This window comes from Podarcis melisellensis (genome assembly GCF_964234715.1).
Source record: "Podarcis melisellensis genome assembly, chromosome: 10".
In the NCBI taxonomy this organism is placed as follows: Eukaryota; Metazoa; Chordata; class Lepidosauria; order Squamata; family Lacertidae; genus Podarcis; species Podarcis melisellensis.
The window spans coordinates 47,584,267-47,859,407 of NC_138542.1; the positions used below are offsets into that span (position 1 = coordinate 47,584,267).

A 275,141-nucleotide genomic window follows, 5' to 3' on the forward strand; every position below is an offset into this window, starting at 1 on the left:
AGCCAAAGGAAATATTAGAAATGTTCTTTTCCCTGTGGGCAGCTGTGGCAAAGGCAACAACAACAAAATACCCTTGTGGTGCTTTTTTGCTCCTCTTCCAATGAAACTATCAGCAGCTCAGGAACATGGCTGCCCTTTGCTCGCTAATATTGATTCTCCTCAAAAATGTATTGTATTACTAGCTAGAGGCCTGTGGGAGAGGGGAGCAGGTTGCATTTGCAGGAAGGGGGGGAAAAGGCATCCACCGTTTCCCTTTTCACTCCAGTGGTCCAGCTCCTTTTTCTCCACTGCGACCCCGTCTTCTAGTGACAGCCCAATATATTTTGTTGTCTGAAGCGAGGGACAAAATGGCTTCCCCTTCCTCTTCCACATACAGAAGCCAGCTAAACTGGCAGGTTACTTGGATGCTGGCAACAGGACTGTGCCCTCCTCTCACTACACCTGCAAGCAGGCTATATCACAGGCTATAAGAGATCTTCTTCAGTACATCTCTGTCACTTCCTGCCACATCTGCTGCCTGAAGTGACTGCCTTACTTTGCCAGTGCAGGGACAGGGATCCTGGGGGCCTCCAGATGTTGTTGGACTACAACTCCTATCATCCCTGACCATTGGTCATGCTTGCTGGGACCGATGGGAGTTGGAGTCCAACACCACATTGACTATCTCATGCCTAGGGCAAGCAGTGTCGGAAAACCTGAAGTACATGGGAGATGGTGCTGGGTGATAACAAGAAGTATTGCAGAGGCCCAAGAGGAGCCTTCCCCACTGTGGCTGGGAATGATGGGAGTTGTAGTCAAAAACTGTTGCCTGGGACTATACCCATTACACTGCATTGCTTCTCAGAGTAGGATTGTCAACACTGCTGCAGCTGCCAAGACTAGGCAAAGAGTGTGCAGTGGGAACTAGGAGATTAGTTAAAGACCATAAACAGAGAACGGATGATGGTATTGGTTCCATAAGAAGCATTGGTGTCCACTGCAAGACAATACAAACATAATTACAGGATGCGAAACCCAATTATGAAGCTCCCAGAAGCTGCAGCAAACAGGAACAAAACAGCCCTGAAGTTACAAAAAAGCAAACAGCTACAGAACAGGGTCAACAAAAGTTCAAACGAACAGTGAACAAACAGGTACCCGATAGAGAATGGCATCCCTACTTGACAGGCTGCAGTTGACTCCCACCTGTAATTACAGTGGTACCTTGGTTTATGAACTTAATCTGTTCCGGAAGTCTGTTCTTAAACCAAAGCATTCTTAAACCAAGGCATGCTTTCCCATAGCAGCGGGGGACTCAATTTACAAATGGAACACACTCAAGAGGAAGTGAAACATGTTCTGCTTCCAAGGCAAAGTTCACAAACCAAAACACCTACTTCCGGGTTTGCAGAATTCTTAATCCAAGTTGTTCATAAACTAAACTGTTCTTAAACCAAGGCACCACTGTAGTGATATTCTAAAAACGCCCATAGTCTTCCCCACTTTGGTGAGATACATTGTATTTATGTTTAAATTATAGTATTTATTTATAAATTGGCATCTGTATTTATTAATTAGCACGTGAAAACCAGAGTACTTTTTTACATTTCTTCTTTTTTTTGGCAGTGCATAAGTGTGGACACCTTAACTTAGTTGGGAGTAAGTCTCATTAAGTGCACTTCTGAGTAGATATGTATAGGATTGCACTCTAAAAAATATATGGTAATTATAGTGAAAGCACCAAGATTCTTCAATTGTAATGCAAACTTCAGACCATGGCTCTTCAGCTCAGATGCTACTGCTCCTGTCATCAGTTGCGTAACCAACTTATTAGTGGCTTTTGTGAAAGTGCAAAAAAAAATTGAGGCTGCAGGGGACCCCTTCAGAACATTAAATCCAGGCCACCTCCTTGCTACCAGTCTGCTCTGTGACTGAAAGGATGGTGCTCAGCAGTCAAGAGCTGACTATGGGAGACAATGATGTAGGCTGCAATCCTATAATCATTTACGTGGGAGCAAGTCCCATTGAACCCAATGGATCTAGACACATATAGAATTGCACTGTTGGAATAACAACAACAATGGGTTTTATATGTGGCCCATCTGACTGGGTTCCCCGGGCACTCTGGACAACTTCCAACAAATTAAAACAACAAACACAGTAACACATCAAGCTTTAGAAACTTCCCAACACCTTCAGATGTCTTCTAAAAGTCAGATATTTGTTAATTTCCTTAACATCTGATGGGAAGGCGTTCCACAGGGCGGGAGCCACTGCCAAGAAAGCCCTCTGCCTGGTTCCCTGCAACCTCACTTCTCGCAGTGAGGGAACTGCCAAAAGGCCATTAGAGCTGGACCTTGGTGTCCGGGCTAAACGATGGGGGTGGAGATGCTCCTTCAGGTATACAGGAAGCTTCAGGAAGCTTGATAAAAGTCCTTCTGTCCTTCCTTCCTTTCTCAAGAGCTGCAGCCACAAGCCTCCATGCTGGCAGCATGTATGTGTGAATAGAGCCATCAACAGCGACTGGGTTAGCATCCTGTTGTAAAGGTATTGTGACATCCCTCCCTCAATATCTTTTCCCTCTTTAAAGCAGCAAGGGCCTGGAGTACACTCTCTTTCAGACTCCCGTACGGAATATCATTTTCTTCTCTTTCTAATTACAGTCACTGCTTCTGCTCTCTATTGCATTAGCTGGAATTATAGATTCTAGCCTGCGGGATCAATGAATTATTCACATGTTTCCCTCCCCCCGTCATTTGGTTCCCCATGCTTCTGTTTGCTTACTCCTTGTCTTTGGCATTATTCATATCAAGGCTGGCAGTACAATGTGTGTGATCCCAAATCCCAGTCCTAGTCCTTGGGTAGGATTTAAAGAAAGCCTATAATATCCACACACACCCCAGGGATTCTGATGTCAGCTTTGTTCTACTCTCTGATACCTAGTTAATTAGCTGACTGGTGTGTCATCTTTACATAAAACCCAGAACACTGCGTGAACTTTTGCAGTTCTGCAGCTACTGAATTCTTCACAGTCATTTTCTTTGGTTCTCAAAAAATGTACAATTTTATTTTAACCAGTGAGGTAGCTGGTAAAAAAGTCCAGGGGCTCAACACTGCGGAGTCCATAGCTATACCCCCAAGGTGTGTCCAAAAATGTCGGCAGTTCTGTTGATACATTATTTATACTAATACCCCCCCCCCAAAAAAACCCCTCCAGTAGTACATAGCATATTACCCATTTTATTAGGATCAGCTGACAGTTACAGAATTATGAGCTGGCAAATGGTGATTTGTAGGGATGGGCAAACATGTCAATTTTTGTTACTCTCAGTTTCTCATTTTTCCAATTCAATTTTACCTAGAACCATATACCATATTTTTTGCTCTATAGGGCGCACTGGACCATAGGGCGCAGCTAGTTTTTTTGGGGAGAAATAAAGAAAAAAAATATTTATCCCCCCAGCCCCAAAGAGCAAAGAAGCCAAGACAGCCAGTGGGATCCATCCCGCTGGCTGTCTTGGCTTCCTCTTTAGCCACGCACAACCTCTCCAGCCGGGAGAGGCTGCGCGTGGCTTTGGCAGAAGCCAAGACAGCGAGCGGAATGGATCCCGCTCACTGTCTTGGTTACTTTTTAGCCACGGGGCTGGGGCGGGGGAAGTCCAACTTCCCCCGACCCCAGCCCCGAGAACGGGCTCAGGGCTTGTGGATATCTGCCCAAAGCCCGGGGTGCGCTGTGCAGCGCTCCCTGAGCTTTGGGATGCAGGGAACTCCTGTCGGGCTCCCAGGGCTTGCGGATAGCTTCCTGAAGCCTGGAGAGCGAAAGGGGTCGGTGCACACCGACCCCTCTCACTCTCCAGGCTTCAGCGAAAGCCTGCATTCGCTCCATAGGACGCACACACATTTCTCCTTCATTTTTGGAGGGGAAAAAGTGTGTCCTATAGAGCGAAAAATACGGTAGTTGTAGAGTTGAAAGGGAGCCTAGGGATCATGTGATCCAACCCCCTGCAATGCAGGAATATCAGCTGAAGCATCCATGACAGGTGGCCATCCAAAATGGGTTGGGTTTTGTTTTTGTTTTTTGGTGCGCCACTTATCTCCTTAGGGAGGAAAAGCACGATAGAAAATTGTAAATTGCAAAAAGTAATAAATGAAAAAGTGCTCGTGTGCATATCTTTGACCATCCTGGCAATAGCCATGAGTCATGGATAATACCTGTAATAAGATACTTTCTGCTTCTTCTCTTGCAATCTGAAAATGCTTCACCATGGTGACAACTAGCTACTTTGCAGTTCTGAGACATGTTCCTCTCCAAAGAATTCCATTTGGAGAATGTAAGCAACATTCAGCAACTGCTTTGATTAGGCAAGATCATTAGGAATTGATGATACAAAAGGGCATCTCTTTAGACTGGCAGCCGGATAGATTTAAATTGGTCCGTTTTCCAGTTTTCGCCTTAGTTCTATCCAGATGCTAACCCATGCTGATTATTATTTTTATATAGAAAGAAAAACTGCATACATTGAAATGAACTGACATTTGCACATGAACAGGAGCCAGGATTTTTGTTTTGAGTTCTCTAGCTGGGAGGCTGCATATCATCACTGAAGACTTCACAGAGCAGGAAGGAACACATCTTTCTATGGTGGAACCATCACCTGCAAAATCACGTTTCGATCTAAGACCAAAACACTGTGCATGATAACTTAGGAGGACACCCTATGGAACTCAGTGGGGCTTATTTCCAAGTAAACATACAATGTACAGGGCTGTGTGAATCATATTGGCCACAGGATGTTGAAAAAACTGGCTGCAATTCAGAGGAAGACTAGAGGAAATTATTTATTATGGGAGAAGATGAAAGTCTTTTGCACATAGGTCTGATTGTCAGAAGAGAAGACTGTACAATAAGTATTCAGAAGCCAAACCCAAACCATCAAAGCACCTGAATGGTCAAAATAAACATAAATTCATAATTATGTATTTGGAGTAACACCCTTATGCCCAAAGGAGCTGTATACTGACAGAGGAAAATTGGGGATGAGTAAGGAAGATTTATAATTCATAATTTTGAATTATGGTGTTGGAGGAGACTCTTGAGAATCTCATGGACTGCAAGAAGATCAAACCTCTCCATTCTTAAGGAAATCAGCCCTGAGTGCTCATTGGAAGGACAGATCCTGAAGCTGAGGCTCCTATACTTTGGCCACCTCATGAGAAGAGAAGACTCCCTGGAAAAGACCCTGATGTTGGGTAAGATGGAAGGCACAAGGAGAAGGGGACGACAGAGGACGAGATGGTTGGACAGTGTTCTCGAAGCTACAAACATGAGTCTGACCAAACTGCGGGAGGCAGTGGAAGACAGGAGTGCCTGGCATGCTCTGGTCCATGGGGTGACGAAGAGTTGGACACGACTAAACAACTAAGCAACAACAAGGAAGAGCAGGGGGGAAATACATACAATAGGGTGGCACTGTATCTTGTTTTGCAGAGTACAGACCTCTGTTTGAACAGCTGTACAATTTGAAGATAAAGAGCACCAAGAAGCCTTGGAAATGCTTATCAGCAGTCAGAGCCTAGACAACAGACAGAGGTAAATCCATCACCTGGTCACAGCCCACTACAGTGACAGCCATCCGGAATGAGAGGCAGACGCAGGCAGGACAGGAGGAGGGCTAGGAGAGAGAGGTGCAGCAGGCTGCTGAAGAATCCAGGGAGTCTCTTCCCTTTTGCTGTAACCAGTTCCCTTCTCCCCCGGTCTACCAGAATCCAAAGGGGTTCAAAGAGGGCAGAGCAACAAGATACAAGGCAGCAGAGCTTTGGGTTGCTTGGGAAGGAACTGAGGTGGAATCTACACACATAAAAAGAAACACTGTGAAAATGCTTTTTTTTAAAAAAAAATTTTTTTTGAAAAATACATTGAATTTTGCATAGCTCACTGTCGCCATCTAGTGCCACATTTGTATATCGCAATTTAAAACGTTTTATTTGCAGGTGTATAGCTGAGTCCCAGGAGAGGAGCCTTAGAGACCAGTGGGAAGGTGGGGACCTTCAGTCTTCACAACTGTCTCATGGGGGCCAAGGCCTATTGGGAAGAGTTGCTGTTCTTACTAGGCCTATGCTGTTTTGGTTTCTTTGAATAAAGTGTTAACTTCACTGACACTGGTGGTTTTATTGCTACTCCTACTCCTGACAGTAATTATTTCTAAATATGCACATATGCAATTGTGGTATATGCAGATAGGAACATAAAAATGTTATGCAAATCTGAGTCCTTTTGTTCTTTTTAAAATCATGCTTTCCTCTTCTTTACTTCTGTTTCAAAATCTAAATCTATATCTTAGCATATACAAATTTTAGGCAAATTTGTGTCCTTTTATGATGATTAATTTGTTATTTTTGGTGATGTATAGATGGCCACCCTAATATAAAATGATATGCTACATTTTTCTTTAGCATGCTTGTCTACAAAATGGTGTTTGAACAACTGCACAGAGCCTGTTACCTTCATATGGCTATGCACATACTGTTCTCTGAATGACGAGAGGTCTTGGGGATCTGATCCAGTGTCTATCTTGGTTTTGGTTTCCCTGGAATTAAGGTCGCTGCAGTGAAAACCAATACCATTTCTTAAGATGTAATGTTTGTTTACACAGACATATAGGCTTAGTGTGAGGTGGAAGGCTCTATCCAAGAGGTCTTGCTCCTAATCATTTGGGGGGAGGGGGGGAGGGGGGGGAGGAACCCAAGCCATAGCTTTGGTTTATCACGGAGAACAAGCTAAGCCTCTGTGTCACTTTCACTTCCAGTTACAATACTGAATCCCAGACGGCAGGCTGGCTTGCCCACCTCCCACTCCACATAGGCAGAGGATAGAACAGGGGTCGGCGAAGTTTTTGTGGCTTGGGCCGGTTCACGGTCCCGCAGACGCCGCGGTGGGCCAGAGTGTGTGCATGCATGCGCAAATGCTGTTTCTGGTGCTCCTTTTGGCGCAGAGGAGGCGTGCACAGCTTCCCATTGGCTGCAGGAGCTTCTTGCAGCCAATGGGAAGCCAGCCAGCATCGTGGAAGGCGGTCCCCACTCTGCTCCATGCCGGTTTAGCACGGCGCACAGGAGGCGACTGAGCGGGTGTTGGGACTCCCCAATCAGGCGGTGGGGGTCCATGGGCCAGTTAAATGACCCCCATGGGCCTTAGGTTGCCGACCCCTGGGATAGAAGCATGAGTTATCCCTGACCTTGAACCCATCTGCACTGTATATTTAAAGCACTATGATACCACTTTAAACACTCATGGCTTCCGCCAAAGAATTATGGGGGCTGTTCTTTGTTAAGGGTGCTGGGAGCTGTTAGGGAACCCCTATTCCCCTATAGGGGTCCCTGAGGGGGTTTATCAATCAATTGCTCTTTACAAGGAATTCTGGGAATTGTAGTCTCCTAACAGCTCCCACAATTTTTGGGGGGGAAGCCACGAGTGTTTAAATTGGTATCATAGTGCTTTCAAAGTATAGTGTGAATGAGGGTCATAGAGGAAGCTCCTCAGTATGTCTAACTGACTTATTTGGTTTCCCTGCTCCTGAACACCTCCCACCAAACTCCTGTTCACAAAGTTGTCACCTGCACATTGGTGTTTATTTGCGCATTTGCAACGGCTGTCTTAAATGTGCACACCTGGCTCAAATACAAAGCAAAAGAGGCTTAACTTTTCTAGGCAGAGTGATGCTGGTTTGAGGGGTTTGTGTGCATCAAACAGCCGTATTTGTCAAGAAACTACAGGGGCAGATGCAGCTTGTCAACTTGGGAAGGTAGCCCATTTAGGAGAAGGAAAACTTTAATCCTAAACCTCCATGCTTTGCAGGGTATCTTTGGGAGAAGAAAAGGCTAAGGGAGCAAACACTACACAAATCCAAAGTGGGGTCCCTAAGATGGTTGGATGGCGTATTGCACACCTCCTTCCAGCAACTCCTACAAGCCAAGCTGGTGCCAAATGTATTGCTCTGCTTTCCTTTGGACCACAGCAGTGAGGCCGAGGGGGGAGCAGTTCTTGTCATCTGGGCAAGCCAGGACCTCCATATACACCGTCCGGGTTTGTGCCCCAGGGAGGTCACTTCAGTGCTACTAATGCAGCAGTTTGACTTCACCTGTGGAGGTGCACTCCATTGTCTCTGAAGACAGATGTCAACAACAACAGGAAGAATAGGTTTGACATAGATTGTGGCTAACACCATGTGAATGCAACTCCAAAAACTAGCACTGAGAACACACCGGGATGCGGAGTAAGCAATTTTGTGTGCACAGGAACAGGCTGGGGACATTAAAATGTAGGCAGAGGACAGATGATTGCTGTCAGAGCTGCCCGAGGTCCCAGCTCACAAAGGACCAACGCCAGTGCGTTACTATTTACAAAAGTCTTTATTGAAGTTCAGTTTTGATTTCACAGCCGCGGCGCGCAGCTCTACGTCTCAAACTCTAGACCGCTGAAGCTCCGTCTGAATCTCCTCCCCCCAGACACCAGTTTAAGACTCTAGCCTTGCTCCACCTCTTCCTTTGCTCTCTTCTCCTCTGGGCCCGCCTGTCCGCTGGGGTCTCGCCTCTTCTAGACTCTTCTGACGCTGAGGAGTCCCCTGAGTCTTCCCCCTCTCTCCGGCGGGCTTTAGGACCTGGTTCCCAATCCGGGTTTCCTGCTGTGCCGCGCGCCTGTACATTTGAACTTGGTGCGCGCGCCCAGCCGGCCACCTTCCTCCTGACCGTAACACTGCTCCTGTCACTGCTTCCCCCTTCGGGGAGGCTAGCTGAACCTGACTTCCCCTCCGTTCCCTCACTCTGCGATGGAGGCATGGCCAGCCCTGACTCATCTCCTCTCCCTGCTGGAGGAGAAGCTGGCCCTGATACATGTGACTATTCCCTCTCACTACGCTCTGGCGGATGAGCTCTTCCTGATCTCCCGCTGCTGCTTTGGGAGTCCCCGCTGGCCCCTTGTTCCTGGTGTGTGTCCCCTGGGACCCCCCCTGCCCTGGCCATCGGCGCCCCCCTCTGGGAATCTTCTGATTCGCTGGAGAGACTCATGGAATCTCTCAGGCCACTTTCATACTCCCCTACGCTGCCCTCAGATTCTTCCCCTTCGCTCTCCATTTCCTCTCTCCCCTGTGCCTCTGCTTCTGAGTTCCTGACAATTGCGTTTTCAGCAAACTGAAGGCGATTTGGAAAAGGGATTACTTTTCACCCTACTTTTGCCACAGCAGATTTGGAAAGCTTTTGCGTTGTTTCCAAAACCCGGACAACCTATTTGAACTTCGTCAGCAGTGGGACAAAAGAACTAGATGTGTGCAACTTCAGGAACCAAAGTCTCAAGCAACTTTCAGCTGTCATAAAAATCTTGCCTGCCTCTTTCTAGCCTGTGAGCCAAGCGTTCAACGCGGCCTTCAGAACGAATCTGAGCGGGGAGATGGCTGGCGGAAAGGTCAGCCTCATGAGTGATTAGACCTTTTCCGTCTGTAGCTTCTGTTTCCATCAACCAGCAGAGAGTTGGAATGGCAACAACAAAATGTAAGAAAAGCAGGAAGGTTTCCATATCCCCCTTTCCCCTCAAGCTTCACAGTTATTCTGTTGAGCCATAGCTCCCGGGGTGAAATTGGAATAATAAGCTATTTATATGAGCTGCCAGCTTTCTTTCTGGTTAGGGCTTAGTAGGAACAGGATTGAAAATGAGGCCCTCCAGTACAAAGCACAAAATGGAAGAAGCAAAGGATTAACCTCCAAATGCACCATGATCATGCTGCAGTTTTCAGAGAGAAGACAGAGGAGGCAGGAACTGAATTACAATGCGTAGCATTTGCACATATGAAAAGCCTTAGAATAATAGTATCAGAGCTGGAAGGGACCCCAAGGGTCATCTAGTCCAACCCTCTGCAATGCAGGAATCTCAACAAAAAGCATCCATAAGAGATGGTGATCGAACCTTTGCATGAAAGCCTCCAAGGAAGGGAGAGTCCACCACCTCCCAAGGGAGTCTCTTCCACTGTCAGACAGCTCTTACAATCAGAAAGTTCTTCCCGATGTCAGAATCTCCTTTCTTGTAACTTGAAGCCATTGGCTTGTGTCTTACCCTCTTGAGCAGGAGAAAACAAGCTTCCTCCATCTTCCATGCCCTTAAGATATTTTTGAAGATGGTTATTATATCTCTTGGAACGCGGGTGGCGCTGTGGGTTAAACCACAGAGCCTAGGACTTGCCGATCAGAAGTTGGCGGTTCGAATCCTCGCGACGGGGTGAGCTCCCATTGCTCGGTCCCTGCTCCTGCCAAGCTGGCAGTCCAAAAGCATGTCAAGTGCAAGTAGATAAATAGGTACCACTCCAGTGGGAAGGTAAACGGCGTTTCCGTGTGCTGCTCTGGTTTGCCAGAAGCGGCTTAGTCATGCTGGCCACATGACCCGGAAGCTGTACGCCGGCTCCCTCGGCCAGTAAAGCGAGATGAGCGCTGCAACCCCAGAATCATCTGCGACTGGACCTAATGGTCAAGGGTCCCTTTACCTTTACCTTTATTATATCTCTCTGTCTCCTCTTTTCCAGGCTAAACATACCCAGCTCCTTCAACTGTTCCTCATAAGGCTTGGTTTCCAGACCCTTGATTATCTTGGTTGCCCTCCTCTGCACACATTCCAGCTTGTCAACATCCTTCTTAAATCGTGGCGCCCAGAACTGGACACAGCATTCCAGATTTGGTCTGACCAAGGCAGAGCAGAGTGGTACTGTTACTTTCCTTGATCTGGATTCTGGACACTATACTTCTGCTGATGCAGCATAGAATAGCATTAGCTTTTTTTTTTTGGTGCTGCTGCATCACACTGTTGCCTCATGACAAGCGTACGGTCCACTAAGACCCCTAGATCCTTTCTACAGGTACTGCTAGTGAGCCAGGTGTCCCCCATCTTATATTTGTGCATCTGGTTCTTTTTGCCTAAGTGCACAACCTTACATTTGTCCCTACTGAAATTAATTTTGTTAGCTTGGGCCCAGTTCTCCAGTCTGTTGATGTCACTTTGAATTCTGATACTGTTTTCTGCAGCATGAACTACCCCTCCTAGTTTGGTGTCATCTGCAAATTTGTTGAGCATCCCCTCAATTCCTTCATCCAAGTCAATTATAAAGACATTGAACAACAGGCCCAGGACAGAACCCTGCGGCACCCCACTTATCTCTTTTTTCCGGGATGACAAGGAACCATGACAAGTGAGTACTCTTTGGGTTCGGTAAGTCAACCAGCTACAAATCCACCTAACAGTTACCTCGTTCAACCCACATTTTACCAGCTTCCTCACAAGAATGCCATGGGAGACTTTGTCAAAAGTCAAGATACGCTATGACCACAGCTTTCCCCTGATCTACCAATCTTGTTCTAACCATGTCTACTTGGAAGGCAGTTGCATTGATCTGAACCCAAAGCGTGATTCTAAACATGCTTACCTAAATGCATACTCCTGAATCTGATAAAAGACTCTACTCCCAAGCAAACATGCTCAGCATGGTACATGCACACATACAGCAGCAAGAGTGGGGAAGACACACTTTCCTTTCCTATTCCCCTGAAATTTCTCCTTGCCCCCCCCCTCAAATGTTCAAGCTCTGAGCCTGAATCCTTCAGCACCTCTGGGTCCCTCCTGACTGGTGTCTTTCTCGCAGGCTGCAATGTATCACTGGTGAGATAATAGTACATTAGTGGTGGGTTTATACTGGACCATCCATCCATCATTCTGCTTTCATAGTTCTTTGGTGATGCTTTCCCCATGTTATTGCATTCTTGTGAACCTGACATTCTTACACTACAGTGCTGCAAAAGCAGGACACACAAACCCAGAACGTTTGCAGTATGAAAAGTTACAGGATTTCAGCAGGAAACGATGGGACACAAATCATTTGGAAATGAAGCAGTGTGCCCGCCTCAAAACTTTTGCAAGCGTAAACAGTTGGACAGTGGGATCACGTATAACCACCTTGATTCTGTCATGAGCACAAATAATCACAAATGCACAAGAAAAATGGCCCATAGTAGGCATATTCCTGTAAGGGACTGGGGGATGCACGCAATGACATTTTTTTGTGGGTCTGTATTCTGGCTTTCAGCAGGAGCAAGATTTGTGCTATCAGCCATCCCCTGTGTCACTCTGAAAGCCAACTTCCTCACTTCTCAGAACAGAAGAAGAAGAAGAAGAGTTTGGATTTGATATCCCGCCTTTCACTCCCCTTCAGGAGTCTCAAAGCGGCTAACAATCTCCTTTCCCTTCCTCCCCCACAACAAACACTCTGTGAGGTGAGTGGGGCTGAGAGACTTCAGAGAAGTGTGACTGGCCCAAGGTCACCCAGCATGTGGAGGAGCGGAGACACGAACCCGGTTCCCCAGATTACGAGTCTACTGCTCTTAACCACTACACCACACTGGCTCAGCACAAACTTGGTGTTGCAGAGAGTCTTTAAAAATATAAAATAAAAGCACTGAACAAATTTTTGGTTCAATAGACATGTGATCTCTTGTGGGGAGGGGAGAAAACAAAGCAGACATGTCTGAAGACAGAAGTGGTGGGGCAAAGAGAAAACAGCAATCCACAGGATGTACATGTATCAGTGCAGGAAGGGGCTGATCAAATAAACAAAAACCTCAACAACCTCTTCTCTTTCCAGGTATTTTTGCTTTTATTATCATTATTTATTGAATTTATCAGTCACTTTCCACAGAACATCTCAAAAGCAACTTACAAAAATAGCAGCACACGGTACAAAAATGTTTAAAACCAGTTATAATACTCGTAGCAACATCAAAAAGTGTTGATGTTCCTCAACAACAACAACCACCCCAAAATAACAAATCCCGCCCCCACTCCATGCTCCCCACCAAAGAATTAACTAGCTAAACTACCATCAACTGCTGCAGAAATTAATACTGCCCAGGAGAAGAAAGACAGTTTAATCTGGCAATGAAAATACATTGGTGTTGATGCCAGGCAAGCCACTCTGGGGAAAGAACCTCACAGATGTGGGAGCCAGTACTGAGAAGACCTGTTCTTACCTCTTTCTGGACAAGACAGAATAAGGCCTCTGATGATGACCTCAGGCTCCAGTCAGGCTCGTATGGGAAGAGGGGTCTTGTAGAAAATGGGATCCCAATCTGTATAAGGCTTTACAAGTCAGAATCAGCACTTTGAATTGAACCAAGAAACACATTGGTATCCTCTGTAATCAAGCCAGAATTGGTGTTACATGTTCAAAGCACCTGGTCTCCACCAATAAACTGGCTGCTGAATTTTGCCCCAGCTGCAGTTTCCCCAAACCATTGTCAAAGGCAGCTCCACATACAATGCATTGCAGCAATCCAGCCATATGTCATAGCTGGGCTGACAGGTAGAGCTGAAAGAAGGCATTCTATGCCATTTGCATCTCCGGTCACAGCAACGGAACAAGGAGTATCCCCAATCTGTGCATCTGATTATACAGTGGGGAGATCCAGTTGCACATCACCTACCTGGACCAAGGAACCACCTAGTAGCAGTATCTCTGACTTAGCTGGATTGAGTTACAGGTAGGTAGCCATGTTGGTCTGCCATAGTCGGGGGGAAAATATCCTTCCAGCAAAGTGGGTGTCACTGTTTTGCGGCGGTTCCTCTCCTGTTTGGGTGGTCCACTCCAAAAAGTGCACACAAAGGCTCATACCAATAACATAACTTAGTTGGTCTCTAAGGTGCTACTGGAAGGGGGAGGGAATTATTTTGTTTTAGCTAGATTGAGTTTCAGTTGTTTTTCCTCATCCAATTGTTTACTGCAGTCAGGCACTGATTCAGTAAATCCATGGAGGGATATGATGAATCCCTGTGAAACCCCACAATAAAGGCTCCACAGGACTGAACAATAATTCTAAGCATCCCTTTTTGAAGTGGACCTCCCAAACAGGAGAGGAACCACCACAAAACAGTGACACCCACTTTCCATTCTGACAGAAGGTCCAGAAGGATACCATGCTCAATGGTATCAAAAGCAAACCAGAGTTCAAAGGGAAGAACAGCATCACCCTTCTCCTATCTCTCTCCTGATAAAGGGTAATCATACAGAGTACCCAATGTTGTTTCAGTGCCTGAAACCTGACTGAATTGGATCCAGAAAAGCAGTCTCATCCAAGCATGCCTGGATCTGGTCAGCAACTACCCGCTGAAGAACTTTGCCGAGAAAGAGGTTGTTTGCCACCAGTTTGTAGTTATTCAGCTAGATCTTCCAGATCTAGGGATGGCTTTTTCATGTTTTACCGCCATCGCCATTAGCTAGTCTGGGACCACCCACTCTTGTCAAGAGACATTAATAAATTCTCTGACCCAGCTGACCATCCCTTCACTGCTGGGTACATCTCTATGCACCCCTTATTTCTACAACCATTTGGTGGCTTCATTAATAGTTTCTGTAGCCATTACCCAAGGACAGGGTGTAAATGGAACCATTAAAATGCAGTCTCAGCTGGGAAACGTTGACATTCTCATTGAGAAATTCTGGGTAGTTTGTGTGTTTTGAGAAAAGCTATCTAAAGCCAACCCATTCCACATCTGATGCTGATGGGGGTAGGACTATGATGCTAAGAGGCACTGCCCTCCATTTAAATAATCTGCCATGGATAATTAGTAGGTTACAGTCCCTCGTGTGTTGTCACAGCCAGTTGATTGTTGTCAGTTGCCCCAGAACCTTCTTCATTCATTAGCTCTCTCTGATCTGAGATGGCCGTGTCTTCTAACTGATGAGTCCATGCCTCAGGCACCCCACCTTCAGTTTCTTTCAGCAACAGGCCCTGGTAGCATCGGATATTTTCCTCATGGAGTTGGGTTACCTCTGTGTTCCCTCCACAGAAGCCTGCCGTATGGTTGGCTAAACCATTGTTGACATTGGCTACGTGGACCTTGTTGCCTGCTCGCCTCTTCTTGTTCTTGTCCTGGATGAGGAGGCAGGTGAAGACCTGCTTGAATCTCTTGCGGAAGTGCTTGGAGATGAGAGCGTAGACAATTGGGTTGAGGCAAGAATTGGCGTAGGACAGGCAATGGGAAGCCAAGCGGCAGGCGTAGGTGGCCCGGTTAAAGGGGAAATAGCCAAACCAGAAGCACAAGATCACTAGGTGGTGGGGTAGCCAGCACAGGCAGAAGAGGACGGCCACTGCTATGATCATCTTGGTGACCCTGCGCTTGGCTTTACGGGACTCCGAGATCCTCTCAATGGGATCTACAGCGGTCCACAAGAACTTAATGGTCCTAGCGTAAGCCAGGCTGACAACAAAGACTGGGAGGACGTAGCCAAATACGAAGGTGAGGATGTCCAAGATCTTGCGGCGCTGGTCCTCCCAAATAGGGACACAGATGGGCACCTCCTGGTAGTGGACTATTTGGTAGTAGCTGAGATACGGTCCTGCAAAAAGCAGTGACAGTGTCCAGATCATTACAATGGCAAGAGCTGCATTGCGAGAGGTCCGGAGATCCCGGGATTTCAGGGGGTAACGGATAGCCAGATACCTGGAAGCAGAGTGGGTGTGGGGTAAAGGGGTTAGTTTCTTGAACACAATAAATTTTGAGAAGCCCAAAAAACATCACCTTCCCTTTCCTATGGTTGCTTCAGTGCCTGACCTCCTTATTCTCATTTCCACATATTATCTTGGGTCACAGCCATACCATATGTTGAAAAAGCACATGACTTCCCCCAAAGAATCCTGGGAAGTGTTGTTTATTGAGTGTGTTGGGAATGGTAGCTCTGTGAGGGGGTAAACTACGGTTCCCATGATTCTTTGAGGGAGGCTATGTGCTTTAAATGCCTGGTGAGGGTGTGACCTTGGTGACAAGCCAACAGAGTTATTTTCTAGGGTCTTCCCAAAACTCCTTAAGCTTAAACTGCCAACGAAAACTCCAAATTGGGGCCCACAACAACTTATGCAGATCTAGGAAGAGCTTCCATAATTCACAAAGCTTTTCATATGTGTACAATGTGTTTCCTTCCTACTTCAATGTCTTTCCTTCCTCCTTCAATACAGAAAACTGAGTGCAGAAACACATATGCCTGAGGAATGCCAAGAATCCAAGTGAACTGGGAGATTGCATGTTCAGGCACAAATTTATTAAGGTGCCCCCTATGCAGAAACAGCAAGAGGTGCTAAGTGGGATTAGGTTGTTAAGGACAAAGGAATGGAGAAAACTTGAGAAAGGGTATTGAGAAAATGTATGTGGAGCAGGTTTGGAAGGATCTTTCATTTTTCTGGTATCAAATTCAGCTCTCCACAGTTTGCAGCAATTTAAGATTCATTCATTTATTTTAAATCATCATGGAAATTCATCAGCATTTTAGTGAAAATTTCTCCTGCTATAAATATTTTTCCATGCAATCTTTTCTTATAACCAATCTTCCCTAATACAATGCTATTTTTGGTGATGTGTGCATTTTAATACACACTTTACTTTAGTATATGCATCTTTGTACGCTGGAAAACTGACTGCAAAATTCAGAAAAGCGTGACTTTGGAAACAGAGCTGTGTTTCTGTTCCCAAGCGCAAATTTGGTAGGTTCACCTTTAAGTGCAAAGTGGAGCAAATTTCTCTCCTATCCCTGAAAGGTATTCAAAGGAGCAAGGTCCTTTGTCCTCTACTCCTTCCTATGGAAGAAGTAGGATCCTTCCATTGATAAAGCAATATATTGGTTTGGAGGACAGAGAGGGAGACATGCCAGAGAGGAGGAGTGCTTGTATTTACCTGTCCACAGAGACAGCTGCCAGGGTGAAACTGCTGGCATACATGGTGAGGTAGATGAGAAAGTGCACTGCCTTGCAGGCAAAGGCACCAAAGAGCCACCCATCCAGCGTGTAGATGGTGGCCTGGAAGGGGACACAGAAGACAATGAAGCACAGGTCCGCCACCGCCAGGTTAAGGATGAACAGGTTGGTGGTGTTGTATTTCACCTGTCCATTGCGCAGCAGCACAGCCAGCACCAAGCCGTTCCCTACTGTGCCCACGAAGAAGATGAGGGAGAAGACCACCGGCACAATAATGCCTGCAGTTCGTGCTTCTACGCTGTCTGAAGATGTGTTCCAGCTGTCTGGCATCTCCCCATCTGAGAGAAAGGGGCCTGGAGAAATAGGAAAAGATGAAATGAACAGAGGTAAAAGTAGGAAATCATGGGACAAGCCCTGCCTCATATCCCTGCAGTAGTTTCCTGTCCGCTCCCAGATACTGCACACGCTTCTTGTCCCTTCAAAGCTCTCCAGGGCCTTGTCTTCCATTGTCTCTTGTATCCCAATTTATCCCTGCTCAGGATATTCACTCCTCCAGCTCTACCTTCTTCACCAGCACATGCACACAGCAAACATACACATAATTCCAATTTTTCTCTCGTGTGCATGCGCGCACACAGAAACACGCACTCATAAAGACACCATCATACCATCATAAAATTGTACCACACACACAAGATTGCTTTCAGTCTCATTTTATTAATAAGTGGGGAAATAATCCAGATTTATCAATAAGTGAAAAAAGAGTAGCCAACCAAGAGGTTGATGTTGTTTCATATATCATCTGGACCTGTTGATTGCCCATTCAGGAATACCAGGAGGCAGATATAGCTGCAAGTTATAGGAACCATTTTATAGGAACCTTTTGACGATGGTTAAAGACGGCTTTAAAATGGTTCTCCCAAACCCTGGCAGGTACATGGCAAATAGACCACTCACATTAAGGACTAAAATTCCCGAACCTAATTGCCCAAAGTTTTCAGAATTTCAAGAATGGGAGGCCATTATCAGTTGATGCCATTAACTTGATACAGCCTGAACTGTGAGAATTATAAGGGTCTTGTACTTTTTTTGCGGATCATAATAAGAGGTATCAAAAGACTTTTGTCATTCATATGATAATTTATATATCGGGTATGCGATTTACTCCTAAGAATCTCTTTATCAACCAAATCTTGTACAAATAGCCATTTTGGAAAGCATGCACTGGATTGTCAATCTGAGCATATTTTAGACACAATGGATTCAAGCCTTAATGTACCGTGCTCAAGTGAAGAGTCTACTATTATTCTGCCTAAGCACTTCTGTATCGTGTCTTGAGAACTGAATCCATATGCCAGCCACAGCTCCAATAAGCAGGAAAGATTATATTAGATCATGATGCATTAAACACAACCAATGTCCCCTCACACACCAATGCAACTCCAGTGAGGGTAAGATACTAGAGTTAGTTCCCAGTTCCTTACTTGCCCGTTAGTCTGGATTGGTCAAATTCTGTGCATTTGAAATTGCATTAAATGGAATGTTCAGGAATGGGTTATGGCTGGCAACTTGCACTTATCAGACTCTGTTGGGTACCAGCATGAAACAAGTTAATTTAACAGTGACATCAGGATCTGTAAAGCTCCTCTGTGATGTAAATGGCTCAGATTACATTGGCATGAGACTGGATTAACTCTAGGTCACTCTGGGTGTCTGGGTTCAAGACCCCTTTCTCCTACAGCAGGCACAAGCCTTAACCCTGACCGCCAATCCATCGTGGAGAAAGCCTCTGCCAAGCACTACTTGACCCTCTTTAGTTCATTACATCCCCAAAGCTCTTAAGCCTCTTGTTTTGGTGAATTAAAATGCCCACCTTTGTTTGACAGGACTCAGCTGCTGCAACCAGCCTGGAAAAAGGTAGAAGGAGGGAACAGAACATTTAAAGAGAATGGTGGTGAAAAGGGAGGGCAGGCCTGGATTGTGTTTTGAAGTTGTTGATTAATCATAGACTGGCGTTGAAGTGTCTCTTTTAACGTTGTATTTCCTCCCTCGGCACTTTGAACAATGGCATGTTGAAAAGATGCAACTTTCCCCACCTGCAGACTCTATCTGCATCCAGGAAATCTGAACCTGCTGAATTCCTGCAGAGTAACCTGTGCTTCCAGGAATGGGATTGGTGGGCGGGGGTCATGGCAGCCGGAGTGCTCCGTGCACCTAGTGACTTTGCCTGCCCTCACATTCCACGGGGAAGCGAGTGCCAGACTGCCAGGCAAACTGCGATGAGAGCCTGGTTCCTCTTTCAACCAAAGAAATTCCCCCATCATTATCTGATTATCTTGGTCTGTCTCGCTCCTGCAGTGTTGGGAGACTCCATTCCTGGCGCACTGGAAACAGGAAGCCTCCTGTAGATACCATCTTATCAGGAGAACTATCCCACACAAAGTAGGAATTGGGACTTTAGCATGGTAGCACCTACCCTTTGGAATTCCTTCCTTTTGAATATGTTAAGTAGAATTGTTTAATTGTACATTGAAATGGAAAATGACTCTGAATATGTATTGCTAAAGGGAACATTGGGGAAATTCCATTGAAGAGCTTTCTGAGCAATACGTTGATCATTAACTTAGGATGTATCTCTGCTGCTCTCTCATGTGGTGTTTAACTGTAGATCACATGGAAGGTTTATTCAGTTACAAATCACCATTTTGAGGGAATCTGTGTTCTCAAGCCACTGAAGACAAAGGTGTTCTAATGTCTCCCCTGGAAAGAAAACAGCCTCCAGGCTAATAGATGTGGGAGACAGAGAGCTCTGTGTGTCAGCTGTGATTATAAATAGTATTTCAGATTTGTAAGAAGCTGAAACTGTGCTGGGACAAACATATGATTTTATGTAACTATTCGGATGTATCATTATTTGTTTTTGTGACTGTTTGAACAAAGTTCTGTTAATAAAGCTTTAAAACCATATTTTGGGTATGGACAATTTTTATTCCTAGAGTTTTGATTCATCCTGTTGCTTCAAGCTGCATAATACTAATATTTGCAATAGAATACTAGATTGGCACCATTTCTGTTGTCTTTTTGATGCCTATAGACCTTCCCTTTTCAGCAAGCTTTTTAAGTTGAAATCTTTCCCAGTCTGCCTCTGTATTGGAATTGTTTTAAAGATATTTTTACTCTTCCCCCAACCTATTGTTTGCTGTCCTGGGCAGGATATAAAATTAATAAATAATAAACAAAACAAAACAAAAAACAAAAAGTCATAATCTCCAATCTTAGCACCATTAGGCTGTGGTAGTAAATCATTTACTCTAGACTAGTTTTGGGACTAAAGGTGCACCCCGTGCCAGCAGGGGCTGATAGGAATTCTAATCTAGACCAAAACACCTGGAAGGAACAAGTTTGGCAAAAGCTGCAGTATGATCTGATGCACATAACTGCCTTGCCTGTAGCAGCTGCTTTTATATTGCTTTTCCCTGCTCATGTTGAATGAATGGTTTTATCTGCTGCAAGCAGAAGCGAATTTTTTTTAATGCTACCAATCAACCCACATGTAAGTGGCTTATGGTGGCGTGCAATATTCCAGGTGCTGCTTGTGACAAAATGAGTCCAACCACCCCATTTGTTGCGAATGTGGGATTGCACACAAATGGGTGCCCTGTCCCTAGCTGGGTTGAGTATGGCAGCTTTCTTCAACACAACACACACAGCTTGGAGATGTGAAGTTTGATCCATCCGAGCAGCCAATAAAATCGCATATGGTTTAGTAGTGGATTCAGAATTTGCAATGTTAAGATGCCATTATCAGAATTTGGGAGAGGGTGGGAATCACTCAGAGCTGGGGTTGGGTGGAACTCACATGGTTTTATAACATGCTGAAGATTAACATTGAACATGGCTTTTAATTTCTACTGTAGCGTTTGTGTCATGCATCAGCTACACTCACAATTAAAATATAAAACATTAGCAACCTCTACAAAACTGAGAGTGGGTAAGGGGAAAGGACAGGTCATTGCTACAGAAGGAAGAATGCTGTTTTGTTTCAGCTGTGATTTGCCTCTTTAGCCTTTAAGCCTTTCCGCATGTATACCAGAAAGATTGCTGTGTGAGCAAGGTTTGTGCCTTCGCCCCTCCTTCCCAGAATTCTCTTGAGCCCCCCACCCCCGCTTGCTTCCAGACTGCACTCGTTCTCTCCACAAGATCATTCTTTAAAGAAAGAATAGTCATTTCCTTATTGCAAAGGGTTGCGTACATAATAACCCTTGTAAGCCAAGTATCACAATGAAGAAACTCTATATTTATAAATCATATGGCAGAGCTTATAAGATAGAAGCTACAATATAGCTACAGAACACCCAACATTCAAATACATCGTTAAAGTAAAGCCATAACATATCCACAGCTGTTCATCGCTTGCCCAAAGAGAAGATGCTCAGACTGTTCACCTGTCCCATTGTGGAAGGTGTCATTTCCACCCCGCCTCCCGTTCCAGCCCATCTGCCTCACACTGAACAGAACTGTCTCTGAGCTGGAATAAAGACGCAGCCCTTTCCGATCTCTTACTTCCCTGCCTCTGAAGAATAGAAGAGAGTGAAGCAGCATCTGCTGAAATTCTCCCTTCGGTACAGCAATTAAAAGCAGGCAGGAGCCTTGCCTACTGAATTTTGCCACTCTAGGAGGAACTCCACACACACACACACACACCCTCCTGAAAAACTCCCTTTGAGCCACATTGGGGGGAGACAGGGAACCCTCCCCTTGTTTCGATACCATTTCTATTTTTTGTTTTACTTCTCAAAAGCTGTGTACTCACTTGTTAGGAAAGAGGCGAGATCCTCCTGGCCTCCTTCGAGTCTTCACTATCCGGCACCGATGCTTGGGCAACACGAAGAAGCCCTTGCCCTGCTTCTGCCCAGTGCCAAGGGAAAAGAAACTGCCCGGAGGGGACTCTGCAAGTTAAGGTGCTCAGTAGGTCTTCCCTGTGCCTCTTCCTCTTAGCTACTTCTCAGTGCATCCACCTTGCTGCATCTGCTTCCTTCTTTCTCTCTCTCTCCTCCCTGATGTCTCTCTCTAGATCTCTGCTCCCCCTCTCCTGCTCTTGCTGTGCCAAGCCCATTGATCCTTTTTTTCTTTCCTTGAGGTTTGGTTGGGTGTTAACCCTCCTATGGCCAGATCTCCAGTACTATCTAGCTGCCTATCAGTCCACCTACTTACCTTCCTAATTGAAATGTCTATCTGCTTATCTACCTACCTAATATATTTTATCTTCCTAGCTATCTATCTATCTGATCTCTCTGCTAGCCTCCTTTCCTGACACAGCTGGTTCTATTCTTCAGGGATCCAGGGGCATGAAGATGCGAATATATATCCATATATCACGGGTTGCCCTCCACACCCTCTCTACGAGCGCTGCATATTTTACCGCCGGCTTTTAAGTGGCAAGATCACTTTTGCAGCTACAGCCAAAGAACGTATTTACAAAACCATCTTGATAGCCAATGGGGAAAGAGCATATTCTGCCCCCTCCGTCTCTCCCAAGCTGTACAAAAAATGCAGGCATGCCAAGGATCAGGCTGCTAGCAGGCACTGGGGACATCTAAGTTTCTGAGTACTTCTTGGGGTGTGCTATGCTTCTGCACGTGGCATTGAAAGCCACCAGCTCACCTTGGACTTAGCATTACCGCACAAAGGCTTTCCCAGAGCTTTTCTCACAGCCTACATGAGCCTGACCGTTGTTTTTTCGTTTCTGCCAGGCTCACTGGATCCAGGTGCTGATGGAAGTCATAATCTAAAACATCTGGAAGGCACTAGCTTGGCAAAGGCTGGCATAAATCCTGCAGGGCCCGTTACCGGATTCTGAAATGTGTAGTCTGGAACATCTGGAGGGCACCAGCTTGGCAAAGGCCGACTTCCACAACGGTAGAGCAAACATTTTGTATGCAAAAGGTCCCAGATTAAACTCCTGGCACTTTCGTTTAAAAAAAGGAATGGGTAGTAGATCCCATTCTACACATCAAGGAGAAGAGAGCAGTGTATTTACTACCCAGTGAAACAGATCACATTTTCCCAAGGACACCCCACTCCCACCCAAAAAAACGCATTTTGAATGCTGGGGAAATGTGACATGTAATAGCTTGAGGAAAGATGCCCAGATCCCTCCTTGTAATTAAGTGATTTATGCACTTATACCATAGCAAAAGCTGATTGGCGTGAGTCAGCCAACGATCAATACTATGAAGTCCCATTCACTGCAAGATGGGGATGTTAAGCACATTCTTAATGCTTCCATGGAAATGTATGGTGAAAAGTAGGCATGGCAACCCTGTGTCCAGAAGGGTCTTGTCTCTCTCATATTGTGAGCTCTCTTTGTTTGTGTGCTGCACATATATACACATGTACATTTGAAGGCTGACTGGAGAGAAACATATTCCTCCGAGTGCAAAAGGCTTTCCTCACCATTGCTATTAACAAGAGACACTGCTAACTTCCAGCCATCTGGGACTAGGCGGCGTACAGCTTCGAACTAGGCCTCATCAGTTACGGCGCTCCGCTTTCCACAGCTTGAACCCATCAATATTCCCACTTTAAATCTAAGGCGCTGAAACGAAAAGTAGGCCAATAAAAATTATGCTGCAAGTCTGCAGCAGGGTTTTTAAACACAGTTCTCCGTGTTGCACTGCAATGTACTCGTGCTCAAAGATGTGCCGCGCGGCTCAGCGACTTGCAAAAGTTGCTCATGGCAGCAGGTAGCAGATGGGGACATATTTCTCTACGTTTTATTTCACAGAATCTCTATACCACTTAATTGTAAACTAAACCTCTAAGCAGTTTACAAGAATGCTAAAAAAATACATTCAAACTGTCCATAAAAGTCAAAAAACAAGTTTAAGAATCAAAACATAAATAAAATCAACAGATTTAAAGTCTACACAATAAGCTTAAAATTTCAGATTAAAGTACTTGCATGTCTGGGTAAGCTTGCTTAATTTTTATTTTTTTATTTTTTAGTAGATGCTGAAAATAATACTGTTTGGTGAAGGCACCCGCCTGGTGTCAATAGGCAGGGAGTTCCGTAGTGTAGGAGCTGTCACACTAAAAGATTGATTTGTTAACAAGTGCAGAATGAATGGAGCTTGTGAAAGTAGCAGACTCATTAACAAGGAAAAAACAAGTGAAGTAACAGCTATGCCCATACCCCTGCCCCCTAACTTCTCCCAAACACACCCTTAGCAAAGCTTCACATACAAGCCTCACTCTCAGACCTTCCAATTATCCGCAAAGATAACACTGCTAATCTCTTGCCAACCAGCAAGCATCTGGTCTACAAAAACAGAGCAGCATTAAGCAATATAGTGTCATACAAATAGCAACATATCAACTCTCTATTGGGGGGACACACCACTAAAACAAATTGTCCCCGAAGAAGGATCAGCGGCAGTTTTTCCCTTATCACTGTAAAGTTAAGGATATAAAAACCCTACCATACTGCATCAAAATGGTATCGGATATCCATTGACTGCTGTCATGAACTGGCAGGACACTGGGGAGGAGGAAGAAGATCCCAGCAAGGACTGGGACCCACTGGGGCAAGCAGGGGAAAGAAGTACAGTGGTACCTTGGGTTACAGATGCTTCAGGTTACAGATGTTTCAAGTTACAGACTCCGTTAACTCGGAAGTAGTACCTCGGGTTAAGAACTTTACCTCAGGATGAGAACAGAAATCGTGTGGCGGCAGTGGGAGGCCCCATTAGCTAAAGTGGTACCTCAGGTTAAGAACAGTTTCAGGTTAAAAACGGACCTCTGGAACAAATTAGGTTCTTAACCCGAGGTACCCTGTACTCACAGGGTGGCAGAGCATAGTGAGGAGATGGGGGTCAGGGCACAGGAACCAGAGCAGCAGGACCCATCACCCGAGTTAGAGAGGCCCCTCTTTTCATGAACATGGTGGGCTCTGAGGTGTAGGGAGCAGCAGGCTGGGCACTGCAGGAGGCTGAGGCAGGTAAGGGCCCACAGCCCAGCTCCCTAGCTGGCCAGGTGGGTCTTGCTAGCTCTGGGAAGAGGTGTGTGATTCCTTAGCTGAAGGAGGCTTGGAGCAGGTCTCATCAAGCCCAGATGCTGCAATCAGCAGGCAAAGCACAAAATGGAAGCAGAGCTGAGGGGCTGTGTCTGCTCCACTGTCCATGTTGGTGGACCTTGACTTGGATGCCTCTGGAACTCTATGGGACTGTGCTTCTGGTTTGAGTCTGGACTGTATCCTGACTGCTGGACTTTAGACTTGGCTACTTGGATTGACCCTGGAATGTGTTTCCTGACCTTTGGACTTTGGGTATGGCATACTGACTTGTTGCCAGGTAGGCCAGGGGTTCAGGACAACAGCAGGTATGGGGAACCCATGGCCCCCCAAGGGATGCTAGGAATTTCCGATGGAAAAGGAAGTGGAAATTGCCACACTTTGCATGTTCATCTGTGGTCAGCAGCAGAAATCAGTCAAGCAAATATGATCAATATTCACATTGTTCTAGGTTTTTTTTAATCTGCAGAAAGTAATTGCTTTTTGGTTGAAATGTGGGTTAGCTGCATAACATAAAGGCAGAGAACAAGGCAAATGTAGTACAGTGGTACCTCTGGATGCAAATGGGATCTGTTCCGGAGCCCTGTTTGCATCCTGAAGTGAACATAACCCACGTCCGCGCATGCGCAGGTTGTGATTCACAAGTGTGTGACATCATTTTGAGCATCTGCGCATGCGTGAGCAGCGAAACCCAGAAGTAACATGCTCCATTAATTCCAGGTCGCCAGAGAACGCAACTCGAAAAGGTTTAACCTGAAGCAACTTCAACCCGAGGTATGACTGTATTTGGAGGAAACCGAACTGCAGCAGAATGGAAATAGAGCTGGTTGTAACGAGGACAGGTCAGAACAGAACCCACTGCCTTCTTACACTCCAAGCCCTCCAGATGTTGCTGTGCTCACTTCCATCAGTCCCTGCACCCTGAACCAGCATGCCCAATGGTCATCGACATTTAGAGCAACATCTAGAGAGCCACAGATTCCGTATGCCCACTTTACTATCAGCCTTTACCAGCACATATTCTCCGATATCTTAATGTCAATATTTTCCCAACTTTTAACTGGAGAGAATCTAGACGATCCAATGTGCAATATTTCTGTGGGCTTAAAAGAAATGGGATAGGTGAATCCCATTACATATTGTGAAACCCTCTTAGCTCAACAAAGCAGGTAGTCAGTTAGACATGGGGTGGCAATGCAGAGAAACAAATGTAGCAATGAAGCTAAGCATTATTTAGTTCTAGAGTAGGAAACCTGTGGCCCTCCAGATGTCATTAGACCCAGCCAACATTGCCAATGGTCAGGGATGATGTGAGTTGTGTAGCCCAAACATATTCGGAGAGCCATGGCTTCCCAATGCTTGATTTACTTAATATGTTTTATTACTACAATATTTGTTTTTCCATTTCACCTTGTGCTGCAGGTAGCTTATCTGCTGGTGTGACCCAGCCATGTAGCCAGCTGACTTACAGAAGCATCGTGTGAATAGGTCTAAGGGTATGACTGTGTAAGATATTTTTTTACAAGGATGATTTGCTGTGGAGGTTTCTTGGACCACTGGGGGAATTAGACATTCTCATGGCTGGGCTAAAGGACTCGTTACATGCGCTTCCAGTGAGGTGGCAGCCTCTAAGGCTCAAACCCAGATAAGGAGGGAAGACATTGGCAGAAAGAAATGTTCCAGGCCAACGCAACAGACATCCTTGGATTTTGTTGTTGAGTTCATATTCTGGATCGTTTATGATAGGCTGCTTAGAAATGATGCATGACAGCTGTGTAAACACAGTTGCTAATCCCTAAGGACATGTTTCTGTCTGATCATTTCTGGTGCTGGTGATTTTTAAGGGCAATGGGACACATGGAAGGAGCTTTTTCAATTGAGATTCTCAAAGTGAACCAAACCTGCTGTGAGACAGGATCCATAAGGCATCACCCACTCCATGGCTGAGCGCAGACTGTCCCACATACTTTATCCCTGACCAAGGTACCTCCTGTTGCTCTAACCCAGCCTTCTTCATGCTGTGGCCCCACCAGATGTTGTTGTATTCCAGCTCCCACCAGCCCCAGCCAGCATGACCAACAGACAGTGATGAGAGTTGGAGTCCGTCAACATCTGGAAGGCAGCAGTTTGAGGAAGGATGTTCTAGCACAAGATGCTGATGTTTCTGTTATGTGTGAGCTACAGTACAGATATCTATTTTAGTTGCACACCGAGTTACTGACTGATGAAGCCGAAAGGGGGGGGGGAGTGCTCACAAGCTCTAAGTGCTTTGTTGCCTTGGAAACAGGAGCATCTAGAGGTATTTGGCCTTGTCAGTGTGCACTGCAAGTGAAGGATTTCTCTCTATTTTTTACTGCCCAATGTGCTTTTCTGATTAGGAGACATCAATACATTTTGGATGAAAGTAGGAATGTTTTTCCCCTCATCATGCTGGAAACTGGACAGATTATACATTGCCAGGCAATACCAGTAGAGGCTTATAGAAGGTCTTATAAATGTTCGTGTGCTTCTGTTGACTTCCTCTATTGCTTTTTCACAAAGTGCTCTGTTGAGATGATACAGGAGCAGGGCCATCCCTGTCTTGAGGCAAATTGAGGCAACTACCTCAGGCAGCAAATGGTGAAGGGCAGGGAATGGAAGAAGCTGCATGTGTCATGTGGTCTGACTTGTCCTACCTAAGCAAGCCTGCTGCCCTCAGAGTGCAGTATGCTCCCATTGCCAGTGTCAAAATAAGATCCAGCTGCTGTCAATCTGATCAGCTTTTCTACATGAAAAGCGAAAAGTGTCCTTAGGTGGCAAAATGTATTTGGTTGGCCCTGCACAAGAGGTTTAAATGGAATCCAGCTTTCCTAAGTGGGCTGGAGAAGTGCAATTTATTATGCTTGGGAGCTGGGATGGTGGAGAATGTTTACTGGAAACTTATTTTAGTTGAAAATTCAGAGATGCAGAAGGCTCTTCTCAGTTCTAAGCTTCAACCAAGGGCATTACTAGCTACTTAAGACTCCAGACTAGGGATGTAAGAAGACCTTGCTTTCCATTCCATTCCATTCTGTATTTGTCACACGCAGCTCTATTCCCATTGTGCTGTATTTTATCTTCTGCCAAAAAGTAGTGATGTATGGAAGTGAGAGCTGGACCATAAAGAAGGCTGATCGGCGAAGAATTGATGCTTTTGAATTATGGTGCTGAAGGAGACTCTTGAGAGTCCCATGGACTGCAAGATCAAACCTATCCATTCTTAAGGAAATCAGCCGAGTGCTCATTGGAAGGACAGATCCTGAAGCTGAGGCTCCTATACTTTGGCCACCTCTTGAGAAGAGAAGACTCCCTGGAAAAGACCCTGATGTTGGGAAAGATTGAGGGCACAAGGAGAAGGGGACAACAGAGGACGAGGTGGCTGGACAGTGTTCTCGAAGCTACCAACATGAGTTTGACCAAGCTGCAGGAGGCAGTGGAAGACAGGAGTGCCTGGTGTGCTCTGGTCCATGGGGTCACGAAGAATCGGACACGACTAAACAACTAAACAACAACAATCTGCTATGGTAAAATTACGGTAAAGGTAAAGGTACCCCTGCCCGTACGGGCCAGTCTTGACAGACTCTAGGGTTGTGCGCTCATCTCACTCTATAGGCCGGGAGCCAGCGCTGTCCGCAGACACTTCCGGGTCACGTGACAAGCTGCATCTGGCGAGCCAGTGCAGCACACGGAACGCTGTTTACCTTCCCACTGGTAAGCGGTCCCTATTTATCTACTTGCACCCAGGGGTGCTTTCGAACGGCTAGGTTGGCAGGTGCTGGGACTGAACGACGGGAGCGCACCCCGCCGCGGGGATTCGAACCGCCGACCATGCGATCGGCAAGTCCTAGGCGCTGAGGTTTTACCCACAGCGCCACCTGTGTCCCTAAAAAATTACGGTAGGTAACATATATTTTATGTAATTAGTTATGTAAGTTATATTTTCATTATTATTAAAAGTTGGGGAGGTCAGTTTGAATGATATCCTTGGATCCCTTCCAGGCCTGTGATCCTATATCCAGTAAGAGTTGGAATCTAGTTGAAGCAGCTGTGGAACCTGCCAAACAGGTTCCTTTGATAAGGTAATGGTTTTATCTGGCCACTGAAGTGCCCTTATTAGCATCTCAAAGAATGAACTAGATCACAACAGCTAAGTCATAGAATCATAGAATTGTAGGGTTAGAAGTAGTCCAACCCTCTGCAGTGGAAGGCAAGGCAAATGATATGATTGTGCTATCGCAGCCACCCTGGCTTTTAGGCAGAACAACAATGGCCAGAGCTGTGATGTATGTGAGCTGGAAGCTGGAAGTGGGAAACAGAGACATGTGCTGCTCTGGTTTGGACGACCCCTAAACAATGCCCCTGGCTTCAACCCCACTGTTAAACAATTTTTTTTGCAGTTAGGGAAGTGAGAGAATTGCACTGTGTGATGAACAAATCATTGACTACATAAGCAAGCCAGGATGGCTGCAGGATGAATGCTCACTGCCACATAATCTCCCCACAAGCAAATCAGAACAAATGCTCCAGAAGAACTGGACATAATCTAACCTCCATGTAAGCTTTGTGCAGGCAAACCAGGATGAACTCTTAATAAGATGCTATGTTTGAGATTTTAAACAAAGGTTGGATGGCCATCCATCAGGGATTCTTTAGCTGTGATTCCTGCATTCCAACTCTCCAATTCTATGATCTGGAGAAGGCCTAAGGTAGACAATAGATTAACATAGAAAAGCATGGGGCTCAGATAGACACTCATTCTAGTTATTCATTATTGGCCTCTGCTCATGGTAAAAAAATATTTTAAAAGCCCACTTCTTGGTTTCTTTTCATCTTTATAATTGAATGTGTCTGGGAGCAACAGTGCAATCTGATATCAAAGTCTGTAGCAGGGAGAAAGGGAAGCTAGGAGGTTCTTAGCCCAAAGGATCTGCTGATTTAAAAGGGGGGTGGGTTGAGAGACGCATCCCGCATACTTTGTTTGCTGCAGCTGAGAGGCACACAAGTCTTGAAGGCTCTGCGGCAGGCATGGGTGTCAAAGCTTGGTTCGTCTGTCTCCTGGAGCCCTGGTGCGAGAGAACTGGAGCAATTTCCTCCTCTCAAGAAAGAGACTTTCCCCTTGCAGAGGCTCCCCTGCTTCCCGATAGGATCAGTGAGCAGCACAACCCCGACGTCCATTTCATCTGGAGCGAACTGGGTGCTCAGGCAAGGCCCTACAGCCTCTCCCTCTCCCTGGATGACTGCAACTGCTATTTGCCCAAGCCCAAGCTCCTGCGTGCCACACGGCTGATGAAACTGCTGGGCTCTTCCTACAACCCCTTCTGGATGTCTCTCAAGGACCCCCGAGGTCTCAACACAAGCCTAAAAGAAGTGGGCGCCCTCAGCCAGGACTTGGGTGAGCGTACAGCACGCTTTAGGAAGAAGCTTCTGCAGCAGGCAAAGGGTTTAGATCTTTCCAAGCTGCTGCCTGTTGAGGGCGGGATCTCCCTCGGCCCGAACAAAACCCTCCTCCACCGCTTCCATCAATGGCTTGTGGATAATGCTACCTGCCATCTGACTTCTTCCTGGGTGGACATGGGACCCATCTTCTTGCCATGCTGGTACACCATACGGACTGCAACCAGACTCACGTTGGGTGTTCTTGGCCTCCAGGCATGACTTGCCAGCCTGCCCAAGTCACCCAGATCAAACTCCTAGCGTGGCACTGCTGGGCAAGGAAAGACCACGTGCTGAGACCAGGGAAGTCCTCACAGCAATGCGCTTGGAGGCAAGTCCCTTACCCTGTGGTGGCTACATGCAAGTGTTCCTGCTGATGACAAGGCAATGTGGGTTTCACATTGCCAGCTACGGATTTCTCAAGGAGTTTGCTGCCGTTTGCTGATGAGTTGAAATCTGCAGAGCTGGTGGTCACCCATAGTCTCAATGGGTCTCTGAACCAGAGGGTAACGGTGGCAAGAGACGCCAGAAAGCAGTGAAGATATTAAATACTGCGTCTCAGCGAGATGTTTACAGCAAGCAAAGAAAACTAGACTTTGGGGTATTGCTGCCGTCTTTCAGGAAAGGAAGTCAAGGCAGTGATATCTCGTGGGAAGCAGAGACGGCCAACATCTTTTGTGGACTGACAGGCGTAATGACAAACTGACGGCAGAAACGGAAAGCATTTCACCATTGACGTCCTGGGAGGCAATGTGCTTTGGAAAGTCAAGGAACTGTGTTCATCATCACTGTTGGTGAAACCTGATTTTTTGTGTGTGGAGAAATAAATGGTTTTAATAAGTGTTTGGGATACTTAGCCTCATTTAATTTTTATCTGGGGCCAGAGCAATTGCTATGTTGTTGGGTGTATAGGACTGCAGTTTTGCTTGAACATAATTTAGTAAGGTGGGTTTTCTACACCTCCTGTTTTCCATAAGACTTATGCTAGTGAATTGTGCCCCATGATAATCTAGTTGGATAGCTATAAAGATGGGAAAATATTGGTTTTGTTGACTTTGACCTAGGTCTTTGATTCTGAAGGGCTGCTGTGCAGTTTACTTTTCTCTCCATTAGTTTTTAATATGCATTTGTGGCAGGCCTGGGGAACCTGTGGCTTTCCAGATGTTGTTGAACGCCAAGTCCCATCATCCATTACCATTAGCCGTGCTCGTTGGGGCTGACTGGGAGGTCAACAACATCTGGAGGACTTCCTCATCCTTGATTTAAGAAAGTGGATGGAAGATGGCTGCATTTGTGAGTTAAATCGAGATAGGGTGTGGGTCTTGCAACACTCATTTTGCAACCTCCAAAGAAGCCCATTAGACTCTGAGATACACACCTGGCAACTTCAAAGTGACAAAAACGCCCAATTTCTATTCCCTTTGCACCTCTTGCCTTAGACTTATTTATTAAATTTGTATCCCACCTTTCTTCAATAGAACCCCAGGCAGTCCTCACCCAGGTACTGATCAGACCTAGAACGTTTTAGCAAGTGCAAGGCTTCTGCTGCATTTTGTACCTTCATCCCATAACTTCTCTTAAAGATGTGTGCAGGGAAATATTGTAAAAGACAACTCAAGCTGCTTAGTAATAAAATGTGACCTTCCCAAAACAGAATACCGGTACTTCCTGTACTTCAGTATTTGAGTATATCCACACTACAGGCTTGAATTTGTTCAACAGTTTCTTTTTTCCTGGGACTCCCAGGATTCATAATTTTCCCAGGGACCCCTAGGAACAATAGCCTTCCGAGGGAGCCCTAGGAACTGATGTTTGGTGAAGGGAGGATGCTAAGAAACCTCTAAGGTCTTAGAATCCAAACCAAACTGAAATTCTTAGTCATCGCTTCCAGCAGACAACCCTGTGGGTCTTGATTTAGGTGTGATGTATGGGATCAGAGCGCTAGTCCTGGGTTCAACTTCTGCCTACTATTGATAGCAAGTCTGAAAGTAGGTCAGGTCCTGATTTGCACAACTATTGTTTACCTTGTCTGGTTCAGGCAGCCTTTTTAATTAAAAGTGCCCCAGGATTTTGTAAAACAATGAGCACCAATTTCTAACTGGAGGCATGCTAGAGGAGAGTAGGTATGTTGGAAATATAAACAGGACAGCGATGCTTTTAAAGTATTGCTACCTTGAACTCCTTTGTCCTCGCAATTTCAAGGCTGCAATTTGTTTCCATGTTACAAGAGGAGAAATTGCAGCTGAGAGCAACTCTATTGATGGCTCATAATCTCTAAGACAGGAATCATCAGCGACAGGAATGAGACAGGAATTTAGTAATTAAGGAAATCGCAGCCCTGGGATGCACTGATGGATCTGAAAGTGACTGAACCAGAGTAGCAGAAAAGCTGTGGCTGGAGCAACAAAAGGTGTGTGTGTGTTGCTTTTGGCAGTGCATTGTGATGGATGGCAAGACAGCCACTGCATATGAATGTTGCAGATTACATTAAAGGGAAGGGCTGTGGTTCAGTGCTAGAGAACATACCGTATTTTTCGCTCTATAACACGCACCCGACCATAACACGCACGTAGGTTTTAGAGGAGGAAAATCCGTAGGCATGCCACCCGTAGGCATTTCCTCCATAACACGCACAGACATTTCCCCTTACTTTCGAGGAGGAAAAAAGTGAGTGTTATGGTGCAAAAAATACGGTACTTTGAACCTGGGCCTCTTTGCATGCAATCTCTACCACCATCAGGTAAGGATGGGAAAGAGCCACTATTTGTTACTATAGAGAGTTGGTGCATCTAGTTCTGTATTATCTGACTTGGTAATCTAGAAGCTATCTTCCTTTGTCCCAGTGTTGTTCAGCTGCAGACCGGCAGCCTGCCGTACATCATGGATGCCGACAAATCAGAAACTAGCCATGACCTTTTTATAAACATGAACATTTTGATCGAAACCAATTGCATTATTCATCTTTCCCCTCTGCCAAATCTTTTGATACTGCAGCCCTTTTTATTTCCCAGCATGCCTCTTGCTGCAGGCCAGTGCAGCACTTGGCTGCCAAAAAGTAAGGTGGTGGGAGCAGAGAAAAGGTGGAGAGAGATAAAATATTTGGAAGCAGAAAGTGGGGAAGTGCCATCTATCCTTTTGGAAACCAACGAAATCATTGGAAGCTGAGCAACCTTTATTTGAGTGATTTAACCAACGCAAAAAACAACAGTCGTTGAATTTCTTGAAGGGCAAACCTGATTGTTGAGTACGGCATTAACGATATGGTTTGTTTTCAGTAAGGAAATGGAAGGGAACAGCAGCAGTGGGGTTTGCTAGAAGTACCAAGACACTGTTTGCCAGGGCAAATTAGATTTTCCCCGAAGTAGCATTTCTGAAACAGGTTCCCCTTGTAAAAAAAATACTTTACCTTTTGTGCACATACCCAATTTTGCACCCAGGGCTAGCCCAAGACTTTTTGCTGCTTGAGGCAAAAGATAAGCTGATATTTCACTTGCTTCCCATTCCCTTTACAAGCACGGAGCAGGCAAGCCGTTGAATTTCACTTCAACACTATAAACAGGGCAGTCCTCCACTCCAATGATCCTGAGAGCAGCAGCTATCTCACAGCAAGCTGCACGGCACACATAGGTCAGCATCTTTCCTGTTTGAAGTATGAGTATGCAGAGATCCACAAATGCTGTAATAAGTACGTGCACAGCCTGCTCTTGTGTATGAGTATCTCTGGACTGGGAAATTAATCCAGCAATCGAAATACAAGGGGGGCTGGAAGAGAAAGAAAAAGCAGCCTTGTATTCCTCTCCCAAAGTTTGTTTATAGTGTAGAATCACAAAACCAGATTGCTGATGGAGGTTTGTTTTTGGTTTTTTTGTTTAGCATTCTGTAGTGCATCATGATGAACACATCAAAATGATGGTGTTTTTACGATGCATTATCATTGACCTCTTGAGACAGTTCTTCCCTTATGCAAGAGCAACTCATTTGGGATTGTTACAAAGATGCCCTCTAGTGAGCAGGCTGAAGCAGCTGTTTAAATAAAGATGGCATCTTTTGCAAGTCCATCAATGCACGGCAGGAGATAGAAGAGACTCATTGCTAACTCCCCATCTTTTTAATAATACTAAATTTATTATTTTTATTTTTATTATTACTAATACCCCACCCATCTGGCTGAGTTTCCCCAGCCACTCTGGACGGCTCCCAATTGAGTATAAAAACAATGCAGTATTAAATATTAAAAACTTCCCTGAACAGAGCTGCCTTCAGATGTCTTTTAAAGATAAGCAGCTATCTTATTTCCTTGACATCTGATGGGAGGGTGTTCCACAGGGCAGGTGCCACTACCGAGAAGGCCCTCTGTCTGGTTCCCTGTAACCTCACTTCTCACAATGAGGGAACTGCCAGAAGGCCCTCGGCGCTAGATCTGTGTCCAGGCTGAACAATGGGGGTAGAGGCACTCCTTCAGGTATACTGGGCCAAGGCTGTTTAGGGCTTTAAAAGTCAGCACCAACACTTTGAATTGTACTTGGAAATGTACTGGGAGCCAATGCAGATCTCTCAGGACAAGCGTTACCATGGTCTTGGCAGGCGTCCCCAGTGACCATTCTGCCGCATTCTGGATTAATTGCAGTTTCTGGGTCACGTTCAAAGGTAGCCCCACATAGAGTGCATTGCAGTAGTCCAAGCAGGAAATAACTAGAGCATGCACCATAAGTCTGTTGGCAGATAGGGTCTCAGCCTGCGTACCAGATGGAGCTGGTAAACAGCTGCCCTGGACACAGAATTAACCTGCGCCTCCATGGACAGCTGTGAGTCCAAAATGACTCCCAGGCTGTGCACCTGGTCCTTCAGGGGCACAGTTACCCCATGCAGGACCAGGGAGTCCCCAACACCTGCCTGCCACCCGTCCCCCCAAAACAGTACTTTTGTCTTGTCAGGATTCAACCTCAATCTGTTAGCCGCCATCCATACTCCATTTATATCTCAACAATCCTGAAAGGTACGTTATGCTGAGAAAGTGACTGGCCCATGGTCAGCATCTATACACACCCAAAAGTGTGTATAGATTAGATATGAACTGCATTGGTAGCAATCACACACATGCCTAACTGTCCAGCCACACAGTGCTTAATTCTGTTCCCCCAGTGTTTCCCTGTTCTATTTTACATTGTGTGAAAGCTCAGATAGAATGCAAACATCAACCTCACTTTAAGGCATTCACAACGGCATTCCTAGCCCCTGGAAATCTTGCTGAGCTGTGTTCTGACTTCTGAGACTGTGCCAAGTATTCCTTTCACTTGCCCAAGGCTATCCTTGAAGCCCTAGGGCTAAAATCCATGCTTTAAAGAACTTAAAAGAAGCAGAAGAAATCCTCAGTTTCGGCAACCAGTATCAAACGCCAGGCTTGTGTAGCTCAGCCACAAGATCCTACGATATTGGAGAATAAACCATGTCATCTAGGGCAATCGGTCAGGTACTAGGCGCAGCAAAGAAAAAGAAGAGGGCACTAGGACAGGGGAGGAGGTGGTAGCTGGGCCCACATATAATGCAGTCCAATGGAATGTTTAATCAGGAGTGAGTCCCACTATGTTCAGTTGCTCTAGATCCTGGAGGTGAGCCTACTGGGTAGTACGACAAACTGTTCTCTCCAGAGAAAGGAGGCACAAAATCAGCTACAGGGCCTAGTTAAGGGCATAAGAAAAGCCTGGCTACATCAGACCAAAGGCCCTTCTAGTGAGCCAGTGTGGTGTAGTGGTTAAGAGTGGTAGACTCGTAATCTGGTGAACCTCTTTCGCTTCCCCGCTCCTCCACAAGCAGCTGCTGGGTGACCTTGGGCTAGTCACACTTCTCTAAAGTCTCTCAACCTCACTAACCTCTCAGAGTGTTTATTGTGGGGGAGGAAGGGAAAGGAGAATGTTAGCCGCTTTGAGACTCCTTTGGGTAGTGATAAAGCGGGATATCAAATCCAAACTCTTCCTCTAGTCTAGCATCCTGGGTCCCACAGCAGACAACCAGATGCCCATGAGAAGCAGGACCTGAAAACAGCACTCTCCCCAGTTACGTTCTCCTGCAACTGGTATTCAGAGCCATACTGCCTCTTATGGCTTTAGCTCTCAATAGCTACTAGCCTCCACAGTTGGAAGGGCTGAACAGCAGCTGCTGGAAACCACGAGAGGGGGATGCTCTTCTGCTCAGGTCCTGCCTGAGGGTTTCTCACAAGCATCTGGCTGCCCACAATGAGAAGAGGATGCTGGACTAGATGGGCCACTGGCCTGATCCTGCAGTCTCTTCTTAAATTCTTATTCTGGAGGGAGTATATACCCATCATAACTAATAGATGTGAATAAGTTTCTCCTCCGTGAATTTGTACAATCGCCTTTTAAAGCTACCCAAGTAGGCTGCCTTTCGACACTACGGAAATTGGTCCAAAGCCAACCCTTTTCATTGTATTATCCATTCCTGCCTTTAGCATCAGTTCAGGGCAGGGGGGAGGGCAATATCAGCCGCTCAAGATATATACAACGGCAAATATGCATCATTGATGCACAAGATCAAAGTACCAGCACTGTCTCTCCATGAGCAAATTTATTTCAGCAGATGCGTTCTACCAACAAAAAACTTCCTTCAGACTAGGGTCAGGTATCACCTTTATTACTCTCCTCCAGGCACATTGCGGTCCTCCTTAAGCAGAGGTAGAATGCACAGGTTCTAGAGTCTGGCAACACAGCACCAAAAGTGATGTGAGCAACGCCTCTTTTCAAAGCCACTACCACCTCTCTGAAAAGCAGCACGGTCCACTTGCAGGTTTCAGGTTTCGAAAGGCATCCTACAGCTCACAATCTTCAGCCATTCAAGGCAAGGCTCCATGCTTACGGCCAACTTCCACAAAGGCCTCCACACACCGATCAATATCCTCGTCACTGTGAACAGCCGAGATCTGCACCCGGATGCGAGCTTTTCCCTTGGGCACCACGGGGTAGCTGAATCCAATGACGTAGATGCCTTACAGGTGAGAAAGAGAGGGAGGGAGAGAGAGAGAGAGAGATGAGTGTAGCAGAGGCAGCAGATCAACTGCATAAGCAAGACCTTGTTTTGTTTCTTTAATAAATGAGTAAAATAAATAATAAACAAAGATTCATAAATAAAACTCTTTCACAAGGCAGCACACAAAAATGCATAAACAAATATATCACAAGAATACAAGATTACACAATTTAAGAAAACAATGCATTAAAATATCAGCATCCATCCCTGTAACTCATATGGGGGCATGCCACGTTTGACTAACTTCCACAATTTCATGAGCTTCGCTGCCAGGCTGACCTAGAGAATCTACAACATTTGATGCGGATTGTTAAGCATCACTCGGGATAAAACCCAGCACTGTTTGTATCAATGGATTGGTTAAATTCCATCTCCACTGTGCACATATTTCTGTACAACAGCACATGCAAGCTTCTTTTTTTTAAAATATTTATTAAAATTTTTGAATTAACAACATAACAAACAAACAAACAAACAAGGTTGTAACATAACATAACATAACATATTTTCTTATCTTCTTGGGACCTCCTCACGTCTCCCTCCCCTACCTTCCACTTTAAAAAATTACTCCAACAAATTATCTCCTTACTTCCATCCTTACTGACTAGTTTTCAATGTTATATCTCAAATTTTAAAAACCTTAGTTATACTCCATAACAAATTAAATTAAGCCAAATAGTTATCTTACATTTTAACTTATCTCCTTACTTCACTTCATCTATTTTAATGGTGCCAAATTGTTTATAATCAAGCATCCTGCTTAACATTCATACAGCTTACAATATTTTTGCAAATAAATCTTAAATTTTTTCCAATCCTCTTCTACCGTCTCCTCTCCCAGGTCTCGGATTCTGCCGGTCATCTCAGCTAGTTGCATATAGTCCATCAGTTGCATCTGCCATTCTTCCAGTGTGGGTAAATCTTGAGTTTTCCAATGCTTCGCGAGAAGTATCCTTGCTGCTGTTGTTGCGTACATGAAAAATGTTCGGTCTTTCTTTACCACCCCTTGGCCGACAATACCCAAAAGGAAGGCCTCTGGTTTCTTAGAGAAGGTATACTTGAATACCTTTTTCAGTTCATTATATATCATTTCCCAGAAAGCCTTCACCTTAGGGCAGGTCCACCAGAGGTGAAAGAATGTTCCTTCACTTTCTTTACTTTTCCAGCACTTATTATCAGACAGGTGGTATATTTTTACAAGTTTGACTGGGGTCATATACCATCTATATATCATTTTCATTACATTTTCTTTCAAAGCATTACATGCAGTAAAATTCAACCCAGTAGTCCACAACCTTTCCCAGTCCTCAAACATGATATTGTGCCCAATGTCCTGTGCCCACCTTATCATAGCCGACTTTACCGTTTCATCTTGTGTGTTCCATTTTAACAGCAAGTTGTACATTCTTGAAAGTACCTTAGTCTTAGCACATGCAAGCTTCTTGCCAGGCAACTTGCAGGAAGCAGGTGACGGATCCCCACTCCCTGAATCTCTTATTTATATTTTTAGTGTTTTGCTGAGAATAGCAAAGCTCCACATGCTCAGAAACTGCATCAGGGTCCCCAACCCCATTAATAATAATAATAATAATAATAATAATAATAATAATAATAATAATAGATGTTTTACTGTGTTGGACGCACCCAGAGTCAGAGAAAATAAAGATATCCACATGGTGGCAGAGGGAAAGTTAAGAAGTAAGAGGACTTTGTTTGGCTGCCTTCACTACCCTTTCACACTGCAGACTATCACCCAAGCTGTCATACAACCCAAGAGGACCAAAAAGGCAGCTGGCAAGGTGGGAATGCTATACTGCTCTGAACTAGCCAACCGCTTCTTGGGTTGCAGACTGTTGTTTAGTACTGCCCAAGATTTCTTCCAGTGTGGCAGATCACGCACCTCTTGAATGAGGTTGTACAGCAAAGTATTGTCTTAGGGCCAGCTCTGGATTGCGACGAGGAGTGTGTGTTTACCAGTGTCAAACTTCCAGGATGGTTTTCTGGAGACAATGCCGCCCTCTACAGAGCTGCCAGGGAAATTCCTGTTGGAAGATGCAGGAGTGGCTCTGTGACAGGTCAGATGGACTTGTGCTGCTGTTAAGGTGGGATTGAAACCAAAGCAGAAAGGCAGCTCTGGAAGGACTGAGCAAATCTGGGCTGAAGAGGGGGAAAGTAGCACTGAATCAAGGAGCAGGAATCTGCAGGAGTGGAGAGCACTGGTTGGTCACTGTGAGAACAGGATGCCAGCAGGCTGTTCCTATCCATAATGTTTTTGGATGTGTAGCAAACATCAATTAAGGAACTTAAGTGAGAGAAAAACAGAAATGCCTCTTAAGACTGGCCAACTGGAGTTTTTTAAAAAAATTGCAATTACTTGTATTAAAAAGGATAGTATTTTTATATGCTTATTTTCAGAAGGCAGATTAAACTTTTTTAAACAGATTTGATTCAATGTTGCAGCTTTATGCTGTCCCTGATGCCCCTCTTCTACTTAACAGCTGCACATCAAGCAAAAAGTTCGACAAATGATTTGCCGATCATCACAGCTTCCGCCCAGGGTGGAGGCACAAGTGTGTGTGCTGAATTTCTGCCTGTTCTGGAGTAGCGCCTCAGAACAGGAAGAAAGAGGGAAACTGAGCAAGAAGCAACAGGGGTTGGCAGCATGAGGTCTAGTCTCTACATGTGGCCCATTCTCAGTCTCTGAAATGAAAGTAGCAGGAGCAGCAACACGTAATGGCAGGCAGATTATGGTTCATAACCACTGGTATAGGGGATCGGGGATAATGCCACTATCAAATCATTAAGAGAAATGCAGGAACACTTAAGAGTCAAGACAGGGAGGAGAAAAACAAAGGAGGTTTAAATAAGATTCCCATGCTGTGTCTATGGTAAAGCAACTGGTACACAGCATGGAGGTTAGGGATCTGAAGACAGAATTGCCATGTCTCAACCAATACTTTGGCCACCTCATGAGAAGAGAAGACTCCCTGGAAAAGGCCCTGATGTTGGGAAAGATGGAAGGCACAAGGAGAAGGGGACGACAGAGGGCGAGATGGTTGGACAGTGTTCTCGAAGCTACCAACATGAGATTGACCAAACTGCGGGAGGCAGTGGAAGACAGGAGTGCCTTTGCGTGTTCTGGTCCATGGGGTCACAAAGAGTCAGACACGACTAAACGACTAAACAACAACAACCAGGAATAGGGTCTATATTATTAAATACCTATTTTACAAGAAGTGCTGAGAACACTAGTTAGTATAGCATAATGCACAATATAAAGCAAAACAAAAAACAGCCCAGCCAATTTTATTAGCTCAGAAATGCAAAACACAATTCATGCTTGATATATAAAGATGCACTTGATGTCTTAAAGCAAGAATTAACTCATCAGCTTTTCCTCCTTCTCCTCAGAGGCTGCCTGGGAGTTCCCCTTACCTGCTTCCCTGAGTTACCTGCTTGGCTTCACATGAAATGGGGTTACAAGGAGAGCCACACCGATTGTGACAGCTTCCAAAGCAAAGAAGAGTCTCTAGGTTTTTCCTCTCAACTCAAAAGTTCTTAAAACCATCCTAGGGCTTTTCAGGCAGTAACACCCGAAGATATCATAAGTTACGCGAAGCTCCCCTGTCCCACATTGGTTACCTCTCTTCAGCATGTCATCAGCCATCAACGACGCCAGCCGGGCATCGCCCAGCATCACAGGGCAAATAGGGTGGTCATTCCCTGAAATGGTGAATCCAGCTGCCGCCATCTTGCTTCGGAAACTGCAAGGAAGAGGAACGCCTTCAGCGTGGGACCTGCTTTGCCTGTCCCCTCTACGGAGCACTCCCTCCCTCTCCCATTTACGTCTGCGGAAGGGACTGTGTACTATTTGACTTCCATTCTGACACAGAAACTGTTCTGACAGCAGAAAACATCACACCCTCTAATAAAGCAATGGTGTGTGGTGTGGCGACAGCTATAAGTCGAAATGTGACCGGTGACAAACGAAAGGGAGACGACAGTAATTTGGAGGAACCAAAAGATGTACAAATAGTACTTTCGGGGGGAACAGGACTAGCTGAGCAAACTCCCCCCAAAACAGCCCAATGAGGGTTCAGCATGTTCAGTGGCCAAAGACGGTGGAAAACCAGGAAGGAAAATGGAGTGGGTTGTAAACCATCTTGAGGACAATTTGAACAAAAGGTGGGGTATAAATGCTCTGGATAAATGACAGGCTCCCTTACCGTGTGGTCTTCGCAGCCATGGACTGTGCAATGGCATTGCTCTCCATGAGGAGATCCAGAGCCTTGGAGGCACAGCCCACCACGGCAGGAGGCAAACTATTGGAAAAGAGGTAAGGGCGCGAACGTTGGCGCAGAAGGTCAATGAGCGCTTTGGGGCCGGTTGTGTAGCCACCTGCAAAGAGAAGAAAGACAAAATTAGTTCAAGGCCCCAATGGGCCACCATAGATGACATAGATGAATGTGCTCTTCACGGGGGGCGGAGGGAGACGCTCATTTGTTGTGCTCATCTGCTCTACTCAGTGGAGGTGTGGGAAACCCTTGACCCTCCAGATGTTGGTGGACTACAACTTCCATCATCGCTGCAGCGGCCATGCTTGCTGGGGGTGATGGGAGCTGTCATTCAGCAATAGGTCCTCGCACCAGCTCTAGAGCAATCCCTTCTAGATTGTAAAATGGATTTTTGTCAATGGCAGATGCTCAGAGCTGAACCACTCTTCCTTTAAGGCAGGGGCAGGGAGAGGGACAAAAGTGGGCAGAGCCAAGGATGCACTTTTACCTTTACACAGCAGGCTGCATTGCAATCACACACACACACACACATACACACACACACACACCTCTCTTCTCCATCCAAGCAAGTGAAATACATTATCACAGTTCAAGGATGCATTCCAGCCAGGCAAAAGCATTTGAGCACAGAGCAGAGACAGTAAGAGCTGTGGTCTATGGAGAAGGGGGTTGGCCAGACGAGGGGCATTGCCTCTGAAGAGTTCCAGGGGCCAGGCAGAGAAGCCTGGAGGGCCACATTCTGCCCCAATGCCTGAGATTCCCAATCTGCGCATTAAGGTATCAGGTGCTGCCAAAGTCAAGGCAGAATTGGGGGCTGGGGACTTTGCTGCTCTCCAATTTTTACTCGAAATGGCTTCCTCCAACTCAGTGGTTTCTCTTGACTCTATTCCCTTTCCCTGCCCCCATATTCAAGGATATTCCTTGTGTCTAACCCCTCTAGCTTTGGCCCAAAGATGACATAACCAACCTGCCTCTCAAATCGTCTCTGTGAAAGAGAGGTGAGAGGAAGAATAACAAACAGGGGGAGCTCTGGGAAATGGATGGTGGTGAAGAAGAAGATGTCAGCTGTTCTGAGTTTAGAAAGACAAGCAGGGCAGAAGTTATTAATACAAAAAATAAATAAATGTATTTTTCTCCCCTACACTTCTAATTAGGGTACTGCTAGTTAGCAACTGCACCTGCTGCTCCCCCAAGCGCCTTCCCAAGTGTGGAGTTGATTATAGTGACTTGGTCCATCACTCCCAAGAGTTCGTCAGTGCCCCTGCAAGGAGAAAATAACTGTTATTAGCTTAGGCTTCAGAACTCTCCCATTCGTCTGTTCCAGAGCTGGAGAAGCTTTCTCCTCCAGGTGCTGCTAGACTACAACTCCCATCATCCCCAGCAACTGGAAATGTGCATGGTCTGGGAAACAGCTATGAATATAAATGTAGGCCAGTCACCAACTCTCAGCCTAACCTACCTAAATAGTAAGGCAGGTTGGTGAGACAGTGCCCCATTCCCTCTAATGGAACAGACTCCACAGCTGGTTTGTTTCCCTTCTAAGAAGCCCGAACTGCTAGCCAGGATTGAACCATGGTTTGTTGTTTGCTTACAGACTGTGGTTCGTTACAGAACAACAAACCACGATCTCCTTCCTGATTGTTTGCCCTCTTTCCATTAATATTATTTATCAAATTTATATAAAGCCCTTACACCCCAAGATTACAAGGAGGTCCACAACATAGGCCAGTTAATGGGGGCTCCATAAAAGCCATAAAAAGTACAGTGTGGTTTATTAAGCTTCCTATTTTACCACTATGAGCTAACTTAGCCAGGGCATAAAAGATATCACTCTTCTTCAACCATCCCATTGGTCTTTTCATGATGACCGAACTGCTGTTCTCGCCCCAGAGTCTGCTTTATATTCTGCTATTTTAAGTCATTATTATCATTGTCACTATCATCTTATAATGCAACGCTGGGTTTTATATAGTGTGTTTGATACTGTATTTTCATTTGTGTGCCACTTTGGGGGCTATAAAGCAGCACAAAATTAATCCTGGCTAATTATTCTCAGGGCTGCTACCCCTGCTCACTTCGTTTGCCAACCTCCCTCCCCACTCCCTATGCTTGACCAACCCCCCCCCCTTTACACTTGGCCAATCTTGCCAAACCCACCCTTACAGGTCACTCAAACCCCAGCACAGGTAAGCTGCAGAGCAAGAGGCAGGACAGGCTGGGGCAACTCTCCAGCAACCACCTGGCTCTGTGATCATTTCCCTCCTCCTCGGTCTCTGACCCTGCTGAGGCCAAAACAGCAGCATCAGTATGCTGTCCTGGTGTTCCTCTGTGGTTTGCCATGTCCACCTGCTCGTTCACCTGCCTGCCTGGGCTGCCCACATGCTATTCGCTGCCTTGCTGCAGCTCACATGGCTGCAGCAAATTGCACCTTGACAGCATCCTTACAATTTTATTATATAGTTAGAAATCACTGGCGATAATTTTTCTTTGCTAAAAACGACAGCAGCAAAGAATGCGACAAAAGAGAATAATTTGATATATTTTTTACCGTCCGTTGGGCCCAAGAAATCCAGTGGCGTGACATTCATCAACAAAAACAATGGCTTTGTATTTCTGAGACAGCCTACAGATTTCCTGCAAGGGAGCAATGTCACCATCCATGGAGAAAGCACCATCCGTAGCCACCATCCTCAAACGGTATTTCTGCGTAGGAGAGCAAGCAGGGATGTGGTCAGTGGAGACCAAGTAAGCATGAACCTGAGAAAAATTGCTTGTGGGGAGGTGGACACTTGGAAAAGCAGCAATCTGACTTTGCTTTGGATCCACAGCACCAACTTACTTGGGCATCCTGCAACTTGGCTTCCAGGTCCTGCATGTCCATGTGCTTGTAGCGATATTTGTTGGCTTTACACAGCCGGATCCCATCAATGATAGAGGCATGATTCAGTTCATCTGAAAGTATTGCATCTTCAGGGGTCAGTAGAGCCTGTAGGTACCAGAAGGCAGAGAGAATAGTTACAGCAAGCACCTGCTTACTATACATCACTTGACAACTGATGTTTCATACTTCCCTAAAATAATAGGCTACTCCACAGACTATTAAAAAATGCCCACAAGAGTCCTGTGGCATTTTTCTTTCCCAATACAAGGGATATCTAACTTTAGCCAGTGTTGTATAATGGTTAGACCTGCGAGACCAGGGTTTGAATTCCCACTCATGCATGAAGCTCACTGGGTGATCTTGGGCCAGTCACCATCTCTTAGCCTAACCTACCTCACAGGGTTGTTGTGGGGATGAAATGGGGAGGACAAGAACCATGTACACTACCTTGAGCCCCTTCAAAGAAAAAGGTGGTATATAAACTAATAAATAAAATAACTATGTTGTGATGCTTGTGTTATCCATTATGGCCATTGTGAATGGTCTGTGTGATTTTTGGATACATAGAAGTTTAACACAGGGGTTGCTAACCTGTGGCCCAGATGTTACTCCACCCAGTGTGGCTAATGGTCAGGGATATTGGGATCTGTAGCCCAGTAACATCTGAAGAGCCATAACTTCCCCAAGTCTACTTTAACAAAATTGTCAAGAACTATGTATATTTTCTGCGTTCTTTCCTTTTGTCCTCACTGTCACACATACACCTCCCAGTATGTGGCTTTGCATGTCTACCAACTGAAGATAACCATGCATATTATGAAGTAAACTTTGGTCCACAAAAACTTAAGCTATAATAAAGTTGCTTAGTTTCTAAGTGCCATGAGATTCTTAGTTCCCTGTTGGTGCAACATATTAACATGGGTACCCCTCCGGAAATCTGTCACAAAGAGAGTTGCTTTGGGATTTTGATGCTTTCCACTGACCACCCCCCAAACACCAACACCCAACTTCCTACACACAAATTGCTATGAACCTCAAAGATCCCAGCATTGGCATCAAAGCAGCTGGCGTAGAGAATGGTGTCTTCTCTCTGATGGAAACGGGCAATCTTCTCCTCCAGATCCTTGTGTATATTCTAATGAGAAAGCACAAAAGGTTCCAATGGTTATCCTGTTAAGTTGCTTTGATATATTTTCTTTTTCTCATAAAGCAACTAACAAATTTAATACATTATATATTATTGTCTAATGATGTATGGAAGTGAGAGCTGCACCATAAAGAAGGCTGATTGCCGAAGAATTGATGCTTTTGAATTATGGTGCTGGAGGAGACTCTTGAGAGTCCCATGGACTGCAAGAAGATCAAACCTATCCATTCTTAAGGAAATCAGCCCTGAGTGCTCACTGGAAGGACAGATCGTGAAGCTGAGGCTCCAATACTTTGGCCACCTCATGAGAAGAGAAGACTCCCTGGAAAAGACCCTGATGTTGGGAAAGACTGAGGGCACAAGGAGAAGGGGACGGCAGAGGACGAGGTGGCTGGACAGTGTTCTCGAAGCTACCAGCATGAGTTTGACTAAACTGCGGGAGGCAGTGGAAGACAGAAGTGCCTGGCATGCTCTGGTCCATAGGTTCACAAAGAGTCGGACATGACTAAACGACTAAACAACAAAATATTATTGTCATCATTAATGTTATAGTCAGACGTTCTAGATCACTTATTTATAAACACCAAAAGTTAAATTGGGATCCTTTTTTGTTCTAGGGTTCTAGCCCTGCTAAGATTTGTACAGAGGTACCTTGGTTGTTGAACAGCTTGGCTCCTGAACAAATCGGCTCCCGAACACCACAAACCTGGAAGTGTGTGTTCAGGTTTGCAAATGTTTTTTGGAAGCCGAATGTCCAATGTGGCTTCCGATTGAGTGTAGGAAGCTCCCAGTGGCGTAGCGTGGGTTGTCAGCACCCGGGGCAAGGCAAGTAATTTGCACCCCCTAACCCGTGGATTTGCACCCCCTAACCCGTGGATTTGCGCCCCCTAACCCATGGATCTACACCCCCTAACCCTAACCCCCAGATGTTGCGCCAGGTGCGGCCGGCCCCCCCTGCACCCCCCACGCTACGCCACTGGAAGCTCCTGCAGCCAATTGGAAGCCGCGCCTTGGTTTTTGAATGGTTCTGGGAGTCGAATGGACTCCTGGAATGGATTAAGTTCGACAACCAAGGTACCACTGTACTCCAGTCCTACTTAGCCTGTCTGCTTGCCCCCAGGGCCCAGCACTGAAACATCTACATGACCATAGCTTTTTTTCTGTAGGATCTACCTGGACTGAAACAGGCGTATGGGAAAGGCTATTACTTCCCACATCCAAAACAGGCCCAGCTTTCTTGCCAGAAACATCTTGATGACTGTGGAAATACCACCTAAGGAGAGTCGTGCTGGATCAGGCCAAAAGCACATTTATTCCAGCATCCTGTTCTCACATTGGTCAAACAGATGCCTATGGGGAGACAGCAAGAAGGACCTGAACGCAACAGCACTCGGGTTAAGAATTTTGCTTCAGGATGAGAATAGAAATCGCGCAGCGGCAACAGCAGGAGGCCCCATTAGCTAAAGTGGTGCTTCAGGTTAAGAACAGTTTCAGGTTAAGAACAGGCCTCCAGAATGAATTAAGTACCTAACCAGAGGTACCACTCTACCGATAAGTTTGGCAGCTCTGTGTGTGTGGTGGTGGATAAGCCTGTACAGTGATCCTTCCCATTATTATTTTTTCTGGGGTGGGGGTGATGGAAGGTGTATGTGTCCGCACTCAATTCAAAGGCTAATTCCTATGTATGATGACAGGTTCTTCATCAATGAAGGTGCACTGAAGCCTTAGAAAGATGTCTTTTGTTGTAGAGGGCCACTTCTGAGACGCATGAGAAAATTCCCCCGAGAGGAGCTGCATCATCATTCTATCGGGATAGTTTTAGGTGGGGCTGTGTAGCTGCCTAGGGGCAGAGATTGTTAACTTGCGCATAAAGCGCCATCGTGGGAATCTTTTTCCTTAAAGTGATGTTTCTAGCCTGTACATGTTGAGTGTGTGTTGGTAACATCTGATAATATCAAATAGTCAACTATGGGGTGGAGACAGGGTGCCCTGTGTGGTTTCTTCTTACTGCTTCTTCCCACAACCATAAGAAGTGTAAAATTATGCATAGCATGCAAATACATGTAAGTATGCTTATTCTGTATCATTACTGCTACACACTTTCACCGTTTTCCTCATGCAGAACTTTGAATTTCCTTCTCCCCGCCCCACAAAAATGCAAAGTCCTTGGATTACAGCTGCTTGCGAATTAATAAAAAAGCAACAATGCAGCCAGAGCTTTTCCTTAATTGCTAGAACAATAGCAGTTTTAATCAAGAAGCTTGCCCTCAAAGCAATTACTTGAAGCAGGCCAGTGGCATTTTCAGACGCTTGCACTGCAAACATGGTTAGGTCTTTGCAACACTCCTGCTCATCCCTACTTGTGTTCCACAGATGAAGCGGACGGAACTGAGGCCAGCTCCATACTTCTCCAGGGCATCCAGTCCAGAACGGATCACCTTGGGATGGCTGGACAATCCTAGGTAATTGTTGGCACAAAAATTCAGGATATCTGCAACAACGAGAAGAAGATTGAAACAAACGAGCGATGCGCACACACTCCTACCTTATTCATCTTCTTAAGTAGCTGCATATTTCTTACTTTGATTCTAGGAACATAGGAAGCCGCCTTGGACCAAGTCAGGCTATTTAGCTCTCTACTGTCTTCAGTGATGCTCTTTAGGATCTCCAGCAGGTGTTTTCTCTACCACCCACTATCTGATCCCTTTAACCAGAGATGGTGGGGGCTGAAACTGAAGCCTTCTACATGCAAACCACGAGTTCCCCCATCAAGCCGGCCTCCCCCCCCCCACCTGGCGATACCCAGATATTTTGCACTGCAACTCCCACCATCTCTCACCATTCACTATTCCTTCTTGGGCAGATGGGAGTTGCAGTCCAAAATATACAAGGCACCTGGCTGGAGAAGACTGCACCCAGTTATAGTCTCTTCCCTATAGTTGGAGCTAGAGGTCAGGTGGTGTTCATAGCATAATGCTTCTGTAGAGGGAAATGAGAAAAGAAGTCACTGCTGTTGCAATACTCATATGCCATGTCCACCCTACCTTACCCAGCTTAAGGGAATTTGGGGTGGGGAGGGCTGGCTGGCTGGCTAGGGAGAAAGGTTTTATTACAAATCATGCAGCAAATTTTATTAAACAAAACAATCAATTTACTGGTAGCCTTGGACATGTTCGTAAAACAGAGGATATTAAATGCCTACTTTGTGACAAAGCACTATGCACAGGAATTTAAAGTTAAAATCCCAAATCAAACTTTCTAGCCCATTTTTGATGGTGAGAATTTGCGCTTATGTAATGCATTGTATTTTTAGCCACTTGAAAGGTACAGAATACTTGAAAGAACTGGCTGCTTGAAATCTTTGGAGGAGGAGAATTTGATTCATGAGAAATTACAGTTCAAAGCAGAGCTCCACAAAGTTCCCCCCATCCCAGTTTGTGTGTGCAGCAGCTACATAGTTCAAGCACAGGTCAAGTATCTGTGGCCTCCAGATGTTGTTGGTCAGTCATCAGCTCCAGCCACCATGACTAATCTTCCTTATTAAGGGTGGTGCAAACTGTGTCAAACCACATTGGGAGGGCCACAGCTTCCTCATCCCTGATGAATTAAATGGATAGGATACAGCTTTTTCTCAAAAATGACAGCTCAACTCAAAAGACATTAGGCAATAAGTCGAAATTCCGGAGTTTACACAAAAAGATCTGGCAAAAAGCAGAACTAAAACGCACACACACTCTCTCTCCATTTGTTTAACAACGCTACTTGGAACCAGGTCAACTAATCAAGCCTCCATGAGCTAAAGAGCTAAAACAAACACACCAAGAATACTGAGCACAGGATCAGAACTATGGAAACAGTCCAGTTGAGGAATGTTCCATCAAACATATGCTAAGTTTCTACTGGCTATATCAATTACAACAATATATATTTTCACAATTGTGGCTCATTTTGTAAGAATAAACAATACTTAGTAATCTATATAATAGGCTATTACAAACATGATTAGTTTTCATATCAAGTCAGTTTTAAGGAAATCACTTTATGTTTGGAGGAAAAAAACACTTCAGTTCAGTGTTATTAGTCTAGCCGTGGCTGAAGTTAGAGAATGGTAACTCGTATTGATGGAAGGGAGGGCTTTTACAGTGCCCGAAGAGTGTGAAAACATGGATTGGGGCACAGGAAGATGGTAGTTGTAGGGGATGAGTGTATTGTTTAAAAGGTTGGATCCAGCTGATCCATCAGTTTCACAAGGCAGATGAATAGCAAAACAGAAACAAGCTTAATCCACAGCATTCAGGCCCTGTGTCAGTTTTTTCTTCCTCCTTTTTGTTTGTGAGCAGGCTATTAGCCAACACCTGTTTGCAAATATACTTTTCGTTCTGCATAGCTCAGTGGAACTGCAGCACTCACTAGATAACTTACATTGCTGAGGGTAATAGGAGCCACAATGCTTTCTCCTTATAGCCAGCACCTAAGTTCAACAAGTTTAACAGGCCAAGGAATCCTGATAGAAGGGTGAAGAAAGGCAGCCATGTTCTCTTGGGAGCTGTCAAAAGAAATCCTATTTGTCTAAGGCAAAAACCTTCCTCCGTAACCAGGCCTTTAACTATCTGTGGCCTTTTAGAAGTGAGCGCAATGTTTTAAACCCTTTCCTCTTGATTTTAATGTATCTGTGTAGGCAGTGCTTTTTTTCTGGGGGGACGCATACCACTAAACATTTTGCGAATCTAAGTTTGGCCTCGTTGAGGGGCAGTATTTCAATATGAGTAGGAAAATGAGAGTACCCTTAAACATTTTTTTTAGGAAAAAAAGCACTGTATGTAGGATTTATTGTCTGTCTGTCTTGGTTGTTAAGTCGCTTTAGGTTGCCCTGGGCAAGATAGAGTGACTGGCAAAATTCAATTAATTAATTTAATATCATAATAAGTCAACTCCAGCCGAAGCTCTCTTTCTCCTATCCAAGTCCCCGCCCTACCTCCGCGGCTGCCTTCCACCTGGATGCGCGGTCCCTGCCTCGAGGTGATCACCCTCTCGTCCTTCCAGGTGCCCGCGCCGCGGATGCCCTCGAGCTCCCCCTCCAGCACCTGCTGCAGCTGCGCCAGGGCAGACTGGGCCCGGGAGGGGCTGCCCAGGCCCGGAGAAAGCGGGGTCCTCAAGAGGCGCCTGCACCACCACATCGCCGAGCTCCGCGTGCAAAGCGAAAGAGAGGAGGAAGAAGAAGAAGAGGCGAGAGGCAGGTCGCTGGAGGCGTCGGCCGAGCCAGCCAATCAGGCCTCGGCGGAAGCACGACCAATGGGCGGCGGAGCTCATTTAAAGGGGCAGAGAAGAAGACGCGGGCTGTGGGAAGAGGTGCCAATTGCAGGATGCTCTCAGCTTCGTGGATATGACTTTCACTGCTTTTTTTGGTAAGTTTCCATGATTTTTAACGCAAGGTTCCAGTGCACGATATGGAGCGGGACCTTACGGTGGTGTATTCGGGCTAACCCTTTTCTCCAGCCGTATTTATCAGCCTCACACCCTGCTTCAATTTATACTTGGGGGAGGATTGTCATTCGCTTCCATGGGACATTTTCCCCCGAATGCGAACCGCAGGCATGGATCCGGGTCGGGACCGTTTTGTGTGCAGACGACAAACGCTTATTACCGCCTCCCACGCTCTTCTTTTATTTTTTAAAGCCGGATCTAAAATTTTAAAATAAATTAATAGTTGTTCGGTCTTAAGTTCCACACCAGCGGCAAAGCAGGTGCTTTGGAAGGAAAAAGGTTCCAGGTTCACTCCGTTCTCTCGTATGAAGCCCAGGAGAGCCGCTGCTGCCGGTCAGTGTCCGCAGTACTGAGCTTAGATGGGCCGCTGAACTGGCCTGACTTGGAATAAGGCAGCTTCCTACGTCCCGGTCAGCAGGACCTGCGGCAGAAAAGGTGCTGCGCCGATGCCTACAAGCGGCCTAGGGCTGGATGAGGAACAACAAGAGCGTGGCTAAGATTGGAGGTTTCGATGGAAGAGGTTTCATGGAGCTCAGAAGGCTGCTTACAATGCTGGCCAGGTGTGGCAAGATCCTCCTTTCGGTAGGGAGATATCTGTCTGATTTCTGAATGGCTTGGCTAGGAAACACCGGGAAGGTACTAAAAGGGGCATATGTCTTTCTGACCCCCTGCCACCTGCATCCTAGCTAAGGATGATGTGCTTTAGGTCTGTGAAGAGGAAAATAAGCCAGAGAGGGAGAGATCTGAGGCTCTGTTCTGGGGCAGTAGGCTTTAGCTAATCATAATAATAATAATTAATAATAAATTTATTACTTATACCCCACCCATCTGGCTGGGCTTCCCCAGCCACTCTGGGCGGCTTCCAACAAAATATTAAAATACCGTAATACAATAGCTGTTTGTTGGAATGTTTAAGCTGTTCCTCCACCTATTATCAACCTATATATTTGTATATAATATGTACACTTTTAGGTCAGAGTGCATTTGATTTCTACTGTGCCCATTCATTATGAATTAATTTTATTGAAACAATGCACTTCTAAAAGGGGAATTTCCTCCCATGGAAAGAGAGTTTACTGGAAGTAGGGTTGCACTGCTGGCCCCACCTTCAGATATCCACAGTTAGGCTAGACTGTGTGCATATGGAAAGGTTCACATTCCGGTTCAGTGACAAAAATTTGCTTGGAAATATTGGTCACCATTATCTCTCAGCCTAACCTACCGCAAGTGGTTGAGAAGGTGAAATGGGAAGGAAGAAACCCTGAGCTTGGAGGGTTGGATAGAAATAAATGAGAACTACAGTATAAGGAGGACAGGGAGGTGTGATTGACAAGTTTGACACTTTCAGATGTGGGCTCCATAGAAATTGAAGTGCCTAGTTCAGCACATAAAATAATAGGTGTGTGTGTGCATGCACCACTCACACATGCATTAGTGCTTAAGAAAATGCAGAACATAAGCATATAAGAAGAGCTCTGCAGGATCAGACCAAATGCCCATTTATTTCAGCATCCTGTCCGTAGAGAGGGAAACTTGATACCCAAAAGGTGCTCCCAAGCAGGACCTGAGTGCAAGAGCACTCTCTCCACTTGTGATTCCTTGCAATTGGCAGGCAGAGTCATACTGCCTTTGACAGTAGAGGGAGAACATAGCCAACATGGGTAGTACCCACTGATAGCCTTATCCTCCATGAATGTCTAATCTTCTTTTAAAGACATCCAAGTTGGTGGTCATCACATCATCTTGTGGGAGCTTTTTCCATAGTTTGACTATGTTCCTTTCCTCTTTCTGTTTTGTCCTGAATCTTTCAGCATTCAGCTTTAGTGGATGGACAGGTCCCTGCCAAAAGGAGCTTACATTTTTTAAAAATCTATACAGAGGAGGCACTTGGGTCAGTAAGGGACAAAAAGCAGTCTTTTGAAGTGTGCAGGAAAGCTGTGGATGGTGGTCAATGTGGAGGAGGAGGGCTGGAGAAGTGAAGACCACAGGGCAGGGATTTATTGGAACTTAAAAGCAGAGAGAGAAGCAAGGAGGACATAGATGGCTTTGACGATAAGGACAAGGAACTTGTGTTGGATGCAGGAACAGACAGAAAGCCAGTGCAGGAATTTAATAAAGTGTGTCACATGATCAGAACAATGTGAGAGGTGAATGTTGTTGGTGACAGAGTACTGAATAATTGATATGATTGGCATCAGTGGCAGGGCAATGAAAATTATCCCTAATTTTATAAAATTTGTATGTCTGGGAGAAATTTATGGAGTCAACAGACTTGAAGCTTAGCCTGGGATCTTCAGACCTTCTTCCCATCTTTAAAATTTGATAATGAATGAACTAGCTGTTTGTTCTCCCACCTTTCACAGAAGCATTGGCAGAGAGATGTTTTCCCCTCCTCTGTAGTTACACAACCTCACATTTGCTTGCCTCTTTCCTTCTTCATTATTTTAAAAGTGCTCAGAGAGTCTGAGTCCTTGTCTGCTACTATTCCCAGATGATTATGGCATCACACCTAAGTGGATGTTGTTTGTATAAATGTGTGCAATGTGCTGGCAAAGTATTGCAGTGGTTTAATTTGCAATGCAATCTTAACCACATCTGCTTAGAAGTAAGTCCTATTGGATTTAATGGGGTTCAGTCCCAAGTGAGTAGGGTTATGACTGCAGCCTAAATCCAATTTATCCCCATTCATTAAATAATAATAATAATCGGAGTTCCTTATAAACCTTTGCTACTTTAAATATACTGCTTATAGGTTTTAATTGTTTTAATTCTGTTTTAAGTGTGCATCTGTAACTCAACCTAGGAGCTTGCATGAAGGCAAAAAACATTTTAATAGTAACACCACCAACCACTGTCACTCTGGATTTTGCTCACAAAATTATGTTACTAGACAATGAAATAATGGATTAATAACTCATTATAAAAGGTAGCAGCACAAACTGATGCCAATCCAATCTCTATATATTTAGAGTAAGTAGTGGCCTCTACTAGTTAAGCCATAGATTTGTGTTGAAAATGCAAGCATTGGAAATCTCAAAAATCTCAAACTGAATTAGGATTTGGGCAGAGAGCTGGGGGAGAGGCAACAGAATTATTCATCAGAGATACATATACTGAATTTTCTTTTTGGATCATCTGTTTTCCACAGCTACCAGCTGTGCTTTAGAACAAAGCTTTCTTTTATTTTCCACACTGGCTTGCCCTGAGCTTTACCCACTACCCAACCCAACCTGTGCTACAAGCTGTCTATCTACTCAGCCAGAATCTGCTCGGACTTTGTTTATGGCTAGGGCAGCCAGAGACAGACACTTGCTACAGGAGAGACAGCTGCTGCCTGTAGTTTCTTCCTTGTCATAGAGTAGGGTTTCTCATGCCTTTTCCAGGCACAGGCTGGGCACCCAACTTTCGAAACTCAACTTATAAAGTGACACCAAGAACGTTATCGGAATAGAGCCCCAAATTGAAACTATCTTTTGTGTTCTGTCCGCAGGCTTGCATTCTGCTTGGCGACACTGGGACCTTCAACATGGCAGTATAGTGTGGACTCAGAGCTGTTCATGCATGCAAATTTTGTTCAGTGTCTACAAGTCAGCCTCATCAAAACAGCGCCCCATAAACCAACTCCCAATTCAATACAGATTTCTCATTCCCCTGGTTGTTTTCACTTATCAAATTTTCTGGAGAAAACGTGGAATGAACAGAAAACAGCATAGGGTGTCATTTTGATGAGGGTGATGTCATGCGAGTGTTGCACAAAACTTGCACCATGAGCAACACCCATTGGCCCTGATGTTGCACGCAACAGTGCACTACAAAGACTAGCAAAATGCAGTTAACAAGCGCACTGGCCCGAGGCAGTGGTTTTACATGGACATACCTGATCTGCATCACAAGCAGGTGAGGAAATGTGAATTGCCGCTATGTAGCATGGTGCGAGATTGTGGTGGATGGACTGTACAATATGCAGACACACATCAGTATCCAACATATTCCACAGGGTGGGTTCTGCATGTGACCCCACACTGGAAACCACATGAAGCTCCCAACCCTGGATGTAGGGAATCAGTGTGGAGAACTCTGCATGTTGAAGGTCTCAAGGTTTAGTTCTCAGCCTCTCCAACTAGGGATGGGAAAAGACCCCTTTATGAAAACTTGACAAGTCTGTATTGGTCAGGGTAGACAATACTAAGGCTATGTACACTAGTTTACTGAGCATCCAGTGTGCTCCCATCACTGATTGGAGAAATGGTGTACGCACAGCATTAACCACAATCCACATGTAACCTGTAATTTGTTAAAATCAAGTACCTTTTGATGCCTTTCCCCACAAACCAGATTCAATCTCAGTTGAATTAACAGTTTAAGCCAGTAATGTGTACACAGCCAAAGTTAAATGGACCAAAATTCTGAATTTGGATAGGACCTAGTTTTACATGGGGGAAGTCATAATATAGTGTTCAGCAGAGAAGTCCCTTTCCCACCTGAAATTTCCATCTATAAGCATGCCACACATATTTCATTGATTTTAATTTCATAGAACTTCATGGGCATTTCAGGGGATCCGATGCATTCATTCTGTGAATCTGTTTCTTGCATTCCATGTATGCTGTCCTTTATTCTTACTCGAAACAGTAATTGTAGACCAGCACGGGCCTTAGGGCATCCCTCTGTGTTACTATACAACAGAAAAGTAACTGCTCCCCTCCCCCACAATTATCTTCAGTGAAGTGGGCAAGTATAAGAACAACATGTAGTGGCAAACCAGTGTTTGGATGGGAAGTGTGTTTGCCATGTGGACTTTAGAATGAAGCACTGTTTTAAACACATAATGGACACACTTCAAGGAGCAAGTTGGGTAGGGAGGGGAGAGAAATTCAATTCCTTTAACATTAAATGTGTAATCTACTGAACCGACACTTTACAAAATGATACAAGAACTGAAATACAGCCAACCTTAAAAATTCATACTTATCTGAATTTTGTAATGTAGTTCCCCAAGCAAAACTTTTTGCAAAAATGCATATATTAGGGGAAAGTGTGGATAAAAATTAACGTATCCATGGAAGTAACATACAAAATTGCATATGACCAATTCATTGCAAAAAAAGTAAGTGTACATTGGTTAAAGCTGCATACAAAAATGTGATTAGGAGAAATTAAAAATGCTGGTGGCTTTTCATGAGGTTTTTTTTTTTAAACCGAACTGCTTCAGAAATGTGGAGAATTTAAGATTGGAAAAATGAAAAAGTGGGAGAACTTAAATTGACAGTTGGGTTTTCATGCACGTGTCTATTGTGCTCACAAATGCATTTACATTCCATAGCCCTTAATCACTGCATTTGCTGAAACATGCTTGCCAAATATTGTGGATCAGTTTGCATAGGACTAAGGAACCTACTTGCAAATTGGTTGTCCTTTTCCCTGTGAAGCACACAACTATTTCTTAACTGCCTTTTTTCCATTGTAAAGTGAGATCATGCCTTGCTAGGCTGCCATCTAGTGGCTAATTATGTGGAGATTTTCATGGTGAAACTTTCCATTCATCCAGATTCTTCACAATAGCCCAAGAAAGTGTTCCCATAGTTTAGACACCAACAGAAGTTTGTTTCCTTCCATTGCACTTTCACCGATGCAGAAATGTCTCCACCCCCTTCCCTTCAAACTGTACAGAATCAACCGCACACGGTCCCATTTTGAGAATGTACAGCTGAGCCTGAATTTTCAATGTTTAAAGTTGTTTTATATAGCTGTATTGCAAAAGACAGTACACTGTGGGAAACCTAAGCCATTATGCTGTTTACATTTTATTTTTAACTCTAAAATTACAAAGACAGCTAAATCCTTCTTGCACAAAATTACACATACAAAATAAAATGGACAATCAGCTATCAGTCCTATGAGAATCTTCCGTTGTTTAAACAAGCATATCTTTTAAAAATAAAAATGGGAGTACTGAAAATTATCTTTTCCATTCCCCCTCCTCATGGGAAAACCCCCAATCCCAAACCTAAGCAATGGTAACACAGTTTTATAGTTACCTCAATAACAAGTCTGCCCCCTCTACATTCATTCTTCCCTCCCCCATTCAAGATCCACAATTGAAAAAATAAAGATTGCTGGAGGTGTAGGATGCACTGCAGACACAAGACTTCAAACACAAAAAGCTGTGGATAGGCACTGAAGGGTTGGGAAGAATGGAGCTTCTGTTAACACCTTCTCCTGGAAGTTGGCAGGGACCAAGACGGTGGTCAGACTTGTTTGGAAAGAGACAGGAAATTAAATTTTCACTGTATCCCCACTTTGTTGTGGTCAAACTATCATGATTTTAAATAGAGGATCTCCCCCCCGCCGCATGATTCATTTTAATTCCTTGTCTCAAACTCTACCACCCACTCCAGACAACAGCACAGTCCTCCCCTTGAAAGAGCAGTGAAAAGCTTATCTCAGTCCATCCAGTCCTTGCCAGGGCTAGAAAGACATCATCCTACATGTATGCAGTTACATTAGAATCTTATCCACCATGAAATTTTGAAGTTCTGTAAAAAATGAAGTTACCCTATTCCATCTTAGGTGGCTTCCACTATTAGTTACATTTCTTAATCCCACCATTTCAGGGCCTTGGCTAAGAAAGTCATCCAATGAAAGTCCCTTTCTTAATTCAAATATTTCTAAAAATCATCTCCAAGCAATAGGAACACTAAAATATTCCCTTATCTGACCTGGTCTTCCCTCATGCTCAAAACACAAACAAGTATTGCATACCTTTAAGAGGGAGGGCAAGAAAGATGAACACAGAAATCTATTTTAAAAATTCTAATTGGGGGGAAAAATTCAAACCCAAAAAAAGGGGGGACTTTCATATTGATGAGTGTCATTTAAAAAAGCTATCGATTGAAAGCATTATAGGCAGAATAGTTCAGTCTTTTATAAAGCTGCAATAGAAAGGAGTAGAGAACAAAGAAAGGATCTATTTACAGAGTAGAGGTCAAGAAGAAAGTCCAAGAAAGAAGGTCCCAAGCTTGCACTTCACTTTTTCTTGGCCGACTTCTTTGCGCTGGACTTTGCTTTGGGTTTCGACGCTTTTGCCTTTTTAGGCTTTGACGCCTTCACTGGCTTAGCCTTGACAGTCTTTGGCTTCTTGGCTTTCTTTGGAGCAGGCGCTGGCTTCTTTTTGGCTTTTTTGGGTGCAGGTTTGGGCTTCTTGGCTGGCGACTTGGCAGCAGCCTTCTTGGGCTTGGCTGCTTTCTTGGGTGTTGCGGCCTTCTTGACTTCCTTCTTGGCCTTCTTCACGGGCGCTTTCTTGGGCTCATCCCCCTTGGCCAGGCGGAAGGACCCCGAGGCGCCAACGCCTTTTGTCTGCTTGAGAACACCTGTCGTCACCAACCTCTTGATGGACAACTTGATCTGGGAGTCGGCGTTCTCCCCCACTTTGTAGTGGCTCTTGATGTATTTCTGGATGGACTGGCGCGAGGAGCCAGCTCGGCTCTTTTCGGCTTGGATGGCGGCCACTATCATATCCGAGTACTTGGGGTGGTCCGTCGACTTCTTGGCTGCCTTGGCCCGCTTGGGCTTGGCAGCAGGTGCCGTGGACGAGTTCTCGGTCATCCTTGCTTTGGAAGTTCCCCTTCAGAAAAACTGGCTCTTCGCCTCTGCCACGGGTGGCTCCTGAACAGCACGTGGGACTCCTCCCTTGTTGATAAGGGGAGCAACACTTTTCACCCCCCTCAAAGAGTCTCCTCGTGGCTTAAAACAACACCACGCGCGAGTGTGGCTGTCGCCCCCCTTCAGGCTCCTGCTGGCGGGGTGTGGTCTGGGCAGACGTCCCGGCGAATGCCCCCCACGGAAACTTAAGGAGCTCCCGGCTCAGGCCTCTGCTGTGCACCTGACCAGCTTCTTCCGCGGGCAAGCGGCCACGGTCAGCCCTCGCTGGCGTAGCTCTGTCCAGCGGCCCGGGCCCTGCTCGCCCCCCTCTTTCCCCGCTTCTCTCTCCGGGGCGCCACTGGACACCTCCTTCCTCCGCCGCCGCTGCTGCCTGTGCCTCCCGCTCTGCGTCTGGCTCTCTAGGCAGCAGCCGGCGCATCCGGGTATTTAGCGCTCAGGCGCGGACCGCGGTGAGGACAGGGCTGCTGGCTGCCTGTTCAGGCCCCGAATGGCGCCGCGCCGCTGACATCTGTGTTTCTTCCGCCGCCTAAAGCGGCTTTTTCCCGCGTCCCCCGGCGCCTCCTGGGCCCCGCACCGCGGCCGCCGGCTGCTTCGGTCCTTCAGCTCTTGGGCCCCGCCACCGGCTCGCTCTCCCGCCGTCCCGCGCCTCCTCAGGGCGCCCCAAACGGCGCTGGGTGCGAGTGGGGCGCGGCGACATTTCCCCTTTGCGCCCCCATAGCCGAGCAGCCGAGGGGAGCCCCGGCAGGGGGAAAGGCGAGGACCAAGGGGCACCCCTGGCCCACCGGGGGACCCCCGTCCCGGCCCTCTGAGCGCCCCGAGAGCCGCGCAGGGGCCCCGGGAGCAGACCCCAACTAACACAGAGAGCCCCGAGCCAGGCGAGGCTCAGCTCAGACCTGGCCGGGGAGGGGGGAGGAGTGACTCCCCCAAGGGTGGGGGGTCTTTAGGGGGACCCTTGCCCCCCATCCCGTGGACCCCCTCCTCCAGACGCCCCCTCCCCGAAGCCCTAGCGCTGCAAAAACTTTCCTTTTTGTCGGATGGGAAGTTTGCAGCCATCCCCTCCCCCAAGGAGCACCTGGCAGCCCCCTGCTTGGACTTGGGGGTCTGTGGCCAGGGTGGGGGGCACAGGCCTGCCTTGCTTGAGCTAAGGGGTAGAAAGGGACAGAGGGGGAGTTTGCCTGGCTAACTCTTGTTCCCCCCAAAAGTATTTCACTGGCCGCAGTGGTTTTCTAAATAATAACAAGTATGCCTATATAGGAAAGGATTGGGGAGGGGGGACGCGAAGCCCCCATATCTTAGTCAACCTAGGGTCGGCGCCTTTTCAGAAACTCCCCCCTATTCCTGCACTACACCTGCCCCCCCGCCCCCGGATCACTTTGAACCCCCACAAAAATGTTATCGAGATTTACATAGGCTGTTTTGTTCCTCCTTGGATTTTCAAGGTGGAGTCGATCCTATTACTTAAAAATACTTTCTCGACAAAAGTTATCGGGGAGGGGGGAAAGGTAGGTGACGAACTGGGGTGCAGGGCAGTTTCTTTAAATGTGTTAACCCTAATTTCCCAGTCCTGTGGGAGTGCTTAACTGTTGTTAGGAGATTAAATGTACGTGCCATCGCCATCTTGCTGGAAGAACTGAGGTTGTTTTTTCCCCATCTCCCCTCTTCAGATTTTTTTCTTCCTTAATAAAGATATTAATTAAAAGCGCTGTGGATGCAAAATTGAAGATGCGGAGCTGCAATCTGACGGCTTGTGGTATTGAGTAACTCCGGGGTGGGAAAGTAAAAAGCACCTCTAGAATACTTTTTAAGAATTATAAAAACAACCTGGGATCCTAGCAACACGGAGAGCACACTAGCAACAAATATATGTATATGTAATCGGGCACTTTGGTACCTCTGTCTCCACCTCCCCCCATCCTCATAGGATCCCCCCCAACCCCATCGCAGCTCAATGTAAGGCTTTTAAATGTGCGCTTTGCCTTTAGCTTTATTTAAAAATGATCATGGGGATTGCAGTTCTATGGCTGTGGCAGGCGAATAAACGTCAATGTCTTTGAAATGCTCGTATCTTTTCTAGTGTTTTTATCTAGTAGAGTTCTTCCTCCAAAAGCAATCGGGCTGATGTTTGTCTACTTGGAATAAGTGCAAACACTAATTTAAATATTTTAAAAGGAGTCTCGTGTCCGGATATGATTCTGCTCAGTGAGGGAGAGCTACAGACTTGCGTGGTAGTGTTAACCCACCACTAAACACGGGGTAAGTTGTTTAGGGAGTTCCAAAGTGAAATGATAGCAGGGGACGGTCGGGGAGACCCGTCCGCACACACCTAGCCCCTTTCCATTGTTTGGATTCCCGGTCTGGATAAGGGTGTGGGGCTTTTTTGCCAAGATACAGAGTTCCGGGATCGTCTTCCTTCAAGTAGCCTCCACCCTTTACCACTATCCTGATGAGTGCATGTATATAAACTGTATATATAAGTTTTTGCATCTAAGTTAAGAGAGTTAACTTAACACTTGGGTGCGGGGATGGAGCGGCGGGTAGATAACGTGTTGTTTTGAAACTCGTTTTTTAAGGTGTCTTTCCTCTTAACTTGACGTATCAGAAACGTTGTTAACAGGGGAGAGGATTGCATTTGTGTAAATTCTGAATGCCCCGCTAACCAGTATCTTTTTTGGGGGGGGGGCGTGGATTTTTCTGTAGGAACAGAAAGTTATCGATGCAGCAGGTAGAGTAAAAAGGCAAAACTGCAATGGGTGTTTTTCTAAAAAGGCAAAGATGAAGTGTTTTTAGTGAAATAATGACAACGACAAAAGGTGACATCGCGCTTTTTAAAAAAATTGTGGGCTGAGAAAATTGTTCTCATGAAAGTGGCTTTATGAGGGCTGGGCGAGTGTTTAGTGAAGAGTTGAGAATGATCCTGAAAAAGGACCATGGAGGAAGCAGTCCCGTGCACAATAGCCCATTGACAGCCCTCTGTTGACAGTAGTCATAGCTGCTTTGAAGAGCCTCTCATCAGTCAGCTGATTAATTCTTAAAGAGGGTACAGCCGAGGCGAAAGCTCGCTCTCTCGCGTCGCTCCGGGCCACCGTAGGATGACCGAGCCGTGGCTTGTGGGAAATGTAGTCGGCACGCTGCTGGGTGCCCTCTGATGGGCAGCAGCAGATGTAGAGCTCTCAAAAACGCGACGGGATAGGATTGCCGTAAGCAGCCGCTGGCTGGCCAGTGCACGGCGCCTGTCGAGAACTCGCCTCCTTGCACTTTGCAAGGATTGCCCCTTCTTGCTCTCCACATTACGCGCACGCACAATATAACAATTTTTTTTTTTGCAGATTTCGTTATCCTCAACCTTAAGAAAGATCTCGTTGCCTTTGTTGTAACCGCTGATCGAAGCCACTACAGTGGTTTTCTTTTTGATTTCTCGCGGTAGGTATTTTACTTCCCTTTTTGTGGTTTGCCACAGAACTAGTGGCTTCCTCTCGTATCTCCACCGATGCACCAGACGTTTTTTGGAGCGCACCTCGGTGACAGAAATAAGATCAGAAACGGCTTTTTAATGGGCTGCTGTTGTAGTACATGCGTTTTGCCGAGTAAAAAGGCTGTTGAGCTCAGTTTCTTACTTTCGAGTAGGCATGTCTAGACGGCACTGACAGCCATTTTGAAGAGCAAATTTGCATTCTTAAAAAGAAACTTCGATTGAAAAGGGAATTTTAAGCAGTAATTGTGGCAATTACTAATAGTGGTTCATATTTAAGATAATTCTGTTTTAAAACTCAGGATTTTAATGCCTAGCACCATCACAAATCTTATTACTAAGGCAAGAGGTGGAGATAAGCATTGGTGTAAATGACTTATTTTAAAAACAAATGCAGAGCACTAGCTATCTGCCACACTAGACAAGAATGGCATTTCCTTTGAGAGTTACCTCATTACCAGGTACTGAAGATACCCATCCCCAGTTTTGTCTACCTTTATTTCACCCCCTGCAGATGCTCCACCTGTCAATCATCTGACTTGTGACTGGCAGGTAGATGGCCCCATTCACCTGTCAATGATGGCAAGTGGGAAATGATGACCAAGCAGGATTGAACCCTGCCACCCATCAGCTGTGTACAGTGAGGGGTTCAATCCCGCATTCTGCAATTATCTACTCTGTTAATGTCACCAGCCCATTGGGGTGATTGACAGGTGAGCATGGTTTCAGAAAAACTGATGTGGGCCAGACTGCAACCTCTGACAGGCCAGAGGTCTCCCACCCCCTCCTTCAGGACTTTTGTCACAATGCAACGAAGGCCATGGGTGAGGCATGAGGTTACCATATTATTGAAGCTAAGATGATCTGGGTAAATTCTGAAGTACTGGTGCTCTTTGTGACCACTCTCATAGCCATGCTACTTCCAAGGATTAACTCTGGGCCAATGGATGCATTATACTTTAATGCATGCCAGCTTTTTCTCACTGTGCTCAACATCCAGATTGAGGAATTTTTGTGAACTCAGAACCACATTTACGTCACCTTGGGTTCCACAGTGGAAGAAAACCAGGCAACTAATTAAGAAATAAAATTAAATGAACACCATAAGGACTGCTGTGGTCCTTTCTGGGTCTATGATGATAGCCTTGGGTGGGAGAAATCTCAAGACTGGTGGCTTGTGAGGTTTATAAATGCATAGATGGATCTGCAAGAACTATTGTTTCTTGCTTTACTATATATACAAGCAAGCTACAGATAAGTGCCAATTATGACAATACCAGAGCAGTAGACATCGCTCTTCTGCGAATGCACAAGTTGACTATTTACCAGGGCTTAAGTTACTGTAAAGAATGCATGTTAACTTCTTTTGCCCACACCAAAAAGCAACACCATCTTTGGTATTTGAGGATTTTTATTAAGTTAGTTTATAATTGTGCAGAAAGAAAGAAAATTCAGCCACCTTCATCATTTGGCTCTGGCGACATTAGCAGTGACATCCCTCCCCACAGGAACACACAGGTGGAAGACTAGCTTCTGGAATGTGGCCGGTGCTGACTTTGCAGTAGGATGCATAGACGTTTCATCGGCATAAGGGGGGGGAACAACTGCCTTTGCTTTTAGTACATGAAAAACAAACGGCTGGTCCCAAACAAAAAACAAACCAATCCATATTATCGGAACAAAACCAGTTTCATCTGAAGAACATCCTCCTCCTCCTACTGGCACAGTGCATCTCAAAACATGAATCACTGTGGATCAACGCTGTCCGCCCAAGGAGACTTGCCATAAACTTGGAACATGTGTAAATTGTGTCTCTTTGCTTGGAAGAAAGAGGTCATGTGTGGTTTCAGATATATTCAAGGACCTGGAACAAGGATTCTGGTATGACTAAAAGAAGGCTGGGGAGAATCTCTGGCTCACTTCTCTTGTCAACTGCTGGTTAAAAACGTAATACAGGATTTTAAAATATAACACCCCACCCCCATATAAAATATATTTTCATGTATAAAATCCCAAAGAAGGTGCAAGTAGTAGGATCCAGCCCCAAACACGCCGAGTTATGTAGGTGCACGTGATGGATAGTCTGATGGAGGCTTGGTCCATTTCCTGGAGAGGGATGCTGGTTGCTAGGATACAGCTTTGTCCTCCAAAGCAAGGTACACAAAGCTGACTAACCTATGGAGCAAACAGACAAAGTTAGGGAAACTAACTTACACCTGAAACATACCAAAATGTGCAAGGCTTAGGAGATGGCAGTCATCAGGTTTAACAGTTCTTGTTTATAAACTTGTTTTAGACCCAGAACCATTTTAAGGAAGCACAGGATATTTACCGTATTGACCTGAATACAAGACACACCCGCAAAAGCTTTAAAATTCAAGACTTATTTGCAGGTGCGGCCCACCTGGCTCTATCCCCAATGAATAGGGGGTGGTGGCTGGCGCTCACTTCTGAGTGCACTGCACGCCTTTGTCCCCCACGACCCTCGTGGGCAGTTGTTTTAGCAGCGATACCGTAAGGTCATGAATATAAGCTGCACTTTAACTTTTCACAATCAGAATTTAGGTGGAAAGTGTGGCTTATATTCAGGCCAATATGGTAGATCCTGTAGAGCACAGATAGCACTGTGGAATACAGCTCCCATCACCCATGCATGTTGGCTGGGGCTGATAGCAGTTGGAGTCCAAAGGAAAACTAGAGAGGGGAAAACATTGTGCTTCTCTTGCTGCCAAGAACAAAGGAAGTGTTCACATCTTAATGTTGGTATTTTTGGATACCTGGGTCACCAGAAGAATTCTGCAGGCCAATTCTGAGCTTATGCAGGGAGGGCAGCCTGCTGCTCTAGGCCTAGCTTCAAAAATACAGTGAAAGTTGGCAATTCAGACCTGTGGCAAGTGCAATTTGTCCCTTCCCCTGGAGCCTGTTGGGCAACATGGAAAAGGGGGAGAGAAAAAAAAAGGAATGGCCCCATCCATTTTGGGGTATGAACTACCCTACTCACCTCTAGCATGTGTGCTGCCACATGCTACACCTACACCCACACGAGAATGAAGGCAAGAAAATAGCACCCTCCTAGAACACTCTTCTTGAAGGAATAGCTTCACATTGTTTCATGTTAAGACTAGTTTTGATCATTGGCAAGCAGAAGGCAGAGACGCCATGTCCAATATAAGTGCCATCCCCCGGGCTGGAAGCAAAGGTGGCCTTTCAAATCCCGTCCCTGCTTTTGCACCCTTGCTCATTCATAGCTCCACCCGACGTTCTCTTGTCAGGCCTGATAGCTGATCTCGTTTACTTGCCGATACTGTTGTGCAGCATCTCCTTCTCTTGCAGGGCTGCCATGGCCAGGCGCAGATGCTCCTTCAGCTGCTCAATCTCTCGCTCTGACCGTTGTTTGATGTGGTTCAGCTCCATGTAGACATCCTGGTATTTCCCCGAGGCAAACCTCTTATCCTGTAGGGCAAAGGAATCCACACACTGATAATTGGTATCCAACCCAGAGTGAGACTCGGTTCAAATCCTATTCTCCAGGATCTCCTGCAGTCTACACACCAGGGATGTGGAACCAAATGTTGTTCAGACTCCAGCCCCCAGCTAGCAAGGCTAACCAACAGGGATGATGGGAGATGGAGTTCAACAACATCTGTCTGTGCTGTCCTCTCCAACAGTCTCATTAGCTGATAAACAGAAGTAGAAGATTTGGAACAGGGGCAGGGGACCTCAGACCTGAGGACCAAATGTGGCCCTCAGTACTTTCCCCAGGAAACACCTTCCACTCAAGCGCTCTTGGCCCAGCTCTGCATTCAGATGCTTTTGGCCTGGCTGGAACGTGTCCTTGAAATGTGATAATGCTTTTTGCTTGCCAGGATGTAAGCGTGTGTTTCTCCCTGTATAAACCTCTGACATATACATGGCAGGAACACAGCCTTCTGTTCAAAGTTGAGAATCTCCTCCATTGCTCAACCTACTTTTTGCCTCTGGCCCTGCCTACCATCTTGTTAGCCACTGTGAGAAGATGGGCCATTGTCTGGTTCAGCAGGGATATTCTTCTGAAGATCTGCCGTTTCCCCAAAGTCTATGCCTTCAGTTTCCTCTGGCCCTCGATGGTCCAGAAAGGATGGAAGCAAGGAAATGAGTGCAAGGGAGACCTAACTTAAGAAGCTGCCTTAAGAGCCAGACCATCTAGCTTAGTACTGTCTGTACTGAGTGGTAGTGGATCTCCAAGATTTCAGATGGAACTCTTCCAGCCCTACCTGGAGATGCCAAGAATTGAACCTGGAACTTTCTGCATGAAAGCAGATGCTCTACAGAGCAGATTGATGTTGCAGGTGGGAATCGCACAGTGACATCAGCATCAGGGTACCAAACGGCACCACACAGAAGTCAGCATACAGAATACAACTAACTCTGTCCCTGCCTGCAGGACTTGAGCAAAGGAGGGGCTCTGCCTTTTCCCTGCTGACGAGCGAACCTGACTTGCTCCCAGGAATCTACCTTTTGCATCATTTGGAGCTCGTCCCTAAGACACCGGATTTCTTGCTTCAGGTACAGAAGTTCGTTCTCCTTCACTCGTAGCAGCACCTGCAGAGAAGCGCAGAAGGGGAGAGGTAAGGAAATGGGCTGAAAACTTGCCGAGGGCGCAGGTAAAATAGGTTCCCTAACCCACTTGGGAGAATAAGCAACAATAGCTAGGTTGCTCAAGTATCCCATATAGCATATTTGCAAAATGGCTTCTGGTACGATGCAGAAGATCAGAACACACACACATTTTCATGAATGGGCCAAGTAGTCGTCTAAGAGTGCAACTACACTCAGCAAGTCATCCATCTTGAGCAACAACAATTGGGCCTCATCACAAGCTTCTTCAAATAACTACTTCACAGCCTATGGCAGCTTTTGGGGAGGGAAATCGGTTGCCCCATGTCAAAGTCTAGCTATGTTAGCCCTTAGAAAGACAAGTTATGTGCCTCTGCTTCCAATGTTCTGACCAGCATGGGTCATAGCCTTTGGCACACTACTAGCACACCACTGCAAAACAGTGTTCACTGTGACACACCAATAGCCAATCCAAACTGAACTCAGTGCAAGGTTGTCAGAGACGCCTATTGGCTGTTACACGGTGGGGGTTAAGCAGCTGCAAGCTGATAACTGGCAGCCATCTTCCCTCATGGCTGCCAGAAGTTCAACGGGTTGTGTGAAGAGGCCTTGAGTTTTATAGTTTCCTCCAGATTTAACCACCTGCTTGGGATTTCTGTTTGCTAAACAAATAATCATTTCTAGATTCAAACTGAAGGTAAAAATCGAATTAAAGCTGAGTTTCTATTTTGATTAGTCAGACTTATGGCTTGCTCTTCCTTTGGAGAAGTTCATTGTGTTTTACACATGGTTCCTAGGCATTGACTATGACATTTCACGTTAAGTTTCTTACTCTAAATTTCTAAGTGTCTTGATTGTATAGATATTCCTATTGCAAACTGTTTTGATTTTTTTAATGATATAGTGGTATATAAATGTTTTTATAAATAAAACATGTAACTCTTTGCTATTTCATCATGGCGTTGTTTGAGTATGAAAAGCTTCACTGTCTTTACAGTGCTCACAACCGCCATCTTTTTACGGACTGGGCTGCCCTAAGATTACTCAGGAAGCCCAAAGCCAAGGGTCGCTCACACAAAGTCAGACAACATCCACTATTCTCCATATCAAAATCACTCTCCTTAGTTGCTGTACTCAGTGTTTTATCTGCTGTACAACCATTCCAAAGACAGTTCTCACAGGCAACTGCACAAACGTTTCCCCTTCCCAGGCTTTGATATCTACTCCTTTCCAAACTGATTACTCTTCTCCTGACACTTCACAAGCAGCAAGCTCTCAAATATAAGCAGCATTTCATATTTCATATCTGAGACACTTGGCGCACAATGGGCATTGAACCAGGTTATAAAAAGAAACAATAGTCCTTACCTCCAGCTCACAAGAGTTCCTCTCGTTGTTGTGTGAAGCACCATCACGTGAGCCTTGGGCTGCGATGAATGCTCGTAGTTGCCCAATTTCCTCCGATAGGCGCCTCTGTAACTCCTGGGGACAAGGAGCGGAAGAGTCAGGCTTCGTTTATCTGCTGCCCTTAAAGGAACAGGCAGACACTTGGCATCTTACAAAGCCTGTCTTTCCAGGGATTCTTCATGGAAATGGCCAAGTCCTAGATGCCTCCAGCTTTAAGATATGCCCCCTGCGCAAGAATCCTATGAGTTGGCCATCATCATCATAGTTGTTGCCAACATCAGTTAGTAGCATGAACCACCACCAGCAGCTCAATAGGAATTTTAGGTAAGAGCTAGGAGCTTTGGGGTTGTCTTTTGAAAGTCTTTGTGCATCTTAAACATTAACAAATATCGCAATGGTCCTCCTCTCCCCCACACAAAGGCCCCCTCCTGCTTTCATACGCTACCCAGTCACCGCTGTAAGCCTGACTATTGTGGTTACCAATTCGTTTCTGGTCTCCACCCAAAGTGCTGGTTTTGACCTACAAAGCCTTAGGACCCTCAAACCTCAAGGACTGCCCCTCCCCACATGAATGAGCCCAGATCCTGTGGGTCTTCATCGGAGGCCCTTTTCCATGTCTCATCTAAGGGAAGGGCAGAGAGTGGCCACAAAAAATGTGCCTTTTCAGTGGTCTTCCCACCAATTTTTGTGGAACACTTCCCAGGGAAACTTGCCTAGTACTATCATTGTCAGTTTTTAGGTGCCAGACTAAGGGGTTGGTTAGTTAGTAATTTTTGTATTGTGAAATTTTTAACGTTTGATATTTTGCTGGAAGCGAAATAAAATCATCATCATCATCATCATCATCATCAACCCAGGCCTTTGGGAATGAAGTTAGCTACTACTGCAGCACTCATCTTTTTGTGTGGTGACAGTGTGTTGCTGGATGCCCATTTTAGAATTTTTTTCTTTTGGCTTTTAATTAATTGATTTTATCTGTTTATATTTTATATTGTGCAGTTGCTTTGATACCCTTTCATATAAAGCAATTAATAAATGCAAGTAATGAAAATACAGTAATGAAATTAATGAAAATCATCATCATCATTATTATCATTTATTATTTATACCCTGCTCATCTGGCTGGGTTTCCCCAACCACTCTGGGCAGCTTCCAACAAAATATTAAAACTACAATAAAACACCAGACATTAATAAAATTCCCTAAACAGGGCTGCCTTCAGATGTCTTCTAAAAGTCAGAAAGTTGCTTATTGCCTTGACATCTGATGGGAGGGCAGGCGGGCGCCACTACCGAGAAGGCCCTCTGCCTGGTTCCCTGTAACTTCGCTTCTCGCAGTTAAATAATAAATAATGATGAAGATGAAGAAGATACTCTCCTCCACACCAACTTTCTTCTTCCCAATTCCCTTGGATCAGGTGTGGGAAACCTTCGGCCTTTCCAATGTTGCTGAGCAATAATTCGATCATCCCCAGCAACTGCTAGATCTGATGGAAGTTGTAGTTCAGCAACATCTGGCGGGCCAAATGTCCCCCACTCCTGTCTACGCAGAAAGCCACTCACCTGGTTTTGCCGCAGCAACTCCTTTCCCTCCTGTTGGCAGTGCTGCAGCATAAGCTCCTGCTCTTCTGCCTTCTGCACAAGGCCCCCAATCTCCAGGCACTTCTGGGAATACTGCTCTGAAAGCACCTGCAGCTCCCTCTTCAGGGACTCGACGTCAGACCTGCAGTAGAGGTAAAAAAAAAATGCTGTTGCCAAGAGCTGTCACCCCATCCCAGGGCTCTTCCACAAACACAGCCGACCTCCCCGTCTCTGATGGCCTCTTCTGCCATCACTGGTATCCCAGTGTTCCCCTTGTGGGCTGCACAAGCTGCCCCTTGACCAGAGAACAAAGGTGCTAGATGACAGGTGGGATTGGTCACGACTCTGCACAAATGACCATTGATTACAAGATCATTGTAATCCAGTGAAAACTGATAGCATCTATTATACAACAGCATTTTGGCTTAAGATAGCTGCATGCTCAGAAACACTCAAAGCTGGACAGAGACAGTACTCAGGGCAGTTTCCTAACCTAATCTGATTTCCAGTGTATCTTGGGATAAGAGAGAAGGGCTCTTCTCGACTTCCCCGAATCACTTTTTGCTTGGTGTGGATGTGGTAGTTAAAAGAAAAGACACCGACAAACAGTTTTAGGTGGGAGTTTTCTATCCCAAGCCAAATTCTAATGTGCCTCAAGGTGGGAAAATGTCCCAAAATAAAACCATTTGTGGTGTGTCAGATGAAGGGTTCTAATCTGTTTTTCCTGGATTGCTTTTTCTTGGAAAAATCTCATGGGACTTTAAAAAACAACCCAGCACATTCATATTAGCTGGGGCAAAAAAGCACCCCAATAGTAAACATCAAAAGCCTTCATTATTGTTTTCTTCTCTAGATGTTTTTCATTTACATAACCCAAAATGCTAAATTGTTAAGGGTCTGAAACTTCAGAAGAAGAAGAAGAGAAGAGTTTGGATTTGATATCCCGCTTTATCACTACCCGAAGGAGTCTCAAAGCGGCTAACATTCTCCTTTCCCTTCCTCCCCCACAACAAACACTCTGTGAGGTGAGTGGGGCTGAGAGACTTCAGAGAAGTGTGACTGGCCCAAGGTCACCCAGCAGCTGCATGTGGAGGAACGGAGACTCGAACCCGGTTCCCCAGATTACGAGACTACCGGTTCCCCAGATTACGAGACTACCACTACACCACACTGGCTCTCAGTGTGTCAGGACAGTGTTTACTACCATGGAGGTAACAATTATTGCTGGAGACTTATTTCTATGTAAATTCTGCAATGTAAAGTGACCCCAGGCTGGATTCTACCCACATTTATGCAGAAGATCTGCATGTTGGACAAAAGATCCCGGCATTGGACTAGATCAGTGTTTCCCAACCTTTAGTCTCCACCTGTTTAGGGACTACAATTCCCATCATCCCTGACCACTGGATCTTGCTAGTTAGGGATGATGGGAGTTGTAGTCCAAAAACAGCTGGAGGCCAAAGGTTGGGAAACACTGGACTAGATGACCCTCCCTTTCAAGTCTACAATTCTATGATTAGTTATCAGGATCCCACAATCCACCCCCATCCCTCCTTTTCATCAGACCCTACGATGTTGCAAGCTGCACTTGGGAACAGACAACCCTACCCTCCTCTCTAAACTCAGGGACACTATTCCAAGTTCAGAATGGAGGCCGAAGAGCCGCTGCAGTTACTTACTGATGCTGCCGCCGGAGTGTATCGGTGTCTAAACCACCTTTCTGGAAGCTGCGGGTCCTGCCCAGTTCTTTATTCAGCTCTTCCCTGTGTGCCTTTTTCAGTGCTTCAATTGCTAGAGGGAAAGGAAATTTGAAAAATGGGCAAAAGAATCAGAAGCCAGGGAAGACACGTGAGAGGTGCTGAAGTAGAAACTGCAATGCATTTTAACGCTTCCTAGCTAAATGGGAGAAGCCAAGCCTTCTGGGGGAAGGGACAGAGCTCAGTGGGGACACAGCACAAGCGTTAAATTCAATCTCTGCCATCTCGCCAGTTTAAACAACAGCAGCAACCAAGAAGGCACCACACAACAAGGAAGATCCTTTGTGCAAGAACCTAGAGAGATTCTGCCAGTCAAAGTAGACAACGGTGGGTTAGATAGACCAATGGTCTGTCTCAGTAGAAGTAAGCCTCATATGTACACAAAACACCCATTATTCTATTCCATTCATCAGAGAAGATATCTATACAATATGCATAAACACACATACACATATGTATACAGACAGTCATGGCATGTCCTGATGATATCAACTTATGCCCCACTTTTCTAAGGAGCTTGAAAAGATGGCAAAGACAGCCTGCATTCTACCCTCAAGATCATGGTTGAGGGTGGTTGGCTGGCCCAAAGTCATCCATTCATATCCAAGCATGGATTTAGAGCTGAATTTCCCCAATGCTAGGGCCCGTCTGCACTACACATTTAAAGCAATGTCATGCCACTTGGAACAGTCATGGTTTCTCCCAAAGAATCCTGGGAGCTGTAGTCTGTTAAAGCTGCCAGGAATTGTTAGGAGACCAAAGGGACTGCTCTAATGACCATATCTTAGCTAGGCAAAGGGGCACACCCAGCAACCCATCAAGCAAGTATACAAGAACACACAGTAGCTCCTACCTGCCGCTGTAGCAGCTGCCTCCTCAGACAGAAGCCGCTCCTTCTCTTGCCGCAACCGCTCCATCTCCTGCTGGTGATGCCGCTGCAGTTCCGTCATAACCTGTTGGTGGGAAGTCTCCATCTCTGCTAAACTGCGCTCACATGCCTCCTGCCAGGGAGATCGGAAGTTGGGGGTGGCGGGGGTGAGAGGAGAGGAGAGAAGAGAATGAAATGCTGCAGGCAGCCTGACTGCGAAGCTTAAGTGGTGGGAAATCTAGGGTGAACGAAGGCAAACCAAGCCATGGACCCCGATTCAAGAGACATTTCAGGTGCTTAAAAGACAGCTGGCTCAGTGGCCATGTATACCCAACTTTTTCCTTTAAGTAGCAGCAGCAGCTGTAGTGATCATGATGCCATCCTACAGCTCTCCCCAGTGTTCAGGGATGGGGAACTTGCAGCCCTGCAGATGATGTCGGGCTCCCAAGTCCCTTCAGCCCAAGCCATCATGGCCAAGGATCATGGATGATGGGAGTTGTAGTTCAGTGGCAACTGGAGGGCAGTAAGGTTCTCCACTCCGGCCAGAGCTAGTTGCATGTATTGAACACAAGCACACACACACGGTGAAATGGAAATATTCAGAAATGCCTTTCCCTCTCATGGTTATATCTTGGGTTGCCACATGGGGGCATACGAAGAGCAAATGAACGCAAAAGAATGGTAGAGATCCTCCACCACAGACACTCTACACTAGATGGAGTTGTAGTACCGTTCATTTATAAAAACCACATCGCAAATGGAAAGAAACGTATTAAAAACACAAAAGCAGGGCAAAACTGAGCCTTTATAACCGTGTTTTTCAACCACTGTTCCGCAGCACACTAGTGTGCCGCGAGATGTTGCCTGGTGTGCCGTGGGAAAAATTGAAAAATTCGAAAGATTTAAAAATAAAGTATTTTATAATTTTTCATATTTCTGTTCACTTAATATTTCATAATAAAGTAATTATAAAATACTTTGTGTTTATTTGATTCCTATTCAAGAGAATTACTTTATATATAGTCAATATAGGCACAGAGTTAAATTTTTTAACATTTTCTAATGGTGGTGTGCCTCGTGATTTTTTTTTCATGAAACAAGTGTGCCTTTGCCTAAAAAAGGTTGAAAAACACTGCTTTATAAGGCTTACAGTTCATTACATGAAGACTGCAAACCAGTTCTCAATATTTCTTCCCACGGCTTTTTGTACCATCAATTTAAAAAATATAGTGTGCAAATATACGTAATTTACACTTTTGTTTCTAGAGTTTGATGTGCACGACACAGAACACAGCAGATGGCAGCAATCATATGGCAACTCGTTTCAGGGGCCAAGAGTGCAATAAATACTTGCAGTGATTGCTAAACTTGCCGCTCTTTCCTCCAGACCTATGCTTTGCTTATTTTTGGTGCATAAATAGACCAAGAAAGGTGACGCATAAGGACAGGCCAGGATCATGCTCTCTTCTGATTTTCCCTAAAGCTGACTGCCCTGGCCATGCATTAGGCAGGGAGGTCTTTGTATACAATAGTTATAAATAATTAGCATTGATTACAGATGGGTCTGATCGTGGTTGCTATGGCAGCAATAAGCTATATTAAGTGCAAGCAAATGAGGTTGACTCCGCACCCCCCCCCCCCAGTCCTTGCTTCCCTGCCCTTATGGCATGAGCTTGGTGGGGAGGAGAGAAAATGAAAAGCTGGCAGATTCAGATCACCACACTAGGCTATGTTGTTACCTGAGAGATGTAGCCTCGGGGTGCGTGCCCATCTCGGTGAGATTTTGCTTCACTGTGGGCACGCAAGGACTCTAGCTGTGACCTCAGAACCTGGACCTGTGTAGGAAAAAAATGAGGTCTAACCATAAGGATTTCTTCAAATCAACATGCTGTACTAACCTCTGTCTGCCCTTATCCAGCCCCCACCTGCCTGCCATCTTGCCAGTTTAAGGGGTGGGCACTGTCTGGCAGCTTTTCCCTCCTCCTAAGTCTCCATGGTGGCCCTTGCAGGACCTAGCAGGGAGGAGGAGGCAGAATAAAGCTGGAATCAGTGGGTTCTGCCTGTCGTGGGCTTTGGCTCCCCCTACTGCCTGTCTCCCTGCCTGCCACCCTACCAGTCTCAAGGGGCACCAGTCACCACTGCTCTTTGCAACAAGGCAATATACACTCAGAACAGAGAGAGGCCGAGGCACCCAGAGCAGGGTTAGAAATGAGCCAAGCACTTTTAGCGACTGGCGAGGGTCCAATTGCAACGGTGTGGAGATCTCTGGATGCTGGGTTGGCAACTGACACCTGGCTGGCCTCTCCAGCTTTCCTAAGCAGGCAAACAGAAGAGCTAATTTATCGCATTTAAATCCCACCTTTTTCTCCAAGTTATACATGGTTCACCCTGTTTCTCAGTTAATCCCTACAACAGGCATGTCCAAAGTCCATTTTGGGGACCTAATCCAGCCCACCGGTCGGTTTAATCCGGCCCCTGGGGCAGCTTATTTCCTGAGGTAAAATCCTTAAAAAAGCTCAACAACTTCAATCCTAAAAAAAGCTCAAAAACTTTGGTCGGCCCTCACACATGTTCACTTCATCAAATCTGGCCCTCTTTGGAAAAAAATTGGACACCCCTGTTAAGAGGCTGTGAGTTGCCCAAGGTCACCTAGTGAGCATCATAACGGAGTGGGGATTTGAACCCTGATCTCCCAGGTCTTAGTCTTGACACTCTTAAACACTACACCACCCTGGCTTCCTAAAGTACTTCTGCTATGGAGCAGCTATATCAATTAAGTAGGAAAATAAACATGGAGAAAAGCCACATGTCATTTAGAGAAGGATCTGAAGCTTGAATTTGTTTTATTCTGGATTGTTTCCTTTGATGTTTTAATGTGTTGTAAACCGCTTTGAGATTCCCCGCCCTTTAAAATATAAAGCAATATAGAAATGAAATTAATAATAGCGGCAGTAATTTTAAAAAATCTCATTTTACGAGATCACTTGTAATGTAACAAACACTATGGATAATATGGATAGATACAAAATATAGATTATGAAATAATATGCAGTTGAAAATGTTGACAATAGGACCCATGGAGGGGATGGGGGGGGAAGTCTCGAGATTCAGAGAAATCTCTCTATACGGATATGTATTTTGTATTGCTATAAATTTATATTTGTAAAATCAAATAAAAGTGATTAAAATAAATAAATAAAATCTCATTGCAAAAAAAGGCGCCTAGGCATACCAAGGTTTAAGGTGCCATTGGGTGATTAGTTTACATACCTGAATTTCTAACACTGACACAAAATATGAAACAAGCTTGCGAAAAAAAAGGAAGCAGCACTCTCTTCCTGAAAATGATTAAGGCCACGCCATGACTAACCGTACCTCTTTCTCCAGCGCCTCATTTGCACCCTCGTGGGCTCCTTTGCCCTGGTTTAGCAGTGCCATCAGGGGCACCCGCTTGGATTCCTTCAGGGGCAAGCGCTCCAGCTCCTGCCATTTCTTTTCTATCTCTTCACTCAGCCGAGTCCTCTGGGCTTCGGAGAGGGGCCCCCCCGGAGCCTCGTGGCCTCCTGCTTTAGGGCAGACGTCCCCTGCCAGGCCATCTGTCTGCAGGACCCCAGTGGCCGGAGACTCAAACCACTTCCGCCTTTCCTCGGAGCGCAGAGCCAGGTCCCTCTCCAGCTCCTCGCGCTTGGCCACGCTCTCTGTGGCTCTCGCGCTCCCTCTTGTCCATTGCGGAGATCCATGGCCCGCGGGCCCCTGCTGCAAGGGCGACAGCTCCACGTAGTCAAAAGCGTGGCGCGGCCCATCTGCTCTCCTGCTGCTGCCGCTCCTGGTTACCGGCTCAGATCCTGTGCTTGGCCGCTGCTCCTCTGTCCTGATGGAGCTCTTGGGGGATCCATAGCTGCGGAAGGAATTCTCCTTATTGCTGTCAGATAGCCTAGGATCAGGAGGAGAGGTGGGAATGGCGCAGGCAAGCATTGCAAAAGCGGGCCATACAAAATTCTCCCCAATCCCGTTATGCGGTCATGCCCAGACCAGGTAACAGCCCAAGTGCAGTCAGCCCTGTTACGTCACGCGGCGACACAAAAGGAAAATTTTTGTGTGGCTGCAGCATCAGGCCAAAGACCCATCAAGCCCAGCATCCTGCCTAGGCCTGGGAAATGTATTGATATACAGTGGTACCTCTGGTTGCGAACAGGATCCGTTCCGGAGGCCCGCTTGCAACCTGAACAGAACGCAACCTGCGACTGCACAGGTCACGATTTGTCGCTTCTGCGCATGCACGTGACGTCATTTTGCACGTCTGTGCATGCGTAGAAGCCCGGAAGTAACCCGTTCAGTTACTTCTGGGTTGCCATGGGACACTCAACCTGAAGAAAACATAACATGAGGTGTGACTGTATCGCCCAGGACAGGTATGAGGGGCAGACCATGACAGAGGCTTCACCTGGCAGTATATTGGAAGCTTTTCTAACTTGTTCCTCCCTTGGCTACTTTAAACTGCTCTGTGGAAGCACGGACAGCTACGCGTTTCTCAGCAGAGCAATTGAAAGAAGCCTCTGGCTTGTGTGAGCCAGAGAGGGGAGGGTGAGAGCAATTTAATGCTCAGCTGGGGGGTCGGGAGCCTTTGTACCCCCCAGCTGAGCAGCACAAGTTCCCTCCATGCCAAGTTCTGGGGATGGAGGTAATCCCTCTGCCCCCAGCGCCGGTGATAAGTTGCATCGTCCCCGGCCCCACGAGGCGCTGAAGTGAAACTGCCTTAGCTCCCTCGGACAGCAGCAGCAGCAGCGACCTGCCGCCTCGAGGACGGGGGTCAATGCAGCTTGTTGTGTCAATATCGCAATGTATCGCCAGATCGCGATGTTTGGTGGGTGATAACATCGTGATGTTGAAAACCCGGCATCACCCATCCCTAATCCTGTTCTTACAGAGGCCCGCCAGATTGCACCGGCTTGGCATGTAGGAAGTCCCAGGTTCAAGCTCCTGAATCTCCAATTAGGACTGCGAAAGACCCCTGCCTGATCCCCTGGCGAGCGACTGATGGTTACTGTAGACAACACTGAGCAAGATCAGTGGGCTGGCTCATAGCTGCTGGGAGAGCTCAGCTGGTAGAGCATGCGACTCTTAATCTCGGAGTTCTGGGTTCGAGCCCCACATTGGGCAAAAGATTCCTGCATTGCAGGGTGTTGGGCTAGATGCCAGCTGTTATAGCTTGGTCCCTTTCAATTCTACAATTTTATGATTCTAGGTGAGCAAAGTCACATCAGATGAGTGTTGTTTTTTTGGCTGCCAGGGTCTTGCAGAGCACTTTGTAATGCATGCTGCTGCTTTGGTCATCGGCAGACAACAAGCTGATGGGTGGTACCTGGAAATCCCCTTTTCAGGAGAGCCAGGTTTTTTACCCACCTCACCCGATGCCATGTCTGACCTCTGGTATAGGGCAGGTGGGTCTCCCATGGCTCCAATGGCCAGCAAGGCCAAATGGGGAGCTCTGGCCAACAGGCTGGAGACTCCCTAATCTCAAGCTAGATAGATGCAGCTTCCTAACTCTGTAAAAACTCTCTGCCAGACTCTTTAGCATCACAGTTCTACCATGTTTGTTCTGAACGTGGCCTCCAGAACTCCCCACCCAAAGGATGTGAGTATTAACCTACCATCAGAACTACCGAGAAAGAACTTGTGCATGTTTCCTTCCTTGTTTGGCTAAGAGGTCATTACTGCCCACCTGCCCCTAAGCAGTGGCTAATGATTTGCTGCAGCAAGCAACTGTCTATTACAGGAGTAATATCAGATAGCTTATCTGTGACATAGGATAACACACTGAGCAACTGCAATGGCCAAAGGAACAATACTAGATTTACTGAAACAAGTGTTCTTGGCTTGTTCTCATGTATTTTTGGAGAGAGAGAAAAATGGAGAGCATTTGTTTCTTGCCTAATGCCAAGCCAGTGCTCCCGGTGTGGCAGGAGGAGGCGAGGACCCATTTGAGCACCAACCCCCTCAATCATCCCCAGTAAGCCACAGTTTGTTTAACTTTGGCTTACTGTTTCATACAAATCAGACCAATTAATAAATCAGGAAAACGGATCAAAACCGCTGTGCTGTTAGAGACAAGGGGGGAAATATCTGAAGGTGCCTACTTTGTGACATCCGGCACACTGGCAGGGCGTATACTTTTCCTCAGAGCTTCTATCCAGTTCCGCCGGATTCCCGATGTCATTGCAGACAACGTAAAGACACCATCTTTAGTCTGAAAGGGAAAAACCGGACACAGACGTGTACTCTCCTTCAAATACAGCAAAGAGATCTGAAGATGCAATGCAAGGCTTCATTGCCACTGAACCCTTCAAGCATATCTGGCAAACATATCTATTTCCACAGAGCCTAAAAATGTGAGGCTTGGCTAAACAGGACCTCATATATGCTCATCCCAATAGCAACCGCCAAGCCCCCCTGAGCTCCCTGCCCCCACCACATTATTATTATTATTTTCAATTGAGTTGTTTTGGATTTAGGAGGGTTGCCTAATTTTTTGGCCTGGTGCCATTGGTGATTCATGCATTTCGCCTGTTTGGAGGCCCTGAGCACGACCAGTTTTTCTTCCGTGAAATGGGTATTTAATGGTACCCACAATTGTTTTCTTATATTTCCAAAACCTAAATAGGAGAGCCTTTTGAATTAAGTGAGACTTGAGTCCAAGACTCTTTGGTCCAAACCATACTCTATTTACTGGGTCTCACTTTCTACGTGTAAATTACAGGCAAGTTTTGCAGACACTTAATAAGACGATGGCCCCTTACTCCGCTCCCCCTTCTCCTTTCTGGCTGCAGATGCTCCTGTTCCATGGGATTGAATCCATCCATGAGAAAAGAGAGCTCACTGAAGCTGGCAGCAGACAGCCCTCTCCAAGCATCCCCAGGGGCACTTGCCACCTGGAGGTGTGTCCATGGGCTGTGGTACCTCTTCCTTACCTTGAGGAACAACGTTATCAATCAAGAATTGGGCCCCTTGCCACTCAACCACCCAACATATGTGCCCTGGTGTTAGAATGAAGAACCTGTACACTATATAATCAAGGACTGAAGTGAACTGCAGGCAGAAATATCTACCCCACCTCCGTACTTCAAACAACATGGTTATTGCAGCAGTATCTAATAATCTAAAATACGCATAGGCCAGATGGCCTTTTTGCTCCATCCAGACTCTACGGGTCCTAAGCACTCACGTGTATCTGGAAGCCATAGTTCCGCTGCACTGCATATTCTGTCACGTCGGTGCAAGAGCGAAGGTCAATCTCTCCATCCAGTTCATCGGCCTGAAATGACCACCAGATCATCAGCTTAAACAAGAAACCTCACTTAACAGCATCACCACCACCAACAACAAAAAGCATGCATGTACATGTACACACACACACACACTGCACTTGTCTATCACATCCTATCTGCTTTCCTCCAATATTTTTCCCCATACCCCACAGACCTGACATTATTAAAATTCTAGTTTACTAATCCTCCTCAATCAATTGAAAATAGGATACAGGAATCTCATAGTTTCCACTCTGCCCTTACAAGCTCCTGTCCCATGAACACTTTTGCTTGTGTGTTCCCCCCCCCCCCAAATAATAATGTCCAACAAGCAGAAACTGTAACAAAGTGTTGCAGTGTGATGTGTTCAGGATTCCAGCCATACCCACTCCCACCCCTCCAGTTTTCTATTTTTAGACCAATAGTCAGCATTGGGGTGAGTACTGAGCATGCTCAGTCCTCCTTGAGCTGGTTTGGGTTCCACCCCCTCAAAGATTCTTGCGCTTTTGCAAAACTGATTTTCCCCAAGCCTGCCAATGCCTCCCCTGCGTACATCTGCACCATACATTTAAAGTAGAACCACCTCACTTTAAACAGCCATGTCTTCCTGCAAACTATCCTGGGAACTGAAGATAGTTAAGGGTGCTGAGAATTGTTAGGAGACCCCATTTCCCCCTTAGAGGACTACAATTCTCCAAGTTCCCAAGGAAGGGGGATTCATCATTAAACCACTCTATTAATATCAAGCAACACCTTCACTGTACTCTTTCTGGCTGTGGCAAAAAAACATTTTTGTTTAAGAAAACCAATCCAGACAATGTAAAATATGTGCATGTGTTTCAATCAGGTTTTTAGCTGATTGGTGATTCTGATTACGTTTTGAATGTTTTAAATCCCTCCTTTTAACAGTTTCTTACTTGTAGTTTTATAAACTGCTTGGAGGTTTTATTACAATAAAGTGGAATCTAAATCTTGTGAAACAAATTTAGGGCATCCTCCCATCAGAAGTCAAGGACATAAACAACTACAGTTGTACCTCTGAAGTCGAACGGAATCCCTTCTGGAAGTCTATTCGACTTTCAAAACATTCAGAAACCAAGGTGCGGCTTCCGATTGGCTGCAGGAAGCTCCTGCAGCCAATCAGAAGCCGCGTTGGACGTTCGGGTTCCAAAGAATGTTCGCAAACCGCAACTCTTACTTCCAGGTTTGGGGCGTTCGGGAGCCAAAACGTTTGACTCGCAAGGCTTTTGGGATCTAAGGTACGACTGTACCTGACTTTTAGAAGACACCTGGAGGCAGCCCTGTTTAGGGAGGTTTTTAAGGATTGATGTTTTTAGATATGTTGTAAGCTGCCCAGAGTGGCTGGGGAAACCCAGCCAGATGGGTGGGGTATAAATAATAATAATACTTTTTATTATTTTATTATTATTATTACAAACACATGGTGCAGCCAGGACCTGTGCCTGTGTGGTGCTGTGTGGGCTACACAATGAACGGCACTCACAACCTGAAAATTGGAAACAAGAGGTAATAATGGCATGCTGTGCTTTTAACAAAGAACACCCGTAAATTTCTCTCCATCGCTGTGCAAGCTCCCCCCATGCAGGAGAGGTCATGCAGGCCAGGAAGCTTTTCTTACCTCCTCAGCATTGGAGTCCCTGTAATACCTCAGGCTCGAGTCTGTCAACACAAACCAATGCTTCGTCCACTGCAGACAGAACCATTAAAAAGGGAAGGAAAAGGGGGAGGGCAAGACAAGAGGGGAGAGCTAAATTAAAACGTCGACGGAAGTGCACAGCGTTCATTGACCTTTCAAAATTGCACTCAATAAAAAAGGAGGAGGTGCCAAACTCAACTCTGACCTCAGGAGACACCTCCCTCCCAGCGTTTATTCAATGTGATGTAGGGCAGAGATTGACAGGAAACGCGCAACAGGGGTTGTGGAATACACAAAGCATGCTAGGTAAAAGTAGCAGTAAGAATGCCTGGTCTTGGGATTCCCAGGTTCTCAGCTGTGCATCCATTTCATTCCAAAAAGGAATTTCTGTAAGGTTGCTCCAGAGAGGTTCATTTTCTGTAAATTTGTTGGCTTGTTTTTAAAATCCAGAGAGATTTTCACGCACCAGGCACAAGAAAAGCTTCCGAAAAACAGCACGTTCAACCATGAAGGGAAGTCAAAAGCAGCAGTCATCCCTGCTGCTTGTTGGGGAGGAGGGAGAAGAGGAATACACTTGTTTCTTTGGACCTACCTCTCCTGGCTCCTCCAATATGGACATCCATCCCTTCTTGAAATTGAGAAGATCCGGCTGGAAAGAGGGAAGGGAAAACACACAGAGACATTTATGAAACGGCATGAGATTGAAGTCAAACGTAGATGTCTACAAGAAATCTGTATGTCTGAGATCCAATGATACCTGAAGAAAATAATGGAGACTTTCTTTTTATTCTAGCAAGCGTTATCACTGAATTCTGATTTTATAGTCTGTATATGATGAAAATAATGGGCTGAGTTTCTGTATACCATATATACACAATTGTAATTAAGATGGATTAAATGGTCTAAATAAATATCTGGGAAACTGGAGCGTAGAAAGATGACACTTGTGGCAATTAGAAGAATCAAGTTCTACGCTTACTTGTAACGAGCAGAGGAGGTGTCTGGCTAGTCTCTGGTTGTGCAAAAATGGAAATGATACATTTCCCCAACCTGCTGCCCTGCAGAAGGTTTGGAGAATTCCCTGGTCCCTGACTATTGAGCATGCTGGCTGGGGCTGATGCGAGGCCAAAACATCTGCAGATCAAGGAAGGCAGGACCAGACAGACCCTTAAGCTGATTCAGAAAGTTGTTTTTTTAAAAAAAATAAAAATAAAAAAGAGAGGCACCCCAGACTTTTTACTACCCCCCTGGTTAAAGTACTCCATGAGGGAAAATTCTAGCTAGATCTAGTTAGTCCAGTCCCAATAACTATTACAGTTCAGCACTCCAGGGATTTCTGTTCTTTGGAGAGGAGCAATTATCCCCAGCAAACATGGTGCAATGGTTAGAGTGTCAGACAAGGACCTGGGAGATCAGGGTTCAAGTCTCTACTCAGCCATGAAGCTCACTGGGTGACCTTGGGCCAGTCACTGTTTCGCAGCCTAACCTACCTAACAGGGATGTTGTGAAAACCATATATGCCAACTTAAAGCTCACTGGAGGAAAAGTGGGATATAAATGCAATAATAAATAATAGCACAATCTTAAGCTTACCATTAATTGATGCTACTGTGAGCTTTTTGTGTGTGTGAAGCATTTTTATTTTAACCACACTGTATTTTCCTGAAGCCAAAACATAGTATATATTTATCTGGTTCTTTGGTTTTTGTTTAAAAAACCCACAATGCTGAGTGTATACACACATACATAAACAGTGAATTAGCCTCCTGATTCAATCAGATAGCACACAGCATCTAACAATTTCTTTTGTAAGCAGCACACCAGGAACAGAGAAACAGGAGACACCAGATTTAAATTACGTATTCATTAGGGGTGCTGCTAAATTATTTCAGTTCAGATTTTGAGTAACACTTACAGCATCACTGTAGTACCGAATCATAGAATCTTAGAGTTCTGCAAGTAGTTCTGGCCCTCCCCCAATGTTTTCCTCACCCATAATGAATAGTGTGTCAAGTTGAGAGACACGATTTGAAGAAATGGACAGACCACTTCCTATCATTAGCTTTCCTTCAGAAATTGCATCTTTTCATTATTAACTAGAATCATTACCATGAAGTAGAAAGACTGGGTTCTGTTTTGTTTGTGAAAATGAAAAAGGAATCCAAAGCGTATTTTCATCAGCTTTCGTTTGAACAAGCAAACAAGCATTCGTTTTGTCATGTCCACACAAGAGAGGAATAAACATACAATATATTAAAATTACTTGCCCAAGGCTATGGAACAAGTCAGATCTGAGATTAAAAGCACTTTTCTTGAAGCGCAAGGGAGGTTTCTCCGATGAGCAACCTGCCCCCCCACTTTCCACCATTGCCCCATCTGCTGGCAAAGGCCTTGTGCACAGTCAACAGAAACAGGGTGGATGCCATGTGAAATCAAAGCCAAAATGCCACACACTCACTCACTCTCACCAAACGGCTGCTACAGCCGAACCAGTTTTGCCTCCCAGTTCAGAACAGCTGACATAGAGCAACATTCATCCCTCTTGCTTCACAAAATCAAACATGGGCATAGCCCCCACCCACACAGCACACACACAATAAAAATCCGGAGAAAACAATTAAATATTTGGACGCACCGGCTTACTATAAATATCAAGGGGGAACGGAGGGACAAATAAAGGTATCAAAAGCAGCAGGCTAGATACACCCCCATTCACAAGCAAAATGTACCCCCACTACACACAAACACCTTCCTATCTTGCCTCTCCTCCGATCCTCTCGGATTTTGGTTCTTTTCAGAACCATTTCAACTCTGCCTGCCTTGCAGAAGTTTCATTTACACTGCTTCCCCACTCTGCCCACATAGCTCCTCACAGCTCCATTCCTAGTGAGGCAGGGAAGATCTGCTTTTCCTCAAAACCCGAGCTTTTCAAATTGGGTGTGCCTCAGGCCCAGTCTGAACACAAGCCAGTAGGTGGAAGTATATCTGGATTCTATAATCCTGAGACTTCAAGATGGGTTTCCATGCCATAGCGAGACCAGACGGCTGCCTCTCTCCACCCCTGAAATGGGAAAAGCAGAAGGGGACGTATCCATACCAGAGAGTCCTCTGCATCAAGATGGCCATTCACAGGAAAGCTGTCCAGCCACCGTGCCACATCCTGCCACATCCTCTACACCTGGGAAGAAGGTAAGAGTGGGAAGCAGCTCCTTCCAGGTGGGTGCTCAGAGTTCCCTGTAGTTTTCCTAAGAAAGCATCCGCAAGGATGGCCAGGTGATTTTGCAAACCCAGCTCAGCGAAACTTTCCCTGCTTTCATCTCCCAAGGCTGAGTTCTTGGGTTACACCCAAGGTTATGGCAGGCAGGCTCAAAGCACAGAGGAGTCCCGGCCCGCCCCAAACGGTACAACCGGATTGGACACGGGGCAGGGCCACCTGTTGCTACAACTGCCATTCCCAGCCTATCGCTGCCCAGGCTGGGCTGGGGTGTCGGATTGCAGGGACTGGATGTCAACAGGAAGGAGGGGAAAGAAAAGCCACATGGAAACCAGAGCCAGGTGACCCAGGCTCCTTCACTCTGCACCTCCAGGATTGCTAAACACCCCAGGGAGGAGGCAGGGGACGCAAAGTCAACAAATGGGACTGTGCGGTCCTCACGTCCTCGCTGCTTCATGCTCAAACCACCCTTTCTCTGCCAAGGTACAGTTGCACCTCTGCCCATCCGTACAGAAGGATTTAAAACTCTCAAACCCAGAAGAACGTTTAACTTTTAAAAGGGATCGGACGTTGTTTGTTCCACTTTATTGTTTTGCAACTTGTTAAGTTGCCACGGAATGATCCCTACCTTTTAGAAGTCAGGATTTATTATTATTAACATTTTAATGTCATTCTGTTATTGTTACGTTATCCTGTGTCCTCTTTTTTTTTCTTCCCTCCCCCAATTCCTATTTACTTTACTGTAAAAATGTATAATAAAATTTAAAATTTTTAAATAATAAAAGAGTTGTTATTATTTAACAACAACAACAACAGTAAGAACAATGCACCCACGATGACGACAAAAAGTGGAGCATACACCAAATTTGGCAGATCCTTCCTCCTGGAGCAAGTGTAGAAGCAACACTTGCATTCAATAGTGACATTTTTAATTTTGTCTTGGATGCATACAGTAGTTCTTGTTCAGGTATGCAGCCAGTCTCCAAGAGAGATCTCGTTGCATTGTCTTTTGCCCATTTCCAGGCACCCCTTTAAGGCCACATTCAAACCATACATTTAAAGCACTATGATACCACTTTAAACAGTTGTGGCTTCCTCCAAATACTTCTGGGGACTGTAGTTAAGGGTGCTGAGAGTTGTTAGAAGACCCTTATTTCACTCACAGAGCTACAAATTCCCAGAGTGGTGTAAATCAATCCCTCTTCATAGGGAACTCTGGGAATTGTAGCTTTGGGAGGGGAATAGGGTTCTCCTAACAACTCTCAAGAGGTGGTTGGAGGATGGATGGTGGCTAACAGATTGAGGTTGAATCCTGACAAGACAGGAGGCGGGCAGGTGTGGAGGATTCCCTGGTCCTGAATGGGATAACTGTGCCCCTGAAGGACCAGGTACACAGCCTGGGAGTCATTTTGGACTCACAGCTGTCCATGGAGGCACAGGTCAAATCTGTGTCCAGGGCAGCTGTGTACCAGCTCCATCTGGTACGTAGGCTGAGACCCTATCTGCTTGTGGACTGCCTCGCCAGAGTGGTACATGCTCTGGTTATCTCCTGCTTGGACTACTGCAATGCACTCTACGTGGGGCTACCTTTGAAGGTGACTCAGAAACTACAACTAATCCAGAATGCGGCAGCTAGACTGGTGACTGGGAGTGGCCGCCAAGACCATATAACACCGGTCCTGAAAGACCTACATTGGCTCCCAGCATGTTTCCGAGCACAATTCAAAGTGTTGGTGCTGAACTTTAAACGGCCTCGATCCAGTATATCTGAAGGAGCGTCTCCACCCCCATCGTTCTACCTGGACACTGAGGTCCAGCATCGAGGGCCTTCTGGCAGTTCCCTCACTGCGAGAAGCCAAGTTACAGGGAACCAGGCAGAGGGCCTTCCCAGTAGTGGCGCCCTCCCTGTGGAACGCCCTCCCACCAGATGTCAAAGAGAACAACAACTACCAGACTTTTAGAAGACATCTGAAGGCAGTCCTGTTTAGGGAAGCTTTTAATGTTTGATGTATTACAGTATTTTAATATTTTTGGGGAAGCCGCCCCATGGGCAGGATATAAATAATAAATTATATTATTATTATTATTATTATCATCATCATCATCATCATCATCATCTCAGCACCCTTAATATACAGTTCCCAAAAATATTCAGGGGAAGCAACAACTGTTTAAAACGGGATCATAGTGCTTTAAATGTATCGCATGAATATGGCCTCTAGTGCGGGAGTCAAGCGTTTTTAGCAAATTTGAAAAAAACAACCAGAATTGTCCTGTCCAACCCAGACATATATATGCCCCAATGGTCTTTTCGTTGCCTCAGATCAACAGAGACGTCACGTTACAAATCAACTCGGAAGTGGAGTGATGAGCCATCCGGTTGAAACCAAAAGGCCTCCCTTGGCCAGCAACGAGGCAAGAATGAAAAAGTAACAGGAAGCCAAGGAACTCATGCTGACAACTGGGATGTGATAAAAAATGACCTCAGTCTAAACATTGCTAGAGCATGAATACCAAAACAATTGCTTGGGCAGCACATTGGGGGAGGGGGGAAGTGAAGAGCCACAAGGATCTGAAGAACACTGTCAGAATGTGCTGAGTTAGGAAGCCATTGCCCATTATGCTTTCCAAAAAGGCAACTAGAAATCACGACGGAAGGTAGAAAATGGTCAAACAGCAGTTAGAATCACAGAATTGGAAGGGATCTCAAACAACATCAAGTCCAACCATTTGCCAATGCAGAAAATCTGTTGCTACAGCATCTCCAATTAGCAGAGGCCTAAAAATATCGAACCAAGTAAAGCCCACAACTTTCTGAGGCAGCCTGCTTTCACTGCAAAATGGCTCATACTTTCAGGAAGCTCTTCCTGACGTTCTTTCTCATAATTTAAACCAGTTGGTTCAGGTCCTAGGACTGTGTATGCACCATACATTTCCCGTTACATCCAAAGAAGACTGGGAACTGTAGTTTAAAGGTACTGGGAACTGTGTGGGGTTAACTACAGTTCCCAGAATTATTTGGGAGAAGTCGTGTATTTTAAATGTATGCAGATTCCATTCAACAACAATTTAAGATGGCTATGCTAAAAAATGTGCAATTAACCATGAACTTCCATTTTACTCCATTGCCCACCCGCCCCTGGGTCACAACAAGCAATGCTAAATTCAAGTAACACTTGCAGCACTGTGCAAGGCAACAACAAATCTAGATCATCTCCAATGAATTCAAATTTGTTAGGATTGCTGTTCTAGTTTTGTTAAGAGTCAGTCCCATTTAATCCCAGAATACTACATATGTTGTACAGTACTAAAACATTTGATGCACCAGAAGCATCATTACATCATTTACCAAACCAGAGAACCATGCTCTTATCCACTTCCTAGTTTCCTCCATCTCATTCCAGATTAACCACCAATGTCTGGGTTGCTAATTCCCAGAAGAAGAAATACACGAGGAGTTTTGCAAGAAAATCCCTAGGTATTTAGATGGTTACAGAAACATGAACAATAAACAGCCAGCGATTATAATGGATCACTCGAGCCAGTTACACCCAGGTTTCAAAAGGGGCCAAAGGAATGCAGCATGTGTAATATATTTGCATTTTTGCAGCCAAATGTTGTACTGCGTCTCCATGGCATTTTAAGTCCAAATAGACTGGGCCGTCACGCAGATTAGAAGCAAGATAGCACACAAGTAGTAGCCGCAACAAACATCAAAGTAATGAGATGGAGCACATTTATCTAAGAAAGATGCATGGTGTGTCAGGCATTTTCCCCAGTGGAAAAAGAGCAAGGATAAAATTTAACCCTGTATGATGGCAACACTAAAATGATGGAGAGCTGCAAGCCACACGGACCAGGCTTCAGCTTGTGGATCTTCCATATTATACAGTGTGAACCTGTGATATTGCTGGACTCTGAACTCTCTGTCAAGTTCAACCCAGCCAGCATGGCTAATGATCAGGGCTGATGGGAGTGGTAGGCTAAGCAAATCTGGAGGATCAGCAGGAAATGGCAATTTTAAGATGACCGTTGCATGATTCTGCAGGAAACAGCCAAAGCAATTTAGCAGCACTGCCATGTGTTGTGTTTCGTCTTAGGACACCATGCCATTTGACACAGAAACAAAGCCAAACTGATCGGAGGGATGAATCGGCTGCATTGCATGAAAAGATTAAAGGGAATTAAATATGCTGAGCCGGCAAAAGCAGGTCTACAGGGGGGAGCATGATAATAGAGTGCAAAGAATGCAAGCACCAAAAGAAGGAAAGGAATTGCATAGGATGGCCCAAACGGGTAAAGGAGGAACAAGAAAGAAAGCTCAAAAGGCTTGTATGGAGATAATTCGGTCCAGTCGTGAGCATGCAACTAGCCTGAATAAAAAGGCAGTCCATAATTTCCTGAGAGTATGGAAGATATTTAACCTCCTGAGGGTGAAAGCTCAATTCATGGCTGGTTACATCCTCACCACAGAGTCTATCTGGTCCTGGAACGAACCAGAAGGCTGAGCTGGAAAAGGATGCTGGAGAAAGCCAGTCCCGAGACTGACAAGAGAGAGAAGGGTAGTTGGGTGGGTTTGGCACATAATAGCAACTGACCCACGTCTGGTGCAAAAGAGGAGAATTCTGCTGTGAGGAATCAGATTTTAATCCCTGTTCACTCGCAAATCTTACTGGCTGTTCTGGCAAAGTTACTATGTATTGACCCTCTTCAACAGGCTGTTATGATGATTAAAGTGGCACAAAGTTTTCAAACATGCTTTGGACCCCAACAGAAATGATATGGCAATTTGTAACAGAATCACTAAGACACCCCAGCACCGCATTTCCTCTCCTTGTCTATTTTCCACTGGGGCAACTGAAAAAGGAAGTACCGTAGATATTGTCAAAATGGCAGATCTTTTCTATGTGTAAATCACACAATAAAAATAGTGAAAACCAGTCTAGAAAATTTAAGTGGACAAAAATTAAGGCAAGCACAAGGGCTCACCCAAACCACTACCCAAAAGCTCGGTGAGAGGATATCTGGTAACAGAGGGCCAATGAACAGAGAGCTGGATCTGATCTGCAGGAAGACCTAAATTTGGCTGCATCCACACTACACATTAGAAGCACCATACCACTTTAAAGAGTCATGGCTTGCCCCAAGGAATCCTGGGAACTTGCAGAAAAGTGCCACTTCCAGCCAAGATCAACCTCTAAACCACCTGAACTGCACATCCCTTTCCCTACACACCAAAAAATGGCATTAAAAAACCCTGTTTACGTTGATAACATGGAAAGAGTCCACATCCCAATCAAAATTATTCAGGATTCAAACTCCATCAAGTCAGTTGACCAGCTCGCCCCAGCTGAAGGCCCCCATTAAAGTAAACAGTGCGTGGTATCCAGGGCAAGGAAAAACAAACACACACTTTATTAAAAATAGGTTGTGTGGCAGATAGGGATGAGATAAGGAGGACACAATATCGGCTACAAGGAAAAAAAACCCAAACACAGCATGCAGTTCCTTTGCTTAGGGTCTTTTAACCCATTCCACATCTGGTTTTCACTAATGAAGTTTGACTAGCAATAAGAAAGGTCTTACGCTTAGTGTTGCATTATCCTACTGTGGAGTCTGGCTCCCGCTTCCACTCTGCATAATCATTTTATGGAGCTCAGAGTCTTATCTAGCAGCGTAGTGGCAAATTCAGAGGTGTGGGGTCCCTTCATGACAGTCACAGCTATGCACCTTCTAAGATTATACAATAATCCTATAATTACGCAATAATAATTAGGGATGCATTCCTGCAAATCTTCATGCACTGCCTTTCAGCTAGATCCGTGCGCATCTATCGTGCAAAGCCAGCTGTGCGGGTTCAAGCATAGGAGGAATTGTAACGAGTTAAGATCTATGCAAACAACTTGCTGCAGAAACCAAAGCAGCCTCAAAAGCAGCATTGCCAGTAGCTACTTTGAAAGTAAGTAGAAAAGCAGCAATTTTTTTGTAAATTTAAATAAAAATAAAGTGGTGCAGATGGTAGTAGCTAAATACCAGAAACACAATATTCAACAACCAGGATATTAATGGATCTTCATTACTACCACACAGAAGCAGTTAGCATCACTGTACCATGTGCCCAGTTTGCCAACAAACTAGATTTGTTGTGGGGCAATTCAGGTGACTGTAGATGTAAAAACAAACCCACAACAACCCACAGAAACAGTTAAGCAATGGAGGGTGGAATGGAAGGGAAGGGAAGGGGAGAAAACAATGTCCTCTGCTTTCTTTAAAAGCCTTGATGTGTCTCTACTTCCTAATTTTTAAATGCAAACCCTTCTGCTGTGTGCACAATTAATCTATGCTTTACAACATTATCCTGATTCACAACACTAGTAATATGATCTTTCAAGTAGCACGGTCATGTGTTTTTTAAACAGGCATTCAGCTAGTTGCTTACCCGGAGTAAAAAATCAACCTTAGGTGACAGAGCAGGAACACTTTTGTAAACTCTGTGTTAGGTCTCTCCCGCCTCACCCAACAAAACAGGCTATTACCATGTCACAAATTACTTTTTTTAAAAAAGGTATGCGCATGCAGGCTAGCTAGTAACTTTCCAAACATACTTGAGGGCAAAAAAAAGCTGCTGGCAATCCCTGCTAGAAACCCTTCCCTAGCCAGAACAACTCCTCCCAGGGCTATCAAAATAGTCAGGATACTTCCATACGATCTTTCAAGATTAATTGTGGGACACGCAGCTGAAAGAACTCCGATTTTGAATAAAAGTTGAGGAGAGAACATTTGCAAATCTCTCCCCTGAACGTGAGTGGGGAGATGAAGTGTATGCCTAAATAGACAAGTGATTTCAAACCCACCTGGAAAGCGTACGTTTGACAGACAACTCAGCCCTATTTGGGTGTTCACTTCCCACGTGTAATCAGAATAGTGCAAGGGAAAATGAGGAAGAGGCGCACTGCCTCTATCAAGGACCCTTTGTGTGGCCATGCTGCTTCCATGTGTAAGCGCCCCTAGCAGGAAGCCTGCTGTCCACGAGAAGATATGCCGCACAGTTTGGACTCCTAATTGTTCAGGGTTCTAGACTGCACAAGGAGCTTCTCAGCAGACGCTTGGCTGGAAATGTGTAGAGGGATTGGCATCTGGGCACAACTGGGGTGCAGGTTAGCACATTTTCACATATGAGAAGAATGGATGAGCAGCTTATTATCAACAATGGAAAACTGTGAAAGGAAAATAAAAGATGAAACTAATAGTCAAGACCCAATACAAAGGTTTATCTTGATTGGGACACAGATTGGTTAGGGAAGCAGCCAGGAACATGCATTTAGGCTGGCACAACTCCTGCTTTCCTAAGATATTCCAAGCCAGTAAATGGCCCTAACCTGAAAGCTTTGCTCCTTGGGAACTGCTGGAACAGCCTAGCTCTAGAGAATGTGTGGAGAGCAGACAATTAAAGGAGGTGGTACATCACTACCCAACACCCCCTGAGAAGCCACGTGGGCCATTATAGGCCTCCCCAATCCAGTTTAGGACGGTGGGGAGAGAATGGAGAGGCATGATCTGAGTAGCCTCAGATGGGTCATGATAAAAGCTACTTTACTCTGGGCTTGTTCAGACATATCACTAAACCATGGTTTGGTCTCATCAACCCTGTCCTCATAAGTTCTCTTTTCCCCTGATCTATGGCACTTAGAGGCAGCCAAACTTTGCTTTGCAGCAAGCCATAGTTTGGTGTTTCATCTCACCGGGTAGACGATGGTTTGAATCAGGATCCCAAATACGTTTGGCTTTGCAGCCCATTGCAAACTAGAGTTTGCCCAGCAGGACAAAAGGGCAGAGTATGGCTCAATACAATACATGGATCAGATGTTTCCAATTGCCACGAGCACAAAGAATGAGCTGAATGCTCATTACATTCTCAACATACCCTACATGGGCAAAAGCTACAGCTGACTGGTTCTCCGTGTATTTCTATAAATATTGCTCTAGGTATGCGCCTGTTAAACTTCTGTCTTCTCACCCTTTTTGGTGAAACTCTGAGGATCAGGAGGCACGTCTTTCCAACCAATCCTTACATGAGCACCGATTACAATCTCCTTTCTGCCCAGATTTGTCCTGGGGTGAGTCTATCTAGTTAACCATGTTCTATGCTTGGAAAAGCAGTGAGAAGGTTAATCAGATAACAAAGCGCCATGAAATGATCTGGAGGAGGAGGCACCCAATAGATGCTGAACTGGGAACAAGACCACGCCGGCAGAGGAAAATGGGTGGCGGTGCCTACTTCAGTCTTGCGTATCTGATGAGATGGAATCCAACCCTCCTAGAGATTAAAAACAGCTCCCTTTCTGCTAGGCTTGGCTATCGACCAGAGACACCCACTCCCTCCCCTCCCCAGCCTCCCCCAACAAAAGGCAGGGGGAATGCAAAACAAACAGGGCAAGCTTGGTTAGGATTTATGCCACTGTTAGGCAAAAGGGTTAAGGGGGGAGGAAGTTATTACAATTCTACCCTTCAGGCCTCAATAAGGGGGAAAGAGCATTTTCACATGTCAGTTTCTTCCTCTCCCACTCCATTAGCAATTATGCTTGGTTTGGGTGCCAGAGGGTGTGGAGGGAGAGGAAAAGGAGCGGTGTCTCCAGGAAGGATAGGAAGGGCTGCAGGATGTTGTGAGGCTGTAGGAAGCACAGGCCAAGAGAACTCACCGCCGAGCTCAGAGCTGTGGGTCATTGCCTTCCCCTAATATAGATGTGCACGCAGGCATGATGCCTCCGTTCCCCACGCAGCCAGCCATAGCTAATTGCCATCACATACACACATACACCTCATTTGCACCAGGCCTTTTTTTCACACACAAACTACAATGCCAATGGCTACAGAGGTGGAGAGAGGAAGGGAAAGGAGCCAATGTGCTCATTCATTTTTGCCTCCTCTTGATTTCAGGAGTTTTCACGTAGGAGTCTCCTGACAAATCTCCCATTAGACCAGGACTGGCAGCAAAAGCAGCAGCCTTCCTCATCCTTGGGTCCCCAGATGTTGCTGGATGATAATTTCCATCATCCCCTAATCATTGGAAATTCTGGCTGGAGGCATTGTGGGGTGGAATGTTTATAGTTGCTCAGTCATGTCTGGTTGGTGGACATTGGTCCCCAACAGAGACAGGGAACCTTTGGCTCTCCAGCTGTTGCTGAACCGCATCCAGTGTTAGAAATTAGCCAGACACCAGGTGCGTTTTGCGGCTGGTGCAAGTCCAATTACGACCACACGGAGATCCTCTGGACGTCAGGTTGGCGACTGGGGAAAGCAAAAGGCCACTTAGAGAAGGACCTGGAAGCTTGAATTTGTTTTATTCTGGATTGTTTTATCTGATGTTTTAATGTGTTGTAAAGTGCTGTGAGTTTTGTTCTTTAAAATATAAAGCAATATAGAAATAAAATTATTATTATTAATAATAAACTCAATTGCAAAAAAAGCACCTAGGCATTCCATTGTGGCAACTGTAATCCAAGTTTAAGGTGCTGTTTGGCAATCAGATTATATATATCTGCATTTCTAACACAGATCACAACTCCCATCAGCCCCAGCTGGCATGGCCAAGGGTGATGGGAATTGTAGTTCAGCAACATCTGGAGGGCCAGAGATATTCTCCACACCTGCTCTACAAGAACAGAAAGTGAGCTATGCAGCGACCTATAGCCAACATTTGCAAGAAGCAGCCAAGACTTCTTGCTCTCCCCATCAGGAACACACACACCACACTTCTCTGTCCCATCTGTGATCAGCAATCCCATTAAATGCTCACTCAGGTAGAATAGGAAACTCATTCTCATGGTTGTGGGTTCAAGCCCCACGTTGGGCAAAAGATTCCTGCATTGCAGGTGGTTGGCCTAGATGACCCTCATGATCCCTTCAAACTCTGTGATTCTGTGACACTGTCTGCAATGAGCCCTGGAGATGGGGACTGGACCCTTAAAAAACCTCTGCAGGAGGAGAAGCAGGGAGGAAGAGATAGGAGAGAACAGGAAGGCCAAAAGGTGAGGCAGCCCCAGAGCTTTCTAAATCCTTTGGCTGCTTTGTAATGTTTTCTGACATTGCAAAAGAAAGCAAAAAGGCACAGGCCAAAACAAGGGAAATAATCGGGGCTTTTCCAAAAACAGCATAATGATTATGTCCAAAACAGAGAGTGAATCCATTCCATGATTGCAGCACACCCACCCACTCCCAGGAGGCCAGGGTGGGGGAGGAAAGGGGCTGGAGGAAGGACTGCAGTTGTGCAAACTGGCTCCTGGAGCACCTCCTAAGGCCAGGACGGGAAGTAGCTTCCCAGAGGCAACGATCCCTCCTCGGACAGGGAAACATTTCCCTAACCCTGCCGCAGAGACAGCAGTTCTTCCTGGTTACATACACGCCTGCTCTCCAGAGGCGATTTTAGGGGTGGGAACAGAGTCCATCGAGGAAGATCGCTTGCTTCCTAACCCCGCTTTTTGGAATGGAGAGAATATATAATATTAAAATAAAAATGGAGACCTATGTATGCTGGCTTTCCCGTTAACACAGAACTCTTTCCGCAGTCGCCCTGTTTTGAACTCGGAACTGGCACGCGCCTAGCCAAGCGGAAGGTGATCTTTAAAAAAAAATGTATCGTGCTCTCTCTCTAGTCTCTAACGGCCCTGGAACACGGCAACACTTCGTCCTCCACGCCCGTGTTCGAACGTGTGAATCCTGCCAGCCTCGGCACAACAGCGGCGTTGAGGAAACTCTGGGCCTAGGAAGGGGCACGTTAGCTCCGGGGGTGTGATGGAGGTCTAGCCCGGAAACCTTTACGAATGGGAGGGTGGGCGGAAAAAAAGGGGCGGCAGACTGGCACGGAATCCAGCACCCCTCTTCTGCCGCAAGAGGAAGCCCGCCCCGCGCCAAGCAGGAATGCGGATCTTGTGGCCGAGGAGTAGCTGCCTACCTGTCCTTGCCCTCCAGCCCCTTAACAGAAACAACTGCACGAATACGGTGGAAGGAAACCAAGCCAGAAAGTGGCAACTCACCGTCATGCTGCCGGCTGCGCTCAAAGCGGCTAGAGAAATTCGCTGGTCACTTTTCAAACCCCAGCAAAGAAAAGTCGAAATCACCTCCAAGCAGTAGCGGCGGCAGCAGCCTCGATGTCCATTTCCCCACCCTCCCCCTTTCTCTCCCTCCGCTCTCCGCGCTCCCAACCTCTTCTATCCGCCCAGAATAAACTTTTTTTCCTCTCTTTCTCTTTCTTTAAAACTTCCTGGGAGGACCCTTCCTAGCCAATGGGAGGAGATCGAATTTGCAACTTTTGCAGAGCGCAAGTCGCGGGCAGCTAATGAGCAGGCGAAGAGGAGGAGGCGGGGGCGGAGCCCGGCTGCCCGAATGCAAAGAGAGAGAGAGAGAGAGAGAAGCGCCAATGAATAAGCGGAGGGGCAAGGCTTCAGCCATAATAATGAAAAAAAAGAGAGATACAGGCTAAATGTTAAGAGAGGCGCCCGTGAGTCCCCTTTGCCTTGCCAGAGGACAGAGAGAGCATGCCAGGCAGCGCTGCCAAGGGTCAGTGGCAAGCCGTGGCTGGGGGAGGGGGGAGTGCTGTCTGGTTGCAAGCCGGCTGGACAAAGCTACCCCACCATTTATGCAAAGCCACAATATTTTGCACCCCACCCTGGTTATAATTCGAGCAAAGCTGCAGAGGACAAGATCTGAGCCTTAATGTTCTGCTAGTTTCTTCGTCTTGCTCTTGCGCCTTCTCCCAACGCTGGGAATTGGGGGTTGGGGACCGGCATCTGGTTGCAATTTACAGAAAGGAAAGGAGCCCGTTTGACCTACTGCGGAGGCCTTACACCTCTGCATTCCTCGCTTCCGAATGTTAAACTTGTGTAAAGACGCCCCAGCATCGCAGTAAGAAGCAATGGGTCTGAGGGGGGAACATAAAAATGGGGAATTGAGAGGTGGTGATGTTTAACTGGATTTCACGATGGTTTAACTGGCAGCTTTTTCCTTGCACAAGCTGCAGTCTGATGATCCTAGTGCCCCCAAACTATAAAGCAAACAAGCGCCTTGACTGTATTTTAACACCAGGTTAAAATCAGTGGGGCTTACTTCTGAGCAAACAGACAAGCTGCAAGGTCACCTCTAAACTGCCAATATTTTTGCAGGAGGATCATAGCAAATACCTGGAAATTTAGGTTAATACTCTTTGTATTCCTAGTATAAAAATCCACTTTAAAAAAAGAAACACTTTTACTGTCAGGAAAGTGGCTGAAATGAACTGAAAAATGTGGGATGAACTAATTATTAATGGGGAAATGTACGAACACAGTGCAAGCAAATCACAGTGAATGCTCAATAGACAGGTCATCCGAGTGTGGTTACTCATAAATAATCAGTCAGAATAAAAATGTTCAGCTTTCCCTTACACCAGCGATCTAACAATTACACACATATTGGGCTCAGAAATCAGAATGATACTGAATGGTAACAGCTCACATATGAATTTTGTTTCCATGAAGTTCCTAAAATTAAAATTAATGCCACTTAAAACAATCAAGGTTCAAGTTCCTTTGCTGGCAATTCACACACGCACACCTCAACATACAAAGACATTTAAGGTCGAAAAGGACCCCCATGAAGTCCACAAAAAGCAGTAACCAAAAATGAAACAAATATTAACGGTACATAGAAGCTCCCTTGCCTATTCCAAACACTAGAAAAGTGTCTACCTCTACTGCACAGATGCACACAAAGGGACATAACAATTTGGCCCCTAAAAACGCACATTCAAAAAGCTTAAGTGCATGCACATAGAGACACACATGCCTCCCCCTGCTTGAACCATCTTAGGGAAGCCTGCCTCACACAAAGACTCATACCACTGAGAGAATGTTAGGAATGCCATAAAGAATTTGTAAATATAAGGAGTAGGAACTGCACAGAACATACCTTCCAATGTTTCTTCTCTGTTATCCTTATTATTATAGAGCACTGCAATTATGTTAGGCGCTTTGGAGTGTTTGGTAGGTTGTATCTGCCAGCTGTGTTTATTCCAGCACACAGCACAGAGGAGTCTCCTGTGCCTTGCCTACAGCCCTCTGACTATTACAAGATTAGCAAGTCGCCTTTCCTTCTTTCTCCACAGTCCTTTAGGGAAAAACAAACAAACCAGACTCTCATGCCTGCAGTTCAGCCTGGAGTATATCATGTAAGCGGGTGATTCTCCTTTCCAATCATGCTCAACTGAAATTCAACCTAGCAGCTGAACTTCACACTCTCTTAGCTGTGCCGTCCTACATTTGAAGGAAGGTCCCGTTCACCTGTGACAAGCACTAGGGAGTTGCCACCCACCCACCGCCTCATCTGTTATGATTCCTATCACTTCTCTGGTTGCATAAGTGAGTAGCAGCACAATAGCAAGCTATAACTGAACACAGATACCCGGCTCCAGTATTCAGTAATTCAATGCGTTAAACCAGCATTCAGAGATCTCAGGGCCAATTCCTGCTGGAGGTGAATGGCTTCGCATTGCCATCTGCTTCCCTGGAGAACCAGGGAACTGAAGCATTCAGGGCATGAAGCAGCCCTCTCCCTTTGCAACAAGCTGAAGACAAGCCAGTTTGCCAAAGAAAGACAACAGTTGCATGTGTGTGTATCAGCAATGATGGGGAACCTCTCTCAGAAATTTATTTTTCTTGCCCATATTTTATAACATCACTTATAAACTATACATTGTGTTAAGAAGGCAGTGAGGGTGTTTCCTGAGCTTTGAAAAAGAATATCAATCCTATTCCAAGGGTAACGTAGTGTGGGTTTGACTTGGGTCAAAGTTACTTAAAGGACCCTATCACTGTATGCACCTACCAGTACAACAGAAGTGGGGAACCTCCAGCCCTCAGGCAAGATTTGATCCACCCATTTGGCCTGTAAGTCTGTTCCCCCTAAACCACACTCAACTGCCCCACACCAGACAAAATGACATGGCTACAAAAGAACAATCTTATCAGAAGCTTAAAATCAGTGCCCAATTGTACATTTGCTGGAGCAAGGCACAACTGATGTGTAGGGGAACTGCACCTTGCTCCAATAGTACCAAGCAATTGCCATTTAAATTGCAGCTAAAAATGAGGCTTCCACCTCTGTTTTGGCAGTAGCTTCAATGCAAACCATTTGGTGCAGCAAAACCCCTTGTACTGTGGTGCCTAAGTGACTAACAGGCAAGTTAGGTGCTGGGCACCTGGGAAGCAGTGACCAGTGGGCTGGACAACCCAGCTGTCAGACAGAGGACATCAGCTGATCGGCAGGTGGGTTGTCCCACCCACCTGTCAACATTGGTCCCCTATGCCAAAAAGGTTCTTCACCCCTGCAGTACAATCACATATTCAGTGGAGTCAAGGACCTTCTTAGTGATGGTGCCCCAGTTATGGAATCCTCTCCCTAGAGAAGTTTGCCTGGCACCTACTTTATTGTCCTTTTAGTGCTCTTTTTATTTTTCTGAACTTTTTAGATACAATTTGAATATTGACTGTTTTATGTCACTTTTACCATTTTGTGGCTCATGTTTACAATTTGTCTCATTCTTTTTGTAGCCCATGCTATAAGAGCAAGACAAAGCACTATAAAACCAACCCCATCTTGCTAAGCATTAAGGATCCCCAAATATTGTTCTTGCAGCCCAGTCCGATGTAAAGTTTGGCATCTCTAAAGCCAGTTAAGTAATCCAGCATAGGAGCAAGCTGTCAGCTGTAAGGTCAAGGCCACTCAAGAGCAGATAACACATAATCCTATGCTTGTACCCAGAAGTTCCACTGAATTCTACAGAGCTTCCTCTCAATTAAGTGTGCATAAGCCTGTAGCTTTAAACAGGTTGTGGAGCAAAAGGAAACAACTGGGAGACAGTTACCTGATTACTTTACATCGTACTAGTAAAAAAAACCCTACATTTTTAAAGAGTTTCACTTGGATCAAGAAGCCACTGAAATGAAGTCATTTTTTGGCTGATCTTGTTTCAGTAGATTCCGAAAAGATGCAGGAGAAAGAAGACTCACATCAAGAATGCACACCTCCAGAGAAAGCAAGATAGGCTAGCTATCACCTGTACACTATATCCAAGATGTTGAGCGACTGCCTCTGCCTCCCATCTGTCTGTCTTACTCAGGAGTACATCTGTTGTAGCAAATTATTGCCCTGCTCCTTCTTAAGCTTAAGTTACATAGCTCACCTTGACAGGGGGCTTTCAGACACGGGGTTTAATATTGCAAACAGGCCATTCAGCTATCCCAAATGGGGCATTGGCAACAAGTTTTGTTTTGTGTCTAATGTAATGTATTTCGCTTAGAAAGGGTAAATTTGGACTTAAATGGGGAAGTGGGGATAGAGGCTGGCATTTTGATGCCGATGCCATTGTGTGAACACCCTTCTAGAAGCATGCATAATTTTTTCCTTTTGCATTTTTACAGGTTACCTAGCATAATGCACATGCTTTCAAAGCAATGATCAGGAGCCATTAGCTGGGAGCCTGTATATAACATCACTCCATTCCCAGCGTTAGGGCGTGAGGTGCTGTTTCTTGTGTAGCCAAAACAGCACCACACAGGGAGGTATCAACAGGCATGGGAGAAGGCCAAGCTTTCCAGAAGTACAAAAATATTATGAGAAAAATACCCAGGGGGTGGGAGCCTGCACACCCCAAACAATCCAATGGAGGACCACCAAATTCTTGGACGTTTTGGGGTAGGGAAATGAACAGGGGGGAAAGAAGAAATGGAACAGAATAGCTGAACTCCTGAACAGCAGCAATCTATGCTACCACAGTTTCTTGCAGGCTTTGCTTATGAATTGTATATTTGTGCAGATGCCTCAAATATATATACAAATATCACCCACCTTGTGATGATGAATATAGTCTGAGCACATGGTGAGAAGTGTTTCTAGCCTGGGCCTTTGCCAAAGGCCTTGGGATACTTCACTCAATTCACCTCTGAATAGGAATTAATTGAACTCTTGGGCTATTTGCTTTACTGCTCTTACAATTAAGGTGTGTTGCATGCTCAGCGGTAGAGAGGCAATGTCTGGAAAAGAGATGAGATGCAGGTGCTAGGCTTGCCCAAGGCGTACAGCTAGACACATATCATTCCATTTCAGCTGCATTTCGAGCAGAGGCTTGTTCAGAAGGGGGGGGGCATTGTATAAAAGGTACATGCCGATGCACCGGTTGAGGAATCAGGCAGCAAGCAGTGGGAAGGATCCCTGCCTAACAGCCACTGCCAGACAGAGTAGGCAAATGTTGAGCTCATATAAGGCTGCTTCTAATGTTACCTAGATAGGTCTCAAATCCATTTTCCCAGGATATCATTGCTTCCACTCAGTGGCGGAGCTTTGCTGGGGATGCTCTGGCAGCAGGAGCCTCTCAGGCTGCGCCCCCTCCGGCGGGCGGGCAGTGTTCGCTTCCCCCGGCAGCCACCGAGCATATTTGCACGATCAGCGGCCAGATTTTCGCGACGACAGTTGGCCCAGTCGCGAAAATTCGCTTGATGGGGGTGCCAGCACTGCCATGCCGATCTGCCCAGGGGGGATTTGGTCACACGCCCCCTAGGCATGACACCCAGGGCGGACCGCACCCCTCTTGTGACACCCCTGCTTCCACTGTCCTAGAACTGTGACCAAACATTCTTTAACTGAAGAAACCAGGGACTGAACATGAGGACAAGCCTGCCTTCCTACCACCAAACTACAGCCTTACAGAGATAATATCCACTGCTCTATTGCCAGCATACATTACGGTGGCCCATTTTGGACATTCATCATGGCTTCTCTGGTTTAATGTCCACATCTCATGGACACAGCTAAATTGAAATCCTCCCATTTCATAAACTATTGACCTTTATGAACAATAGCTTCTTGGAGCCCAGAGATGAACATCAGGGCTATGTCTCCTCCCTTAATGTACTGCCTTCAGAGCTATGATCCTGGCTTGCATTAAACCTTACTTCCCCATTTCAGACACAGAACAGAACCCAGGTTTAAAAGATTAACTAACTAACCAGGGTATTATTTCCTTCGGTTTACATCTGCCCTTCCTTCTGAAAGTGTCCACAGGGTGCTTAACAATGTCGAATCTGAAAAAAAACTATACTTATGGCTAAACTGACAGTTATTAAAACGACAGTGCCTCCGTGTATCTACCCCTTTCCAAAGGACTGGGCAAATAAAATGTTCTGTCTGAACACAGTTGGAAAAGGGAATGGATTTCGCCTGAGAAGGAGTTCCTGAGACAGGGTGCCACTATGAAGAAAGCCCCGTCTCGCGGTCACACCCTCCTTGCCACCCACAGTGATGTTACTGTGAGACGAGTCCCTCCCTCATGAGCTATATAGTTTAAATGTATTTAAGTATATGCAAGTATATTTAGATTAAATCTAATCCCGCTTTAATATCCTGCTTAGCTTTTAGCCCAATAAATATTTATTGCTTGCAGCCATAGGTCACTGCAAATGCAGTAAAATGCCTATTGGCACAGACATAAAACATGAATAAATATATTAAACTCACCCTTAAATCTTCCAGGGGTTACTCTTAAGACTTAGCTTGCTCAAGTTAACATGTAAGCTTTACAAACCACTGGCATTCGGTTTGAGATTCTCACTCAGATTTTCGTTGTTGAAATTGCAAACAGTGCAACTTGATAACATATATACTCATTTTCATCAGATAACAAGTTATTTACTATCTCCTGTATTGAACACCCACTACATCGTGACACAAGATAACAGTTTCGCTTTCTAGGATAGGCATACCGTGGTCTATCCCCACGCAACTCTTTCCAAAGGACGCACAAACTGTTTCTTACAGGGATATGACAATGCCTGCCATCCAAATAAATGGGTAGCATCTGTTTAACTGTTAATCTGCAAAAGCTTTTCTCAGCTGCGGGTAGGTAGTGTTAAATAAACACCTTTAGATTTGATTTATCTTTTTTAAAGTGCAGCGTATCAGTGAGAGGAGCGATTATTATTAATCACTTCCCTATCCCAGGACAGATGGAATGTTCCCATTTAAAGTGGGCTGAACGCCAAGGATGGCCGGCTGCATGCTCTGTAGGAACTGAGTACAGATTAATTCTGTCCTGGGAGATCTTCCTTCCCCCTAGCTCTCAGGTGTTCATATTAACACATCTTTTGGAACCCTGAGCCAGCCATTTCATGGCATGCGTATCTATCCTGGATCATGCTTTTGTTAACTCTCAATCCCAGTTTAATATCCTGGTTAGTTGCCAACATTAAACCCAAGTTTTCCTTTTGGAGCAAAATGGGGAACACTGGTTTGCAACACCAAAGATGTTGCACAAGAGGAGCATGCATTAGAGGGGAGGTGTGCATGGAAATGATGATATTCGTGAAAATAAGATACAAATGCATCATGTTAGGGGGAAAGGCTTGCAAAAATATGTACATTGGGTCAAAACTGCGTATAAATATGTGTCTACTAGGAGAAAATTACACAAAAATGCTGGCGAAGTTTCATGCTGTTTTTACCATATTGTTAGCAGCCTCAAGTGTCCTTGGACAAAAAGGCGGGAGAGAAACTGATTAAAGACCAGATAAACACTCCATTCCTTGTGCAACTTGATTTGTTGTATGCCATTATGAGGAAACCTTCGTGACCCATGTTTTGAATATTAGGCGCAACAAATTTAGTCTCCGTTTAGTCCAGAGGACAAAGAGCAAGCAATCCTGACTAAAGGATGGGAGAAGTTGGTGGGCTCTCCTTTGCAAGCAGTATTTAACATTTGAAGGCGGCTGATATATGAGCATACTGATGCCAGGGAGATGCCGGGGATTGAACCTGTGACCTTCTGCACGCTAAGCAGATGCTCTACCACTGTGCTATATGGTCACCTTCTTACCTGATACAAGAGCTTCTCTTTGTTGCTCCGGTCACTCTCCGGCCGACTCTCTGGCCTTGCAGGACTTGGTCCCTGATTTGTACGTTCATCCTCTACCTGTTCCATTGGACTCCCTTGATTTCTCCAGTGACCCTCCAGTTGCTGCTGCTGTTGCCCAGGCTTTGCCGAATGAGGACATTCTCCGTGGCTCATCCAGTCTCTCTCCAAGAGCTGCATTGGATGCACGTGGCACAAGGACCCTTCATGGCTCTTTGGGCTAGCCTCCGGCCTCGCGGGGCAAGAGGGGTCTCCTGGGCCAGCCCTCTTGAGCTCAGCCACTGGCAGGCTGGCGAGGCACAGGGATGTGCTGCTATCCTCCCAGTTGTCCTGTCTCCTGGGATCAAAAGGGTTGACCGGCTCTTCTTCGCCCGGCCAATCAGTGTCTAGACTCGTCCGTAGGGTCCTGCTGCAGGCCTCCCTTGGGCTTTTCCAACTGTCTTCTGCGTGCTGCTTGCTCACAGCGCAACACCTTGCCTGCTGTGGATATGCGCGGCTACTCTCTGCCAGCCGCCCAGGACTGGGAGACCGCCTGACCTCCCCAGAGCTATGCCGGCCACTTTCTCTGCAGCTCCCTGGGCTCAGGGAGCGCCTGGTCTCTCTCTGGCTACCCCCAGGACTAAATAGACCCCCAACCTCCCCACGGTTTTTCAAACCAATCCCTGCATCTCTCCCTGGGCCGAGAGACCGCCTGGCCTCTCCTTGAGCCCCCCGGCCATCTTCCCTGGGCCTCGGGGGACTCAGGGTCTGCCCTTGGCCTGCCATGGCCCTCCCCGGGCCGAAATTGCACACAGCTCCCCGGTAGTCTCTCGGCTCCTTCCTCGGGTGCTCGCCCGTGTCAAAGGGGAGCAAAGGCTTGCCCCGCGCTTTCCGGTCACTCTCCTTGTACCTCTCCAGCTGCCTCGCTTGACCCTTGTCCAAGCTCCTTCTGGAGTGGGCTGTGCTCACAGCGCCCAGGCAGCTTTTCCACTTGGTCTCTGTGCTTTTCCCAGAGCTGTGCGAGAGCTGCGGTTGGCTTTTCCTCCCATCACTCGTTGGCTTCCCGTGACTCATGGGGCTGCGGAGAGGTGCCCTGTCCCTGTCGCCTTTTGGTTGGGGCACGGGGTCCGCCCATTTCCGCCGCTCTGCTGGCTGCTGAGGGACCACCAAGTGTGGAGACACGGCCCTGCTCCTGCTGTCTCTCTCCAGGCGCTGAGGGGAGCTCCCAGAGCGGCTGGGCTCCCCTTGGCTCCTGCTGCTTCGTTCAGGGCGCTGCTCTGGTCTCCCTAGGCGCTGGGGGCCTCCTCTGCTCCTGCTGGGCTGCTCTGGCTCCCAGGGAAGTTTCTTGCTAACCTGAAAAAGAAGAAGGAAATAAGTAGCCTTGTGATAGCAAAAGGCTAACCCTCTGGTCGTATGTTGGGAATTAAAATTGCCTTGGACCACATCCATCTTTTTCTCCAGCTCAGTAACTGTCTCCCTTGACTGACAGTGTAGGAAGCAGACTAAATTAAATCAGCTGCTGCTGTTTCAACTGTGTCTAAAACGCATCACTTCTTTTGGGAATTATAGGTACAGAACTACCTAAACTGTATAGAAACTTATTCATGTATGCTACTAGAGCGGCAAGAATGTTACTCGCCACAAAATGGAAAAAAATAGATGTCTCAGCAAAGGAAGAATGGATACAAAAACTTATGGAATATGCAGAAATGGCAGAATTTACCGGAAGAATAAGAAATCAAGATAACAAACTTGTTTATATATAAAAGAATGGAAATGGTTTACTGAATATTTACAGATAAATTTGGAACAGATAAGAATGTTGGCAGGATTATTGTAATAAGAGTATATATTTAAAGTAGATGAATAAACGAGCAAATTAAGTTAATTTGGATTTGCAGAAGATATTTAAAATAAATTTAAGGAACTGCAGAAAGAGGGGGAAGGAAGTCAAGTTCTGAAATGTCAAAATGATTGTAATATCAGTGAAATGCATAAACCTGAAAAGTGTGTGTGTGTGTGTGTGTGTATCTGTAATGCATCACTTCATCCCATATCATGAGAGAGTCAGTCTTACTTATGTTCAAGACCCACTGGGCTCGAACGCCACCTCCTTCCTGGGCTACCATGATCTTTTGGCCTAGCACCACGCAGCATTAGACCCACCTTTATTTCAATGCCTGAAGTAACAGAAGTTACCAAGTAACAGAGCCATTTGCATCCAGGCAGTGCTTGGAAAATAAAGCCCAATGTGATCATCGACTGCAGAAAAGTATCACCAATTGTCCAGTGCACAGATGGGGAACCTGATCTGGACAGTGGTCCCCCACAGGCCAAAAGTGAGAGGTGGGCAGGACCACTCACCTGTCAATCACCTGACGTCAGAACATCATCAATGATTGCTGGGACTTCAAAGCACTATGTAGGGTTTCCAAAGAGCTCTAACAAAGTGCTTCAAAGCGCTGCTGATCAGCAGGCTTGAAGCCACCACCTTCCAGCTGACAGATGGTAATGCCAAGACTGCTTTCTGCAGGGAATGGCTGTGTGACTGAGCTCCTCATTTCCTCAGGCCCCTCACACCAGATGTCACATGAAACTTCAGATGCGGGGCAGGTGGGAGTGGTTTGGGGAAAACATCCTTGCGGTCCAAATTGGGACTCGCGCTGGCCTGTGGGATGGAGCTTATCACCAGTACTCCGAAAGCCTCATAGAAGATCAAAGTGCTCCTTCCTGTTTCCATCCATCCGTCAGCTGTTCCCAATGGTTCTCAATGGAGCTAGGAAGGCATCAAATTTGGGAGCTGCCATCTCAAGGTGTGCATGCATGTGTGCAACCTGGGTTTGTGAAAAAGGAAAAGCAGCCCTTGGGCTGGGAAAGGTTTTCTACCCCTGCTGTATATGTTAGGGAAATTAAGCAAGATTGGTCATTTATTTTCCATTTTTGGCATTAATTTGTTGTGTAAGCAGCCATGCAAGCCACTTTAAGACCAGCTTCCTGGAGATGCCCTCAAAGTTCAGGATGCTTGGCCTTCTTGGGATCCAAACAGCTGCCAGAGGTTAACGCTACATAGCTATGCTGTCACCTCTATGATTACTGACCACAAGTTGCTTTAGGCATCTTTTGAAGACCTGCTTTCTTACCCACAAGCTTTCCCCAGTTGTTAAAACTGTCTTCTGGATGTTACAAGGCTTGACTGCATTTCTGTACTTTTTAAATTGCTGCCCTTGGTAGTTTGTACCGATGCTTTTATTGCATCTTTTTTGTAATATTTGTGGTCTTTTGGTTTGCTCTAAACCACTTGAGGTATTTTATACAATAAGCCACATAGAAATGATCTTAAATAAACACCACTCAGCCCCTTCTTTACAGCCTCAGAAATTTCACTAGCCATTGGCAACACAAGCCTTCTTTGTAATAGCAGAGGCTGGGAATTAGGGTGTGTGTTTACTTGCCATAAAGAAAGCCAAGTCAGTGAGGATGCTGGACTTGACACTCGTAAAGAATTGCAAAACATGCAGAATGTGTTGATAATCCACAAAAAGCAAACATGGCACAGGCCAAACTGGTCAGCATTGGACTAACTTGTCCAACAGGCTGTCCCCAACTGATGACTTCTGATTCCAGGCATATCACCTGTGCTCTGTACCCCTTCGTCATCTTTCCCATTTTTAAAGGATCACTAGGTAGAAATACAGTCGTACCTTGGAAGTCAAATGGAATCTGTTCCAAAAGTCTGTTTGACTTCCAAAACATTCGGAAACCAAAGTGTGACTTCTGATTGGCTGCAGGAAACTCCTGCAGCCAATTGTAAGCCGCAGAAGCTGCGCCGGATGTTCGGCTTCCGAAAATCATTCAAAAACCAGAAAACTCACTTCTGGGTTTCGATCGTTCAGGAGCCAATTTGTTCGGGAGCCAAGGTGTTTGACATCCAAGGTATGACTGTACAAACTGAACGGCTGCGCTACTTCCCATTTATGTATAGTGCTAGTATTTTCAAAGACTATGCGTACATGTGCATGCGTAGCACCACAAAGGGGGAGGGGAACCCCACAGAAACTGTGACTGTGGCACTGGCAGTCACAAATAGCAAAAAGTGGCAGGGAAGTACAAGCAGCCTGCAGCAATTTTGGTCACCCAGCTGTACCGCTTGCCACCCTTTGGCAAACGCAAGGAGTGACCAGACTTCCTTCCAATGCAGATATGGCAGAGCTGGGTGGGGAACATCTGAACAGTGGCATGGTGATCCCTTCCCAATTCTAAGGATGCAAGAAAGGCTCAAGGCAGAAGCTTCAAAACTCGGCCATCCTGATTTTCGGCTTGGCTGGCAATGCATGTCAAAAACGGTCCACAAACACACAGAGACACATACTAGCGGAGGGAGCAGAACCAGTTCAAGCGGCTTTGAGTAGGGATGGAGAACCGGCATCCTTCCAGAAGTGGATGGACTTCAGCTTCCCATCAGCTCTGGCCAACATGAGCCCATGGTCAGTGATGATGTCTCCCAGTGGTGCAATGGGTCAGTGCGTCTGGCTGTTAGCTAGAAGGTTGGTGGTTTGAGCCTACCCAGGGACAGCTTTGGGTAGGATTCCTGCATTAGATGACCCTTGAGGTCCCTTCCAACTCTATAATTCTGTGATCTCTGATGCAAGAGGGTGGAGCCCAAGAACATGTGGCTGACCCCCAGATTCCCCAGTACTGGCTTTGAGGATCTGGTGTGGCCAGAGGCTGCCAGTTGAGGGAAAGAGAAGCTGGTTAATTGTGTGCCAGGAGGGGGCAGCAAAGGAGGCACAATGCAACAAGGTAGTCAACTCTCAAACCAGTGCACCTTCTGAGGTGGTGCAGTCTTCTGTTAAGACGGTACCCTGGGCGGACCTGAACAGCCTCATTCTCTTCAGCAGGCATCCCCAACCTGCAGCCCTCCAGATGTTTTGGCCTACAACTCCCATGATCCCTAGCTAACAGGACCAGTGGTCAGGGATGATGGGAATTGTAGTCCAAAACATCTGGCGGGCCGAAGGTTGGGGATGCCTGCTCTTGAGTAAAGATCGGAAAGCAAGAGCTTTGAGGAGGACTGTTGTAAATACATGGAGACAAAATGAGGAAAATAAAGGCCAAGAGAGAATACAGTTTCAGCAGGCCCCATTCTACTCCCCCTCAGCACACCACTGCCATTCCTCACTATGGATTAGCCACTCACATCTCTGCGCAGACTGGGGCTTGATTGCCTCCTGACTAATCGCCCTTCCTTTGCCAGCTTCAGGGTCTTACTATCCAGTCGCTCCAAGAGTCCCTCTTCCAGGGCTTGGAATGCCCCCAGCGTCTCCGACTTCCTAAACATCAGAAAAGGGGAAAAGGTGGGGATGGGGGAGAACAGATAGTTACGAGGTGCTCAATTAACAGCTAGCCTTCAAAAAAGCACCTCCAAACACATGACAAGGGACTTTGGGCCCCAGTTATCGGATCTTGGAGGGCGGCGTTACCTTCCCCACACTGGCATTGTTGAGGCTTAGCTGGGTAAAAAAAAAAAGGTAAAGGTAAAGGACCCCTGGATGGTTAAGTCCAGTCAAAGGCAACTATGGGGTGTGGCACTCATCTCGCTTTCAGGCAGAGGGAGCCGGCGTTTGTCCACAGACAGCTTTCCAGGTCATATGGCCAGCATGACTAAACCGCTTCTGGTGCAACGGAACACTGTGATGGAAACCAGAGCGCACGGAAATGGCATTTAGCTTCCCGACACAGTGGTACCTATTTATCTACTTGCACTGGCATGCTTTCGAACTGCTAAGTTGGCAGGAGCTGGGACAGAGAAACAGGAACTCATCCCGTTGCTGGGTATGTCAGGGTGGTAGCCAGCTCAGAGATGTGCAGGTGCCCTTCTGAAAAAACTGGATTGGTTCTGCTGGCGCACTGACTATGCCTTACCCCTACTGCTTGTTTCAGGAGACCAGCTCACACAAGGTGCAAATCTCCCAGGGCTGCCCCATTTCCTCACCTGCGCTCGTGGCCAAAGATCCGTTCCACCTCCGCCCGGCCAGGACTTCTGGTGCGGCTGCGCTCTTTTTCGAAAGCTTGCCGGTGGTCCAGCCGCTTCACTTTGGGCAGGTCGGCCAGCATGCTGTACTCCTGCTTCATCAGGCCGTGGCGACCCTCGCTGCTGCCGCTCGTGCGCCAGCTCTGGTCCGAGTCAGCGGAGCTGATGGAGGAAGCAGGCCACCTGCCGGGGCCAGAGGCATCGCCACGGGCAGGCAAAGCACCACGGCCCGCACGGGGAGGGGAGGGGGCCCGGCTCGGCTCGGACTTGCGTCGCTCCAGAGAGAAATAGCCGCTCTCGGCTTGATGCTTCCTCCTGCCGTCCCCTTGGTCCTGGCTCACGGCCCTGGAAGCTGGGAGGGCGAAGAAAGACCTTGCAGCAATTCCTCCCATGCTCAAAGTGTGTGCATGTGTGTGCACAGGCAGGAAAAGAGCACAAACCAACAGCGAACTTGATGTGCCAAATGGAAATGGGTATTAGCTCAGGACAACCAGTTGCCTCTCCAAGCAAAAGAGATTTATTTTTGGCCAGAAGTGGGCAGCACAGGAGCCATAGAAAGGGAAGCTGTGGGACTCCAGATGTTGTGGGACTCCAATAATCATCAGCTCCAGCCAGCATAGTTGATGGTAGCTGTTGTTGGCATCCGTCTGTCTCAAGAGACAATGGTGTGCGCCCCCGGGGGTGAAGTCAAACTACTGTAATAGCAGCATGGAAGTGACCTTTCTGGGGCACAAGCCTGGGCAGGGTGTATGGAGGTCCAGGGCTGCCCAGATTACAGGACACCCCTCTCGACGACTTCACTGATGTGGTCCAAGGGAAAGCAGGGCAATACATTTGGCACCAGCTTGGCTGCAGAAGTTGACAGAAGGAGGCGTACCAGGCGCCATCCAACCACCTTAGGGACTCCTAATTTGTGTAGGGTTTACTCTTTAGCCTTTTCTTCTCCCAAGCTATCCTGCAAGGCAGTTTAGGTGTAGGATCAGAGTATTCTCTCTCCCACATGGGCTCTCTTCCCAGGTAATTCCTTCTACAGCACGTGCAGAAACCACCTTCTTGACTGTTGAACCCACTATTGGTCTCGTCCACACAATCCGCCAGAACCTATCCTTACATGCAGGGGAAGCCCCTAATTCACCGAGGCTTTGAAACCCATCGGCTACTCTCACCTGTTTTAGCCGGCCAGTCAAAGCCGTTTCCTGGGGCATGGTCACTGTCGTATGCTGACAGCATCTAGGAGCCACAGATGAGAGCTGAGTGCAGGGGTGGACAAACTGTCCCAGGAAGAGCATGACATGTCCCCCATCAGAGCTAATATCCATCCCCTAACTGAGAGGACTGCAGGTTCTCCGTCCCTGCCCTGTTGCATAATGAAATGGCTGGTCCCCTAAGCTCACCCCTTTTGGAATATCCAGAGGGCTACTTCCTCAACCACACTAAGGGTATGAGTGCATTATAAAGATGATGACATCTACATTTATTATAAGCACTTCAGGAGGTCCCAGGTCAGGTGATAACAATTATAAACTACACCCTTCCATTATGTTATTGTACTGTGGGCAGATAGGTTATTGTACTGTGAGCAGAATCCAGTTTCTGGCATTTCCAGATTGACTTTTCAATGTAAATGCTCCCCACGGTTAGTAGCCCTCCTGGTACCAAGGAACAAAGGGAGGGATCCGAGTAGCACGTCTCATCAGACAAGGATTTCTGATTGTGCAATGGGACTTTTGCTCTTCTCCCCACTGCATGCCAAATCTGCCCCGAAAGGCTGGGGGAACCCCATAACAGATTTAGGGAGTATGGGGGTGGGTGGGGTGGGAAATCCCATCAAACAAGTGGAAATCCTTGCAGTGACAAGATGCATGACTCAGCACATTTTGCCCTTTGCCATCTCAGAACCCCGCTAAAAGTTGCTTGAGATCCTAATCAGTGGGAGAACTGATTATGCAAATGTATTCCTGTTTATTAAATCCAGGCACAGGATTTGGGTTCCCAGAGCAACACTGCAGTTACAGTTCTTTCCTTTGGGATGGTGTGTTCCCACCCCTGGAAGAAACAAGATCTACGGAAAGATCTGTGCTGGCAGGAGGTGGGGAGAGGTCAGGAGACCGAGGAGGGGGACGACACATACCTGCTTTGGGGCAATTCCAGGAGTCTGTTCTCCCAGAGGATGCTGGGTCCGCCCATCTGGGTCTATCAGCATGCAGTTTTTCGGGTCGTGCCTCTTGCTTCTGGCCTGCATAGTACATCGTGCTGTCTTTGTCAGGCTCCAAAATGCTCTCAAGCAGCTTGGTCATTTCCCAGTCCTATGTAAGGGGGAGGCAGGGAACACACAGAGAAAGAGAGGCTGTTTCCTATACTGCCCTGCTGCCTCTGTCCGTCAGCAGGAAAGCCTTGTCTGTCAGAGATACCAAACATCAGATCCCCAGTAGAAGGGCCCCAGGTACTTTAAGTCGGGAACGGGGGAGCATTTTTCAAACTGAGGGCCACATTCCCACCTAGGCAAATATCTGGAGGCCACATGCCACTGCTAGGCAGGCCATGAGGCAAGAAGTAGGCAAAGCAACCCATGCAAATTTCACCTTTGTACAGTAGGCTAGTTTTGACCCTCCATTCAGGCATGCAGGATGCCATATCAGAGCCCAAGAGCACATTCCAGCTGAGCCAAAACACTCAAGGAAGGTGTGAAGTGGGGCCAGTGAGGGGGGTAGCCTGCAGAAAGCTCTGAGGGCCAGATTTGGGGCCCAGAAGGCCGCATTTGGCATACAGTCTGAGCACTGGTGCCAACTCCATAGGGCTGAGGTGTTTTTGCCGCCCCTTCCCACCGTATCTGTGGGGTGTGGGCCAGGCCCTCTCAGTGCTGAGGGGGCAAAGGAGGCCAAGTGTGCTGTGGCTTCAATGGCCGGCTCCTCCTGAGAGCGAAAGAGAAGGAGCTGTTGGCCACTGAAGCAGCGGCACACTGGGCTCCGCACTCGGCCTTCTCCTGATGATGCGACATTGCATGTGCAATATGCACCGGCTCTCTTGATCTCAGGCGCAAGTCTGAACCTGAGGTTCCCCAAGTTACTGTACAAATAGAGCAAGTGGCTTCCCCCAAAGTGTCTCGGAAACTGCAGTTTACCCCTCACAAAGCTACAGTTCCCTTAAACTACAGTTCCCAAGACTTTTATTTTAGGGAATCGGAGAACTGCAGAGTTGGAAAGGACCACAACGGTCACCTAGTTCAACCCCCTGCAATGCAGAAATGGTTTGCCCCAAGTGGGGCTCGAACCCATGGCCCTGAGGTTAAGAGTCTCGTGCTCTACCAACTGAGCTATCCGGGAGGCAGCCCTGTGCTTGAAATGCATGGTGTGAAGGTGACCTTAAACTTCAAGGCAATGTATAATGATCTGCTCTGCCTCCCTTTGCTTGGTGAGCAGGCATGCAGTGGTGCCTCAGCAGGGATCTAAAGAGGCTCGAAAATAAGGAATACAGTATTTCAAAGGGAACATGAGGCTGCCAAGAGACGTGTGCACATATACACGCTTCCATCTCACCTCGAGCGTGGCACGGGCATCTGTGTCAACAACATCCGCTTCTGCATCAAGGACGGTGCTGGTGCTGGGACAGGTACTAACTTCTGTGGGTTCTTCCTCAGCTCTGCAGCTCAGCTGGGTGTACTCCAAGCTTTCCTGCAAGCTGTAGGGGGGCAAAAACACACACAAATGGTCAACAACCTCCCAGCAGGTGAGGGCTAAAGCCAAGCGCTGGGCCCATGGCAGAAAATTGCTCAAGATGGCCGAGCATTGCCAGTGTAAAGGCAGCCAACGCTTAGAGCCAAGGAGGGCCTCAGCGGCGGCCTTATTGTTGCACCAGCAGACAATCTGAACCTGGGACTTCCTCAGAAATTGCTGGACTACCTTTCCCCACGTTCCTTACCACCTGCCAATGCTGGTTGGGGCTGATGGGAGTTGGAGTCCGACAACACAGCTCCCATGCTCTAAAAAGTTTGTGCTAGCTGCGCATGCACTACCAAGCCAGGTTCAAGGTTCCTCTATTAATCTACAAGGCCCTTAATCATTTGGGCCTAGGATACCTGCCTAATCACTCATATTCCTGCCCAGTCACCAACAGGAATCACCGTGAGGGGGGGGGGTGTCTCCAACACCCCCCGACACAATCAGAAAACTTACGTCTCATCTTTGTCCTCAGAGCCCACACAGACATAGAGTTCACACTGGGGCACTAAAATGCACAAGGGGTCGCAGGGACTGGTCACGTTGTCACCATCAAGGCAGCTGGGAGTTTTTGCCGCGTGTTCCTTCAATTCCTGTCAGAAAGAAATGGGAATTGGCGGGAGATATTTCAGGGGCACCACGGTGCTCCCTCTGCACTCTTCAGGGCACAGAAAATGTCTTCCTTGCACAGCAGAGAGCAATAAAGAACGTTGCCACATTCCACATCCACACCCCAGTTGCCTTCTCAGTCTGCTTGATGAAGAGTTCTGTGTAAGCTTTAAAGACTGCAGTGTCCTTTACATAAAAAAGCCCTTTGAGGCACTGTGTACCGCTTGTATAGGAAAGTAATAGGTGGATCCTCTTTTTGTTTTTATCCTCCCCTTATTTAGGCAACAGAACTAACCCAAACCCATTGTGCAATTTCCCAAGATAAACAGAAAGATCAAATTCAAATACAGCATAGCCTTCTTGATGGTTGCTCCTCAACTGTGGCACTCCCTCCTAGCATATCCTGATGGGTTCATCTATCAGCCCTTTTAAAAGAGTGACCTGTGCCAGATTTACGTATAAGCTAATAAAAGCTATAGTTTAGGGCCCCACTCTCTTGGGGGCCCCCAAAAAAAATTAAAGGAAAAAAACAACTGGATGTACATTTCCAAAATGTAAGACTAAAAGCAAATAAAATAAAACCTACATACAGCAACTGTGTTTGGTGTTGTGTAGGCTCCTATGATGTAAGTAATGAGCCCCGCCTGCTAGCCTGCTCCCTAAAATATCACTGGTTTGCTCTTTTCTATATATAGGGTGCCTACATTCTGACATATATTCTACACAAACAACAGTGACAATTTGTTGTTGACAAAGGACAGCTGGACATATAAAGGGCCCCATTACCTTCAGTAGCTTCAGGCCTCATCAAAACTAAATCCAGCCCTGACAGCGACAATTTCTGTTTAATCTTTTGGACTATAGTTTCTGGGATCCAGACCAAGAGCCAAATATTTCCCTCTGCCTTTTGTACATCCCAGACACACAAAGGTACAAGTCGCATTCAACATCCATTGCTACGCCCACTTTTGTCTCTGCCCCCCCCCCAGCCCCCAGACGTTTGTCCACAAACTTTGGACTAAAAAACAAAAGTCACCCCCCCCCAAAAAAATCCCTGGCTGAAAAGGCTATTTTGCTTCACATTGTTGCAAAAATTTATTATTGTATTTTGTAATCATTGGCTTGGGTCCTAAGTGAGCACAAGGGAGTTCACAGAAGGAAGGGTCTGTCTCCTCCAAACTCTAGCAGACTCCTGTACCCAGCACCACAAGGCTTTCTTGAGAAAATCAGGAAGAACTTCCTGACCAATGATATATGGGGTGCAGGGAGCAGCTGCAGAAAAGCATTGATAGGGGGGGGGGGAGCACATCCTGCCTCTTTCACAGCAGAACCTGGAACTCCTAACACTGAAAAGCTAAGACACAAGTTACGACTGGCAAGAGGAATATAACTTTAGGGCCACTTTTGCCGGAGACTGCAGGAACTTTATTGTCTTTACAGGAACACCAGAAAGTGGAAGACCAGTCCCTAGGGTTTAAACCAACATATGGATTTTATGACAACCAAATTTCACATAGATATACAGACACACGCAAACATATATATTCCTATTCATAGAAATCTCTGCTATTATTGTGTGGGAATTATTTTTATCACAACAGCGACGGTTTCTCCAGAGCGAATAGTTGCAGCTTTTTGGTTTTGCTGATTGTGGTTATGTAAGACAACTATAAAATGACAATAAGAAGTTAATTCCCCCCTCTTTTAAAACTTTTAACAGCATCTGGCTTCTCTGCAAAGCACAGCTGGTGAGAACCCAGCCCAGCCACCCAAATTTTCCACAGCAATCTATACATCTAAATTAGAACTGGCATTTTATTTATTTATTTTTTATTTTTTTTTGTAAATTTGGACCACAGGCCTTTGCTCTGAGTTCTTCAAGTGCCTAGCAACACCTTGCGGGTAGGGGGTGGGAGAGAGAGAATCAACCCAGATTAGTCTTGGATCTTAAATTAACTTTAATTTAAGGAAGGAAAACTCCATCACTTCCTTCCAGTACAGCTCCCTGTGCCCCATTGTTCTGGAGGGGGTCCTGATCCTCCAGAGAGCCTTTTTTTGAGGGGGTCACAGATGCTTTCAGGGAAGGGAGGGATGGGCAAACTTTGCTTTTGTGAACTTGCTTAAGGCAACTTATGAGATCCAGGCCTTTGGCTTGCAGCTATAATTCGCTTTGAGGACAGTGGCTTAAAGAGCAAGTTATGGGTTCCTAAAGAGAGAGAAAACATTCTCAGACTCTAGCATGCTTAGCGACTGAAAGTCTGAAAGTCATTTGTTAAGATGAAGCATTCTTTGTGTTAAGGCTCAACCAGGGCCTGGACCAAAAAGCTTGCAAACCAAAAATATAAATAGCATACGCCATACGCCGTTCTCCCAATTGATCAACCGTGGCAATCAATAGCCGGCAAAGGGCACATTAACTGGAAGGTGTAGACTGGATGAGCAACGCTTGCCTTGCGCTGTCACAAACAGAGCACTCCTCTCTTGACAACCATCCTCTCATGGAGCCCTGCTCTAAAAAGGTGCCTGCAGCATCTCCAAAGCCAAGAAGCCTTCCTTGTTTCTTCAGGCATGGCACCGGGTCACCTAGATGTCACAGGCTAATCAGGCAGAGATATAGAAAATCTTCCTGCCCTGTGCAGGAGGTTGAGCTAGATCACCACCCAGTCCTATGGTTCAGAAGTCTCCACTCCATCCCTCCTACTCAGCCCCACAAGCAAGGCAGGGAAGCACAGGAGTGCTCAGCAACATAGCAAGCACTCCTTATTGCCTGACCTCCAGTGCTTGGGAGAGGGGATTTCACAAGGCTCCAGAAGCAAAGACAAACAGCAGGTCCTTCCCTGCTCAGATCCAGAGTTCCATTTCAAGCGTGCCTGTCCCTTTAAGAGCTTCCTCGCTGCCCTAGCCAGCTGGAGAGTCATCCCACCCACCCCGCCTTCACCCCAGCCCAGTTACCTTAGCAGGTTATGATCTCCAAAAGGGAGGGTCCCTAGCAGGCTGGTTGTCAGCACCACTTCCCCTCCATTGTCCTGATCAAGTGGGGGGGGGGGGAGGGTTGAGCAGGGATGGCTCTGAGCAGATCGCAGGCGAGCCAGGAGGAAATTCTAGAGGGCCAGGACTGGGGAGAGAGGGAACCTCATTACTATTTCATAATCCGAGGCTGACCCAGCGCAGCAAACAATGAACAACACGAAACCCTTTGCTAACAGGACACCAGCTGGCACCCCATAGGGAGGGATGGAGTTTACACCTGGCCAGCCAGCGAATGGGCCAGGAGCTGACAGGTGACTCAGGCTGCCTGGCCTTTTAATCCAGGGCCACAGTTAAAGACCAACACTTGCTAAACAGTCCCTTGTCAGGTTGGCATCTCTATCCCAGAGCAGGGACAGGGAAATGTGAGGAGCTCCACATTCTGCTGGATTACCCCCCTGCCATTCCTAACCACTGACCATGCTGTCTAGGGCTGGTGGGAGCTGGAGTTCAGAAACATCTGCAGAACCACAGGCTCCCCACCCCGATCCTGGAAGGAACGTATAAACTCTGGGCAGCAGAAGCAAAACCCTGACTTGCCAAAGTGAAGCGAGAGTCACAGGTTGCATCTATTTCTCAAGTGGAGTGGAGGAATTAAGGTGCCTCTCTCTCCCCATTATCCACACCTGTGAAATGTCGTTCTGCGAGGAGATTCAGGAGCTTTTAGAATGGCCTCTATGAATTTTTTTGCTGAAACCAAGACAGGAACGCAGTTTTCAAGCCAGATCAATGTTTATAGTGTAGAAGTCGCTTCGGTACTTTCCTGAGCGGAGGAGAGGGATGTAACTTTGACCATGACCAGTTCAGGCTTCCTCTTAAAACTGTAAGGAAGATTAAAAAGTGGGGGCTTGACACTCTACTGTTAGAAATATCACACCTGATCCACCTTTCCTAGGTGTGAACTCCTAGTGTAGCACAGAAGAGCCAGCGTTAGTCCTGAGAAACTTAGGAGAGTCAATCATTTAAAGCACTGCAGGTGACCCCTAAATTTGTAGCAGCTTCTCCTCTGCTCGTTTTGAGCATAAACAATTGGTGAGTGTTAATGCTGTGGCATCCATACTCCTTTATTCATTGCAAAAGATCAGTGCCTGCTGGAATCTACTAGGCAAGGTCAAATGTAGGCAGGAGGTGCATGATCTGTAGTTTCTTCAGCCAAAGAGCATTACATTTTTTGTGCCCGTGGGAAAACATGGCCAGATTCAAACGCTGGCATCTTCAGGTGCAGCTGGGAAAGAGCTCTGCCTGGCTCCCTGGAGAATGCTGCCAGTCAGTAAATAGACAGATAATACTGAGCTGAAAGGAACAATGATAAAGGGACCCCTGACCATTAGGTCCAGTCGTGGCCGACTCTGGAGTTGCAGCGCTCATCTCGCTGGCGTACAGCTTCCTAGTCATGTGGCCAGCATGACAGCCACTTTTGGCGAACCAGAGCGGCGCACGGAAATTCCGTTTACCTTCCTGCTGGAGCGGTACCTATTTATCTACTTGTACTTTGTGCTTTTGAACTGCTAGGTTGGCAGGAGCAGGGACTGAGTGACGGGAGCTCACTTCGTTGCGGGGATTCGAACCACTGACCTTCTAATCAGCAAGTCCTAGGCTCTGTGGTTTAACCCACAACGCCACAGTCTGACTCAAATTAAAGGTAAATCAGAGGAGCCATCCTGACTGCTGCATTTCAGGCTTGCAAGCTCCTTGAGGGACAGCCTCTTAAAGCACCAAACCCATTGGTAAGTGTGTTTATCAAACAATAATGGGGAAGTTTTTCCTGCTGAATTACTCACTGCCCCACAGTTGTTAAAAATACAGAGCCCATCTCCATTAAAACAAGGAGACCACTAACTACACTGCCCAGCAGCCATTGAGACTTCATTTGCAGCCTTTTACACCTCTTGTCGGAACCCTTAGTATCTCATTAACACATAATCTAGCAGTCTCTGTGGTCTCATTCAAAGTCCACATTCACAAACAGCACTCAAATACCTTTCCTTTCTTTTTGCTTGTCAGCAGGGGAAGCCCCTGCTTCCCTCCAATAGCTGCTCAGATTACAGAACCAGTTCCCGACACTGCCCCCCCCCAAAGTTGCTCTAAAATATGGAAATGGATGAGCTGGGCAAAGGCCAGATCCATTTCCTGCTCTGTGGCAGGGATGCTCAGCCTTTTGACACTGCGACAGCCGCAGAAAAAGGACATTTCAGCAGGTGGAGCTCCTCACATCGCAACAGGGCAAGGGCAAGAAAAAGCTGAATTTACCAACATTCCCTCTTCTACCCAGCTCTTAAAGGTATAAGAACCCCGATGGTGGAAGTTTGGTGCTCCTCACTTTCTGGGTCAAGCCTTGATTACAGCCTGCAGGTACATTAAAGCCAAAGGAATTACAATGAGGATGTAGGAAGGGCTGTAGCTCAGTGGCAGAGTGTCTGCTTTGCATGTAAAAGGTTGCAGGTTCAATCCCTGGCCTCTCCAAGACCCCTGCCTGAAAAGCTGCTGCCAGAAAGGGCAGACAGTCCTCAGCTAGATGGAGCAACCCGTCTCAACTCTGCATGAGCTGGCTTTCTACGTTGGGAGAAACTGATGGGATGAACCTGGGAAGAGAGACCAAGTGTGAGCATAGGCAGCAATTCCAAACAATGGATTGGGGGGGGGGGACTGATCCGTTGAGGAGGCGGAGCTCCATCCCCAGGCTGCCCTTAGAACAGGGGTAGGCAACCTAAGGCCCGTGGGCCAAATGTGGCCCAATCGCCTTCTAAATCCGGCCTGCGGATGGTTCAGGAACCAGCGTGTTTTTACATGTGTCGAATGTGTGCTTTTATTTAAAACGCATCTCTGGGTTATTTGTGGGGCACAGGAATCCGTTCATATTTTTTTTCAAAACACAGTCTGCCCCCCCCCCCCAAGATCTGAGGGATGGTGGACCGGCCCACGGCTGGAAAAGGTTGCTGACCCCTGCCTTAGAACAACCCAGTATAAAAGACTGCGATGAAAGGACCGGAATTGGAAGAGAGGATGGCAAGCTGAGGCTGGAAAGCAGCAGTTTACTCCAAGACAACCTGTGAGTCTGTGACTGAGATATTAACCCAGTTCTCCAGATCACAGTCAGAACATTAAACCACTAAACCACATGGACAATGGTCATGAAAGAGCTAACATCTAAGGAAAATATTATGAACACCCACTCGGCGATCTCTGTGTGTTGCTGCAAATTTAAAGGCACCAGCCTCTCTAGTGATAATGGTCTTGATCCTGCACTGCTTTAGCCACCATCATGCCTCAGTCCTTGGCTACCGAATCATTTCACAGTTATGCTCCAGTCCCATTCGCTCAGCTCTGCCGATAACTCACGCCACACCATTTTCTTATTTTCCCAGCCTTTAAAAAAACTTACCCCTCCCTATGATGCACATGCCATGCTGCTCTGGCAATTGTCATGCTCTGTCACCTGTCAAATTGCCAACTTTGGGGAAGGTTTAAAGTTATTTATTAAAGAGATCTATCGACTGCTTTTCAGGCCTCATTGTCCTCACAGGGCAATTTTACAAAAAAAAAGGAAAGAGAAAAGATTAAGGCATGCAGCATAACCACCACAATTACGTGCGCCAAAGAGCCTGCTAAGTTAGAAACAGCAGCAAGAAACATTTCAAAGCACAGCACATTGAAACTAACTGAACACAGACTGGAATGAATATGTCTCTGACGTCCTCTTCAAGACAGCAGTTATGGGTCCCATTCATATTTCCCTAGAAAAGATATTCTAAACAGGTGGAGCCACAACCAAAAAGGCCCTGTTCATGGTAGGAGAAGGCCTACTCTCAAGGGCAGAGTGTCTGCTTTACATGTACAAGGTCCCAGGTTCAATTCCTGGCATCTCCAGGTAGGGCTTTTGGGGTGGGCTACTGCTTTGATGGGGGACACAGGTGGCGCTGTGGGTTAAAGCCTCAGCGCCTAGGACTTGCTGATCGAAAGGTTGGCGGTTCGAATCCCTGCTGCGGGGTGCGCTCCCGCTGCTCGGTCCCAGCGCCTGCCAACCTAGCAGTTCGAAAGCACCTCCGGGTGCAAGTAGATAAATAGGGACCGCTTACCAGCGGGAAGGTAAACGGCGTTTCCGTGTGCAGCTCTGGCTCGCCAGAGCAGCGATGTCACACTGGCCATGTGACCCGGAAGTGTCTCCGGACAGCGCTGGCCCCTGGCCTCTTAAGTGAGATGGGCGCACAACCCCAGAGTCTGTCAAGACTGGCCCGTACGGGCAGGGGTACCTTTACCTTTACCTTTACTGCTTTGATGCAGTATAAGACAGCTTACTATGATGCCCAACAAGTCAATGGCTCAGTGCATCTGGCTGTTAACCAAAAAAAAGTTGGTGGTTTGAGGCCACCCAGGGATGGTTGTGGATAGGATTTCTGCATTGCAGGGGGCTGGGCGAGATCACCCTTAGAATTGTAGAGTTGGAAGAGATCCCATGATTTTTTATCAACAGACCACAGAGCAGTGCATCTTATGCAGTGCATCATAAATCTTGGAAAGCCTTACACAACTGATCATTCAGGAATATTGCCTCTTAACATTACTTCTCCTTGGAATGTTCTGCTTCCAACATTTCCTTGGGAACAGCCCCCCCAAAAAAACATGCAATAGAGGATACTCTCCCCCTCTGCCCACAATAACCAAGGTCAAATATAAGCTCACCTGGTTACCACGCTTGTGAGCAGTGAGAGTTCGAAAGCAGTTCTGGCACCGGGTCTTGGCAAATACATTGGCCTCGAATTTCTCACACAGAGTGCTCTCTGACATTTCTGACATGGTCCATGCAGGGAAGGGAAGATTCCCCCAGGCATGCAGTTTTAGGGAACTAGCTTCAGGGTAGGGGTGGGGAAACAGCTGCAACGAAAGGATCATAAGACATAAGACACAATACATCAGTACACCCCCCCTCCAGTTTCTTCCAGCCTTATCAAAGAGAAAATGTTCTGTATAGCCTGGTGCTCATTGGCACCAACCAGCAGGAAGTGTCTCGTGCTCCAAGAACATCAGAGGAGAAGGAGGAATCTTCAAAGAGCATCAAAGTCTGCAGGCCAAAAACAGACCCGTCCCATATGTGGGGCAGTCTGGTGTAATAGTTAGCGTTAAGAAGTGGGGAGACAGCAGCTCAGATCCCTGCTCAAACCATGAAGCTCACTCAGACAGCCATTATCATTCAGCCTCACCTACTTCACAGGGCTGTCGTGAGGATAAGACTATTGGGTCATGTAGCTCAGCTGGTTACAGTGAGGTGCTGACAACGCCAAGGTTGCAGGTTCGATCCCCATACGGGACAGCTGCATATTCCTGCATTGCAGGGGGTTGGACTAGATGATCCTCAGGGTCCCTTCTGACTCTACAATTCTGGAAGCCTCATTTTAAAATTATACAGGACAAGTCAGACATGCAATAAAACTGTGGAGTGCTCTTGTTCAGCATACTCCATTCCAGAGGAAGCCAATACCCTCTACAGAGGTTACCCATCAGATCTAACTGGCCATATTGACCAAGAGATGTTGAACTCCACAACATCTGGAGAGCACTACATCAGTTATGTCTGCCCTGTTCCATTCCTCTCCCCACCCTACTTTTCGATTTTACACACACATCTAGCAAACAGTTACGTCAGCATTCTAGGGCCATTGAGCTTCCTGAATTCTCATTGGGCTTTTTCTTGGGGGGTGGGGGCTTCAGTTTTTTTTGGTACTTTTGCAAGCTTCATGGTTTCTCTGAGCCAGCAGCTACTGCTCTCTTATATTGGAGCGGTGACATTTTAGCTATATTAAGCAAGGGTACTCATAGTCTGAACATTAGAATGAGAAAGAATAGCACTTAGTATGCAGTACGATTATCACATTCACCCCTTCACCAGGTGTGTTAGGTAAGCAACTTTAATTTGACAGACACTGGAAACGGAAAGGGCCAAGTTCATGCAGAAGGGACAACTTGGGGGAGGGAGAAGAGGAGAAACAGAAACACATGCTTGGTCACCAGATTAATTTTAACAGTGAGGCATCAATCAATGGGTGTTTCCATAAGCATTATGTCTGGATTAATAACCATTGGCACCTACCCTTGCTTTTAATCTATTCGTGCTCATGAGGACATAAGGAAAGGTGAATAAAATGAGGTTACTTGAACCAAGCATGAAACAAAATTGCCTTTGCAATTTCGCAACTTTAAAATAAACGTAGGCCTAATTTGTTTCCCACCACCAACAGGATATTTCTTCAGAGTTTCGACACATACTATTTCTGTGTGCTGGATTTTATGAGCCACCACAGTCACTTCATTTCTTTGAAAGAGGTTGCTGTGCTCTTCTTTTAAGAAATAATCCATCCATATCAAACACCACTGTGGGAAGCAAAAGGCTGTGAAGAACAGACCAAACCACCATACAATTATCACGTGCACACATCACAAAGCACCATATCCAGTCTGGCTAATCAATCAAAAGACCATTTTCGTATTAATCAGAACTACCATAATATTTTTGGTTAAAGCCAGTTAAAATGAATTTATCCTACAGCAGTAGGTACTGCAGAAGACAAACTCTCACAATTAACACAATTAACAATTAACACAGTTAACACAATTAACACAATTAACACTCTCCAAAGCTTCTTCACTTCTCAGCCTTGCAGGACTTCAATTTTTTTTTTTTGGCCCCCATTTGCAACGCCTCTGCAGCAATAAAACCAGGTTTTATCATATCACCTGCGGAAGCCACAAACACCTGACAATCCACTTTCTGCCTTTAAACGAGAGTGGGGCGGGGGCGCGTTAGGCAGTTTCACGTGCGTTTATCAAAATTCGGAAGATGCCACTAAAATACTTCCGTGTTGCTTCCCCCAATTAAGCTTATCAATATGCTCACAACTTATCAATAAAACATACCGACAGAAAACAGAAGAAACGCGCGCACCCTTCAAAATGCAATCCTAGATATATATACACACGCGACTACAGCTGGAGCCCTTCCGCCGCTGTCTTCTCTCGCGCTCTCTTTTTTTTAACAATGAATACAAACGGAGAGGTGGACCCAGAATACAAGCACCGGCCCCTTTCCCATTGGCTGAACGAATCACCTTCATTTGAATACTACGTTTTAAGTGGCTGTTTGGGAGAGGGAGGGTGGGCTAATTCGGTAGCGAATCAAAACCGCCGGAATGTTGATCCGGGCTTGGAAACTTTCGGAGTCGAAACTTTTGTTTTGTTGCGTTGTTTTATACATAATTAGCTCGGCGCCTCTTCATGTTTTGCGAGCCACGTTGCAGCGGCGCTGGGGATGTGATCGATTGCTCCCTCCCTTTGCAGCGTGAGCTCGCTTGGCCTTCGTGCCAAACCAGCGTCTCGCTGATGCTCCGAGTATTTTAAGTAATGGGAAAAGGAACGTGGAATCTACGCAAACGCAGCCACACATGTGTTTTGAGTCCTTGCGGAGTTCTCTGCCTCTGCTTTCGCCGTCACGGAAGCCTCTGCCTCGCTCTCTCGGCTTAGCACTCTTCAGAGGGTCGGCGCAATGTGTTTTGCAGGTTGTTCAGGGAGCAGCAGCAAATCACGCCTCCTCTCCAGCCCCGCCCCGCCCCAACAAGGTGCATCTTAGTACCTTGGGGCACTTAATTTATTTTGGCACCTTAAGCAGAAAAACAAAAATCCCATAAACACCTCTTCGCTTACCTGGCAGTAAAAACAAACGTCAAATTAAATAGCTAAGCCATTTGCTGACCTTTCCCTGACACTCAAAATCAGCTGCCTTAGGCAACCGCCTCACTGCTTAATAATGGAAGGGCCAGCCATGATTATTCGTCTCCCCTGATCGCCTCCTTCCATCTTGCTCAGGCATCCAGTTCATCATCATCATTGCAAGAATGCTGTCCTCAGTCATATTACATATTACTGTCCAGGGGAGCTTGTTTTAAAACAGCAGTCCTAAAAATGCCACAAGGCTCTGGATTGTGTTTGCTGTTGTTGAGTGCACTATGATTGGAACGCAGGAAGTAGTGTTATGCCTGGTGGTCAAACGTGGGTTGTCAGCACCCAGGGCAAGGCAAGTAATTTGCACCCCCTAACCCGTGGATTTGCGCCCCCTAACCCTAACCCCCAGATGTTGCGCCCGGTGCGGCCGGCCCCCCCTGCACCCTCCACGCTACGCCACTGACTGGTTCACCTAAGCTCAAGTATTGCCTAGGGGACTTGGGATCCTCCTGATGTAGCCAGTTTACAACTCTCATCATCCCAGACCATTGACCATGTCAGCTGGGGCTGATGAGATTTGGAGTCCAACTGTACCAACTGTATCTGGAGGGCCACAGGTTTCCCATCCCAGTTCTAGCCTGACTGACAGCAGGTACAGGGGTTCAGATAATATTGTTTCCCAGCCTTATCTGAAAATGGTGGATCTAGCAACTGATAACATTCATATGCAAAGCATGTGAACTTCCCCTGCCTCTATGAGTTACCTGTGCATTGGTGTAGTTTTGACTCTGGACTAGGGTTTTTAAAACTCTGTATCCTGAAAAAGCTTATTGGGGATTTATTAAGAAGATGATCGTCAGTATGGAGGACTAGATTTCCTTAATGACTGCTGGACGGCTGCAGCTGATGTTCCCTTCAAATGTGCAACAGCAAGGGTGGCTGTGGTCCAAGATGTCCTCTGAGTTCAAGACGGGTGACAATAAGGCCCAAGAGACCCAGCTTATCATGCATCATGCAAACTGAGTATGCACACGAGAACACACATCAGAATTTGGTGCAGCTTTGGTTTTGCAGCAGACAGTCCAATCTGGAAATGAATCCCCGGAAGGTAAAGTTTCAAAGCTGCTGTCATTATCTACAGACCAAGTAAGCTCTACAGCATAGAACTGAGACTATAAGGTTATATCCAAGGATAGTCATGCTCAGAACAGACCCATTGAAGTTCTATGCACAGCCAGGTTCAAAGGCTAACCTGTTCCTATCCAGACCTGCAAAAACTTCCACTACTTACGCCACACACCTATGCAATAAAAGGCTGGGTGCAAACCAACTCAAACTATATCTGTCTCCCTTTGTTCCATTCGCTTTCATTTCTCCTTGTTGCACCCGGTTGTTGTTTTGGCCTAGTGCAGTCTAATCCCAGCTTCACTTGTGGAAATGGTGCACCTGTCAGTTCTAAACACACCCTTCGAGGGGAAAAAGGGGTCAACAGAAGGCCCAGATTAGCCTTTCAAAACAGCAAATTGCTAGCCCAATCAGAGCAGATGAGTAGAACGAACTGGGGCCTGCACCTGTGCGAGAGACTAAACAAAGTCACATTTGCAAAGGGAGGCCAGCACTTCCAGCCGCAGCCCCACATTCCTGCTCACTCCAACCTACCCTCTAAGGATGCTCAGACGTATTTCTCACTAGCTTTCAAGCTGCAGCATTGGGCACCACATACTAGAAGCAGTTTCTGAGATCTTGGTCACAGGCAGAAGATGTGAGTGCGGGTACCCTCAGTCCTGGGGGCCAAATCCTGCCCTCTGGTCCTCTCTGTCTGGCCCTTGCAACTCTTCCAAAACCACATCTGCTTTCACATATCCCCAAGTGTTGTTGTTTTCCTGATTGGAATGTGACCTTCAACTCTGATAAACCCCTCTTGCTTGTCCGGATGGAGGATAGAGAAGGGTGTGTGAGTGTTCACAGAATATAGCTTACTGCAGTGTTTCCCAACCTTTTTTGGGCAAAGGCACACTTGTTTCATGAAAAAAATCTCGAGGCACACCACCATTAGAAAATGTTTAAAAAATTAACTCTGTGCCTATATTGACTATATATAAAGTAACTCTCTTTAATAGGAATCAAATAAACACAAAGAAAGTATTTTATAATTACTTTATTATGAAATAGTAAGTAAACAGAAATATGAAAAATTATAAAATACTTTATTCAGTGCGCAACCTGGGCCACAGCCCCCCCCTTCCTCCCGACCCAAAAATTGTCTCTGTCGGGAAGCACTTTAAAATGACTGGCTGATTCCAAAAAGCCCCCCCCCTTCCCGCCAACAGCAAGCAGATGGGAAATTCCTGGGCCCCCGAAAGCAAGATCGTCCTTCAAACTACACCCCGCCCCGCAATCACCTTGGGTGCAACTTCCGTAATGCTTGTGCAAACCTCCTTTTCCTGGCCGTTTTGCCCGTCTAAACGGCGCGCCTCTCCCCCTCCCGCGTCAGTGACACCAGTGACAAAACGGCAGCCCCTGGAAGCTGGCAGTCATCACGCACGCACGGCGGAGGGAGGCAGGCGGGCGGGCGGCTGCCCCCTTTGGCCCCGAGGCGGCTAAGCGCCACCGTCCATCCCCCCACCCCGTCCGTTCCCGTGATCGGAGCCCAAGCGTGCGCACGGGGGGGGGGGAAGGAGGGCGCGGGGTGGGTGGAGGCGCTTCCCTGCTTCTCTCTCTCTCTCTCGCTCGCTCTGCTGCTCCCGCCGCCCGGGAAGGAATAGGTAACCTTCTGCCCATGAATTATGCACCGCGCACAGAGATTCCTGCAGCGGGCGCCGCGATCCACAGACACTCCCCCGCCCGGCTTAAGAACGAGCATGTCCCCCCCCATATTTTTTTGTTTTGTTTTCTAAGCGTCCGTGCAGATTGCGTTCTCCTCCTCCTCCTCCTCCTCCTCGCGCGGATCCAGAGGGCTCCTCCGCTTCCCAGCCCAGCCTCTTCTCTCCTTTGCAGTTCGACGGGGGGGGGGGGAAGATGGCGCCGTGTCCTACTTCGGAGTGTGTGTGTGTGGCCAGCGCCAGCGAGGAGACCCAAGTTAGGCAGAGGCTTTCCGCGGGGCGGAGGCAGAGCGAGAGAGAGAGACACCGAGGAGTGCGCTCTTCCGACGGAGCTCCCGACCCACAAGCAAGGCGGCTCCGGCGTCCCCACGAGCGCACACACAAAACACGCCCGCAGCCAGAGACGTGTCTGCCCGCACAAGCCTTAGTGACTCCCACGGCACACCAGGCAACGTCTCGCGGCACACTAGTGTGCCGCGGAACACCGGTTGGGAAACACTGGCTTACTGTACAGAAGTAATAGTAACAATAGTTTTCATTGCTTGGCCCGTTTCTGCCTCTGGCCTCACCCACCACTGGCACGGGGCTTCCTGGAGGTTGCCCAAAAAGGAATGCAATCTTCTTATTGAAAAAAAATCTCCACAATTCTATTACATAGATACTGTGTTTGGTATGGACCAGGGTGCCTGTGAGATGGTGCCTTCAAGCACGATCAGGGATGATAGGAGTTATGGTCCAACGACCTCTGGTGAGACCCTGTTGGCTACTCTGGGTGTGGACTATCTGCATAAGTGTTTGAAATATGAGCTCCTGGCATACCCTTCCCTGGATGAACCTGTAGTCACCCTTCAGGTGTTATTGGACTCCAAGTCCCATCATCATCCCCACTCAGCATGGGCAATCAATGTCCAGGGAGAATGAGAGTTGTATAGAATCATAGAATTGTAGAGTTGGAAGGGACCTCAAAGGTCATATATTCCAACCCCCTGCAATGCAGGAATCTCATCTAAAGCATCCATGACAGATGGCCACCCAACCTCTGCTTAGAAACCTCCAAGGAAGGAGAGTCCGCCACCTTCCAAGGGAGACCATTGTAGTCCTGCAATACCCAAAGGGGCACGTTTTCCTGAATACTTGCATGGGCTGCATCCACTGAAATTAGCTCCATTTTCTTGGACCTTTTCAATTCTCATAAAATCTGGGGTCCCTGCAACCATGTCTGGAGCCTCCCTTCTCTGTTGCTCAGTCTACCTGCCCCCCAAGGTGGGATGACAGCCTCATGGAAGCTTTGGCTTCGATACCCTTGGCCATGTTATTCTCGCTCTCCGCAGGGGAAAACTCACTATAGCAAAGTCTGTGCATCTCTTCATTAGACCACCCAGCCACTGAAAGCTGCTCTTCCGCCCATCAAGAGGAAAGCTAATTCATTGCACATTCAAGCACATTTCTGGGCGATTCCCAGATGGAGGCAGCCGACTGCAGACAGGCCTTGCAATCCTATGATGCGGCTAAGTTGGCAAGAGGCAAGGATGACGTTACTAGCTGGGGTCCTGCACCTCCGCAGCATCACTCGGACACACTGCAGCACAGACAGAGGAGCAGGGCGGGGGAAGTGCAACTCCTGGGACTGCCATAGAAAGAGGCGCACCCCCCCCTCCCGTCCCTGAGACCACCAGTGCCATAGGCTTCAGGTCCAATACGAAGAGTGAAAACACAGTATGCATCTTTGGACCCGGAGATATTGGTCTAGTAGTGAGTAAGGGTCTACTCATGAGTAAGCAATCCCTGATACTTCTCCACTGCCAGTAGCTGTGGTTAGGGTGTGGTTTAGGAGGCCAGAGTATAAGCCTTCTCTGCAGGATCAGGCCCATGATCCATCTAGTCCAGCATCCTGTTCTGGACAGTGGCCAACTAGATGTCTGTAGGGCATGGTATGTTCATGGCTGTTTGGCTATTCTCACTCCTTGGGGGCTTCATAAGAGGGAGTGCAGGAGACATATCTTTTTCCATAACCTTCCACTATTTAACTTCTGGTGGAGAACTGCAACGAGCTCTAGATTAGCTAGAATCTGATTCTCCACTGCAGTGGGAGTAAGGCTGACTACAGCAGGCGCCTATTCAGCTCAGGAATTACTTTGCTAGTGTAATTTCACATACAAGAGAGTGGCAGACTTTGGGCTCTCAAATATCAACGGCACCCTGGGAAACGCTAAAATTTGGTACTCCCCTCTTCTACATCATCATTGCAGTGCCCAGTGCAGCTGAACTGGTCATGCTACCCTAAAACTGCCTCTGGAGGGACCGAGTCATGTAGAAGACCAGGATCTGAACTGAGGGTGCTCACCATGCCCTTAACTTCTCCCCCGCCTCTCTGCACCATTATAATTATGAGGGACATTTAGAACAGTAGAGCCACAATATTGTCCGAAATTCACTAGGCTTTGGGCTAGGTCATCTAGCTTGAAGGAGTGATGTCATCTTCTGACCACTCATGTAACCCTGATACTGCTTTGTACTGTTGCCCTGTTTTGTTTTTCTTGTTTGGAATAAAAATGATATTTTATATAAGAACTTCTTTAGGCTGGCACGAGGAATCGAGTGAATAGCTCTCTTATGTTCACCCAGCTGCTGCAACTCAGGGCTAGGACTGCTTTCCCCTCCGCAAACACTGGCATTTGACAGAAATTCTTTTAAGAATCGACATTTGAAATTTTCACCCCAATCTTGTATGATTTCAACAGAGGCAATGGCAAGCTAATGCCTTCCGGTTTCAGAGGATTATACGTGGTTAAATAAAACAGTGAAAAAATAGCAGCACTGAGCTGTGGAACTAGACCATTATGAGTTACTCAGAAGTAGGGCAAACCCATTGATATTTCTTCATTTAGCACCAAAACATCAGGCCTTTTTCCAACTCAGTTTCCATTCTCTTTGCTAGTTAACAACTCTTGGGGTACAGAAAACACTTCAGAGGCTGTCCAAGAGCCAAACACTGCTGCTTAGCTGCAGCCAATAGCCAATAAGAAAAATATAAAAGACATCCTTTACACCCCCTATTAAAAAAAATAAACAGAGCAAGGGTTCTATAGCAACCTAGGAAGCAGAAGATGTAACGAAAAAGCAGAAATACTTCTGATTGTCACGAAAATGGTGCTTTTTGCATTTATCCATGCACCAGGAGTGGCCTAAATATTTAATCCTATGAGCTGCATACCAAAAATCCTCATATGATCGGGAGTCACAAGACACACACACAACTATGCCTCTTCACAGTCGGGTGCAGTAATGCTTCTTAACACCAGTTGCTGAAAACCCCAGGAGGAGAGAGGGCTCTTGTGCCTGGGTCCTGCTTGCAATTTTCTCACTGGCATCCGATTGGCCACTGTGAGAACAGGATGCTGGAGTAGATGGACCACTGGTCTGATGCAACAGGCTTTTCTTATGTTCTCTCTTCTTCCCACCCCCACACTTATCCAAGAATCCCAAATATCTCACCAAAGAAGGCAAAAAACAAGTTGCCTTAACAGTCAGACATTCTTAGTCCTCCTGTGAGGGGCATTTTGGATACTTATGCTCGCTGTTTACAAATGTCTACGTACTATATCTTGCTTACATGAGTAAATTACTCCCCCAGTTCCTTGGCGCACTGTTTGTTACTTCTACAATACAACTCATAATTAAAAATGGCACGAGACCAAATGGGACAGATTAAGACAATCCAGCATAGACATGAAGGCTAGGTCTCTCGACTGATGGCAAAAAGATAAGAAACTTGGGGCAAGAATCCCAGAAAAGGTATTCCATATAGATGGCTGTCACAACTGATAAGCCTCTCTGACCTATTAAGAAGTGGTGCCTGAGTTTGCTTTTTTCCTCCTCCCTCTCATCTCCTTTTCCTTTTATGTTGGACCTTTTAAGCCCAAGTGCAGGGATTTGTCTTGTGTTTAACTGATTTGAAAGCCATGCCAAGAGACTTTTTTGTCCAAAGAGGGGTGGTGGTGCGTGCTTTAAAATAAGTAAATTATAACCACAGAAGGCAGGAGGACTCAGTTGATGAATATAAGGTTCACACAGTCTCATATGGGAGAAGACCGTCCTTACATACCTGAGTGTCTCAGGTTTTAAAATGTGCAAAACCAGCACTTTTGAACTGTGTGCAGAAACAGAACAGCACCCACTGCAGCGTTTTAAAAAAAATACGTTTCTTGAAGCCCATTCCAGTTACCGGCCAAGCAGCTGCATTTGAACTAAGCGAATCAAAGAATTGTAGAATTGGAAGGGACCCTGAGGGTCATCTAGCCCAACCGCCTTCAGATCTAGCCCAATCTGAAGTGTCTGGACAGTCAAAGGCAGTTTTGTGTTTAATGTATTGCAACAGTCTAATCAAAAGGTTGCCAGAACACAGTTAAGTGCAGTCAACCTTTCTATCTACATCACATCCCACACTTAGAGCTCCAGTGACAATGCCGGGTCTATAAGTGGACCAAGAATGAACGCAATTCTTTAGAAGTGCTATTCCCACTAGAATAGATTAAATATCGCCTCACCGTTATGGGGGTGTGTGTGTGTGGTTTCATATGGAAGTCAGTCAGTGGGCAATACAATGTTGCTGGCCCTTTCTCAATTAAAAAAAAATATATGTCCCTTGTGAAAACTGCTGCTGCAAATCTGGCTTCCGTGATTTCAAAACATGCACACTATATAAGCAATGAATTATCCTGCAATGTTTAGACAGGCCTGTGAGGATTGTCTTCAGCACATCCTTCTCTAAGCACCATTATTTTTTAAAAATTGGTGCCTCCTCCAATTGAGAAACAGTGCTAATGAATACCAGCTACCACGTAGACTCGTAGTATCCAAAAAGCAAAGTAGAGCCTGATTTTTAACATGTCCACTGAACAGCTGTTTTGAGAATAACCTCAAAGGCAGTTCTACAAGTTCAAAGGGGGCGACCCCAGTCTGTGCTGCTGCTGCTTCTGTACAAGAGGCAGACAACAGATGAGTTTCTACTTCACACACGTCTGAGGGGCTCTGTCTGTATTGGTGGAGTGGACATATTGAAGCAAATGCCAGGTCATGATACATGAGATCCCAGCCTTTAGTAGCTGAAGAGATTACTTTCCTCCTAACACCACCCAGCTCCAGATAAGAAGCACTGTCCAGGATCTGAAGAACTATGCTACAAGATCTACAAACAGAAACATGGGCCTCGTGTTTTCCAGAAATCCTCCACCCCCATCAATGCATACGATATTCCATTTTTGAAATTCAGGGGAGATTCTGTAACACTTTACATAACAGCACAGGGTGTGTTGTTAGGGGAAAAAAGACTAAGAGAGGTAGTGTGGCGTTGCAGTTTTGAGTGCTGGATTAGGACCTGGCCGACCAGGGATAGACTCCCCATTTAGCCATGAGGCTCACAGCGTGACTTTGGGCTAGTCAGTTTTTAAGCCTAGCCTACCTCACAGGGTTGTTGCGAAGATAAAATGAGGAGGGGGATAAGATGCGTGTACACCATCTGGAGCTCCTTGGAGGAATGCTAAGATATAAATGTAGTGGTAGTAATAATAATAATAATAATAATAATAATAATAATAATAATAATAATAATAGCAGCAGCAGCTGGAATACCCAGACTTACCCTCTTTCCCCTCCCCAGCACTTTCCTTTTGCTGCTACTGCTAGCTTCCTTTGGTATTGAGAAGACACCCAACCCCCTTGGCACCGCATTTAATACAAGTTAAATAGCCACGTGTCATGGATACTTTAGTTGGAATTTCTGAATTGAAGGGTTGGACTAGATGACCCTCGGGGTTCCTTCAAACGCTGTGATTCTAGGACTCTACGTTTCTGGTCATTTGGAGGACAGCAGGACTAGCTCTTTGTTGCACGGGTTAGCTTTAGTGGGTGTGAGTGTCTGTGCACGCTAAGTTTGATTTTGCTCTGCACTTACATATTAAGTCTAGATTTACAGTGGTACCTCGGGTTACAGACGCTTCAGGTTACATACGCTTCAGGTTACAGACTCTGCTAACCCAGAAATGGTACCTTGGGTTAAGAACTTTGCTTCAGGGTGAGAACAGAAATTGTGCTCTGGTGGCGCGGTGGCCCCATTAGCTAAAGTGGTGCTTCAGGTTAAGAACAGTTTCAGGTTAAGAACAGACCTCCGGAACGAATTAAGTACTTAACCCAGGGTACCACTGTATTTCTTTAATAAATCCTGTTCTAAGCTAAAGCAGCTCTTGGATCCTGGCCATGCTATTTGTTTGGATGGAGCAACAGCCTTTGATCTGGGAGACCTGCCTTCCATCCCCTTCTCTGCTGTAGACTCACTGTCTGTGACCACAAGGAAGTAACTGTGTGTGTTTTCACATCTAAAATGAGAATAGCACAAATCTTTTATGAGGGTAAAGCAGAGAGTTACAAAGCCCTTTGTCGCAGATGCTCTATAAGTAATAGTAGCCAGCAGATTCTCCTACAATCCAAGTGTCAGAAGAGTTCGTGAGAAATAAAGGCATACAAAGTTTCCTCCCAACAGACATTTATATAACAAAATAAAAAAATGATGCAGGCAGAAGAAAGAAGTTTGCCTGGGGCCTATGTGGTCACTCACTAAGTATTCATAGCACCAGATCTCCCAGTGAGGAAGGACACAGACCCTGGACTTCTATGCAGACGTAGCCATTTAACAGTTTAGCTGTTATCAATACTTGGGAAAAGTGCACCTGCTCTTTCTTTCTTTTGTGTGGGGAGTTACAGAGCAATGGGCCTACACACAACAATCACACTTGCTTAGTCAAAGTAGGCTGTTGTGTACAAAAATAATTTTACTTTTCCAAGCAACAGGCCCAGCACTCCTTGGCTCACGAACTAGTTTCAAGAAAGTTTTGCACTTCCACTGAAGCTCTGAACGAAAGAGACATCGCTGACACAAAGTGAGCTTTCCAAGTAAGCCAGAGCTCTCAAAACTTAGCAGGCTACTGCCTTCACTTCAGTCTTGGAAATGCCTCCCTTTGCCCGTCATTCTTCGGCGCAGGGTCTTGCTCGTCCGCCCTGTACTTGGCTTCTGGGCTTTCTTCCTCGATCCTTGGCTGTGTCTGGCCTGCCTTCCTTTAGTCTTTTTCTGGCTACGGGAATGCAGTGTGGCCGTGAGCGAAGAAATCCTGTAACGGGGAGGAGAACAAATAAATGAATTCCAGAGGCAAACCAGTTCCCAGTCTTCATTTATAAAACGCTTCAGCCCCAGCTACATTTCCCACGCCCATTTCTTGCTTCTCCTTTGTTTGGGCACAGCTGCATGTTCTGTTTGGAAGGCATGTAGTGCAGCACTATTGCTGAAGTTAGGCAGATCTGGCCCTGTATGCTACCTAGATGGGAGATCACCAGGGAGAAGGCATAGTTCAGTGGTATGAGCATACAGCTGGCATGCTGAGGGCCATGGGTTCAATTCCTGGCATCTCCACGGATCTCAGATAGCAGCTAAGACCCACGCTTGAGACATGCTGCCAGCGTAGACTGTACAAGGACCAATTGGCATCACTTGATACATGGGGAGTGTCATATGCTCTGAATGCCATATTCTAGCCACTCCTTCTTGTAGAAAGAACAGGGATAGCCAACGTGGCGCCCTCCAGTTGTTGTTGGAGCCCCAACCAACATAAACAATAGTCAAAGGTGACAGGAGTCCAACATTAAACCTCATTGCATGTCTCTCTTCTCTCTGCAAACTGCCAGTCTCCCCCTGTACCAGGAATATTAATCAGTCCTCTTTTTTCTCCTTAAGACCCACCTTTTCCATCAACCTCAGTCTAGGCAACTCTGACCTGCATAACCAGAGCCCTCTTGGACCAGGCCAAAGGCTCATCTAGTCTTGCATCCTGCTTCCCCACAGTGGCAGGCCAGCCAGATGCCCCTGGAAGACTGCAGGCAGGGCAGGAGGGCAACAATCTTCTCTTGCTATTGCTTCCTGCTTACTGGAATCCAGACACATGCTGTGTCTGGTTCTGGAGGTGGTATAGAGGCATAACTAACAGCCACTGATAGCCTTGTTCTCTGTGAATTGCTCTTATTGCATTTGAAAGCCATCTAAGTTGGTGGCCATTGCCACGTCTCGTGCAAGCCATTTCTGAAGGCTAACCCAAACTTTGCCAAACTGGTCCTCTCAGTATGTTTTGGACTGCAACTCCCATCAGCCCCAGCAGCATCTGATGTCATAGGACAGCGGCCCAGTCAACAGCCTGGGTCAAGAGGCTTGGCTAGATCCAGCCCCCCACCTTGACAACCTCTTTCGTCGAGTGCTAGTCCTAAGGAAACCCATTGCAATGTGACAGCAAATTGATGCAGGAATGGAAAAGGTCTTCAGAGGCACCAAAACCTAACCAAACAAACATACACACACGTTCGGGATAAAGGCAAAACTCCAAAACAACAACAACACCCAGCCCCAATGAAGATTGAGCATGTTCAGTGGGCACAGAACGTTGGCGGACTATTTTGGACAGGATGTGGGAGAGGGAAGAATGTGAACCAGGCTTCCTGGAACCCTGAACTGGAGCACTGCACACAGCGACACTTTTTAAAAATGCCCTTGCTAACATACAGTATTTTAAAAGGATAGATTACAACACAAACGATGTCATTAATGGTGGAATAAAAACATTCATCTATGAACACGTGTGACGCAGAAACCTGCTTAGACAACAATGGTTTTTCCTTGCCTCCTAAAAATTTAGAAAGTGAGTGAATGGCGCTGAGACAAGGCAGAGAATGCCCTCTTGTGGTGCAGCATGGTTATCAACCCTTTTTGCTACATAATGGTATTTCAGCATTGAGCTCATGTTGCATTTAACAACACAGTAGCCACTGGTGACCAGGAATTCCATGCAGGTGAGTGAGTGGGATGGTTGAGGAGAGGCAATTCTCTCCATCCCTCCTCCAGCACTCTGCTTGGTTTCTGGGCTGGTTGCAGAGGAAGGCAAGACAGTACATTTGCATTGTCCTCTCTGCACCACTGTTTGCTAGAAGGCTTTACTTTCCTTTTTTCTTAACCAGGCTATGAAAAGTTACAACCTTGCACTTCCACAGCGGCCCCAGAAGAAGGCATTTCTCCTCTGTGCCCACCAGCATGGAGGCAGTTTTGGGTAACTAACAGTGCAAACCTAACTATTTCTACCCAGGAGTAAGTCGTATCTAGCTCAATGGGGCGCAAATCCAAGCTAAGTAGGATTGCAACGTAACTTATTTACAAAGCTGTCCTTAAGACTCAAGGTCCTTGGCACACTGCTGACATTCAAGACAGTTTGTTCACAGATCGGCTTATGAGTGGGTGAAAAAGAGCCATGGGGAGGGTCTCTTCCAACCCCAGAATTATCTCTCTGAGGGAGAGCAAACCCCTGTGGCTCTCCTGTAAGAGGAGTCCTGGTGGATGAGGATTAAAGCCCATATTGTCCAGCATCTGGTTCTCACAGAAGCAAAGCAGATCCCTATGGGAAACTCATCAGCAAGGCATGAGTGCAATTAACTAGAATACAGAGGCATGGGGCCTCTGATACTGAGCTCACATCAGCCCCAACCAGCATAGCTAATGGTCAGGGATGAAATGAGTTGCATTCCAGCAGCACTTGGGAGAGCCACAGATGTTCTGAACTTGGTTTTGAAGGTTAAAAGGTGATGGTTAACCAATCATAACTACCTCTGAGACAGGAAAGGATCTCTAGATTTCTTAGGAAAGATGCACGCAGGTTTGCTTGAAGCATCTTCGTCTTTTTTTCCCATTCCAGCATCTTCTCCCTAAAAAAAATTAAAAAGAGGCATATGAGCCACACAGAAATCTAGGCACTGCTAGTGTAAACATATATGAACCCGGGTCAATTTGACAAGTAACTTACTTACTAAGCTAGTTTCAAAATCAGCTATTGCATCAGACTTTTCTTCTTTTGCAGGGTAAATCAGAACTTGCAGCATGGGTGTACAAACCTCTCGCACATATTCATTAAGTGTGGTGGCTATCAGTGTGACCTTGGAGCCAGGAAACCTCAGTTTAAATCAAGGATACCATGTGCTGTTATGCAAGCTCTCATCACCATCTCTAATACTGGCCTATCTTACAGTGCTATTGTGGGTATTAATGAGATCTAGGATGTTAAATCCTTCAAATACACAGAGCACCGTATGTGAGTCAGCATGGTGCAGGACCAGGAACAGATCCTCACTCCATCATTTTATTCTAGCCTACATTAGAGAATGTGAAGCCATGTGTTTATATAAAGATCTATTTTTTTTATTTTGAAGAAACAATTCTGATCAAAAGCAGATTTGACTGAACAGCACAGAGCTTGTGCTGGGCTCTGCAAAAGCAGCTTGTGGGAATCTGGCTGATACCAAAAGAGGCAAGGACTCAGCACAGAAAATGCTCCTCCCTCCAGCTGTTCACGTTTATCCCAAGTGACTAATGTTGAGGATTTCCCTTGTCAAGCACTGCAGGAGTTGCAAAGCATATGGCAAGAGACGCTTATATTGAACTTCTCCAAGTAACACTTTGGACAGAGACACGGTTCCTACTTAGCAATAGCATATTCTCTTGAGAAACGGTCGGCCCTGAAAAATGCTTGGATGGCTTTTCTATCTTACAAGACGTCTCATGGAATGAAACATTTTCAAACTTGGCTGGTTCAGAGATTCAGTCTTCAAAAACACAAATGTGAAGCTCCATGGAAATTAAGTCCAACTACAAGGTCCAAACTGAATGCATATTCTTCCACCCCCAATGCCTTCTCTATGCTGAATTTTAGGCTGCAGGCTCCTTGGGGCAGCAACCTTTTTTCGTGGCACACACATGGGATTGTTAAATAATTTAAGAGAGATGCCAGTCCTAAACTCCAGTAGTTAGTTAATCAACAAATATACACTTCTAGAAAAAAATAGAATTGGGCTGAACATACAAGCTTGCAGAGAGGAATTACCTCGTTGGTACTTAGTCCCACCAGACGTGCTCCTGAGAGGTCCAAGTCACTGATTGTAGTAACAGTGACTGTGTGGTTTGGGTGGTCATAGCTCACAGACTCCGTTTGGGATGTTACCAGTTGCTCTAGTTCATCAGCTTCCTCTGGGAAGATTAAATAAGGAACCCAAAGAAATCACAAGTGTCAAAACAGTTTCTTCAACGTAAAGGATGGAGAATTTAGGGCAGAAACTCTTCTGAGTTTGAACTTCTCAGACAAACTGCTACATATTCTATTTCTTCATACACACAGGCGCTTGAGACTCCCAACTACTTTTTGTTGTAACTAGATGATTTCTGCCACGGTTTTTAGAATTCTAATGAACTATACCAATACGCTCCAGGTGATTTGAACTACAAATCCCACCAGCCATTCAAGAGGGCTGATCTTTGCTAGGATTCCTGCAATGTCATACAATAACTATCCTTCTAAAAGTGGAGGAGAGGGAAAGTCCATCAGTAACACATAACCAAAAAGATGCACAAAGCGAGCCGCTATCTCCACAGTCTTGACATTTGTAAATTCCCTTGCGACACATGTAAAAGGGGATTAAATAACAATACATTAAATAACACAGACAACTTTAACAGTTACACCTTCAGAAAGGACACGTACCCAAGGCTTCTTCTCTCTCTTTCAACATCTTCATGTATTCTTTGTGCCTCTAAAAACAAAGAAATGCCCCAAATAATTAGAATGCTTTCAGATAAACAGTTGCTTGGTCTCATCCGAGACATCAGCCAAAATCCCAGAATCCAGAACTTGCACACCTTCTCCTCTGGAGTCAAGTAGTAAGTCAGCAGCTACCTGGGGAAATTCCAGCATTTAGTTTCTCAGATAACAACACTGTGTCCATCAAGCCTGCAATCCCCTGGGGGGTTGTTGCTTTTTTTACTGTGGAGTAAACAAACATAGGTCTGGTCTGCATATCTAGAATGAGATGATTAGTAGGAAAGACAGGGAGGAATAGGTTGTCAGGATAGTGAACAAGTGCAATTCTGCATACTCTTGTGTGGTGTTAAAGGGCACGAAGGGAAAATGGAAGGCAGGCTTCTGAGAAGTAGGACTGAAAGGAGACTCAAGGTTTTGACCAAGTCAAAATAGAAGGAGAGCAAGCCTAGAAACAGACCTTTGGAAGAGGCATGAGGATCAGGGTGTGATAAACAAGGGATGTAGCCCAGTTGCAGGGTATCCGCTTTACATGCAAAAGTTCCCATGTGCAATCCTTGGCATCTTCAGATAAGGATGGGACAGAAACCTATTCTGAAACCCTCAAGAGCTGCTCCCAGTCCATGTAGACAATACTGTACTGACCTAACCGGACCAATAGTCTGGCTCAGTATAATGCAGCTCGATAAATGATCTTTTGGGGGCCAAACCAGTCATTGTAGGAATCTCATGTTCCTTGAGAAATCCTGTCTGTCAGGCTATTCTGTTGGTCATAGGCTCCCAGCAGGGATAGGAAACCTGGGGCCCCAAAAACAATGCTGGACTCCAACTCCCATCAGGTCTGGCCATCAGTCAGGGATGATGGGAGTTGTAGCCTGGCAACATCTAGAGGGCCACAGATTTCTTGGCAAAAACCGTTTCTGACCAGGAGGAAACTTTAAGGAAACTCATTCAATAGTTCCTAGGCAACCATTGCTTCACTATAGCTTCACGAACCATGCAGTATTACTTAACACAGTGACACTTCATCAGAGAATTGGAAAAGCTGACAAAGGTCTGATATTTTATTGTGTTTGCTTTGAAAATACATCCCTCCCCGCCCAGAATATATACCTCTTCCTTCATCTTCTTTTGCTCATCTTTCAGTTTGCGTTTTATCTCCTCCACAGCCGCTTTCCTCCTCTCAACCTTACGCTTGTGGAACCCGGTCAAGTAATCCCTGGGAAGAGTAAATATACCAAAGAGCAAGTTAGAGACACTGGAAGAGCAACTATCCCCTAGCAGCTCAAAAGCCATCTTTCTCAATCACAATCACCTTATAAAGCCACAAACAGCACAAAACCATCAGCATCATGGTCTAAGCTCCCTTTATAGGGTCTGGTGCACACAGGAGTTAGAATCTGGACAGGGATAGCCTAACTTCTGTTATCTATGCTCCGGTAACCTCTAGGTTAGATTACTGCAACACAATATACGTAGGGCTGCCCCTGAAGGCGGGTGGTTATTCACAGGGACAAGATGGTTTGAGCATATTACAGTGGTACCTCAGGTTACTGATGCTTCAGGTTACAGATTCCACTAACCTAGAAATAGTACCTCGGGTTAAGAACTTTGCTTCAGGATGAGAACAGAAATCGCGCAGCGGCAGCCCCCATTAGCTAAAGTGGTACCTCAGGTGAAGAAAAGTTTCAGGTTAAGAACGGACCTCCAGATCGAATTAAGTTCTTCACATTAGTTTCCGGGCCAAATTCAAAGGGCTGGTTTTGACCTATACTCAGGACCACCTCTCCCCATATGAACTGACCTGGACCCTGCAATCATTGTATGCTTTGTATGCTTCCTCCATGAGAGGTCTGGAGGGTGGCAACACAAGAGTGGGCCTTTTCTGCTGTGGCTCCCCATTTGGGGAATGCTCTCCCCAGGGAGGCCTGCCTGGCACATTCATTAAAAAACATTTAGGCGCCAGGCAAAAACATTCCTCTTCTCCTAGGCCTTTGGCTAATTACACAGCCTTTTAAACTGTATGAGAGGATTAGTGTTTTGTTTGTTTGTTACTCTGGTATGCTTGTGGTTTTATATTGTAAACTGGGGAACCTGAGCAGTATAGAAATTCAGTAAATAGATAAAATAGGCAGAATGGACTTTATTATAAAACTCAGTCCAGCTATTTGCCGGTTATACACCTTTAGGCACCAGGCAAACACGTTGCTTTTTAACCAGGCCTTTGGTTGATCTTACTGACATCCAACACCCTTTTAGAATGTGGCTGGTGGGTTACTGCTTTTGGTTTGATTTTTATATGTTATGGTCTTGTTGTGAACTGCCCTGAGACCTCCCGGTATAGGGCGGTGTATAAGCTGAATAAATAATAATAAATAATAATTATACTTGTTTGCTTTGTGGGGATGTTGTGTGTGTAGAGGGGGTACCTTGGTTCTCAAATGCTTTGGTAGTCAAAGAACTTGGAACCCAAACACTGCAAAAAACCTGGAAATAAGTGTTCCAATTTGCAAACGTTTTTCGGAAGCCAAACGTGCTCCATTTTGAGTGCCACACTTCCGATTTGAGTGTTACGCTGAGGTCTGTTTTTGCAGCTTTTTTGTGACTGTGTGGAACCCAGTTCAGCTACTGATTGATTGATTGATTGTGTGACTGCAGTACATTGTTTATTGCTTTCATTTTATGGATCAATGGTCTCGTTAGATAGTAAAATTCATGTTAAATTGCTGCTTTAGGTTCAGGTAGGTAGCAGTGTTGGTCTGATGCAGTCAAAACATAGTAAAAAATTGTCCAGTAGCACCTTAGAGACCAACTAAGTTTGCTCTTGGTACAGTGGTACCTCTGGATACGAACGGGATCTGTTCCGGAGCCCCGTTCGCATCCAGAAACAAACGTAACTAGTGATGGCACGTCTGCACATGCACGTGTCGCTTTTTGCCGCTTCTGCATATGCGTGTGACGTCATTTTGAGCGTCTGCGTGAGCAGCGAAACCTGGAAGTAACGCACTCCGTTACTTCCAGGCTGCCACGGAGCGCAACTCGAACGCGCTCAACATGAAGCATATTCAACCTGAGGTATGACCGTATAAGCTTTCCCAAGAACAAACTTAGTTGGTCTCTAAGGTGTTACTGGACAGTTCTGCTGCTTTAGGGATTGTTTTTAAAAGTCTGGAATGGATTAATCCATTTTGCATTACTTTCTATGGGAAAGCGCGCCTTAGTTTTGGGACGCTTTGGTTTTGGAACGGATTTCTGGAACGGATTAAGTCTGAGAACCAAGGTACCACTGTCTATGTATGTGTTTCCCTCGCCCCGTCCACTCCACTCCATCCCCGTCCCGCTGCACGTGTGAACGAGACCCTCGGATTGCAGTGCTCGCGCGGTTTGCTTCCGAGGGTTTCGCAGCTGCCCTCCGGGCGCGAAACCCCGCTGCCTCCCGCGGCGAGAGGCACTTCTGGATGGGAGACCTGGTGCAGGGAAGCCGCGCCCGTCGCCTCGGGCGGGGAGGGAGAAGCAGCTTGCCGCCCGGCCGCCCGCTTCCCCTGCACTCACCGCCGGTTCTCCTCGTCGAAAGTGACGACCCTGCGAAGCGCCGCCGCGCGGGACTCCTGCTTCTGCTTCTTCTTGCGGCCCATGCTGGGCTCCGGCGGCCAAGGCGCGCTTCTTCCGGGGCCGGGGCCTCGACGCCGCCTCTTCCGCCTGGGTCTTGCTGCTTGGCCCTCCCTCCACCGAGCACAACCGACTGGCGGCGCCCGGCTGCCTCTTCAGGAGGCGTGTCGCTCCCCAAGCCTTGCATTTAAAAAAAGCAAAAGCAAAAGCAACGCAGACTGTGTGCATGCGGCATATTCGAATTACGTCCCCCTCTCCACCGCTTCAAAGAATTCTGGGCGCTGATATTAATATTGGACTAAGTTTAGTTATGATTTGTGTTTGTTTAAAAATGTGTAAAAATTAATTAAAAAATTGTGAAAAAAGAATTCTGGGCGCTGTAGTTTGATAGGTAGAGCAGGGCGAGACTCTTCATTTCAGGGTTATGGGTTTGAGCCTCATAGGTTGACTAAAAGATTCCTGCGCAGCTGGGGGTTGGACTAGATGACCCCTGGGGTCCCTTGCAACTCTACCATTCTAGGATTCTAAGGGGCAAACTATATAGTGTCCAGAATTGTCTTGAAGGGGAAAATGCACCGAGAATCCGCTCTCAAGAGTTTCAGTGCAGTTTGGTGGCGCCATAAAAGACTAGCCCGGTTTATTGTTGCAAGAGGCAAGCTTTTCCCTCTGGAAATTGCTTCATGCATCTAACGGAGTAGATCTGTATGCTGTAACAAATTGGTTGAATGTGCCCGGTTTCTTGTTTTTTTAAGACATGGCTGCTGACCTGGGAAAGGTTTTAGTTCTGTGGTTAACTGCAGTCCTGTGCATGTCTACTCAGAAGAAAGACCCATTGAGTTCAACAGGATGTACTTGTAACTGTGTACTGGACTGCAGCCTAAAAGAAACCATCAGCTACAATTGCCAACCACTGTACAGTGGTACCTCGGGTTACATACGCTTCAGGTTACAGACTCCGCTAACCCATAGTACCTCAGGTAAAGAACTTTGCTTCAGGATGAGAACAGAAATCGTGCAGCGGCGGCACAGCGGCAGTGGGAGGCCCCATTAGGTAAACTGGTGCTTCAGGTTAAGAACAGTTTCAGGTTAAGAACGGACATCCGGAACGAATTAAGTTCTTAACCCGAGGTATCACTGTATTGCTATGCATCTCCTCTCATTCAGTAAGCTGATGTTTTCTATTTCTATTTCTATTTCTTCTATTATTATTATTATTATTATTATTATTATTATTATTATTATTAAAATTTGTATACTACCCTATACAGATCTCAGGGCAGTTTGCAACACAAAATTACAATATGAAAGGCACAAAATATGGTACATAAGAAAAATAAGAACAAAAACCAATAAACCCCACTTCCACAACACATTTAAGTGGGCATCTATAGAATCCAGTGGGCCTTATTCCCAAGTAAGGGTGCATAGGATTGCAGCCTAAGCTTTAAAGGGGGCTTGTATGCGTGCAATACTGTCAGCTTAACATTTTTAGATTATAGCATTGCTGGTGGGAGATGAGAGTCCCAACAACATCTCGGGGGCGCCAGGTTGGCACAGGTTGCTGCAGGGAGACTTCTAGCCTTTGCCACTGCTTTGTTGTGTGGGCTTGGTCAAGCTACAATCTCTTGTCTCTTAGATAAGACCAATACCAGCTGCAAAGGGAGTGTTAGTGTAAGCTTAGGAGTGCCCTTAAGAATCTTTTTAACAAACAAGTGCATAGTAACGAATGTGGGTTGTGCTGCATTTTATCACTTTGCGTGCTGCTTGAGTTCCTTTTTCTCGGGCTTGGCTTCTAGCCCTGTGAGATGTGGAAAAACCGGTTTTTATGTTTAATAGCTGCACTTCCCTTAATACCCACAGGCACAGCCTCCTTTGCCGCTGTTGCCTCGCCTGCACCTCTGCCTGTGCCGCTTTCCCTCGCAAGCATTTTCTTACCACTCCAGCTGCCTCACACAGAGGCAGCTGTGTCTCTTCCTCTCCCTCCTCTAAAAGAAAAGAAAAAACCCTCAAAGAAGTTCTCTAAATCTACCTCTTGTGCAAGGTGGACGTGTGATCACAGGTACCAAGGAAGCAGATTTCCGCTCTGCCCCAGAGGGTTCCAGGGCATTCCGGAGATGATGGCTACAGAAGATGGCAGGAATGTGAACAGCCTCAAGGAAGTGTGGAGCAGAGAAGAGAATGCCTTGTGTGCAGATTGCGGGGAACCTGGTAAATCAGTTTTGGAGGCTTCAGGGCAGAAGTGGAGGGCAAATGTGATGGATGTCTGAAGCAGTCAAAGAAATGACCATTCCTTGGAAGGAGTGGCGGGTTGTGGGGAATTAATGAAGGAGAAGCAGCGCTGGCACGTTTGGGCATTGTGTTTTTTATCTAGCCTGGAGCTCCTCCAGATAACTTCTGCCTTGCGCAAAGCTTCCATGGAGATTAGATTATATCTGGTATTTGCTGGTTGTTCGTTCTGATCTGTTTGTTGGTATGTTGTGTGACAAGGAGCATTCATCCTAAAGTGTGCGCAGGGCATTCATATATATTTCCATTAATCACTCGTTCATTCCTTGCTGTTTTAAAAGTGAATTTGTTGTGCTAGGGCAAAGGTTTGGGGACCTCAAGCTTGGGAGGCCAAATGTGGCCCTCTGTAACTCTCTGTTTGGCCCTTGCACCCTCCTCAGGCCACACCCATGGCTTCACCCCATCAAGTGTTTCTGGCTGATTGGAAAGTGTTCTTGGATTCCAATAATGGTCCTTGGGTTGTTATTTTTACAAACCGCCATGTGACATGAACTCCCAGGGTGGGCCACAACGAAGTGAAATACAGCATTTAGAAACAGTTGTGAACAGATTTCAGTCAGTGGGGCCTAAAATGAACGCCTCTCAAGGGTCAATGGGCTTGGTGAAGAGCTGCATCTTCAAACCCTTGAAGAAAGCTTGGCAATGAAGGTGACATAAACATCTTTGTGGTGAGGGAATTCTACCACTTGGGGGCTGCTGCAGAAAATGCCCTCTCACTAGCCTTGAGTTTGGGGCTGTCAAGATGGCGGATAGAGAGTGGACCTTAGAAGATTGCCCTGGAATGATTGTGGCAAGCCTAAACTGTGCTCAGGTCCTGCTTGTGGGATTACCACAGGCATCTGTCTGGTCACTAAGAACAGGCTGGTGAAGGGCCTTTGTCCTCATTCAGCAGGACTCCTGTTATATATTAGTCAAACAAGGCCTCTCAAGAACTTTGGGGTGGGTGGGTTTGAACCTGTTTATTATATAAATATAATACCCAGTCTCCAACCACTGATACACTTTTATTCTCCTTAGACCCTGACTGGGCCTCCTATACTTTGGGCGTCTTCCTCTGCTTAAACTGCTCAGGGATTCATCGCAACATCTCTGACATCAGCAAAGTCAAGTCACTAAGGATGGACCACTGGGATGAAGGTCAGGTGCAGGTGAGTCTTGTGTCCCCAAGAAGCTACTCACTCGATAATATATTTGCATAGGAGATGCAAACAATTCTCCCCTCTTTTCTCTCACGAATGCTGGGAGTAAAGAGGGAAGGGAAGAAAAGAAAAGAGCACCAAGCTTCAGAAATGTAAGACTGGTAATCATGATGATGAGAAAAGGTTGAGCTCTCCTGAGGTTGCTGTGTCAGGGAAGGATGGGATTCCTGGGGCCTTGTAGAGGTCAAATGTCATGGTGTTGTGGCTGGTGCATAAAAGCGTGGAATAGGGAAGACAGGGATTTGTGTTAGATGAGGAGTCACTCAGGTGGCCACAACCATGTGGCTGGCTCCTTCCTCTCCTCCACCCCAAAGCCTGGTTTGCTTTGTGAGTGTAGCAAAAGGGTTTGAATTGTTTGTCACAAATCGGAAACAGTTTGCTGGGGCATAGCCACAGATCTCATTAGCAGGGAGTTAAATAGTGGCAAGATTTTGTGATCAAGAACAAAGCTTGCCAACTGCCTGAAAGTGACTGGTCCATGCTCAAGAATGAAAACATTTGGGTACCAGTCTAATAGACATACAATTTTATTATGTGTACTTGTTTTTACTTTTTGTTGATTTCATCTGTATTTTTGGATTTTTTTACATTTTAAACACTCCCCAAACAATCATGCAAACTGCAGTTTTCTCAGGGTGCTGAGAACTGTAGCTTTGTGATGGGGTAAACTACAGTTCCCATGATTATTTTGGAGGGGGGTGTATGCTTTAAATGTGCTTTAAATCAGTGGTTCCCGAACTATTTCAAGCCACTGCCCTCTTGGTTCCATAAACTCATCCCCAGTGCCCCCTACCCTACAAAAAGCATATTCAGAATAGTGGTTTGCGTGACCCACCAAGGACGATAATAGAACAGTAAAATTCAAAACAGTCACAGTTAATTCAAAATCCAATTGAAACAGTTTAGTTTAACTAATTCAACAAAATTGATGAACTGGATCAAGTGATACCAGCTTTTGAAAGTCATTTAACAAGAGTCACATTTAGTAACTATTTCACTCTTCAGCAAATTCTAAATGCGTTGGATGGGCTTGATGAAGTGATACCAGTGTCCCAGTGTCTGGTTTAAAGTCACGTAGCAAGAGTCTTAAATCACCTCCTTTAGTAATCTGGAGTCTGTTTCATTGCTTGGAGAGAAGTTTAGTGACCACACTAAAACCACGTTCCACCGAATATGTTGTTGGAAATGCAACACGGAGCTTTTTGACCACTGTGCTTAGAAATTTCCTTCTATAACCAAACCTCTTGGTACGATTTCTTAAGCTTTGGCTTCAGCTCAATGCCATTTTGTAGCTCAGGGCTTGTCCACCTGTTAGATGACTGCTGTCCAAGTTGACCTGTGTGGGGTACAGGCTGGAGGGGTCAGTGGAGAATTCAGTCCTGCTGGCTGCAGGGGTCTCCTTTGTCAGTATGTTTCCCGCTTGGAATACACTGGGAAAACTGCACCCAGCAGGAATGAACCCTGCCCATCCGCTGATATCACCCAGTAACATAAGATGATTGACAGGTGGATGTGGTTTGGAGAAATTGCCTTGCAGGCCAACTTGGACCCTTTGGCAGCCCAAGACTGGCATTCAGCCTGGAGGTTTTCTCCTCCCCACCAACCCGCTCTAGCGTCTAGTTGGAGGACAGCTTTGCAATGTGTAAAATGGCCCTGATTCCATTGATAACAGAATCCCAGAATGTGATTTCAGCGTAAGCTCCCCATTTCACCGTGTTCTGATTTTGGGAGACAATTAGCTGCACAGACAATGGATATTGTGCAGAGTTGTAGGTGGCAAAGCTCTTGAAAATTTTAGGGGTGGTATGTAAAATTAGGACTACCCAGGAGAGCACCTCTGCCAGCTGATCCCGGCTAGCTGGGGCTGATGAGAGTTAGAGTCCAAAACATGTGGAGGGCACCAGGTTGAGGAAGACTGGCTTACATGAAAAGGGTATGAGCATTAATTTGTGCATCTTCCCCTTTTTAGTTTTTGATGCAGCATGGGAATGCAGTGGCCAAGGCAACGTATGAGGCCCATGTTCCTATGTACTATTACCGCCCAGTCCACACTGATTGCCAGTAAGTGCCGAATCTCCATCGGGGAAGGGAGAAAGGGTTGTGCATTGCAAGATTTCTCTTACCTGTCACCATATCATCTCTCTCGACGTCCCACAGAGTCCTGAGGGAGCAGTGGGTACGAGCCAAATACGAACGGAAAGAATTCACGGAGCCAGGAAAATATCCGCCATATTCCAATGGTAATCCTTCTGCAGTGGAATCAATCCCTCTGAAAAGCTAGCAGCCTTGTGACAAGTGCCAGATTTACATATAGAAGCTAAAGAAGCTATAGCTTAGGGCCCCACTCTCTTGGGGGCTCCCAAAAAAATTAAAGGGGAAAAAACCTGTATGTACATTTTCAAAATATAAGATAAAAAACAAATAAAATAAAACCAATGTACGTACAGCAACAGTGTTTTGTGTTGTGTAGGTTCCTATGATGTAAGTAATGGGCCCCCCTGCTAGCCTGCTACCTAAATTATCAATGGTTTGCTCATTTCTATATATAGGGTGCCTACATTCTGCATGGACTGGTTGCATGGCAATATATGCAAGTGGCTTTAGATACCTATTAGGTCCATAAATTACCATATAGCATACATTCAACACAAAAAACAGTGACAATTTGTTGTTGACAAAGGACAGCTGGACATATAAAGGGCCCCATTACCTTCAGTAGCTTAGGGCCTCATCAAACCTAAATCCGGCCCTGCTTGTGACAGAAGACGACAATTTGGCACATTGTTTTCCCTCCTTCAAACTCCCGGAGTGGGTCATGAAATGACATAATCAGGGCTGCTCACCAGAGGAAATGGTTTACCTGTGAAACAGGAAGAATTATAATTCAGTGCTTGTGGCCTGTATGTAGCAAAGGGTGTGAAAACAGAGTGGAAGACTATCTCTGTGTGTGAATGCTTCCTCAGTGGGGGCAGGCAGAGCAGTTTTCACATCCACCTTCCACCCTTTTAGTACTTACAGCATGGCTGCTACTCTCTCTTATTGCAAAGCCTCCCTCCCCCCAAAAAAGACTTCAGAAATTCAACTATGCTTTTTCCAGCAGCGTTGGAGGAAAGTGCTACCTGCTGAATTGTTGCTGTCACACAGCTGTAAAAAGGCACAAGGAACGGTCAGAGGAAAAGTGGAAGCTAGAATTTAATGTCTCTCACCCTGACGGCATGGAGGAGAATGCACTGTACTAAAATAGACTTTTGGAGTAGAATGATGGAGGGGTTTGGTCTCTGTAGGTCATTATGTACGGTATCTGCTGTACAGAAACCTCAGTGATCAGTGTGCAGGGGCCATAGCTCAGTGGCAGAGCCCCCCCTGCATGCAGAAGGCCCCAGGTTCAGTCCTCTTGAGATCTCCAATTAAAAGATGAGGGAGACCCTGAATGACTACTGCCAACCAAAACAGAGAATATTGGGCTAGATGGACAAATAGCCTGGTATAATCTGTTTACAAATGCACTAGGTAAGTGAGGTGCAGGAACAACTACACAGACCTCTTCCAGACGGCCTTTTCATTGAGCATTAATTCTTTTTTGCTTGCATAAAGCCTATGCAGAGGTTAGGCAATGTCTGGTCTTTATTGAGTATTTGTTGTGGTTTGCTTGCAAGGAGGTTATGTGGCTGAGCATTCATCCTCTCATGCTTGCGTGGTGTTTTTGCTTCTTCCCCTTAATCATTTGTCCGTTCCACACTTTTCAGTGCATTCCCCCATTGATTTCCTAGCTGCAAAAAGTCTCAATGTGTGTGTGTGTTTAAGTGGATTTTTTGTGCTAGGATGACAGGGCACTTTAATCCACTTCAGTTGCATGAACCTAAATTCCCAATATACGCTGGAATTTCTCCCACAACATACTGGCAGTCTGTAGGCAACTCTGATACACGGCGGCTTCCTGCGTGTCTTGGGCTGTCTGATGTTTCCATTCTGGCCAGCGCATGTAATCTCCAGCTTGCCTTTTCCTCCTAGGATTGAAGGAAGGGATTCTGTGGAAGCGAGGCAGAGACAACGGGCAGTATCTTCCTCGCAGGTTTCTGCTGTCCGAGAGAGAGGGCTGTCTCAAGTATTTTGTCAAACAGGATGTGAGTAGCAATCTACTTGTGTAAGTGCATCCCAACCCGGAATGGGCAACCTTTCCTACAGTCTTCAGAAGGATGCTTCAGAATTTTCTTTGCAGTACCGTAAAGAAACCTGAGTTGCCCTTGCAACTCTTCACAGTTTAAACTGTTAAGGGCTTGCCTGTTTTTATTTTTGCTTATGAAGCTCTGCAAGATCCCTTGTGCACCAGTGGTGTTGCATAAATACCAACATTATTTTCTTTTCAGGCCAAAGAACCAAAAGTAGTTGTTAAAATTGACACTATCAATGCCACGTTCCAGCCGGAGAAGACAGGGAACCCAAATGGCCTGCAGATCACCTACCTGAAAGAGAACAAGACTCGCAACATCTTCCTTTATCATGAGGATGGGAAGGTACAGGGGTCGTGGCTAGCAGTATGGTGTGGCACTCTGTGGGAAATGGTGGAGAAAGCCTGGACTTGACAGAGTCAGCGTCTTCTGTCAGAAGATGGTCTAGATAAGGAGTGACACAGGTAGTTCTCTGGGTGTTTCTGACTCAGTAGCTTGACAACAGCAACAGCAAAATGACTTTATCCATCTAACTGGGCTGCTGAAATGAAGAAAGCTAAACAGGAGTGGTCTTCTGTGCGAAAGGCCTGTGAGTCTATTTTCCGTTCTGGTTCCGTTCTAGGCTCAGAAACGTGCTCAGAAGCAGCCTTTCTTCAATATCAGCTGCATGTGTTTTGCACCTGGCTCTGGCTGGTGGGTCTTAGGGGTTCTAGTAAAAAACCAAGTAGACCCAAGAAGCCTGGGACTGCTCACACCTGGCATAAATTGTACCAAAGTCCACCACTGGAGACAACCCAGATTCTTCTTGCTTCATGTCTGGGAATCTTTGGGTCCAAGGCAGACTCCCTTTCCTCATCTCTCACACCGTCAGAACAAGCATTGCCTGCAACAGCTGCAAATTAAATACAAGTCCTTAGCACTACCAGGAAATAAGGCTGTGGTAGGGAACCGTTGTGGGACAGGATGCTCTTTGGATTATTATGAATTCTAGCTGTGGGAGATGTTCACTGATGTTGCCCAGGAACTTTCTTCAATTGGACTTTGGGTTCCTCAGACTCATGCTGCAAACTTACCAGGAAGAACGTTCCATAGGCATAGGGGATTAGACAAATTCATGGAGGATAAGGCTATCAGTGTTTACTTGTCACAATGGCTAAGTTCTTCCTACGCTGTCGGAGGCAGTGTGCCTCTAAATGCCAGCTGCCAGAGTGCTGTTGCATTTACATTCTGCAGGTGGGCTTCCCGTGGGTTGGCCGCTATAAGAGCAGGATGCTGGTCCAGATTGGCTTTTAGCCTTGTCCAACAGGTTACTTAGAAACCAACGAGATTTGCTTCTGAGTAGGCCTGCTTAGAGTCAGGCTTCCGGTTCATTGTTCTTTTGTGTGCCCTTCCTCTATCTAGGAAATTGTGGACTGGTTCAATGCGATCCGCGCGGTACAATTCCACTATTTGAAGGTGGCCTTTCCTGTTGCCAGTGATCAAGAGGTAAGGAAATTATGGAACAAGATTGGCCTCCTTCAGGCAACCTGTTTATGCAACATTCATCCTGATTTTCTTGCACAATGTTTGTGCAGAGAATAGGTTATGGCTGGTCTTTATTCATTTTGATTTCTTTGCAGGAAAGTTATGTGACAGCAGCATTCATCCTGATTGTCATGTCAGGTGTTTGGTGTTTACACATTGCCTTGTCAACCATTTGTTTATCCCACACTTTTCAGTGCATTCAATTTATTAGCTGCATTATCTTTTTAAAGTTGGTTTGATTTCTTTAAAAGTGGGTCTCTTGTGCTGGGGCAGCAGAACACTTGAATCCGCTTTGACTGCACAAACCTAAATTTCTGGCATGTGCTTGCATTCCTTCTGCATAGCCTGCTTGCAAGGCTGCACTACAGACTAACTGGCTTCCTAGTGTCATTGCAAATCTAATTACTTTCAGCTCTGTGGCCATCTTTGACTCAAAGTGAAATTGGGTAGTGTGTGTGTGTGTTTGGTTGGGCCAGCATTAGGCATTTTGTGTTGGGGGGGAGTGTCTGTGGAGCTGGCATGTTTGGGTTTGACTGGACAGAACTAGTTGTTTTGATACCTTGGGTAAAAAGACGTTCCCCCCTACCCACCCCACCCCATTTCCAGTCTATCCAAACCTTTGATTATGCATAGTGTTTGAGTGTCTTCTGATAAATCAAAAGCTGTCCTTCTGTTGCAGCTCAAAAGCCGGCTGACTCGGAATTTCCTGAAAGAAGGCTACATGGAGAAGACAGGGCCCAGGGTATATCAATTTATTTATTTAGGTTTATATATTTATTTTAAATCTCTGTTCATCTCAGGAGCTATTGCGAGATGACAATATGTTTTGTTGTGGTTTTTTTTAATCCCCTGCCCAAGGTTTAGCCAAGAGTAATCAGCAAAATGAAAACAGCAAGAAGGCATCTTGTGAGATTAAGGTTGAGGCAGTCACACTGCTTCACTCCAATCAGTACATATCCCATAATATTTTATACCACAAGTGTTCTGGTATATTTTTGTCCTGCTTTGGTATCCTCTAACACCCTCCCCCCCCCCACTCCCCTGACAGCTTTAATGTGGTAGCACGGGGGAAGCACTGTAGAACAAATTAAAGTAGGGGGGGAAATCCACTACTGATGCATTATTATTGTGTTACGAACTTGTTGCGGAATACCTGCAATAAACAACAGTCTGGGTGGGCCCTCTTAACTCTGTGCTACTAAGGCAGATGTGATTGAATGCACTTTCGAAGATTGACCAGGAGAGGGCTCCCTCCTCTTGTAAACATCTCTGGTTCTTCTGCAGCAAAAGGAGTCTTTCAAGAAGCGCTGGTTCACTCTGGACCATCGAAGGCTGATGTACTTCAAGGACCCTATGGTAAGCCAGCAATTGGATTGCCCCTTATCCCCTCCCACCTCGCTCTGCTCTCAGTTCTTTACTAAGTTACACTGTCTTCCAGCAGATGAATAGCCGTCTTGCGTTGCTTGAAACAGGAGCAGTGTTGCTGCCTATCAAACCGGCTCCTGTTGCCATGCTGATTTAGGAACCTAAAGTTTTAATGCTTGCTTTCTGCCTGTCAGACTTTCATTAAAGCTGGGTTTCCCCCCTCTCTGACCAGTGGCAAGCTCAAAACAGGTGCAAAGAGACAGCTCCTGAAACCTGAACCATGGGACTTATTTCCCACAGGATGGCCTCCAACTTGGACGGCTTTAAGAGAGGGTGGGAGAAATTCATGGAGCAGATGGCGATCAGTGGCTACTAGCCATGATTGCTGTCCTCTGCATCCATGGTTGGAGGCAGTAATGCCTCTGAATATCAGCTGCTGGAAACCACAGGGCATGAAGGAGTGGTCTTATGTTCAAGTCCTGCTTGCAGGCTTCCTGCAGGCACTTGGCTGGCCATTGTGAAAACAAGACAATGAGCCATTGGCAGGAACGGGGAACCACGTTTCCTTGGACTGTAGCCCCCATCACTCCTGACCGCTGGCCATGCTGGCTGGGGCTGATGGGACTTGGAGCATATCAGGCCATCTGTCAGGGATGCTTTATTTGAGATCCCTGCATCGCAGGGGCTTGGACGACCATTGGGGTCCCTGTCAACTTCATAATTCTACGATTCTATGATTACCTTCTAGAGGCCCATAGGTTTCTTATTCCTGTTATGGAGGGAACAATGGTGGAAAATGTCCACTCCCCCAGGCTGCTGCTTCAACTGTCCGAGCTGCTTCTGCTCCTTCTAACATTAAAGGGTGGGGGTTAAGATACTGGCACATCATCAAGCTTTACTCCCTCCCTATTGCACTGCCACACACCCTGGGAAACTGTTTCGACAACCCCTTCAGACTTTTCTTCCCCCCCCCAAATCTTTTTTATTTAAGTTTTACATTGCAAATTTAAATTCAAACATTAAACACCAGCACCACCATTTAGGATTCCCTGAGCCCTTCAGCTCCCCTCCACCCTTCCATGGTTACCACTACCAATTTTTTCCAGCTGCTTCTCTTATTTTTTCTATTTTTCTTAAATAATCCATTTTTACCTCAATTTTTAGTACATTACAAGCATCCCTCAAATCCTGCCAAAGTTTTTAGTTCCTTACAGTGTTCTCTTAAATACATTGTAAAATTTTCCCATTCCTTCTTAAAGTTCTTCTCTTCCTGGTTTCTGATTTTCCCAGTCGATTTCATCATATCGGCATAGTCCATCATCTTCATCAATCATTCATCTCAGGTCAGGACTTTGTCTTCTTTCCACCTCTGGGCCTATAGTATCCACACTGCTGTCATTGCATACATAAATAATCGTTTCGGCTCCTTTGGTATATCTGCACCTAAAATTCCTAATAAAAAAGCCTCTGGTTGACGACCCCAACAGAGTTTTCATCCTGGTGCAGTGTGTGCTCTTGGTTGCTAACATGGACCGGAATCCCAAGGCACGTCTCCTATTTCACTCCTACCTTGCAGGATGCTTTTGCGAAAGGTGAAGTGTTCATAGGTAGTGATGGGCATGGATATGGTGTCCGGCAAGGGCTGCCAACCGGCACACAGGGCACCTTCACCTGGCCGTACGGCATCACGATTATCACACCTGACCGGGAATACCTCTTCACCTGTGAGACTGAGAGGGAGCAGCAAGAGTGGATTGCAGCCTTCAGGCATGTTATAGAGCAGCCCATGACACCCCAGGAATATGCAAGTAAGTGTCAGAAAGACTTTCCTCTTGGGCACTTGGGTCTGAGGGGGTGTGTGTGGCAGGGATCTATATTGAGAAGTAAAGTGCTGTCATTCATTTCATATATATATATATTCTAATTTACTTTTCAAAATACTCATTTAAATCAATGACTTCCCTTCTTCTCTTTCCGTGGTCCATTTTGCATACCATACATCCCTGCATGTTTCACGTGAACTAAACCATTCTGTAATCCACTGTTACATCCATCAAAATTTATTTACACTGTTGAATTTATCTTAATGCTACCAGCGTTTTTAAATGAACACAATTTTCACCCATATATTGAGTAAACATTTTCCAGTACATTTAAATGTACATTCTTCTTGTTCTCCTATTCTAGATGTTAAATCTGCAAGCTGCACGCATTCCATCAGTTTAAGTTGCCATTCTTCTTTAGTTGGGACCTTGCTCGTTTTCCATTTCTGGGCTAACAAAACATAGGCCGCAGTAGTAGCATACATAAATAGTCTTTTTTGACACCTGGGATTTTCCCTCTGAATTATCCCCAACAGAAAGGACTCTGGGTTTTTTTTGGAAAGGTACTTTTAAACAATTTTTTCAATTCATTATATATCATTTCCCAATACCCTTTTAGCCTAAGTCCACCACATATGATATCATATCATACCATAACACTTTCTTCTCCCCACCTCCAGAAAACACATGTACATGTTCAGGAGACTCAGATGAACAGCTTTCATACATGCTCACATACATTGCAGCATTTTTGCTCTTAAAGCAGCACAGGGGAGCGGGGGTCTCCTACACCAGAACTGGCCTGGAGAAGCAAAAATTCATCTTCCCTGCCTCTCTGTCTTCTTCTTTCTCCTTACCTGTTGCAGCTAACTTTTATTTTTATAGTGAGTGTGCTGCTGAATTCGGAGCAAACAGTTGTTCCCATTCTCTCTAGTGCTCAAACTGCCCCACACCTGTTTGCTTTGCTTGCAGCAGTGCCTCGACTGTAAAAAGTTGTTGTTTTTTTTAAAGATGCTGGAGACTGCAAACTATTGTGGGGACATTGTTTTAGAAAACCCAGAGGCTCCAGGGCCTCTGACCTGTGCCCCATAATCTGGTCTTGTTGGTGCTTCTGTGGCTGACCTCTGGAAACCCCACCCTGACTTCTGTGATTTTACCAGGCACTGTGAATCCTTGAGAACTAGAAACTTAAATTATAAGATAAAACAAAAGCTGCATTCTGTGTGCCCAACACTAAATTCTGTTTGAGAATATACATAATTGCAGAACTCCCTGCTCTGATGCCTCCTCTGTTTTCCTACAGTTGAAGCTTATTTCAAGCTGAAGCCCTAACATCTTTGAAGAAGAGAGACTTGCTGCTTTTCTACTTGTTGGTCTGCCCTCTTGGGAAACACAGGGTTAAAGAAGGCACCCTTTCTCAAAGAAGCTGCTATGCTATGTTCCAGTGCCTCGTGGTTGGGATCCATTTGGACAGCAGAGCTTTCTGCCATTTTGATCAGCGACGGATCCAGACGGAACGCGCAGGAGCTGATCAACCAAGGCATTATTTGTCCTGTCCCACCATAGGCCTGGCAGACTTGCTTTCTTTTGGTCACGCTATATGCGGGGGCCCTCCTCCGTGGCTTACTACTGCTTACTGCTGGTTGGCTGCTGTCTATTCATGGCTTCAACAGGAAGATAGAAAAAAACCACTTATCAAAACAGCTGTGTGTATATGTACCAAACTGATGAGTACTGTATTTTATTTTGCTCCTGTTTCTGCTGCTGCCCCATGTCTCTTACTCTCTGATTATTCTGATGTCCTGGCTGCCAGGTTCCCCCACTTTGCTATCTATTCAAAACCTTGATAAACCTGCTATCTTTCTCTTGACTTCAAGTTCCCAGCAGCCTGCAGCAGTGCTTGTCTTTTGAGTTCATATTGTTACCTCCAGTAGAAAAACGAGGACTCTCCTGAATGCAGAGACTGTTCTGGGTGGTCCAGTCATGCAAGCCTCCCTATCAAAACTGATCAAGAAAACACACACACAGTTGCATTCATGTTCATTTTTCCATTGATGTCAATGGGCAACCCAGCCACTCCACTGCCTGTAATTTCTGTGTTTTCTATTCAAATGTAATGAAATTTCAAGGTGTTCTACTTATCTCCCCAAAGCATCGGACCAGCCAAATAATTTCAGGCAGATTGGTCAAAGGGTATCAGTTTTATAAGGCATTGAAAATATCATTGCATATCCTCCAAGGTACTCCTAGTTTTCAATGGAGAACCAACCACCTATTCCTCTGCTTGTAACTTGGCATGATAATTTTGGTGTGCCTTTTTAATAGACCCCATTTTATACCTGAGAGATGCATTGATCTCTCTGCCTCTTGTCTTTTCCACATCAACTTTCTATGACCTGTATAGGCTGCTCCAGACTGTTTCTGTTTCTTCATCCCAGCGGAAATGAGTGAAAAATAATCAAATGAAAGATGTTTTTGTTGTTGTTCAGAACTCTTCAATTTGAATTCACATATGTTACCCTAACTAAAACGAATGAAACTAATGGGGCTTGTTCCTTTCATTTTCCATTCATTTTCCGCAATGAATGTGGAGATAGCTATAACAACACAACTTGCTCTTCTTTATAGACAAGCTCTTGAGGATTCTTGCCAGCCTGCTTGACCTTCTTCTCTGATCCAGTGGGCTTCTCCTTATATCAATTAGCCCTCTCTGCCAGATGAAAAACTCGAATTCAGGTTTCTCTGTCTGCCCAGTTATTTAATGTAGGCAGAGGAAAGGCAAGGGTTAAAGGTCCATCAGGCGTAGGAGCCAACTCCTATGGGCTGAGGTCCCTTTGCCCCCCCTAACAAAAGATATGAGGGGGCTATCCCCCGCCCCAAGTTGATGGGCATTGCCATTCAAATAGTGTGTGTGTGCTGTGTCATGTGATTTGTTATCACATGACAGGTCAAATGCATGGCAAAGTATGAGCCAACAAGCAATACTCTTCCTCCCACTCCTTTCTTTTGAAGAGTAGGGAGGGCACAAGCCTTAGCCTACATGAACCTTCTCCAGGCTACTTGCTCCCCTGACATTCCTCCGTCTCAGGCATTTTGCCTCCCTCACCCTGTTCAGACCCTCCGCCAGGTCATCCAGCTCCCTGATCTCTTCCTCTTCAGGATTCAACTGTCCCCTCTGCGAGATCCCTGAGGGGCTGATGACAGTGGGGAGGGCAGCTTTGCAAATTGTCTCAAGTCCCGGAAGCAGAGGCAGATTTATGGGAGCACATCCGGTTTGCCCAAATTGAGCTGTGAGCCGAGAGGGCGTCACAGGGAGTTCTGCAATAATGACGAGCGATGGAAGGCAGGCAGGAGGGGGCACCAAATTTTGGCATTGCACTGGGCACCACTGAAATGTCAAAGTCTGCACTGCCAGAAGTGGGGGGTAGATTTTTTTCTGTTTCATGAAATGCCTTGCAGAAAATGACTAGAGATGTATCAGGTTGCATGTGAGCAAGGACATTGTGTGTGTGTGTGTGTGTGTGTGTTTTGGGTTCAAGAAGATGAGTTCTGAGTGGCTCAGTAGGAATGCTGGAAATGTTTGCAGGAGTATTATTTTGTTAAACTGACTCCAGAAAGAGCACTGAAACAATCGGTTACGCTGCCAAACCCTTTGCAGTCATGCTTTCCTCTCGGCCGATCAAGCTGGGCTGATGGAATGGCTCATCTAGCACCAAATTGCCAAGGCAGCTGTTTGCAGCTGGATTTTCCCCTAACTGCGTTTGTGGAGCTTAAGAGGAGGGAAAATGGCTGGCTAGAGAATTCCACTTAGTGCTATCTGAGATCCCTGGCATTAGCATTACTGCTGACTACATGGCATAAACTAAGGGTATTGTTCCAAGCCATGACATGCGAGCAAAAACCTCGCTGCAAGCGTGTGCATGCCTCCTTACACGTAAGCAACGGCCAACAGGATAGAGTTTTGTCATTTTTATGCTGTGGGCCAGTGATGGGGAACCTCAGGTCCAGGAAACAAATGCAGCCTTCCAGGCCTCTCAATTCTGGTCACCTCCAAAGGCTCCCTTGGACACTCCCTACACTGGCCTCCCTCCACACCCTGAAAGTTTTTATCTGACCAGAATGTGCCCTTGAACTCTGACAATGCCGCTAGCCTATCTAAGCAGAGGATGGAGAAGGGTTTGTATTAAACTATCCTAGAGGTCAAAGATGAAATGTACATTCATTGGGCCACCCACTTTTGCTTCTGGCCTTGCCTGCCACTAGTATGTGGACCTTGGACAGTGGTCAAAAAGGGTCAGATTAAGGGCTAAGATAGGTTGCCCCCCCCCCCCCGCTGCGTGCCTGTTGCATAGAATTGAGAAATGTCCTAATTTTGATCAAGATAGGGAAATTGCTATAATGTTTTAAATTTAAAACATTACTTTGCAGGGGCAAGGAAATATCCAGAATGTTTAAAACAACACTACAAGCAAGCAGCTGCGTTGGTCCTTCCTTAATAATAAAAAAGTAACAATAACATTTGAGGACCTATTAATGTTGTAAACAGCTTTTATAAAGCTGTGTATGTGCTTAATCTTTAAAGCCCATTTGAAATTCTTACTCCAAGGAGTTCTGGGCACTGTAGTTTGTCAAGGGTTGTTCAGAATTGTAACTCTGTGATCCTAAAAGTAGAATTAAAAATGAGATGCTGTCCTTTGGGTTTTTGACTGCCAGGCTTAGTTGACTTGATACATGTTAAATGCAGCTGGCTGTGCACCATCCATGCACCATCTTGCTATGACGACATCCTTGTGTTTCTACTGCAACAGGCAGATATTTGCACTGAATGCAGCTACCCCTCTGCAGCATGTTCATTGCTCCACTTCCCAAAAATATTTTCAAAAGGAACTTATCTCAGAGAATTGTTCTCTTTCCCAGTCCCTATTTGATCCAGTCCCTTAACCACATCTGTATTAATTCAGGACCTTCCATTCCTCTCTTTACGGAGTTGAGGGCAGAGAAAGGAAGCAAGCAGAGGCAAGGTTAAAAATAAAAACCCCAAAGGAAATACAGACAGAAACGGGAACGTTGAAGAGAAAAGAATTCTGCAATCTGCTGGGTGGTCGCACTACAGTGCCATTAGCTATTGCTGAGTGTGTTTGCACTTGAGTGTGAAGCCATGAGTCAGAGATGCTCCGCCACTCAGCGCGAATGATGTTTTTGAGGGGGGCTGCCGTTGGGAAAGCACAACTGCCTGCATCTCTTGTTGGGGAGAAGAAGACGAGGAAGAAAGCATCTTGGTTGCCGTGGGGCTAGTTTTATTTGTGTCAACAAATGCTTGAGGACAGAAGTCGCGGAGGGCCGGCTGGAGAGAGTATGAGAACTCTGCAGCAACAGAAAGCAGCAAGAGGATGCCATGGCATCAAATCTGTAAGCGTGGAATGGATGTGCCTTCAAGAATGGTAAGATGAGCATGGGATGCAATGAGGACAGCCATCTCAATAGCCTACATAATTCCCTATGAGGCCCACACCTAAGTGATTTTAGTTTTTTCCCATCATCCTTTGCCTCCCTGTCCAGCCAAGGCTGCCAAACACACACTGTGTGTGGTTGGTCGTTCCTCTTAGAACCAGAGTGCCTCAGCTATCCAATGACGATGGAGCTCATTGAAGAAGCTTCGCTGGGCAATTTCTCCTATGACGCTGAGCATGGAGAAGAAAGTCCTGTCACCAGGGCCTTGGGCGCAGTCCTCCTCCTCATGTGTCTCTTTGGGACGACGGGCAATATCTATACTCTGGTGGTAGCATTTGGTGGCATGTCTGTTCGCTCTGCGGGTTCTTTGCGCATCTACGTCGTCAACCTGGCCTTAGCTGATCTGCTCTACCTTTCCACCATCCCCTTTGTGGTGTGCACATATTTCGCCCAGGACTGGTTCTTTGGGGACGTGGGCTGCCGGTTCCTGCTCAGCTTGGACCTGCTGACGATGCACGCCAGCATATTCCTGCTGACGGCCATGAGTGTGGAGCGTTACTGGGCTGTGACCAGACCGCTAAGGGCCAGGCAGGCCGGAAACAGCTACCGCAGGCTTGCTTGCGTTGTCGTGTGGCTCGTCTCGTCTTTGCTTACGGTGCCCATGATGGTCATGATCCAGCAGCGGGAGGGCAGGAGCGGAAAGCTCATCTGCTTCCCCATGTGGACGCCTGGCGCTTTCCAAGTGTACCTCACGGTTTTGTTTGGCACGAGCGTCCTGGGGCCTGGTTTGGTCCTGGGGGTCGTGTACTCCCGGCTTGTGCAGGCCTATTGGGCTTCCACAAAAGTCATGTGGTCACCTGTGGCGAGCAGGGCCCTGAAGCAGAAGCTGTTTCCCAGGATCTTCAGCATCATCGTAGCCTACTGGGCTTGTTTTGTACCATTCTGGGCCTGGCAACTCACCAAGCTGTACTGGCCAGAGGACTTGGAGATCGGGCTGACCGCCCAGGCTTACCTCAACTTTGGCGTTACCTGCTTAACCTATGGCAACAGCTGCGTCAACCCTTTCCTGTATACCTTGCTCACCAGGAATTACCGCGAGTACATGGCTGCTCAGGGCAGAGAAAGGCCACGTAGGAGGCATGCTTTCTTCAAGAAGAAAACGCATGAAATGCCCCAAGCAGAACATGTGTCTGTGGCAGAGGGAGGAGGGCTTAGATAAAGGAGGCAAAGGGTGGCCACCAATAATCTACCCCAAGGATGCCTCTGCCTCTGCCTGCACAGCTGGGCTTAGCCTTGGAGAGCAGCAGCAGCAAGGTGGGGAACAGTGACTTCAGACTTCGCTCTGGGAACCTGCATGTTTGCTTGTTCACACTAAACCGTTGTTTGGCTTAGTGTTGTGTTGTAACTGGGCCATAGTGTATACAAGAGGCAGGAAACCTCTGTCCCATGGGGCAGATTTGGCACACCAGGCCATTTCCCCCAAACCACACTGACCCAAACCTATAGCTGCTGTTTGGCCTGGCTTCTAATTTTTCTATGCAATTCTGTTTAACCTTCTTCTTTTCTGCAGATCAGTTTTCCCTAATGTACAGTTTTGTATGTTATTTTCACTAATACAGCGGTACCTCAGGTTAAGTACTTAATTCGTTCTGGAGGTCCGTTCTTAAGCTGAAAGTGTTCTTAACCTGAAGCACCACTTTAGCTAATGGGGCCTCCCACTGCTGCCACGCTGCCGAAGCACAATTTCTGTTCCCATCCTGAAGCAATGTTCTTAACCCGAGGTACTATTTCTGGGTTAGCGGAGTCTGTAACCTGGGTTAGCGGAGTCTGTAACCTGAAGCATATGTAACCTGAAGTGTATGTAACCCAAGGTACCACTGTATATGTATTTTTATGCACACTTTACCCGTGTACATACATTATGGCTGGAGAAGTGCCTTGCAAGATTTGAAGCAGTGTAAATTTCCAAGGTTGGCTGTGTCTCGATGTTTGTGTTGTTTCAGAAATTCCAAATTGGGTAGGTTTGCCTTTAAATGTGAACTGAACTGAATTTCTCCCCATTCCTACCTATAGCTCCCAATCGTGACAGTGAATGCCATTTGGAAGTCTTTGCGTTGCAGCTGTTCTGTAATAAGTTCAGCCAGATCCGTAGCTGCAGTAATCACATATCCTTCCCCTGTTGGCTCCTGTTTTCATTTCTCTCTCCTTCATCTGTTGCCTTCCTTGTGTTGACAGCTAGACTGTAAGCCCTTTGAGGGCAGGGGCCTCTCCTTTGTTTCTTCAGTTAATTTATACGGAGGATGCTTTAATAATAGTAGCAACAAACATTCTGTTCTCCCCCCACTCTCAAATAAGCATGTTGCTAATACAAGCAGCTTTAGTAGCCAGTGTAGGACAAATTATTGAGGACTAAATGAAGGCAGCATACAGGAGGCAAAAAAGAGATTTCAGCAACAATGTTAAGTGAGAGTAGGGAGGAAGGACTCCAGTGATGATCTTTGGTGCAAGAATAGATGTTTCAAATACACAAATGTCTCTAGTTTAATCTGTGAAATATTGGCATGGCATGAGACCAGCTTAGCAGCAGCCAGAGAAGGAATGTCTTATGTGGCTGTAACATACCTCATAGCAGGAGAACTTCAGAAGGCAGGAAAACATGTGGAGAGAGAAGGGTTGGAAGGTCACACTTTCCTGTGACTAAAGGAGTAGTTTGTAGAATATAACAAGGCCTTTAAAAAGTTGGTACGTAGTTGATCCACAGCAAGGTGAGTTTTTTCTACTGCACACATATAAGTGCTTGTTGCACCAGATCAATCTACATACAAGAGTTAATAAGTTTTTAATGCTTTATGAACATTAAGAATAGTCATCGGTAATGTTCTGCTGAATGAAGAACAGCAGAATCCTTTGCATCTGTCTCAGCTGCAGACTGTCACTGTTTTGTGAGAGGGACTCAATAACTTGTAGGTTCCTGAAATCAGAATGGATTAAAGAGGTCTGCCACTCTGGTGCAACAAGGCCAGCTTTTTAAAATAAAATAAAAACCCTGACTTTTTGTGGTTTGGAAAGCAACACCCCAGCTATAACAGTTGTGCAGAGGATGTGGTTTTGTTTGGCATGCCTTTTCTAAGCTCAGCAGCATAGTGGCAGCAGGGCAAGCACCACCAGCCACATTCCTCTCCAAAATGATTCTGCTTGCCCTTTGAGATCTGTGGAGGAGGTCTGTGTGGTGCATATGGACAGGGCCTTTTCTGTCATGGCACCCAGACTTCCCTCCCTCAGGGTGCCTGTGTAGCAGAAGAAGAAGAAGAAGGAGGAGGAGGAGGAGGTTTGGATTTGATATCCCGCTCTATCACTACCTGAAGGAGTCTCAAAGCGGCTAACAATCTCCTTTCCCTTCCTCCCCCACAACAAACACTCTGTGAGGTGAGTGAGGCTGAGAGACTTCAGAGAAGTGTGACTGGCCCAAGGTCACCCAGCAGCTGCATGTGGAGGAGTAGAGAAGCGAACCCGGTTCACCAGATTACGAGTCCACTGCTCTTTACCACTGCATCATAGACTGCATTGTCTGCAGGCATTTGCGTATTCTGAGGCTGCAAATATCCTATACATTTAAAACACAAGAGTTCCCCGTGGAAACTTGCTCAGGGTGCTGGGAATTGTAGTTTTACAAGGGGTCCACTCCAGTTCCAGGATTTGTTGGGGGAAGTCATGTGCTTTAAGTGTATGTGTATGTGTATGATGATAGCCACGCCCCCTGACAGCCACACCCCTGCCAAGATTCTACAATAATCTTAAAACAATACATTAATAATAATTTGGGATGTTTTGCAATGATCAATGATCTACCTCAATATGTTGCCTTTCAGCTGCATCTACTATTTTCTGTGTGCGTATATCAGCAAATGATTTGGAATGCTCTGTCTCCTTTTGGAGTGACTTAAGTTGCGTCTCCCTTGACGTTCCATTGTGCATAACAGAACCTACACACCATTGAAGAACCTGTGTTTTCGGTGTTCCTAAATGCTTAGCTTTGGAGCATACAGGACAATTTCTCCCTGGTGATCTTCCCTAGGAGCTAGTCCTCCATGGCTGACTCGCCTCCTTTCACTCTGGCTGACTCTTAAGCATCACAAAAGCTAAGAAGTTCCCCTTCTATGCTGATTGTGTAGTTCTAGGATGCTGGAGACATGGTCCCTTCTGCAGAAATAGTAAAGGGTCTCTGACACCCCCCCCCAACCCTAGATCACTACACATCTGAATGAATTTGACTGGGCTTTACTCCTCACTTTATTTCCAAAAGCGCCTGTACTGTGCTTTTTTATTATGTTTTTCTTGAGGCTTTTATAGTGTTCTAAAATACAATTGCATGCCACTTCAGGAGACCTCTCCTTAAAAAGCATGCATATATATATATATATGTAAAATAAACTATTCAAGGGATTGTCTTCCACCAATGCATTCTCAACTGATCCACTGATATTAATAGATGTAAGATAAGTCATTAACTCCAATGGATCTACTCAGAGTATGACTACTATTGGCTACAGCCCAAGGTAAATAAAAACACTATCCGCTCTTGCACTTGATGACCCCAATAGGTTTATGTGTATTTGTGTGTTGTGCACACCTATGATGCAGCGCTGGTGCCTAAAAACATGTGAGCAGCACCTGATGGAGGAGTCTCATCAACTGGCCAAGCAGGCAATGTTGGCTGGTGCCCATTGGTACCGGTAGGGCAGAAAGCAGGGAGATCAGCAGTAGGTGGCGCTAGAGCCAATGGGCTATTCTAGTTTTGTCCCTATCCTTCTGCAAGGGCAACATGGAGACTAAGGAGGAGGAAGATACCAAACATGCCCACCCCTTGGACAGGCAGATGATGCTGAGTGCAGACTGAGGTTGGAGGGATGGTGCCCCATTCCCACCCCACCCCCGATCAGCCTCCACTGCTTCCAATGGCTAGAGAGATCATACTTCAGTGTTCTGCTTAACTCCTTGCCCCTCTCTATGGTTACTGGACACAGGCCACATTAAAACAATAAAATGAAGAAATGAAATGTGCACCTGCATATTTTTTTTTATAAAAAAATCAGAATTGCGGTTAGACATGTCAGGAGTGTTGGCTCTTAGTTTGCCCCCCCCCCCCCCCGCAAATTCCACAAGCATCTACTACTACTGACCACAAACACCATCTGCCTCCATGGCAATGATGGCCCTGGAAGAACCATGTGGCAAAGACTCAGAAAGACACATCACCAGTTTACACCAGAATTCAGCTGTGTTTATTTTGCTGCCTTATTAAGCAGGAGAGGTGAGCAAGACAAGACCGGGAGAGGCTTAACCGAGAGATATGCCTTTGAAGTTAAAGTCGCCTTCTACGCAGACATATTCAATGCCTTCCATGTGAGCGCTGTTGGGGACCTTGAACTCATGGTTGCCAGGCAATGTGATGGTCACCTCATTTTTGTCATGAGTGAAGAGCACCTGAAGGAGGGGAAAAAGGGGTGGGGTGGCGTGGTTTCAGCATGAGAAGAGCACCAACCATCAGTTATCCCAACTGCTGAGAGGGATAGCTCACTTGGTAGAGGATGAGACTCTTAAATCACTGGGTCATATGTTCGAGCCACACATTGGGCAAAATATCCCTGCATTGTTTTTGGGGCGGGTTGGACTAGATGATCCTTGTGTTCCCTTCCAACTCTTCTATCATTCTAGTTATCAAGCGACTGGACTGATGGCTGCTAGTGGAAGATGCACATCTATCCTGGGCTTGCTGGCTTTTGACAGAATTCCTGGGCCTTTTTAGAACAGCAGAAGAGGCAGATGTCCAGCAGGTAGTGTTTCCTTTCCATACTAACAGGATTGGGATCCTACTCCCTGCCCCCCCCACACCGAGGGCCATTTTCCTTCCTGGGCAACTGTCTGGGGGCCACAGGCCAGTGTTGGGTGGGGCCAAACAGGTGACACAAAACTGGTAAATGTCACCTTTGGACAGCAGGCTAGTTACTATGCACACACTTAACACACCTGTCCCTAGCACCCATCCAGGCAAGGAAAAGGCAATGTCAGGATTTGAGGAAATATTCAGCCAGGCCAAAGCACACAGAGAGGGTGTCAAGGGTTGTGGCCTTGGGAGAGCCTCAAAAGCCTGAGGATCTCTATCATCTGCATTCCAAGGCAGCTCAACCTGTTGAATATTTGCTTCTCCTTCAGCTGCTTAGTGCACAGACAGGAAGCTGGAATAGGGGTGGGCAGGGAAGCATCACCTCAGTTTGGATCAGTTGCATAGGAACTGGGCCTCCATTCCAAACCTCAGTAGCACCTTCACCCCATATTCATGCATTACAGAGTCCTCCATCCATGCCGCTTTCAAACGTGGCTTTGTCAGCTCTCCTTATGACACTTTCCCACTCAAACCCACATGCAGTCCCCCCTTTCCCCTGCCACAACCTGTGCAGATCCGAGTCTCACCTCCGCGCTGCTGCCCTCCTGGAAGGGGAAGTTGGTCTCCCTGTGTTCTTGGCCCCATTTCCCGTTGATCTTGGAGTTGCAGACAATGGTTCTGATGTCCCCGTGAGCATCGAAGCGTGAGTTGAAATGCAGCATGATGTCATTTTGGCCTTTGCCCAGGTTGATGACCCAACTGAAACAGGCAGCAGAAGTTAACTGCAAAGCCCTCATGTCTCAGGCATCCACTGCTACGCTCTTCAAATGCTCAATGAAGACTGGGTGCAATCTAAACGCATACAAGCACACATACCCTGCAATCTTTGTGCTAGCAAATCAGGAGAGATGCTCAATAAACAGGTCATGTGGAGGAGCCCTTAATGTCTCAACGTTTACTTCAGAGTTGCCCAGAGAACCACAGTGGCAGCTGCTCCACGCTCAGTGCCACCCGAAGCAAGTTGGTTCACCCATTGCTGCATAGCAGAGCTGGCACTCTCTCTGGGACAAATGGTGCCTTTTCCCACAGAGAGAAGAGGTGCCGGGGAGTGATTTGGAATGGAGAAACAAGCCGGTGGGGAAAGGATTAAGCACACAGGGCTTTTCTGCTTTAAATGATGATAAAAAAGCTAGCTTCATGAAAAGAGATGTTTGTTCCTTCCTAAGACAAGCTGCAATAACAGAAGTTACTTCACAGACTCATAGAATTAGGCTACGTAGACATTGCCTACTTAAAACTCAGCAAGGTCATTTCCCTCCCCTCACTGTTTCAAGGCGCATCAGTACGCCTGGATTTGTTTCCAAGTTGTCTGTCCACACGTAGAAGCCAACTCCTAGGTGCTGAGGTCCCTTCAGCCCTCCCCCCAAAGTATTTGAGGGCACCAGCCTCCCCCCATTGATGAGCATTGCAATTCAAATGGTGTGTGTGCACCGCATCTTGTGATTATGTGGGGCAGGGCCTACCTGCCCCCCCACCATATTTTACTCAAGTTGGCACCTTTGCAAGGGGGTGGGACTGCCTCTGTCCGATTATGGTTTACGTTTTCAAATTGGGTTCAAGCTGGCTTTGGAGTGGGGAACACGTCAAGCTACAGTATTGCACAAGAAGCTACTCTACGTTGTGGGTATTATTGTGTGTACAGGGATTCAAAAACCAGCGGTGGGAGCACAATGGAGCCACAGCACATGGCCATGTGTTCACAACTGTGGAGATCATCTTGTGGGGGCAACCAACAGCCCACCAAATGTTGGACGGCAACTCCCAGCCAGCATGGCAAATGGCCAGGGGGGATGGGAGTTGCAATCCAGCAACATCTGGAGGGCTACAAGTTAAGTTTCCTTGATCTAGGACCAGTGGCGTAGCGTGGGTTGTCAGCACCCGGGACAAGGCAAGTAATTTGCACCCCCTAACCCGTGGATTTGCGCCCCCTAACCCGTGGATTTGCACCCCCTAACCCTAACCCCCAGATGTTGCGCCCGGTGCGGCCGGCCCCCCCTGCACCCCCCACGCTACGCCACTGTCTAGGACCATCCCTCTGCTCAGTTTCTATTCATGGAAAAATGCAAGCTGCTTTTACCTGTCCTAGAGGCAAGTTGAAGCAATCCCACAACACCTCTCCTTATCGAAGAATATTATCTGCCTCTTTTGAGTGATCCTCCCTACCCTTGAGGCGTCACCATGTAGGTGCAAGCCAGGGAGGTTTGGGGAATGAAAAACCAGGAAGCTTCACTGATGGTATCACAAGGAGATGGGAAGAGTTTGGGCATGTTCACCTTCAAGCGTTCCCAGTGACGGAGCCAAAATCCCTCTGATTTGGCCCTGAGGCCCCCTGCTGTCCAACCACAGACCTCCTCTTGCATTGCTGGAATTTCCTAACATTTGCTCATTAAGCCCTCTCTTTGAACAGTTACAGTTCCTCATATAATGAGAATTCAGAAGAAACAAAGGCAGCTCCAACCCTTGTCTTCTGGAAGCACTAGAACAACCTCCTGTGGCTAGATTTCACTGCTGTAGCATGTATCGTGCAGCAGACAGAAAGGGGTGTGGTGCTGTCTCCCCGCTACTGTCTTTTTGGCAAAAGAAATCTGTCAGCCAGCAGAACTACTCAGCTGGGCCTTTGATGGGGCTGGTTTCTGGCCTATGCAATTGCAGCCTCCTTCAGTTTGCTGCTTTATGAGAGCCCTTATTCCCTACCCCTGATTCATAAACTCTTCTCCTTTCATCTCAATCCAATCCCCACAAGCTAAACTTTGCTCAGGATTTACTCCAACCTGGCACGGATTAGGGGGGTGTCTCAAACATGCAGATTCTTTTGGCAAATGTTCCGTCTTCTTCCCGCCCCTATCTGCACTCCATCACTCTGTGAGATCTAGAAGCGGCTTGGCATGCATTTTTAAGTATTTCAGAGGTATACGTAGGTCAACGTGGGAAAGGCGGTGGCTCTGTGGCAGAGCATCTCCTTCAGATGCAGAAAGTTCCAGGTTCGATCCCTGGTATCTCCAGAAAGGGCTGGGAGAGACCCTTTCCCGAAATCTTGGGAGAGCTGTTGCCAGTCACTGCAGGCGGTTTAGAGCTAGATGGAGCAACAGTCTGACTTAGCTCTGGCATTAAGTCCTGGGCTGGCATGCCAGTACCCACCATTGCCATACCTGCTCAGGACATTTTGCCGCTTGAGGCAAAAAAGGAAAATGGTGGAGGGAGGCACTGCCTTTTCTCTGCTGCCACCTCACGTGAAGAGGCTGCCCAGTGAAGCCCTGGAGTGGTGAAGGTGGCAGCGGAGAGAAAAAGAAGGCTGAAGAGGAGCAGGTGGCAGTGGTGGGAATATTGGAGGAAGTGTGGTAGTGGCTGAGTTGGAGGCAGCAGCAGTGGAGGAGGCAGGGAGTGGTCCAGATGTGACGCCACTCCTAGCTCTGCCTGCCACCCGAGGCGACTGCCTCACCGAGCCTCATGAGTGTGCTGGCTTTGGACCCTGGACTTTGGTTCCAATGGCCAACCCCAGATGCTCCACTGCTGCTAAGTGAAGCCCCCTGTGGGCTGCTATTTGCATCTCCAACCCCCTGCACATTCCTTGCTCTTACACAACTGTGGCTGCTCCTTGAAAGTAGGCAAAGTTCTGTGCTCTCGTTTAAATGCTTACCCTGATTGCTGTGGGATGGATTGTACAGCTTGCCCTACAAAATCGAGACGCTTGTAAATCTGGGACAGAGGAGGGACTCCCAAGCGGAAAACCACAATGAGGAAAGAGAAAAAGCAGTGTGTTCGTCTGGAGAAGATGTACATTCTTCCTGGCAACAGCACCAAGCGGGTCTTGACTGTGTACAGTGGGCATTCAGGGGAGAAAGGCTTTGCAAGAGGAGACTGAAGGGGCAGATGTGGGGGGGGGGAGGGAGAAGGATGGTTGCTTCCAACATCTGGTTCTGTTTAGGCTCTTGGCAGGAGCAGCACAAGCATGGGGGAGGCGAGGCCGCGAGCTGGTCTAAGTTCCGGTGTAACGCACTGGAAAATACTGCTGGGGCTATTTCCACAAAAGCAATGGTTTCTCCACAATGGAGAAAAATGTGTATTTGCACCGGCTTGTTTCGCCATTCCTGTTGGGAGACATGGCATCCTCTACACAAACCCCTCCCCATCTCAGGGTTGCCCTTTTAAATGCGGGTGTGTCCCCCCCCCAATCCTTAGAATGTCTGACATGGCCAGGATCAGAAAAAAAATCCACATTTAAGGAGGGAGGAGATCTGGAGACAACCTGGGATGGGGTCCACCTTTTGCTCTGGTGTGGACACACCCTAAGAGCAAGGGAAATGGGCTTCCTCTCTGTAGCTTAATGGGGAGCAGTTTTACCCCTAGGTCTCCCTCCTCCCTCCCATGCCACCAAGGGCATAGCTACGGACTTATCCATAAGGTGGCCAGTAAGTTTCCTGAGTCTTCATTAATTCCCTGTTGTATATATGAAGTTTTCTTCCACCCACTGCCATTTCATGCTTCCTTCTCTCTCCTTAATCCAGACTTTCTCATATCGAGGATACTCCAGAAAGGAGAGGGAATGAGAAAATGTGGATTAAGAGCAGGGAAAGGGGTGGGCAGCCAGTGATTTTGAGGAGAATGTTATACAGGGAACATCATTACTGTCAAACGGCAATGGAGATGAGCCCTAGTGCTCCACGCTAGTTCACCAGTCATTCCGATGAATCCCTTGGAGTTTGGATATCTGGAAGATGAGGGGCAGTGCAGGTCTGCAACAGAGTTCTCAGTATGTTGTGAACGATGCCCAGGATTCTTTGGGGGAAGCCATGAGAGCCAAAGCTTCCCAAGGCCCATGCAAGTTTGGAATGTCTGCGTGCCCAAAGGTAATCTCTCCCTGTGAAACCAGCTTACCTCTTAGCTCCTGCTGGGATATCACCTTTCACAGCAAGACGGACGCCGGGGGCCACATGCAGGCTGGTGCAAGTAATTCCCTAGAGAAGGAATTGAGAGAGGAGTGATTTGTTCTCTCCCTTTGCCAGGCAGCAGTAAATTCTGGTCTGATTATATTATTGCAGATGAACTGCCCTCAGGAAACTTGCCCCCGTTTTCCTGCTTAACTAAGAGGGGGACAGGGAATCTGCGGCCCTCCAGATATCACTAGACTCCAGTTCCCATCAGCCCCAGCCAGCATGGCTAGCGGTCAGAGATGATGGGAGTTGTAGTCAACAGCACCCAGATAGCCATCTCTAATGAAAGAAGATGTCATGTTATTCATCACCCACCAAAAAGAATCCGAAACAAAAATGTGGGCATGTAGCACATTTGATTCCTAAGTTCCAAAGCAGGTTAATATTTTTTCCACCTAGTCTTGAAATAATTAAATATCTGGCAATTTTTGTGGCGTTAGGTTTGGCAGGCAAGAGTCTGTTTCATCAGATGAATTAAATCAACCAGGACACTCTTAAGCACCAGCTTGTCAGGCGGTGATGGGGAACCTGTGGATGTTGGAACTACAACTCCCATCAGCCCAGACTATTGGGCATGTGGCTCTGAGTGTCCTGCTTCCAGACTCCCTGATACCCCATGCAAGGGAGTATGGTCCTCACCTCTCCTGCTTCAGATGAAGAGAGAAGTTAGTGCACCACTTGCAACCTCAGCCATCCAATCAGTAAAATGGGTATGAAACCTTGCTCCTTTTAAGCAGCAGCCTGAATGAAACAAGTGGGGCTTTTCCTGCCACAGAGAAAGAGCTGGAGGAAAAGCACCCTCATCTTAGTTCCTGTGTTGGGAGCAGGGCCAGCAACAAGAAGGTAGCAGCCTAAGCTAGAAGTGCAAGAAAGAAGTGAAAATGATATATATTTTTTCCTCCTAGCAAGAAGGGAAAGGCTTAACTGGCTGCTGGCAGATGCTCCGAGCCACGCCCAGCTGCCTTTGAACATTCCCATCTCTCACATCCAACAGGTGCCTTTAAGTGCTTATAATTCATTCATTATTACTCCGGGCTCCGAGCAGGTTTCAAAAATGGGATTAGAGAGTCTGGGCACAAGATAGGCTGGCGCCAGAAGTAGCTAGTTCCAGCAACTTTCCCTATCTGGTGCATGTCTCTGTGTGCGGTGGGAAGCTTATAGGCTGAAGACTAGGAAAAATGAATCCTCACAAACGCAAATCTAAGCAGAACTCCAGTCTTCACCTTGCTACAAACATGCTCTTCTGAGAAAGAGAGGGTTGCAGGATCCCCATTGCTATGGTGTTCTCCCCTGACCACAACCCTCCTCTTGATTGCGGCATGTGAGGAGAACGCACAGTCTAATAGCCAAACAACCTATCTCACTACAGATGAACCAGCACAACTCCTAAAAAAAGCACCATCAATCGATAGCAGGACTCTCTCCCTTCAGCCTCGCTGACATGCCTGCAGATTTCCAGCACTAAGAGAGGCTGGCACTCCAGAGCCCTTGGTACATTGGAACACCTGCCCCTGTGGGCAGTCAGTAATACCCACCAGCTGCCCCCCACCTTCTCCCCAGACTCACAGGCATGATGCTGTCCTTCCAAGCTGTTTGCTCCTGTAGCTCACTTGGGTCCTTGCTCAAAGTTGTGGGGGATGAGAGTGCCACTCCCTTGCCCTTATATAGGCTAGCAGCTGAGGAGTCACAAGCTCCAACGACCAATCCAAAGGCAGCAGCAGAAGATGGGCGGAGAAGGGGGTGGCGGCAGCTATTTGTGAGGGATGTGGCACAGCCTTCCTTGTGGATGCTGAAGGCAGCTTTCATGATGCATCCCAGCCATTTGCTGGGAGAGGGAACATCTAGCTAAGTGCCGCAGTGACGAAGCCAGTGGAAAAATAGTTTTACAATGAGTGGGTTTTATTGTCCGGGATCTTTTTAAAAATTAAACATGGCAGTTGGCAGGCACAGTCCCGGGCCTCTTTGTTTAAAAAAAGAACCGAGAGCAGTTAGAAGTACTGTACTGAAGCCAAAAGATGCAGAGAGATATTGGAATAGAAGAAGGCAAAAGAATAAAATCAACGTACAGAAGAAACGGCGTGTATTTATGTAACACAGATATGAAAATGTTTGGAAACTTTACAGACAGTTAAGTCTGTGGCCTGTGGCCAAACACTCTAATATGGCTTCACAGCTCTGAAATGCAGGGAAAAAACAGGATTTACTGAGCTGGAAGTGTCTTGACTATTTAAGCCATTATCCATGCTCAAATCAACTTATCACATGTTTGTCCAACAAGCAGTGATGGACACTCAACAACATCTTCTAATAATTGGTTCTGCCGCCCAACTCTTCTCCCACTTTGAGATTTTAAACCTAAATATTTGCTCCTTTTTGCCATCATCTCCGGAATTGGAGTGGGGAGAGAAAGAGAACCCTAGTCCTCTTTAGTTTTTGCACATCTTGGCATGCATGGCTTCTTCTGTCCCAAAGCCACCACTAGGGCCTCACCTGCATGACACATATATAGGGCCACACCCCTGTTCTCCACATTTATCCATCTGAAATAGCTACCATACCACACCCTAGTCCCATGCTTTTAGCTACCATATTGGAAGATTAACCTCTTTACCAGCCCATTGTTACCAGCTAGGTGGATGTTAAATACAACCAGGGTAAGGTTGGGAAACCCATTGGTAGCAGCCCCACCCAATGAAGGATCAATTTCCTTGCCCATTCCAAGAATGTAGAAAATACTGGCATCAAAATATACACACACCCTGCTGTTGAGAAGACCAAAGATTCCTCACACCTTCATTAAAGACATTATATGACAGGGTTACTATATAAGTCTAGAGTGACACTAAGCGCTTCAAACTGTGGCTGGCTTGTTTCCACACAACATCTCAGTCTCCAGACTGCCAGCTTTTCCATTTGTAGTACATGACAGAATAAATGTACTACCGACAGGCAGCATCATATACCCCAACAGGTGAAATTAAGAACAAATTCAGTAGAAGCCAACAGCCCGTCCCACAACTTCCAATATGTGAGGGAAGGATATCACTGCACTTATTCCATATTGCAAGAACAAAGGGTTATTGCTGAAAATTCCAACCCTTGCTTGGTTTGTGCTCACATTGTCCGGTGAGTATGTTCACATGCTGTTCTTGTGCTGGATGTGTGCTGCCAAAAAGAGGGACAGTCTTCTCAAATGTTACAGCAAGGAACATTGGCTTGTGCATGTGGGTTTCAAATCGAGGCATCTTCCTCACCCCTTCCACGCTAGCAACCAGTCAGTGCTTGATAGCATTGACTTGACTCTTGGTTTGGTGATTTCTTCTTTGCAGAAATACAGGAGAATACATGTTGCATTCAAGGATCTCTGGTCCAGCTCCCCACCGAGAAGATAAGTGTTGCAACTTTTCAGCAACTATGATAGGAGAGCCTGCTGGATGGATGTGGGGGCAAGTGTTGTTTGTAATCATTCTAATAAGTACAGCAGAAACGCATGTATCAAGAAACAAAGATTAGTCTTACTTTTCTGCTAAAGCACCCAGCACAGAATGGAATCCAGCGTGCTGGCTGGGGCTGATGGGAGTGGTAGTCCAGAACATCTGGAGGGCATCAGGTTGGCGAAGCTTGGTGCATCTCGGCCGATCCCTGTTGTTAATCTGCACCTGCACTCAAGCACCTGAGAAAGCCACCAGGTGGGGAAGACTCATGCATGGCTGCTAAAAGGGGAAGAAGGTAAAGTTTGCTGGCTTGGGGTCTCAGGGTTTGATCAGCTGGTGGCCAAACCTCCCATCCATCCTTGGCTGGGTGTGTCTTGAGGCAGCCCTAGTGCTTCTTTCAAAAAGGGCGAGCAAACAGTTTGGTGCAAAAGGCCCTTCCAGAAAATTCCGCATCTTTTGAAATCTACCCACATTTGGTAGACCAGACCAATTGTGACTCATTCTGAACGGAAAATGCTTTTTGAAGGGGGGACGAAATAACTTCTCTGCAAGAGCAGCATCTGTATAATTAAATCTGTAGAGCGGCGCAAAACCAGGCTGCAGGCCAAACGTCTGCTTTTGTGGTTTGTGTGGCTTTGCTCGCCTTGTATGCTTCCACCCCCTCCCCTCATCACAAGATAGGCTGAAGCTCTTCCAAGAGATTCAGAACAAATCTTTCTTTCTTCCTCTACTGGGTTCGTTTCTCTATGCTTATGGCAACAGCATTAATGGTTCACATATCATTTTAGCCCTCTAGCATAAATTCCAGAGCTTAATAACAGTTTGATGGTGTGTAGTACAAAAGACAGGAGGCACTGCAGAACTTTGGTGGGTGGTGGTAGCACAGGACAGGAAAAAAGGAAATCTTGTGGGGGGAGGGATAATTCTCAACTCTTGTTCAGCAACAGAGCGACTTCCCTACTACCTTTGCACTAGCCCCAATGTAGCACTTGCAGATTGATAACTATGCCAGTAACAAGGTCTCTGAATTACAGCCATCTTTGCCAACAATTCCATCTAAGTCAACAGAATCATGAAATTGACTATGGGAGCCAACAAGCTGTTTCTGGCCTGGTGTCAATTTCGTGCCCACCCAAAAGTGCTTTGGAGATGGGGAAGAGGGATGGGGAAAGAAAAAAAGTGCTTTTGAATGACAGATCACTGCTGAGAGTGAGAAACGGCTTTGCACTGCTGCTTCTCCCTTTTGAAAAGTCTGCATCGTTGCATGTGTGGAAAATCAGGCACACAGAGTTCAAGTGGGGTGGGAGGTGTATGGGTGGGTGTGTCCCGCTTTCCCAACCAGAAACATTGGAAGGCTTGCAATGAACATCGCTGTCCAACCTGGGATAATCAGGGAAGTAACTACAGAGAGGGCAGTTAAGGAAGCTTCTTTACAGACGAGCAAGTCCAATGCTATTCTCTCACCTGGACAAAAGCTTCTGGTTTTCACCTGCTGGTCTCAGCTACTAGCTCTGTTCTTGCTGGCTATAAACTGTCTCCACCCTCAGCTTCATAGAAGCTGGGTTAGACATGCGAGAAGTCTGCAGACCAGAAGAGAGATATTATCTATCAATTTGGGGAAGAGGAAGGAAACAGAGAGAATTAAATAGATCAAAAGTCACTCCTTGCAACTCCCTCCCCCCAACAGAAGCAATTCTGTTATATTCCTCTTTTAGCATTGAGTTCCCCATCAGTCTCCAACCTTCCCTTGCCTACAGGAGATCTTGCATCAGAAACATGTACTGAAACCCAGTGCTTGCTAGCTAGGCTGCCACACCTTTGTGTGAGTCATTCCTAAGACATTGGCCCCCAAAGCACCTGGCAACATCTGCCCGGCACCTGAGAGAGATTTTAATTATGATGAACGGTGGCAAGACCAGAAAGAGTGTTAACAAGTATATTAAGTCAATGGAATGCTTTCTATGCAACAAGGACTGAGAAGGCCCATTCACACATCAAAACCTCCCTGGATGTTGCAGTAATTGAAGAATGGACATACAGGCGTGAACTAGGCTTGGCACAGGCACCCAGTGGTGACTGGTGGTCTTTGGTGCTGACAGGAGGGGCCATCGTAAAGACTATCACACACTGCCCTGGCTTCCTCAAGCCAATCCAAGATGGACGCTCCTGCTCTGGAGCAGGTTGGCAGGAATAGGGAACATTATTTCAAGCTGAGGGCTGCCTCCCCTTCACAACGCATCTTCTGGAGGGGTTGCATGGCAGCGGTGGGAAGGGCTGGAGCCAAATGTTGGTGCGGCCAGAGCCACATTCCCTTTTCCTTATGCACATACAGATTCTAAGCATTAGAAATAATAGTAAAATACAATAGCGGCCTATGTACTGGGGTGCTGCCCTGACACTGGGGTTGATTCTACACAGTGGTTGCTCCCCGTCTCCATGACACTGAGATCAGAAATAAGGTCAAGTCTACACCATACATGGTTTCCTCCCCCCAAGAATCCTCAGAACTGTCGCTTGCTAAGAGTGATGGGAATCATAGCTCTGTAAGGAGTAGACTACAGTACCCAGAATTCTTTTGGGGAAGCCATGCATTTTAAATATATAGTGTGGGTGTGAAGTAGAACTGCCTTCGGGGAGTAACCACATCATCTAATTCTCCCTTGTCATGACCACAAAGAAGTGGCAACAGAACATCACAGGTTTTTTTAAAAAAGCAGCCCAAATTTCAAAGTTGCAATCATGAATACTCCCTTTTTATGCAGATTGATTCTTAACAGTCCAGGCTAATCCACTGAAATTTCATCAGTGGGAACTAACCATTAAGACATTTTTTTTGGGGGGGGGGTGGAATCCCTAATATGGAATTAGAATCTTTCTTATGGGCCAACATGGGCTTTTCCTGTGACTTGGAAAATGCCAAATTTAGCCATTCAACAAGGGAGGATAATAAACCGGAGAAAGAGGATTTTATGCCACCGGAAAATGGGACTTCATTCTGTGAGGGAACAGTTCCCTTTGACAGCTGGGTGAAGCTACCCAATTTGCCATCTATTGACTTACTGTCTAGCATGCCACCAAAAATTAATCTCCACCTTTGCTGGTAGAAACACCACCTGGTTTCTTTGGATTCCTGTTCTCTGCTTATCAAGGAGCTTATGCATTTTGCCTACGGATGGAGACAGACCTGGGCAGAAGCCAGTTCTTGTGTCTGATGGGGAAATCAAACTATTGTTCTGCTTCTTCTTCCCAGCAGGCCTTGCTGCAACTACCTGAAACCTGTCTAGCACCTTAAAGAGCTTCATCTGAATGTCTGCCACCTTCTTGCCCCATTCTGCCTTAAGGCCAAGACCAGATGCAGACTCCATGGCTTCTGTGTTAGCCCAATCCATTTTTTCCCTCCCTTCCCCAATTTATTTCCTTGCCATCTTGTCTGGTGAAGCGATCCACACCATGCATTTGAAAATTCTAAAGCACATCAAGCGCACATTTAAACCCCATGGCTTCCTGAAAAGAACCATGAGAACAGTAGTTTCTTAAAGAGTGCTGGGAATTGATGTTTGTGGGGACGGGAAGACAACAGTTGGAAGTCTTGTGGTTAAACGTGCATTGAATGTGCTTTAAATGTATAGTGTGGAAGGTAAAGGTAAAGGTGGTGCTGTGGTCTAAACCACTGAGCCTCTTGGGCTTGCCGATCAGAAGGTAAATGGTTCAAATCCCTGTGACTTGGTGAGCTCCCATTGCTCTGTCCCAGCACTTGCCAACCTAGCAGTTCGAAAGCACACCAGTGCAAGTAGATAAATAGGTACTGCTGTGGTGGAAAGGTAAACAGCATTTCTGTGTGCTCTGTCACGGTGTTCCATTGCGCCAGAAGCGGTTTAGTCATGCTGGCCACGTGACCCAGAAAGTTATCTGTGGACAAACGCCAGCTCCCTCGGCCTGAAAGCGAGATGAGCACCACACCCCATAGACACCTTTGACTGGACTTAACTGTCCAAGGGTCCTTCACCTTTTTTATATAGTGTGGACCTAGCTTGAAAGCAGGCACAATATTTTGTGCTGTTTTGATTGGCTCTTAGGAGCCAACATGGCCACTTTTACTTTCAGAGTTTATGGAAGATGCAAGAAGTAGAGAGAGATCCCTAAACAGTTTTTTTTTTCCTGGAGCTAACAGTAACTGGATTACAGTTATGGGGTCTACTTGTAAGGGGAGCTGTTTGCCTCCCCTCTTGCTTTGTTTGGGTGTTAATAAATATAGCAAATATTTATCAATATATGCTGTAAGTCACCTCCAACATCCAAATAAAACTAAGCCTGGTAGTTCTGCACTTATCTCACCACTCTGGGAAGTCAGGTTCAATGTTAGTGCAGTGTAGCGGATCATAGCACAACTATTTGTTTGTGTCATATTTTATGACGCTTTAATTCATTGAAGTTCATGGATACATTGCAGTGTATTGTTCACAATTTTAAGGTGCAATTGAGGTGCCTTGAGGAGACTTTTGAGCTAAGTTGGTAGAATACAAGATCGTGCATTGCTTATAAAACACCTACAATTTACTAAGCACTGTACAGAGTCTCAAAGATAAGACAGTCGCTGGTCGCAGGCTTACAACTTAATAGACCCAACACAGAATATAAATCCAATGAATGAAAGAATGACAGTCGCTAGGCATGAAGACCAAAGCTTCAGGCCTGAAGGTGTGGCCTTCTCAAATGAAAGTCCTCAAACTATTTGCCACACAAAAAAGAACAATAGAGTGGATATCCCCTATAGCAGGACTGTCCAACTTCCAAGAGACTGTGATCTACTCCCACTATAAAAAAACTAGCAGTGATCTACCTATTGGATTGACCAAAGTTATTGAGCTTTTATAGGGAGCCAGAGTTGTTCAGCTTCCATCTCTTTCTACTTTAGAACTGGATGGTTCTCTGTGTGTGTTTGTGGCCAAGATAAACTTCCATTGCTGTGTAATTACCGGGGAGATGGTGCTCTCACTGCAAAGCTACGTGGGTAGTCCACACCCTCTCCCTGATTTTCGTGGCCACAGTGATGTTGCCTGCAGCTTTGCAAGCCCACACAAACACTTAATTCTCAGGCTTCCAGGCTGAGCTCAGAGCTTGCAAAATGGGACTAACCTGTTGGGTCTGATATCTTGCCGCCTGTTTTGTGTATGGGACAAGTCGTAACTATGTAAACGTCCCACACATGCTGTCTTAGACTTTTCTTGGGAAAAAGAAATGAATGATTCTGAAACAGCTTAAAATAAATATTGTTTAACAAAAAGTGGAAAAGTTCCTCTTTAACATTTTTTTTTGCTAATGTGTCTTTTGATTAATTTTTCTCTGTGTTTCCTCTCTTTATTTCTATTGCCCTTTTCTTGTCTTCTGTTTTCGTCCTTTGTTTTGTATTTTCTGCACCTGCAATTTTACTGTATTATGAGAAAATCTCAATAAAAAAAATCAATAACTGTGGACCATTCCTTCTGTTGGGCAGCAACTATCCAAGATCTCAGATAGAGGTATTTTCCACCTGCTGGCTGATACCATTTCAAGTGGAGATGCAATGATATTCAGAATACAAGCCATCTGCTCATTATTTGAACATCACCTGCTTATCTCTAGCTAAGAACATAAGAACAATTTTGCTGGATCCACCTAAAGGCCTATCTAGCTCAACACCCTGCTTCCCATTATGGTCAACGAGATTCCTGTTCGACACCCACAAGCAGGTGACGAGGGCCAAGAGCACTCACTCCCTGATCATGTTTTCCAGAGATTGGTATTCAGATGTTGATGCCTCTAATTCTGAAGTTAGCACATCACTAGGGACCACTGGTAGGAGTCAGTGCAGCTGGGATCCTGAGCATGCCGCTTCACTCCTGGGCTTCCTGCAATGCAAGTCTCATGCAGAACACAGACTACTTGTCCTAACGATACATTAGATTTTAAAAGCAGGAGTCAAATAAACCAAGCAGCAGGCGATCTAATTCAAAACCAAAAGCCCACCAGAACAGAAAAATCTTTCCTTTTATTTTTGGAGCTGCAGGAATGTTTGCTGCAGGAATATCTTTACTGCAGGAAAGGCTATATGCTGCCTTCATACACACCTAAATAGTGCACCAACATTCTGCTGTGGTTCTCTGTTGATGGTCAATCACCATATAACATAGTGCTATGCGTTTGTGAGTGCTAGACCACTGTAATCTCTGAATCAAGCAAATGTTAGAATTTAATGAATGCTTGGAGTGTTAAGACATGGGTGCCAGACTCATATGCATAAATCCAGACCCACATGTATTAAGTTGTGTGCTAGACAATGCCAATCCCCCAGAATCAACAAGTCTTAAATACAGTCATACCTCATGTTATGTTTCCTTCAGGTTGAGCTTTTTCAGGTCGCATCCCGTAGCAACCTGGAAGTACCGGAAAGGGTTACTTCCGGGTTTTGCTGCTTGCGCATGCACAGACGCGCAAAACGACGTCACACGCATGTGCAGAAGCGGCAAATCGTGATCCACGCAAGCACAGACGCGGGTTGCATTCTGCTCATGTTGCGAACAGGCCTCCGGAACGGATCCCATTCGCAACCAGAGGTACTACTGTACTAATTAAGCAAGGGTAACTTCCTCTTCAGGTGATAGCCTGGGGGATGAGCCATTAGGACTACGAAGGATCAAAGGAACTCAAGTGTGAGATGGAAAATGGTTGGGGCCTCTCCCTCAACTCCGAGTTAGTAGAAGATCAAGCTTAGAGAGGTTGGAGGGAGGAGTGATATCACTGGGAAGAAGGCAGCAAGGTGAGGAGGCAGAAGCAGAGCACAATGTTTGATATCTGTGCCCATGGAGGAAGAAGGGCCCTCTTGGGGTGCTGATGCTGTGAACTCCTCCATCATAGGCTCAGGTGGTATATATGTGTAAATAAACCATACACCATAAAGTCACCCCAGTCTCCGCTGTGCCACATTCCCCAAAGAAAACACGAACCCTGGGTTAAGCACCTGAAACCCCTGGGAATCTCACAACACCCGGAGATTTGAGGGGTAGCATCCAACAATACTTATATGGGAGTTCTACAGCCCACCCCCACCCCCACCAATATTTTTTGTACTTCTGCAAAACTTGAGGTTTTCCCACACATGCTGATTCCTTTCTCTTCTTTGGGCTCCTTAGCATCCTGGCTTCATTATGATATTCACAGTCTAATTATCAGGAATACAAGGAGCAATAATAATGATATGCCTCCATCCCTCCTCAGTTTTTTGAATATTCTTTAATATGAAATATTGATGATGACAACATTGATTACACTGGTGGTTCTGGAATGGCATATTTCATATTTTTTATGTGACAAATATTATGCATGTTTGTTAAAATGTTTCTGTCTCACCTTTCCCCATCAAACTGAAGTGCCCGTGGCAGCTCACATCTGAAATTTTCAATAATCTGTTTTTTTTAAAGGTACCGTATTTTTTGCTCTATAAGACTCACTTTTCCCCTCCTAAAAAGTAAGGGGAAATGTGTGTGCGTCTTATGAAGCGAATGCAGGCTGCGCAGCTATCCCAGAAGCCAGAGCAGCAAGAGGGATTGCTGCTTTCACTGCGCAGCAATCCCTCTTGCTGTTCTGGCTTCTGAGATTCAGAATAGTTTTTTCCTTGTTTTTCTCCTCCAAAAACTAGGTGCGTCTTGTGGTCTGGTGCGTCTTATAGAGCGAAAAATACGGTATATTAAACTGACAAGGGATAGGAGATTCACAGAAAATCCATGGCTACCAAGAGGGGAGAGATGTATAAATGCTCTTATTTCAGGTTAGGGTTGTTGGGATACTGCCAGGGAGACAAAGGCCATCACTGCCTTCACGTCGTCTCCGGACGATCTGTTGATCTCTGTAGTCACGCAGTATCTGGAATTAGCGGCACCAAGCCTCAGAAACATTCCTGCCACATTCCTGGGCTGGTGCACACTCTCTCAGCAGAGTTCACACAGCAAAAGTTGCACTCAGGAGAGTATCATTTAGAATGTTTATTCAGCGTTGGTCAGAACAAAGAAAACATGACCGACTGCTATCGTGTTCTGGCGCAGAGAGAAAACGAAAGCAATAGCAAACTTAAAACATCCTGAGAAACAGGACATGCGCAGACTCTGTGACTCACAAGCCTGCTCTCTCTTAAGGTGGAACGGAAATATCCTAACATCCTCCCCCTTTCCGTGTAACCTGTAGTACCTGTGGTTCACCCAATTGCAACTTCTGTACGTAAACCTTAAGTTGTTCTCTGTTAACAACCTTAGACAACAGATCAGCAGGAATTTCATTTCCTGGCATGTAGGACACCTGAATTCAGTCCTTTCTGAATACACTCTCTTGCACGATGTAGCTTAATCTGCAAGTACTTGGTTCTTTGCTTGCAACTCTCTGAGTTCAGCAAAGCCAAACAGGATCTATTGTCTTGATATACCTGTATAGGACATTTCACAGAAACCCCAATGTCCTTAAACAGTTGCATCAACCATTCACAATCCATGAGTGAAAATGACAGAGCATTGAGTTCTGCTTCACAGGAACTTAGGCTCACTGTCGTCTGCTTTTTGCACAACCAGTCAAACAGACAGTGGTTGTACATGTAGCACACTCCAGAAGTGCTTGTACCATCCGTGGTGTCACTTCCAAAACTTGCATCTGCAAAGATTTCAAGACCTCCAGTCTTCTGACTGGTGAACCTCAGCCTGTAGTGCATAGTCCCTTTCAGATAGCGGGCTATGCGCTTCAGAGCTTTCCAATCCTGAACAGTAGGATTGTTAGCATGTCTGCTAAGCAGGTTAGTGCTTACAGCAATGTCAGGTCTTGAGCATCTAGCAATGAAATTCAACTTGCCTAGAATGCATCTGTACAGCGTAGTGTCAGAAAACGCTTCAGCAGTACTATCTACCTGGTAACCCGTCACCATCGGTGTGTCTGCTGGGTTTGCATCAACCAAATTCAACCTGGTTAATACATCAGCAATTTTCTGTGTTTGGTGTACCAGAAAATTACCTGCTTGGTCCCTCTCCACCTGCAGAGAAAGATAGTTGGATACCTCACCAAGATCCTTCATGTCAAAGTGCTCCTTCAGCTGAGCTAGGGTGCTTTGGTAAAAAGCCTGATTCTTCCAAAACATCAGAAGATCATCAACAAAACATAAACAATACAGTTTGTTTTGCCCCTCCTCCTTGACAAACACACATGGATCAGCTTTGCCCTGGTGAAAACCTAGAGAAAGCAACGTCTCAGTGAGTTTTGTGTTCCAACACCTGGCACTCTGCTTGAGACCATATAAGGATTTCCGCAGTTTACAGACCATTCCCTTCTGTATCTGCATTCCATCAGGTGGAAGCATATACAGCTCCTCCCCCAAAATCCCGTACAAAAAAGCTGTATTAATATCATGGTGAGAAACATGCAGTTTCTCCTCTGCAGCTATCTTGAGCATTAGCCGAATGCTCTCATATTTGACGGTGGGTGAGTAGGTCTCGTGGTAATCCTGTCCTGGTACCTGTGAAAAACCTCTGGCAACCAATCTGGCTTTGTGTCTGACAACCTTGCCATTCTGGTCTGTCTTGGCCTTGAAGACCCATTTGCTGCCAACCAGTCTCATTCCTGGGACTACCGGTACCAATTCCCAAGTTTGGTTCCTGTTCAAGGAATCAACTTCAGCCTTCATGGCTTTTAGCCAAGGCTCAGCATCTTTAGAGGTTAACTCCTGAACCTCTTTGAAGCTTGAAGGTTCCCACACCTTCTCTGAGCTACTAAGAACAGCAGTTGCCGTCTTAGCAAACTCATCAGCAAATCTCTTTGGAGGTCTGCCTTTGGTGGCCCTCTCAGATCTGCGAACCAGACGTAAGTCTTCTGGACTCATCTCCTCCTTCTTAGGAGAAAAGTGACCAATGGTGAACAGTGGTTCTTCCAGTTCATTGTCAGACGCATCAGATGGTCTGACTGAGGCCTTTGCGCTCTTGTAGTCTGCTGTGTCATCACTGTCACTGACAGCAGCAGCAGCGCCACCAACTGAACTGGAATCCGAACTCTGATCATCATCATCATCATCATCCTCCTCATCCTCAGCTTTCTCAACATCATCTGTCTTTTTCCCATCACCTTCATCCTCCTCTGGGTAACTCTGGAAAATTCCCACATTTCCCCCCCACTTAGGATTGTACTCAACACTCTTGGTGAACTTAATGGATTTAGAGTTAGTCATCCACACCCTGTATGCACCTTTCTCGTACCCCATGAACAAACCATGTGCCCCACGCTTCCCAAGCTTGTTGTTTTGTGGGGAATGTACCCACATGTCAGAACCAAAGATTCTCATGTGCTTGACGTTCGGTTTCTTTCCAAACATCTTCTCGTACGGAGTGCAACCTATGGGTGATGACAGTCTGCGATTAACGGTATAAACCACTGTCGACAGAGCTTCCCCCCAAAACTTCTCAGGGAGGTTGGCATCGTGCAACAAGGTTTTTAGGCCTTGAAGCAAGGTTTGATTTGCTCGCTCCGCAAGTCCATTCATCCATGGCGATCTAGGCGTTGACAAATCATGCTGGATTCCCTTCTCAGTCAGGAAAGCTTCAAACTGCTGAGAAGTGAACTCCCCGCCCCGATCGGTAAAAAGACAACCGATACTTTCACCACGAACATTCTGCAACCAAGCACAGAATGCCTTGAACTTAGGGAATGCTTGCGATTTCTGCTCAAGCATAAACACATGAATGTACCTAGAAAAAGAATCAATTAGAACCATGAAGTACCTTGCTCCTCCCAAAGAGGGCGCAAGTGGCCCTACCAGGTCTGCATGCACTAGCTGGTAGGGTTTGGAAGCCTGCCTGCTAGACTCCTTGCCTTTTGGAGCAACCTTCACCTTGTTCTCTGCACAAGATATACATTTCATGTGGTACTTACAAGGTTTGATGCTCAAACCTTCAACCAACCCTGGCATCTTGGCTAGCGCTTGCCAAGACATGTGACAAAATCTTCGATGTGCTTCATGAATACAACCTGCATGAAGAACCTTGTTAGTTTGGGCAACACAACAAGAATCAGCATTAGACACAACAGCATTGTCATCATAAGTTATACAGAATAAACCATCCATAAACTTTGCATGCAAAAAGTCCTCTTTGCCTTTCCTGATGACACAGACGCTCCTCTTGAAGGAAATCTCAAAACCACGCCCAGTCAGCTGTGGGACGCTCAGTAGATTGTCCTTGGCTCCAGGTACAAAAAGCACATTACTTATGGTTGTATGCAAACTTGCAAGTTTAACAGTCCCTTCTCCTGCAATTTGCAACGTCCTTCCATCAGCCAGGTGGATCTCTCCTTCTTGAGGTGTAAAGGAGATAAACAGGTGCCTATCCTTTGTTAAATGGCGCGTGCACCCTGAGTCCACAACAAACTTGGCTTTAGCCCTTGGAGTAGTCTTTGCAGCAAGCAAAACCTTGTTTTCCACCAGCGTGGGCTTTTGCAGCTTGCCCCCCTGCTCCTGGCCATGAGGCTTGCCTTTAGCCTTTGGTGAAGCTGTGCCAGCTAACAATGCTTTGTTTTCCACTGGCGTGGGCTCTTCACCCTCCCTCTGCTTCGGGCCATCTGCAGGCATCTGTCTTTGTTTACCTCTGGCCTTCCGGCCTCTGCAAAGACGATGACCTTGGCTCCCACGAGAAACAGAGCTCTCAGCTGCCGACTCCTTGGCTCCCCCTGGAGGCTGGAATTCTGCCTGGGATGACATCACAGTCTGCTCCCCCTGCAGCTTGCAATCGGTGCCCTCAGCATCCCTGCATTCATTCGCATTCTGGGAAACAGCCAGGACTTCCGATGCATTCACACTCTGGGCTGGGATGATTGGCAGATGGGCAGCTTTCAAAGCATTCCACATCTTTCGTGCCGTCACGTTGCCAGCAAGCGTTTTATTTCCTCCAGAGAGACGGACAAGACGATTATGTCAATGGCCCTCGAATTCTGGGCCTCCCATTTCTCTGTCAGAGGAACTGGGGGGGCTTGAGACACGGTTTGCCACACTCCGTACTGACGCAGCAAGCTCTCACACCATTTTGCCCAGGTCTGATAATTTCCCCCATTTAACTTAGGGCATTCAGCAGCTTCAGACACTTGGAAAAACTCCATACCAGGTCTTTACGTGAGCCCGAGTCTCTTTCTTTACTTCAAAGACTCCTTATCTTGGCTCCCATTAATCACGAATACTCTGGCACTGCTCCCAGACCAATTAAGCCTTGCCGCGCAGCCCAACAGAAAAGCCTCCTCATTTTCGCTTTTCACATACCTCAGCAGCAGTCTGTTGCATTCTTACTCTCCTGTAAGTGCCGTGAATCTGGGCCCATAACCTGTTGTTGGGATACTGCCAGGGAGACAAAGGCCATCACTGCCTTCACGTCGTCTCCGGACGATCTGTTGATCTCTGTAGTCACGCAGTATCTGGAATTAGCGGCACCAAGCCTCAGAAACATTCCTGCCACATTCCTGGGCTGGTGCACACTCTCTCAGCAGAGTTCACACAGCAAAAGTTGCACTCAGGAGAGTATCATTTAGAATGTTTATTCAGCGTTGGTCAGAACAAAGAAAACATGACCGACTTCTATCGTGTTCTGGCGCAGAGAGAAAACGAAAGCAATAGCAAACTTAAAACATCCTGAGAAACAGGACATGCGCAGACTCTGTGACTCACAAGCCTGCTCTCTCTTAAGGTGGAACGGAAATATCCTAACAAGGGTGACCTCTTCTACATCACCAAAAAAGTACTGTAGAACTACATCATTGAAGGAAAGGAGGACAGAACAGCATGGATTTGCATATACAATAGTACCTCAGGTTAAGATCTTAATTCGTTCTGGAGGTCTGTTCTTAACCTGAAACTGTTCTTTTTTATTATTATTATTAAATTTTCCATAACATCTCTGTTCATATCACATATCACATCACATATTTTAGCTTATTGAACTTCCCTCAACTCCTCTGACAATCATCCATAATTAATTTTGTATCCTCGCATTCTTTAATTGTAGTATCGCATATCAATAAAATATTTTATGCTCATTTACATTCTTGCAATATTCCTTATTTTTTTCACAAAGCTTCTTTAAAGCACACTAGCGTTGTGTGTTCCTCACATACAGTTTTCAAATATTCTCTGAATTTTCCCCAGTCCTCCAAAAACTTGTGGTCTCTTTGAAATCTGATTTTCCCTGTTAATTTGTCCAGTTCTGCATAGTCTATTAGTTTTGTTCTCCAATCTTCCAAAGTCGGTAGTTCTTCTTGTTTCCATTTTTGGGCCAACAGTACTCTCGCTGCTGTTATTGCATACTGAAAAAGCTTACAGTCTCTCTTATTTATTTGATTTTTAGTTATTCCCAGTAAGAAGGCTTCTGGTTTCTTTACAAAGCTATACTTTAGCATTTTCTTTAATTCATTATATATCATTTCCCAGAACCCCTTCACTTTCTTACACTCCCACCACATATGAATGAATGTACCCTCTTTCTCTTTACATTTCCAACATTTGTTACTAGTTTTGTACATTTTTGCCAATTTAACTGGTGTCATATACCATCTATAAACCATTTTCATCACATTTTCTTTTAATGTAATGCATACTGTAAACTTTAAATTTTCATTCCATATTTTTTGCCAATCTTCCAACTCTATGTTATATCCTAAATCTCTGGCCCAATAAATCATTATCGCTTTGACTTCCTCATCCATCGTGTGCCATTCCAGTAAGATTTTATACATTTTTGAAAGTATCTTACAGTCATTGTTAACAATTTCTGTTTGAAATTTCGAATCTTTTTCTTTATACCCTTTTTCTTTCACCTCTTTTTTGAAGATATCACTTATCTGATGATAGTGCAGCCAGTCATATACATATTCTTTTACTTGCTCATATGGTTTCAATCTCCATTTCCCTCCCTCTTTCACCACCAGATCTCCATAAGTAATCCAGTCACTCCTCATATTAACTTTCTTAACTCCCATGACTTCTAATGGGGATAACCAATGTGGTACCCCCATTTCTAGAATGTTTTTATATCTCTCCCATACTTCAATTAACGATTTCCGGAAAATATGATTCTCAAACGATTCTCAAACGATTTTGTGAAAGAAGTGAGTGTTGTGGTGCAAAAAATACAGTAAATACAGTGGTACCTCAGGTTAAGTACTTAATTCGTTCCGGAGGTCCGTTCTTAAACTGAAACTGTTCTTAACCTGAAGCACCACTTTAGCTAATGGGGCCTCCCGCTGCTGCTGCGCCACCGGAGCACGATTTCTGTTCTCATCCTGAAGCAAAGTTCTTAACCCAAGGTACTATTTCTGGGCTAGCGGAGTCTGTAACCTGAAGCATCTGTAACCTGAAGCGTCTGTAACCTGAAGTGTATGTAACCTGAGGTACCACTGTACTAATTCATATTCATAAATGCAGATTTGGAAATAATCCCCACAATTTAAGCAAACTTCATTAGATCACATAATGGAAAGACTGTTCCTAGGTCACCTGTTTGCCTACTAGGTCTGCTGTCCAGGTACGAACTGTTGATGGTGAATTTAAAGCCCATACTCTCTGTTCAGTCAGTTCTTTATCTTTAAACCAGATTTGGACCAGACAGCCCTTCAAATAAAGGAGTAAATTCTGAAAGAGAGCCCTTCAAACAGTCTTCGGTTAAGTAGGACTCTGTGGGTTGTTGTTGTTTTTAACAAATAATCAAGGTTGGGGACTATGTGCACCTGATATTTCAGCTTTCCATATCATGTGGAAGGATTTCTGTGGTAACCCCATGAGTCATTATGAGTCATTCAGCAACTGAGGCTCAACAGTTTTGATACAGATGGGATGTATCCATAGAGCTGTGCAACAGAGAGATGCTTTATAGGCCGCACAGCAGCCACTTCTGAAATGGAGGGGGACTTCCCATACTAGCGTGTGATACGGCCTGGGAGTCTGCTGACCGAAGAAGTGGAGAAGAAAAAGGAGGAGGCAGCAAAAGTTCAGCCTGCTAACCACATCTGGGTCCTTGAGTTTGCCTAATGCAGCTCTTTGGCTCCTTGCCTATATTGCTTAATTTCGGAGCATGTGAAATCCTTCCAGAAAAATGAGCTCGAGGGTTAAACCCTGGCAAGACTCTGGTTTACATTATGATAATGCACAGAACACTTTGGCCCATGCATGTCGCCAATGTGGTTCTTAATAGGTGCTTCCTAATGTCGCTCTACTCAGCCATTGCCATGGAATCAGGGCAGGCAATTCCTAGAAGCAAGATGGGTCGTTCTTCCCCATCCCTGCATTTAATCAAGAAGCACGACTGGTGTCTGTTGGGTCTTACCAGCCATAATCTATTACTTCTCCCTAAATATGTCTTTTTTTATAGAAAAGGGCTCTGGCATGATGTTGGCTGTGGAGCGTGGGAAACTTTTACTGCCACACCCTTTTTATTGTCACACACCAGCATCTTAATTTGGGTGGAGAGAGCAAGAAATAAAAAAAAGGATCCATACGGGTCTAGATAAGACTGCTTGCCAGCAATCTAGCGGAGCGGAGGGGAGAAACTCTTTGTGGTTTGAATGAATGGAGCAAGACTAGTATAAATCGACGCCCACGTTTTCTTGAGAAAAATTGCATCGCTGCACCTGCACCTCTTCAGAAACTAGTATATCTTGTGTGTCCAACTATGGTTTCTGGAACATTTTTGAATCCAATATACAGGAGCACATGCTGTCCTTCACTTTCAGGGCAGTCTTGGGATCAGGTCTGCCTGACCACCTTCTTCACACGGGTAACGCTTCCCCCAAAAGCTTGTGGCATTGCCACCTAGGTGCCAACAGGAATCACAAGTGGCACAGCCAATGTACCTGAGCTGGAGGGCCCCAATGCCCACAGTGCCTGTCTATGGTACAGTCTGGCTTGTGGTGCCCACTCCCTGCCAGGGTGGACTAGAAATAAAACTAGCTCAGTGTTTTATGAGTGCTGCACACAATACATCAGAGCACCAGATGCTCATATTTAGGACTTGGCCTGTGGCATTTTCCTTCCTCTCCCTCCCCCAATCAATTTGCCTTGAGGGACATCTTTGGGGGAAGAAAAGGCTAAGGGGGAAACTCTACACAAATCGAGAGCGGAGTCCCTAAGATCGTTGGATGGCGCCTTGTGCAGCTCCTTCCAGCAATTCCTGCAGCCAAGCTGGTGCCAAACATATTGCTCTGCTTTCCTTTGGACCAGCTACACCTAGTCAATGGAAAAGATAAGGCCAAGCAAGGCAGACCAATGGCAACACTGCTTACCCCCAATTCCAAGACAAGCTGCTCAGCAATGTTCCCAATACAGATCCTTGGAGGACCCACTGCCTACTTCCCTCCCCTGGAAAAGCTGTCTGTTTATTTATATACTCTGCTTCTGCTTTTTAAACTGGTTACCAGTTCATATGACAACACTTGCTTTTTTCTGCTGACAGCTGATGTTACATGGCTGCTTTGGGGGTGGTGGTGGAGACTGGAATTAGGAAATCCATCTATGGATCATCAGCTCTTTCTAGATTATTGTGGATTCTCTCACATGATTCTACTTTGAAATCTTTAAGATAATATTTTAGTTTCCTGTTAATTAAGATGTTTTTAATGTATACTTTGACTTTCTTCCGTAATGTTTTATTCTGGCTTATTTTATTTTGTGCTTTAATGTGTTGTAAACTGCTTTGGGACCCCCCTCTTAAAAATATAAAGCAGTATAGAAATGAAATTAATAACAATACAGTTGAGATATTTATGTGTGAGAGAATGAGCAAAAGTTCTCACATCCTAGGCACGGAGACCATACAAATCAACAGTGAGGTACAGCAGAGAAGACCTCAGGACTGCTGGATTACAGTGAAAAATACTACCAATGCCTCCATGCTTCACAAAGAAACAGGATCAAGCCCTCCTTTTAATTTTTTAAAAAATAATATTTATTAATGTTTTAAAGGTTACAAAAAGAAAAAGTAAACAAAAACAAAACAACACATCACAATAAGAAAAAGAGAGAGAAAAAGAAAGAAGAAAAAAACAGAAAAAATAAAATCCATTAAAAAACACAGCGAATCTTCCCATAACTTATCTTTCATTTGCTTGTTTCATTGACCTCCTCACACCTCCCTTTTTTTGTATTCTAATTCGATTAACTATTTCAGCAAATCCTTTCCATGTTTTCCAATTTTTGTCCTGTAATTTATCTTAATATAATGTAACTTTACTTTTAAAAGGTTGCAAAGTTGGGAAGTATAGACTTCTTGAGGTTTTGCATCAAAGACTCCAGGTGTTCTAGGCACCCTGGCGTCTTTAGGATGGAGGTGGTCACAGTATTAACACCCCAAAAGAACTTGCTTCTCCATTCATTGCAGCTTTCAATCCAGAACAGAGTAAGCAGGTCTCTGTGTGTCTCCGGATTCCAGCCTGCTTCCAGTTCTCACATACAACTCTGGCTACTCTTCTCATACCTAGCAGCTAGGTGTGGGAAGGTCCACCAATTTGTTCAATGGCACAGAGCAACTTCTTTGGTTATGCTAATGGTGGTGCTTAGCTAGCCACCCAAAGCAATTTACCTAGTCCTAGACAAAGGGACTGGTTGGGCAAGCTTGCTCTCATACATTCTACCCCTACAGATACAGGATACCAAGAATGGGAAAGGACTCAGGGCACCAACCAGAAACTCATAACAATACTCTTTCTAAACTAGCAAGGGCAGAAATAGAATCCCAGTTTGATCCAACATAAAATAATTTGTGCTTGAAGGCCATACACCGATCTTGGAGAAGACAGCTGAATCACTCCATGGAAAGAATGAATGGGAGTAGGTTATGCTAACTAGCAGCCAGAGAGTTAGTAAAAGCTATGTTATTTGAGTATGTGAATCAGAACTTAGGACTCTCACTTCTTCCTTCTGCTTTCTTGTGGTTCAAGCTGAGCCCCACGCTTTCCTATGGTTAGCTTTTCTGTTTCTCCCTTTAATTGGTACCTTAGGAGTTCTTTGTAAATGTTTAAATAGGCATAGACCTGCTCATCCGTTTGCATTTTGGTGGCCAGTACATGTTTTGATTATTTTAGGAGTCTCACTTGGCAAGTAGACCACTTAGTGGGGAACAGGAGGAAGGGGCAGCCCAGCGCTTGCTGCCTTGGGGGTGTGTGTGTCCAGGGCAGGGTGGGGCAGATTATGGGATGAGAGAGGAGGCCATGCCATTGCCCTCTAATCCCGTGAAATTCAGAAGGCTGAGAAAGGGAAGAGTTTAATTCATGCCCCACAGAAGGCAATCGGTTGCTAACTTTTATTGTAGGAATATAGACTCTATTGAATAAATATACTTGCTTCATACGCAAGGAATCAGCACATCTTACAACAAACTATTCTGGCCCCTAAAGCTTGCATCAGCTGCTGCACTCGGGAGCCCTCTGCTGGATGAAACGTTGATTTGAAAGGTTTGGTACTTGCGACGACTTTCAAGACTGGGCAAGCTTCACAGTTTTAAAGTGTAACAAATGTTGTGGCGAATCAAACTGCCTCCCTTCAAGTGCTTCCATTTCAAGAAAATGGAGATATCCCAAAACCTAACAGGGGAAATGCATTTTCCCTATAGCTAGCAGGATTCTCCCCTGCCCACATATAAGCTAGAATGCACCACCGTTCATCAGGTATTAAGAAAGGGACCGGTTTTCAGCAGCAACCCTCTCAGAACAAAACTACCCTCCAATCCATTACAGTACTTTACTTCCACATTTACCAGGCTTTCATTTCTGAAGCGGATCAGCTCCCGCAATGCAACATGCAGGGATGGATGCTTTAAACTGATTGTGTGAATAAGCCTGCAATGCCTTATCATCCATAGTTGAGTTTAATTTCTCTCTTATTATCTCATTGTTACTTGGGCTTCTTTATTTCACAACCTTGGATAGTAAGTCAAATGTTCCACTGAAGATCACTCTACATCCACCCACAGAAGCCAGATAATGACAGCTTCTCGCTTATTCATCACCCTATGTTTATAACTACAGTTAGAGCAACATTTTAAAAAATGCAGCACGTTACAGCACAACTATAGTTTTGCACAGCAAACACACAGGATAATGCATACCATTTTGTTACCAAGGGAATTTCTTTTGGACCAGGAACGTCCGTCCACTTGACTCTTTAGGGTCTGGGATGAAGAACCCATGAAAGACTACAGTTCCCATCATCCTAGTCTGGTTATGCTGGCTTGAGGGGCAAGGGAGCCACAGCTGTGTTGCCAGGCTCATCATGTTATATGTACAGTGAAGTCCAAGGAAAATGAATAATCACCTGTAACATACCATGCCCTCTTTGTTTTCTGTGCACCACTTCTCACTTTTCAAGGCTGTTTTGGTGAAACAATGTGTGCTATATCTCTAAAGCATGACCAGAACAGCCAGGCAAGAGCAGCAGCAGCTAACTTACTCATTGCCCTTGGGACTGGTTTAAATGCAGCATCTCCCAGCTCTGACAAAATTAGCTGCAGGCTCTGTAGTACCTCAAAAGAGCTGAACTAAAAGGTCAAGTCTGCATCCTGTTTCCCCATCGTGAAAGGACATATGAAAGATGAATTTAATAAGAGCAAACAAGCTTGCTCTGGTGATATTTAGACTCGAGTTGAAAAAGGTATCCCATAGGTTGGTTTTGTTTTGCAAATAAGAGCAAAGCAGGAATGGGGCACCTGTGACCCTCCAGATGTTGCTGGACTCCAACTCCCATCAGCCCCAGCAAGCCTGGCCAATGGGCAGGGATCGTGGGAGTCAGAATCCAGCAACATTGGGGTAAAAGGATGGTAGTGTTTGTGGAGAAGGGATGCAAAAAGAGGCTGCAAACACCCGCAACAGCAGTGCACAGAAAGATGTATTGAATCACCTGTTCTCTGAACCTGCCCAAGCCCCAAGATCAGACGGGAAGACCTCTCTTTCTCCCCATCAGTAAAGGGCTTTTTCAGAACTGAAGCATCTAACACAGTGGAACAGCACACCTCAATGATCTCAGTGATTGGGATAATAGATCTATAACTGTTGCGACGCAAGCCTGAATTTCAGAGCTTAGGCTTGAACTGAATGGCTTTCAGATGAACTGAAAGTCTGCCAAGCGATCTTTCAGTTCATCTGACACAACTTCTCTGCTCACCTTCCTCTTTGGCACTTTCTTCTACATATGAACCCAGTGGCTGCTCAACAGTTATATAGTTCTTGGATCAGACTCAAAACAGAATATTTTTTATGACCTAGTTTGGTCTGGCTTTTAATGAGTCTCAGAAGTATCAAGTAATGGATTTTTGTGTATTACAAGGTACCCTTTGGCTTCATGATTAAGCTTTTTAAAAATGTGTATCCTCTCATGAAATATATCAGCTTTGCTCCATTGATTAGGGATAAACTTCTGTAGAATTACCGTCTCTCCTAAAGCTTTCAAAGCTGAAGAGTTCAATTCTTCTTCCATTTTTTCTGGTAAGCACCCAAGCAGGACACTTTCAAGCAACTGAACAGGACTGAATTCGTTCTCCTGAGTTGCACTATGTCACCAAGTTCACTTGGCCCAGACTTAATTTCTTAACATTTGGATATTGTCTGGAAGGAATTTTAATCAGAAATCAGGAAGAGTGGTAAGTTAACACACAACAAGAATCTTAGCAAAGTCACAGCAAGTCTTGGAAGGGCTTCACTACCAAAAAACAAACAAACCACCTTCCAGTTCACACCGACTCTAAAACTTGAGTGATGTTTTGTATTTGCCTCAATTCAGCTTCTCAGCTATTATGTCAAGCGGATTATTTGCATTTCTAAAATGAAACAGAGCTCATCAGCAAGTACACCCTTGCTTGGTAAGAAGTTGTGTCCAATTTCAGCACCTTCCATTTGGGTTTCTTCTCCCCCCTCCCCCAATTTGAAAAGATAATGTGTATTAAGATAATCAACTAATTTATTCAGTCATTATACACAGCTATCTCTGATTTGAGATATTTCCAGCATGCCCACTGATTAGATTAATGGGGAAAAAAGCCAGATTCCATCTTGTGCCTGCATTTTATTATGTGCAGAATGACAGCGAATGTCAGAGAACCACAACAACATGGAGGTACAGGTAAGTGGGCCCAGAGGCGACATACCCACTTTGGCACAACTCATCAGCATAATTTATACAAACACTTTAATAAATACATAATAAACCATAAAAAGACAAGCAAGGACTTATTTTGGGATGCTGTGGCACATTGACAGCACTGGAAATGCCAACGTTATCCCACAAATCAAGAACACCACAGCAGGTCAGAGGGCGGACCAAGGTTCACCCCCCACCTAGGAGAGTGGTGAATCCTATCAGGCACAGACAGGAGTGAATTAATTGACTGACATGTTTCATTGATCCACCCAGTCAGAGAGAAGGGGGTGGGGGGAAACACATTGTGTTCCTACCTCAATACAGGCAGGAATATCTGGAGGCTGTTATTACTGAAGGATTACCAAGACGAAGTGACAGCCAATTCAGAACTTCATGGGCACAAAAAATTGTTCTATGCATTTCATTCCTTACAGCAGCAATCCCAAAATTAAACTGGAGTGATAAAAATTCTGTCACCTGAGAAAACTCTCAAGACAGAAAAAAAACCACTTTCATATTTAATTCACAGTTAAAAGAGTTTTACATATTCCAGATTTACCATACTTATAATGCTTTCTGACTGAGCTATTTGGCAATTTCTCCCCACCTGCACAACACAGCACTTTGGGAGTAATTCCTGTGGATGAAAATGCCAGACAAAGTTTGAATGGATCAAACACGTAACGTGCATCAGAAACCTACCCTCAGGCCTTATCACTTCAGAGCAAGTTGTAGTGTTATGATAAGCTTGTATATACACCCACAGGAATTATTTTCCCTGAAGAGCCATTCTGTAGAAGAACTGTGTTACTTCTGAACTGGATTTTGAATGCTCCCTTTTTCACAGCAAGAGTTCTGGGATAAACCCCGCTACCCCAACACTGGCATGGAATGACAGTGGCTATAGAAGAGAGATAAATATTACCGGTACAAACGTTGCTTCATTCAAGCTTGGGAACAGCAAACATCACAGCAAGCACATTGCTGTGCTTCAAAGAAAGAAAGAAAGAAAGAAAGAAAGAAAGAAAGAAAGAAAGAAAGAAAAAAGCTGAGGACAACAGTAAGAAGGCCACTAGTGGCAACAGTAAAACCAAAATAATTTAAATAAATAAATACTTCATGCCAAGAGGAGGGGGAAATAAATAAATAAATAATGGTTCGGCCTATAAATAACCCACTTTCACATAAGATTCTCTGTTCCCTTATAGCTGGCTAAAGTAAAACAAAAGGACCTCAAATAATGAACTAACACCTCTCTCTTCATTCTTGAAGAAACACTGGAATGTGATGAGCCCAGAATCAAGGAGAGAGGGAGCAGAAGTAGGAAAGGGCAGCAATCAGAAATGGGACTAGGAACTCTGCCCACCCACATCTCCCCTTACTCATCCAGGCCGGGTATTAAGTCTGCAATACTGTCCACATAATAATGAGGCACCAGGTCCTTTGCAGCAGGGCTGTCGCTGGCCATGTATGCCTGTGCCTCCTCTAGGTTTGAGACTCCCGTCAGGGTCAAGACCGTTTCAAGGCCACAGTTCTTGCCAAACAGGATATCTGTCTCCAGCCGGTCACCCACCATGAGCATGCGGGACGGATCCACACCAAAGCGCTCCACAATGCACTCAAACATATACGTGTTGGGCTTCCCAATTACCATTGCCTTGCGCCCAGATGCTGTTTCAACTGCAGCAGTGAGACTCCCTGTTCCTGAGAGAGAAAAGAAAACAAGATACCCTCATGTGAAAAGATTGGTCTCCAATTCGTTAAGCAACTTAAGCATAGCCCACATATTTATGCAATCAAGCTAGATTGGGTTGACAAAGGATGTGCAAAAGAGCAACTTTTTAAGCCTCCAAATGGTGAGACTGAACAGGCCTAGTTGTCTCAATGAGGTGGTAACTCTGCAACTGACAATACTCTTTAGGGGACAGAGACATGCATCACTGAATGCTCCTCCAATTGCATGAAGGAAAATTCAACCATGCAGTCCCCCCCTGCATCCCAACACACTATGACCTCAGCCTCAGTGTTGGAGATAAGCACTTGCTTGGTAGGCAAAGGCAGCAAAGAACTGCATGCATGTGATCTAGCAGGCAGGTGAGAGGCACAGCACTCCATCCCTCCGGTGTGCCAGACATAGAAACCAAGCAGACTGCAAGACAAGGGAAGGTCCCACCTCCACCCACAGGATAGAAATGCAGTGAGCTGGTGGAGGAAGGATAGAGCTCTTTATCTCTCCTTTAAGAGTCTTCAGCAGGCTAGTAACTTTTGTGGGCTTATTACAAGGCTGCTGCACATCTTAAACCCTAGTCCGAGAACTTAAATCCTAGTCCAAGGATAAAAGCACAAACTCTATCCAGGATGAGAGAGCTGGCTCCAAGGCCTTGATGAAAAGAAATTCTACTCCTCCCCCTGCTGGTGTGTTAGTTCATGGAAAGAACACATTTCTAGCATTAGGCTAGATATTTGAATTTCTTTTCATTGTGTCATGTAACTTCCACATTGTCCTGTAAGCTTCTCCTTTGATTGATTAGCACTGGCATAAAGTGGGATGTAAACTGGTCACATTTGGGATATTGTTGAGGTTAACAGTGAATATTTCCAAATAAAGAATGAACAGACACATCAGCTGCCTCACAAGTGTGGCACTAGGAAGTCTGGGGAAATAAAATCAGGAACCTGAAGCCAGCTAATGGAATTGTAGCACTTTTTTTAGTTCTCTTACAATCCTTAATAGATTCTAGGTTTGGGATTCCCCAAGGTACAGAAAAGACCTGAGAAAAAATGGCCTGCACTGTCACACAGAGCCTGATGAACAGGTGAAGGAAAGTGGATGGCTACTCATGATGGTATGGCTAACTCACAATACTGATCGATGTAAGGCACCATAATACTGCAGATCTAGCTAACAACCCAAACAGCCTACCAAGAATATTGGGTACCTGGGATGTGCCATGTATCACATAGCTTTACAGGACCCCATACTTGGCAGACATAGTATTTTAGCATCTGATGAGCAGGATACAGGAATGGGCTCTCAAACTAATAGTACTTGACCACTGATGACATAATACATGGCCAGGAGTTCCTCCCAGACCCAGAGGGGAATACCATCCTTAGTCCAGAATGCTCCTAAGAGGCTCCACAGATGCCAGCAATGGGACACAATGGTAGTGTTCCTTTAACTGGTGTTTTAGGGAAAAGGACACCTGATCCTTTTGGAGAATGATCCTTAACCCTTGACCCAAGAAGGGTGGTCTATGGACTTAGACTCAAACCCTAGCTCAATTCATGAGGTGTCTACGTAAGCCAAAAGAGTTCAGTCTCAGCTTGTGCATTTGTGGTAAAAATACTACAAGCGAGACGGCGTATTGTTCCGTTTGAACCACAGCAACATTGGAACAAGCCCCATAGGCTTAAGAAGCGCTACCCAAATTCTAAGATTTTCCAGGTATCCGTTACCAGTCACGAGTGTTTACCATCTGAACCCAGGGCACACCCTAAAGTTCGCCAGCTGAGGTTCCAGACCTTACTTTAAAAACCCTGGGCTCCTTGTCCCGTCGGTTTGGAAATCCCTCTCCAAAGCTAAGGAAAGCGAGAGCGGAGGGGAGGGAACAGGGAGATCTGCTCATGCTCAGGAACCCATCCCTCCTGCTACCACCAGGCGCCGCAGAGGCTCCGCGTTGGAGCCCCGCTCCCCGTCACTCACCCGGGGTGCGCTGCCCGCTGCTCAGCGGGTGCCAAGGGTCCGGGTCGGTGGCCACCAGCAGGCACTGCGGGTCTCGCAGGTAGGCGCAGGCCTCGGTCAGCTTGGCGAACGTGAACTGGTCGTCGTAGCCGACGACGACGGCGCGCACCGGGAGCCTCTCGTGGCCGGCCGGGTCCTCCTCCCGGTCGTCCCCGCCGCCACCTTCGCCGGCCAGGCGCAGCCCGGCGTCCCGCAGCTCCCCGCGCAGCCCTTCCCCGCCCAGCACGAAGACGCAGCCGGCCGGGGGCGAGTCTCCGGAGCCGCCCTCGGCGCCCAGCAGGCGCTGCCGGAGGTAGAGCGCGGAGCAGAGCGCCGAGCTGAAGACCTGCTCGGCGCGGACGCCGCGGAAGCCCAGGCGGGAGAAGCGGCGCTCCAGCTCGGGCACCGAGCGGCGGCTGTTGTTGGAGACGAAGAGGGCGGCCTTGCCGTTGCGGCTGAGGCGCTCCAGCAGCTCCGGGGCGCCGGGCACCGCCCGCTCGCCCGTCCACAGGACCCCGTCGCAGTCGAAGAGGACGCCCTCCGCCTCGCCCAGCACCTCGCGCAGGCACGAGCCGCTCAGCCGCCTGCAGCCCGCCATGCTGGGACCGGCCGCTCTCCCCGCCGCCGCCACCCCCGCACCGCCTCTTCCTCCTCCTCCTCCGCTCCCGCCCGGGCCAATCAGGAGCGCGGCGCCGCCATGACGGACGGAGGGGAGGCGGCGGCGCAGGAGCACCAATCGAGGGGCTCGGCGACAAGGCGCGTCGGGCGAAACAGAAGCGGGCCAATTGGCTCAGCGGCCAATCGCGTTGCAGGAAGGCCAGTGACTGGCAGGTTCGAGGGACGAGGCGGATGTTACCAGCCATGGTGATAGGGGCGGGGCGGTCAGGACGGGGACTGTGTTGCCATGGCAACCCGTTACAGTGATTGGGAAGGGAAGAGGATCCAGATGTGAGCGCTCTGGATGGGCTTTCGGAGCGGGCGGGGGGGAAAGGATGGAACGGAGGAATTGAAAAGCCCGCCCCCTCCCGCCGTAGCCTATGGGAAGAAAGCAGTATGAAGGCCCGGAGCAAAGTGACAGCTGCTGTAAGCCTATCAGGTAGAAGAATAGAGGTTAGTGCCCTATGAAATACGGCGAACGAAAACAGCAGCGTTAGCGAAAAGTGGGCGTCACAGCCTTATCTACCTACCGTAATTGAAGAGTGGAGGCGGGGCTAAAAAAAGAAAAAGGAAGTAGACTGTTAAAAAAATAAATACATCAGATGGTAAACAAACCAAGGCGGGCGGGGAAAGAATGAGAGGCGGTTGTTGAGGCCAATTGGCGGTTTCAGAATGAAAAAAGAAGGTGGAGCAAAAAAAGGCCAGCCAATGACTGTCTTGGAAAGGCCTTGTGGACGCTTGCTTACACACGGTACTTTTACAGCAACCGGCACCAAATAACCCCGAGAACTGTAGTTTACCCTTCACAGAGTGCCAATTCTCAGTAGATTTAATGAACTACAGTTCTCAGGATTATAGGGAGATGGAATTGTTTTGTATTCAGTGGTCTGTGTTTGCCTGAGCTTGAGTCTGGACTAAGGAATCTGAGCTCCATGTGTTCTGATTGGATACAGGATGTCCAATCACAGAACACTTCAGGATTTAGGCCTCTGGCATTGGTCCTTGAACTCTGAGTCATGATTCACAGCTTGGAAGTTTAGACGGCCAATCATGTTGGGAGTGGGAGTGGCCCAGACTTTCAGGAATGTATATAAGCAGCTGCTTTGCCCCTGTTCCCCAGTTATGTAGTTCAATAAAGGTTCTTGCTGTTATTGCTGTGTCTTGCCTTGTGGGAACCCGCCTACACTTCAGGAATGTGCCTGAGATGTGTGGCATGGGGTCAAGTTGAAGGGTGGCTGCGAGGTCCTTCAGAACTTCCCCTTCGTCCTCCTCCTGGCAGAACTGAAGTCCTGTGGATGTCTACCTGGCTTTCACCCTCTATAAGCAAAGGACAAATAAATGGCTTTTCACTAGCAGCTGGGTGGAAGAAAAGGAATTGACCCATCTACTCACCCTGCCTATGGCTGACTTGTGGTCCCACCACAAATTGAGATATCGGGAAATGCAGCCTCCACCATAAAACAGATTCACCGCTCCTATTAAGAGGGCATCTGAATTTTATCCAGCCGCAATTCAATAATCATGACCATATCTAAAGTAGCAGCATTAAGGATAAAGAAAACATGACCCTGGCCAACCACTCTTGGGTCTGTCAATTATGGAGATTTAATGAAAACCGAGCACAATAGATCTTGTCTGTTCGGAGCACTAAAGTGAAGTTAGCAACACTGAGAATACAATCATATTCCTGTCTGAAGTACTTAACTTCTTGAATTAAATGAGACTTACTACTAGGTAAGAGAATATAGCTGGGGTGGTGAACTTTTTGTCAACTAGAGGGCTGCAGTCCCTCAAGAGAACCACATGCCATGGGTTCTAGCCACACAAAAGCCAACAGTTCCTATCTACACACACATACAGAGCCAGCTAGGCAAAAGCACTAAAGAGGGTTGGGGGGGGTGTCTTTTGGGGAGTGTCCCCAAGGATCACAGTCAGCCTTGGCCCTGGAGGTTTCCTGTCCTTGCTGTATAAGATTGCAGCTTGATTTACAAATTCTGTTAATAACCACTGGTTTCATCTGGACTCTCAAAAAATCCAAATCTTAGCTGATCTTCCCTGCATATCTAAACAACATAGCACAAAGTTAAATCTTGAATGCATGCAGTGTGGGAACTGCTTCCTTGTCCCTGTCCCTCCCCCTGTACCCCTGAAATCCATTCAGATTGATCATGTGGACAATTATTTTGTGCAGAATGCCCTTCAGCCTGTTTGCCTTTATTGTGTGACAGAATGCAAAGTGATTTTCTGGAAAAGCGTGCACATGACTGCAGCTTGGTGAGTGAGCTGACTGGATTATTTATACACAGAAACAGCTGTGTGCTTGCTTGTGGTTTGCTGGGTTCTGCAACTAGCAGCATCTGCTGTGGTGTGTGTCCTTTTTGTCCTATCAATTTATAAATAAATTGATTTTAATGGAGTCATCATTGTAAGACTCTGGTGCTCTCTTCTCTGCAGAAAGGTGACACATCTCTGCTCAGTGAATATGGGGGGGGGGAATACCTCTCCCACAAGTGCCAATATGATTTGCATTGTAGAAGATTCAATGTTTTTAAATTTCAGAGAAATAATGGGGAATTGCACCATCAAAGAAGGCAAATACTCCTGGTTTTTTGCACAACAGAAGTAATGATATCGTGGGAATTTGCAGAGGGTCAGCTTGCTGTAGGAAAAACTATGAAGAGACTTGTGGTCACCTTGAAGGCTAAAAAGAATGGCAATCATCCCCAAAGCTGAAGTCTACTCCATGAGAAGCATCTTATGAAGTTGACTTTATCCCACAAAAGCTTATGCTGTATACATTTAAAGCAACACAAGACAATAGTAAGGGACTCTACAGTATTTGATGATACAAACAAAACTCTTATGTGTGAAGGTAAGAGAAAGAGCTGCAAATCTCTAAAGACAAAAAGCAATAAAAATACTGTATTTAATAAATTGCATCTGGTGAATAGGACTCTGGACCATGAAAATGCATGCTGCAATATATTTATTAAAACCTTAAGATGCCACAGAGCACTCTTGTCATTTTACAGGATTTTCTCAAGAACTATCCAGGAGTTCAGTTTGTCTCTGACACAAGCAAAGCAGACACATTCTTTAAAAAATGAAGGAACGTGCTCCTTCTCTCGGCCATAAACATGACCGTACAGTTAAAAAATAATTTACCAGCTATGTATAAAAATAAGTGGTCACCTTTCCAATCCTAAGGAAACCCATGTGAAGAGTTTATTAGGTCATGTCTGCATTGCAAATGTAAATGAGCTTAATTGTCCTCTCCCAAAAGATCCTGAGAATTGTAGTTCCTTAAATGGGGTACTACACATCTCTTTCAAAGTTTTATTACAAAACTACTGCTATACACTTTCTTGGAGAAGCCAAGGTTAAAGGTTGCAGGGCAGGTGTGCCTGCAGCAAAAAGCTCATCCAGAATATAAGGTGGGAAGTCCACTATCCTTCACTCATCCATCTTCAAACTTAGGAGTGGTTCAAATACACATTTGCACCTGAACACTTGCATGTGCGATTGTGGTGTTGTGTGGCAATGTCCAGACAAATTTTCAGATCAGCTCAAACAAAATGGGCATTAGTTAAGGTGCTCACACATTTATCTGCCAATAATTGCATAGAGAAACAAAGCGATGTGCGTGCATATGTGAACAAGCCTTGTATCTAGGCTCTCCACATTGAGAATACATACACTGACTGTAACTCGGATCAAGCCTCTACCTTTAAAGAGCGGCCAAAAGGAGGAGTCTATTGGTGACAGCTTCTAGCGTTATACTACAGTTCTATGATGGGAAAAGCTGCACATAAAATTAGTTCCATTGGTTCTTCAAGGTCAAGATCCTTTTTGGGGTCCACAGCTGACAATTGTGTTTTGGCCTGCACCTGCTGCCCTTATAAAAAAATAACTAGAAATATCGCACATAACCTGGATATACATAGGGTTGATTTTCAAATGGCCCACCCTCTCTACCAATCACATCCCTACCAATCACTGTAAAAGGACAGAATAATCCCTGAGACTGAGCTAAAGTGGGATGTAGGGCAACTGGAATCAAGTGGAAACACCCTGTTAGGATTTGTTGAGGTTCTGAATTCTCTTCAGGGGGGGGGGGGAAAAGCAAAGACATTAGAAGCACAAAAAAGCAGATCTGCACATTATACAGAATGGAGCATTAGATGGAAAGGAAGAATTCTGGACGGTACCACATCATACAGCAGTGTGGGGAAGTGAATCATATGTTTGAATGCTCTCAGCTTGGAATGAACTATTGCATCAAGAACAAGGTTATACAGTGCAACTTAACTACATGCTGGAAGGATTTTTTTTTAAAAAAACGTCTCTGGCTCTGCATCTGAATGCTGCTTGGGAAAGGTGAGAGGAGTACCAGGAGGAGAGTTCAAAATAATACAAAGCAGGAAAAGAGCCATTCATGAATAGTGGAAAAGGCAGCAAGAAGCAGAGGCACATGGAAGAAGAGAGATTGCTTTTGAGGTTGCAGATGTGAGTGCTGGTTTCCAAGCCACGATAATGACAGATGTCACTATGGCACCTCTATGTCCCCACAAGAGCTGCTAGCCTTGTGTGATGTGCCCAGGGTCACACCTGATCGTGCACCTTTTCCTTCCTTACACTGCAGCTCCTTCTTCATTATTCTCCAGAGCATCAACCTCCAGATCCGGTGCAGATGGAGAGCTGCTTCTTTCTACAGGTGGGGGTTCACTGGGCTCTGTTGTCACAGGGAGGGATTCCTTGGATGTTTCTATGCTGCTGTCTCCAGGAAGAGAAAGAGGTGCTTCATCTGCCTCATTGGTCCTGCTTTCTGAAGGAGGCTTCGGGGATGGGGACGCATTGCGACTCTGACGCCTGACTGGCTGGGGTGGAAGTGGTGGAGGGACAGAGGGAGCTCGCACGCTTCCTCCGACGGTTCTTCGAGGCATTGCTTTAGGGATAGAAGGAGAGTCTGGGGCAGGAGGCTGGGTCTGAAGCTGCACAGGAGGTGGGGTTCGAGGCTGGGCTATGGGTGGAGGCACCGTGGGTCGGGGTGGAGCAACTCGCTTTGCTGCAAAGCAAAACAATGAAACAAAATCCAGGTTCTGAGAATTTTCGCCTTGCGGATGTCACCTGTTATCTGTATGGTCTCTCCGCACAGCAGCTCTGCACCTCACACCCCTCCAAATTTCTACTCTTACCAGTGCTTGTCCTCAAGTGTATTTTTGCAAGTTTGGAATTAAGATTCCCTTCTAAGGATTCTCTCCCATTCCTCTGAAAAGCTATGATTTCCTTACAAGCAGGCTGTAGATCAAGTCCCAAGCCCCCAAAACCACTTGTGCAGGCAACAAAAATCCAGAGGCATAGCCTACTTCCACACTACGGCCTTGCAACATTGCACAAATAATGCTTTTCTCTGGTCACCTGAAAGTGGAAACTGTGGATCCACACGGTGAGTTATTTCCTGCACTAACAGCACCCCCATACACACTACAAATGCATAATTTGGCAGTGGAAGAAGCTGTGGATCTCCATCTCCCATTGTCCCTGGCCATTGGTGAGGCTGCCTGTCCAATACCTTCCCCATCCCTGGCATAAACAAAAAGCACAACACTGGTGGCTGGATCTCAACTCTGGTACATTGCTGCAGGAACAAGCCATGCACAAGAGTTCCACTGCACAGTGTAGCTCTTCACAATTAATGGTGATGATTATGAAAAAGAAGTAGATTAAAATGGTGCAAAGCATAACTAAAACCTGAGAAGTTTATTGAAACCTGGATTATGTCCAGCTCTCCCCAACTGTACTACAAACTTGTGGTGTAAGCAGCCATTGTTTCCAGGCATGTTGACAAAAAGAGCTACAACAATTAATCACTGTTGCAAAACTTTGTCATTTAGAATCACAAGTTTCCTGACAATAGGGAAAAGGCTTTGTAAGCTGTGCCGATTTTCAATCATTCTTTAACACATTCATAATAAAACATTATGATTTATATGTTTTGAAGAGCTATTGATCTTCTGTGCCAAAGGAAAAAAAGTGGGAAAATGTTAATGGTGGAAGGGACCATGTTGCAGGAAAGCAAATGACAGATATTCTAACAAGCTATGCAATGTGTTACGGTGTGGAAAAAGAAAGGTGTGGAAAAAGTAATGTGTGGAAAAAGAGACTGGGTGCTTCAAGTGGGGGTGGTCAATATTGCAAATGGCTCATTCAGAGATCACAAATCACAGATTTTTCCTGGGAAAGGGCAATTTGGATTTAATGGGGGGAAATATGGACTGGCATTTTTGATTCCTACAACTGTTGTGTGGACTATGTTAAAAAAAATCAGATTGCTTCCACATGTGGGTTTATTAGGGGATGGAGTCTCTTCATGCATGCAAGGTTTTTTTTGCAGTGGGTCCACATGACAGCATTAGCACCACTGGTAATCAAATTTACCCTTTACAGGGAAAACCCAATAAGTAAAAAAGCTTGTTGCCAATGGTGTGATTGCAAATTAAGCCCCTGTCTGGAAGCACCCTAGAATGCATGAGCAGTGCCTATCCCTAAACCACCACCCACCTGGAAGCACCCAGTCCCCAGGCAATGATACTACTTGTTTCACAGAATATTCTCCTGCAAAAAGGAGCTCAAGGAGTGTAAGGATAGTGCTGCAATCGCGTTTGATGTCAAGTGTGTGTGTGGGCCTGGCAGGGGGAGAGCACACAAATACAGTTTGAGAGCAGTGTCGTCTGGATTCCCCAGAAGAGCTGCACAAGCTGACAGAGCCTATTCTGGAGCAAACAGTTCCTACAGAAGCACCCATAAGAACAAGACTTACATTTCCTCGAAGCATCCTCAGCAGGAACAGGAGTAGGCAAAGAGACTGTAGCTTCAGTAGAAGGTTGGGTCACCTTTGAGAGGACTGTTCCAGGGGTTGCCTCAAAATGTTTCCTGTCAGTTGGTAAAAAGCTTGTAAGCTGTTTGTAGTCTGATCTCTTGGCTCAAAAAGACACGAGAGTGCTGTGTGTGCAGGCTGGATTTCTCAAACAGATTTGAGCAGCTGAGCAAACTCTTCCACTAAAGGCTTCTCGTTTATGTTGAGCCCTCTAGTTTGGTGGTGCTGTTACTGGGTGCCATGTCAGGCCATAATAAGACGATGCTCATCCACAGCTTGATCATGGATGAAGGGGTTGGCATGAATTATCAAGACTTGGTTGGGTGAGCTGAATGGCCCCAAGCGAACTCAACTGTGTCCATCTGGGTACTCAGTCTAGCACCAGGCTAGATGGGCTGTGTGTTTCAAGAGCTATATGCCCAACTGCATGCCTTCTTGACCCCTGTCCCTCCCGGCTTACAAAAATCTAGCAGAGTGTAGGGCATTGACAGGTTGGAGCCAGAGCATGATTAATGCTTCATTGTGTTACTAAAGCTGCTTCTATATCATAGAATTGTAGGCTCCTTGAAGTAGAGACCTGCCAGATCTTTGTAAAGCACTTTGTGCCTGGGTGGCTCTATATAAACAAACGTATCTCACAGTTCCAGGAAAAACTGTGACAAAACATATGCTTATACTACTTGCCTTTCTCCAGGCCGTGGTGAAGCTGGTTCAGCAGAGAGAAGCAAAGATGTGGGTTCTTCTGCTGCGGAGACATCTCTATCTTTAATGTCTGATGGCGGGGTGAACAGGCCAGATACATCAAAGTCAATGTCTTTAAAAAAGGGGGGAAAGACAAAGTTATTGAGGCGATCTGAAGTACTGAATTATGAAATGTTGTAGTCTTCCCTTGTAGGAGGAAGTTCAAATTTTGGTATCTTTCATCTCTTATGGCTCATGATCTTTATGATCCAGAAGATGCGGCTTGCTCATAGACAATAGGAGATGCCCTGGCCAAGAGTTCCTTATAACTAGGTGGTTATTTATGTATTTTTGGTGGGATTGCAGTCAAACATAACCACTAAGCTGAGGGCGAGTTAATGCATGAAGGGGTTAAGATCATATAATTGTATTCCTAGACTTGGCCAGTTCTATGAGGGCAGGGACAAGGAACCTGTGACCCTCTGGATGTTGCTGGACTCCAGCTCCCACCATCATGGTCAGCCAGTGGTCAGGGATGATGGAAGCTGTAATGCAGCTCCTCACCAGGGTAAAGAAAAATTCAGGCCAACAGATGATGGACTACCTCCTGGGAAGAGGATGTCAGCATTTTGTATCAGGGGTTCCACAACTCCCACAACTTGGATGGAGGATACAGAAGCCATATCTAGTTGCACCTGGCACCTGGGGGAGAGAGATTGAGATACAGCAACAAGAACTATGTTAAGCAAAGGCTGTTCATCCTAACTTTTCCTCTGTAGTTTCTGATGGGAGAAGTCAGTGAAATTCTTCTTTCCGTGCAGCTCATAAAAGTTATACAAGCCTTTTTAAAGGCTAGAGGTGACAAATCTAGGACTGTTTTAATTAAGATAAGGTAAAGGGACCCCTGACCATTAGGTCCAGTCGTGACTGTCTCTGGGGTTGCACTCATCTCGCTCTATAGGCCATGGAGCCAGCATGACTAAGCCACTTCTGGTGAACCAGAGCAGCACACGGAGATGCCGTTTACCTTCCCACTGGAGTGGTACCTATTTATCTACTTGCACTTTGATGTGCTTTCGATCCGCTAGGTTGGCAGCAGCAGGGACCGAGCAACGGGAGCTCACCCCGTCGTGGGGATTTGAACCGCCGACCTTCTGATCGGCAAGTCCTAGGCTCTGTGGTTTAACCCACAGCCCCACCTGCGTCCCTTTAATTAAGATATTAGCTCTTTAAAGTTCACAGAGGAACCAGACAGAGTGTTTTCCCTTCTGTTAGGACATCGCAACCTGTTTTTTCCTCCATTTGAGGAGAAGGAAAGGACATGTGCTTTAATAACGTAACTGAAAGTTACTTCTACGCTTGCCATATCCTATCTGGGACAAATCTTCAGTTATTCCCAGAACCACAGAGGAAAGCAGACTTTCCACAGGTTGGACTTCTCCCATCAGTCTGTTGTCCCATCAGTCTGTTCTCCCATCAGTCTCCCATCAGTCTGTTGTAGTGACAAGAAAAACGGTACCTTTGAGATCACAGGGGAGGAACTGGATCTGGCCAATGGAAGGGATCCTTACCTCCCCATATCCCACAAGTCCATCTACTGGTTAATCACCTGAGGTCTATACATAATAATGCCAGGGGGCAGCTTAAAAGGAGCTCACTCTCAGAGCCAACCTAGTGATTGATACTGATAGCTCACCATCAAAGGACCTGTTTGCATTCAAACCACTCTTGCAAACAGGGAGGGAAAATGTCTCTTTGCATATGTGACTTGAATCCAAACAAAGTCTGCAAACAGATTCTGAAGGCGTACTGTCAGGCAGGAGTTTGCAGGCACCGCTGGTCAGCTGATTGGCAGTGTCTGCAAACCCCACTTTGCCAAGTCTTTTTGCTGTCCCATAACTGGGGACAGGTGTGACTTCTGGCATGGGGCAGGCTTAGTAAAAACAGCATCACGGACCAAATGGGGAAGCCTATGGGGCCTAATTAGACCTGAGGGTCAGCAGTTCTCCACATGTATTCTAGACATTTTCAAGTTCTGGATAAGCTGCCTTGGGTGGCCTCTGGAATTCTTGGTATGATAAGGCTCTGGTGGGTGTACACAACACCGTTCTCAATTACAATTGATACATGTATATTTCTAAAGAGTTCAATTACTGAATACATACTAAACCAAAAAGTGGAGAATGATGTTGTTGGCATCTGTCTGTCACAAGAGACAATGGAGTGTGCCTCCAGGGGTGAAGTAAAACTGCTATATTAACAGCACTAAAGTGACTTCCCCAGAGTGCAAGCCTGGGCAATGTGTATGGAGGTCCTGGGCTACCCAGACAATAACACACACCCTGGACTCACTAATGCGGTCCACAGGAAAGCAGAGCAATGTGTTTGGCATGAGCTTGGCTGCAAGTGTTGCTGGAAGGAGGCCTACAAGGCGCCATCCACCTGCCTTGGGGACTCCAGTTTGGATTTGTATTGGGTTTACTCCTTAGCCTTTTCTTCTCCCAAAGATGTCCCGCAAGACAGCGGAGGTTTAGGATCAGAGTTTTCCTTCTCCTGGATGGGCTACCTTCCCACGTTGACGAACCCCATCTGCCCCTCACTTCCCCTTCCCTATACCCCAGAAAAGAATGTATTCTGGCAGTTTTATACAGTTACCCTTCAGTCTGTTGGGGCCACAACAGGTTGGGCCCTAGGACAATGGCAATGTTGCTGGGGGTCATCTTATTCACTTCCTGCTGTTCAGCCAGCTTGGCTAAAAAACGAATCAGATACCTGTTGGGAAAAGGCAAGTACTGTAGTGAAAACCAGGAAAACCACTGCCTTGACATTTCAAGCAGGGCTCTTTTGCCTGTCTGTTGAGTAACAACAGAAATGCAGCAGGCTTTTCCAGCACTGAGAGACAGTGATGGTATAAGCGCCACCTACCAAGCTTCGTCTTAAAGCCCCTTAATACTAACAGGTGTGCCACACCTCATGTTGTTATAGTTGTCCTTGGGGAGACGGCTGCAAGTGTCCTGAAGATGCTCCAGTCGATTCTCTGGCTCTTTGATACTGAAAGGGAGAGGTGAGGAAGGCTACAACAAGCTTCAAAAGCAAAGGGATGCATCTACTATGATAGTTGCTTATATGGAGTCTTATCTTTATTTTCTTCTCATGGGCATTTCGATCACTGTCTGGCTGCCAGTCTGCTGCTGCAGCTCCACATGTGTAAATCCTATAATTCTTCCTATCAGCTCAGAGTGGCAACCCTGGATGGGACTACTCTGTTTAAATTCACAGTGGCAGATCTTCTACGTTTCATCTACCTAGGCCCTAGAACTAAGTCTCACTTTTTCCAAAGGGATTTATGTTGAGGTGATTGTGCACTGGAGCCAGGAGTAGCAAACCCAATAGTCTGGGACTGTGGGAAATCTGGGCAAGAAACATCTACAGGGTTCCATGTTGGCCAACTCTGCCTTAAGCCGAGTATGTTACTAATCATAACACTTTTCATGGTGTTTTTTAAAAACTCAGCAGGAAGGGGCCATCCTTCTTAACTCCCCCCTACCTTGCTAGATTTGTAATGAGGCCCACTGCTCCTCTTCAACTCTGTGTGCACCCTGACACATGCAATTTTAATTTCTAGTAGCATTTGCAACAGGTTTCAGTCATTCTCAGAGTAGGCAATAATACAATAATACATTGCTAGTCAAGTTAGCCTAATCTTAGCATTGAAGTGAAATCACAAACTGTGTGAGCTGTAAGAAGGCAGCCCATCTTCCTAGTCCCAATGTACCTTGCAGTTTTAAGCCAATCATCATAGAGTTCAAAGGTCATCAAGGGCTGGGGCAGCTCTCGCAGGTAACATTTCAGTGCACCTGAGATGGAAGCAAAGAGATGCTGTTTTAGAGGTAGAACATGCCTCTCCCTCTCTCCCGGATCACAATACTCCCTGCTGCTTAATTATCTGATACCTCTAATCAGGGCTGGGGAAATCTGTGAACCTCTAGATGTTGTTGCACTCCTAATGAAACCCCTGACCTCTGGGTGGTACTAGCTAGGACTAACAGAAGATGGAGTCCAACAAGATCTGGAGGGCCACAGGTTCCCCAGCCCTGCATTATTTTAATATCCTACCTGCCACAGCATGAGGATCTGCATAGAATTCACCCAGGGCACCTGAGCCACAGGCAAGGCTGTACTTTAACTTCTTCAGCACAGATGCTCCAGCTGCCAACCGGAAGAGCCCCTGCAGAGTGGAAGAAAGGTGAGGCAAGGAAATTGGTGGCAAAAGAAGGGCTGGGCAAGTGAATGCCACCTACCTCTTCCTTCATCCCCGATGCCAGCAGCATCATGACACAAGCTTCAATGGGAACAGCAATCTCCCGGCCAGAAGCCTTCAGGTGAGTCTCTAGCGGCATCCCATACACCCCTACCACAGCTGCATCTCTTGGGAATGGGGAGTCTGAGAAACAGCAGGAAGGAAGGGAGAGGGAGAGAATAAAGCCCACTGTGCATATAGGACGGGAAGTTTCCAAAATTCATCACCATCCAACTGCTGAGCCTGGTTTTCAGGAGCCAACTCAGCCCAGCAGTGGTCCATACCAAAAGCTCCTGAGGACCCTAGGCAGAGCAAAGGCATTTTGCTGCCTGAGGCAAGCAGCAAATGATGCTCTGTCTCCACACACCCAAGCCAAGTTACATATTAGAACTCACAGACAACCAAGTTCTTTGGGTGTCCAGAGCAGAAAATCTCCCTGGCAGTAAAAATGCAATAAATGAAACAATTAACACTTTGCTTTCACGACACCCACAACTGCCTGACACCGTCACCTCACTCTGTCTAATAGCCGGGCCGGCCCTGTTTCTCAGCTCTGGTCTACGCAAGCAGCAGAATTTTTTGCCTAACCCTCTTCTTGGTGTGTCATTTTTCCTCACAGGAAGTGGGGTTTTAAAAAATCTATTTCAGGGACAAATATAGACACACCGCTCTGCAGAATCAACTCTCTTTCGGTCCCAGTGGGTCTCAGAGACTCTTTGTTTGTTGTCTATCTTTTTAGGCCAGCTTCCAACTGACGTTTTCAGAGTGGTGTATAAGAAATACAGTAACATGCAATACAAAATAAATTTGAAAAAGTACCAATCTCACCGTCCAGCTACAAAAATAGCAGCACTGTAGCGTCAGAGGCGCTTCAGAATTTGTGCTTTGCATGTTACCTGTTGTCTTTCCCATGTTCCTGGCTAACATCACTAAAGCTGCCCTGAAAATGACTAATGAATGTATCTCTCGGTAAGCAATAGCAGGGACCCCACTTGCAATGAGCTGTGTACGTAGTGTCACACTGGGAAGCTACACTACTTGTAGACATTCTGGAACACAATAAAATACAGTGACGTACATACAGGGAGAGCCACCAACAAAACAGCAACAATAAACTGCATCCCCCGAACTCTAGGTGACCCAGCATGAACAAACCCCAAACTCCAGTGTGGCAAATAAAAAGATGCAGCTCAACTAATACCTGGCTGGTTGTGAGTCTCTTTCACCTCTGCCAAAGTTGTATCCAGAGATTCCAGGGACTTCCGGTGATACTCTGCTTGAATTTCCATCAACTGCCAGACAGAAAAATAAATGCAGATGTATTTTCCCCCTGATTGGTGTTTTTCTTCTGCTTAGTCCTATTAAACCTGTAAGATTGGCAAAGGGAATTCTGTAGCCCTCCAGATGTTGCTGACTTCACCTCCCATCACCTCTGACCAATGGCCATGTTGGCTGGGGCTGATGGAAGCTCAGCAACATCTGGAGGGCTACAGAATTCCCATCCCTACCCTAGAAAGAGTAAAGAGGAATTAGGGTGGTGATGATAATGATGGTGGGTTTCTTTACAGAGATGACTGTGGGGGATAGGTCTTAAGGGAAGACCAAGCTAGACATTGGGGGGGGGGAGGTCTCAGAGCATAATTTTTCTCTTCTGATAGTTGCAGAAGTCCCTGATTTGGAGGCCCATAGAAAACAGAGCAAAGGGAAGTAGTTGGGGAAGGAAAATATACATTCACAAAACAGGAAGAAGAAAATTGAGAGGCGCAATTATAGAACTCCAACAAAATGCCTCTTTAGACTTTGAGAATTATCCAAAGGTATGCAAAACCATCTTACAATGAAGGATGGAGCAAAGGAAAGGAGAGAGATAAGGGAACTGACTTACTTTGATAAAGTACTTAGCATAGCTGTCTTCCTTGGTTGAAAAGTGATACAGGTCTGCCATGTACTCATCCTAGAAAATGAGATGGGGGAAGCATTGTACTTTGTTCCCTTCACAAAGAGCAAACCACAGAAATATATCAGCCTCCTTTCCTGTTAACTGCACCATCCCAGCTCCCTGCAATATCCTTACCGTGACACAGTTAGATGGTGACTAGAGATCTATGAATCTGTCAGTTTCAGTGACTGTCAGTTTCTCATTTTTCCATTCTTGGTTCTCTACATTTCTGCCTCATTTTGCAGAAAGTCTTCATGTATTTTTTAATTTTTGTTGGAAGCTGCCCAGAGTGGCTGGGCAAACCCAGCCAGATGGACAGGGTACAAATAATAAACTATTAATTACAGATAGGTAGCCGTGTTGGTCTGCCATAGTCAAAACAAAAAAAATTCCTTCCAGTAGCACCTTAAAGACCAACTAAGTTAGTTCTTGGTATGAGCTTTCGTGTGCATGCACACTTCTTCAGATAAACTATTAATATTATTATTATTATTCATCAGCATTTTACATATGCATTTTTGTCTTATATACACAATTTAGCAGGCAAATCTATGTAATATAAGACATTATTGTATGTTCCTTTCACCAGCATATGCATTTTAATGCACACTTCCCTCTAATATATGCCTAGTTGTAAAGGTTATCTGGTTGGAGAAATGCATTGCAAAAAATTGAGAAGTGCGGTTTTCAAAGGATAGCTGTGTTTTGGTTCACAAATAATTTCAGGAAGTGTGCATTAGGTGGATTCATATTAACATGTGAACTAAAATGGTTTTCTCCCTCTTCCCTAGTGGTGGCCTGTTTCCAGGAGACACAGCATAAATACATCTCAGGACACACAAAAATCTACAAGTGCGATCTAAGAAATCATTAGGCTGTGTGTCTATACCTCCTACTCCAACCTGGTAAATATTGCAAGGTCCTTAATACCTTATGAAGTAGGAAGAATATGATGCAATGTGACTTGGCACACACTGACTCCACTCTAAATCTCATGCAGCTTCTGGGATAATAATCACATCAATAACTAGGGATAGGTGAATCTGTCAGTTTCGGTTTCTCTTGGCTTCTCATTTTTCCATGCTTAACTTCGGTCCTCCGCATTTTCCACATCAGTTTGTGATTTTTAAAAGAAACATCCTCTTCAACATTTTAGTGCAAATGTCTCCAAATATACACATTTTCATATGCTATTTCACTGAACAGACACATTTTTGCAGAACAAATTTCCTTACTATAATGCATTTTTGTATGCCATGTTCATGAACATGCACATTTTTATGAACACTTTACTTGAGTACATGCATTTTTATACACATTGCTTGATTGGAGAACTGCACTGCAAAATTCAGAGAAAGGCGAAATTTGAAAAAATGGCAGTGTTTCAGTTTGTGCATTGTTTCAGAAAGTATAAATTGGGGAGGTTCGCTTTTAAATGTGAACCAAATCAAATTTCTCCTCCATCAATATCAACAACTGCTCTAGTTTGCCATTTGGATCTCCTTTGTGGGATCTAAACAATGACCCACAGCACAGCGTAGCACAATCAATGGGAGTTCTGCATGGTCATGTCTGCACCAACACTCTTGTCATGTTTCTCTCTCCACCCCTCATCTTTGGGCATTTCCTATACAAACATGCTTCCTTCTAACTGAGAAGGAGAATGCCAATCCCCAGCACCCCAGCCACATATCACACCTACCTTACTCTGTTCAACCCTCCTCTTCATCTCTTCTTCCTCTTCCTTCAGATTTTCTAGTTTGATGGCAGCAGCTGATGGGCCTGGGCCAGCGGCACCACTGGTATTATTGCTGGAGTTCTTGGCAGCTTGGTTCAGACTTCAGATTCCCAAAGAAGAGCCAGAGGCAAGAGTTGAGTTGATGGCATTCAAAAATTATACATGCATGCAGCTAACCTCAAGTTGTAGGCGTCTGCTCAAGGTTGATGAGAAGGCTTAACCATGAGCCCAGTTTCAGACAGCATGCTAATCAAGAAACTGCTGTGTTAGCTTCCCGGCAGGTGGGTCACTGTTGCTTACTGGGAAGGAAAGGGGTGAAGCAGCGGGGAGGTCAGTGTGATGTAAACGCACCAGCCGGAATGCTGGGTGGTCTCTGCTGGTGCGTTCACACTGACCTGACCTGCTCAACGCTACAACACCCCTTCCCCTCGCTCTCTCATGGTAAGCAGTGAGTCAACAGCACAGTGACTCTCCATTTGGCTTAATCCTTGGTGAAGTGACAATGAAGTACTTTGCTGCTGAATGTGGGAATAAAAACATTAACAACTAAAAAGGTAGGTATCACTGCATGTGATCAGAGTCTTTGTGCATGTGTGTTTTTATACAGACCAGCAAGGAAAACAGAGTGTGTGCTGTGGTGCAGGCACCCATCACAGGGGAGACCAACTTGTTGACACACAGCTAAACGGGCAAAGAGGTGGAGATAGCCATTAGAGACATGGCTAGAGTAGGAAAAGGTAAAAGGTAAAGAAGAAGAAGAGTTTGAATTTGATATCCCGCTTTATCACTACCCGAAGGAGTCTCAAAGCGGCTAACATTCTCCTTTCCCTTCCTCTCTCACAACAATCACACTGTGAGGTGAGTGGGGCTGAGAGACTTCAAAGAAGTGTGACTAGCCCAAGGTCACCCAGCAGCTGCATGTGGAGGAGCGGAGATGCGAACCCGATTCACCAGATTACGAGTCTACCGCTCTTAACCACTACACCACACTGGCTCTCAGGACACCTGGATGGTTAAGTCCAGTCAAATAAGAAGAAAAAGAAGAGTTTGGATTTGATATCCCACTTTATCACTACCCTAAGGAGTCTCAAAGCGGCTAACAATCTCCTTTCCTTCCTCTCCCACCACAAACACTCTGTGAGGTGAGTGGGGCTGAGAGACTTCAAGAAGTGTGACTAGCCCAAGGTCACCCAGCAGCTGCATGTGGAGGAGCAGAGATGCGAACCCGGTTCACCAGATTACGAGTCTACCGCTCTTAACCACTACACCACACTGGCTCTACAAAGGCGACTATGGGGTACAGCACTCATCTCGTTTCAGGCTGAGGGAGCTGGCGCTTGTCCACAAACAGCTTTCCAGGTCATGTGGCAAAGATGATTAAATCACTACTGGTGCACAGAGGATTGTGACGGAAGCCAGAATGCACGGAAACACCGTTTACCTTCCTGCCACAGCGGTACCTATTTATCTACCTGCGCTGGTATGCTTTCAAACTGCTAGGTTGGCAGGAGCTGGGACCGAGCAACGAGAGCTCACCTCGTCATGAGGATTCAAACTGCCGACCTTCCGATCGGCAATCCCAAGAGGCTCAGTGGATAGGGTGTATATCAGTTCAGTGTCCATGTTGATCTAACACTGAAAGATTGATGCTTCTGCCACCCCCATGTCCCCATCTTCCCCAGCCTTTTCCTTTTTTGGTTTGTTTGTTTTAGAAAAAGGATGATGACTAAAGTAGAGTCAGAAGCTTCATCAGCTGGCCCTGTGCAGAACCATCTGTGTCAGCCTACAATCCCCTTTACAAATAAGTTACTCAGTTATTTCACTGCCTTTGAAGAGCACAGAGAATGTTTAAAGCAGAGCTGATGTAACAGAAAATGACTTCCCAAACATGATGATGGACCCGTGGCTGAGGAAGGGCCACATTTCAAGGACTTAGTCCTGTTTCTGCTCTTGGGCTAAAGCAGCCATATCCCAATGGATCTTTTTTGCCAAATTCGTCAAGCTTTCCCGCACCATCTCTCCCCTTCCCTCCCCCTCTCAGTACCGGCTCTTGATGGCATTCCAGTCTGAAATATGTTTCTGAAGGTTCTTTTTGTGCTTCAAGATGGTGGGCAGCTCTTCCTGGAAGAGATGGGGAGGGGGAAGGATGAGTCACACACCAGTAGCACTTGCCCATTGGTTAGGAATCACCACCAGTACTTCCACACTAGGCTTTTACTGTGAACATAAAAGGTAAAGGTAAAGGTACCCCTGCCCGTACGGGCCAGTCTTGACAGACTCTGGGGTTGTGCGCCCATCTCACTTAAGAGGCCAGGGGCCAGCGCTGTCCGGAGACACTTCCGGGTCACGTGGCCAGCGTGACATCGCTGCTCTGGCGAGCCAGAGCCGCACACGGAAACGCCGTTTACCTTCCCGCTGGTAAGCGGTCCCTATTTATCTACTTGCACCCGGAGGTGCTTTCAAACTGCTAGGTTGGCAGGCGCTGGGACCGAGCAGCGGGAGCGCACCCCACCGCAGGGATTCGAACCGCCGACCTTTCGATCGGCAAGTCCTAGGCGCTGAGGCTTTAACCCACAGCGCCACCAGTCAGATCGTTCATCTATCTAGCTCAGTATTGTCCACAGCTCTCCAGGGTTTCAAGCAGGCATCCTTCCTGGTCCTACCTAAAGATGGCAGGGATTGAAGCTTGCACCTCCTATATGAAAAGCAGGTGCCCTTTCCCTGAGGTGAAGCCCTTCCATACATGTGGAATCACTGTGCTTCATTCACTTCCATTTTCCCCACCAGCCACACTCCACCTTAGAACCTTTAGTGCTAAGTGCATCTACATCGTCAATCATAGCAATCCTGTGTTTTCCCCTGTTGTTCCTCCAGCTTTTCCCAGACTGCAAAAAAAAAAAGCCTGACTTTTTTACAGAATGGAAGAGCAGTGCAATCTCCACAGATGTAGATGCAAAGCAGGGCTTTGATATGGGTAGTGACACATAGTGCAGGTGAGCCGACCACAACTCGGCACACTTGCGCAATATGTCACTTTTGTAAATGTGTGCCGGCTTGTGGTAGGCTCACCTGCACAATATGGCACTATCACAAGTCAGCACGCATTTACAATAAAATGGCACCCATTGCCACACAGGTTATCACTAAACCAGAAGTCACCGGAAAATGCTGTGGTGGTTTTTTTTGTTTTTTTTAAAGTGGATTTGTTGTGCTTGGGCAACAGAGTTCTTTAATCCACTTTAAATGCACAAACCTAAAGCATGAACTTGAAAAATACTGACATTCTCTGGAGCCACCCTAAGTTTCTATGCAAGCTTTTTTTGGCTGAAGAGGATGATAACAATTCCTTAAATAGATAAAAGCGTGTTCCATAGAGCTCATACCCTACCATGCTCATCTTTAACAGATGAAGAAATAAATATGACAGAAACTTTTAACCATCTTGCTAAAACTGCAGGGTCTGAAAAGGATTCCTCCCCTTCATGACTTTTTAAAAATAGCATTATTACATATAAAAGGGTATCAAAATGCAAATAATTTAGAAAATAATGTACAAAAATGCAGTATTATGGGGAAATTGGTCTGCAAAAATGTGTATATTAGGGGAAATGGCATAGAAAATGTATACAATAAGAGAAAGTCACAGTAAAATGCTCATGGATGTTCATGAGGGCTTTTAAAAAAAACAAACCACAAAGTGATGTGGAAATGTGAAAAACTGTACTTAAAAATGGAAAAACGAGAAAGTGTGAAAAACCCAAACTGGCAGATTTGTTCATCCCTACATTTCACTACGCAAATTTCTTTTTAAAGCATTTTAGCGCTTATTCAAAATTGATGGGTAATAAAAATGTCAGTCACCACTGTAAAGGTTGTAGCAAATATGGTGTTTAGCTTCAAATGGGCAGTTAAGGGGAACTGGATCTTTGCTTTCCTCACCCCCAGCAGCTATATCACTCCCTATGGTTTGGACAGAACAACATGGTAGAATGTACACATAGAAAAAGCTTGAGCTTCCCAAAAATGTGGAAAGTCGATTGTATTTCTTCTTGTGGCTTACAGTGTAAGAGCAATGATTGGTCAGTGCCAGGAGACACCCATCTGGAGGCAGCTTTTTACATGCAGCAGTAAGGGGTGGGATGGGGGGGAGGAGAGAGGGAACAACCAGAAGACCAGGCAGAAAAGAGGGAAAATGGAAGATGAGAAGAGAGGGAGATGAAGGATACCTCGCTCAGTTTATTGAGGGGTTGTAGGACGTCTCGCTCGAGGGCCATTTCAAACTCAGCCAGGATCCTGGCTAGCATAGTCTGAATGAAGCAACTCATTTCTAGGGCTTTCCTGTAAGCAAAGAAGGAAGAAAGAGTTACAGTAGTGTATATAACCAGAGCCAATACCTCTCCAGCGGCCTGAAAAATGAGGAGTATGAGTCCTCAGTGAGCTCTCTCTCTCTCTCTGGGGCTCCATCTGGCAGAACTAAACCATCACTGTAAAGGAGATTGCAGGGTGTGGGAGGGAAATGTTATTGTGTGTGTGAAAACATCAATAAACTAGCAGTAAAAAAAAAAAAGGTGAGTTAAAACCTCTCTTCCGCCTCCACTGTGGTGCCATTTTATATACCCAGCAGCTATTTACTAAACAAAAAAAGCAACCAGTTACCATTCCATCTAGTTTGGTCCCAGTTCTGCATCACTGTACTTAGGGGTTATAGAACTTATGCAGGCTTTAATCTGCGCACCAGGGCCTGATCCATGGCCCTTCCCAAAAACACACATTGCAGATTGTCATGGTTTGTGTTCAGTGCTGACGCTGCACCTATCCGATGAAAGGTAGATCAAATGGATCTAGCAGGAGATCAGCCTGTGTGGCACAATATCAGTCAGTGGTTGCCTCCAGACTGTCAATATTTTGTGGGGGGAACTGAGGCGCAGACCAGGTTAAAGCGCAAACAATTTCAATTAGGGGAAAAGTGGACTTCTTGCGGTTAGGAAAGTAACGGAAATGGACTGAAAGGTGTAGGAGGAATGGTTATCACTGAGAATACATATAACCACCATGCAAACTAATTGGGATGAATGCACATTGTCATATAACCTCCCTGCAAACAGATCAGAACGGATGCTCAGCAAAAACCGTACATCGCCTAACCTTCACAGAAGCTTTTGGCAAGCAAATCAGGATGAATGCTCCATAAGCAGGTCATCTAGAATAACCTAAAGGTAAAGGTAAAGGGACCCCTAACCATTAGGTCCAGTCGTGGCCGACTCTGGGGTTGCGGTGCTCATCTCGCTTTATTGGCCGAGGGAGCCATCGTACAGCTTCCGGGTCATGTGGCCAGCATGACTAAGCTGCTTCTGGTGAACCAGAGCAGCGCACGGAAACACCGTTTACCTTCCCGCTGGAGCGGTACCTATTTATCTACTTGCACTTTGATGTGCTTTCGAACTGCTAGGTTGGCAGGAGCTGGGACCGAGCAACGGGAGCTCACCCCATTGCGGGGATTCGAACCGCTGACCTTCTGATCGGCAAGTCCTAGGCTCTGTGGTTTAACTCACAGCGCCACCCGCGTCCCGTACCCTCATTCTTCCTGGTGCCTTTTCTATGAGGTGCCCTCATAGAAGGTGCCCTTTTCTATGAGGTGCCCTCAACTCCACTTGGGTTTAACACCACAGTTCCCAAAGACAGCTGCCATCCATTCTGTCTATAGTGTTGCACAGCTGAAGAAGGAAGGGATAACAGCATGACATATATTGCCTCTTAAACAGGGAGAAAAATGTGGCATAGGACAGGGTTCCCTACTGAAGCTGACCCCTATTTTCTGTGCAGAGGTATTGCCCAGCAGCTGAATGGTGTGTAATGCAGATTTTATACCTGAGATGCACCTTAAAGCACACAGCCATAACCCAAAGCAAGGCATGGTAAACAGACAGTGCAAACACAGTCCGTGATATAACACTAATGCAGGAGCCCCTCAGTTTGCTGTTCTACTTCTGCAGAAAGGTTTCTAGATCAATGTCAGCCATATTTTAAGTAGAAAGGGTATTGCCTTTTAAGAAATACACTGCATTTTTTAAAAAAACCCACAGCTCTATCTTGCAAAGAAGATCCCTGATTTAGATTTGGTGGTGATTTTTCATACCATCATGACAAAATAATGGAATCCAATAATGGTGAAGGAAATAAGCAGCTATCTTCTCTTTAAAAGACATCTGAAGGCAGCCCTGTTTAGGGAAGTTTTTAATATTTAATGCTGTATTGTTTTTAACACTTGATTGGAAGCCGCCCAGAGTGGCTGGGGAAGCTCAGCCAGATGGGTGGGGTATAAATAATAAATAATAATAATCATCATCATCTTTCCTGTGAGCAACTTGGGATATATGTTGCTTGCTTATGTTCTACACATCAACAGTTTGTGTGCACCTTAATCTATAAAACACACAGATTCTTACCCAAGGCTGGAATCAGTGTCTAGCTCCTTGAAGCTTTCTGCCATGGTCATTGATAGCGCCATCAAAGGCAATTTTTTCTGCAGAAAGAATTGGAAAGTGAGAAGATGCAATGAGCAAACAAGATAAATCCACAGCCTTTTCCTGAAACAGAGTGAAGCTCTCCAACACCTGCCATAATTGCAGCAGCTACCCCATGTCCCATACAAGCAAATGGGGTGGTGAAATTAGCTAGACCAGATCAAGTAGTTTGTAGCCTGGTCTGTTTTGTTGTCAAGAAAAATGTACTTGGAAGCGATGGAAATTTAAAGACCAATTTAAAGGAAAACAGAGTTTAAACAAAATATGAAAATATTCTTGAAATGCAGGTGTGGGAGCAGGTAGAACTCATTATTTGCCTAACTAAAAACCAATTAATAAATAAATACAAACTGCTTTAGTGGAACATTCAGATATTGGGTGCACTATATTGTTTTTAAGGTGGAGAAAACTTGGGATGCTAGGTAGCTTGTTTTAATGCCTATTGAAAGCAATTAGGAGGTGGGAAATAGCAAGTTGCCTATTATCAACGTGGGCACAGTGGTACTATGATGCAAATTTGAAACAAAATTTTAAAAGCTCCAGTAACTGGGGAGCAGCAGCAGAACAAATACTGGACATCAGAAACAGTGTCCAGGCGCAAATTGCGAATTTTGGCAAATTTCACTAAAAATAGCCGGGAAAGCTCAGCAAGTTTTGTGTCCAGATTTTCACTTCTTGAAATAGGGCAATCCTATGTATGTCTACTACTTTAATGAGACACAGACAGGTTTAGTGTCAGTTGATGGCAGTGCCAGGCACTTGCCAAGGCCTAAAACTCAGCAAGGGCAGGCATAGTGCTGAAGGAACAGCAGCTGTCACTGCCTGCTCATACATCTGCATGTTCCTTTCTGGAGGGTTGTACAGTGGTACCTTGGTTCCGGAATGGCTTAGATGCTGGATAAATTGGCTCCTGAATGCCGCAAACCCAGAAGTGTTCCGGTTTGTGAACATTTTCCGGAAGCCGAGCGTCCGACGCAGCTTCCTCTTGAGTGAAAGAAGCTTCTGCAGCCAGCCTGAAGCTGCGCCTTGGTTGTCAAACGGTTTAGGGAGTTGAACAGACTCCCGGAATGGATTAAGTTCGAGAACCGAGGTACCACTGTACTAGGGATTTAGTCCAGAGGCAAAAGCAAGCAAGCAGATGATTGTGGAAAGGAAAAACAGGGTTGTCTTGTCTGAGCTGCTACCCCTCTGCCCCCACCCCCACAAAAATATCTGAGCACAAGCACACATGTTACGAAACCCACAAAGGGAACGGTAGCCAAAGATGACAGATCATAGGATGTGTTGTTCCTTAGTGTCAGTTATCAACAGAAAGTTACACAACGTCCAACAATCTGGATATACCTGTAGAGTTTACATTTTATGCCCAGCCCTGGAACAGATCAAAGAAGCCTGTTCACATCCCCTTCTATGAAAGACAAAATCTTACAGAGCTGGCTGAATTAGATCTGCAGGGGTTTTTAAAATTAACCCACGTGCGCATTCAGACCCTAGTGTGTGGACACAGCCTATATAAATGTATATATTGGAAAGTTGCCTGTCCATTCACTATGCATTCAAACACCTCTTAAGACATGGCAACCCATTTCTGTTAGATAGTTCCTGAGATCAAGGGCAGGTTTTTGTCTCTGTTTGGGTACAACTGGATACCATTTTCAATCAAGATAGCAGAATGAACCTTTCAAAGCGGCCCTGATTTTTACCACTGATTTCAAAACATTTTGTGGGGATTCCCAAGAGAGACTGCTAGGTCTAAATAAACTTGGAGATCTGTGATTAGAAATCTCAATGTCTGTCTTTCTTTCTTTTTCTTATAAAACAGCCATAGAAGGTAAGGTAGAAATTAGGGTCAGGACAGGGGCAGTAGTACTGTGGACAGGAAGAACTCACCCTTTTGCCCCTGTGCTGCAGTCACAATCCAAAATCCCCACCTTTCAAAGCAGCTACGAGCTTCAGAAAGAGGAATTTGTATTGGGGAACTGGCCCAGGGCAAAGACTAAGGGCTGTGTTCACACACTCTCTTTACTGTGCATTCACTGGGCTTCCAGTGCTGGTTTTTAAATCTGTGTTCACACAACACGACCCCTGGTGTGTACACAAACAGAAATGGATCTGACACTAATGAAGTTGTGCTGATGTGAAGAGCTGTGAAATGCACCAGGGGCTTGGGGCTTCACTGCTTGAAGGCAGTAATGTGAGCACAACCCAGAGACCAAGGGAAGACGACCTGATGCCTTCCAAATGTTGCTGAACTGCAGCTTCCATCATCCCTGACCCTTGTGGCCAAACTGGGGTTGATGGGAGTTGTAGTCCAGGACACCTGAGGGGCACCAGGTTGCCTATTCCTGGGTTAGACCCTCTTCCTCTGTGCTATGACCCTAAGTCACTCTTAAGAAAGAAGAAAAGTATGCCAACCACTGAACTCCCATATAACCGTTGGTTTACTTGACGCTGAAAGAAGAGAGGCAAACGCTCTTACCACCCGTTTGTCCATATCTGCCCCATATTGGCCTTGGAGACAAGCCAGGAGCCTCTTCTGGACATTGTGAGCAGCACGCTTGGCTGGTTCAATCCTCTGTTCAATCTGGAAAAAAGGAGAGTGAAAGAAAATGAGGGGAAAGACTCCCCCATTGCATCCGTTCCTCTTTGAGAGTGTTTCTCTCTCTTTCCAAGATCTCCTGCAACATCGCAGAGGGAAGTGTCGTCTTCTGTTCATCTTCCACAAAATTCCATGCAGATTTTGGCATTAGGGTTAACATTTGGGTTTCTGATTTCTCAGTTTTTCATGCCACATTCTGTCTCTCACAAATGTAAAGATATTTGAAAACAGAAAGGGTGGTATTCAACCGACTTTTAAGCAGGGCAGACGCACTGAAATAAATGGAACTAACGTTAACAGTCTGTTCTGAATAAAAATTGGTTGGCTACTACCCACTGACTTGTCAACGGTATGCACCCCACCCTGAGGTTGCTTACAGGTGAACTGTCACAGTCACAGAGGTTTTGCAGCCCATAAAGACTACACAATTAATTTAAGTAAACAGAGACAATCTATACACACATTTATAGGAACATGTGAGTGGATCAAGAATGAAAGAGGAAGCTTGAGCGACCAAGTAAATGATGTGTTTAGATTTTCAGATTAAGGGTGAATGTTTGCCAATGGACTCAAAGAGCTGAGTTGTTCTGCACCACATTCTTTCATCCATTCCTGTCTATTCAGCTCTTCTGCCTCTCAGTTGTCCATCTCTAGCCTTCTAGCCAATTATGCCTGGAGAAGGACGGTGGCACGTTCATAGAGTATCTGCCTTGCATGTAGAAGGTCCAAGGTTCAATCCTGGGTGTCTCCCAGCAGGGCTGGGAAAAGATTCTGCCTGGATCCCTGGAGAGCCACCGGCAGTCAGGGTAGACAGTACTCATCTAGGCAGCTCCTGGGAACTCTGAATTATGCGACTCCTCAAATATTAGATTAACTGGTGGTGGGCTCTCATTTACTTTAAGGAGAGGATGGATGGGTCGGCACCTGTCAAGGCCACATGATTCTGCCATGAGTTGGACTTGAAGGCTCTTTGCAACTCTTAACATTCTATGGAGAGATGCGATCAGATTCCATGACCTGGTTTCACTCTACTACTTTACTCTCCTGCTCCTGGCCAGGGTTACTAATAACTCCCGCAACCCTGGGCTAGTTATGACATCATGCTGCAGAATGCACCCCCCCATGAATAAACTGAAGCACAAATAGGCAAGGATATGTTTGCTGTGCAATACTTTCTTCTACATAACTTACTGTCTATTAGCAGCCTGCTTTTATCTCATAGGCTTAGTACTACAGACATTAGAAATATCACAGAAGTGCAGATTTTGTGGTACAGAATAGGGGTGTGTGTGTGCCTGTGTGTACATGAAACCATTCTTTTGCAAATTAGTTGCCCCAGCGGCTTTCAAATCTGCCTCTTGCTCTGAGTTGTTGAGATCTCCTGGGACCCACTCTAACAGTAATGTTTGTTGCTCTTTGAAGCTTAAAACTCATCTCTCCCATTGGAACATCTGGATCATTCTTCAGGGTGTGGGTAAAAACCCAGAGCAAAACTGTCCTGTGACTCAGGCATAAGCAGAGAGCAAATAAATTACACATGAAGACAAGGGACTCTTTCTCTCCATGCCTGCAGGTACAGGTAAGCACATGCCCACTGATCAGACCCACGCCTCACCTGTAGCAAGTCTTCTGTCAAGTATTCTGCTGTTTCTTGGGCTCTAGGAAGAGGCAGCAAAAAACAAGAGTCAAAGAGACAAACTATACATTAATGCTATATGTTTTAGCACCTTCTTCATTTGTGGCTGCAGAGGAGGAAATCAGAAGAAAGTTCTTTCCAAGTAATAGATACTGGCAAACTTGTCTTCGATATCAGGACTCACTTATTTTATCTGCCGCCTGTTTTGTGCAATAAAGCAGAACACTCTGGCTAAAAGAAGTACTGTGTTTATTAGGCTTTTACAGTGCTTTTTTCTGGAGGGACACTGGGGTACACTTACCCCTAAACATTTTGTGAATCTAAGTTTGGCCTCATCAGTGGCGTAGCGTGGGTTGTCAGCACCCGGGGCAAGGCAAGTAATTTGCGCCCCCTAACCCGTGGATTTGTGCCCCCTAACCCGTGGATTTGCGCCCCCTAACTCTAACCCCCAGATGTTGTGGCCGGTGCGGCCTGCACGCTACGCCACTGGGCCTCATTGAGGGGCAGGATTTCAATATGAGTAGGAAAATGAGAACACCCCTAAACAATTTTTTTTTTAAAGAAAAAAAAGCACTGGGCTTTTATATTTTGACATTTTCAAACACATCAGTGTTGGACAGTAGGAAGAGCTTGTCTGCATCTCTGTTGCGTTATTTATCACATTTGTACCAGGTCATTTTACTGAGGAGTTGTGAGCAGCATATATATTGGAGATCCCATTTAATCCTTCCCTGGGAAAGAGAGAACGGCTGGCCTAAGGTCCTCTAGTGAACTTCATGACTGAGTATGACTTCCATTTCCAAATCCATCAACTCTATCAACTACAGTGGTACCTCGGGTTACATACGCTTCAGGTTACATACGCTTCAGGTTACAGACTCCGCTAACCCAGAAATAGTACCTCGGGTTAAGAAATGTGCTTCAGGATGAGAACAGAAATCGTGCTCCGGCGGCACGGCGGCAGCAGGAGGCCCCATTAGCTAAAGTGGTGCTTCAGGTTAAGAACAGTTTCAGGTTAAGAATGGACCTCTGGAATGAATTAAGTACTTAACCCGAGGTACCACTGTACCTGCTTTGAATGTCCAGAATTATTTTTACATGATTGAACATAGGACAGCGCTCCATGAAGTGATTCCGTTGGCAAAAAGATTTCTGCTTGCACAATGAAACTTTTCCTTCCTCTTTTCTCCCCATGCAACCACCCAAATCTGCTCTGGAGAATTGGGGTAACCTTGAGAATGGGCTTTAGGGGACACACGTGAAGAAAAGAGAGGAGGAATGTTTCACTGGCCGTGCAGTGCTAACAACTACTTTACGGACTACAGCCCTTAGCCTTAACAAAAAAATTGCTTCCAGTAGCACCTTAAAGACCAACTAAGTTAGTTCTTGGTATGAGCTTTCGTGTGTATGCACACTTCTTCAGATACTCATGCACACGAAAGCTCATACCAAGAACTAACTTAGTTGGTCTTTAAGGTGCTACTGGAAGCAATTTTTTTGTTTTGACTATGGCAGACCAACACGGCTACCTATCTGTAACTAGCCCTTAGCCTTATTATTCTGTCTCTCACATTTAATCTTCTTGTCTTTTTCATGCCATATGCTTCATGAAAAGGAGTCTGATTTCTGCTAGAACGTTGCTAATTTTGCTTGCCCAGGAGTTTCAGAAAGATAGAAGGGCATGTTGGATTATGATTTCTGTTGTTGGTTGCATATAACAAGGGAAAGTATCCCTGAAAAAAAATTGGAGCATTTAGCACAAAACTCCTGACCCCAAACACCCATAAAACAAAATGGAAGATTATAATGCTACAGAATGTTAGACTGGATGACCCTAATGCACCAGGGGTCCTGAACCAGGTACTGGGTGGCTGCCAGACCCAGGCATTTGACTTCCTATGCCAGTGCCATACCAGTTTGCCAAAAGAGGGAGCTACTGGCTGCACACTGCTTCCTTTGTGGCCAAAGAGAAATGCTGCAGGTGACACCAAGGAGTTCCACCTGGACCCTCAGCCTATGCAACTCTCCTACTGTATGTACCTACCCAATTGTTAATAGGTTATTCATAGGCCCTGCTCTTAATTACCCTGCTGTCTGAAGCATGATGGGGGATCACCCAGGACAGGGCCTTTCCTACAGTGGCACCAAAGCTTTGGCACACCCTCCCAGGGAAATTTCATTCCGTTCATTTGCTGCTGATATTCTGGCGACAGGTGAAGGCCCATGTTGATTTTGGAAGGCAGCCAGAAGCCCCGAAGAAGGGATTTCTCTCCCTTAGTTGTTGGGCAGAGCTTCTTCTCCCTCTTGCTAATTTTTTAAATTTTCATTGTTTACATGAGCTGCTCTTAATGCGTTCAGATTGTAATCATTGTTGATAGGCCATTGGCATAAAAGATGGGATGGATGGATAGAAAAGACTGACAGACAGATACAAAAAAACCCCTCTGCATACAAATCAAGATCAAGGTGTAATCGGTTCAGACTGTCTTCCCTGCCTCTCCACTCCCTGGCTTGAAAGGACATTGAAGGTTTCTGGGTAGAGGGGAAAGCGCATATGCTGAACCTTTATGTGGATGATGTCGAGTTGTGTTGTGTAATCTGAAACAGCAATACCTGTAAGTACTGGAAAGGAAACTCAGTGCATTCGAATGCCTGGGTGGCCTTAAAATTAACTTTGAAAAGTCTAGTATACTGTTCCCCAATATCAAACCATGGGACCAATTGGATATACAATGGTTAATGAAATTCCTATCTGTCCCAGAGTCTTTAAGTACTTGGGGGTATTTATACTCCAAAAATTAAGGAAATTGTTTACTCTAAATTGTTGTCAATTGGTAAAAAAAGCAAAGAAAATAATTAGGAGATGGTGGGGGGAGGGGATTGTCCTAATTAAGGAGGATTGCAGAGATCCAGATGAAAGTACCGTATGTTTCCGTCTATAAGACGCACCCATGTATAAGACACCCCCTATTTTTGGGGACTCCGATTTAAGAAAATGGGGGAAGATCTATCCGTGTATAAGATGCCCTCAAATTTTGGACATTATTTTTTAGGGAAAAACCTAGCCTTATACACGAAAAAAATACAGTAATGTTTCTGTATGTATTTCAGGTTCTTTCCATTCCCCCTCAACTTGAATGTATGAAAACACTGGCACATACTTCTGAATGACTATGTTTTTCAAGGCTAGAAATCTAGACTGCTGCTGAGACATATGTATGACAGACTGAATGGAGATGGATGGGGATTATCCCATCTTTCTCATTATGATGAAATATACTGTATTTCTATTTAAATTGTAGTAATTAGTTCTAAATTTATTTCTATATGTATACGTTAGCATATGTAAAACTGCAAGCAAATCTATGTCCTCTCTTTTGGCAATGCATATGTTGCCACTCTAGTCTGGCTTGCTTTCCTGCCTTCCTTCAGACTGTCAGCTGAATCCTTCATGCTAAAGGTTGGGTATTCCCAGTGGCTAGTATACCTTTGAACTTGCCTTGAGATGAGAAGCACATCCATACACTTAAACGCTATTGTACCATTTTAACAATCATGGCTTCCCCCAAAGAATCCTGGGAATCATGTAGTTTGTCAACTGTGCTGACCTCACAGAGCTACGATTTCCAGCACCCTCAATGAGCTACAGTCCATGACTCTTTAAGCAGTATGTTTTAAATGTATGGTGTGGTTGTCGCCCATTCTTAGACCCTAGAGAGCACTGAAGCCTAGAAACAGAGGAACTATAAATCAGTTGTCTCCAAGGGCAGATTATTCAGCATCACTTTTCAACAGAGGAAATCTCAGACATGTAGCTCCGCCTTTACCTCCTACCACTTAGTCTGTCATGGGGTTACACTTACACAGGGAAAAAAATATGCAATTCAGGTTTTTCTCCTTTCAGGAACAAGGCTGCACCCAGAATGAAGGGTAAGGGAAGAGGAGCTCTCAGCAATACTGAGGTGTGTGACACAGTTCAAAGAGGGTTTGCATAGAGACTCCAGGATAAAGTTAAAGAGAACGGCTGGGGCAAGCCAGTCAGATGGGTGGGGTACAAAGAACAAATTATTATTATTATTATTATGACATTGATGAAGAAGCTGCTGAGGCAGCGGAAAGGGTGATAAGGAGACAAAAGCTCCCAGGATTTAAAAGTTTACAAGGCCCTTCCTTCCCACCATGGGAATCCTGCATTCGCAGCAAAGGAAATAATTCCTGTGGTTTGTAACTTAACATTAAACCTGCTCTCTTAACCACCTCACTTTCCACTTCTGAGACAATTACAGATCTAAAACACTTCATTTGCATCCTATTCCACATATTAAATGAAGGCTTGTTGAAAACCTCTTGCTTCAAACATGGAGACAGGGAGATAAATAAGGGTGTTTATAGAAAAGGGATTAATATTGTAATCAGGCCATTGGCAACAGTGCTGCTGGTTTGGTTTGTTTGATAATGATGACGATGATTTCTTATTGGATTACTCCCAGGCAGGGTAAATTTGGATGAAATGGACAAAAAATATGCTAGAAATTTCATGTGGAAACTTCAGAAGCTTGCATATGTAAGGAACACCAATTGCACCATAAACTTCTCTCTAGAAGCACTTACATGATGTACATAGGAGCAAAAATTCCTAACATCACACACGTGCTAATGAAGACTCAGCTGGTGGTAAGAGAACTTGGGGTTTTGATAGAGAGCGAAGAACAGAAATGAAAATGCCAAACCTGCGTGCGGCAGCTGCTGAAAAGGTGAATTCCATGCTAGCGATTATTAGAAAAGTGACCCAACACTGGCGTGCCTTTGTGGTTTAATGACACATATTTACAACCTTAATTTATGGAGAGGGAGTACAGATCTTACAGCATGGTCCTCTCAAGAGGGGCTTGTTCCCCACAGAAGTGCAGCATCCCTCCCCACCTGCCTTCAGCCAGCCAGCCAATATTGTTTTGCCATTTTCTTAGTTGTGCCAAAGCCCCCCAACTCTTCCTGTGACATCACACAGTTACCTTGGCAACCTTCCAAATCTCCTGTCTCTGTCCACACCTCAGGACAGGGGGGAAGGGCCGTTCTTCAAAATGGCCTTGTGTTGTTTCTTAATGGCCCTAGCGTGGCCAGATCGTTTTGCATAGGCTAACCTAGGAATTCCTCTGCCGTTTGAATTTCTCCCTTCACATCCCATTCTACTATTCACTAACAGAAAAAAAATATTTTTTTGGTTGAGAATTTGACAAAGAAGCTCAACAACTTTGGCCAAAACAAAACAAAACTCCACACACACACAACCCCCCCAACCCAAAAAACTATTGTGACACATTTTGAAATAAGGCAACCCTATTATACAGATACTTTATATGTTTGGTGTGTACACATTCTGGTTGCCACAAATCAAAAAGGATGTTGTAGAGCTGGGAAGAGGCAGAACTGGGCATCCAACTGATCAGTGGGCTGGAGCAACTTGTCTATGAGGAGAATTTAATCCATCTGGTGCTTTTAAATTTGGGGAGGGGGCAGTAAGGAAAGAGGGACATGATCAAGGTTGATAAAATTCTGCCTAGTGTTAGGAAATATAATAAGACCCAGCTAGAAATCTAGAAATTTAGAAGTCTCTCACTGAATCTCCTACCCAGGTTTCCTGAGGAGAAGGAGTGACTGTTAAACCAGTGTTGTCTGTGGTGTGTAGATAAACCCTTAATGTTAAGCAACTGCAGAGCAGATCCAGCTTTAGCTGAAGGACCCGAGCGCACCAGAGGATGTGAAGAGTGGAGCAGGCCTTGAAATGCTTTCTGCTGTGAAAGAACAGGAAACCATCAATTGAGGGGGGGAGGGAGACAGAAGCTGTGCATACAAGCACCATGCATATCTTTCAAGCACATTCCCTCTCTCTGAAGAATACTGGGAAACATAGTTTGTTAAGAAAATTGTGAATTGTAGATCTGTCAGGGGGGTAAACTACAGTTCCCATTATTCTTTTTTGGGGTGTGTGTGCTTTAAATGTATGGTATGCATGCAGCCAGGGAACAGAAGGAACTGTTGTAGCAATGAATTATAGCAAGGACTATATCACTTGTTTGGGGGTTAATGTATATTTATTTGGATTATATGTAATATGCACACATCGACAGGATACAAGTGTATCAAAATCTATTCAAACACAGCACTTGTGAGCGAATGTTTTTAAAGTGGGCTAGAAAGTAGGAGGAAGCCATTAAAAACAGTTAAATTGATGTACACTTTATCAAAAAACACAATTTGTTTTTGTTTTTTAACGGTGAGGTTTGTAGTTGGTAATTATTCTAATTTAATGTTGCCAAACTAGACTGAATTTTTCTTACAAGTATACAGAGATATTGCCATGGATCTCAGAGGGCCCAACGTTTTAAAGCATAGATATAAGGAATTATAGTTGTGCATTGAAAAACAAACTAAAAAACTCTAGAGATATTAATTTAGGCTGCAAAGTTTAAGAGGGAGTGGAGTTTTACATGCTAGGTTGCGCTTAGGCTCCACTGAAATTGAATGTGGAAAGTTATGCCTTAAATCCTGTTGATTTAATCCAAGTCTGCATCTGCCCTACTGTCCTCACTCTGAGGGTTCTTCTTACTCCTTCACTGATACATGGGAGGGTTAAAACAGAAAGCACAATATAGTAAGTGTAGGTTTTCCCCCTATGCAGCAATGTATTTAAATCTCTCTTGCGAAATTGGCTGATGTGAGCAACTCCTTGCTCTGCAAAAGATTCTCCTTCTCACCCAGCCGGGAGTGAGATGAGTAACAACTAAATTCAACCTTCACATCACAACAGCTAGACAGGGAAGACGGGAAAATCAGCTCTGGAACACCCAAGAGCCCAGCCCTGCTGCTTATGTCATTCCTTGTGCTTTCAAAAGTAGAGCAGGGGATGGCAGAAGCTGGGCCTGACCAGGGGGAAAAATAAAACAGAGAAAGGATCTTCTACTCGTTGAGAAACTTCCCGCCTCCATCAAACCATTTTTTGGTCTGTTTAGTTAAGGTGGGCAACTCTTTCAATTTCGGTTTCTCCAGTCGTAACCTCAGTTCTCCAAATTTTCATATCAGTTTGGATTTAAAACAAAACAACAGCAAAAACCCCCACAAAGTCCTCGTGAAAATTCATCAGCGTTTTAGTGTGAATTTCTCTAAATATACTTTTTTTTATGTAGTTCTTCCTAACACACACATTTTTGCAAAGCAATTTTAATGTTAGTTTCACTAACAGATGCATTTTTGTGCACACTGTAAGCTAGTATGTGCGTTCTTGTACACATTTCTTGGCTGGAGAATGGCACTGCAAAATTCAGAGAAGTGTGAATTTTGAAGGACAGCTGTGTTTAGGTTCTTAGATTGTTTCAGAAAGCTCTGATTAGGAAGGTTTGCCTTTAAATGAGAAGTGAACCAAATTTCTCCTCCATCCCTACTGACTAGCGGAGTACATACTTTTCTCAGCACTGGGATTTCAGAGTACTAATCCCATCCAGCTGTGGGTTGTGCACACACTGCCAATGACTCACCACCCAGTGGTTCGGGAAGTGGTGTACACACAACCTTGGCCACAATCCATTTCTATCCTTTCGTTCCTTGTGAAATCCTGCATTTGATGTGTTTCCCGCCAAACTAGCTTCAGTCAGAGTTGAGAAAAGAATGTCCTTGCTGCATTTTAAGCCAGCGATGGACTCACTGAGCGGGGTCAGTCAGGCAACTCAAAAACACAATAAAAGAGTCAAGCCTCAGGTTCCAGGATGGGGAACCTGTGGCCCTCTAGATTAACATCATCTAGAAACTACAATTTCCATCATTCCTGATCACTGTGGCCATGCTGGATGGAACTAATGGGAGTCCAGCAACATCTGGAGGGAGACATGTTAGCCATACCTGATCAAGCCAATACTATTTTTTTTAATGTTATTTACAGATTGCGAAAAGTTCAACATGTTTGATTAAGGTATCTGCAATAGCTATGTATGTATGTATGTATGTATGTATGTATGTGTGTGTGTATGTATTGCATTTATATTCTACCTTTCATCCAAGGAGCTCAAAGTGGAATACATAGTTCTCCTGCTCCCTGTTTTATCCTCACAGCAACCCTGTGAGGGGGGGGGGGAGGAATGAAGGTTAGGCTTTGGCTAATTCAACAATCCATGGCCTTTTAAACTAAGGGGGAGGGTTGTTGTTTTGCTTGCATTATGTCGTGTATTTTTGTGGGGGGGGGGGTTGTGATCCATGAATGAAAGGTGGAATATAAATTTAATAAGTAAATGAATGAGTGACTGGCCCAAGGTCACCCAGTGAACTTTGTGGTTGAGTGGGGATTTGAACCCAGATCCAAGTCCAACACTCTAACCAGTACACTGTACAGATTAATGATACTGGTAATGATAACTTATAGGGCTTTTGAACCCTCTGCTCCTCAAAGTGGTTAGCTGAAACAGCAACAGCTATTGATCCCTTTCTTATCAACCTACAGTTAGAGACCCTCCAAGTGTCCCTATTTTCCAGGGACATCCCTAATTTAGAGAAGCCGTCCTGGTTTCTGATTTGATCCTGCAATGTCTCACTTTTCCTTGAGATGTGCCTATTTTCACTGGAGTAATGTTGGAAGGTATGGAGTTATCCACCCCCCAAGCTGTCATAAGGCAATCCTGTATAGGGAAGTTTTTGAATGTTTAATGTTTTATTGTGTTTTTATATATGCTGGAAGCTGGCTAGAGTGGCTGGGGCAACCCAGTAAGATGTGTGGGGTATAAATAGTAAAATTATCATTATGGGACGTTGGAGGGTTAGAGCAGTTACTACCTGGTGCAGCCTAGTCTAAAGGCTTCATATCTACAGATCCCCACCCCGAGATATACTTGATATCCAGCACCACAAAGCAAAATGGAAGACACAGGCCTTCCATTGACACCAGGTACTTAATGGCCTGAGGGAGTTGCTAAAAAGCAAATCCCTACAGCTCTCTGCTTCTTTCTCATAGGCAGGGTTATATGAATTGCTGGAATTACACACAAGAGCAGAACCCATCCGAGAACCTCAGATTTCATTGAAAAGAACGTTTGTATATTAAATTTATATCCTGCCCTTCCTCCCAACCAACCAAAAGAGCCTAGAGCTGCATGTAATGTAAAAATAGGGTTAGAAGTATCTGGATAATCTAAAAAAACACACACAAAAATCCAAGAAACAAGAAAACAAAACCCAGAGGGCTTGCTGAGTTGCACCAGAGTGAACATGGCTGTTACTATTTTTCTTCACATTTCTACTCCACCCTTCCTCTGGTGAGCTGAGCATGGCATTCATGGATGTGGATTACCTCACTTTATTCTCCGTGCAGCAGGTTAGGCGTGAGTATGTATGAGTGGCCCAAGGTCACCCAAGGGGCAAATGTGGCTGAGAACTCAGATCTCACCCCCCCCCCCCAGCTGAAGTCCAATGCTCTAGTGCCTTACATAGCTTCCTTGCGCCCATTTGCCTCAGAAATAAGCACACCGTGCGGAGTACACACAGTACCCTCTGATCTCAGGGACATAGCACTTGTTCCACATGCTGGCTGGGGCGGATGGGAGCGGCAGTTCAGAACATCTGGAGGACACCAGGGTGGGGAAGACTAGTCTAGGGCCATAAATTTCCCTGATAATCCTGTTGCATGGTCAAGTTCTCTTTACCACTTGGCAAGAAGATACAGACAAGTATGCCTGCCAGAGGGGTGCACGGGGATGGCAGGGTGATGCAGCAGAGAATAAAAGCAGGAGAGGCTGGATTGTTGACTGACCCTGAACACGTACCTGGGGCCTCAGTTCCATAGCATTTGATGCTTTGGGGTGAGGGGTTGGAGTCTCACCTGGACATCACCACCTGGGCTCTCATGTTCTGGTTCCTTAGTCCCATTAGTGATTTTTAAGTGGTTACAGGCACAGTTTGTTGAGTGGCCTGGTCACTAGTTATATACTCATCTATCCTGCCAGGAAATCAGCCCTGAGTGCTCACTGGAAGGACAGATCCTGAAGCTGAGGCTCCAATACTTTGGCCACCTCATGAGAAGAGAAGACTCCCTGGAAAAGACCCTGATGTTGGGAAAGATGGAGGGCACAAGGAGAAGGGGACGACAGAGGATGAGATGGTTGGATAGTGTTCTTGAAGCTACCAGCATGAGTTTGACCAAACTGCGGGAGGCAGTGGAAGACAGGAGTGCCTGGCGTGCTCTGGTCCATTGGGTCACGAAGAGTCGGACACGACTAAACGACTAAACAACAACAACATCCTGCCACTGGTGGCCCACTGGTTGTGAAAGTGATGGCCCTTTACTTTGGCTGTGTACTCACTTTAAAGCACGTTCAAAACACATTTCCCTGCCTCAAAGAATTCTGAGCACCGCAGTTTGTTGAGGGTTGCTGGGAATTCCAGCTTCCCAAAAATGCTGCGCCCAGAATTATTCTGAGGGAATTACATGTGCTTTGAATGAGTTCTAAAGGTAGAGTCTGTAGGCAGCCTTATAGGGAACCTGTGCCCCCCTCCAGATGCTGGACTACAATTCCCATAGTTCCCTGACCTTTGGGCCATGCTGGCTGGGGTTGGTAGGAGCTGGAGCCCAATAGTATTAAGAGAAGACTACTGGTTCTCCATCCCTAACAAAGGAAGATTCAGGCAAGGGTAGGGTTGAGCTTTTTTAAGGAAAACCCAAAAGTTATTATTGAACACTCTCTCTCTCTCTCTCTCTCTCTCTCTCTCTCTCTCTCTCTCTCTCTCTCTCTCCACACACACACACACACACACACCCCAACACCAACAATGGATCCAGATAATAGCCTCTAGTCTGCTAAATAAACTCCCTGATAAACTGAATTCAGGAAAGGAGGGGGTAAGAGTTAGAATTAGCACCTGGTGGTGCTGGGACTAGAGACAAGCAAGCATGTCTCCACGCGCTCAAAGCTCTCCAGCAGTCAAGTTTTCAGAAGCAGCTGCTGCCCAGTTAGGCACCATCTGAGCCCTAGTTACAAGTTTTCATGTGGCCCACTCAGGTCCTTGTGCAAAGTCCAGAGGGCCTAACCTGTACGCTGCCTAAAGGGTGGGTCCTGTCAATGATCAAGCCAAGGACCTAGTCCTCCTTACCTTCCGCCAATGCTGGGGTGACTGAGCTGCTGCCGCATCCGATTGAACTGTCTCTTCATCATCTTGAGGGAAAGATAACGCAGTCCCACCACGACCAAAAACCAGCTGGGTGTTCTTTCCCTCCTCCTCTTCAGCACAAGCCACTCACACTTGTTGCCATCGATGATTCTCTCCTCCTCCTCCTCCTCCTCCTCCTCCTCCTCCTCCTCCTCCTCCTGTCAGCAGGCTTATTCCTGTCACTTCCTTGTCATTCTCTGGTCTTATTTTATTCTCTCTCTCTCTCTGACTTCACCCTTCTCTTCCCATTTCTACTTCCTCCTCCTTCTCCTCCTCCTCAACCCTCACTGATTTCCTCTTATTTCCCTTTCTTCCGATATCCTTCCCTCACAATCTTCAGTGTGTTTCTCCACCTCCTTTTCCTCCCTAAGTTTCAAGTCCTTCCCATTTCTCTCACACTTTCTCTGCAGCAACTTGCCTCTTTCTCGCTTGCCTCCGCCGCCACCACCTCTCGCAGATGCTGAGATCAGGTATGATCTGCTGCTGCCTCTCTCAGTTCCTGTCACCACCCCGCCAAAAGAGAAAAAAAATTAAAAATAACTTCAGCCAAGCCTTAAAGGGGAAATATTATTACAGCAAACATGCAACAAGGCAGAACAAGCCTTTATGCTGCAAGGGCTCGCGCTGTAGCACTTCCTACTTTCTCTCTCTCTCTCTCTGGCTCAGCTTACGCTTGACAGCGTGGGGGTGACGCTGAAATGAAGCCTGAGGTTTGGGGTGAGGAAGACGGTTGGCTGATAAAGTTGCATGAACTCAGGAGGGTGGGGGTGTAGCTTTTGCAGCAGAGGCCCAGAGAGGGTCTTTCTCAGGTTGGCCCAACCAGCATTACTGGCAAGGTGAAGTAAACAATGGATTTTGGGATAGCAAAGCTAGCAGTGTGCAACAGCTCCTGCTAGTTCAGCCCTGGGCATCATACATTACTACCTGCAATTATAAATACTAATACTCTGTCCTGCCTGTCTCTGAAGTATCTAATTGCATCCTGCACACACAATACTGCAGAACAACTTCTTAAGACTGTGTGCTCTTCCATAAAACACGTGCAACGTTCAACATCAATTTCCAGAGGAGCAATTTCCTTTCCTGGAGCAAAGGAAACTGCAATGTAAAATTGCTGAATTATAACACATGTAGCCTTTGGAATGCACAAGGGTCATTTTTCCACATTACTACACAGTGGTTTGGAACTGTACACACCTTCACATGATTTCTATTACCATCTGTGTTGTCTGTGCCCATAAGTGGGAATATTTTCACGTGCAACAGTGTTCTCTATTCCCCTCCCCTCAAATAGCATTTCCATAGCTTCCTTGCCTTAAAAAACAAAACGTTTTGCACATTTTGTTTTCGAAAGAGAGGGGCTAAAAACTGGTGTGTTTCTGCATATATATCGCAGAATGCAGAAGATCTACAGTCGTACCTTGGTTCTCGAACAGAATGTGCTTTGGGAGTCTGCCTGACTCCTGAAACCATTCAAAAACCAGGGTGTGGCTTCTGATTGGCTGCAGGAACATCCTGCAGCCAATTGGAAGCCGCACCAGATGTTCTTCTTTTGAAAATCATTTGAAAACCGGAACACTCACTTCTGGGTTTCGATCGTTCGGGAGCCAATTTTTTCGGGAGCCAAGGCATTTGAGATCCAAGGTATGACTATATCGTTATACAGAGGTGACTTAAATCACTGTGCGGCTTCCTATTTTGCCTGTTTCATTCATACCCAACTTAAGCATGGTGAGGAGGAATGGCCCAGCCCTGGGAAACCTCTGCGCATGTATGTAGGCAGGAAACTCTTGAGAAGAACATTCTTAGCACTAAATGGGTTATAATTGTTCCAGCAGAAGGCACTTTATATTTATTTCTTTTTATTTCTTACATGTATATACATTGGTACTTTGGTTTAAGAACAGCTTAGTTTATGAACAACTTGGATTAAGAACGCTGCAAACCCTGAAGTAGGTGTTTTGGTTTGTGAACTTTGCCTTGGAAGCAGAACATGTTGAGTGTGTTCCATTTGTAAATTGAGTCCCCCGCTGCTATGGGAAAGCACGCCTTGGTTTAAGAATGCTTTGGTTTAAGAACAGACTTCCAGAACAGATTAAGTTCATAAACCAAGGTACCACTGTACCACCTTTCCCTCCAAGGAGCTTAAGGCGGGATAAATGGTTCGCCCTTCATGATTTTATCCTCACAACCACCCTGTGAGGTAGGTCAGGCTGAGAGACAGTGGCTAGCCCAGCGCCACCCAGTGTGCTTCATGTCTGGGTTGGGATCCAAACCCTGGTTTTCCAGGTCCTAGTCCAACACTCCAACCAATACTCCACAGTGACTCTATTGACAATATGGGGATTGTGTCATGTTTCCAGGACTCTGAAAAGGTGCTTGGCATCCAGCGTTGAATGCCTATTATCACGTAGTGTGCACACACCTTTAAATGGTAATGTGCATTCGTTCAAAATGTGGGAAGCCAGCCCTGATGCATTCAGGGACCAACTTGCTCCTTTTGCTCCTGGGCATCTGCCCCAAAGTCCTGACATCACTGCCTCAAACCCCCCCTCCAAAAAAAAAAAAAATTGGACACCTATTGCTTTGTTCAGGGATGCGGGTGGCGCTGTGGGTTAAACCACAGATCATAGGACTTGCCGATCAGGTGGTCGGCGGTTCGAATCCCCACGAAGGGGTGAGCTCCCGTTGCTCGGTCCCTGCTCCTGCCCACCTAGCAGTTCGAAAGCACATCAAAGTGCAAGTAGATAAATAGGTACCGCTCTGGCGGGGAGGTAAACGGCGTTTCCGTGCGCTGCTCTGGTTTGCCAGAAGCGGCTTAGTCATGCTGGCCACATGACCCAGAAGCTGTACGCCGGCTCCCTCGGCCAATAAAGCGAGATGAGCACCGCAACCCCAGTCAGCCACAACTGGACATGATGGTCAGGGGTCCCTTTACCTTTACTACTTTGTTCATCGAGGAAGTTTACATGATCGTTTGGGAGCTGGACCACAGCCACGTGGTATGATGAGATCTGGAGCGATGATGCTGGGAGCAGTGCTCAACAAGGTGACATTAAGCCTTCTGAAATATGCAGTAACCTTCCTAGGCACACCCTGGATGGAAATGACTGTTGTGTTCTAAACCCCCAACACCCCCCCCCCCAACTCTGTCAGCAATCTCTCAATTTGCAGCCGTTTGTTGCAGAGAAAGCCCAGGCAGGAAAAGAATTTTAGGGGGCAAAGTGCATGAAGTTACTGAGAAGTGGGAAAATTAAGGTGAGGAAGTGGTCAGAGTACGCACATCGAGAGATAAAGTTCTATAATTGTAAATGAGAAAGGAAAGGAGGAAAGAACTGCCTCAGGCCGGCTACTAAAAAGGTTGCATTTTCACGCCTGCTAAATTTATCTATTAGCTGGGCTAGGTTAGAACTGCTATCAGTGTTTTGTTTTCGTCTTGTACAGATTACTGGCACCCTTCTGTTGAACTAGGGGCTATGCATGCTTTGAGGTTACCTAGTTACCTTTATTGAGCACACATGAATGTGATGGCCTAAATTATTCAGTCATTATGATTATTATTAAGCTTTAAGGGCAAGGATCGATAGCCTGTAGCCCTCCAGCACTCAGTTTCTGGGGCTTAGTCTTGATTCTCTCCAGTCACATATATTTCCTGTAGCAATTCTACCACAAAGTATAAACTACTACTACTACTACTATGACCACTTCATTGCACATACTTTGGCAAAAGCTCCTATTCTGCAGCTGAACGCTCAAATTTTAGATTCATTGCAAATGTGCATATAGAATGCAGCCTGCATCAGCTGATTTATCTGACACAGAGACAAGATGGAAAGTAGTGTCGCCTGTGATGAAAAGGGGCTGCTGAAGTTAAATTTATTACTCAACAGGCTTTAATGGACAGAGCCTGGAGCCAATTTTCCTCCTGCTCCCCATGAACAGCAGCTGGGCTGTTCCAAAGTGTTTGCCCCTCTTGTTGGGCCTGGTGAGCATTAAATGTCCCCAAACCCTATAGTTATAATTTGTGGGTTACCATTGGATTTTATTTTGATTTTAATCTGCATTTTAATTGTTTGATTTTATGTTTTTAACATATTGTATATCTTGATGTTATCCGCCCTGAGCCCAGTCCTGGCCGGGGAGGGCAGGGTATAAATAAAATTTATTATCATCATCGGGACGCAGGTGGCGCTGTGGGTAAAACCTCAGTGCCTAGGACTTGCTGCTCGTATGGTCGGCGGTTCAAATCCCCGCGGCGGGGTGAGCTCCTGTCGTTCGGTCCCAGCTCCTGCCCACCTAGCAGTTCGAAAGCACTCTTAAGTGCAAGTAGATAAATAGGTACCGCTTTATAGCAGGAAGGTAAACGGCGGCGTTTCCGTTTGCTGCGCTGGTGCTGGCTCGCCAGCTGCAGCTTCGTCATGCTGGCCACGTGACCCGGAAGTGTCTTTGGACAGCGCCGGCTCCCGGCCTCTAGAGCGAGATGAGCACGCAACCCTAGAGTCGGACACGACTGGCCCGTACGGGCAGGGGTACCTTTACCTTTACCTATTATCATCATCAATCATCATCATCAATCATCATCTCAGGTCCCCTCCCTACCCCTTTTAGTTAGGACTTCTCAGGGGCATGAATATCAAACATCATTAAAGAAAGGATCTGCTTTTCCTAGTGTGCTTCTCTTCAGGTGCTACTGCAGACCAGAGAGATCATAGAATCATTGAGTTGGAAGTAACCTCAAGTGTCATCTAGTCCAAGCCCCTCCGGTCATGCAGGAATCTCAATTAAAGCATCCATGACAGATGGGCATCCAGTGGGATGAGGAGGGAAGATGCCATTTAGATGCCACTTTTGGGTTCCATGGGGAGGATCGAGCTTGGCCTACTCAGGAGAGAGCAGGCCACTAGGACAGAAACGGGATCTAAGCCCCAACAAAATAAACAAGCACAGAATTTATTGTTGCGGGACTGTGCCTACCATCTCAGAAGCTGCAATGCAGATAAAAGACCTGCCTACACGTTACGTCTATCACAGAGGAAGCTGGAAACAACCTTCCTGATTCTTATCTGGACATATCAATGCTCAGTGACTTATCCTCAATGCCACTGCTGTAGCCCATCACACCACAATTCCTCATCACTTGGGAAAGCCACATAAGTCATTTCCTTAGGCTCTTTTGGGAGGAAGGTTGGGATATAAGTTGAAATAATAATAAACACTGCAAAAAATGAATGACCATAATAAACAACTACTACTACTACTACTACTACAACAACAACAACGCAAATTATGATTAATTTCCAGCTTCCTTTTTTTGTAACCCAACCTGTTTCTACTAAGATATGTGTGGGAAGTCTACCTTACTGCAGAGGATTCAAGCTGTCAATAGTAGTGCCATTTTGTTTAGAGGGTTGTTGCAAGGAATGGAATGTGAGATTTGTGCTCTCTAGAGACTGCAGCAGATTTTGGACTCTTTTTTAAAGAGAGTTTGCAAGACAAGATCTTCAAGACAGCTCCTAAGCTGGAGATGGGGGCAGTATTATGTCCCCAAACAAGACATCCAGCTGCACGCTGTTAAGTAGCTACCTTCTGGCCTCCACAACCACTGCTGAATCCAGCTCTGCGACACACAGCAGCAATTATTTCTGCAGAGGCCCCTGCAAAAGGAGTGGGAAGTGGGGAAGAAGAGGAAGTGTGAGCTCTGCACACAGCAGACCCAGCCACAAACGACAAGCCCACAAGTTTGAGCTGAGACCAAGCTTGCCGGCAAGATGAGGAGGAGGAGGAAGAGGTGACATTTTCCAGGGTTAATGCCTTGGTTAGCTTTGGTAGCAATTCCACGCCTCCACAAATGCAGAAATAGTCTGACTCTTGAGGAGATCATCGCACCATCGCAACCCTAACAAAAACAAGGAGCCAACGGTGGTTGCCATATTCGTATCTTAATGTCACATGGATGTTCCTGGCACTGAAACAGGAATTGAGATAGAGGAACAGAAGCCGGGATGACTGGAAATGGTTGCTGGGGATCAGAGTCCTCTAAGAAGATAAATGGCCCCTCTAATCCAGTCTTCTTCTTCTTCTTCTTCTTCTTTTTGAAATGAAATCCTGTGATGCTCTAATCCAGTCTTCTAACCTCACAGTGGCCAACCAGATGCTTGTATAATGCCAGCAGCAGCACTCAATCCACCTGTGATTGTCAGCAACTGGTATTCAGAATCATAGAACTTTAGCGTTGGAAGGGGCCACAAGGGTCATCTAGTCCAACCCCTTGCAATGCAGGAATGTGGGACTCAAACCCACAACCCTGAGATTAAGAGTCCCATGCTCTACCAACAGCACCTCCAATATGGTACGTGGACTCCAGCCATCATGGCTGGTGGCTATCAATAACCTGATCCTCCATGGATTTGTCTAATCCTCTTTTAAAGACATCCCAGTTGGTGACCATCAATACCTTATGTGGGAGCAAATGCCGTAGTTTAACTATGTGTTGTGTCCCGTCTCTCCCCCCCCCTTCAATCTGTCAGCAACATTCAGCTTCATTGGATGTCCCTGAGTTCGAGCGTTATGAGAGGGAGAAAAACTTCTTATCCACTTCCCCACACTTTGAATAGTCTTATACACCTCTATCGTGTCCCCTTGCCTTTTTTTTCTAACCTAAGAAGGCCCAAAGATAATCTCCTTTCCTATAGGAGAGTTGCTTCAACCCCTCAAGTTACTTTGGTTGCCCTTAAACTTTGAACCTTCCCAGCTCTACAAGGATCCTTTGTAAGGTGAGGCAACCAGAATGTAGATTTGTACAACTACATTATATTAGCAGGGTTTTCGTTTTGCAAATGGTTCAACATTTACATCCTGCACCAGGTCTTGGGTGCCCCTTAAGTTAAGGGTTGCATCCCCTCTAGTCAGTTTCATGACCAAATGTTCCAGGGCACAGTCATTGCAGGCATCTAAAACATTTATCTCTTTGTCCTGACCGGAACATAGGCAATTATCCAGTCTAAACAATTAAAGCACCTGAAGTCACTGATTATTGCAGCACTTCCTCGATTGCAAAACGTAGCAGAAAAAGTGGTCTCATTTTCCATTTCCAAGATGAACAGGGTTAATATTGGGGGGGGGGGTTACTAAGTGATGCACAATTTTGACTTCCAGCAACTTCCGGAGTATTTCTTGAAGTTGACCATTTACAGGTATGGAACTACAGACTGAGCTGTGCGTATTCCGTGCTTACAGATCCAAGTCTAGAATTGGGAACTGGGCGTGCATGTTAATATCTTGAGAATTTCGACTTTTTTTAAAAAAGCAATTTCCTAGCCCTCAAGACAAAACATTTAGAATTAGGCGGACAGTGCTGCCAAAGCAGAGTAAAACTTCTGTGCCTTTACAACTAGGAGTGGTAGAGTAAAACTAATAAAAAACAAGCGTATTTGCATAATATAGAGCACAGAATTCAGCTTTTCTCAAAATAGTATTTTGGTGTTTTTTTTTAAAAAGCAGAGTACACACAGTAGTGACCGTGTCTAAGGTAGTGAGGATCAAGACAGGGTTAAGTGGAGAAAAGACAAAGGCCTGCAAGTGAGAGATAAGCAGAGCATGGGATCCTCGTGCCCTTTCAATCAAGTCCTGACTAATGCGCTTCAGGAAAGAAATTGTTTTATTTCCCATTAATACAGCAGATTTCACACAGAGTCTATTTTAAAGTCCTTTTCCATAGGCAGAATTTTCACCAAAAATATATATACAAGCCTGTTTCAAGAACCAAACCAAACCGAATCTAGAAAGGGGTCAAAGAGAACCCTGAAAGAGAGACCAGAAAGTAAAAGTATCCAGTCACAGCAGAACCCCACTTCAGAAAGGCTTTCCTACCAAAAGGAGATAATTGTTGTCAGAAACAGGGGCGTAAGCCCCCTGGGCAAAACATCGTTCTTCACAATCCCACCCACTGCTCTCAACCGTAAAGCTCAAGTCCACCTGCCGGGAAGCAGCCTGTTCAGTAACTTGCTGAGGCCTCACTCCCACTCAGGCTTGAGGAGAACTCAAGTCAGTCAGAGTGGGCGCTTGCTAGCCCAAATCCTGTGAGCACACCAGTTGGTGGGTGGGAGAAGAGGGGCAGCTTCAGCTGGCAAAGGTCTGTGGGGAAACAGACATTGTTATGGCAACTCTTTCCTCCTCAGCGCCCTCCTCCCAAGTACCAGGCCTGTGCCATATTTAGCTGTGAAATGCAGGAGCTCCACAGTGCCACACAGGCAATATAGTGGGCCCCTCTTCACCCTGTAGGCAGCCTCTCGGTATTGTCGGCTTCCTCTCCCAGAAAGGAGAGGAGAGTGTGGACTACGACCCCTCCCTTGCAGCTGCACAACAGGCCGCAACTACCAACCCTTTGAACGTAAGGCATAATAGACGAGGCACACTACCCGCTTTCTTCCTCGCCCATCCCATTAGCTGAGTCAGACTCGGCTCACTGGTGGCTCATTCAGCATGGGGAGCGTTAGCCCACGGCCATGATCCAGCCCAGGGTGAAGGAAAGGCCTCGTGAGCAAAACAGACCCAAACACCCTCCTGTTGTGTCAAGGCTGTTTTGCCAGCGGAGTCGTGAACAGGCGCCAACAACTAGGCCTCCGGTGGCAAAACGGTGGTGCCTTTTGCCCCATCTGAGACCCCAGCCCAGCTTCGTGTTGCGACACAGGGAAGCAGAGCGAGGGGCATCGTTCCCAAGTATCAAGCTTGTGTGTGGGCAGGGTGGAGTGTGAAAAGAGCTGAAGGTTGGGAAGGGGGGGTCAGGTCCAACATAACCTTAAGCAGGAAAGAGGAGGGGAAACGGTCCCAGGAGTCTCTCCCCGGACTTCTCGGAGCTGATCGTGACCGCCCTCTTCCGTGGGGGGAAAAGCAAGAGCTGGGAGAGCAAGGTGAGAGGAGGGGGCTCAGAAACCAAGTTAGAAGAACGGAGAACAACTCACTCAACCAGCCCTGCCCCCACCAACCCCAGCGGGCCTCCCCTCAGCCCACTGTCCTCCACACACAGCCTACGGCCAGCTGCCAGCCATTCCAGTCTGAGAGCTTGGTCTGAGGGCCAGCCAGCTCTGGGAAAGCTCTTGTCCTAGAGGCGGCAGGATCCTTTGAAGCCAGACGCAGTGCAGCAACGGCAGCAACTAAAGGTCGCCCCATGACTCTGGAGGGGGGAACTGGTCCACGTCGCCCATTTCATTGTAGGTTCGGTCGGCCATGGTGAAGGTCAGCTTGTATCGTAGTCTTACTTTCTCCTAGACAGAGGGAAAGATGAGCAACAGGTGAGGTTTCCCTTCTTATGGGGTGCCTCTTGCGCTCAGGGGGTTGTGCTTAAGGGTTTACTACAGGCATCTGGGAAAAAGGTGGCGGACTCGAAGCGCAGCTGCCCTGATCCCGCAGGGCTCTTAATAAAGGAGGGAGGGGGAAGAAAAAATGCTGGCAGGGCATTAGCAGTTTGACGCTGATAGGACAAGAAATGCCGCCCACCCTACCCCTCTGCCGAGGTGCCATTACCTTCTGTGGGTTAGCAAGCAGGAGGACCTGGGTGATTGCAGTGGGGGGCACAATAGGGTTGAATGCCGGGAGCTCTGTCCCCGAGGGTGGCTGCAGCTTCACTTTCATCACCTACAGAAACGAGAGTGCATTAGGAGGATTCAGTGACTGACCTGAAGCTGTCAAAGACTGGAGAATCTCATAAACCTACTTCTAAGCAGCCAAGATGGAAAGATCACCTGGTTAGAGTCTTCCAAGCTCCATCTCCATCTATGCTGCTGTGAAAACAGCTCCTCCTAGTGCCCAGAACCTTGATTTAATGCAATAATCTGGGAGCTTTGGCTCAGGATTTAAGAAACCTGGCTCTTTCTTTTTCACAGTGGATGGCAGGAAATGTAAACCGGACCAATACTTTTCCCGATCTTTGACTGCTTTAGAGGGCAGGGTCCTCACATTTGGTGTTCCAAATACAGCTAATCTTTTCAATACAAGTGCCAATATACATAGAATCATAGAACTGTACAGTTGCAAGAGACACAACCCCCTGCAATGCCAAGAATCTTTTTGCCCAATGTGGGTCTCAGACCCACAACCCTTGAGATGATGCTGGACTACAATTTCCTGCCATCCGCATTCCTGACCACTGGCCATGCTGGCTGAGGATGATGGGAATTGAAGCCCAACGCTGGTCCCACACCGCTGGCATGGGGACTGGCAGCAAATGACCGCTGGGCCAAAATTTGAAATTGTCTTGTATAAAACAGACCACTGGCAGACAAAGCCCATGGACATCTTTTTTCAACTAGCAGCAGGACTCCAAGGTCTCAGGCAGGATCTTCCCTGTTTTAGCTCTGATATTTCAAGATCCTTTTAACAGGAGATGCCCGGGGAATGAACCTGAGACCTTCTGAAAATAAAGCATGGTTATTACCACAGAGCTACACCACCTCCCACTCCTAAGTTATCAAAAACAGACACAAGAGGAATGTATGAAGATTGCACAGGTAGTGTTCATGGGGCCCTGGGAAGGGTTGCAGGCCTGTTGTCTTCCTCCACCTTCTCAAAGCAGTGTGGAGTAGCGGTTAGTGTGTTGCACTAGAACCTGTTTATAATAGGAGTTACTTTTTAAATTGCTTTTAGTGATATTTATCTGTGGTTTGGGTTGCATCTGTTTTAATTCATGCTGTGAGTTGCTTTGCATCCTGCACCAAAAGGAAGTCAGGATATGAATGAAGTAAGTCAATAAAATACCTTGGGGACGGCAGACTGAAAGATGATGTTCCTAATGGGCAAGGGGGCTGTGCTGAGCATGGAGATGACCACTACTAGCACATCAGGCCGGTCAGGCAGAGAGTCCTTGGCAAAGTGGAAAAGGACGCGGAATCCATGCTGGTCATACACTGTCACCGGCAGGATGTTGCCTGGAGCAAAGACATACCAGGAGAACCACAAAACAGAAAAGAGGATTGGTTCATTCCACAGAAGCAAACAATTCATCTGCTGGCTAAATGCAATTACACGCTGGGCATTATAACATTTGAATCACAGAATTGCAGAGTTGGAAGGGACCTCGAGGGTCTTCTAGTCCACCCCTCTGCAATGCAGGAATTCTGCCCCCAGTTGTCCCTGGGTGGACTCAAGCCACCAACCTTCTGGTTAGCTGCCAGAAACACTGACCCATTGTGCTGCCACAGGCGCCCCCTAGAGCCCAGACAAGGCTGAGAACAGCTTGTAACTCAATCTCCTTCTTTAATGCTGTTTGAGTTAATAACGCATCCTTTCTCAGATACAGCAAAGGCTGGCAACAACAGGTTTGTAAAGAGGCAAAGACACGTCAATTTCAATACTGAAAAGCAGATCATAAGTCCTTCCCCACAGTCTCCTCCCAGCCAGGGCCATCTTTACCCTGGGGTGCAAGGGGTGCAGGGCGCCCAAGTGCCAAATTCTGGGGGGCACCAGGCGCCCGCCACTGGAGCTGCCTAAGCTCTTAACTGTTTACCTGTTATGAAATAATAAATAATTTTGAGCAAGCTAGAAAAACAAAACACATATATACCTAGGCATTACCGAAATGTATACCTACCGTTTCACTAAAGGACTTCGGCTTTGTGCACTCATTTACTAAAGACACGCTGAGCTAGCAGCGGTGCTTATCCTTCACAACGGTGGCGCTTGTCATTCACAACCATGCCGTGCACGCAAAATCAACTCTTACATCAAAATATTATGTTACGCATTGTATTGAGCTGCTATGCAGCGGCACCTTTGACACGAATGATGTTTCGCTAAACTCCCAGCTAACACTTAGCCTCTAAAAGTCGGGGCAAGTGAAGATGCTTCGCAACAGGTGCAGAAGACCTTCTTGGGCTGAGATTTATTTACAAGAAGGGTTTCAACACATGGCGGCCTCCTGTATATGTGCTCTTTCCTACCAGTCCATCAGAGAGCTGAGAAGAACTAGGAGAGCCACCACCTTGCATCCTGGAGTCCAACACCTTGCTAGGAGGTAAGATTCATCAACCCACCCTGGCGAAGATCAAGCCCCTTCCACCCATCTGAGAGAAAAAGTGCTTGCAGAATGAATAGCCCCAAGTATCTCAAGCAGCTGAGCCAAGCCACCTGTCCCAGGGTAAGGCCACCCTCCACCTCTGCCCAGACTCACTTGGTTTGATGGATTCCAGAGGCACCGTGACGTTTGTCAGTGAGATTTCCAGAGGGGATGTTGAAGCAGGGAGACCCGCTGTGGGGAGTGTGGCTCCAGAAGGTGTTGGGGGCCCCCGAGGGACTGCGGCAGGTGCTGGCTGCTCGGAGGACAGGGGCAAAGGGGCAGGAGGGTTTGAAGAGAGGCTTGGGAAGAGAGGCAGGGCGCTGCTGGTGCTCACAGCTGGGCTGGAAGTGCTCTTGTTTTGGAGGTCGCGCAGTGTCAACCGTGGCGGGGGCTGCTTCTCCCTGCAAAGTGGGCAAGAGAGACACAAGCTGTTGAGAGAAGGAGCAGGAAGACGGGCTTCCACTTCAGCCAGAAGCTGCTCTCCCTCCTCGCAGCCGGCCCTTCCCCACCTTGCTTCCTACCATCTGACTTGCAGAGACTCTGGGGGAAGAGACTGTTGCATCAAAGTCTTGCCCAGCAGATCCAGGTCATCCATGCCGCTGGCGGCAGCAGGAGGTGTCGTAGCAGGTGGTCCAGTATCAGCTTTCCCCGTTGGGGTGGGTGGGACTGGGGGCACGCCAAGTTCAGGGCTGTCAGAAGACTGCAGTGGAAAGAGAAGAACTAACAGCAATGCAACCAAGAGCAAGCAAACTGAAGCAAAATCCCTTGGCAGGGAGATCAGCAGTATTACCACCCAGTACAAAGAACACAGTTCAATACATGGCCTTTGACACACGATGACAGCTCTGGCAAACTACTGTGATCCTGCTTCAGAACACAGCTGGAAGGACTGCAGTGGTTTGCAAGTTTGTACATTTCCACAGAGCAGACTTGCACAAGCCCCATACTGACAGCACCACTCAAGGAATGATGGGGATGATGGGAATGTTATTACTACAAGGTTTGGCGCTGACGCATGGAGCTAAAAAGGGGGTCCCATACATACCAACAATGCAGCAGTCAGAGATTAATGTGCACTCTCAAGCAATAGAGGGAAACGCCTGTTCACCCACAAAAATAAGAGGCAACTCTCCATTTGCTGGAGACTTCATATGATGAAGGGAAGCTGCAGCCTCAAGCTACTTCCATCCTTTTCTCTCCACTCCAAGAAAGCAGGACTTCCCCTTCCTCTCACAAAGACCACTAGGAGCAGGGAGATTGGTTTTCATGTGCAATGGAGCTTTGTTCTAGTCCGACTGAAAGTTCCCCCCATTCCCAGTTGAAGAGCCAACATCCTGAAGTGGTAGTAGATGATGAGAACTACCTCAGAATTTACAGCATTTCCTTCATACGTTACTTCTACATAGAAACCACATGCACACACACATTGCCATATTCAATGATTGTACATATGTATGCATGTTTCCCCACCACCAGCCCTTGTACACATGCTGTGGGAATATAGTCAGTTTCAGTTCTTCAGAATACGCACTCTGAGCAAAAATACACCCATGCAATCTTCAGTTGTGATCATCCACGTGCAGGTTTCATAGGACAAATCCAGTGGAGAAAATGAATAGTTTGGCCTTACAGGTGACCTTCTTTCCTCCTTGAAAAACCTGCAGCATCAGCTGCAGTTCTTCTCCCATCCCAAAAGCGTTCTGAATTCTCTTCAAAAGAAATTAATATTTTCTAAAAACCAAGCCCTTACCTGAAAATTGTTCCAGCCACTGTTATCTGTACCCTGGGCTGAGGGAGTTGCTGGATCATTAAGCCCTAGAGAGGAGAAGAAAAAGATAAAGGAGATCCCATGATGGCAGAATGGAGAATCCACAGAGCGTAGGACCAGGCAGAGGTTTGTAAACTGTATCTTGTCTTTGGAACACCCTTTCAGGGAAGGCCACCTCTCATCTTCCTTAATGGCCTTCTGCAAACTGGTAGAGCCTTCCTTGGGCTCTGAGGTGCTCTCTTACAGAATGGTGGTGGGTGGGTGTGTTTTTAAAGATTACTGTTGTATTCTGTTATTTCCTGCTCCTGTTTCACTTTTACCCTGCAATAGTTGTTTTAGATTGTTAACATGTGGTTTTTGTCCTTGTCTTTAAAGGTGTTGAGCTCTATGGAGGGCAGAAGGGGTAGTGTTTTAAATAAATATGTACAGCAGAGAAACTGGAGGAGGTCCTTCCCTATTCCCACCTGGTTTGGTGGAGAAACTAACCAGTTTCCCCCTTACATTTCATGATCACAAACATCTTCCCGTTTTGCCCAGCCCCATTCCGCGTACTCCTTGAACGCCAGACACTTTCCATTTCCCGGTGGCTTCAGAGTTTCCCTGGACTCACCTAATGACATGAGCTCGTCATCCAGCAGAGAGACGGAGCTGGTCTGCTCTGGCACAGAAGTTGCTGAGCCACCACTTGAGAAGCTTGGTAAGGCTGGGTAGGAGGGGCTTGTGGTTGGCATGTCGAGTCCGGATAGATCCAGAAGTGCTGAAGTGCTGCCTATGAGAAGAGGCAAGCAAGTCAATTATGCTAGTTAGATGCTTGTTCCACAGTCCCCCGTTTCCTATATTTTCTGCTCAGCTGACCCAGCCCTATTGCCAAGACCTTCCTCCTTCCACTTCCGTAATTGGATGCCCAACCAATTTCACTTGGCACTATTTCGTGGTCAGGTTCTTGCTTTGGAAAGGACAAAGCAAAACCTTCCCTTTAGGGCAGTCCGTTCCTCGGGCTTCCTTACCTGGGAGACAACCAGCCGCAGTCTCACCATTGATCTCCTCTCCTTTCACAAGCTGCTTGTACAGGTTGATCACTTGTGTCAGGTTGTCATTGGCTTGCAAAATTTCCGCTGCAACAGGAGGACAAAGATGATGATCACAGGGTGCCCCAGCACCCCATTATTCAACAAGAATGTGGGTGAATGTTGAAACCTAAAACTCGATTTTCCACAACAAGAAGGTACCGCATTGCTAAAAGCATGTAGATGGCTACTGAGAGTTAGATTGTCATCCTGGTGGGTCTACTGATGCAATTAAAGTACAGTCTTAGCTTATCCAGTTCTGAAATTTGGAATATTTTCTCAAGGACCTCCACCCACTCATCCAAGTAGCCTGTCCTGAACTGCTCAGCATGAGGTGGAAGTAGGGAAGCTGGGGGGTGGGAATGGGTAAGAATAGGAAGGCCCTTGTCACTACCTAAGGTGGCAGACTGCATTTACCTAGTGCCTCATCGTTGTCCTCTGTATCACTAGCAAGCCGAAAAAGCATGGGCCTCATGCGCTCACAACGCTGGTACAGCTCCTACAATGGGGAAAGAGTCGGGTTTCATAATATGCTCTCTTGGGGTTATATACAGCAGGGATGGGGAACTGCAGCAGAGGTCGCAATCTGGCTCACAAGTTCGTTTCCCCCACCAAGTCTAACGCACCTGCCCGCATTTGATATCACAGGCGATGTCACGTGCGGGTCAGGTAGAGAAATGGCACAAGGAACACCTGGGAACCTTAAAAAATGCTTCTGGCTGCTCCTTGACAAAGGAGACTTGCTGTCAGTGGCAATCACAGGACTGGCCCCGGACAGCAAGCCCAGCTGAGATCAACAGTTAGAGCAAGATCCAAAGCAGGGCTTGCTTTCAGTGCAAATATTCCTTTGCACTGCCAACCTGAATTCAAGCAAGCAACGCAAAGGATCTTCCCCAGCAGGTGGAACTCAATTCATGCCCACAAAGGAAATCTGTTACATTGGATCACCTGATGTCATTGTGACGCCAGGATTGACAGGTCCTGCCCACTTGTCAAAATAGCCTGCGAGGGTGGGGGATGGTCAGGATCTAGACCTCCAGCTGAAACCTGCTCCCCGCTCCTGATATACAGTCTAAAAACACAATTGTTTTGTATTTGGGGAGGTTTCTGAAATTCTTGTAATTATATTTATGGTTTGTGTCAATTTGAAATCATCATTAATTTCACCAAGTCCAGCTGAAGGAACTACAGTTGTACCTTGGATCTTGAACACCTTGCGAGTCAAAGGTTTTGGCTCCGGAACACTGCAAACCCAGGTGGTGTTCCGGTTTGTGAACGTTCTTTGGAACTCAAATGTCCAACACAACTTCCATGGCTTCGATTGGTTGCAGGAGCTTCCTGCAGCCAACCAGAAGCCGCACCTTGGTTTCCGAACGTTTTGGAAGTTGAACGGACTTCCAGAACAGATTCCGTTTGACTTCCGAGGTACCACTGTAAAAAGCTCCCACAACTAGGACAGCTCTTTTCTTACTTTCATTAGGTCCTCGCTGCTCTCGGTCGTCTCCCCTTTGCTGTAGTTATTCACCATCTCAGTCAGGAGCTTCACATTGTTGTTCACCTCCTCAATGGCGTTCACCCTCTTGGAGATCTTCTCCATTCGCTTTTGGTCCTGGAAGAAGTGGAAGGGTGAGAGCAGCTGGGATTTCTTCCTTACCCCTCTGGAAAACTCAGAATAAGTGGCCCACTTTCTGGAATGCCACGTGGAAGGGACTCTGGTTTGGACAGTGATTTGAGACCCTCCAGTTTTACATCACCGACACCGCTGCATGCTGGGAGAATGCCACAACACCCTGGACACTGGGGAACATTACCCAGCTGCATTATAGAAAACTATTACAGCTCCTTTTACAGCAGCAAACTGTACTTCTGAAGCTCAAGAATCTCTTTCCCCCTCCACTCCTCAGCACAACAGCAAAGTACAACCTAGGAACAGGTAAAAACACACCACCCATTTTCTTGTTCTGCTCCAGCCAGGTATTTTACTGTTCCTCCCCTCAACCCAATGTGGACGGAGGGACGAGGGCTTGACACAGAATGGAATCCGGGTTTGAATCCCTGCGCAGATATGCAACTCACTACCTGAACTACGTCACAGGGTTGCCGTGGGGATACGACTGTGCTCTAAGATCCCTTGGAAAAGAGCAGAATGGCACACAAACGGCACAAACCTGGAGGTGGAAAGAGTTCTCAGTGGGGAAAGCTTACCTCCTGAACCATCTCTTTGATAAGTTTGTTGGCAGCCCGGAGGTCCTCAGGGTGGGAGCTTTTGAGCAGGCGAGCCAGCATCTGCAAAGGCACATAGATCAGAGGAAAGCAGGCCTGAGGGGCAAACAGGCTGCTCTGGGAGCATTTCTGTACCCCTGCCTTACAGCTTGTAACCACTTAGCCCAACAACTATATACTGGGACCTGCCAGAACCCTAAGGATCCCCTTGTTTGGCAGTTCCAGGCAGGCGGCAAAAACAAGAGGTCTCTTGAACCCACCACACATGGTTGGTAGCTTACATTTAGCTTGGTAGCCTGCTATAACATTCCAGTCTCTTAGCAACAAAGTAGGAAATTAAGATGTTTAAAGGGAATACAGGGGGAAATTCCACCATTTTTGCGGGAGACTTTTGCCTGTTACTGCAGGGGAAACAAACTGCAGCAGGTAAGAAATTCAGAAAATTTAAAGGGGCTGATAGAGGCTCCTTCTGCACCTGGAAGTATTTCCCCCAGTTAACCTTGAGAAAGCGGAAAACTCTATCTTGGATGAACAAGAAAAATGAGAAAAGTTTAAAGTCATCTATTTAGTGCTTACTTTGGACTTCTCTTCATCATCAAAGATGACATTCTTTGGCCTGGGAGGAGGCAGCGGAAAGGGGGCATCGTCCGGCAACTTGGGGTCACATTTGACAATCCCTGCAAGCAAACAGCAGTTTTTACCAACTTAAAGGTCTCTGCATTTCTCATGGTTTTTGTTATGGAATAACAATGACAGGGGAATGTTCAGTTCTTAATACAGTGGTACCTCGGGTTACATAAGCTTCAGGTTACATACCCCGCTAACCCAGAAATAGTGCTTCAGGTTAAGAACTTTGCTTCAGGATGAGAACAGAAATCGTGTTCCGGCAGCGTGGCGGCAGCAGGAGGGCCCATTAGCTAAAGTGGTGCTTCAGGTTAAGAACAGTTTCAGGTTAAGTACAGACCTCCGGATCGAATTAAGTACTTAACCCGAGGTACCACTGTACTATCCTTCCAGTGCTGCTGATGTGCAGTTCATGATTTTTTTTTAAATGCCAAAACGTTAACCAATATGGTGTAGTGGTTAGAGAGGGTTGGACTAGCCCCTGAGAGACCAGGGTTCAAACTCCTAATCAGAAATAGGTGACATTGGGCATGTCACAATTTCTCAACCTAACCTACTTCACAGGGCTGCTGTGAAGGTGACATGGGGGGGGGAGAGAACCAGGTATACCACCTTGAGTTCCCTGGAGGCAAAGTTGGGAAATAAAATGTAAAAAACAAATAAATAAAGCTTGACAAACTACATTCTTCTGCATCAGAACACATAGCTGGGGACGGGTTGGGGAAGCCATGGATTCTCTGGGCTCAGAAAGGGTCTCTCACCTTGTTTTTTCAGCATCTGATAGGCCTCTGTAATCTTCACTTCATGGGGCAGACCCAACGTCCAACTATACAACAGCTCCAAGATCTTGGATTTCACTTTCTCTGGGGTTCGGCTTCCTAGATACTGAGGGAAACAAGCACACACCCACATCAAACATGACGGGACTTAGAGGAGGAATTTATATTGGGAGAAAGGCTTGCACTGTGGTCCCAGAGAGCTTTGTAACAAGCTCAAGGTGACATTTTGTGTACTTGGTTGGAGTGGAAAGTGAGGATTTACCCCTTTGCTGTATTTTGAAAGTTAAGGAGTCCAGACCAAACCATCTGTAGCTGCTGGCAGAATGGAATCTGATCTCTACTTCAGCACTCTCACAAAGGGAGAAGGGGGATTCAAATGCCAAGCTGAGGCTTTCTGTAAGCATGAGTGAGGACACAAATCAAAGGAACAAATAAAAGACATATTCTGTCAAGCAGCTCTGGATTTCCCACGCTATTGCCATAAAGCCAATGTATATCCCTAAATTGCCTTCTACTGCTCTGGAATCCAAGTCTGCTGAAAAGTCTGCATGGCGTAAAACAGTTTCTTCTTTGCTGTTTTAATGAAGCCTATGTCGCCACCCCTCTTGTTCCTGCCACACCACCGATGGGACTCACCTTGGGCGACACCACCTTGATGAGCTCGTTAAGGAAGCGGAACTTGCCTACTTCGTCATGGAAGCGTTTGCCACAGCTTTTCATACAGGCTTCCAGCACCTGTGCATGGGCAAGACAGCAGGGAGTGAGCACGGATATCTAACCCCCAGGAGGCCCTAATCCCATTCCCTGCTTCAGGGTGCAATAGAACAGAGGGCTGGGAAGCTATTTAGAACAGGGCACAAACAGCACCCTATGAAGTATACGTACCAGAAGACATCACACGTTTCTTCCCATTTTTTAAAAAATGTACTACCTTGTTTATCATTTTGTCCTCCAGATGCCCATACTCACAGCAGTGAACCTCATCATTGTGCTTTACATTGATGTTTGGCTGAATCCAGCCAGTAAATCTACTCCAGCTATTAATAGGGTCCCTTGGAGACCTATTTTAAGCTCCCACGTGGCTCCCTGTAAAAGTTACCTTCCCTATCTCACAGGGCTGGAAATAATCAAAGGGAATCCCATCTGAACTCAATGCAGAATTGGTCACCACTTCCCGACACCTCTGGGGTACACCTCTGAGTAGGGCTGAATCTCCTTATCCCAGGCATAGGGAACCTATGGCCCTCCAGGTGTTTGTTCCTATCATCCTTGCATTCCCTTCATGCATAATGACATAACCAGTCAATGCAATGTGTTGATCAATGTTTGCTGTTCCCAGAGACTCAAAAGATCCTGCCCTCCTCCGCTGCTGTGTGCACAGGTGAGTAGAATTCATTAGACACACTGAATGCTGCAAGAGTATCCTTATTAGGCACCTGATCCCATATTTCACATGTCAATAGTCAGATGAGAATTTACTCTTTCCCAAGCTCTTATGTGCCAATTGCATTTACTCTTGCTAGAATCCGAATCTAGCATTCTATCACATCAGCAGAAGGCACCCTGGTCATAGTCCCCTCAATTCATGTTACAAGACGAATGTAAGGAGGGGGGCTGGAAGAAATAACAGGGATTTTCCAGTTGTGACTATAAACTTCATTTTAAATAGAACACCATTTGAGGCATTTTTATTCGGATGTTTTAAAATTGAGCGTTTATGAATTTCTTTTTAATGTGATATTTCTAAGTACCCTCATTTTTGTTTGGCAATTTATTTAGCATTTCCGCCCATTTAATTATAAGCACTTTTATTGTTCCTAACCATCTAAAGCAACTGTTTTGTGTGGATGGGGAACAAATCCCATATGCCATAACCGTAATGCACAATTGCCACAGGCAAGGCAAGTTCCTAGTCGTCATGGCTGTAAAGAAGCATTCAACAAGAGAAATGCAGTTTCTCAAAGGAGCTCAGATATTTTGAAAGAAAATAATCCCATGACTTCAAGGAGCTGGCTCATGACTCTCAAGAGGTGGTATGAAGAGGAGCAGGACCAGAATAATTGGACTTGTGAAAAAGTACTTGTCTCACTCGCCATCATGCCAGAATTACTCACTGAAGATAAAATTCAAAAGATGGGATGCTTTGTGAGACATCACAGAAGTGGAGAAAAAAATATATATTGGCTGTGATTCACTTTTTCATCATGCAACTGTTTACATAAGACAACTGTTTACATCTCAATAACTATGACTTAAAACAACTCTTCTACAATGCTTCAATGTGTGTCCAAGAAAAGTACCATTACTAGCCCTTGTATGCACTGTTTTCAATTTATTTACTTCTTAAATAGTCCAAGAGCCAATGTCAAGAAAATACGAGTTCAAAAATTTGAGACTGAAGTCAGGTTCCATGGTGTAAAATAATGGAAGAGAATACTTAAGTCACGGATGAAAAGACCTTCATTAGGGTGGAAAACATAACTGGCTAGAATACTTCCTAAATAATATGTAAGGGTGGGGGAATCCTCTTCCACTTTATATAGGACAGCACTGGCTTTATGAGCATGTGGGAAGTGCTGTGTATGAAAGACTGTGATAGAAGAGCCAAGACAAAAAACCATGTGTGGCGTAAGCAAATGATTTTTTATTCACGATCTTTACGTTTGTCCATCTGAGGATCAGAAATTAGCCTAGGAAATCTATTTGTTCTTAATCTCTTTGGAGGCAGTAGTGGGAGGACTGGGAAAACTTCCTTCCCTGCAATGTGAGAGTTGGTTCACTTGTTTCTCTTATCTGATTTTTCATTGAGATGTACATAGTGTACATAATCATCAGGTCCATTCAAGCCCCAATTCTATACTGATCCTGTGTCTAGAACTAGAATCAGTTGTAACTTGCCAAAGTGTTTCAATGGAGGCTGTTGGCTTGAGCAAGTTTTTCACCACTCCTCTGGGCCAACACTCCCCACATCATCCCTGAACATAGCTGTCAACTTTTCCCTTTTCTTGTGAGGAATCCTATTCGGAATAAAAAAAGGGAAAAGTTGACAGCTATGTCCTTGAAGTGCTGAAAACAATGGGACTAGAGTGCCTCTTCCGAAATACTCAGAATCCCATGAGAAAACAAAAGCATCTGGCAAAACTATCTGACCTGCTGCTATACAGTGGGGGGACTCATCAACCCTCCTGAGCCAACTGCCTCCGCCTTCGAATAGATTCGTGTTAAGCTTTGGTCAACCCCTGCCCAAGGCTGCATCCAAAACGTAGTTATGACACCCCAGACTGAGATATTCACACAGAAACTTCACCTCCCTCCTTCCAGCCTTTAGTCCAGGTGTGGGGAACCTTTGGCCCTCCAACTGCAGCTGAACTAAAACTCCACAACATCCCTGACCATTGGCCATTCTTGCTAGGGCTGACTGGAGTTGTGGTTCATCAACATCGGGAGGGCCAACTGTTCCACACGCCTGCTTTAGCTAAAACTGGCAGGAAATGGTTCACAACCTCTTACCGTAAGAGCCTGAATGGCTTCCCATTCTTGTGGAGACTGGATCTTGTGGGCTAGAAGTCGAGTGGCAAGCGGTGGGCTGAATGATAAGACACAGGAATGGTTACTGAAGGACTTGCTGCTGTGATAAAGATCTTGTTGTGAAAACACTTGGGGCAAATGGTCTGGCTTTAACTCCTGTGTGTGCTGCAGTTTGCAGGACCTGTTGGACGCCTCCTTTTACTCGCGTGTTCATTTTATTTCACAGTCCAATTAGCTCCAGCAACTTCAGCACACTTTTGATGCAGTTTGGTTTACAGCACTCTCCAGCTACAGCAGAATTGGGCTTGCAGCCAAGACACCCAGCCACTGTCTCAGCCTGTCCCTCCTAGCTCAGCTGATCCCATTAGCAGTTGTTGTTAGGCAGCCCCCAGAGGCCAGGCAGCAGCAGCATCTGAAGCAACTGAGGTTGCCTAGGTTTCTGAAATGGAATTGCCCCTGACAGATCAGCGGTTTTGGCATTTTATTGAAAGGCTTTATGTAATTTACTGTGGTTTCCCAGACCCTAATTTCAAGGTCTCAGGTTTGGAAGATATGTAGCAGCAGTAATTTGAAATACATTAGAAGTAATTTGAAATCGTAGTAATTAGAGCAGATTATAGGTCAAATTGGTTTTCTGTTGCTCCAGAGTAGGTGTAGCCAACATGGTGCCCTCTAAGTGATGCTGGACTACAAATCTCATCATCCCTTTCCATGCTGGCTGGGGTCTGAATAGTCTATCCCATGATGAATTCATAATCCTAATTTAAGACCTTAGTCAAAGACTCCAGTAACCCAGAATGGCCACACTGTGAAACCTGACTCACTACTGACAAAGAGAGGTGTGCCATGTTCCCATTTCCTTATACACTATCTGTTTATTATAGCCCACCCACACAGCACAGCAATTCTTTTTTGCAATCTGCTAAATCCCCATAGCATTTAAACAGGTTTACCCCACACAATGTATTTCTCTAACTCTGCATTCACACTGTGCCATCAAACCTTTTCAGATCTGATTTTGTGCATACCCATCCAATAAACCATGTCTTCTTTAACTAATTCCTTTTTCTATTTGTCATTCCATCATCCCCCAATTCCTGACTACTTCACAAAGAAGTGGGTTTCCATTTTTAATATCTAACACCCCCCCAAATGTTATCCCAATGAGAGGAAACAGTTTCATGTAAAATAAGAAAATGAACCAAAGTCTTAGGACATCAATGTACAAATGAAGGGCGGGGGAATGACAAAACACAAAACCAGAAGAGCAGAAACAACAGGGTGCTGGTGCAGCCATATGCTTCTTCTGAAAGCTTTTCTAGAAGCCCCTCATTTAACCAGTTATTTGGAGTGACTCAGGCTACTTCTTGAGTGGCATCCACAGACAAAACAGTTAATCTATCTATAATCTGTAGGGCAACAGATTAGGTATACTAACCCCTCTAGTTCCTTATTGAGCTGGTCACAGAAAGCATTAATGCTGTCCCATTCCAGGTCCTTGTTCAGAGGATTGGTAGCTCTATCTGAATTGATAAAGAAAAGAAAAACTTCTGTCAAGAGCAGATCTTACCTGCAAGGGGAACAACAGTTTCCCAGAGTGGTTTTCCAACGGTATCCCACATAAAGGGAAGTTTTAAAAAAGACAGTTTCCTGCAAGGGTGCCACGACATACAGTGGGAATTAGGCAACTGAAAGAGGCCATAACTCAGGAAAGGAGCACATGTCGTGCACGCAAAAAGTCCCACGTTCCATCCCTAGCACCACTGCTTGGAAAGCTCTTTCAAAGCAGGATTAGAAAAGATCTGCGAGTGCCATCCACAGTATGACTCAATCTAGATAGCTCCATATGATCATGAATGAGATCTGGGACTGGAGGATAGAGTGGTTCAGTCTAGCTCCTCAGCTCTTGGGAAGATGACATACCCACATTTTCACCAGCTTACATTATTAAGTATCATGTTAAAAAAATGAACTGAAATGAAGCTGCATTAAGGACCAGATGCTCACCATAGCCAAAATAACTACACTGGGTTTTGTTTGTTTGTTTGTTATTTTGCTTTCATCTTGGTATACCTAATCAACAATCTTCTGGCACAAGAAGAACAACATGCCTTTTTATAATGATCAACCAACTAGGTTAATCCTAAAGCATTAATCAAGCCGCTTTGGAGAACAGAATGACACAATGATCTCAGTATGGATAGATAATAAAAGGGGCAGAAATAAGCTCTAGAAAAGATATACAGCTTAAAGACCAACAACCATATTGTGACAGAAGTTTTCACGGACCAGAACTCACTCTCGTGTGAAATGGATGTAGTCCTTCAAAGTGGATAGCCCCCAAATGAAACCTGTCCACTTCATTTTGGGGTCGATTGTTAGCCCAAGCTAATGTCTCTTTCCCTGTCAATTCAAGTGCAAATTATGGGTGATATCCAATCTTACTCACACTCAAGTGCAGAACCAGGGAGATCAGTGGACTTAACTTTCAAGTATGACTTCACTGGGTATTGCCTATGTCTCTGAATGTATTTTAAGCACCTCTTGCTACTTTACCACCAGAGCTGACAAGAGTGTGGTAGGAGAGGCGTCTCTTCCCCTCTCTTTCAGTGGCTGCGCACATTTGAAAGTTATGTTTTTATTATGACTTTTTTTTTGCACTGGATCAGATCGTTATAAGGTGTGTGATCTTTGTTGTGTGCATGTGTAAACCGCCTTGAGTATGGTAATATAAAAAGGCGGTTTACCAATTAGAAATGAAATGGGGAAAATAATAATTCTAGGTGCGCTTGGCTGCAGAGCAAGCCTACTGAATCCAACAGCACTTTACTTGGGGTGCGTATTCCTGGGACACGCCTGCACATTCTCACGTTACGAACTGTGTGGGTCGGGGCCGGGGAGCAAAGCATCCCGGCGATTGGCGAGGAAACAAAAAGCGAGAAGGGGGGCGTCTGGGCTGCTACCTGGCCCAGAGCTCCCGAGCTCCGTTCCCCGGTGAGCGTTAGGCCCAGGGCAACGATTCCCCTCAGGACCAGCACTTGCGGCTCCGGGTGGGGCTAGAAATCCCCGAGGGGGCCCCTCCCCCCCCCGCACTCACTGATCCTCGACTCCAATGTCTCCGCCTCCATGCCAGGCTCCATCTGCTCCCGGTCTTCCCTCGCCGCCGCGGCCTCCCGGCTAAAGACGCGACGTCCCTGCCGCCCTCCCGCTCCGGCGGCGCGGAGCCATAGAGAAGGAACTGCTCCAGAGAACAGTCTAGAGAGTGGGCCGTTCTTGGAACTATAGACAGCCGCGGAAGTGAGGGCTAGAGCGCCCCCGGGAGCGGGGTTTTAAAAAAAAAGAACCAAAGAAAAACCAACAACCCCGTCCGCCGCTTCCTCCTCCGAGTCACTGAGGTTGACAGGCTGGGCCTAGAGCGTCCCCGAGGGCGGAAGTGAAATGGGCACCGAGCGCGGTTGATATCCGTATGACGAGTTTACGAGTAGCGTAAACTTCCTGGGCCGCGGCGGAAACGACCGGAGCCGGAAGCCTGGCATAAGGGCCGGGATAGTCCTAGACGAGAGAAAGGAAAACACAATGGTTTTCAAGTCCTATCTTGGAGATTGGTTTTTCACCTCTATGGTACAACGCGGAAGCCGCTGACGGGACATCATAGAGGAATAACGCCTGGGCCTAGAACGTCTCAAGCTGCGCGTCTATGATTTGCCACAGCTTGTGTCAAGGTGGTTGGTGGCCTTTGATTGGAGCGCGACGGCTTCCGCGAGAGAGACGGGAAGGGCGGGGCGGGGGAGACGTAGGGAGTAACCTCCGCTCTGAGTCCCGTGTCCTTGTTTGAAAATTTACAGAGAGGAAAGGGCGCATAGCTGCCATAGGGCGTTGCTATCACGGAGGCGGGGTTATGAGTGGCGCGGTTTGATTGGTCGACGGCGGGAAAGGGCGTGGCTAAGGGAGAGAGCCGGTGGGAGCCGTTCTGTAACGTCTGAAGGCGTTCTCCGTGTTGGTCTGTCACCTTTGTGGGGCGCATTCATGGCAAAAATGCGCCTGGCCAGTAAAGCAACACAAAGGCCTCTTTTAAGGGACCTGCCAGTATTCGCAAAGTGGCACTGGAGGCACGAGGGTCCGCATAAGCGTCCAGGGTGATTTGAATCGGTTGATTCGGCGCCAGGAAAACACATTGTTTCTATATTTTTATTTATTTATTAATTATTTTTTATAAAAGCAAGCAAGTTAAATTTAGAGGCGGTCTCACAATTCGCCTGGAGTGATGAGTAGGGCTGCCATACGTCTTGATTTTTGAGGACACGACCTGGAATTCGCGTCCGAAAAAACCTCAACAAAGCTAAACAACTTTCTGGTGTCCTGGTTTTTACTTTTTGAAATATGGCAACCCTAGTGATGAGGCCCATTGAATACAATGGACATGCATTTTTTTTAATGCATTTTTAGTTGGCTGTTCAACTAATAGAGAGCTTCCAATATGATTTTTCTAGCTATATATAAAATTTTAAAATTAAACAGTGAAATGCCACTTAAAGGAGCATTGTAGCACTATGATGCCTTTTGATTTATTTACAAGAGGGGACTTTCCAGTCACTGACATTTTTTGCAAGGTAATTAAAGGTGTTGAGCAGAAAGGCGTTTTCCTCTTTAGCTGGTCCCATGTCCCTCTCCCGCAGTTTGATGAAATGACTCCTGTAGATGAGAAATGAAGGAGAGGCCTGGCAGCCCCATTTCTCTCCTTTAGAGCCTAATAGAAAGACTATTGAGCTGTCAGCTTAGGGAGGAACCCAGTGGAACTGGTACTCTGTTCATAACTGATGGAGATACCCTGCTGGCCCATATCTGACTAGATATGTATAGGATTACACATGGGGTTGTTAAGCAGTATCTTAAGGTCCTTGGAAGATTAGCTTGAAAAGATAATATTCTTTAAAATTATTGCATGTCAGCTTTTTGAGTTACACACCATTCTTATTCTCCATTTCATACATTTTTATCTTTAATGAAAAGTTCAGGACAATATTTAGTCTATTCCCCATATTTAAAGTTCAGCAGTGGGCAAAACACAACCCCTCCACCCTGCGGAAACTGCTGTTCTTCATTTAAGTGTCACTGTTAGTAAAAAATGCAATTTGGACTCCAGTCAGTGTAAATATGAGAAATATTAAGGTTGAGGTGCTTTCAGTTCTTGTATCCCTCCCTTTAAAAAGTATACAGAATATATTTTCAAATGATCACAGAACTGTCCATAGTTTCCAGGTTTTTGTGTTTAAATGTTTTTGGGGGTTTTTATTGCTTAATTCTAGGAAAGAAGGAAAGGGTCACCTTGTCCACTGCTGGACATGAATAGGGTAGCAAAATGACTGCAGTGGAGTCAATTATTGGGTTTTTAAGACTGGGAAAACCTCAGCAAGAGAACAGCTCCTCTGGGGGCTCATGTAATCTTTTTAGACTCAGGGATGGAGATCTTGTAGCGCTTCAAATGTTGCTGGACTCTCATTCTTCTCTGGCCATCAGACATGCAGCTAGGGTGATGGGAATTGGAGTTGAACCACAGATTCCCCACTGCCGTCCTTGACTACAGAAGGCAACTGCACTGCCATCAGATGCAACCCATGAAACAAATCTGTCCCTATTTCTCCAGCACATAAATCACCGTAGATGGAATTATATCTGCCTCCACATTTTAGGAATCTTGCTTCCCGTTTATTTCCATGTTACCTCTCCTTGTCAGTAACACCCCGTCACCGCACTGGATAAATGTAATAGAAAAGCAGGTATAAATAATGGATGATACTCAACTAAGTTAAACTTGAAGCAGATTCATTGAAATCCATAGGCTTATGATTAACATTGGATATCGCCCAGTAATGTACTCAGTCACAGTGTCACTTTGTCATGTCGCCACTTTGTTTCTGATAGACCACTTCCAGTTATCAATTAAGTAACTATTCTATCTCTCTGTTTAGTATTCAACCCCTTTCTCTGAAATACAAGATACACATTTGTTGGAGGCAGGCAGGTGCGCTAGAGGTCTGCTGGTCTGATAGTACAATGATTTCTTGGCTTCTCTGCTGTTTCCGAGAGCTCAAGCAGCTAGGATCATATCTAATGCATCTCTTTGCTTCCTTCTGAGTAGAATAATAATGCTGCTAGTGTTATTTACTGCAGTAATTGAAAATGATGTGCCCGAGACCTTAAATGAACCAGAAGCTGGAAATTGGAAAGTTAAGGCTTTGGCAGCAGTGCCAAGTTGGCTACTCTGAGCTTGTGTATTACGGTATTAAAATATTCACACCATCTGCAAGGCTATAACAATGACTCCTTCTAATGGAAGTGCAGGGGGCTTAGTCACAGATGCTAGTGCAACCTTAAAGGGACTCTGACCCTATCATTTGAGCCAAATGAGTCTGTAACAAGTTCAGATGGTGAGCTTGCCTCAGCTTCTCAACAGATTACATTGAGGAGGTTTGATGTAGTTCAAAATGGGTGTTTTCTTGCCTGTTGCTGGAGAGGCCAATGTAAGGTTAAAATGATAGAAAGAAAAAATGGGATATGATAACCCATTGACAGTCAGCAAATGTGCATAAGAACCAAGGTAGGAAGAGAGGATGACATGAAGTTGAGTATTGTGGAGGACTGAGGGTACTAAGTCATTTACAGATAATGCAACTATATCCCAAGGGTCCTTTGTTGAAAGCTGCAGCAGAAAAGAATGTAGGAAGTTTCCCAATGTGAAGAAGTTTGTTTTGTCAGCAACACTGCTTTGTGAATAGTCATAGTAAGAAAACTGATGAATCAAACACATCGTGAAATGTGCCATTTCCCCATTTCTGGCTCAAAAAAGTGGTTGAGTTTTCTTCCAGTTTGGAGGGCAATTTTGTTCCTCCTTCGAAACAGAGGGAGTTAAACAATCCCGGGGGGGGGGGGGACAAGCCATTTTATAAGCTATTTGTCCTTCTTCTCCTTCAGCCTCAATAATCTAGTCTGGCTGTAATTATGACACTTAATAAAAATTGCTTTCCTTTTCTCTGCTCTAGCAGTCCTGGAGGAACATTGTATGTTAACTCTGTGAAGTGCTTTTAATTTAATGCCCGGAAGAGGTGCCAGCTCCACTCCTGCAGAGTCCTCCATTTGCAGATGGACACAGCCTAATGGAGAGAACGGCTCCAAGTATCTCACCTATTTAGATGTGATGGAGCAGAATGTAGATCCAGTATGTTTAGCATTGACATCTCTAAGGCCTGTTCAGTCACAAAAGAAGCATCCCTTCACAGTCATCTGAGATAGTGAGCTTGGTCCAGAGAGCAACCTGAGAAAGTTAAGCAGATCTAGGTCTGGTCAGCGCCTGCATAAGAGACTCACAACTGCACCAGCTACAGCAGGAGTCAGCAAACTTTCTCAGCAGGGGGCCGGTACACTGTCCATCAGACCTTGTGGGGGGCCAGACTATATTTTTTTTTGAGGGGGAAATGAACGAATCCCTATGCCCCACAAATAACCCAGAATTGCATTTTAAATAAAAGCACACATTCTATTCATGTAAAAACACCAGGCAGGCCCCACAAATAACCCAGAGATACATTTTAAATAAAAGGACACATTCTACTCATGTAAAAACACGCTGATTCCCAGACCGTCCGCAGGCCGGATTTAGAAGGTGATTGGGTCGGATCTGGCCCCCAGGCCTTATGTTGCCTACCCATGAACTACAGGTCTTTGCAGGAAATATGAGATAGAAATGCAGTGGAGGATAAGGCTATGCTCTGTTTCCTCTCTTGGAGGCAATATGCCTCTGAATGCCAGTTGCTGGGAATCACAATTGGGCAGAGGACAGTACCGTGTGTTCAAGTTCTCTAGTATTAAGATCTGGGTGGCAGGGGCAGGATTCAAACTCGAAGTTGGGTATGGTGCTGAATCTGATTGGCTGCTGCTTTCCACCTCCATTCCAGTGCCACCCAGAAATCTCCCTCTGCAATCCCTAGAGCAGTTTTGTACTTGTAAAACTTTCATTTCCTAGCTGACAAGGCAATGAATGAATGGATGAACACACAGAAGATTTTTGGGGCGCTTTTTGAAAATAAAAAGCAGCTAGCCAGCCTGTCTGTAGAACGATGGGGGCAGCACCAAGAAGGGTTCCTAAACCAGGGTTCAATTTGCCAATGTGCACATCTATCATTTCAGTTGTAAAGCTAAGAGGATCGGGGTCTTATGGCCGAGGAGCATGCGCTGAGCTCTCTATTAAATCTGTATTCTGTCTTTGTTCTTGCTCTCTTCAAAATGATGGGCTCAGGGGGTGCTACTACATTTTGAGACAAATGCTAAAGCTCACCATTTGAGACAATGGCAGCACTGGTCCCTAGCTCTGCTGCTTTTGAGTGCCATTTCTCTATACCTGTTTGCGCAGTCGTTCACTTCCCATGCGATGAGGAGACAACATTGTTTCCCCCCTCCTTGCAGGGAAGACGTTCTGAGAAATTCTCACATGCGTCATCGTTGCAGTGAGACATTATTGCATTCACAGCCCATCCTGCTAATAATCAGTCACTGCTGCTCCAGATCAGCTTAGGGTGGGCAGCTTGTGTGGCATCAGCCAAAAGGAAAAAGTAACCAATTCTTCAAAAGAAGACGACATAGAAATCCCTGCAATAAGCAGGGATGTGATAACCTGACCTCGGAGGGAGATCCCTCTCGATATGTACTAAATGCAGGCTGGCTTAAACCCAGAGTGTTGGCAGCTCCTACCAAAAATCGCCTATGTGCTTTAATTCATCTCTTACAATAGCTTGGGGTGTTTGGATAAAATAAATAGAAACTGTTTGAATCCTGCCAAATTTTTGATCCCATCGATAATCACCACGGAAATTCTTGCCAAAGCTGTTTGCTCATTGCACAGAACATTGTTGGCTCCTATTAAGGCAGAATTACCTGTTCTTTTTCCATTACATGCTTCCTTCTTTAGGAGGGAACACCCACACCTTGGCTTGGAGCATTCTCCTTTTGCATCCGGTCCCACCAGCTTTATACCCGCAAATGTGGGAAATGCTATTTTAACCTGCTCTTCCTCATACGGCAGAACCCCGGAACGATTACAAAGCAATTACATGGGCACACTGGAGGCAAAAGTTGACAGTAGTAAATATAGGGTGGTAGTCCACTAAGCTTTACTCCGAGAAGACCTATGGAAATTAATGGACCTAACTTAGTGATGCTTATTGATTTCAGTAGGTCTATATTGAGTAAAGCTTAGTTTGAATACCACTCATAGAGTGGGTGGCAAGTCTTGCAAATTTCTTCAGTCTTAAAAATATGCTTGTGGGTGTGTGGAATTCAAATATGCAAATCTTCTTTGTGATTGGACAACATTTGGCTTGGTAAGTCTACGTTTGATGGAGAAGCACATAAACTGCTTTCGGGAAACCAAAGAATTTTAATTTTACGTTCAGAAAATGTCAGGCAATGCTAAATAATAAAAATAAATACCATGTAATGTAACCCGGCAATCGTTTTAATGATTCCTATGCAATTTTATGCACATTTTACTTACCAAGCAAAACTAAATTATACAAATTTAACCAAAATATATTTTGAATTCCCAAGTCATGCAACAACTTTTTAGCACCCCTCATTTTGGGAATTGGAAAATTCAGCATTCCCTATGACCCATACATTTTTTTTTATCTTCAGTAAACCCTATGAAAAGGCTAGGTTGTGAGACAGAGAGCTTTTTTTTTTGGTCACAGCAGTCCTGTGCATTAGCTGAATATTTATTCCAATTTCAAAGTTGGGGAAAACTGAGGCATATATTGGTTTGCTCAAAGCCACCGCTGGAGTCCATGACCAAAAAAGGGACTTGAATTCAATATCAAATGCTGTTTATTGGACCACACCAGCAAGAAAAGTATCCAAAATACTGAATCAAACTTGAGATACAGCTGCATTGGTGCTGAAACCAGTCTACAACTTGCCCATTTGCATGACATATTCTCTAAATACACCAATGGCTCTCTTATCTTATTTAGGAGATCTGCCAGGATAGGTCAGCTGGTTAGAGTGTGGTGCTGATAATGCCAAGGTTGCAGGTTTGATCCCCATCTTCCAGCATTGCAGGGGGTTGGACCAGATGATTCTCAGGGTCCCTTCCAGCTAAGGGATTCTAGGATTTTGTATTGGAATTATTCAAGGCTCACTTCTTGGCCTGTTCTGTTATGCAGGAATAAACAACGGGAACCATCTAATTTCTTCTATTCCATACAAAAAGTCACTGATACTGATCAGCCACCTGGCAACCACCCACCTGGTGGTGGTAGTTTCTGACCTGCTATTTGAAAATATGGATTGGGCCACAACAGGCATGAGACAAAGGAAGCATGAACTCACTGTAGGATAGCCTTCAGTGCTGCACTTTTGTTGCACTTGCCTACAACAGCCATCCCCAACCACAATGCTCTCCATCAGCTCCGGTGTATTCTGGTGTAGTGGCTAGTGTGTTGGACTGTGAGACCAGGGGTTGGATCCCCACTCAGCCACAAAGCTCACTGGGTGACCTTTGGCCAGTTACTTTCTCCCAGCTTAATGTACTTCATATGGTGGGTGTGAGGAGAAAATAGGGAGGGGTTGGACTGCGTCCTCATGAGGCAATCAAACAATAACATCTGGAGGGCAGCAGGTTGAAGAACTGGCAGCACAGAAGTTTGCTTAGACCTTGTGATTGCTTAGAAGTCCACTTCAAAGCAACGTCTCGAGGTAATTCATTGGTAAAGTCAAAAGAGGAGCCACAGGTTATGTTTAAATGACAGTGCAAGCAGATGAACCTGAGATCAAAGTAGCCTAGTTGTGGTTGAAATCCACAGGATTTTCATGTTTGCATAAAGCCTCACAGCAATTCACAAATAAGTAACCTTCCTGGGTGTGGAACTCAGGTTTAACTTGCCCTTTCCCCCTGCCTGAATGTGACCCACATAGCTGTGTACTCCTAATGCTTTCATACTTGGCTGAAGTTGTTCCATCTGAAGGTTTTGGGTGCAATCAAACTATCTGGTAATATCAATATGATTCCCTATGCTCAGTTGGCTCTGTCCCTCGGTGCTATAATGTTTTATGGGCCCACAGAGTTGCAGTCAACATGAATAAGCAGCAGCAAAAAATGTTGCGTTTTAGATGTTTGCATCAGGTGCCATGCTTTGGCCATCTGGAACTCGGGTGTGTGTTGTCATCTTCCCCTGAGCCTGTCTGCCTCTACAGCCTGATGATCTAAACCCAGCTCCTGCACAGTTCATTCAGTAATGCTGGCTTCCATGTTCTTGAGTCTCTTTCGTTCCCTGCCCCTCCGCCCTTGCCTGAGATTTTCATACACCAGGAGGAGAGTTTTTTTTCCCCCCTCTCTCTCCCCCCACCCCCGGTTTCCTCCCTTCTCTGCATTATGCTGTAGGGCAGCAGCAACTGATCTACCGCAGTGCTTTTGTTCTCTCTGCTAATTTCCCTGTGTTAGCTGTCTGCAGTAGAAGGTACCTGGGATTTTGGCTGAGTCGCCTTTTCTGCCTCCCCTTGAAGTAGGGCCAAACAGCTCCCCTCTGGATGACATCGTCCCCATCCATATTTCTATCTAATCTAATGCATCCTTTCTCTTCCCTCCTTCTTGAAGCTGGAAGTGACTGCGAGGGCCATCTTGCCCAACCCCCTGTGATGCAGGAATCTTTTGCCCATTGTGGGGCTCAAACCCCTGACCCAGAGATTAATAGTCTCATGCTCTACTGACTGAGCTATCCCAGCAGTTAGGCCTATGATCAGATTGACACTAGATGCAGAGCATCACCATCATGTCTGGTGGCCGCTGAATTCTTTACCCTCCAAGAGGATTTATCATCGCACACACAATATAATACCGTCTGAAGCTGCTGTTTGGATCTGGAGGAAACAGGCTTCCCTCCTGGTGCAAGTAGCTTTTGAGAGGAAATTTTCCTTGGGATCAAGGATGGTGGTGATGGGAAGGACTAAACTCTCCTTCGCCAACTACTGCAGACCCAGCGTTAGTCAGGGTCCCCCATGCATGCATTTAAAAACCACGCAGTGCGACATCCAAGTTGGTCTGTGTTATGTACTGAAGTTCTCACCCTGGGCCAGCAGGGAGGATACTGTAGATAGTTTCCACTCAGGTCCACATATGCAAATAAGGAATTGAAAGTGACCTTCAGTGATTGGATAGTTACAGAAAGTTGTTACTGTTGCGTTGTAGTTGAGCTCTATATAAGCAGGCTGGCTGAACCCTTCAGTTCAATTCTGTTCTGGCCTGTGAATAAAGAAGAGCTGTCTGAAGAATTGCTGTGTCATCTGATATGTTCACCCACACCCTAACAGTCTGAGCCCCGTATGAATGAATGGGGGAACTTTTCATCACTTCTGAAGGTCTAGAAGGCCCGGTAGAAGAACCGACTCTCTCTGGTCCCTTGAAACTGATTCGTATTTCTCACTCCCCTTCTGAGCCATGCACCTGCACTGCTCCACATGCTGCCTTTGAAGAATCTTCTGCAAGTGTAGTCTTCCCCTTCCCACTTCAACAAATGCTCTGCACCATCCGACTAAGAATAGGGTTGATTAGAGGCTCTTGCAGAAAGCTGGACTCCAGTAACAGACAGTGCTTGTGAAATTAGAAAGGCCAGACATCAGAATGAAAAAGGTGCTCAGGAGGAGTAGGCTGAAGATTTTTTCCTCCTCCTTTTCCCTTCAAGCTTTTAATAGTCTCCAGGCTGGGGTGGTGTTTTTCCCTCCTTACCAACTACAAAAGGAAGAGAGTTCCTGTATCTTTGAGCCAAAAATGAAAAGGGAGAGTCAGATTCTGCCCGGTGGAGTGGAGCAGCATTTGAATTTAACAGAGCTAAGCAGGCAGCTCCTTTAAAAAGCTATATTTCTCTGCCAACGCAAGCTGTGCTCCTGTATTGATTTGAGGGATTCATGTATTTATATACTGCTTTTCAATTACCTAATTTGCAAAGCTGTTCCTAACCTTAAAAAACAAAGTGCAATCCATTAGAAACAAAAAGCCAAAGTAATCAAAAGCTATTTGGCTATCAGCAGCAATATCCGTTTTCAATACCTCTTTGTAAACAGGGCTTCTGCTTCAAGCGGAATGGGAAAAGCTTTTTAACTGTCTCTGAAAAGAGGCAAATGGAAGAGCCAAATCTTTTGATGCAGGGGAGCCACTTACGCAGGAGGAAAGGAGGAAAACCCTGACCCCAAACGCAGATGGGGAAGTGCCTAGAATTTACAGGTGCAAATTTATAGGCATAGATAAAAATGAATAAATAATTGCTGAAGTTTAAATAGAAGGACAATATATATCTCAAGATAGCGGGGAAGACTGTGAGCAGGTTGCTTGTGTGCCTGTTGGCAACACAAGTCTCTGTAGCTGTGTTGATGGACAAGTTCAAGGCCCATGTCCTCCCTTTTTATGGTTCTATATATTTTTAACCAGACAGACTGGGCAACCAGCCCTTCAAACAGGACTCCTTAAAAAAAGAGGATTGTAAAGTAAGACATTCTCATACCCTCCAACATTTATCCAATGAAAATAGGGACATCCTAAGGAAAAGCGGCATTCCGGAATCGAATCAGAAACTGGGACAGCTTCTCTAAATCAGAGATGACCCTGGAAAATAAGGATACTTGGAGGGTCTTCATTCCTGGAGGAGAGCATTCCACAGTATGGGGGCAACAGCTGAAAAGGCTCTGTTCCTAGGGAGAAACTATACATCAGGCATAGGCAAACTCAGCCCTTCAGATGTTTTGGGACTACAACTCCCATCATCCCTAGCTAACAGGACCAGTGGTCAGAGATGATGGGAGTTGTAGTCCCAAAACATCTGGAGGGCTGAGTTTGCCTATGCCTACTATATATTAAAAGTGTGACTGCATTTAGTGTATCTGTTGGTTTGGTCTCTTTTCTGTGGCTTTTATTTTTAAAATAACTTTAAGATCGGTCCCATGGATGAGCTTAGCTCTTTCCCTCTGGTCCAGCCTTTCTCAACTTGTGGGTCCCCAGATGTTGTTGAACTACAACTCCCATCACCCCTAGCTAGCAAGGCCAGAACTCAGGGATGATGGGAGTTGTAGTCCAACAACATCTGGGGACCCACAGGTTGAGAACCGCTACCCTAGTCCCAATGCACATCTCCCATATGCTGCTGGAGAAGCATAGCTATTGGCTCTTCTGCTTCCAATTCCACCCCTACACAATGGCAATGGGTAATTGGATCCCTAGTGGGTGTTAATCTTGCATCCCCCAAAACTGGTACAGGTCCCAGATCTTAAACCATTGGACTGGGGTGGGCATATGGGAGAAAATGCACCATGAGAAACTCCAGACCCAGACTGCCCAGGGACTTGAATTGTGTCTGGAAACCTACTAGCAGCCCATGAACTTGCCATAAGATTGGTGTAATATATTCCCACTGACTTGTGCCAGGCAGCAGCATTTTTGTACTAATTGAAGTTTCTGGACAGTCATTAAAGGCAGCCCCATGGAGAGCGTGTTACAATAGTCTAATCTGGAAGCCACCAAGGCATGAATGACAGTGATTAAGTCTCTCTCTTTCGGTACTTGGCACAGGCAGCAAATCCGCAGGAAGCTGGGAGGGAAGTTTCCCGAAGCTACAGCTGCTAGGTGAGGCAAGCAGGGCCCAAGAGTTCCCTGGCTCCAAGCTGCAATCCCACCCATAATCCTATGCCTTTTGGAGACCTGCTAGGGGACCCTGCCCCCTATCTCCAGTATAACGGCTGGTATCACAACCAAGTGCTGTCTGTGTGCACAGAGTGGGGCAGAAAAAGACCCGTCACTGACTGTGCCCAACAGTAGTGCCTTTAATCCCCGTGCATGTCTCATGTTGGCAGTGCAGGAGATAAAGCCATATTTATATATATTTTTAAAGAGAGAACTTATCTTTTGCTAGTTTCCCAGTGGCGTTTATCAGATCTCCTGGCTGGATGAGATTGTATGTTCTTTGTCATGTAATGGCACATTTTTGCACTGCTTTGAGTATGATAAAAACATGCCTTGCCTGATTTATAGTAACTTTCGCTGCCTTACAGCATGGGGAATGCCCTGGCACTGAGCAAAATGTTCCCTTCGCATCCCAAGTTGGTTGCAGATGAACTCGCTCCCATTTGGGTATTGGTTCAAAGATGTGGGGTTTTAAGAAGAGTAGATCACTGCTGCTGGCCACACCTATT

General features: G+C 45.9%; 10 protein-coding genes, 3 long non-coding RNA genes and 2 pseudogenes across 17 annotated transcripts; 6 read left to right on the forward strand and 9 right to left on the reverse strand.

Annotated features, from left to right (window-relative positions):
- Nucleotides 1–13,619: 13,619 nt before the first annotated feature.
- GALR3 (galanin receptor 3) lies at nucleotides 13,620–22,162 on the reverse strand. Of its 2 annotated transcripts, XM_081928503.1 has the most exons (4): nucleotides 21,560–22,162; nucleotides 16,933–17,099; nucleotides 16,727–16,848; nucleotides 13,620–15,502 (listed from the first exon to the last, which is right to left on the reverse strand). In XM_081928503.1, the coding sequence occupies exons 2-4, from the start codon at nucleotides 17,074–17,076 to the stop codon at nucleotides 14,632–14,634; spliced, it is 1,137 nt and encodes a 378-aa protein (XP_081784629.1). In that variant the 5' UTR covers nucleotides 17,077–17,099; nucleotides 21,560–22,162; the 3' UTR covers nucleotides 13,620–14,631. The 2 variants fall into 2 exon arrangements, with proteins under 2 accessions (XP_081784629.1, XP_081784628.1); XM_081928502.1 differs by having other exon boundaries at nucleotides 16,727–17,099.
- Nucleotides 22,163–29,860: 7,698 nt separating this feature from the next.
- Nucleotides 29,861–30,776, forward strand: LOC309379798 (noggin-like; annotated as a pseudogene). The gene has a single exon. The product of its transcript is annotated as a noggin-like (transcript).
- A 6,055-nt stretch (nucleotides 30,777–36,831) lies between these two features.
- GCAT (glycine C-acetyltransferase) lies at nucleotides 36,832–50,842 on the reverse strand. The gene is made up of 9 exons (XM_081928377.1): nucleotides 50,608–50,842; nucleotides 47,993–48,123; nucleotides 45,519–45,620; nucleotides 44,444–44,590; nucleotides 44,153–44,307; nucleotides 42,783–42,865; nucleotides 41,536–41,707; nucleotides 40,952–41,073; nucleotides 36,832–37,267 (listed from the first exon to the last, which is right to left on the reverse strand). Exons 1-9 carry the CDS (start codon nucleotides 50,807–50,809, stop codon nucleotides 37,116–37,118), a joined length of 1,266 nt encoding a protein of 421 aa, XP_081784503.1. The 5' UTR covers nucleotides 50,810–50,842; the 3' UTR covers nucleotides 36,832–37,115.
- Nucleotides 50,843–56,904: 6,062 nt separating this feature from the next.
- H1-0 (H1.0 linker histone) lies at nucleotides 56,905–59,187 on the reverse strand. Its single transcript, XM_081928466.1, has one exon. The coding sequence runs from the start codon at nucleotides 58,719–58,721 to the stop codon at nucleotides 58,143–58,145; it is 579 nt and encodes a 192-aa protein (XP_081784592.1). The 5' UTR covers nucleotides 58,722–59,187; the 3' UTR covers nucleotides 56,905–58,142.
- A 4,453-nt stretch (nucleotides 59,188–63,640) lies between these two features.
- On the reverse strand, nucleotides 63,641–123,935 carry TRIOBP (TRIO and F-actin binding protein). 2 transcript variants are annotated; one of them, XM_081928168.1, is made up of 21 exons: nucleotides 123,898–123,935; nucleotides 121,607–121,798; nucleotides 113,747–113,883; nucleotides 113,111–113,252; nucleotides 111,706–111,880; nucleotides 109,536–109,926; nucleotides 108,741–108,873; nucleotides 103,529–104,896; nucleotides 82,009–82,065; nucleotides 81,399–81,467; nucleotides 79,678–79,767; nucleotides 78,593–78,702; nucleotides 75,831–76,389; nucleotides 74,195–74,290; nucleotides 72,441–72,588; nucleotides 71,510–71,621; nucleotides 69,813–69,972; nucleotides 68,212–68,325; nucleotides 66,742–66,828; nucleotides 65,547–65,700; nucleotides 63,641–64,422 (listed from the first exon to the last, which is right to left on the reverse strand). In XM_081928168.1, the coding sequence occupies exons 2-21, from the start codon at nucleotides 121,718–121,720 to the stop codon at nucleotides 64,418–64,420; spliced, it is 4,221 nt and encodes a 1,406-aa protein (XP_081784294.1). In that variant the 5' UTR covers nucleotides 121,721–121,798; nucleotides 123,898–123,935; the 3' UTR covers nucleotides 63,641–64,417. The 2 variants fall into 2 exon arrangements, with proteins under 2 accessions (XP_081784294.1, XP_081784293.1); XM_081928167.1 differs by having other exon boundaries at nucleotides 123,836–123,914.
- LOC309379379 lies at nucleotides 76,396–78,119 on the forward strand. Its single transcript, XR_014172465.1, has 2 exons — nucleotides 76,396–77,495; nucleotides 77,982–78,119. It is a non-coding gene; the product is annotated as an uncharacterized lncRNA (long non-coding RNA).
- A 10,047-nt stretch (nucleotides 123,936–133,982) lies between the features above and the next one.
- On the reverse strand, nucleotides 133,983–142,837 carry NOL12 (nucleolar protein 12). Its single transcript, XM_081928455.1, has 6 exons — nucleotides 142,680–142,837; nucleotides 140,241–140,346; nucleotides 139,074–139,122; nucleotides 138,420–138,562; nucleotides 137,150–137,247; nucleotides 133,983–134,621 (listed from the first exon to the last, which is right to left on the reverse strand). The coding sequence occupies exons 1-6, from the start codon at nucleotides 142,760–142,762 to the stop codon at nucleotides 134,450–134,452; spliced, it is 651 nt and encodes a 216-aa protein (XP_081784581.1). The 5' UTR covers nucleotides 142,763–142,837; the 3' UTR covers nucleotides 133,983–134,449.
- A 1,798-nt stretch (nucleotides 142,838–144,635) lies between these two features.
- On the forward strand, nucleotides 144,636–157,657 carry LOC309379305 (arf-GAP with dual PH domain-containing protein 1-like). Its single transcript, XM_081928400.1, has 11 exons — nucleotides 144,636–144,944; nucleotides 146,040–146,170; nucleotides 148,191–148,282; nucleotides 148,379–148,461; nucleotides 150,233–150,345; nucleotides 150,589–150,735; nucleotides 151,792–151,875; nucleotides 152,594–152,656; nucleotides 153,199–153,270; nucleotides 154,856–155,087; nucleotides 156,406–157,657. Exons 1-11 carry the CDS (start codon nucleotides 144,851–144,853, stop codon nucleotides 156,432–156,434), a joined length of 1,140 nt encoding a protein of 379 aa, XP_081784526.1. The 5' UTR covers nucleotides 144,636–144,850; the 3' UTR covers nucleotides 156,435–157,657.
- A 418-nt stretch (nucleotides 157,658–158,075) lies between these two features.
- Nucleotides 158,076–162,353, forward strand: LOC309379309 (urotensin-2 receptor pseudogene; annotated as a pseudogene). Its single transcript has one exon. The product of its transcript is annotated as a urotensin-2 receptor pseudogene (transcript).
- A 3,459-nt stretch (nucleotides 162,354–165,812) lies between these two features.
- Nucleotides 165,813–173,249, reverse strand: LGALS1 (galectin 1). Its single transcript, XM_081928457.1, has 4 exons — nucleotides 172,995–173,249; nucleotides 171,373–171,452; nucleotides 167,025–167,196; nucleotides 165,813–166,037 (listed from the first exon to the last, which is right to left on the reverse strand). Exons 1-4 carry the CDS (start codon nucleotides 173,232–173,234, stop codon nucleotides 165,891–165,893), a joined length of 639 nt encoding a protein of 212 aa, XP_081784583.1. The 5' UTR covers nucleotides 173,235–173,249; the 3' UTR covers nucleotides 165,813–165,890.
- A 23,805-nt stretch (nucleotides 173,250–197,054) lies between these two features.
- Nucleotides 197,055–200,350, reverse strand: PDXP (pyridoxal phosphatase). The gene is made up of 2 exons (XM_081928415.1): nucleotides 199,726–200,350; nucleotides 197,055–197,723 (listed from the first exon to the last, which is right to left on the reverse strand). The coding sequence occupies exons 1-2, from the start codon at nucleotides 200,339–200,341 to the stop codon at nucleotides 197,398–197,400; spliced, it is 942 nt and encodes a 313-aa protein (XP_081784541.1). The 5' UTR covers nucleotides 200,342–200,350; the 3' UTR covers nucleotides 197,055–197,397.
- Nucleotides 200,351–200,749: 399 nt separating this feature from the next.
- Nucleotides 200,750–203,408, forward strand: LOC309379374. The gene is made up of 2 exons (XR_014172460.1): nucleotides 200,750–200,853; nucleotides 202,960–203,408. It is a non-coding gene; the product is annotated as an uncharacterized lncRNA (long non-coding RNA).
- A 1,328-nt stretch (nucleotides 203,409–204,736) lies between these two features.
- Nucleotides 204,737–238,016, reverse strand: SH3BP1 (SH3 domain binding protein 1). The gene is made up of 18 exons (XM_081928496.1): nucleotides 237,822–238,016; nucleotides 226,674–226,716; nucleotides 224,939–225,043; nucleotides 222,382–222,458; nucleotides 220,162–220,273; nucleotides 217,980–218,056; nucleotides 215,900–216,035; nucleotides 214,144–214,212; nucleotides 213,460–213,550; nucleotides 212,260–212,402; nucleotides 212,075–212,186; nucleotides 211,734–211,815; nucleotides 210,929–211,009; nucleotides 210,614–210,730; nucleotides 208,563–208,660; nucleotides 207,962–208,091; nucleotides 207,221–207,333; nucleotides 204,737–205,465 (listed from the first exon to the last, which is right to left on the reverse strand). The coding sequence occupies exons 1-18, from the start codon at nucleotides 237,881–237,883 to the stop codon at nucleotides 205,032–205,034; spliced, it is 2,082 nt and encodes a 693-aa protein (XP_081784622.1). The 5' UTR covers nucleotides 237,884–238,016; the 3' UTR covers nucleotides 204,737–205,031.
- Nucleotides 238,017–238,250: 234 nt separating this feature from the next.
- LOC309379371 lies at nucleotides 238,251–241,991 on the forward strand. Its single transcript, XR_014172457.1, has 3 exons — nucleotides 238,251–238,348; nucleotides 239,606–240,480; nucleotides 240,843–241,991. It is a non-coding gene; the product is annotated as an uncharacterized lncRNA (long non-coding RNA).
- Nucleotides 241,992–245,517: 3,526 nt separating this feature from the next.
- On the reverse strand, nucleotides 245,518–263,543 carry GGA1 (golgi associated, gamma adaptin ear containing, ARF binding protein 1). The gene is made up of 17 exons (XM_081928261.1): nucleotides 263,014–263,543; nucleotides 261,355–261,439; nucleotides 259,899–259,974; nucleotides 257,025–257,123; nucleotides 256,371–256,494; nucleotides 255,562–255,662; nucleotides 254,968–255,048; nucleotides 254,234–254,371; nucleotides 253,180–253,261; nucleotides 252,703–252,810; nucleotides 252,306–252,464; nucleotides 251,678–251,742; nucleotides 250,449–250,627; nucleotides 250,042–250,328; nucleotides 248,631–248,800; nucleotides 247,401–247,511; nucleotides 245,518–247,141 (listed from the first exon to the last, which is right to left on the reverse strand). Exons 1-17 carry the CDS (start codon nucleotides 263,054–263,056, stop codon nucleotides 247,031–247,033), a joined length of 2,019 nt encoding a protein of 672 aa, XP_081784387.1. The 5' UTR covers nucleotides 263,057–263,543; the 3' UTR covers nucleotides 245,518–247,030.
- Between the last annotated feature and the right edge of the window lie 11,598 nt (nucleotides 263,544–275,141).

Excerpts from the sequence above, each read along its gene's own strand:
- GALR3 (XM_081928502.1), bottom strand. The coding sequence starts at position 17,076 with ATGCCAGACAGCTGGAACACATCTTCAGACAGCGTAGAAGCACGAACT. Across the intron at positions 15,503-16,726 it reads GCAGCTGTCTCTGTGGACAG|GTATCTGGCTATCCGTTACC; the intron begins GTAAATACAAGC and ends CTCTGCTTCCAG.
- GCAT (XM_081928377.1), bottom strand. The coding sequence starts at position 50,809 with ATGTGGTGGTGCAGGCGCCTCTTGAGGACCCCGCTTTCTCCGGGCCTG. Across the intron at positions 45,621-47,992 it reads GCTTCATCTGTGGAACACAA|AATATACACAAGGATCTGGA; the intron begins GTAGGGATGAGC and ends CTTTCTCATTAG. Across the intron at positions 41,074-41,535 it reads ATGGCTGCGAAGACCACACG|TTTCCGAAGCAAGATGGCGG; the intron begins GTAAGGGAGCCT and ends TCTTCCTTGCAG.
- H1-0 (XM_081928466.1), bottom strand. The coding sequence starts at position 58,721 with ATGACCGAGAACTCGTCCACGGCACCTGCTGCCAAGCCCAAGCGGGCC.
- TRIOBP (XM_081928168.1), bottom strand. The coding sequence starts at position 121,720 with ATGTCAGAAATGTCAGAGAGCACTCTGTGTGAGAAATTCGAGGCCAAT. Across the intron at positions 81,468-82,008 it reads TATTGGAGGAGCCAGGAGAG|TGGACGAAGCATTGGTTTGT; the intron begins GTAGGTCCAAAG and ends TTCTGTCTGCAG. Across the intron at positions 74,291-75,830 it reads ATGAGGCGCTGGAGAAAGAG|GTCCAGGTTCTGAGGTCACA; the intron begins GTACGGTTAGTC and ends TTTCCTACACAG.
- NOL12 (XM_081928455.1), bottom strand. The coding sequence starts at position 142,762 with ATGGGCCGCAAGAAGAAGCAGAAGCAGGAGTCCCGCGCGGCGGCGCTT. Across the intron at positions 138,563-139,073 it reads AGAGAGAGAAGAAGCCTTGG|AGGAAGCTGATGAACTAGAG; the intron begins GTACGTGTCCTT and ends TAATCTTCCCAG. Across the intron at positions 137,248-138,419 it reads TGGGACTAAGTACCAACGAG|GGAGAAGATGCTGGAATGGG; the intron begins GTAATTCCTCTC and ends AATTTTTTTTAG.
- LOC309379305 (XM_081928400.1), top strand. The coding sequence starts at position 144,851 with ATGATGGCTACAGAAGATGGCAGGAATGTGAACAGCCTCAAGGAAGTG. Across the intron at positions 144,945-146,039 it reads TGCAGATTGCGGGGAACCTG|ACCCTGACTGGGCCTCCTAT; the intron begins GTAAATCAGTTT and ends TATTCTCCTTAG. Across the intron at positions 150,736-151,791 it reads TTTATCATGAGGATGGGAAG|GAAATTGTGGACTGGTTCAA; the intron begins GTACAGGGGTCG and ends TCCTCTATCTAG.
- LGALS1 (XM_081928457.1), bottom strand. The coding sequence starts at position 173,234 with ATGAAAGCTGCCTTCAGCATCCACAAGGAAGGCTGTGCCACATCCCTC. Across the intron at positions 171,453-172,994 it reads GGAAGGACAGCATCATGCCT|GGAATTACTTGCACCAGCCT; the intron begins GTGAGTCTGGGG and ends TTCCTTCTCTAG. Across the intron at positions 166,038-167,024 it reads AGGAGGGCAGCAGCGCGGAG|GTGCTCTTCACTCATGACAA; the intron begins GTGAGACTCGGA and ends CCCCTCCTTCAG.
- PDXP (XM_081928415.1), bottom strand. The coding sequence starts at position 200,341 with ATGGCGGGCTGCAGGCGGCTGAGCGGCTCGTGCCTGCGCGAGGTGCTG. Across the intron at positions 197,724-199,725 it reads CAGCGGGCAGCGCACCCCGG|GAACAGGGAGTCTCACTGCT; the intron begins GTGAGTGACGGG and ends TTTCTCTCTCAG.
- SH3BP1 (XM_081928496.1), bottom strand. The coding sequence starts at position 237,883 with ATGATGAAGAGACAGTTCAATCGGATGCGGCAGCAGCTCAGTCACCCC. Across the intron at positions 212,187-212,259 it reads CATCGGGGATGAAGGAAGAG|GGGCTCTTCCGGTTGGCAGC; the intron begins GTAGGTGGCATT and ends TCCACTCTGCAG. Across the intron at positions 205,466-207,220 it reads TGAGGATGCTTCGAGGAAAT|CAAAGCGAGTTGCTCCACCC; the intron begins GTAAGTCTTGTT and ends TTTGCTTTGCAG.
- GGA1 (XM_081928261.1), bottom strand. The coding sequence starts at position 263,056 with ATGGAGCCTGGCATGGAGGCGGAGACATTGGAGTCGAGGATCA. Across the intron at positions 252,465-252,702 it reads TGCGGCTGGTTGTCTCCCAG|GCAGCACTTCAGCACTTCTG; the intron begins GTAAGGAAGCCC and ends CTCTTCTCATAG. Across the intron at positions 250,628-251,677 it reads GTGGCTGGAACAATTTTCAG|TCTTCTGACAGCCCTGAACT; the intron begins GTAAGGGCTTGG and ends TTTCCACTGCAG.